This window comes from Triturus cristatus, chromosome 4_2 (genome assembly GCF_964204655.1).
Source record: "Triturus cristatus chromosome 4_2, aTriCri1.1, whole genome shotgun sequence".
Lineage (NCBI taxonomy): Eukaryota > Metazoa > Chordata > Amphibia > Caudata > Salamandridae > Triturus > Triturus cristatus.
The window spans coordinates 699,906,653-700,195,010 of record NC_140586.1 but is presented as its reverse complement, the minus strand read 5'-3'; the positions used below and the strand labels follow the sequence as shown (position 1 = coordinate 700,195,010).

The window sequence follows — 288,358 nt, the reverse complement described above, 5'->3', positions numbered from 1 at the left end:
CAGTTTTCCTAGTGGAGGAGATCATGAACAAGGTTAGGAATGCGTTCCTCCATTGAGCTCTTCGTTTAGTGTGGAAGATGATATCATTGGTTGTATGTCCGTTGTGTATTGAGAAGTAGGTGTCGGCGATGGGTATTTTAGGGTGAAGTTTTATAAAATTGTGTTTAAATCGTTTGGCTGAATTTCTTGAGAGGTTTGGGGGGTAAATGATGGTGTAGGTGTGGGTGTGTGTGCCTGTGAGCTCCATAGTATGAACAGTATATTTGGTGAGATGTTAAGGGGTGTGAGATGTGTCTGGGGCTCGGGTAGAGGTCCGTGCAATAAGGTGTGGTGGGCTGGCTTAATGGGGTGGATGGGAATGTGGGGGGAGGTGTCAGCTGTAGTGGTGGAAGGGTTATAGTATGAGTGGGGAAGAGGGATTGGTTCTAGAGTCCGAGTGAATGCATTATTGGCGTCTCGTGCGGGTAGGATGGGGGACAGGTTAGGTAGAAGGAGATATAAAAAGAAATTCTGACCTGTACTAGATGGGTATGATGAACGGTAGATGTAAGTTAAGTGTTGTATCCTTGTGGTGGAGCCGTTCCAATATGGCCGCCTCCTTTGGGTAGAGCCTCTTAGACAGCTGTGCAGTCCTATGTCAATGCGAGTGACCCTGGGTGTCCTGGTCTTTGTGAGAAGTTGGCCTGATATATGATGTCACTAGTTCTAGTGTACACCTTGTATCAGTCCAAACAACCCTTATGGTGATTGGTTGTAAAGTCAACCTTATAGACCAGCTATCCTAGTGGTAGCATGGACAAGAGCAGTCTTAGGCTAAACTCTGTATGGCATGTGAAGCCAGCTGTTATACCATTTGCAATCCCTTGAATACCAAATGAAAGGACACCACAACAGATATATATGAAAATAGAATGTATTTATTCTAGTCAAAATACCCTCAGCACTCTTTATGAGGATCGAGGTAAGTACAACACAGTCTTATTTAGGCATACATAAGTCACACAGGTAAGTAATACAGTTAGGCCCTAGGGGCCACGCAAACCATATACTAAGTAAGTGGTATAAGGACCACTGTCACAAACACAGGTTAGGCCTAGGCCTAGGGAATCGCTGGGGCTACACTATACCACCAGTTGCTAGGCAGTGGAAGGCCCACGGGATTCAGGTGCAGAGTGGAAACACTCACGCGTAATGTGTTAAAGTCGATAGAAATAGTGGTGTTTAAAAATAAAGAGTTTTAGGACACTTCGGAAAGAGCTAGGAGTTAGAGACTTGGAAACAAGACCCTACGATAGTCAATACCCTTGTGAGCACCGGAGTACTCAGATTAGCTAGCCCACGGGCTGCGGGTGCATAGGTGTGAACTTGTGTCAGGTTTCGTTGTCGACTCCTATGGATGCCTGAAAAAAAGGTGCTGACAGGCAGTCAGTGAAGAGTGTCCGGTGGATTCCAAGGATGGAATCAAGAAGGAGGATACCTGCAAGCAGAGGGGACAGAGTCTAGGTCACCAGCCAGGAGCCGGGAAGGAACCAGGAAGGAACCAGGCGATGTCGTGAAGATGCAGGTGAAGAGGTGAAGCTTGTCACAGCAGCCACGGGTACCAGGAGGTGTCGAGGACAACCAGAACCAGGAGGCGAGCTGTCCCACAAGGGATCTTGCTGTTGGCGGCATCGTTGTCGAGTTTGGACCCAACAAGCCTTGGCAAGCGCAACCCACGCTGGATGAAGGATTCGCTTCTGTTGCAGACCAGGAAGGCCCGAGGTGCTTTTCTTTTGCAGGGAAGCAAGGGCCAGTCTGGAGGAGCCAAACCAGTGGTGGAAAGTTAAGGGTTCGTCGTCACTGAGGCTACTAGCCAGCGAGCCAGTAACCGGACAGACGCGTCAAGCAGGGAAATGCAGAAGGGCTCCACGCAGAACTCGTGGAGTGTGGAGGGCCGATCTTCGGTGAAAATGGTGCTTGGGGTTGGGGCTTCTCAATCCCCAGAGCACAACTTCGAGGATGCCTCAGAAGCTGCACTGGAAGCTAGTAGCCAATTTTCCCAGGTAGCCAGTCCCACGTCTCTCGTCACCTCCACGGATCTCAGCTTTGCTGTGGTTGTGAATTAGGGTCGGAGAAGTCTGGAAGTTAAGGCGCTGGTCGGGCTCTGCAGTTGGTTCCTCGTAGAACTTGGGCAAAGCAAATGGCAGGTCGCTTGGTGGTGCCTGTTTGCACAGGGTGGCCACTCCTTGGCCACAAGGGAGATTCTTCAGTCTTCTTCCATAGTCGAATGTCGAAGGTCCAGAGATTCTGTTCAAGTTGCAGTTTTTCAGGATAATCCAAAGTCCTAGGGACTCAGCTCCCACTCTTATACTAATCTGGGGGGCTGGGTTACCTGCTAGGTCCCTCCTATGGGAGGGACCAGGGAGGGGGGTGGTTACACCCCCTTCCCTTTGTCCAGTTTCGCGCCAGGACTGGGGCTGGAGTGCCCCAGCACCGGTTTGAACCGGATTATGCATGGGACACCTTGTGTGCCCCAGGCAGTGTCTCGTTTCTTTCATCCCTCCCTGCCCCAATACACTAAGTCCTGTCTAGGGTGGTGCTAGCACCTCCCAAGTCAGGAAACCTATTTTCCAAGCCTCCCTCGCTGGAAGGACTCCCAGCAGCAGGAGGTCAGACTTGTGTCTGTGGCAGCAGCATCCATTTTGTGATGCTGGGGCTCTGGTTAACTTTAACCGGGTAGTAGGTCTTCAACATGTCTTCTCCCTCTAGAAGGGGGGAATACTATCCTCATCGCCAGAAATGGTGTGGGGGTAGTGTTCCAAAGTGTTATACACCTTACACGACATGTTTTGATAAAGCCAAACCATAGTTACCATAACCGCGAGGATTATAAGGCACTTTAAGAGTATATGGTAGGCGATATCATAGAACAGCTATAAGGATATGGTTCCGAAAGCTGCAGACAGGCTCAGCTCATGCTAGAGCACCATCTCACATGTTACCAAGCACCCTGCCCTCAGGATTGTTGAGGCCTGCCATAGGAGTGACTGAAAGGTTACTCATGTGTCTATATATAAGGTAGGTATAGGAATACTATACCCAAGCAAGGGGTGAGTACACGACCTTGCCCCAGCTGAGTGATCAGCCAGTTGTGTCATGATGGGAGGCCAGCCAGGGGTGGCATGGTCAGTCCCAGGTCTATGTTCCACTGTGAAGTCCATCCCCTGTAGGGTAATGGACCACCTAAGAAGTTTGGGATTTTCACCCTTCATCTGATTTAGCCACAAGAGGGGCTTATGGTCTGTCTGAATCTTGAAGTGAGTGCCAAACAGGTATGGCCTCAGCTTCTTCAGGGCCCAAACCACAGCAAAGGCCTCCCTCTCAATAGCTGACCAACGTTTCTCTCTAGGGGTCAGCCTTCTACTAATAAAAGCAATGGGCTGGTCTTGACCATCTAAATTCAGTTGTGAAAGAACAGCTCTCACACCCAACTCAGAAGCATCTGTCTGGACTATGAACTCTTTGGAGTAGTCTGGACTTTTCAGAATAGGTGCAGTGCACATGGCCTGCTTCAGGTCATCAAATGCCTTCCGACAGCTTACTGTCCACTGAACTTTCTTTGGCATCTTCTTAGAGGTCAAGCCATTAAGTGGTGTCACAATGGACCCATAGTTCTTAACAAACTTTCTGTAGTACCCAGTCAGGCCCAAGAAAGCTCTGACCTGTGTCTGGGTAATTGGAGGAGTCCAGTTCTTTATGGTCTGGATCTTGCTCTCCAGGGGTTGAACCTGACCCCCACCTACTAGGTGGCCCAGGTACACAACCTTGCTCTGTCCTATATGGCACTTGGTGGCCTTGATAGTGAGGCCTGCCTTTTGCAGGGCCTCTTAAACATTCCTCAGGTGGACCAGGTGATCCTCCCAGGTGGAACTAAAGACAGCAATATCATCAAGATAAGCTGCACAGTAGTCATCCAGGCCTGTAAGGACTTGATTCGCCAACCTTTGGAAAGTGGCAGGTGCATTCTTCAAGCCAAAGGGCATTACCACAAATTGATAATGTCCTCCTGGGGTTGAGAAAGCAGTTTTGGATTTTGCACTCTCAGCTAGCCTGCTTTGCCAGTAGCCAGCTGTTAGGTCAAATGTACTCAAGAACTTGGCAGCTGCCAATCTGTCAATGAGCTCATCTGCCCTAGGTATTGGGTGGGCATCTGTCCTAGTGACAGCATTGAGACCTCTGTAATCCACGCAAAACCTCATCTCTCTCTTACCATCTTGGGTGTGAGGTTTTGGGAAAAGAACTACAGGACTAGCCCAAGGGCTCTCTGAAGGTTCAATGACTCCCAGCTCCAACATCTTTTGTACCTCAATCTTTATGCAGTCCCTGACATGGTCAGATTGCCTGTAGATTTTACTCTTCACAGGCAGACTGTCACCAGTGTCCACCTCATGGGTGCACCAGTTTGTCTGACTTGGGGTCAGAGAGAACATATGTCTATAGGCCTGTAGAACTTGTCTGCAGTCCTGTTGCTGATGGTTAGTGAGGCTGTCAGAAAAGACCACACCATCAACTGAACCATCATCAGGGTTCTGAGTCAGCAGGTCTGGGAGAGGGTCACTCTCTTCCTCCTGCCCCTCATCTGTAGCCATGAGTAAGCCCATGTCTGCCCTGTCAACATATGCCTTTAACCTGTTGACATGAAGCACCCTGTGGGGGCTTCTGGGAGTCCCAAGGTCCACCAAGTAGGTGACTTCTCCCTTCTGTTCAACAATAGTGTGGGGTCCAGACCATTTGTCCTGGAGTGCTGCTGGGGCCACTGGCTCCAACACCCACACTTTCTGCCCTGGCTGGTACACAGTCAGCACAGCCTTTTGGTCATGACAAGCTTTTTGGAGTTCTTGGCTTGCCTCAAGGTTTTTAGAAGCCATCTTCATGTACTCTGCCATCCTTGAGCGGAGGCCAAGCACATAATCCACTATATCAAGCTTGGGTTGTCTGAGAAACAAGCTTCCTAGGACCGGTTTCTGGGTGTGAGTGTTTGATTGGTTCTGATGCTCCGTCCATCACCACCCCTTTTTGTACCGCTTTGTTCGCCATAAGTTGGCAGGGTATTCTCAGACGTGAGTCCCTTGCTCACTTTGCCACTGGATTCAAGCAAGCCTGGCTGAAGACGGCTGAAATGCCAGAAACCGGTCCTAGGAAGCTTGTTTCCGGTCCAGGGAAGGCATGGCTTGGCAGTTCGGACTGGACTGTTCCCATGAGGCACAGGGTCAGACTGATTTGCATATGGCCATGTCTGAACTGGGGTGGCAGAGTGGGCTAAAGAACGGTGATGGATCAAACCCAGATCTGTTGACTGGGTGTGAGTGTTTGATTGGTTCTGATGCTCCGTCCATCACCACCCCTTTTTGTACCGCTTTGTTCGCCATAAGTTGGCAGGGTATGCTCAGACGTGAGTCCCTTGCTCACTTTGCCACTGGATTCAAGCAAGCCTGGCTGAAGACGGCTGAAATGCCAGAAACCGGTCCTAGGAAGCTTGTTTCCAGTCCAGGGAAGGCATGGCTTGGCAGTTCGGCTGGACTGTTCCCATGAGGCACAGGGTCAGACTGATTTGCATATGGCCATGTCTGAACTGGGGTGGCAGAGTGGGCTAAAGAACGGTGATGGATCAAACCCAGATCTGTTGACTGGGTGTGAGTGTTTGATTGGTTCTGATGCTCCGTCCATCACCACCCCTTTTTGTACCGCTTTGTTCGCCATAAGTTGGCAGGGTATGCTCAGACGTGAGTCGCTTGCTCACTTTGCCTCTGGATTCAAGCAAGCCTGGCTGAAGACGGCTGAAATGCCAGAAACCGGTCCTAGGAAGCTTGTTTCCGGTCCAGGGAAGGCATGGCTTGGCAGTTCGGGCTGGACTGTTCCCATGAGGCACAGGGTCAGACTGATTTGCATATGGCCATGTCTGAACTGGGGTGGCAGAGTGGGCTAAAGAACGGTGATGGATCAAACCCAGATCTGTTGACTGGGTGTGAGTGTTTGATTGGTTCTGATGCTCCGTCCATCACCACCCCTTTTTGTACCGCTTTGTAAGCAAACAGAAGGCAGGGTAAAAGGATGTCCCATCTTCGCCTAAGCTTGTCTGGTAACCCTTTTATCATCCCTTTTAGGGTCTTGTTGAACCTTTCCACAAGCCCATTGCATTGTGGGTGATTGGGTGTAGTGAATTTGTAGTTAACACCAAACTCCTTCCACATTGCAGTTAAATATCCTGACATGAAGTTGGCACCTCTGTCAGAGACAACCTCCTTTGGAAAACCCACTCTGGAGAATACTCCAAGTAGGGCCCTTGCCACAACAGGAGCTGTTGTGGTCCTCAGGGGTATAGCTTCTGGGTACCTGGTGGCATGGTCCACTATCACCAGTATGAACATGTGCCCAGAGTCTGTTTGGGGGTCCATTGGTCCAACAATGTCTAGCCCCACTCTCTCAAAGGGAACCTCCACCACAGGTAGTGGTATGAGGGGGGCCTTTGTGGTGCCACCTGATTTGCCACTGGCTTGGCAGGTGACACAGGAGCGACAAAACTCCTTGGTATCTTCTGACATGTGAGGCCAGTGAAAGTGAGGGACAAGTCTGTCCCAAGTCTTATTCTGGCCTAAGTGTCCTGCAAGGGGAATATCATGGGCCAAGTTAAGAAGGAAGCCTCTGAAACTCAATGGTATGACCAACCTCCTGGACGCACCAGACTTGGGGTCTCTAGCCTCTGAGTACAGCAGCCCTTCATCCCAATACACTCTATGGGTACCTTGAGCATTCCCTGCAGCCTCAGCAGCAGCCTGCTGTCTGAGGGGTTCAAGAGAAGGACAGTCTAATTGTGCCTGCCTCAGATCTGCCCTTCAAGGTCCCCCTGTCCCAAGAAACTCAATCTGGTTAGGTTCCAGTTCTTCTAGGACAGTTCCTTCAGGGCCCTCAGAATCATCCTCCTGTGAGGGCTGATTCTCTACCTGAGGCAGGGGGGAAGGCACAGCCTTAACCCTACTGCTCTTTCTCTTGGGTTGTGTCTGGTCCATTGTCCCAGGATCCAGCACTTGTTCAGTGTTGCCCTTTTTGGCCTGCGACCTAGTCACAGCAAGGACATGTGCATCTATTCCCAGCATTTCTGCATGGGTGCTATACTCCACTTCAGCCCAAACTGAAGTTTCAAGGGCATTTCACAACAGACACTCTACAGGAAGGTCTGAACTCACCACAACTTTCTTGAGGCCAGTTACCCCTCCCCAGGAGAAGTTAACAATTGCCACACTATGGGAGGTAGCGGCATTTCTAGCGTTGGTCACTAGGTAATTCTCACCTAGCATGATCTGTCCAGGTCCACAAAGGCAGGTGTCACCATTGTGACACTAGCACCTGTGTCCCTGTAGGCCTGAGCCATTCTATTGTTGATTAAAGGAGTCTGTCTGTACTTGCCCAGGTTACTGGGACCCACAGTAGAGGACAAAGCTATGTCCCCATCACAGATCAGAATAGCCTGAGTGGGTATTCTGACTAGGCCAGAATCCACTTCAGTTCCCAGGGTTAACCCTATTACACCCTTTTGCTGGGAACCACCACTTACAGCTCGACTAGGGGGTACAGTTGCCTTAGGGGCAATGGTGCCTGGGGTCTTGTCCTTTTTGGGGCATTCACTATACCAATGGGAATTGGACTTACAATAGTTACACCAAGGTTTCTTTTGGCCATCTTTATTTTTATCCTTTTTGGGACCACCCTCCCCCTGAGCCTTTTGGGGGCCTGGTGAAGACTTCTGGTCTTTTGATTTCTGCTCATTACCCTTCTGGTCTGCCTTTTTCTGATCACCGCCCTGGTTCTGGTTTTTCTGCTTAACTCTAGTCCTGACCCACCTATCTGCCTTCTTTCCCAATTCCTGGGGAGAAGATAGGTCAGAGTCATTCAAGTGTTGATGCAGTAACTGGTTTTGACAGTTGTTAAGGATTTGTTCTCTCATGATCAAATTATACAATCCTGTATAGTCCTTAACCTTAATACCCAATAACCAGCCTTCCAAGCCTTAGTGGCACAATCTACAAAGTCAGTCCAGTCCTGAGTCTGTGTCTTCTGGGTATCCATGAACAACAACCTGTATTGTTCAGTGGTTAGGCCAAACCCATCAATCAGAGCACTCTTCAGGACAGTGTAATTGTCAGCATCCTCATCACTAACTGTGAGGAGCTTGTCTCTACCTTTCTCAGAGAAGGAGAGCCACAAGATAGCTGCCCACTGACTTTGGGGTACCTGCTGTACTTTGCAAGCCCTCTCCAAAGCAGTTATCCATTTGTGGATGTCATCCCCACACTTGTAAGGAGGGACAATCTGTTATACCATTTGCAATCCCTTGAATACCAAATGAAAGGACACCACAACAGATATATATGAAAATAGAATGTATTTATTCTAGTCAAAATACCCTCAGCACTCTTTATGAGATTCGAGGTAAGTACAACACAGTCTTATTTAAGCATACATAAGTCACACAGGTAAGTAATACAGTTAGGCCATAGGGGCCACGCAAACCATATACTAAGTAAGTGGTATAAGGACCACTGTCACGAACACAGGTTAGGCCTAGGCCTAGGGAATCGCTGGGGCTACACTATACCACCAGTTGCTAGGCAGTGGGAGGCCCACGGGATTCAGGTGCAGAGTGGAAACACTCACGCGTAATGCGTTAAAGTCAATAGAAATAGTGGTGTTTAGAAATAAAGAGTTTTAGGACACTTCGGAAAGAGCTAGGAGTTAGAGACTTGGAAACTAGACCCTAGGATAGTCAATACCCTTGTGAGCACCGGAGTACTCAGTTTACCTAGCCCACGGGCTGCGGGTGCATAGGTGTGAACTTGCGTCAGGTTTCGTTGTCGACTCCTATGGATGCCTGGAAAAAAGGTGCTGACAGACAGTCAGTGAAGAGTGTCCGGTGGATTCCAAGGATGGAATCAAGAAGGAGGATACCTGCAAGCAGAGGGGACAGAGTCTAGGTCACCAGCCAGGAGCCGGGAAGGAACCAGGCGATGTCGTGAAGATGCAGGTGAAGAGGTGAAGCTTGTCGCAGCAGCCACGGGTACCAGGAGGCGTCGAGGACAACCAGAACCAGGAGGCGAGCTGTCCCACGAGGGCTCTTGCTGTTGGCGGTGTCGTTGTCGAGTTCGGACATAACAAGCCTTGGCAAGCGCAACCCACGCTGGATGAAGGATTCGCTTCTGTTGCAGACCAGGAAGGCCTGAGGTGCTTCTGGATGCAAGGGCCAGTCTGGAGGAGCCAAACCAGTGGTGGAAAGTAAAGGGTTCGTCGTCACTGAGGTTACTAGCCAGCGGGCCAGTAACCGGACAGATGCGTCGAGCAGGGAAATGCAGAAGGGCCCCACGCAGAACTCGTGGAGTATGGAGGGCTGATCTTCGGTGCAGATGGTGCTCGGGGTTGGGGCTTCTCAATCCCCAGAGCACAACTTCGAGGATGCCTCAGAAGCCGCGCTGGAAGCTAGTAGCCAATTTTCACAGGTAGCCGGTCCCACGTCTCTCGTCGCCTCCACGGATCTCAGCTTTGCTGTGGATGTGGATCAGGGTCGGAGAAGTCTGGAAGTCAAGGCGCTGGTCGGGCTCTGCAGTCGGTTCCTCATAGAACTTGGGCAAAGCAAACAGCAGGTCGCTTGGTGGTGCCTGTTTGCACAGGGTGGCCACTCCTTGGCCACAAGGGAGATTCTTCAGTCTTCTTCCGTAGTCGTATGTCGAAGGTCCAGAGTTTCTGTTCAATTTGCAGTTTTTCAGGATAATCCAAAGTCCTAGGGACTCAGCTCCCACTCTTATACGAATCTGGGGGGCTGGGTTACCTGCTAGGTCCCTCCTATGGGTGGGATCAGGGAGGAGGGTGGTTACACCCCCTTCCCTTTGTCCAGTTTCGCGCCAGGACTGGGGCTGGAGTGCCCCAGCACCGGTTTGAACTGGACTATGCATGGAACACCTTGTGTGCCCCAGGCAGTGTCTCGTTTCTTTCATCCCTCCGTGCCCCAATACACTAAGTCCTGTCTAGGGTGGTGCTAGCACCTCCCAAGGCAGGAAACCTATTGTCCAAGCCTCCCTCGCTGGAAGGACTCCCAGCAGCAGGTGGTCAGACTTGTGTCTGTGGCAGCAGCATCCATTTTGTGATGCTGGGGCTCTGGTTAACTTTAACCGGGTAGTAGGTCTTCAACATGTCTTCTCCCTCTAGAAGGGGGGAATACTATCCTCATCACCAGAAATGGTGTGGGGGTAGTATTCCAAAGTGTTAGACACCTTACACAACATGTTTTGATAAAGCCAAACCATAGTTACCATAACCGCGAGGATTATAAGGCACTTTAAGAATATATGGTAGGCGATATCATGGAACAGCTATAAGGACATGGTTCCGAAAGCTGCAGACAGGCTCAGCTCATGCTAGAGCACCATCTCACATGTTACCAAGCACTCTGCCCTCAGGATTGTTAAGGCCTGCCATAGGAGTGACTGAAAGGTTACCCATGTGTCTAGATATAAGGTAGGTATAGGAATACTATACCTAAGCAAGGGGTGAGTACACGACCTTGCCCCAGCTGAGTGATCAGCCAGTTGTGTCATGATGGGAGGCCAGCCAGGGGTGGCATAATACATGCCGCAGCCCCTGGTAGGCCTAGGGTACACCCATGCCCTGGGTACCTAAGGTACACTGTACAGGGCCCTAGAGGGTGATCCTTACCAATTGGGTTATGTACCTAAAGTACATAGTGTGAATTTAGAGAGAGAACAGCTGGGCTGTGGGTCTGATTAGCAGGCCCACAGCCACATCTAAGTCGAAAACCAGTGAAGCAAAAGCAAAAAGTGGGGGTGACCATAGAAAGCAGACCCTACTCTCCTACAGTCTTGTTTCCCTTTCCAATCACATTTCCATTCCTCATTTTGTTTTAGTCCTATTTCAGTAGTTATGTATTATGTTGACCCAAAGTGATCCAATGGTAGGGGGTGGGTCTCTTATCCTTGTTGTTGTAGTGGTTAGCCATGATGCTAATCCATGCCCCAAAAAACATTGTCAGCCATTTTAGCCCGAAGCTAGCGATAAAACTTAGGATAATAATACCCTAAGCAAAAGAGCAAGTGGTATTGAGGCATCCCCGATGTTGTCGTTGCCCTCAATGTTTATCCTATGTAGTTGAGCCACGATAAGACCATCCTTTTTAAGATCCCGGGCTCTGCAGTCATGAATCATGTATCACTGTGTGACAGATCGGTAGTAGCGTGTCTATTGTGTTCAGTGTGTGCTCTCGGCGCTACCATGCACCGATCTAGGGGGGCAGGGCCGAGCAGCAGTCTCCTCCGCTAAATCAGGAAGAGTGTCGCCCGGTCCGGCCCCGATCTCGCCTTTCCTTGGTCAGCCCAGCCACTCCGACCGCGAAAAGGAGACCGCCGTGCACGGGCTCACGATGCGAACCTGCTGCGAGCCTCAGAGGAACCTGCCCTTGCTGCCCCTCCGGTTGTCAGCAGCCCTGTCCGGTGGACGCAGAGGTCCGCTCCAGCCTCGTTGAAGACAGCCCACTGCCTCGTCTGAATAACCGGGGGTCGACTGCAGCCCCAACCGGCATCCGCAAAAGTCCGATGTCTCGCCCGCAGTCCAGAGCCAGAGTCCGATCGGACCGGTGTCAGTGATGATAACTACGAAGATGGCAGTCAGTCGTCCCTTCCAGTGGACATGTCCAGGTGAGCGACGTATTCTGGTGTATGTTCTTCTCGGAGTAATTTCAAATACTGTATTATTAGATCCTGTTACGCTTGCAGTTTTGGTTCTGTTTCGTGACTGCCACTAACAGGGATATTCCGATTCAGGGATTCCAAGTGCTCGGAGCTCCTCCGGAGAGCTCCTACCAGTCGGACATTTTTCCTCTCTTATCGGAGCAGACCAAACCTGCTCATTCTTACTGGAGAAAGGGCTCATACAGTAGGCAACACATGCAGAATTCAGTGTGTTAAATAGTGATTCCACATGTTATGCCTCATTTTCAAGTTAAAAAGTCAGAAGAGGAGATATTTAACACATGAGGTAAATACCTCACTCTGGAGTAACGGTATTGACCACGTGAAAGGTTACCCATGTGTCTATATATAAGGTAGGTATAGGAATACTATACCTAAGCAAGGGGTGAGTACACGACCTTGCCCCAGCTGAGTGATCAGCCAGTTGTGTCATGATGGGAGGCCAGCCAGGGGTGGCATAATACATGCCGCAGCCCCTGGTAGGCCTAGGGTACACCCATGCCCTGGGTACCTAAGGTACACTGTACAGGGCCCTAGAGGGTGATCCTTACCAATTGGGTTATGTACCTAAAGTACATAGTGTGAATTTAGAGAGAGAACAGCTGGGCTGTGGGTCTGATTAGCAGGCCCACAGCCACATCTAAGTCGAAAACCAGTGAAGCAAAAGCAAAAAGTGGGGGTGACCATAGAAAGCAGACCCTACTCTCCTACAGTCTTGTTTCCCTTTCCAATCACATTTCCATTCCTCATTTTGTTTTAGTCCTATTTCAGTAGTTATGTATTATGTTGACCCAAAGTGATCCAATGGTAGGGGGTGGGTCTCTTATCCTTGTTGTTGTAGTGGTTAGCCATGATGCTAATCCATGCCCCAAAAAACATTGTCAGCCATTTTAGCCCGAAGCTAGCGATAAAACTTAGGATAATAATACCCTAAGCAAAAGAGCAAGTGGTATTGAGGCATCCCCGATGTTGTCGTTGCCCTCAATGTTTATCCTATGTAGTTGAGTCACGATAAGACCATCCTTTTTAAGATCCCGGGCTCTGCAGTCATGAATCATGTATCACTGTGTGACAGATCGGTAGTAGCGTGTCTATTGTGTTCAGTGTGTGCTCTCGGCGCTACCATGCACCGATCTAGGGGGGCAGGGCCGAGCAGCAGTCTCCTCCGCTAAATCAGGAAGAGTGTCGCCCGGTCCGGCCCCGATCTCGCCTTTCCTTGCTCAGCCCAGCCACTCCGACCGCGAAAAGGAGACCGCCGTGCACGGGCTCACGATGCGAACCTGCTGCGAGCCTCAGAGGAACCTGCCCTTGCTGCCCCTCCGGTTGTCAGCAGCCCTGTCCGGTGGACGCAGAGGTCCGCTCCAGCCTCGTTGAAGACAGCCCACTGCCTCGTCTGAATAACCGGGGGTCGACTGCAGCCCCAACCGGCATCCGCAAAAGTCCGATGTCTCGCCCGCAGTCCAGAGCCAGAGTCCGATCGGACCGGTGTCAGTGATGATAACTACGAAGATGGCAGTCAGTCGTCCCTTCCAGTGGACATGTCCAGGTGAGCGACGTATTCTGGTGTATGTTCTTCTCGGAGTAATTTCAAATACTGTAATATTAGATCCTGTTACGCTTGCAGTTTTGGTTCTGTTTCGTGACTGCCACTAACAGGGATATTCCGATTCAGGGATTCCAAGTGCTCGGAGCTCCTCCGGAGAGCTCCTACCAGTCGGACATTTTTCCTCTCTTATCGGAGCAGACCAAACCTGCTCATTCTTACTGGAGAAAGGGCTCATACAGTAGGCAACACATGCAGAATTCAGTGTGTTAAATAGTGATTCCACATGTTATGCCTCATTTTCAAGTTAAAAAGTCAGAAGAGGAGATATTTAACACATGAGGTAAATACCTCACTCTGGAGTAACGGTATTGACCACGTGTGGTAAATTGTCTCACATATTCTGCTTAATTTGTAATGAGGGAATATGTGTCTTCTCCCTTGCTCAGCCTGGCTACATCTCCTGAGAAGGAGACCTCACTGTCTCACGAACAATAAGAAATGCAGAGCTGGCTGGGGCACATCTATTCATGAAACTATGTACAGCAGTAACACAGAGAATGTACATTCAAAGTACACAGACAACAAAAGCAGCCGAGCTGCCTAAAAATATTAAGACTGTCACCAGGAGACATTAGTTTAAATCCCAGCATCCCCTGGATTCTAGGCAAAATAATCTATGTCCCTGTACCTCAAGTCGATTAGTTGGTGTTAGAAATGGGGGTCTCTAGTTGGGAAGGGCTTGCACCTTTGTCCAAGTAGGGACCCTTCTTCCTAGTCAGGATAAGGGAGTTACACTCCTAAAATAACCCCTGCTCACCCCATTGGTAGCTTGGCACGACCAGTCAGGCTTATCTTAGAGGCAGTGTGTAAAGCATTTGCACATAACCAACAGCAATAACGTGTAACACTACAAAAGGACACTACACCAGTTTAGAAAAATTTCCAATATTTGTATATATTTAAAACAAGACCAAAAACGATAAAAATCCATAATAAAGTACTTAGAAATCTTCAATTATCACAATAACCTTGCAAAACAGTTCCTTGAAGTCGATAGCCCCCTCTGGGGCTATCACGGCGTCGTGAGCAAACAAATCCAAACAGTTCTGGATGACTGGGCATCGCGGGCCAGCTAAGGTGTCTGGAAGACCCGCAAAATAGTACCTTTAGAAATGCAGGGCGTCGGCGATCTCTCATTGGGCTTCCGAAAGCACGGCGTCCGCAGGCGTCTGTTCCAGAGGTCGGTGCAGGAGTCATAGGGCCCTTGAAGTCACATGCGTTGCGAATCGAACTCCTCGCGGTTGAAGTCAGGAGCGCTGGCGTCGGCAGGAGTCGGGTGCTGCGGCATGAAGTGCAGCGGTGCACTGTGCAATGCCCTCAGGTCGCGGTGCGAGCAGCAGCTCGGTGGCTGCATCAGATGGCATCCTCGGTGAGACCAGGGTCGCGGTGTGAAGTGATGCGGTGCATTTCGCTGTGCTGGCAGGTCACGGTGCAAGCAGCGGCTTCGTCATTGCTGAAGCGCTGTCGTCAGCTGACAAACTGGAGTTGATGGCGCCAGCGTCGGTAGACCAAGGCTGCGCTGCGGGATGAGGGCGGTACGTCTTGTAACTTTGCAAGCGGTGCCCTCAAACCACGGTGCAGGCAGTGACATTTATTTCGGCGTGGAGTGGCTTCATCAGGGATACCAAGGCAGCGTCGTGAAGTGAGGCGATGCAGAGTGCGGTGCCCACAGGTCGCGTGCGAGCAGCAGCTCAGTGGCAGCGTCAGCAGGCGGCGTCGGTGAGACCAGGGTCGTGGTACGGCGTTGCGGCGGTGCCCTCTATGGTGCCTTCAGGACACGGAGTTGGTAGTGGCGTTGTAGACAGCGTTGGGTTGCTTTTTCTTCTGTTGCAGCACAAAACACACAGTCACCAGTGCTGAGGGCAAAAGAACTTGAAGCCTTTGCTGTTCCTGAGACTTTTTGAACAGGGGGCAAGCTCTACCTCAAGCCTTTGGAAAAACTCACAAAAATAGATTGCAGAAAGTTCAGTCCAATACTTTCACTGCCCAAGATAGAAGCAACCATTGCATCCTAACACAGCAAAGCACTCAGCAAAGTGGTAGTACCTCCTCACAGCTTCTCCAGCTCTACTTCTTGGCAGTCTTCTTGGTCCAAAAGAGTTCTAAAGTTCAGGGGTTTGGGACCCACTTTTTATAGCCCAAAATCCTTTGTCCTCTCAGGCAGAGAGTGCCTGTGTCCAGCCAGAACCAGTACTGCCCTCTCTGGTGTGGCTTCCTGGCAGGAGGTGGAGACGGCATTGTCAGAGGCAGACCAGGCCCATTCAGGTGAAACGAAATCTCCTCCCCCTACTCAAAATGCAGCCCAGGTCTATTCAGCCCTATCCTGACCCACCTAGAATATCTGGAGCCATGGCTCCTCCCCATCCCCTGTCATCCAAAACCCAGACAGTTAATCCACAACCCCAGCAGAGGCCTACTGGATGGCTGAGCAAGAAAATACCTACTTTCTAAAAGTGGTATTTTCAAACACAGAATGTAAAAATCACCTTCACTAAAAGATGCATCTTTAGATTCTGAGTTCAGGCGTACTAAACTTTCTTTTTCAACCTATTTCTCAGGGCCAGTTATGTTTATAAGATGTTATAAACAAACTCCCCATTCTGTCCTATGGGAACAGGTAGCCTTGCAATAGTGAAAAACGAAATTGGCAGTAATTCACTATCAGGACATGCCAGACACACCAGGGCATGTCCTACCTTTCACATACACTGCACCCTGCCCACAGTGGTACCTTGGGCCTACCTTAGGGGTGACTGGCATGTAAGAAAAGGGAAGGTTAGGGCCTGACAAGTGGGTACACTTGCCAATTCAACATGGCAGTCCCAGACTGCACACAGGCTCTGCAATGGCAGGACAGAGTTACATTTACAGGCTGTTTGCATGGGTGGCACAATCCAGTGCTGCAGCAACCTAACAGTATTTGATTTACAGGCCCCGGCATGCTTGGTGCACTTTACTAGGGACTGACAGGTAAATCAAATAAGCCAATCATGGAAACACTAATCCATAACACAATGTACAACAGGAGCCCTTGCACTTTAACACTGAACAGCAGTGAACAAGAGCTCAGAGACACTAAGCCAGCAAAAACAGAGTCAAAACTAGGAGGTCAGAGAGCAAAAACTCAGGGGAAACACGCCAAAAGATGCCAAGTCTAACAGTTCGCAAACACTTTGGGAACAAATCCAGACAGTTCAGTTTTCATTCTTTGCTGCAAAAGAAAATGTATTCCTTCATACTAAGGTGATATTAAGCTTTCTTGATACAAGGCCATCCATCTCCCTCATTGTGGCCCAATACCTCCTAAATTAGATCTGTGGAAAGGCCTACTGTGAGGAAATTCATCTTTCAGCACAACTTCGAGGATGCCTCAGAAGCCGCGCTGGAAGCTAGTAGCCAATTTTCACAGGTAGCCGGTCCCACGTCTCTCGTCGCCTCCACGGATCTCAGCTTTGCTGTGGATGTGGATCAGGGTCGGAGAAGTCTGGAAGTCAAGGCGCTGGTCGGGCTCTGCAGTCGGTTCCTCATAGAACTTGGGCAAAGCAAACAGCAGGTCGCTTGGTGGTGCCTGTTTGCACAGGGTGGCCACTCCTTGGCCACAAGGGAGATTCTTCAGTCTTCTTCCGTAGTCGAATGTCGAAGGTCCAGACTTTCTGTTCAATTTGCAGTTTTTCAGGATAATCCAAAGTCCTAGGGACTCAGCTCCCACTCTTATACGAATCTGGGGGGCTGGGTTACCTGCTAGGTCCCTCCTATGGGTGGGACCAGGGAGGAGGGTGGTTACACCCCCTTCCCTTTGTCCAGTTTCGCGCCAGGACTGGGGCTGGAGTGCCCCAGCACCGGTTTGAACTGGACTATGCATGGAACACCTTGTGTGCCCCAGGCAGTGTCTCGTTTCTTTCATCCCTCCGTGCCCCAATACACTAAGTCCTGTCTAGGGCGGTGCTAGCACCTCCCAAGGCAGGAAACCTATTGTCCAAGCCTCCCTGGCTGGAAGGACTCCCAGCAGCAGGTGGTCAGACTTGTGTCTGTGGCAGCAGCATCCATTTTGTGATGCTGGGGCTCTGGTTAACTTTAACCGGGTAGTAGGTCTTCAACATGTCTTCTCCCTCTAGAAGGGGGGAATACTATCCTCATCGCCAGAAATGGTGTGGGGGTAGTATTCCAAAGTGTTAGACACCTTACACAACATGTTTTGATAAAGCCAAACCATAGTTACCATAACCGCGAGGATTATAAGGCACTTTAAGAATATATGGTAGGCGATATCATGGAACAGCTATAAGGACATGGTTCCGAAAGCTGCAGACAGGCTCAGCTCATGCTAGAGCACCATCTCACATGTTACCAAGCACTCTGCCCTCAGGATTGTTAAGGCCTGCCATAGGAGTGACTGAAAGGTTACCCATGTGTCTATATATAAGGTAGGTATAGGAATACTATACCTAAGCAAGGGGTGAGTACACGACCTTGCCCCAGCTGAGTGATCAGCCAGTTGTGTCATGATGGGAGGCCAGCCAGGGGTGGCATAATACATGCCGCAGCCCCTGGTAGGCCTAGGGTACACCCATGCCCTGGGTACCTAAGGTACACTGTACAGGGCCCTAGAGGGTGATCCTTACCAATTGGGTTATGTACCTAAAGTACATAGTGTGAATTTAGAGAGAGAACAGCTGGGCTGTGGGTCTGATTAGCAGGCCCACAGCCACGTCTAAGTCGTAAACCAGTGAAGCAAAAGCAAAAAGTGGGGGTGACCATAGAAAGCAGACCCTACTCTCCTACAGTCTTGTTTCCCTTTCCAATCACATTTCCATTCCTCATTTTGTTTTAGTCCTATTTCAGTAGTTATGTATTATGTTGACCCAAAGTGACCCAATGGTAGGGGGTGGGTCTCTTATCCTTGTTGTTGTAGTGGTTAGCCATGATGCTAATCCATGTCCCAAAAAACATTGTCAGCCATTTTAGCCCGAAGCTAGCGATAAAACTTAGGATAATAATACCCCAAGCAAAAGAGCAAGTGGTATTGAGGCATCCCCGATGTTGTCGTTGCCCTCAATGTTTATCCTATGTAGTTGAGTCACGATAAGACCATCCTTTTTAAGATCCCGGGCTCTGCAGTCATGAATCATGTATCACTGTGTGACAGATCGGTAGTAGCGTGTCTATTGTGTTCAGTGTGTGCTCTCGGCGCTACCATGCACCGATCTAGGGGGGCAGGGCCGAGCAGCAGTCTCCTCCGCTAAATCAGGAAGAGTGTCGCCCGGTCCGGCCCCGATCTCGCCTTTCCTTGGTCAGCCCAGCCACTCCGACCGCGAAAAGGAGACCGCCGTGCACCGCCTCACGATGCGAACCTGCTGCGAGCCTCAGAGGAACCTGCCCTTGCTGCCCCTCCGGTTGTCAGCAGCCCTGTCCGGTGGACGCAGAGGTCCGCTCCAGCCTCGTTGAAGACAGCCCGCTGCCTCGTCTGAATAACCGGGGGTCGACTGCAGCCCCAACCGGCATCCGCAAAAGTCCGATGTCTCGCCCGCAGTCCAGAGCCAGAGTCCGATCGGACCGGTGTCAGTGATGATAACTACGAAGATGGCAGTCAGTCGTCCCTTCCAGTGGACATGTCCAGGTGAGCGACGTATTCTGGTGTATGTTCTTCTCGGAGTAATTTCAAATACTGTAATATTAGATCCTGTTACGCTTGCAGTTTTGGTTCTGTTTCGTGACTGCCACTAACAGGGATATTCCGATTCAGGGATTCCAAGTGCTCGGAGCTCCTCCGGAGAGCTCCTACCAGTCGGACATTTTTCCTCTCTTATCGGAGCAGACCAAACCTGCTCATTCTTACTGGAGAAAGGGCTCATACAGTAGGCAACACATGCAGAATTCAGTGTGTTAAATAGTGATTCCACATGTTATGCCTCATTTTCAAGTTAAAAAGTCAGAAGAGGAGATATTTAACATATGAGGTAAATACCTCACTCTGGAGTAACGGTATTGACCACGTGTGGTAAATTGTCTCACATATTCTGCTTAATTTGTAATGAGGGAATATGTGTCTTCTCCCTTGCTCAGCCTGGCTACATCTCCTGAGAAGGAGACCTCACTGTCTCACGAACAATAAGAAATGCAGAGCTGGCTGGGGCACATCTATTCATGAAACTATGTACAGCAGTAACACAGAGAATGTACATTCAAAGTACACAGACAACAAAAGCAGCCGAGCTGCCTAAAAATATTAAGACTGTCACCAGGAGACATTGGTTTAAATCCCAGCATCCCCTGGATTCTAGGCAAAATAATCTATGTCCCTGTACCTCAAGTCGATTAGTTGGTGTTAGAAATGGGGGTCTCTAGTTGGGAATGGCTTGCACCTTTGTCCAAGTAGGGACCCTTCTTCCTAGTCAGGATAAGGGAGTTACACTCCTAAAATAACCCCTGCTCACCCCATTGGTAGCTTGGCACGACCAGTCAGGCTTATCTTAGAGGCAGTGTGTAAAGCATTTGCACATAACCAACAGCAATAACGTGTAACACTACAAAAGGACACTACACCAGTTTAGAAAAATTTCCAATATTTGTATATATTTAAAACAAGACCAAAAACGATAAAAATCCATAATAAAGTACTTAGAAATCTTCAATTATCACAATAACCTTGCAAAACAGTTCCTTGAAGTCCATAGCCCCCTCTGGGGCTATCACGGCGTCGTGAGCAAACAAATCCAAACAGTTCTGGATGACTGCGGCATCGCGGGCCAGCTAAGGTGTCTGGAAGACCCGCAAAATAGTACCTTTAGAAATGCAGGGCGTCGGCGATCTCTCATTGGGCTTCCGAAAGCACGGCGTCCGCAGGCGTCTGTTCCAGAGGTCGGTGCAGGAGTCATAGGGCCCTTGAAGTCACATGCGTTGCGAATCGAACTCCTCGCGTTTGAAGTCAGGAGCGCTGGCGTCGGCAGGAGTCGGGTGCTGCGGCATGAAGTGCAGCGGTGCACTGTGCGATGCCCTCAGGTCGCGGTGCGAGCAGCAGCTCGGTGGCTGCATCAGGATGGCATCCTCGGTGAGACCAGGGTCGCGGTGTGAAGTGATGCGGTGCATTTCGCTGTGCTGGCAGGTCACGGTGCAAGCAGCGGCTTCGTCATTGCTGAAGCGCTGTCGTCAGCTGACAAACTGGAGTTGATGGCGCCAGCGTCGGTAGACCAAGGCTGCGCTGCAGGATGAGGGTGGTACGTCTTGTAACTTTGTAAGCGGTGCCCTCAAACCACGGTGCAGGCAGCGACATTTATTTCGGCGTGGAGTGGCTTCATCAGGGATACCAAGGCAGCGTCGTGAAGTGAGGCGATGCAGAGTGCGGTGCCCACAGGTCGCGTGCGAGCAGCAGCTCAGTGGCAGCGTCAGCAGGTGGTGTCGGTGAGACCAGGGTCGTGGTGCGGCGTTGCGGCGGTGCCCTCTATGGTGCCTTCAGGACACGGAGTTGGTAGCGGCGTTGTAGACAGCGTTGGGTTGCTTTTTCTTCTGTTGCAGCACAAAACACACAGTCACCAGTGCTGAGGGCAAAAGAACTTGAAGCCTTTGCTGTTCCTGAGACTTCTTGAACAGGGGGCAAGCTCTACCTCAAGCCTTTGGAAAAACTCACAAAAATAGATTGCAGAAAGTTCAGTCCAGTACTTTCACTGCCCAAGATAGAAGCAACCATTGCAGCCTAACACAGCAAAGCACTCAGCAAAGTGGTAGTACCTCCTCACAGCTTCTCCAGCTCTACTTCTTGGCAGTCTTCTTGGTCCAAAAGAGTTCTAAAGTTCAGGGGTTTGGGACCCACTTTTTATAGCCCAAAATCCTTTGTCCTCTCAGGCAGAGAGTGCCTGTGCCCAGCCAGAACCAGTACTGTCCTCTCTGGTGTGGCTTCCTGGCAGGAGGTGGAGACGGCATTGTCAGAGGCAGACCAGGCCCATTCAGGTGAAACGAAATCTCCTCCCCCTACTCAAAATGCAGCCCAGGTCTATTCAGCCCTATCCTGACCCACCTAGAATATCTGGAGCCATGGCTCCTCCCCATCCCCTGTCATCCAAAACCCAGACAGTTAATCCACAACCCCAGCAGAGGCCTACTGGATGGCTGAGCAAGAAAATACCTACTTTCTAAAAGTGGTATTTTCAAACACAGAATGTAAAAATCACCTTCACTAAAAGATGCATCTTTAGATTCTGAGTTCAGGCGTACTAAACTTTCTTTTTCTACCTATTTCTCAGGGCCAGTTATGTTTATAAGATGTTATAAACAAACTCCCCATTCTGTCCTATGGGAACAGGTAGCCTTGCAATAGAGAAAAACGAAATTGGCAGTAATTCACTATCAGGACATGCCAGACACACCAGGGCATGTCCTACCTTTCACATACACTGCACCCTGCCCACAGTGGTACCTTGGGCCTACCTTAGGGGTGACTGACATGTAAGAAAAGGGAAGGTTAGGGCCTGACAAGTGGGTACACTTGCCAATTCAACATGGCAGTCCCAGACTGCACACAGGCTCTGCAATGGCAGGACAGAGTTACATTTACAGGCTGTTTGCATGGGTGGCACAATCCAGTGCTGCAGCAACCTAACAGTATTTGATTTACAGGCCCCGGCATGCTTGGTGCACTTTACTAGGGACTGACAGGTAAATCAAATAAGCCAATCATGGAAACACTAATCCATAACACAATGTACAGGAGCCCTTGCACTTTAACACTGAACAGCAGTGAACAAGAGCTCAGAGACACTAAGCCAGCAAAAACAGAGTCAAAACTGGGAGGTCAGAGAGCAAAAACTCAGGGGAAACACGCCAAAAGATGCCAAGTCTAACAGTTCGCAAAAACTTTGGGAACAAATCCAGACAGTTCAGTTTTCATTCTTTGCTGCAAAAGAAAATGTATTCCTTCATACTAAGGTGATATTAAGCTTTCTTGATACAAGGCCATCCATCTCCCTCATTGTGGCCCAATACCTCCTAAATTAGATCTGTGGAAAGGCCTACTGTGAGGAAATTCATCTTTTTGTATGGTTACCCCAGGTTTTTTGACTAATGCTCCTGGTTTTTTGTGTCTGAGAGTGGACTGAAGCCTGCTAACCAGACCTCAGTGCCAGTGCCCCAACCCAAAAACGTGTATGTTACATTGATTATTCCCAATTGTCATAGGCTACCTGCAAGCCCCTATCATATGGTACCCAGGGCCTGTAGGTTAGAGAGTCACTGGTTGTGCCCCCCTAGGTGTGACAAAAGTAAAAGGAGTCTCCCAGTCCCCCACTGCAGACTGAAACGGCAGTCCAACTTTGTCATTTAAATACATGGCAAAGTCAACTGTCCCCCTGAAACATGTGTAAGTCACCCCTATGGGAAGCTTACCGAGCCCTAAGGCAGGGTGCAGCATATTTCATGGGTTCAACATGTATTCACGCGTTCTAACAGTAAAAACATGAAACTGCCATTTTTACTGTGGAAAGACTTAGTCGCCTCATTGGTGAGTGCAGGGTTACACGCTGACCCCTCAGTTGTGCTCATTCCTGAACAAAGTTGATAATGCAATGTATCAAACAACTCGTTACATTAAGCCCGACTTGGTTCTCAAGTCGAAATTAATCTAGCAAGTTACAGTGTGCAACTTTTACAAAGTTGCCACTTTGTTGCCTTCCATCTTCTGTGCTCTTAAATGTTGCATATGGAGCTTGAACCTGAGACAGTTATCTGCCCTCCTGGGGAGATGTGCTAACGACTCCTAGGAAAGGAGGCAATAAGAGCCTGCACTGAACAGAGGTGATACCACCCTCCTGCTGAGAGCCACACAAGTTGAAGCCTCCTTTGAAAAGCAAATTGGGAAGCCTTGGCAGAGGGGCAGCCCCATTGTTTAGGCAGAATAGTAGGCACCCAGGGAAGAGAGGGGAAACCTGTTGTCAAACCCTTTTTTCAGGGGCATGAGGCCCCCTTGGTAGCCCACACCTGTGGGTTGGGCTACAGACCTCTGGACATTGAGAGAGGGGTTCTGCCATAATGAAAGTAGGCAGAATGGTGCATCTTGGGATGGCCAGATGCCACACTTCCCAGGAAGTGGTGATCAGGAAGAAGAGGACCTTCAAGCCAACTGGCTACTGATCGCATCTACCCTGAGGGCACTTTTTGAGCATAAATCCGGCAACCCTGGCACCCAGAACTCAGACCTAATCCGAACTGAAAGACAGACCAAAGTAGGACTGCCCTGCTGCACCACGGAACTGGCAAAGAGAGGATGCACTAGTGTGGACTGCACCTGCTGAACCTGGTGGCTAGTTAAGGAGAGGGACTGTGCCTCCTGTGTCCTGCTCAAGGAAAAATCGTTTCCAGAACCCAACCAAAGCCAAGAGACTCTAAAGGTCAGTTAGCTGACCTCCTGTTCTCAGCACGGGGCTAAGAAGCCTGCTGTAGCAAGTTGGTGGACCAAAATCTTCAGACCATTGCCAATCAATGCTGTGCAACACAAGAGACCAGGACCCGATGCTCAAATTTGCACCTAAGTTTGCTGAGGCCCAGAAAGTCATCGGAGTGCACCTTGGTCACCTAGAAGCTGAGTTGTCGCCCAGAAGGATTTGGCAGTGAGCGATGCCGGGCAACTGGTAGTCCAGTGGTGACTGGACATCTACCAGCACCGAAAGGAGTTTGAGGGACACCAACCCTGTGACCAGGACCGCCTCACCCACTTCATGGACCAAGGAGTAGTCAAAGGGAGACCACATCAACTGCATCCGTTCCACAGCATCCTTGAGACTCTTAAACCTACTTCAGCCCTTGCACTATGGCCACTTCCATTGGAATGCATTGCAAGGGGATAAAGTGCCTGGAACTGTCTGGAGACTGCTTCACCTGTAGAGGTAACTGATTTTGAGGACCTTAATGGGTCCCCTGACTTGGTCCCTACTGGGTTGGTCGACTAAAGTAACTAAGTGGCTGCCATACAACTAAGGCAACGTTTTGGTGAAAACGTTTTTAAGTGTCAAATTTGTGGAACTTGCCAATGTTTGCAGTTAAGTGCAATGCTATGATTTATACTAAGCCTTCTAAATTCTATATCTTCGGAACCCTCCGGTGGATCTTTTTTTGTTGTAGTGTCTAAAAATACATAAAAATACAGTCTATTTTTTTAAACTGGTGTCAGATTTCTGCTGTGTCTTGTCGATTTCTTCTTGAACTGTTTTGGTGCTGCTTAAATGCTTCACACTTGTTCCTTTATGTAAGCCCTGCTGCTCAGTCACAGCTACCCAAGGTTGAGCAGAAGGGTGACAAACGGAACCTACTGGTCCTAAAGGGTTTGGTAAGTATATTACACGGTGAGGTCACACAACTACACCATATAATAGGCCCCATTTCCTCACACCTAGGGTGTGTGGGTGTGTGTGTGTGCGTGTGTGCAGGCGTGTGCTTGTACAGGCGTGTATGTGTGTGTGTGTGTGTGCATGTTTTTCAATCAGCCTTCTTCAGCTATTTGTCTGTTTCCTTTTTTAATGCAAACCCAACGCTAAACCTGTTTTGGGATTTACAAACCAACGCTATTTGGTATTAACGTTGGTTTGCATGTAAAAGTAATGCTGCTTTGCATTACTTTGCGTCAAGGGGGTGTTACATAGGTGATACATGGGTGTTCCCATGCAACCATCAATACTTTTTGATGCTAAACCCTAGTCACTAACATTAGTAGAAAGGGTTTAGCATAAATAATTAACGCTGCTGAAAAGCAGGCGTTAAACGGGAAATGTTTTCATTTCTTCTTGCTTTTCAGACTTCCAATGTGTGCTGCACTGTACAGCACACATACGAAGTAGGAACAGCTTTTAAACTTGTCTATCCGTAGTATTTCGTACAGGAAGGATACCCTTTCTGTACGAAACCTATGCTAGACTCAGGCACACATCCTAGCACTATGGCGCTAAGATGTGTGCCTGGTGTACAGCAGCTGAAATCAGCACCACCGCTAGGGAAAGATTAGGAAAGTGCCATATCTCTGTGAATATGGGCCTCTCCTGCTCTGTCCCTGTAAGGCAGGGCGTCTTTGAGTGCTGCGCTGCGTTGCCTGATACCTTTCACAATCTGTGACTACCTCTCTTCTCTGTGAATGACGTCATTTTGCCCTTGCACATATATACGTCTGCCTAAAAATGTAATCCACTTTACTACAAGACCTTGTAAATCAATCTCTGCATTTAATATTTATTTATTTTTATGATGGGTTCTTTTTTACTTACTTTTTTCCCAAATGAATAAACATTTACTTTTTGCTACATTTACATTTTTTATATTTTGCATACGATTACAAAAAAATAATGATTCCAGACTTGTCAAGGTCTATCCTATCCTATTGTGTTTACCGCAGATTGCTTTATTTGGACGGGCAAATTTATGTGACTTGTTCTTCATAGTTATGAGGATATTTTGACAGCTGGTGGCGCTGTTGCACTAAGAATGACCATACCAGTCCGTTGTCACTTTAGTGGAGTTCTGAGAGCACACGTTTACAATACAGACACGACGAAGTGTGCGTTTCGAGCTACGTCTCCCAGTTCTCGTGTTGTCATGAAATATACTTTTCTATGACGTTCAAAAAATTAAAATAAGCTCTACTAGAAGCTGCAAGACGACCCCCTTTATTCGACGTGGGTGGTCGAGGGTGATGGCCAAGTTTTCCACTTGCTCATGCGTGACATTTTTTTGTCTTCAGTGCACGTTAGGTCCCTATAATGAAATGATGTATAGAGGTGACCCCCTTGAAGCAGTGTGAGGGTCTACAAAGACCCTGTTAAAGGATCCGCATCATCTAGAACGCATTTAAGGGTATTTACTACTTTTATTTCCCTTTTCCAAAACCAGGCCATCAATTTGAAAGAGGCGAGAGCAGGATGGGGAATGTTAACAGAAGTGCCCTCTCAGGAGATCAAACTTGGGTTGTGCCCTCTGTGCCGAAAATCCTAAAGTAATTTATGCATTACGGTGTCAGGAAAGTGAGGGATGCTGAGGTGCAGCAGGCAAGGGAAATCAGGGTCATCGTTCTCTTTCAGACCAGCACAGTGCCTAAGGCTGGGCTAATCTCGCCCCTTGTCCCTTGATTCAGGGTAAAAAAGCAGCCCCCACAGAGTGCGACTTCATGTAGAGATAAACTCCACCCTGCAATGTCCAGCTGCACCTTCATATTCTTAGAATTGCTGCTCCCGCCTGGAAGAAGGAAATTCATATAGCGCCTAGTTAAAGTTTTTAGGTCGAGCTTTAGCGGCAGAGCACATGCGCTGCTCGCTCTGCTCAGCATGCAGTAGCCAAGTATGGAGAGACAAGCTTCCCTCGCTCTCCACCCATATTTTTCATTGGCTTCTGCATGCAGTAGTTCAGCATGGGGAGACAAGCTTCCCTCACTCTCCACCCATATTTTTCATTGGGAGACAACCTTCCCTCACTCTCCACCCGTATTTTTCATTGGCTTCTGCATGCAGTAGTCCAGTATGGGGAGACAAGCTTCCCTCACTCTCCACCCATATTTTTCATTTGCTTCTGCATGCAGTAGTCCAGTATGGGGAGACAAGCTTCCCTCACTCTCCACCCATATTTTTCATTGGCTTCTGCATGCAGTAGTCCAGTATGGGGAGACAAGCTTCCCTCGCTCTCCGCCCATATTTTTCATTGGCTTCTGTGTTTGTGGTTCCTAAATTCTGTCTTTTGATTGATAATGAGGCTTGTTAGTCCCGCCTTATTATGCCATGTCGTCATTTGTATCCTTCCACGGCTACTGACCCCTTTACTTCGAGTGTTACACTGTACTGTACGAAGTGGAAAGGTGTTTGTATACAGATAGAAAATGGAAGGGAATACATTCGTTTTAACAGTGTTCTGCACATTAACTTCTTTGGTGACGGCTTGAAGGTCACCAGTGAGTCGAAAGATTCCAGAGCATGTTTAGAAATCTCTTTTAAATGCGGAAATGTGTTTGTGCTCACGAGTGTATTTACTTGACAGTTACATCTCTGCTTAGGTCAGTTTCATTTCGATCCAGACAGTGTTATGTAAATGATTTTTCACTCTCATTTCTCTACAAATTGATACGTTTTAAGTTTCACACCAAAATACTATGCTTTGGGATCGTCTGGTGCTTTCAGTTTGATCCAAACAGTTTAAATAATTTTGAGAACCAATCCACCTGTTATTATAGAATACGATATTTTCAGTGGTTTGGGATACTAGGTCTGATATGTTAACGAAGTGTTTTGCAGCAGAATACCAATCATTTAAATATTGATGACTAACAAATGACGTGCGATTTCTCTTTTTACTCAGGAGGGTTTTTGTTTGTTTTATGTATGTGCGTTTTAGGAACAATGGCCATCATTTAAAAACGATTTAGATCCCCCGAGGCAAAGTTGGATGTACAGGGTTTCTGCAGTACTGACATAATGGTGAGGGGCTTCAACAGTAGCATTACGTGGCATGGGGAGGTTTTGGAGTACCCGCAAACTATTTTAAGGACGTTTCTAAAACATTCTGTATTGTAAGGGTAGACTTGCTGTCACAGCAGGATGGTAGGGACCTCTACATCTGTCTTCAGACATTGTGCCTGCATTCGTGGAGATTGAGCTGTGCTAGTTGGAGTCTCTGGCCTGCCACCTTCCTCTTTAAGACGCTGCACAGTTGCATGGTTCGACTTCTACCTGCGAAGACTGCGTGTCGTTGGCCATGGCCTTGGCCGCCAGTGTAGACGCATTTTAGGCTCTTTTAATTCAGCTCCCATTCATAGTGTCCTGCCCAATTCATATTGTCTTTGAATCTCTTAGTTTTTGTAATCAGATACCTTTCTACCAAAAGTGCTATCTGTGTTTCACACGAGCCACTCCATCACTAAAGAGAATGAGTGACGCATAGACTGAATCCCAGATGTGAAGTATCCTCTTACATCGATGGCACTAAACAGGACAGATTTAAATATCAAATCTTTGGGGATTTTCTTGGAGCAAAGAAAGGCAAGGCAGTGTCCAAACGTACCTTTTATTTTAGGCTATCCTCTTTATCAGGTTCTGCTGTGTTGTGTTCAAGAAAGACATTCCAAAGGGAGTTTGTGCCTGTTCCGCTAGAGCCATGACTGCTTCCACAGCTCTGACCAGAGGCATCCCAGTGGGATCCTTGGCAGGGCAACCACACAGTGACTCCTGCACACTTTTGCTAACCATTACTGCCTGACTCCCCGAGCACGCAGTGGCAGATGCTTTGTCAGGGCTGTGCTGCATGTATTCATGGGCTAAACTTGCGCTACTCACTCCCACCTTCCGCATTGCTTCGTGGCTCATCATTAGTGAAGAATATGCAGGAAGATGTATCCACCCATCAGAAGAAAAAGTTACCTATATTCAGTATCGAAACTTCTGGTGGATACATAACCTTCCCTCAGATTCCTCTCCGCCCTTCCGCCTCTCAGATGAATTAATGTTGGGTAAGATCCCAATATATCGTATTCTGTATTGTTGCGGTTGTTGATGCTTTCAGCATACCTCAAGGACAGTGTGCAACTTGGCAACTTATGTATGTGTGCTGATGTCATCACCTCCTATGATACTGGGGAGTTCATATAATGCTTTTGTGTGTGTACATTTAAAAGAACGAGTTTTTAGGTCTCGCCTGGCGTTAGCAGCGCATGCGCTGTCTCGCTATGCGAGGGCTTCTTGGAATCAATACGGTTCCAGAAGTCGTGTCTCAGCTCCGACCTGCAAAGTTGATTGGTATGCGTTGTTTGTCGTCACATATTATTCAGAACAGACTTTGTTGATTGTGCCGGAGGGTTTTTAGCCCCTCCTGGTTGAAACCCTGTCCTTTTTAGGCCGCGCCCAGCGGGATTGTATCTTTTACTGGCGGCGTGAGACAGTGAGTTTAATATTGAGTTGCTGCACTTTTTAAAAAAAACTATTGCATGATTTTGCGTGTGCAATGCATTCTATGCTATTTTGTTACCCTACTTTGTTACTATACTTTTTTTGTAACTAAACAATGCGTAAATGTGCACATGCCGTTAGATGCGTTTTGAGGGGATGTCCGTAACATTAGCATCCAGACGGCGGACCCGGCATAAAAGTTAAGCTTTTGTTGATGAGGGCTCGGAATAAAAGGTAAGCTTTAGTGGGTTATGCGTTGCTGATTGGTTTATTTATGGCTTTATTTGGTGATATCAGTTATGCTATTAAGGTGTGGTCTCTTGCGTGTGGGATGCATTTTGTTTATTCTACGCTACTTGTTGCTATATCTTGCATGTGGGATGCTTTTTCTTTATTTTATGCTACTTTGTTACTATGCACTTGAGGTGCGGTTGATGTTTTCTTTATCTAAAGAATGCATGAATGTGCACATGCCGCTGCTGACACACCGCTGCTGACACACCACTGCTGACACACCACTGCTGACACGCCGCTGCTGACACGCCGCTGCTGACACGCTGCTGCAGACACACCACTGCTGCTACACCACTGCTGACACACCATTGCTGACACACCACTGCTGACATGCCGCTGCTGACACGCCGCTGCTGACACCACTGCTGACACATTGCTGCTGACACGCCACTGCTGACATGCCGCTGATGACACACCACTTCTGACACATCGCTGCTGACACATCGCTGCTGACACGCCACTGCTGACACCCTGCTGCTGACACCCCGCTGCTGACATCCCGCTGCTGACACCACTGCTGACACACCGCTGCAGAAACCACTGCTGACACACCACTGCTGACATGCCGCTGCTGACTCACCACTGCTGACATGCCTCTGCTGACATTGCTGCTGACACCACTGCTGAAACGCCGCTGCTGACACGCCGCTGCTGGCACACCGCTGCTGACACACCGCTGCTGACACATCGCAGCTGAAACATCGCTGCTGAAACACCGCTGCTGACACACCGCTGCTGACACATCGCTGCTGACACCACTGCTGACACGCCACTGCTGACACGCCACTGCTGACACACCACTGCTGACACGCCGCTGCTGACACGCTGCTGCTGACACACCGCTGCTGACATGCCGCTGCAGACACCACTGCTGACACACCACTGCTGACACACCTCTGCTGACACACCGCTGTGACACACCGCTGCTGACACACCCCTGCTGACACATCACTGCTGACACGCCGCTGCTGACACGCCATTGCTGACACATCGCTGCTGACACACCACTGCTGACACATCAATGCTGACACATCGCTGCTGACGCCGCTGCTGGCACACCACTGCTGACACACCACTGCTGACACATCGCTGCCTATGCCGCTGCTGAGACGCCGCTGCTGACATGCCACTGCTGACATGCCACTGCTGACACGCCGCTGCTGAAACACCACTGCTGACACATCGCTGCTGACACAGCTGCTGATGCACCACTGCTGACACAGCTGCTGACGCACCACTGCTGACACACCACTGCTGACAACCCACTGCTGACATATCGCTGCTGACACATTGCTGCTGACACACCACTGGTGACACATCACTGCTGAAGCATCGCTGCTGACGCCGCTGCTGACACGCCGCTGCTGTCACACCACTGCTGACACACCACTGCTGACACACCACTGCTGACAAACCACTGCTGACTCTACGCTGCTGACACACTGCTGCTAACATGCCGCTGCTGACACCAATACTGATACACCAATGCTGACACACCAATGCTGACACACCGCTGCTGACACACCACTGCTGACAAATCGCTGCTGACACGCTGCTGACACCACTGCTGACACACCACTGGTGACGCGCCACTGGTGACACGCCACTTCTGACACCCTGTTGCTGACACGCTGCTGCAGACACCACTGCTGACACACCACTGCTGACATGCCGCTGCTGACACGCCGCTGCTGACACCACTGCTGACACATTGCTGCTGACACAGCTGCTGATGCACCACTGCTGACACAGCTGCTGACGCACCACTGCTGACACACCACTGCTGACAACCCACTGCTGACATATCGCTGCTGACACATTGCTGCTGACACACCACTGGTGACACATCACTGCTGAAGCATCGCTGCTGACGCCGCTGCTGACACGCCGCTGCTGTCACACCACTGCTGACACACCACTGCTGACACACCACTGCTGACAAACCACTGCTGACTCTACGCTGCTGACACACTGCTGCTAACATGCCGCTGCTGACACCAATACTGATACACCAATGCTGACACACCAATGCTGACACACCGCTGCTGACACACCACTGCTGACAAATCGCTGCTGACACGCTGCTGACACCACTGCTGACACACCACTGGTGACGCGCCACTGGTGACGCGCCACTGGTGACACACCACTTCTGACACCCTGTTGCTGACACGCTGCTGCAGACACCACTGCTGACACACCACTGCTGACATGCCGCTGCTGACACGCCGCTGCTGACACCACTGCTGACACGCCGCTGCTGACACACCACTGCTGACACATTGCTGCTGACACATTGCTGCTGACACATTGCTGCTGACACTTTGCTGCTGACACATTGCTGCTGACACATCGCTGCTGATACGCCACTGCTGACATCCTGCTGCTGACACCGCTGCTAACACACCGCTGCTGACACACCACTGCTGACACATAGCTGCTGACACGCCACTGCTGACATGCCGCAGCTGACACGCCGCTGCTGACACCACTGCTGACATGCTGCTGCTGACACCACTGCTGACATGCCACTGCTGACACGCCGCTGCTGAAACACCACTGCTGACGCACCACTGCTGACACAGCTGCTGACGCACCACTGCTGACACACCACTGCTGACAACCCACTGCTGACATATCGCTGCTGACACATCGATGCTGACACACCACTGGTGACACATCACTGCTGAAACATCGCTGCTGACGCCGCTGCTGACACGCCGCTGCTGACACACCACTGCTGACACACCACTGCTGACACACCACTGCTGACTCGACGCTGCTGACACATCACTTCTGACACACCGCTGCTAACATGCCGCTGCTGACACCAATACTGATACACCAATGCTGACACACCAATGCTGACACACTGCTGCTGACACACCACTGCTGACACATCGCTGCTGACACGCTGCTGCTGACACCACTGCTGACACACCACTGGTGACACGCCACTGGTGACACACCACTTCTGACACCCTGCTGCTGACACGCTGCTGCAGACACCACTGCTGACACACCACTGCTGACATGCCGCTGCTGACACGCCGCTGCTGACACCACTGCTGACACATTGCTGCTGACACACCACTGCTGACACATTGCTGCTGACACATCGCTGTTGACACATTGCTGCTGACACATCGCTGTTGACACATTGCTGCTGACACATTGCTGCTGACACATCACTGCTGACACATCGCTGCTGACACACCACTGCTGACACCCTGCTGCTGACGCCACTGCTAACACACCGCTGCTGACACATCACTGCTGACACATAGCTGCTGACACGCCACTGCTGACATGCCGCAGCTGACACGCCGCTGCTGACACCACTGCTGACACGCCGCTGCTGACACCACTGCTGACATGCCACTGCTGACACCACTGCTGACATGCCGCTGCTGACATGCCGCTACAGACACCACTGCTGACACACCACTGCTGACACACCATTGCTGACACACCACTGCTGACACGACGCTGCTGACACATCACTGCTGACAAACCACTGCTGACACACCACTGCTGACACACCGCTGCTGACAGGCCGCTGCTGACAGGCCGCTGCTGACAGGCCGCTGCTGACACGCCACTGCTGACATGCCACTGCTGACATGCCACTGCTGACTATCCGCTGCAGACATCACTACTGACACACCACTGCTGACACACCACTGCTGACACCTCGCTGCTGACTATCCGCTGCAGACACCATCGCTGTTGACACATTGCTGCTGACACATTGCTGCTGACACATCGCTGCTGACACATCGCTGCTGACACACCACTGCTGACACCCTGCTGCTGACACCACTGCTAACACACTGCTGCTGACACATCACTGCTGACACATAGCCTAGCTGCTGACACGCCACTGCTGACATGCCGCAGCTGACACGCCGCTGCTGACACCACTGCTGACATGCTGCTGCTGACACCACTGCTGACATGCCGCTGCTGACACCACTGCTGACACGCCACTGCTGACATGCCGCTACAGACACCACTGCTGACACACCACTGCTGACACACCACTGCTGACACACCATTGCTGACACACCACTGCTGACACGACACTGCTGATACACCGCTGCTGTGTGCCCCAGTGATGAAGGCAGAATTAAATGCAGACAAATTTGGAAGAGGTGGGTGTGCACAGCACAGACCCACATCATCTGAAGGAGTCCGGGCAAGGAGGAGGGTGCAAGAAGCTGCTAGCACAGCTGCGATAGGAGGAACATTAGACAGGTGCATGACGGACGAAATCCATTTCATCCCAAAGCGGAGTCACGCGGGCGGGGATTAAGAAGGTGGGTGCAACTAAAAGAAGTGGAGTAGGAGAAGGCAAGAGCTCTGATGTAAAGAAACAACTAGCTCCGTAGAGCAGGTGGACGACAAGGGGTGCTACCGTGTGGACGAGGCTTTGCAGAGCAGATTAAGGCTGCTCAGTCCTCACGAAGGATAGTCACAGGTGCAGGTAGAAGGTATGTTTGGCAAGGATTGTAGGGGGAGAGGACATGGGAGAATTACACGAATAGAACAAGCATCGAAGATGCAATAGGTCTCGCCTTTGATTAAGTTAAAGCCATTTGCTTTGCTAAGGTATTGTGTAGCAAAGCAAATGGCTTTAACTTAATCAAAGGCGAGACCTATTGCATTTTCAGTGCTTGTTGATTATGGAACTACTTTCCTTTATTAGCAACGACACACACACAGTCACGCACTCTATCTCTCCCTCTCTCTGTCTCCCTCTTCTTTCCGACTATTAAAAAACGAATTACCTTAAAAGTTCCATTTCACAAAGAATATTTTAATTTCTTAGAATTTTGTGGGATTCACTCCTGTGATGTACTGACGATAGTTTAATCACTTCATCTGTGAATCGTGATTGTGTGTTCGCCTCAGGGGAATAATAGCCCTGCATACTTTATCACAACACGTGGACAACTGTGTTGGCTTACATTCCATGTAATTAAATGAGCTCCTTAACGTGTAGTGTTTGAGTCATGTACTACTGTTTTGAATACAAGAATGATGCAACTTATTTTCTATAGTTTTAATGTTCAGGATCCGGAAAATAGTTTGTGTGCCATTGCCTGAAGTACTGCTTACATTGTTTCAATGCAAAAGCAAATAATGTTATGCTAGAGAAGAGCGCGGGAAGGCAATGGAGGAGATTGGCGTTGTTGGACAATGAGCACGGTGTTTAAAATGTTCCTTCTTGCCTTTGCTTTATAGTTTGTCCTAAATTCTCAAAAGGTGATGGGAGGAATGCTTGCAATAAGTCTAACCACTAGCAGTCGTTCAGGGTAGCATTCTAATTCATCATTCTTTTTCCCACCATGCCACCTCAGTTAGGACCCAGCAATATGCAAATCAGTATTGACCCTGCTCCAGTAGGTACAGTCCAGTCCAGACTGCATGGCTAGGTTCTCTCTGAAGTGGACCACAGGCAACCCAAGACCGGTTACAACCTGATTGGGTCTCTCCAGTCGGGTGTAACTTGGTTCCACTGCCACAGTGAGCGCAGGACCCACGCCTGGGCATACCCTTGCCACTTCTAATGTAATTTATATTAGGCAAAACCTAATATGAAATGAAACTCAATTCCCTTTCAGGGTAATCTAGGCTTCCTAGGTTTGCAGGGTTGGGCAATTGTCACCCAGCAGTAGCCTTGCCTTAGGTCAAGCATCCCAGTTGCAATCAAGTGAGTCTCAATCATAAACCAGAGATGGTAAACATGGCACAGTATGCAATCATATATTTCACGCAGTGAAATATACTGTAGTCATGACATTATCCCAGCTTGCGTTAGCAATTTATACGGTCCCATTAAATAGGCAGTTTTGGGAAGCATGAAGATGTAACTGATCTATTTTGAAAACAGATTGAATAGATAATTCACTATATTAAAATTGCGCTCTGAGATTTTAGAGTCTGCTTTTTCATTTTCCTTTTTAAGGGTTCCCTCCCAAGGTGTTTTCCCACTTAGGGCCTTTTCTCATTCTGTCCCTTTTTTCAGTCTTTCCCCAGCTTTGAATATAGGACATCCTTCTTTCACCTTTCCATTCAACGGTTTCCGTTTTCATAAATCCAATGCCTGCTGGTCTCGTTTGCACCTCATGTAGCCTTTTTAGGTCGAGCCTACAGCACTTACGCTGTAGGATCATCTATTGGATGTACTTTGTGGGCTCTGGAGTATTGCCACAGGACTTTTCTGCTTCCGCTTTTTTTGCTTTCTGCTTAGGGACTTTTTCCACCATATTTTCAGTGGCTATGTGTTTGCGTGCCTTTATTCTTTGCTCTCTGCTTCACCAGCTCTGACAGCATAGGTGCAAAAAAGTTAAACATTTACCTGCTGGCGTCTGTGGCATTACTGCACCATCCGTGCCCCTCCCGGATCCCGGTGCACTCACGTTGGCGCCCTCCCCAGTTCAATTCACCCGCAGGACCCTCATTGTGGCCCGAACCCAGCTCCCAACCTCCAATCCTAGCATCAGCATTGTGGCTGCCGTGCTGCCTCCCCCTTGCTGGTCACTTGCCCATTATGTCACCACTTTGACAGAACACTGGCATTTTCAATGAGCCCTGGAATTGTTGTTGATGCCATGTTCTCACTGGATCACAGAGGAGGGGCCTGAAGCTTAGGAGCAGCAGCAAAGGGCAGAGTAACAGGGCTCAGATAACCCTTGCACACCCTTGCTTCATCCCTCCACCTCCCCCTTTATATTATGTGCGAGGGCTGCATAAAAAAAGTGTCCACTCTCCACTTCTCCTGCTCTGCCTCTGGCAGCTGCACCCCCCCTTTCTCTTTCTTCCTCTTATTCCCTGTCTTTCTGTCTCTGTCTCGCGCCTCCTCATTTGCTGAAAACCGTGACTTCTAGAAACGGCTCTTACCAACTCTTTCCCCTCCTTTCCTTCATTCCTTCCCTGTGAAATGGATTTAAAAAAAGAAACACTTTTGCTGGAAATGTCGTCTTTTTCTGTCAGTTTTCTATGCCAACGTGCAGTCTCGGGGCGGAGAGTATTTTTTTTCAAAATACGAAAAATAACTAAATAAATCAAGGCAGAATTGATCACAAAGTGACCAGATTCGTTTTATTCACATCCAAACACATTAGCGCTACTTTACAGAGTTTGCCAGTGAAGCGCTACTTTAGTTTTCTCGTCTTTCTGTGAATATTGTTTTCCTTGGGTGGGAAACTGCACCATTCCTGGCAATCCTGCAATACCTAGTATGGGGTAGAAAGAAAATGTTTAATGTGATCCTTTTCAGCTGTTTCCCTTATTTTAATTTATAAAGTGTGTACCGCGGCTCTGTGTTCAGGGATGTGGTATTTTTAAACCATACTGCTTACTTTTTGTAGGAATGTAAGCCATGGACATTGACAAGGGTCACCTCCGGGCCCAGTAGTCATGTCCTTAAATTTTCAGACAAAAACACTAACTGATTTCTGAATAATGAGTTTAAAAACGTTAGGGTAACCATGTTGTTCCTGCTTACATTTCACATGCTTTACTTAATCTTGCATTCCTTATGAGTGTTTGCTTTTTCCAGGATATTACTTTTTTCCAGGCAATGTATTACTCTTGTCTAGTGCATAATTTGAATTGAGTCGCATCCAGCTGCTTATAGCGGGGCATAATTGGTTTGTAGCTGAAGGCAGTGCGAGTTTCTCTCAGTGGGGCAGTATGGTGTGTGAAAAGTTGGCCTGGTATATGCTGTCCACTAGTTATAGTGGGCACCCTGTACCAGTCCAAACAACCCCTTATTGATGATGGGCTAAAGACAACCTTTATTGAAAGCTATCCTAGTGGTAGCTATGGAGAGCAGCCTTCAGGCTAAGTCTTGAAGGAATGTAAAGCAGCTTGTTTTACCAGTCTATAATCTCTTGAATGGCTAAATGAAAGACAACCACACCAGGTATATATATAAAATATATGTATTTATTTCTAAACACACCCCATCAGTCTCTTTATGAGGCTAGAGGTCCAAACACATAAGGTACACTTCAATTACAGTAATACGCACAAATACACATCAGGCCCTAGGGGCGAGCCAAACCATATACTAAAATAGTGGTATAAGAACCACAACTTAATTAGAGACAAGGCCTAGAGCCTGTATCGCTGGCACCCCAAGGAACCACCTAAGGTAGTGACACAGGGGACCCACAGGAGCCGTGTGCAGTGTGAGAATACAGCCGCGGGCTCCCGGTAGCTTCTATGGGGAAAGTCGCGGTTAGATTTTTAAAGATTAGGGACACTTAGAAATCAGTGAGGACCAAACCCTTTGGGACTTAGGAAGTTCTAGGGTCAACACCCATGGGAGCGCCGGAGTACTCGTGTTACCTCACCCAGGTGACAAATGGTGTCGGGTCGCGTCGTCATTTTCAATGGGAGCTGGCAAAGAAGCGCTGCTGCCGGGAAGATGCAAAGTGTACGAAGAGATCCAAGCCTGGATCGAAGATGTGAAGAACCTGAAAGCAGAGGGGACAGAGTCTGGGTCACTTGCCAGTGACCAGGGGCACGATAGACGAATGCCCACCGATATCGGGTGTTTCAGGTGAAGAAAGTGAAGCTTGACTCTTCAGCCACGAGGACCACGAGGCGTCGAGGACAACCAGGAGCTGGATTCGAGCTGTCCCACAAAGGATATCGAGTGCTGCAGTGTTGGTGCCCGGATTGGACACAACAAGCCTTGGCAACAGCAACCCATGCAGAAAGAAGAAAGATGCTTTGGTGCAGACCAGCAAGGTCTGAGGGACTCACCACATGGTGGGGAGTCAGGCCATGTCTGGAGCGACCAGAGAAGCCCAAGGAAAATCAAAGTTACCTTCACAGGGACCCACCAGTCGATGGAGCAGTGATCGCAAAGGGACCTCAAGAGGAAACACAAAATGGCGGCCCACGGGTCACTCAGGGTGACTAGGCCAACAATCTTCAGTGGATTCTCTGCTCGAGGTGGGGGCTACAACTAACCCCAAGCAAAACTTCAAGGGACGTCGAGAAGGCAATGCACTTGCAAAAGTGTACGGTGACCAGGAGTTCCGATTCCAGGGTACTCACATGGGCTGCGGGTCTCATCTTTGCTGGGAACTTGGGTCGGCCTCTGAGATGTCTGGAAATCCTATTCCTGGGCTGCAAATACTTCGGAGTCCGGCGGGAGCTTCGTAGATGCAGACTGGCAAAATATGCTTCGTTGGTGCCTGCCAAGCAGGGGAGTCACTCCTTGACCCCAAGGGAGATTTCTTCAGTCCTCTAGTCTTGAGTAAAGCGTCGAAGTTCCAGGATTCAGCTTCAGAGTTTCGTCCAGGGATATCTAAAGTCCTGTTGCCAGGGGTTCCTTACTTATACCAAAGGAAGGGGTTGGACTAGCTCTAGGGACCCATCTATGTGAGGGTTTGGAAAGAGGGGTGGCTACACCCATTTCCTTAGTCCAGTTTCACGCCAGAGCAGGGGCTGGAAGCCCCTGGACCAGTTTGAGCTGGACTATGCACAGGGACACCAAATGTGCCCCCAGTGCAGGACTTCAAAGCACTCTGAGAGTGCTCCCACCCAGCCCCAATACACATCAGCCTGTCTGGGAGGTGGTTACACCTCCCTGTGCAGGAAACCTATTGCCCAGGCCTCCCCTGCCGGAGTTTCAGTCAGCAGCAGGAGGCCAGACCTGTGTCTGTGGCTGCATCATCCATTTTGTGATGCCAGGGCTCTGTTAAGGTACTACCGGGTATACCAGTGCTGTCATGTCTCACCCTGTAGAAGGGTGGGATCATACTCCCACACCAGTTACTGGTGTGGGGGTATGATTCCAAGGCTTTTGACACCAAACACGACATGTTTCACTGCAGCCAATCCAAAGTTAGCATTTACCGTTTGGTTATAATGCACTTACGAGTATATGGTCTGGCTGCACCACTGACAACCCCAGAGAAGAGATTCCGAAGGCTGCAGAGGGGCTCAGCTCATGCCTGGGCACCCTCTCACATATAACCAAGCACCCTTCCTTCAGGATTGATAAGGCCTGCCATAGGGGTGACTGATAGGTTACTATGTGCACTGATAAGTGAGGTATAGTGAACCTATACCTCAGTAAGGGGTGCATGCACCACCTTACCCAGGCTGCAGTAGCAGACCTGTGGTGTCATTTTGGAGGGCTTTCCAGGGGTGGAACAATATATGCTTCAGCCCCTGGTAGGCCTCTGGGGTACCTATGCCCTGGGTACATGGCATACCATATACTAGGGACTCACAAGGGTACCTCAGGATCCACTCTGTGGTGTACCTAAAGCACATGGAATCAAATTAGAGAGGAAGCAGCTTGGCTGGGGCCCTGAATAGCAGGGTCCCAGCCAGACTAAAGTCAGTGAAACACCAGCAAAAAGTGGGGGTAACCATGTGAAGCAGATCCTACTCTCCTACATGGTGTTTAGTGGGGGAGAGGATGTGGCACTAGCTCAGCACCACCTCAGCATCAGTGCAGCACCAGTCAGCATCACTCAGCACCACTTCTACATTACTCAGCATCACCACTGCAGCATCACCACTGCAGCATCACCTGAGCATAACTCAGCAGTACCTGAGCACCACCACAACACTACCACAGCACCACTCGGCCCCAGCACTGCACCATCTCAGCACCAGCACTGCACCATCTCAGCACCAGCGCAGCACCACCTCAGCACCAACATAGCACCATCTGAGCACCAACTCAGCTCCAGTGCAGCATACCTCCTCTGCACACGTGCAGCACCACTTCACTACCAGCATTGTTTATGGTCCTCCCTCCTCCCCATAACATAAAAAGCTATAACAGACAAGCATTAGAATGGACAGGAAGAATGTACCAGCATTGCAAGAACAAAAAAACTAGAAGATATTTTTTATGTTAATTCTTTTTTCAATAGGTTCATTCAGTTCTACAAAATATATTCTTAGTTATATATAAAATAACAAAAATGCTTATAACACTTTTTTATTATAATCTTCCAACATGATGCACAGCAGCCACACTTCTCTACATCATAGCATAAAGACATTGGCAAGCCAATAGCTCTGGCTAAACACTTATAAGGTCCCAAAGGCGAGACCTATTGGCTATGACAATGCTTGTTCTGCTTCTGTGTGCACACGAACATGCAGAGATGTAACAAACATGAACTTCAAACCACAATGAGGCACATTTGCTAATCTCCATTGGCTGCATGTAGTGCAGCAGATCTGGTTTTCCCCCACTCTTTTTCCTCTTCTACTCCTCCATTCTCCTTTCCCCTACTCCCCTTGTCTGCCCGCTTTTCTCTTTCCCTTCTATGGTCCTTTCTCACTAAAATTCCAATTTTCTGCCTCTCCTCCTTATCAGCTTTCCTTTCTCTCTATTTCCTCCTTTTCTCCCCTCCATCCTCTCTCTCATTTCTTTTCGTTTCCTTCGGTCCCTCTGTCTTTCCTGGTTCTCTCCTCTCCCTGCCTACCTCCTCGCTATTCTCTTTTCTTCCTCCCCCCAGTTAAGGCCATTGCGCATTCTAATATTGGATGGCCATGGTACATTGGTTTATGCACCACTGCAACATATTAGAGGCACAGGTATAAAAGGCACAAGTATTGGCAAAGCCAATAGATCTCGCCTTTATAAGGCGATCGCCAAGCTGTTGGCTTTGACAATTTTTGTCTGTAAAGTATTGTTGAAAGAAAAGAAAAGAACATTTCAAAATACCTGAGGAAAGGCAAACACACATATTATGGTATATTGCAGCTGTACATTGAGTTCAATATCCAAGCTTTTTACATGGAATGGTTTATTATTCAAATGTATTTCACTCGGGTATCTCTGAAGAGAAATTACAAAGCGTAAGGAAGGTTCAAAACGTAAAGGAAAATGCTTGCCAAGGCCTAATTTACTTTCCAAAGGATTCAGCCTTTCAGCCATTTGGTCTTGTCTAGTAGCCAGGAAGCTTCCAAGAGAAATGTCATGGCAAGAACACCTTCTGAGTGAGTGCAGCAGGTGACCCATCCCCAGCATCATAAAGGTCTTTGTGTGCTTTCATGCAATGTGTGAAATACCAGAGATAAAACAAAATCAACCTTTAAAGTCTCCTCTTAAGGCTTACCACAGCAAACATATCAGTTTGCTGTGTTTTACAGACAAGTGGGGAGGGGTGGAGAGCAACATAGCAGAGGGAATGGGCATTTGATTGAGGGCTGGAAGCAGCACACAAGGGAGTGAGCTAGAAAACACATGCAGTTTCATGGAGTGTGGAATGAAAAAGAAAAAAGTAGTTCCATAAAAGTAAGCAATGGAAGGATGAAAATTAGCCCGTCAAAAGGATCATAAATAGGCTATGCTCCAGGAGAGGCACAAACACAAGAATAGGAAGGCATGTCATAGAATTGTAAGCAAGCAAATGAGAGTGACAATCAAGCCAACCAGTGGTAAGCAATGTGGGTCATAAGCCCACTGTAAGTTCACAATAGGTCTTCCACAAGATGACAGCTTGTAATGTCTGGTCAGCGAAACCTAAAAAGCACAGCAGGCTACTGATCTTTGACTCAAGTGAAAAGATCCGCAGTTCAGACAAAAAATGGAACCTTGTATTGAGATTCTTGATCTCTTCCTAGCCCAATGTAGATCGCAAGCAATCATGGGTGATATATAGAGTCTGGGATGCATTTATCCGAAACCTGCATAAAGGAAATGGCTAGATTAAAGAAGATCCAAGAACTCACCTTGCAGCACCTCCAGGAGGTACTCCAGGTACTCAAAAAGAAATGTTTTTCTGTTTCTGGATTACGGAGCAAACATAGGGACTGATGTAGAGATTGGCGGTTTGGTACTCCATCGCCACACTTAGAAGTCACCTCTTCTCTGCTGCAGGCTTCTGTATTGGGGTCAAAGACATTAGCAAGATACAGGATTGCACAACTTTGAGGTGAGTGGTGGGGAAGTGAAGCAGTGGCGCACCAAATCCATGCTCGACTACTCAGGTGGTACCTCCTTCCACCAATGGCAGACAGTGAAGGCACACCCCCTCGAGGGTAGCATCAGATGATATCCAACATGATGCTGTGAGGATCTTGGGATAGACAATAAGGCAGTTACCAGCCAAGGACAGATAAGACCACTGTTCGTGATCTATCTCAGGGAGACAATCTTCTCCCTCCATTTGCTCCCAGTGCAGGAACGCATCAGATTCAAGGCCTTGTGCATAGCACAGAAATCTATGCAAGGGATAGGGCCTCCCATTAACTCAGCCATGATCCGCCCCTACAAAGCAAATAGGAAACTTCGGTCAGATGAATTGCGACTGGCCGAGGTCCCCAGGATCAAGAAGGCTAGAAGCGGCGGACGGCTCTTCTCCTATAATGCCGCCAAACTCTGGAACTCCCTGCCACTACACCTTCACATTGTTCGCAATCATCAGGCCTTCCATAAACAACTGAAGACTTTTCTGTTTCCTTAGCCTTCCGCCCCTCCTGTGTCGGTTCTTAGCGCTGGGACTCTCTCGGGAAGCCATGCGCTTTATAAATGTCTTTTCATTCATTCATTCATTCAGACACTATCAGACAGCTGAGATCACTATGGTGTTCCAGTGCTATCAGCTGTTTCACGCCAACATCTGTGGTATTATGCAGGGAGAGGGCATGTCCATTTCTTCGACCAGCCTGGTTTTAAAGTAGGCCTAGTATGTAGCAGTGTAGAGAAATTCTAACACATATTTGAATTTCTTAACGGAATTTTGGTCTGCTGGTTATCAGAGCAAGGTGCAGTGTTATTCTCTTCAAGTGTCAGCTTAATTTTGTTTTTAATTGCTGAGAGTGGTGAGCTGTTACCCTCTTTTTGGGCTCTACTTCTCAGCCATACAAAAAGAAACATGCACTTGAGATATAGTTTTATGTAGATCGCATGTAATCATGGGATGAGATGTGCTGGAATTTTAGAGATCTGCATAGGATTTTAATATGTGGACGGGTTGCATGGGACTACTATCCAGTTGACCTAAAGCAGGAACATTGGAATAGATCACATACCTCCTTTACCGTTGTGCCTCACATGTGTGACCAGAACTACAAATGAGCAGCAATTGGGAGAAACATGCACTATTTGCTGCCATATGCTTCTAGGTTTAAACAGAGAGGGAACCTGATGTCACATTACCAAACTACCTACACCCAGATCTTGAAGTCACAGGAGATGCAGGTACCTATGCACAAAAGACAAAATAATCTGGTACTTTAACAGTGGCGGGTGTATGCACTGAGGATTACCTACATTTTCATTGTGCTAGACAATACAACACTTCTCAATAAGAACTAGGACAAAGGGGGAGGCACCTTTTCCAACAATTCTACTCTGGACCTGGCTGAATTCCAAAGCCACATGGTGGCAGTTAGTGAGTGGATGGCGGCTAATTGCCTACAACTGAATTCAAGTAAATTGGAAATCCTTCTCCAGGGAAGAGATATCCACCAGTTAGGCGACCATCTTGGCCCCCTTCTTTGGGGTCACCCCCACAGCCCAAGGAGGTGGTAAAAAATGTAGGTGCCTGGATCGACAGTGCCTTGACCTTTAAATCACAGGCAAAATTGGTGGTAGGTTTTGGACTCCTACATGGGCTCAAACCTATTCTTGGATATTTTGATTCTTACAGACACCAGGTAATCATTCAGTCTCCCACTCTATCAAGGCTAGACTACTGTAATATATTGTACCTAGGATCTAATAAGACAGTGAGCAGAAGACTCCAGCTGGCCCAAAACACTGTGGCAAGGTGGCTATTTTCCGTTCCCAAGTTTTGTTCGGTCTCCAGCTTTACCCACAGGCTGCACTGGCTCTCTGTGTATACGAGAATTCATTTGAAGGTCCTGTTCACTGCACACAAAATCCTAGCCTCTCAGGGGCCTTCCATTCTGTCCAATTTGCATCACCCTTATCTGCGCCCAGAGCTCTGTACTCAGCCAATCTCAATTTGGTATGGGTTCCTCGCGTCAGAAGAGCAAGAGCAGGAGATCGCACTTTTTGCGCCAAAGTACCTGCTCTCTGGAACAAACTTCCTTTGTCCATCAGGAGCATTCAGAACCACTGGGCTTTCAGGAAGGCCCTGAAGACCTGGTTGTTCTCTGTTTCACCTATGATTCCTCTGCTTACCTTTTACAGCAGCCCTTGCTTGAGACTAGCGCTGGGACGCCCTGTTGCTGGGGCAGCCATGCGCTTTACAAATATTTTAACATAACATCTTGATAATTCCACATGTAGGTTTTGATTCACGGGACTCCTCAGCTGAGGGAAGGGTGGTGGATTCTGTTGAATGGAAGGATAGAAGGGAGATATCTTGCATTCATCAGTCTATGCACCAAAACAAGGACAGGAATCCTTTATGCAACACACTATCCAAAACATCAAGGCAGTGATAGCTAAAGCCAGAACCAAGGTGGCACAGCAATAATATCGAAGCACTGCCTTTAAAGGCTCACAGGGAATGGCCTGGTCAATGTAAGCAGAACCCAGCACCATACAAAAGTAGAGTACACACACTTCTTGTCTGTCCCTAAGACATATGCCAAGATCAACATGTTCCTGGCTGACTACAGGTTAGTGCTGGGCATAGACGAAACAGCTCAGTGGGTGTTCACAATACTGCATCACATGCCAGTCTGATACTCGCTAGGAAAGTGCGTGGCGCAGGGCCCGAGGGACCCCAGTTGGAAATCTAACAAGTGACATGCGAAAGACCCAGTGGCAAAGGAAGCAATCCATTCCCAGACAGCGAGGTTCTCCATTTCAATCCTGAACCAGAATGTGCGATACCCACAGTCTGGGATGCATTTATCCGAAATCTGCATAAAGGAAATGTCTAGATTGAGGAAGATCCAGGAACTCACCTCGCAGCACCTCCAGGAGGAACTCCAGTTACTCAAAATTCAGTCTAACAAGTCCACCTGATCGTGTACTTGGTGATAGGGTTTGCCCATTCAGGCCAAGAAGACCGTAGGGAATTGAACAAGGCTGAGTACTCTCTGGTGAAATTAAACCAAAACGTATATGAACAGGGCAATACAGGGTACCAGCAGCAAAACGTAAGGCGGATAAAGTACAGTCCTTCATAGTAACTGTTAAAGGCATACAGTGGGCTAAATATCCCCAAGACAAACTTGAGATCTCTCAGCAGTACTATCCTACCAGGTAGAAAAATGTGTTAACCCATATTCAGGAGGCGGAATTAGTGACACTGATGTAGGAGCAAATAGAGCGTTTAGAGAGCCCTATAATCACCGAGGAAGTGATTAAGGCAGCCAGGGACCCTAAATCTAACCAGGCTTATGGCCAGGAAAGTTTCTGCCCAGTACTCTACAATTTCTTTGGGCCTCTACTGATTAGCCTCATGGTCAATTTCTTTACCTTGTTCCTTAACTCTGACGAAATGACTCCGATGAGGGAAGCCAGGATGTTGGTGCTACTAAATAAAAAACAAAAAAAAGGATCATGATGAAAGTGGCTCGTACAGCCCTATTTCTCGTCTCAATATGGATGCAAAAAGTTCTGAGAGGCATGCAGGGTATAGTATCAAGAAAACAATGCATTTAATAGATATTGTATACAAATGAGGGAAAGTGTTATGTACAATCATTGGATGTTGAGATGGCTTTTGACAGAGTAGACTGAAGCTTTCCGCAAATTTTTGTACACTGTTGCCTCAAATGGCATTGGCGGGTTACACTATCTACTATGGAAAGAGAAATGTGAACAGCAGTGATTCCCAGAGGGTCAAGACTGAAAAGAGGAAAAGGCAGGAATGTCCTCTATCTATACTGCTATTTACGCTCCTTCTGGAGCCCTTGGGGAACAGAGTTTGCCAGCGCTGAGGCTATTAAGGGAATTAAACTAGGTCCTGACGAATTTAAAGTGATAATTTATACAGAAGATGTCTTTATCTGTCTACTAACCTGCTTCTCTCTGGAGCAAGTGATAAGAGAATTATAGCCCTTAGGGGCTATATCAGGGTTTAAAGACAACCATCAAAAATTGGAAGTGCTAGGGGTGAAGCTAACCAGGAAGAAGAAGGATTAGAGTATGCTTTGTTCCTCCTTTTCAATCATCAATATTGGCTAATCCCACTCCTGCAGTAGAGAGTCCAAGAGGAAATGTAGCACTAGCATAAGCACTTACTCTCGGGGTTCTGCCGGATAACCACCATTAAGATGGTGGTAATGCCTAAGATCCTCTTTGTATTTCAGACTGTACCCCTTCGTCTAGACTCCAAACTCATCTCTGCACGTCAACTCATACTCTGGCCAACAAACCACTTTGGGAGGTGTCCTACTTGTCAGGAGCAACGTCAGGCAAAATGCACGATCACTGGAGACACAAGCTTGTCTCGAGGTGGGGGTGTTGCTTGTCCACGGACTAAGATGGCCGCAATGAGGTGGAGCTCCGGTCCGAGTCCACAACATCCAACCGTTTCCTGGTTCCTGTGGGACAAATATCCTGTCTGGGGAGCCAAAGGAGGCGAGAGAACATCCCCCGCCGCCGCCTTCCCCAGATCTGATCTTGCTGGAGAGCGCGGACGCGGAGACCGCAAGAGGCTTAGGGCGGAGGCTGACGCAGTGCCGGCGTGCTACTACGGCCCTGCGGACCTGTGGACGGACTGTGGCCTGAGGACTCGGCGGCTGGCCCTGAGCTCGGCGAGATGCGCTGCAGAAGGAAGGGGTGTGCTTGGCTGGTGGACCGGCTGGCGGCGGTGCCGCCAAACTGAGCTGGCGGGGCTTGGAGCAGCGGCAGACTCCGGAAGGGCGGCCAAGCCCACCGTAATTACTGTTAGATACCAATACCCTGGAGCAAAGTGGAACCCATAATACAATCCAAGGCCAGGAGTGAGATTGGCCTGGAGATCCAACTGGACAGCTGGCGGACCAGTGTGATCCACACACGAGCAAGGGCACTGGGCCTAGACCGAACGTAACAGAGGTGAGCGGAGAGCCGGGCTCACGGGCCGACTGGTGGTAGCGGGGAGCTGAGCGGGACTCCCTCTGGTGCGGTCGGGCCCGCGGGGATCACAGTTGGCACCGATTGTGAGGCCAGCCCACAAACACAGAGGGACAGACGACGAGGTAACGCGGCCCAAGTCCGGACAGTGATGCTTGGCCAGGACAAAGGTGGTCGTGGGAAACACCCTGCCCGTGTGAAGGAAGGCCTCTACGGCCTGAACTCTTGAGTCATAGCTGCCAGAAATAGTTAGAGGCGCCTCAATTGGCAGTGGAGTTAAGGGCCACTGACCCACTGGACCTTATTCTTCCTATATAGGGGGACCCTGGATTGGCAGTTCTGTCGTGGAGGTTGGGGGGTCCACAGGCTGCATTTTGCATGAATCTGGCATCGCCCAGGGGAAAAAAGATGCCCTATCCAAACAAACAAAATGGATAACTATGCCATACCAAAGCCTCCCAAGACAGCTGGGGAGGAGGGACGGGTCGAGCAGCCCTCACTGACAGCCATAATGGCCTCTAAAAGAGATGTAAAGGGCACCCTAGAACCGAAAATTGACTAGGTGTTAAATGAAGTAACTCTGATAAGGGCAGAACTTTCCAAGCTGAGCGAAAAGGTTTCTACAGCGGAGACCCAAATTGCCCCGCTCCAATTCAAGATGAAATGCCTGGAAGAACAGGTGCATACACTCACACTACTAACCACAAGTGACGGAGGAGCATGCTCCTACGGCACCGAGGGGTAGGAGAGGTATTGTAAGGAAGTGGATACACCCTCCTATTTTAACTACAACAAACGTAAAGTATCCAGAACCATCAAGCTCAAAATTAAACTTAAGTGGCGTACTCCGCTTGAATGAGAGAAAGGCGGCAACTCCTTTTTGTTAATTAAGCCTCACACACCCTATTGGTGTCATGCTTCATCATCAGGTTCTCCCCGACTCCTAAAGGTCAGGGTGGGCTCGACCATGTTTCAGGGAGCGCTTAGAAGATGTAGGCCTGGGGGTCTAAAGATAAAAATTCTAAGGCATTCCCCGGGTATCCCTTTATTCGTGGGGACTTAGCGGATATTAAAATAAATATATACAAGGGGTCATTTGGAGGTAATGGTCTTATGACCCCAAAGATGTGCCAACATGTTTCAGCCCTTCTTTGATGGCCTGTTCAGTCCTGGGCTTTCTTCAGGGCAAAACAAAGTTCCCTCTCTGGTATTGATTAAGGAATTTCCCTATATATATTGTATTTGACGGAACAGAAAGCTGTTCCCTCGTGAACAATATATGGAAGGTATACTTACCTCTCCATCTGGAACGCAAAAATTCTGCCTATAGAAAAATGTGAAAGGAAACAGAAAACAAACAATTTTTTGCATTTCATTACATAATATTTTTTTATTGATGCACTCCCAATGTGCTAGGTGTGCTTTCATTCCTTTCGCTCTGTGATCTGTGACCATGTGAATGAGCTGAACTTGGGTCTACTTATCCCCAAACTGCCATTGGCAGTATGCGTCTAATGCTAGCATTCAACTTTCACTCATAAACCGTGAGCACCTTATCCAAAGTTAAAACAGAAACACACTCCAATAGTCCAATTCCACTGTATGATTGTTTCAGTGGAACTATGTATATATACACCAAAAATCACTCTCCTTTATAATGTACTGCCCATCATCCTTTCTGCCAAAGGTATATGCTCTTACCGATTGTGGTGGAATTAACGATTCTCACGGAGATCGGGAAGGGGTAGCCTTATAGTCAAACGATGTTGAAAAGTGAAATGCCTCAGCGTTAACTATACATGCCCCCATTATTGAATGGAAATTTTTACCTTGGTTCTGTAGATTCCCACACAGACGGAATTTAGGACAAAGGTCCTGCCCCTCTTACAACCTTTTTGTCTCCCGCGTCTCCCAGCATTGGCATTTTGCATGTCCAGTGCGTTGATCTAAATAGATCGGCTATTTCTTGTCAGCCTCCTCAAGGGGGGTTCGGTTTGCGCACGGACATCCGCATGCGGCGTCATTTCCTGCACGCGACCCCCGCTTGAACTACAAATCCCACTAGGATCATAGGATATGTAGTTTTTTGTGAATTGGACATCGTGTCCACAATGATAGTATTGAGGGACTATGCCACCTTACCGGGTCATGGGGCTTATAGTTAGCCTGTGAAGATTGGCATTTTGTTATGATCATAAGCTGAAAAGTCATTTACATGAATGTTTATAGGGCTGCTATCTCAACCAATATGTCTACATAGGTGATAGTCGATTGCCCCTAGAGGACTATTAGTAACCAATGAGCCTCGCATTTTCCAAGATGACCCCATCTTTAAGAAAGAATGGTCACTCATTGCGTGGAGGTGCACATGTGATTGGCTAATTTAATTATCAACACGGCCAAACCGCTTTCCGGAAGCACTCCTCATCAACATTAAAACAAGGGAGGATGCCTTAAGCACACAGATAAAAATCACAGTCTTCAAAAATAGACTTGAAAAAGTGAACAAAGAGATCAGTCAACATAAAGACTTTCTAATGCAAAGCAAAATTAACAAATTACAAAAGGACCTGAAATTCTTTTCCCGCAAGAAGGTCTATCCCTATATCCAAACAACCGGATAGTGACACTGGTTCCTCAAATAGGAGCAACTCGGAATCCTCATACTCTGACCAGGATGAATGGTCTAGCAACAACTCCACCAAGAGCTGGGGAAACAGACCACGAAGACAATGAAGAGGTGGCCAAAACCAGGGATATCCGCCACAGATGTTTCCGTGGCCCGGTTCGTTTAACCATCCACAATGTCATGGTCCACCTCAATACTTCGGAATGCCATACTTACAGCCTAACCAGAATCAACAATATTTTTTAGGCAGGGGCGGGAGAAGGGGCAGACGGGGCAGACGTGGAAACAAAAGAGTTCAATGGGAAGAAGACACATAAGCGATAAACACAAGAAGTCAAACAAATGATCAGCAGGCAGGTACAAGCACAAGGTAGACCTGGTAGTGAACCTCACCGATGAAATAGTGACCAAGGAAGAAGAAGAAGTACTCAACAAAGGCCTGGGTTTTGTCCCTACTACCCATATTGACAAGTTCAAGACCCCTGGAGAACTAAGCTAATTTTTGCGGAAGATCCGGTGAAAAACGTTTTTGAGGGACAACAACAAGGAAAAGACACTGGATACACTTCCCTACGACAAAAATCAACATTCTTTCCACCACCATCTTTAAAGCCGCCTGAAGTCATGGCGTTTGAGGAGGCAGGTCGTAAGAGGTTGAATTATTCCAACCTAAACAGAACTCCTACAACAACCTGAGCAAAAAGTAAAGGGAGGCACTTGAGTCCTTGGCCAAACGGAAAAGTATGGTCATCAAACCAGCTGATATAGGGGAGCGATTGTAGTGCAAGAGATGGACGCATACAGAGCAGCATGCATGTCCCTCCTCTCGGATGAGAGAAATTATTAAAAAAATACAGAGAGATCCGACCACACGATCACAGAAGACCATCACCGCCATCACCACAGAAGCATTAGAGAGAGAATGGATCACTAAAAACGAAAGGAATTTCTCAATATTGAAGATCCTATAATACCGTTATTCTATACCATTCCTAAAATGCACAAGGGAAGGGTTCCCCCTCCTGGAAGACCAATTGTCTCTGGGATTGGGTCTGTCTGGAACTTCTGTCAAAGTACACCGATTGCTTCCTGCGCCCCCTGGTAACCAAGAATAAGTCATACGTGAGGGACACGAAACACCTGCTAAACATCTTAACTGAAGTGAACTATGACCCGCTCAACGAAACAATGATTTGTCTGGATGTTAAAGCACTGTTACGAGCATCCCAGAAGAGGAAAGCTTAAAGGTTATATAAACAATACTGCAGAGGCAAGAGTGGCCTTGGGAAGCACCGACTGTATTCATTATGGACCTTATTCGCATTGCCCTCATGGAGAACTTCTTCAGGTTTGAGGACCAATTATACCTGCAAGTTCACGGTACTTCCATTGGCAGTATATTTGCCCCTAGTATTGCATGTTTATATATGAGCCACTGTTGTGGGGATTCTGCTTATGCACAGAACTATGCACAGGAAACCAGGACCTCAGTGAATTGTGGTGTACCAAAAAAACTCACCTCAGTACCCAGAACCCCTATCCAACTAGCATCAGTGTCTCATTCTTTCTCCATATCATTTTGAAGCTACCGATGATTAGACAACCCAGAACAAGCAATTTGGAGTATTCTCAGGAATGGTGGGAATCAGAAACACCTCTTCGTTATTATTCTCATATCAGTCCACAACAAGAGTAATCAGAGACACGGAAAAGTTTAAAATGTTTATTTTTAACTACGTGCTCTAAGGTGCAGTACTTTGGCTAACATAAGCAGACAAATGATTACAAATAAAACCATCAGCATTGTTACAATTCCATAGAAAATGAAGGGAGAAATCATATTAACAAGCAGAAACCTCCGCAGTCACCCTGCCAGCACATAGACAACCTCCCATCCCTGTGCCCCGAAGGCACTCACAAGAGACACAGCTCCCCACCGGGAGGCGAATAACGAAGACCAACCCAAGGGTCCTCGCAGAATAGGGGAGGAAGGGCGGGCCGTGAAGGAATCTGTGGCTAGAATCGTCTCTACCAGATACATCGTTATCGAAGGTATGTAACTCGTGCATCTGATAGAGACTACTAGTCGCAGATTCCTTCATGTAGAATAGATACCCTAGCAATACCCCCTGGGAAGGAGGGTCTGCGAAAGGTCCCCACCAGCCAATGCAGAACAGAGGAGGGGACGGAGGAGGAGGAGGATAAGGCGGAGGAGGAGGACGGAGCCCTGCCAATAGCCTTTGGATGGCGGTGTCAGCCGGGGCTTGGACCAACAGGCTGCCATCAAACTAAAGTTCGATGAGTCGCTCCCGAATATTCTCAGGGAATACTCCGTCCCGAAGCCAAGCATGGCGACGGAGAGCGACTGAGGAAGCCATGGCCTTGCCCAGCACCTCCGAGATGTCCAGAGTAGAGCAGGGAATAAACGCCGCAAGCTCCCGGCCATCCAATGCGTGATGCCATAAGTCCACCAGGCCAGACTCCTGGGACGCTGCAGATCCCAGAGACTCCACCGAGTCCCACAAACAGGAGGAGGCCCTAGCCAGCACACACAAGATGTTAAGGGCCCACAGGGCCGCGCTGGTCGAGGCGAACATGTTGCGTCCCCAAGAGTCCATCCAGCGGGCCTCCCGGGACGGCGGAGTCAACAGCGGCGGCAGGGAGGGAAAAGCAGTCCGCAAAAGGGGGCTGGCGGCTGAGGGGTGAAGGGAAAGACACGCCGGTTGGTGCCGGTGCAGAAGATGCTGAGGCACCGGGTCCCCTGAAGCAGGACGCTTCCACGCCCCCGTCAGGGAAGAAAGGAGCGGACCTTCAAAGGGAAGTAAGATTTCCCTCCCACCAGAGCCCTGGTGGAGGACCTCCAACAGATGATCCGCCGGAAAGTGAGCCACAGGATCACCCATGCGCAGGATGCCCACAGCCGTGGACACCGCGTGAGTGAAGGCCGCACCCGCCTCCGTAGGGTCCTGCGGTGGAGAAATCAGCTCCTCCCTGGGTGACGGCTGCAAACTAAGGCGGCCATCCCCAAGGCCAAGCGGGGCTGGCAAGGGCCTGACCTGGAAGTGAGAAGGAGCGGAAGAATGAGGGACCTGCCGCTCTTCCGACGAACACCTCTGCCCCAGGAAGGGCGGGGAGCCGCCCTTCGATGCCAGTGAAAAAGATGCCACGCGGCAACCAGTATCCGGGGAGGACGACACCAATATGCATGCCTCCGGAGAAGGAGCATCCGAAGACGAATCCACGGTACGACCCCTGCGCGGAGCTGTAGAATCCGCTGCCTGAGGTAGGACGTCGGCACCAGCCGGCGTCCCCAGACAAGGGACCTCCAAGTCACCCCGCACCGGGGACCGGAGCGGAGACCGGAGTAGAGCTGGTGCCGCACCAGCCCGGGGCAACGCCGGAGTGACGCCGACTCAACCCCGGCCGAAGCAGCCACCTGAGCGGGAGAACGAGATGGGCCTGGGGAGTGGCACGAAGCCCTCCGACAGCCGCGGCCCAGAATGAGGCGAAGATCGCTCGGCAACCCATGCGGCGGCGTCAGGGACAATCCGCTGTCCGACGAGGCAGCCACCTGTGGGGAGGGACGAGAGGTGCCCGTAGAGGGATGAGGAGTCTTCCCTCGGCCTCGACCCGGAACGGGACGAGGAGGGTCCACCGACCCCTGTGGTGCCGCATGGTCCAGCTGCTGCCGGCGCCGTAGCGGCGTCACCACGGCCTTAGACAGGACCGCCCTGTCAAAGGACCGCGAGGGGTGCGGGGATGCGACCCAAGCCCTGGTGACCTCCCGCAACTCCACAGTGACCCCCGCAGGAGTTTGCGGTGAGGCAGAGACGCCGTGGCCTGAAGGAGGTGCCCCAGAGGTGCCCCAGAGGAGCCACACCCCAACAGTACCACATCCTCCAAGCCTGGATCCGAACCAGTCGGCGCCGGAGCCACCGTTGGCGCTGCAGAGGACCCTGCGCAGAGCGAGGGATCTGCCGATGCCCCAGGAGGGGAAGGAGGAGGAGACACAAGCGAGGCCTGCAAAGCCACCGCATATGTCTCCATTTGGACTCTCGATGCCCCAACACCGGGAAACGGTGGATAGGATGACAGGCATCACCCGCGGAGAGTCCATGCCCCCGGGAGGCCGGAAACCAGCCCCCGGGGACAAACTGCGACGCTCACGTGACATTGGAGAAAGGCGAGGACGATGACCACGGACGAGTCTGAAGCCGTACGTCGAAGCAGACCGAGGGGAGGACGTCGACCTGGTGAGACGCGTTTCATTCGGCGCTCCCGCCGCGACTTCGGCTTCAACTGTTGGCACTGCGCACAGTCTGTGGTGCAGTGATCCTCCCCCAAACACCACATACAAATGAGGTGAGGGTCCGTCGCCAACATAAGATGCCCACAAGATGTGCAAGTCTTAAAGCCCGAAGGCATTCGCACACTGTTCTACTAAAAAATGGAAGAAAAAAGGGGGCCTAACAGGCTCGTAGCAAGGATCGGATCCATGTTGCACGCAGAAAAGGAAAAAACTGATGTGGGTGCGCCGGGGCGGGTCTTATGTGACCTTGCTGACGTCACGTACGCGGACGACGCCTGGGCGGAGTCGCGTTATGTCGCCCCGCCCCGGCCCGCAGGGATGCTGTGGCAAAAAGATTCCGGATCGAGTCTCACGCCTGGGGATAATTCTACGTGAAGGAATCTGCGGCTAGTAGTCTCTATCAGATTGAATCAGCCATCCAGTCAAGTAAAGTAAATGCACATACACGTTCTTCGACAACCGGAGCCTCTAGCACACAACCCCCACCAAACTTAGGGACATTAAACTAACCTTGACCAGTTGAGTCTTCATGTTCTAAGTGGAAATATCTGGAGAGTCCATCTGCATTGGCATGGTCAGTCCCAGGTCTATGTTCCACTGTGAAGTCTATCCCCTGTAGGGAAATGGACCACCTAAGAAGTTTGGGATTTTCACCCTTCATCTGATTTAGCCACAAGAGGGGCTTATGGTTTGTCTGAGTCTTGAAGTGAGTGCCAAACAGGTATGGCCTCAGCTTCTTCAGGGCCCAAACCACAGCAAAGGCCTCCCTCTCAATAGCTGACCAACGTTTCTCTCTAGGGGTCAGCCTTCTACTAATAAAAGCAATGGGCTGGTCTTGACCATCTATATTCAGTTGTGAAAGAACAGCTCCCACACCCAACTCAGAAGCATCTGTCTGGACAATGAACTCTTTGGAGTAGTCTTGACTTTTCAGAATAGGTGCAGTGCACATGGCCTGCTTCAGGTCATCAAATGCCTTCTGACAGCTTACTGTCCACTGAACTTTCTTTGGCATCTTCTTAGAGGTCAAGTCATTAAGTTGTGGCACAATGGACCCATAGTTCTTAAACTTTCTGTAGTACCCAGTCAGGCCCAAGAAAGCTCTGACCTGTGTCTGGGTAATTGGAGGAGTCCAGTCCTTTATGGTCTGGATCTTGCTCTCCAGTGGTTGAACCTGACCCCCACCTACTAGGTGGCCCAGGTACACAACCTTGCTCTGCCCTATCTGGCACTTGGGGGCCTTGATAGTGAGGCCTGCCTTCTGCAGGGCCTCTAAAACATTCCTCAGGTGGACCAGGTGATCCTCCCAGGTGGAGCTAAAGACAGCAATATCATCAAGATAAGCTGCACAGTAGCCATCCAGGCCTGTAAGGACTTGATTCACCAACCTTTGGAAAGTGGCAGGTGCATTCTTCAAGCCAAAGGGAATTACCACATATTGATAATGTCCTCCTGGGGTTGAGAAAGCAGTTTTGGCCTTTGCATTCTCAGCTAGTCTGATTTGCCAGTAGCCTGCTGTCAGGTCAAATGTACTCAAAAACTTGGCAGCTGCCAATCTGTCAATGAGCTCATCTGCCCTAGGTATTGGGTGGGCATCTGTCCTAGTGACAGCATTGAGACCTCTGTAATCCACACAAAACCTCATCTCTCTCTTACCATCTTGGGTGTGAGGTTTTGGCACAAGAACTACAGGACTAGCCCAAGGGCTCTCTGAGGGTTCAATGACTCCCAGCTCCAACATCTTTTGTACCTCAATCTTTATGCAGTCCCTGATATGGTCAGGTTGCTGTAGATTTTACTCTTCACAGGCAGACTGTCACCAGTGTCCACCTCATGGGTGCACCAGTTTGTCTGACTTGGGGTCAGAGAGAACATATGTCTGTAGGCCTGTAGAACTTGTCTGCAGTCCTGTTGCTGATGGTTAGTGAGGCTGTCAGAAAAGACCACACCATCAACTGAACCATCATCAGGGTTCTGAGTCAGCAGGTCTGGGAGAGGGTCACTCTCTTCCTCCTGCCCCTCATCTGTAGCCATGAGTAAGCCCATGTCTGCCCTGTCAACATATGCCTTTATTTATCACAAACAAAGAGGGGGGACCCAGGAGCTGATAAAGGTCCAGTGTCCATGCTCCATATGCCAATATCAAAACCACAAAAAGACACTGTTCCTTTTGCATGGTGCAAACAGTCACCAATGCATAAAGGTGCAAAAAGTCACCCATTTATTAAAAAGGAAAGAAAAAGAAGGAAAAGAGAGAGAAACCCTAGGTGATGGGGACCCACCAGTGAAATGAAGGAACACAAATAGTCCTCTGTTGCCCTCACACACCCCAAGGAGTGTCATGCTTCATCATCGGGCGTTTGCTCCTCGTGGGGCCGGCGCTGCAATTCCCCACGGGTCCCCCGAAGGGTCTCTTTATCGGAGATCTTTTTTGGACTGCCGGATGGTGCATGCGGGTGTGTGGGGTGGGGGTCAAATGAGGGTAAAAATAGTGCGCGCATAGTGATGAATCAGTTCATAAAGGGTAAACATGCAGCAAATGTTTTAGATTGTATACCCTTCACAAATTAACTGCTGTGTGAAATCTTGCCCCTGTGGCACACTATGCCTGGGAGTCAGAAAGGTCATAGGTCGACATGTTTCGCGCCTGCGTCGCCTTAATGGTTGTTGGCGCTTCCTCAGGACCAAAACTATAAATTTAAAGTGCACGTGAAATAAAACCAATTAAAATACCCTCTAAATCAGTCAGGGCGGGCAGTGAGCCTGTGTACCTATAATTTGGCTGCAACTGCATGGTGTATACCGCTCCTGGTCGATACCTTATTTTATGCTGCGAGATCAGCCGATCCCTGCTGTACTCTCATACCCCAGTATATAGTATACTCGTTTTTTTCGGCAATCTGTCGAGAGCCGGAAGGTCAAAATCACACCTTAAACTTTCCAGGCGTGAATCCTAGGTACCACAAGAACAACAAAACCTAAAGCTCTCGACAGATTGCCGAAAAAAACGAGTATACAGTTGCAGCCAAATTATAGGTACACAGGCTCACTGCCCGCCCTGACTGATTTAGAGGGTATTTTAATTGGTTTTATTTCACGTGCACTTTAACTTTATAGTTTTGGTCCTGAGGAAGCGCCAACGACCATTAAGGCGACGCAGGCGCGAAACATGTCAACCTATGACCTTTCTGACTCCCAGGCATAGTGTACCGCAGGGGCAAGATTTCACACAGCAGTTAATTTGTGAAGGGTATACAATCTAAAACATTTGATGCATGTTTACCCTTTATGAACGGATTCATCACTATGCACGCACTATTTTTACCCTCATTTGACCCCCACCCCACACACCCGCATGCACCATCCGGCAGTCCAAAAAAGATCTCCGATAAAGAGACCCTTTTGGGGACCCGGGGGGAATTGCAGCGCCGGCCCCGCGAGGAGCAAACGCCCGATGATGAAGCATGACACTCCTTGGGGTGTGTGAGGGCAACAGAGGACTATTTGTGTTCCTTCATTTCACTGGTGGGTCCCCATCACCTAGGGTTTCTCTCTCTTTTCCTTCTTTTTCTTTCCTTTTTAATAAATGGGTGACTTTTTGCACCTTTATGCATTGGTGACTGTTTGCACCATGCAATATGAACAGTGTCCTTTTGTGGTTTTGATATTAACATATGCCTTTAACCTGTTGACATGAAGCACCCAGTGGGGGCTTCTGGGAGTCCCAAGATCCACCAAGTAGGTGACTTCTCCCTTCTGCTCAACAATAGTGTGGGGTCCAGACCATTTGTCCTGGAGTGCTGCTGGGGCCACTGGCTCCAACACCCACACTTTCTGCCCTGGCTGGTACACAGTCAGCACAGCCTTTTGGTCATGCCAAGCTTTTTGGAGTTCTTGGCTTGCCTCAAGGTTTTTAGAAGCCTTCTTCATATACTCTGCCATCCTGGAGCAGAGGCCAAGTACATAATCCACTATGTCCAGTTTGGGTTGTCTGAGAGGTCTCTCCCATCCTTCCCTTACTAGACACAGAGGTCCCCTTACAGGATGTCCAAACAAAAGCTCAAAAGGGCTGTAGCCAACCCCCTTTTGTGGGACCTCTCTGTAAGCAAACAGAAGGCAGGGTAAAAGGATGTCCCATCTTCGCCTAAGCTTGTCTGGTAAACCTTTTATCATCCCTTTTAGGGTCTTGTTGAACCTTTCAACAAGCCCATTGCATTGTGGGTGATAGGGGGTAGTGAATTTGTAGTTTACACCACACTCCTTCCACATTGCAGTCAAATATCCTGACATGAAGTTGGCACCTCTGTCAGAGACAACCTCCTTTGGAAAACCCACTCTGGAGAATACTCCAAGTAGGGCCCTTGCCACAACAGGAGCTGTTGTTGTCCTCAGGGGTATAGCTTCTGGGTACCTGGTGGCATGGTCCACTATCACCAGTATGAATCTGTGCCCAGATGCTGTTTGGGGGTCCATTGGTCCTACAATGTCTATCCCCACTCTCTCAAAGGGGACCCCCACCACAGGTAGTGGTATGAGGGGGCCTTTGTGGTGCCACCTGATTTGCCACTGGCTTGGCAGGTGACACAGGAGCGACAAAACTCCTTGGTATCTTCTGACATGTGAGGCCAGTGAAAGTGAGGGACAAGTCTGTCCCAAGTCTTATTCTGGCCTAAGTGTCCTGCAAGGGGAATATCATGGGCCAAGGTAAGAAGGAAGCCTCTGAAACTCAATGGTATGACCAACCTCCTGGATGCACCAGGCTTGGGGTCTCTAACCTCTGAGTAAAGCAGCCCTTCATCCCAATTCACTCTATGGGTACCTTGAGCATTCCCTTCAGCCTCAGCAGCAGCCTGCTGTCTGAGGGGTTCAAGAGAAGGGCAGTCTAATTGGGCCTGCCTCAGATCTGCCCTTGAAAGTCCCCCTGTCCCAAGAAACTCAACCTGGTCAGGTTCCAGTTCTTCTAGGACAGTTCCTTCAGGGCTCTCAGAATCATCCTCCTGTGACGGCTGACTCTCTACCTGAGGCAGGGGGGAAGGCACAGCCTTAACCCTACTGCTCTTTCTCTTGAGTTGTGTCTGGTCCATTGTCCCAGGATCCAGCACTTGTTCAGTGTTGCACTTTTTGGCCTGTGACCTAGTCACAGCAAGGACATGTGCATCTATTCCCAGCATTTCTGCATGGGTCCTATACTCCACTTCAGCCCACACTGAAGTTTCAAGGTCATTTCCCAACAGACACTCTACAGAAAGGTCTGAACTCACAACAACTTTCTTGAGGCTAGTTACCCCTCCCCAGGAGAAGTTAACAATTGCCACACTATGGGAGGTAGTGGCATTGCTAGCATTGGTCACTAGGTAATTCTCACCTAGCATGATCTGTCCAGGGTCCACAAGGGCAGGTGTCACCATTGTGACACTAGCACCTGTGTCCCTGTAGCCCTGAGCCATTCTTTGGTTGATCAAAGGAGTCTGTCTGTACTTGCCCAGGTTACTGGGACCCACAGTAGAGGACAAAGCTCTGTCCCCATCACAGATCAGAACAGCCTGAGTGGGTATTCTGACTAGGCCAGAATCCACTTCAGTTCCCAGGGTTAACCCTATTACACCCTTTTGCTGGGAACCACCACTTACAGCTGGACTAGGGGGTGCAGTTGCCTTAGGGGCAATGGGGGTTGGGGGTTTGTCCTTTTTGGTGCATTCACTAAACCAATGAGAATTGGACTTACAATAGTTACACCAAGGTTTCTTTTGGCCATCTTTCTTTTTATCCTTTTTGGGACCACCCTCCCCCTGAGCCTTGTGGGGGCCTGGTGAAGACTTCTGGTCTTTTTGTTTCTGATCATTACCCTTCTGGTCTGCCTTTTTCTGATCACCGCCCTGGTTCTGGTTTTTCTGCTTAACTCTAGTCCTGACCCACCTATCTGCCTTCTTTCCCAATTCCTGGAGAGAAGTTAGGTCAGAGTCAATCATGTGTTGATGCAGTAACTGGTTTTGACAGTTGTTAAGGATTTGTTCTCTCATGATCAAATTATACAATCCTGTATAGTCCTTACCCTTAATACCCAATAACCAGCCTTCCAAAGCCTTAGTGGCACAATCTACGAAGTCAGTCCAGTCCTGAGTCTGTGTCTTCTGGGTATCCCTGAACAACAACCTGTATTGTTCAGTGGTTAGGCCAAACCCATCAATCAGAGCACTCTTCAGGACAGTGTAATTGTCAGCATCCTCATCACTAACTGTGAGGAGCTTGTCTCTACCTTTCTCAGAGAAGGAGAGCCATAAGATAGCTGCCCACTGACTTTGGGGTACCTGCTGTACTTTGCAAGCCCTCTCCAAAGCAGTTATCCATTTGTGGATGTCATCCCCACACTTGTAGGGAGGGACAATCTTGCTCAGGTTTCTATTATCATAGGCCCTGTCTCTATCCTTAGGGATATTGCTGCCACCAGTGGGTCATAGCCCACTTAACTTTTGCTCTCTGGCCAGAGCAAGTCTCTCTTTGGCAAGGGCAAGTTCTTCCCTTTCAATCCTCAGATTGACTTCCCTCAATCTGGCCTGATGCTCTTTTCTCTGTGGAGAAGTCATTCCCCTGTGAGAAGAGGCATTGGAGCTATTGGAGACTTGGGAGTGGATAGATTCCCTTGAAGGGGATCTTCCTCTCCTGCTTCACTGGTTAAGTCCACTTGAGGGTCTGAATGGGGGGGACCCCATTCAGACTCCCATGTAGGCTTAAGTTAGCCTGTCTAAGTCTCCTAACTTGGACCTGGCTGTCTACCTCATCTTCTGAAGGCCCTGCTGACTCTTCTTGATCAGTATTGTGAGGGGAGTCTTCTGTGGAGGGTAGACCCTCATTGGTACCTAAGGCACCATCCTGGGAGGCTCTCTGAGCATCATACTCTTCTAAGATCTCCACTAGATAAATGAGGGTAGGGTTTGAACCCTGTTTTAACTTTCTGGAGGTACACAATTGTCTCATCTCCTGAAAAGTTAGGGTATCATATCTAGAGGGTATCTTTCTAGGATATCCCCCTCCTGAGAGAGAATCAACTTGATCTCCTCTCAGAGACATGATCTAGTGAGGGTGTGGTGTGTGCACCTACCTACACTAGTTGTATCTACTAAAACCTCTCTAGTAGTTGTAGTCAGGGTGTGCTAGGCCCTTCAACCTACAACAACTAAGTTCAGTAGAACTTAAGTATTTATACTCTATGTTATATGTACCGTACAAATATCCTTGTGATCTTTCAATTTGATATCTCAAGATTGCAATGGTATCACAACAGCAAGCTCAGATCCCAACCGCTGCTCACCAATGTGAGAAGTTGGCCTGATATATGAGGTCACTAGTTCTAGTGTACACCTTGTATCAGTCCAAACAACTCTTATGGTGATTGGTTGTAAAGTCAACCTTATAGACCAGCTATCCTAGTGGTAGCATGGACAAGAGCAGTCTTAGGCTAAACTCTGTATGGCATTTGAAGCCAGCTGTTATACCATTTGCAATCCCTTGAATACCAAATGAAAGGACACCACAACAGATATATTATAAAAATAGAATGTATTTATTCAAGTCAAAATACCCTCAGCACTCTTTATGAGATTCGAGGTAAGTACAACACAGTCTTATTTAAGCATACATAAGTCACACGGGTAAGTAATACAGTTAGGCCCTAGGGGCCACGCAAACCATATACTAAGTAAGTGGTATAAGAACCACTGTCACGGACACAGGTTAGGCCTAGGCCATGGGAATCGCTGGGGCTACACTATCCTATGAGTTGCTAGGCAGTGGGTGGCCCACGGGATTCAGGTGCAGAGTGGAAACACTCACGCGTAATGCGTTAAAGTCGATAGAATTAGTAGTATTTAGAAATTAAGAGTTTTAGGACACTTCGGAAGGAACTAGGAGTTAGAGACTTGGAAACTAGACACTAGGATAGTCAATACCCTTGTGAGCACCGGAGTACTCAAGTTACCTAGCCAACGGGCTGCGGGTGCCTAGGTGTGAACTTGCGTCGGGTTTCGTCGTCGACTCCTATGGATGCCTGAAGAAAAGATGCTGACAGGCAGTCAGTGAAGAGTGTCCGGTGGATCCCAAGATTGGAATCAAGAAGGAGGATACCTGCAAGCAGAGGGGACAGAGTCTAGGTCACCAGCCAGGAGCCGGGAAGGAACCAGGAAGGAACCAGGCGATGTCGTGAAGATGCAGGTGAAGAGGTGAAGCTTGTCGCAGCAGCCACGGGTACCAGGAGGTGTCGCGGACAACCAGAACCAGGAGGCAAGCTGTCCCACGAGGGCTCTTGCTGTCGGCGGCGTCGATGTTGAATTTGGACCCAACAAGCCTTGGCAAGCGCAACCCACGCAGGATGAAGGATTCGCTTCTGTTGCAGACCAGGAAGGCCAGAGGTGCTTCTACTTCACAGGGAAGCAAGGGCCAGTCTGGAGGAGCCAAACCAGTGGTGGAAAGTCCAGGGTTCGTCGTCATAGAGGTCACTAGCCAACGGGCAAGCAACTGAACAGACGCGTTGAGCAGGAAAATGCAGAAGGGCCCCACGCAGAACTCGTGGAGTGAGGAGGGCTGATCTTCGGTGCAGATGGTGCTCGGGGTTGGGGCTTCTCAATTCCCAGAGCACAACTTCGAGGATGCCTCAGAAGCTGCACTGGAAGCAAGTAGCCAATTTTGCCAGGTAGCCGGTCCCACGTCTCTCGTCGCCTCCATGGATCTCAGCTTTGCTGTGGATGTGGATCAGGGTCGGAGAAGTCTGGAAGTCAATGCGCTGGTCGGGCTCTGCAGTTGGTTCCTCGTAGGACTTTAGGCAAAGCAAATGGCAGGTCGCTTGATGGTGCCTGTTTGCACAGGGTGGCCACTCCTTGGCCACAAGGGAGATTCTTCAGTCTCCTTCCGTAGTCGAATGTCGAAGGTCCAGAGTTTCTGTTCAAGTTTCAGTTCAGGATAATCCAAAGTCCTAGGGATTCAGCTCCCACTCTTGTACTAATCTGGGGGGCTGGGTTACCTGCTAGGTCCCTCCTATGGGTGGGACCAGGGAGGGGGGTGGTTACACCCCTTTCCCTTTATCCAGTTTCGCGCCAGGACTGGGGCTGGAGTGCCCCAGCACCGGTTTGAACTGGACTATGCGTGGAACAACTTGTGTGCCCCAGGCAGTGTCTCTTTTCATTCATCCCTCCCTGCCCCAATACACTAAGGCCTGTCTAGGGTGGTGCTAGCACCTCCCAAGGCATGAAACCTATTGTCCAAGCCTCCCTCGCTGGAAGGACTCCCAGCAGCAGGAGGTCAGACTTGTGTCTGTGGCAGCAGCATCCATTTTGTGATGCTGGGGCTCTGGTTAACTTTAACCGGGTAGTAGGTCTTCAACATGTCTTCTCCCTCTGGAAGGGAGGAATACTATCCTCATTGCCAGAAATGTTATGGGGGTATTATTCCAAAGTTTTAGACACCTTACACGACATGTTTTGATAAAGCCAAACCATAGTTACCATAACCGCGAGGATTATAAGGCACTTTAAGAGTATATGGTAGGCGATATCATAGAACAGCTATAAGGACATGGTTCTGAAAGCTGCGGACAGGCTCAGCTCATGCTAGAGCAGCATCTCACATGTTACCAAGCACTCTGCCTTCAGGATTGTTAAGGCCTGTCATAGGAGTGACTGAAAGGTACCCCTGTGTCTATATATAAGGCAGGTATAGGGATACTATACCTAAGCAAGGGGTGATTACACGACCTTGCCCCAGCTGAGTGATCAGCCAGTTGTGTCATAATGGAAGGCCAGCCAGGGGTGGCATAATTCATGCTGCAGCCCCTGGTAGGCCTAGGGTACACCCATGCCCTGGGTACCTAAGGTACACTGGACAGCGCCCTAGAGGGTAATCCTTACCAATCGGGTTATGTACCTAAAGTACATAGTGTGAATTTAGAGAGAACAGCTGGGCTGTGGGTCTGATTAGCAGGCCCACAGCCACTTCTAAGTCGAAAACCAGTGAAGCAAAAGCAAAAAGTGTGGGTGAACATAGAAAGCAGACCCTACTCTCCTACAACCATCAGAGGACAACTTGCGTGTTCTTCAAGATAACTTCACGCCAGGAAGTTATATGCTGCCGCATATATATCCCAATTCCCTAGGACTCTGGGCGCCGCTCCACAGGCCATAATCCCGATACCAGAACAGTCCAACTCATGAGCTACTAAGGGACTCATTAGTCGATCATAATCCAGGGCAGGAGACGCCGTGTTCGACAGGTACAAATCCAGAGCCCATTCGAATGGATAATCGAGGCAATGGAAAACAGGTTGCACGAAAGTAAAATATGAGAACCGGAAAGACGATCCATAGGCTATGCTCAAAGTGGCCAGTGGTAGTGTTCCATAGTATTCAAGCATCCAGTTGCACAGTTGAAGCAGCCGGGGCAGGCTGTCGTGTGGCAAAGATCGTGCAGCCATTGCAGAGCAAACAAATCAACAGCAGCACACCAGCAGTCAAGGCGAGAATTAACCGAAGCCCGCCGAAGACGCTGGAAAAAATAGAATGAAAAAATGCCGGATTTCACACCAATTATTGTTTGGAACGAGGTCACAAGGCCGGAGCCCACAACTTTGAAAAAATGCACCAAGCCAATTGTTGACGAGGCATTGAATATAGTGTGAATCAGAGCACCAAAATGAAGGGGAGATCAGTATTTAACAGCGCATGCACCTCGGTGCGGGTGTTTGCTACGTGAAGGACAAATGTTTCACGGGAGGAAGTCGGGGCGACTTCTTTTGAGACAATAGAGCCCTTATTCTGCTCATCTTGTTGAACTCTGCTTTCAAGGTTGATATGGAAGGCCAGATGGATACATCCAGTCTCCCATGCGGGGGTGGGAAAAGGACATTCTTACAACAGACTACTCGTTGTGAGACAGTTACAATGTACGGAATCCCTACTACCATCCCGCAGCATGTCTCATTATTTTAAAGCAAATAACTACCGTTAGCTAATAACGTGAAAGTGGGTGTAATCACTGGCACAGGATTTCCCTTCAGAATGCAAGCTAAATTCGGTGCGTGACCGTTGCATGCGCCATGCAATTGGATGTTCCTACAGACTACTGAGTGATCAGGTGTGGAAGTGCATTCCTCTCCTTTTAAATAAACCTCTTTACCCTCTCTCAGGCACCTGTATGTGAATGGGAGTGACCAAACTTCATGCAGGAAAGCGGTACCCAATGGTTCGTATCTGCCTAAGGCATAGTGTTTCATACATGAACTGAACTTAAACAATGGAAATGGTAAGGTTATTAATCCATGGATAAGCCACACAGCAGAGTTCGATTCGGCCACAGAGAATGGTAAAGGTTCCAACTTTTCAATATGCAATAATGAGTATGCCTTATCCTTCATGTACATGAACTGTTGTTTATCAGTCAGATTAAACGGCAGGAGTAAAGATGATGTGTTCATGTAGTCCCAGGGAACTTTCCCAGCCTTCATGGTGTAAAACAGACATATCATCCTGTACAATATCCACAACAGATGAAACAATATTATCTAATGTGTAAATTCTGGAAGAAAGGGTGTTAATGCTTTTATCAATGACAGCAAGCACTTTTTCTAAATTTGCTTGATCAATAGCTCTTGATCTAGAAGCAGCTTCAATTTGAGATAATTTCCAAACTTCGTTGTAAACAGCATACACCCATCTTTTGGACCTGCCACCCACAGGGCCCTTAACAAAATCATTCAAATCTACTTTGTCATTTAATTTGGACAAATGAAGTTTTACAGATGCCAAGGTGGAGTGTTGCAGCCAGTTTTGACATAATTTACCTACGGAATAGGTAGTGAACGAATAGGAAGATTCAAATCGGGCATCCACCCTAACCTGTGTATAACCGGGGAGCAGACCCAGAAGATGATGTTGACAAGAATCTGAACTCTTCTGCCATATTAACCATCCTTCAGGATCTAAGTTGGAAATGTTGAAGGATGTATTAGTAATGAATGACTAATTCATCAAGGGACAGATCTGTGTGATTATCCCATGTCGGGTAAGCACCCAGAACAGGAATAGTAGGGGAATTCATCTTTTTAGAAGTAGCCAATCCAAAGCAGGTGGTCGGAAAAATGGTAGAATTCAAAAACAACATGTGGTTCGGGATAAGGCATGCACGATGCAGAGCCTCAGAACCTTTTACCTGCCAGGGTTTAGAACCCCAAACAGATGTAAGATCAATGGTATCTTTCCACAGCTCATAGCCCTCTACAGCTAATTCATCCATAAAGGACTTTGAATACAGTAATTTAGTGTGGGTCAGTCTAACTTTGGAAGCCGATTCAGCAGCCATTTTAAAATAAAAGTCTTCAGGCTTAGAAACACTGTAATCAGAAAAATATGAAAACATTTTCACTAGAGTTTTGGAGCTGCCTTTAACCGGTGCTGGACAATGTTCCCATTGCGTATAATTAACGACATTTCTAAATGTATTCGCTTTATGCAGGAAATGATTGCTATAGTGTTGGTAACAAAACAATTCTTCATAATTTGCTGTTTCTAAATACAAATCTTCAGCATCAAAAGCAGCATAATATTTCAAATCAGAAAAAAGAGCCTCGACAGCCTAAACATCCTAGTCATCAGAGCGTTTGTTTTGTTTCACAACATCTCCCATAGAAACACGAAGTACATTGGGGACATTAATCACTTCTGTGCGACCATGAATTTGAAATTTTACAGCATCCCATACAATCCCATCTAACACGGGCCAGGCAGTAATATTAACAAAAGTCTCTCTTCATGATGTGTGATGAGGAGTGGGGTGCCAAAGTTCCATCAATTAATCTAATTGCAGATCTTTCGGTCAAATAGTGTCTATTTATCAGATGGAAAAAAACAACCACAAATCCAATTGACAAACAAAAAAATAGATATGAACACCAGCCAAATGTAAGTCCAAGGGGGAATTAAAAAATGTCTTTTAACCCAAACAGCAAAAATAGAAATTTTCGATGGGGCATTCGATGCTGTAGAGTTGGAGTCAAATGAAAAACATGACTGGTCAACTGCACTTGATTGTGAACCAGGCAACGACAAATCTGTGGGATAAGCATACTCAGTATCTTCAGCTGGACCACCAGCCAGTGGAGGCAACAAAGGATTAGTAAGTCTATGCATCTTGATGGCAACGTCAGGCCTGTTGGTATTTGCCAGAGGCAAAACAGAATTCTCAGCATTGCTGGAGAAGAGACCGCTGGAGTCATACTAAGAAGAATCGGCCACTCGTTGTAGTTTGACATTGTCAATGGAGATGTACCTGTTATCCTTGCGACCAGGAAGTGGAGGTAAAATGATTGTTCTTGTACCCTGCACTCTAAGTACTGGAACTCGTGCACAATAAGAAGGGCCGAACTCCTTCTTGTTCTCCACCTTCTCACGGACCAGGTCACCAACTCGAGGTAGCCAGCCCACTACCGGAATCTGAAGTGCAGCATCAGTTGTGGAGGGCAAGTGTTCCTTTGCAAGACTGTCTCGGGTCTCTTGTAGATTCTATAATACAGCAGAATGATCATCTACGTCAAACGGTGCGGCCGACGCCGCCATGTCTAGACCATTAAGGTCCGGGACAAACATCTTTATGCCAAAGAGCATTTCGTATGGGGTCCGCCCACCCAGAGACCTTCTTAAGTGCTATACAAATGGGCCAACCAGTTCCTGCCAGTACCTAAAACCCTTGCTGTCAGGGATTGCTTTAAGTCATGGTTCATTTGTTCCACAACGCTATTGCCCTCAGGCTGGTATGGAGACGAAAATTTGACTTGGACCCCCAAAGATCTCATGGCATCCTTGTACGTCTTAGAGGCGAACGCTGGATCCTGGTCTGAATGAAGGGTACCACATGCAAAAATTCCCACAAAGACACGCAAATCCCTGATGACAGTTCGAGCATCAGCACTCCGTTGTGGCCAGACCCATAGAAAACGTGTGCACGAATCCACTGCAACTAAGATGTACTTATACGCAGTATCAGAGGAGAAAGGACCGCAGTGATCTAAGTAAACACACCCAAGTGGTTTATTAGAAATCTACAACTGTGTTTGAGGTGGACACGCAGCAGTCGAAGGTTTAATCTGCTGGCAAGTGTCACAATTAAGGACATAAGCACGAGTCTGTTTATACAATCCGCGCCACCAGTAACGTTGTTGTAAGATAGTAACAGTCGCTGAAACGCCAGCATGGGCAGAAGCCATACCTTCGTGAGCGGCTGTTATCAAGAAAAGTCTGCAGTCCGCGTTGGGAATCAATCTGTCACCAACGTTGTTTATTCTCACATAGGGAACTTTATCAGGACTTAAATGATAAGAGTATTTAGAAGGGAAAACCCGAGGGTAAATATCACCCTTCTCTGTCGTAGCAATTGCTGCCAAGATGTCATCATCAATCTTATTTTTGGATCTTGTAACTGCTGCTACGAGATATGTTACCACTGCTGTTTTCACTGCTTCGTCAGCTAAACTGTTGCCAACAGCATGGACACCTACGCATTGGTGCCCAAGAGTATGAATTACATTCAAGAGCGGCAGACGTTGTTTAAGTTCTGCGACTCGAACCCAAAGCATTTAATGCTTGATTGTGCTACATTTGGAATCACAATACTCATTTTGAGACCAAAAGAATAAATTGACGTTGAAAGACTGTACACAGTAAAAAGAGTCACTCACTATAAGAGTAGTCACTCGAGGATCAGCAAGCACCAGAGCACGAAGCTCTGCCAACTGGGCGGTACAATCACCCAATGTCTACGTGTGCACGACATCAGACTTGAATTCACCATTCACGAAAGTACCAGCCACTATTGCGCAGGCCGCTGAATAAGCATGCTTATATTCCATCGCCGGTTGCGCCGAACCATCAGTATAGATGACACATGGTAATCCTCAAGCGGGCGCAAAGACAGAGGAGCTGGATGAACAAATTCATACTGAAAATACTCCTGAGTCTGCAATGAGGCATCAAAGATGTAAGTGACATCTGGAGACGTCAAAGAAGTGGCCCATTGTATCCAACGTGGATGCAAAGCTTTAGAATTTGGTACAGTGGCTTTTGTCACTGCCTCTAGGGCAGGATACGGTGTGACAAGCAACATGCGTTTCCCTTGCGACAGCGCTTTCTCTTTCAGAATCGCCATCTGCACTGCAGTCAAAACTTTTTCGACAGTGGAAAAGCGCATTTCAGCCGAAGTGTACAGGTGCGACTTGTAAGCAATAGAGACTGTGTCTCCCTCATTAAACGTTAAGTACGTGAAACCCACTGTACCAGGCACAATTCTTATTACCAGGTTAGTGTGGTTATCACGCGTCAATACGTATTTAGAAGCAAGAAGATCTGCCTGCAATGATTGCAGGATAGCTGAATGTTCTGGCAGCCAGCTCGATTTGGAAAGGGTAGGTTGTACAAGGCATATAGCAGCTTGATACGCTGGACATAATCGGGAATGTAAGTGCGCCCAAAATTTAAAAAAAACAGCAAACATTGTAGTTTTTTCAGAGTTGTGGGAGTGCTCAAACATGCACATTTCTCCAGGAAGTGAGGTGCTAAACCTCGACCTTTGTTGTTGAGTTCGTAGCCCAAAAACAACACTGTAAACTCTGCAATGTGTGATTTTGCAAAGTTAAATTTGTAACCGAAGTCCGCAAATATAACAATGATGTGGTCAACGCGACACAGATGAGGCCATAATTCGTCGTCTGTGAGATAGATATCATCAACATATGAATACGCATCAGGGTCAATGTTCTCCAACAGAGAGACTACTCGTGCGGAAAAGACATCTGGACTGTTTTTGTAGCTCATGGCTAACCTTTTAAACTGTTTCTGTTTGACGCCGGAAGTAAAGGCTGTCCATTGACTACTAATAGAGGACAGGTTATGGCTATAAAAGCCATTGGAGATGTTAAGTGTGGTCTTAAACCTTTTTCTCATGAGACTATCAACGAGGGCAGAACTGTGGGTGTTTTGTACCGCGCAGGTCCGACAATGAGAGTTCAAATGCCGATAATCCAAAACTAGGCGGTACGACCCATCAGGTTTGGTTACAGTGAAAAGAGGATTATTCATAGGTGACACACATGTTTCAATTACACATTGATATTCCAATTTTTCAAGGATTTCTGCGACGTGAGATCTAGCTTAGCAGAGCATGGGATATTGGGATTGTGGCTGGGGCATAGACCGTAATGGAATCTCACGGCTCGGCGACAATTTATCCCACCCAACATGAGTAGGGTACAATGCCGGAGCAAGCACCTGTGCCCACTCTTCTGCAAAGTTCTGAGCAGTGTGCGCGAAAGATGGGAGGATTACCTCCTCCACTCTGGGAGCGGCCAAAACGAAAGCTGGGGGCCAGTCCGCCTCTGCTAACAGAATGTCATATGTAGAGGTCAGATTTTTTTAAAAAACTCCCTTTTATGGTACGTTGTATGTCACCTTCAATTAAAAGGACTATGTCATATGGTCTGTCAGGGGGAGCCACTCTAGTGTCAGCACTTTCTACAGTAATAAACGTGTCAGTTGCTGTCGCCTTCAGATATGGACGTAGTGCTTGCCGCACTATTGTAACCTCCGCTGCGCTGTCTAGCAACGTTAGTGCCCATGTCAGGTTCCGAAGCTGCGTTCTCACTATCTGTGGCATACCTTGCTGTTAGTGCAGCAACCTTCTTTTTCTGAAACGGGGTCATTGACGTGCAAACTCTTCCTGCTTGCCTTTACTGTCAGCCGGGCGGGGCTGCTCACGTCCTTGTTGGGCACCCCGACCTTTGCCACGTTCTCCTCCACCAGACTGTGATACCGATGCTTCCTGTGAAGAATGAGGAGAACGTTGTTCAGTAACCTGAAATCTATCAGGAGACCTAATTCAAGTGCGATCGCGCAATTCATATGTGCGTTCAGTAGTCACTTGCACCGGTGACGCGGGACGAGACCCCTGTTTTTATTGCTGTTTCCCCTGTATCTTAGTTTTCCAATTTTGTTTAGGAAAAGCCGTCTGAGTTTGCGGTTGCGCTGTTGTTTTAGCAAAAGGCTTAACGCCCAAACTACTGCGGCCATTGGTCTTATAAGCCTCCGTAATAATTTTCGGTAACTGCCAGGTTTATCGACGTCGGCGACGAGGCGCAGCTCATTCGACACTTGAAAGTTAACTGCATCTCCCTTTACGTTAGCAAGGATGAGATAAGCAACTACGTCGAACACGCCGACAAGCCTCATTCCTAACTCAACCGCCGCCTCCGGACCGTGCTGATCCTGAACACGCTTGATCACGTAGGGCAGTACAGTCATAGACGGTGTGCCGAAGCACTTAGAGTAGACCGCTGCAAACACTCTACCCCAGTTTTCACAATCAGTTACCTCTGGGACTAAGTCTTTCTGCAAACTAATGGTAAGGATCCTGTGTTTTTCCACAGGAGTAGTATTTGGAAATATCGCTTCCAGCTGGTCAAATTTCTCAGCAAGTCAATAAGGCACATCGTCTTTATTCTGGGGGCACTTGCCCATCACCGAATTAACCATGACGGGACTAATAGTAATCCCGGCCGGTTCAGCTGGTTGCGTCACAACCCCAGGTGCCCCCACCTGGACATTGCGAGAGACGTATTGCACTAAAGCCCTATGCACCGCAATCAAGGCATTGTGGAGTTGACGTAAGTCATCCAGCGGGGCTAGCAAATATCGTGCATGTGGTGTAAACCCAGCCAAGACTGGCCATGTGGCCCCTGGAATAGACAAGGGACCCAAACGAACCGGAGTAGCGGTGGGGGGGGAGCCATTGAACCAAATACGGTGCTGCCAAGCAGAAATGTGAATTTCATGCATCCTACATGGCGTGTAATTTGCTGGGACCGCCGTAGGAGTGTATGTGTGAAACGTCTTATCATCTGCATTCACCTCCGGAAATGTAACCCAAGAGTTAAACAGCTCATAGGGAAACGATGCATCGGCAATCACTACAAAGATAATAGACATCTCATCGTCTGGCACCCCGAACTGCGTCAAATGACGCTGGAAAGGTGCACGACTATGCGCTGCAATAGCGACTTCAGCCATAAGGACACAGAGAAGAAAAATAATCTGTATTAAACTGTAGCACAAAAAGGGTAGACGATAAAATGAAATCTTTTTAATTGTCAAGCTTGAGAGAACCTATATATTAACTATTTAGGTAGGTTTAAACCTTCACTCCTGTCAACCGGAAACAAGAGTGAGGGTTTTGTGGACAAATATAAGCACTACTAAGGCGTCTCAATCATAAGACCAACACGTTAGGTGCGCCATGTTGCGGGGATTCTGCTCATGCACAGAACTATGCACAGGAAACCAGGACCTCAGTGACTTGTGGTGTACCAAAAAACTCACCTCGGTACCCAGAACCTACCCAGAACCCCTATCCGACCAGCATCAGTGTCTCATTCATTCTCCATATCATTTCGAAGCTACCACTGATTAGATAACCCAGACAACAAGCGATTTGGAGTATTCTCAGGAATGGTGGGAATCAGAAACACCTTTTCATTATTATTCTCACATCAGTCCACAACAAGAGTAATCAGAGACATGGAATAGTTTAAAATGTTTATTTTTAACTACGTGCTCTAAGGTTCAGTACTTTTGCTAACATAAGCAGACAAATGATTAAAAATAAAACCCTCCGCATTATTACAATTCCATAGAAAATTAAGGGAAAATAATATTAAAAATGATAGTGGAAAACAGGTCCTATAACCTTGTGAACCACCCTCCCTTCGCTAGTAAGCTAGTTTTTTTTTTATTTATTTATTTTTTTTTTAAACCGTTTATTACAAAACTCAAAAAATATACAAAGATGGGCCTACAACCTTCCGGCCGGCCGCTAGTAAACAAAAGGAGCATATGATACACATTGTAGAGCGCGCGTTGCGGCTAAGGAAGATGCACAGGAGTTAGCAGCGTTGATAGCCACACCTTCCGGACCCCACTGTACGGTTTCATTTTAAACTGAAATAACAACCAGAAAAAACAAAAACCACAAGGCAATCTACAATCAGAAATAGCAGCATGTGCTCCCCTGAGAGGGGGACCCCACCAATCCATAGGAGTATCAAGAAGGGGAAGAGATCAGGATTAGGGCTGGGTAAAACTCAATGCCCGGAACAGGGAAGATGGGTCGGCTACGGGGATGGGGCAGGCGACGGATCGGGCAATAACGGTGGAGTACAGATTCCCCCGCGGTAGGCGTTCCAGGGGCCCCAGACTTTCACCCATGTCCCAGGCTTACCTCTCGCAACATACACCACCTTTTCCCGAAACATGCACCAATCCATATGCTCCTTCCAGGCCGAGACAGTCGGGGACCTCTGAGATCCCCACAGTTGAGCAATATCACGCTTGGCCACCATATATCCCAGAGTCACCCACCACGTCTGTGGCGCCGAGTAGTCGGTAGGTTCCCACACATTCAACAGGCATCTCCTCGCTTCGGGTAGCAGCACCACATGCGTAACCACACGCAGGACCTCATGCACACCACGCCAGAATCGCTCCACCTCCGGGCATTCCCACAATATATGCAGAAAGGTCCCCAAAGCGCCACACCCACGCTTACACAACCCGTCCACAGCATAGCCCATACGCAGAAGCCTCGGCCCCGTCATGTAGACTCTGTGGAGTATCTTGAGCTGGACGAAGCGAAGGCGGGCCGGTATGGCCACCTCTTTCGGGGAGGCCACCGCAAGGGTCCAGTCCTCGTCGTCCAGCTCCAGTCCATCGGCAACCCAAGCCTCACGAAGGGCAGTCAGCAATCCCGTGCGGTCATTGATCAGTTTTTTGTAGATCAGTGAGATCGTGCTGTCCGGAACGTGTCCATCCAGCACTCTATCCTCAAGGGGGGAACACTCCGGGATGGATGCAACATCCGGGAAGACGGAGCCCAGTGCATGACGGATCTGCAAATACCGAAAGTACTCCCTGCCATGCAAGTGGAACTCCGTCTGCAGCATCTCGAACGTTTTAAATCCTCCCCTCGTCCAGAGATCCCCCACCTTGCTAATGCCTATCATGTCCCACTTCTCGAAGCCCTTCGAGGTCCACAGGGAGCCCAACTGCTCGGACGCGTATAGTGGTGACGCCCGGGTCAGACGATCCTTCCACCCCATCGCCACATTAGCCGCGTGCCACACTCGCACCATGACACGCGTGGGGCCGGTCAGCCGAGCGTCGGGCGTGCTGGAGTAGAGCGCTCGATTATAGTCCCCACCCGGGAGTAGCATCTTATCCATTTCGAATGCCGGGTTTAAAGCGGGCCCATACAGGCCGTGATTAATCGCAGCCAGCTGGGAGGCCCAATAGTATCGTTTGATATCCGGGAGGGCAATCCCGCCGTCATACCATGGGAGCGTCAGCTTCGCCAGGGCGATACGTGGCCTCCCGTCCCAGAACAGGCGGCGCTGTAAACTCTCCACCTCACGGAAGTAGCGCGCTGGGACGGGGTCCATAGTATTCTGCAAAGCGTAGAGGAAGCGCGGCAGAGACATCATCTTAAACAATGCCGCCCGGCCGAGCGGCGAGAGCGGCAAGCGCCGCCAGCGCGTGACATCTTCCTTCAGGCGCTGGAGGGGGGGAAGCAAGTTCCGATCATACCGGGCCTCCGGGTCCAGAGTAATGAAGACACCCAGGTACCGAAATCCCTGCGGGGCGATCTGGATCGGACAGCCCCGCGGGAGAATGGGCGCCTCCCCAGAGAGAACATACACGCACGATTTAGCCCAGTTGATGACAAGGCCGGAGTTACGACCAAATGAATGCAAAACATCAACCAGTACTATAAGTGAGTTACGTGGGGAAGCTAGGTACAAGAGGATGTCATCAGCGTATAGGGATACGCGGTCCTCATGCTCGGGGGTCCAACGGAGACCACGGATGGAAGGCTCCCACCGCAGCCACTCTGCCAGGGGCTCCAAGGCAAGCGCAAACAGGAGCGGCGATAAGGGGCAGCCCTGCCGCGTGCCCCGGCCCAGCTCGAACGGAGCCGATACTCTACCGTTCACCACCACCTGCGCCAATGGGCCCGAATACAGCAATTTGACCCAACTGATGAACCCTGCGCCAAAGCCAAACTTCGCAAGCATCGCCCAGATATATGACCATTCAAGCGTATCAAACGCCATGGTGGCGTCCAGGGATGTCAAAATGGCCGGCTCCCGTATGTACTGAACACGTGCAAGCACCCCATGCAAACGCCGCAAGTTAAGAGCTGTGTTACGATGGGGAATAAAGCCGGACTGATCCTGGTGAACCAGTTCGCCCACCACGCCGACCAGCCGATTGGCCAGGACCTTGGCGAGAATTTTAGGCTCCGCGTTCAGTAGCGAAATGGGCCGATAGGAGGTAACCCGGTCCCGAGGTCTCCCCTCCTTGTGGATAACCACGATTGTAGCCAGACGCTGGTCCAGCGGGAGGGAGCCCACCGAATGGGCCTCCAGGAACATCGATCGGAGATGTGGTGCCAGCGTATCCGGTCTCAATTTGTACAACTCGATGGGGAGACCATTAGGACCCATGGCCTTGCCGGAAGCGACCGAACGTATGGCGAGGGCGATTTCGTCGGAGGTTGGAGCGGCGTCCAACGACACTCTGTCCTCCTCCGAAAGGGAAGGCAGCGCGATATCCCTGAGCAGGGTACGGGAATCCTCTTCAGAGCAGGAAGACACCGGGGAATACACCCCACGGAAATAGTCCGCGAAGCAGGAGACAATTTCTTCCGGCTCAGTAACACACACACCGTCTGTTTTCTCAATCAGCGGGACTACACGACTCGCTCTCTCCTTTTTGTCCAGCCACGCAATCAATTTACCAGCCTTATCACCCACATCATACAATCTCCCCTGTTGCTCTCTACTGAGGCCCCTGGCTGCCTCCGTGACGAGGGCCCTATAGGCCGCTTGCTTGAGTTGGAGGACATGTAATACGGCATCCGTAACCCCACTTTCTAGATTACCCTCCAACTCGGCTATCTCAGCTTCCACCCGGGTCACCTCCTCCCGCTCGCGCCTCCGGGTGTGGGAAATGAGGGACAGGGCCTCTCCTCGTAGTACTGTCTTGAATGCCTCCCACAGTGAGACAGCCGAAGGCACGGACCCCACATTCTCGTCAAAGTAGCGCTGGAGGGATTTAATCAATTCAGCGCGAATAGTGGGGTCGCGCAAGTACCAGGGATTGATCGGGACCACCCTACCCTCACCCCTCGGAAAAAGGTCCAGGTGTAACAGGAGCGGGGAATGGTCCGAGATACCCCGTGCCAAATGGCGCACCTCTCCCACCCTCCCAACATAGGCCGCCGGGACCAGGGCATAATCTAGTCGTGAGAGACTACCATGGGCCCCCGAATGGAAGGTATACTGTAACTGCGTGGGATGTTTTAAACGCCAGCAATCCACCAATCCCAAAGTGTCCAATAGACCAGAGAGCCACGCTTGGGCCCGGGGGAGGTCCCTAGGGGGGTGACGATCCACAGTCCCGGAAACCACCGCATTGAAATCCCCCCCACCACCAGAATCCCCCCCGGAAGGCCAAGGAGGAGGCGCCCCAGGTCCGCAAAGGTAGTCGACTGCAGCCCCGGTGGGACGTATACTGACACAAAAACCACCACTTTGCCCTCCATCCTTCCCACCAAGACCGCATAACGTCCCCTGTCGTCATGGAGCACCTCATCAATCTCCAGCGGAAGCGAGTTCTTAACCATGATGCCCACACCCCTTGAGCCAGACGTAAAGCCCGAATGGGCCACTAGGCGATAGCCACGCCGATTCATGGCGCAGAAGGAGTTGCCAATGAGGTGTGTCTCCTGCAAAAAAACTACATCGGGCGAGATTCGCTTCAAGAACTGCAGGACCACCCCACGTTTAATCCTGTCCCCCAGTCCATTCACGTTCCAGGACAACAGAGTTAGTTCCCTACCCCCCATCATAAACAAGAGCCACCATTCGTCCCCCCGAGAGCACTATAGAGCTAGCACAATGATACTTTTGCCTTGTGGTGAAAACAAACAACACCCCCCCATCCCTACCCACCCACCCCAACAAAACTCCCCCCTCCCTGCACCCCTGCATGAGCCCGAACAGCCCCCCCAACGTGCAGTGTGCCTGTCGCCCCATATATATAATAAAAACTAGCTAAGCCCCCTAGAGGAGGAGGGAGAACCCCCAAGAGACCCCATACAACCTCCATAGGAGGGGAAATTATACAGACAGATGCTTAATCGAGAGTGGCAACATTTTTGTCCAGAGTGAAGCCCAACATCACCCCCTCAGTCCCGATCCAGTGTGCCGTCCCCCCCCCCGCCGCCCCCCCCCCAGCCCCCCAGATCACGATCCCCAGACAGAGTGTCCAGCCAGTCTCCGGCCGCTTCGGGGCGATCAAAAAAGTGCGTGCGACCCTCTACCTCCACTCGCAGCTTGGCTGGGAAGAGCATTGCGTATTTAAGGTTCAAGTCCCGAAGACGGCGCTTGACGCCTTGGAAGCTCAGTCTCTGCTTCTGGACCGCTGGGGTGAAATCCGGATAAAAGTTCACCTCCATGTTGTCAAGCTTAACCGGCCCCAAAAGTCTGGAGGCTTGCAGGATAGCGTCTCTGTCCCGAAAGTTGAAAATCCGGGCAATGAGGGGCCGCGGAGGGGCTCCGACCTTCGGCCTTCCCCCGGGAACCCTGTGGGCCCGCTCCACCGCGAAGAATTTACTCAGCCCCCGTGGCTGGAGATGGGTAGCGATCAGGTCCTCCACAAATAGGTCCGCCGCCGCTTCCTCCCGTCCCTCGGGTACTCCGATGATGCGGATGTTGTTTCTCCGGGCCCGACTCTCGGAGTCCTCCAGGCGCCGATCCATAAGCGCGCTCGCCTGACTAAGCCGGCGCCCCTCTGTTTGTAGCGCCGCCACATCAGTAGTAAGGCCCGATGCGGTGTGGGCCAAAGAATCAACTCGGTCGTTGGTCTTGGAAAGATCGGCCCTCACCAGGCCAACATCCACGAGGACCGAGTCGATCTTCTGTGCCAGTGTGTCGAACCGCTGGCCTACCGAGGCCTTCATCTCGGCAATGGCGCCCATGACATCCCGCAGAGTCAGATCCGTGGGCAGGTCCGGGGCATCAGGAGGGTCCTCAGGGGATTTGTGCGGTCCGCCGGGAGATCCCTTCTGGAGGGTATAGCGGTCCATACTGTTGGCCTGATGGGTGGTGCCACGCCGGGTCGGCTTGGTCTTTGCCCGGTCTCCATCTTGTTTGGTGGCCATGGCCACTAGTCTCCCGGTCGCACCAGTCACATCGTGAAGGGCAGGCAATCAGGGCCACAAGCTCCGGGGGGGGCCACCCCCGATCGGCGGGGTGGGTCACAGCCGGCGGGCAGGCCAAGTCTCCCAGCGAGACCACACCAACACAAAGAGCCCCGCGACCCAACCCTACAGAGATTGCAAGGGGGTGCGAAAGCGAAAGCGCGGAGTGCGCGACTCGCCAGGCCCGGCCCGCCGCTGTTGTTCACTTTGTCACTGGGTCACCCCTCAGCGCAAATCCGGGGTCTGGCGAGGAGAAGGCCGCAGACTTCAATCGGTGCTCACTCCGGTGTCCGAGGTCCGATTTGACAACGGGAAACAGGTGCCACCTCAGCTCAGGCTCACCAACACATTCCCCTCATCCGAGACAGGATAAATTCAGGATAGTCGTGGGAGGTTGCGGAGGTCCTCGGGAGCCTCGCACCTACGCGGCCATCTTGGATGCGCGCTAGGCTCCTCCTAGTAAGCTAGTTTTATAAGTCTCTAGGTCTGAATGGGGAGCCCCATACCTCAAAGATCAGCGTAGGTGAATCACATCACAGGATCAGCTCTGTTCTCTGTGTCTGGAAAGGTTTTCTCCAAGTGCCTGAATCATGCATGCAAATGCAATATTAAAGGCACCCGGGTTTCAGGTATTTGTGTGTTTGTTGTGTCTAGAGCGTGGGCCGATCAACCTGAATTCAACAGCATACATTGTTATTTGACCTTGACGGCTTCTGCACACAGTGTTCAGAATAACGTCGCGGGGCATGTGTAGGGATGTGAAAAACAGACCGTTCTCATGTGAAGAAAAAGCAAGCAAGCAGTTTTACTTGTATTAACAGCTACCGGTAGTGTTGTGTGCAAAAGCAGCAAAGTGGCAAGATGGCGTTTAACTTCTAAAGCGCTTATGCTAACATAGCAATGTGTCCACTACACCACCTGGAGGATGAACACATCTGGTATAACAACACTTTTACTGAGAGGATCTGGAAATGGCTGAGATACATTGACGACATCATCGTCATTTGGCATGGGGATCAAGAAAGTACGGCCGAGTTCGGGACTTGGATTAACAACATAGATCCCTTTCTGAAATTCACTATGTCCTCTAACAGCACAATGGTCTCATTTCTTGACATTAACATCCTGGCTAGAAATGGTAAATTGAAGAGAACACTTTACACGAAACCCACCGACCGGAACGGTTTGTTGCATTCTGAGGATACAGAGAAACTGTTCTGATTTGGAGAGCTATAACAAGGAAGCAGAAAAACTTACAAACAAGTTAAAAGAGAAGGGCTACCCCAAAAAAGTGATCGAGCAAGCATGAAAAAGATCGCAGAATACACCACGTGACGCTCTGTTGAAAAACAACTACTAAAGCAGAAACCAAGACATTTATATGCGTGAATACTTATAATTCATCTTCCAACATCATAAAAAAGATCATTAAAAAGAACTGGCGGATTCTGACCTCGAATAAATTAACTTTTGAGAAACCTATGTTCTCATTCAGGCGTAACAAGAGCATAAGGAACACCCTCGTCCACACGGACAGTTGGGATCCCAAACGGGACACACAACTTACACTGTGGAACCAATCTCAGGTAAAGGGACATTTCTCATGTGGAACCTGTGTAGTATGTCCTTTCACCAAACACACTACAAGTATCAACCTAGGTCTGAGATACGGTTGGGACCAGAGAGATCACACAAATTGCAATACTTCCAATGCAGTTTACATGATCACCTGCCCGTGTCAATCCAGATACATCGGAATGACGACTAGGAAAGTTAAATTGCGGATCAGGGAACACAGAAGTACGATCAGACGAGCTATCACAGCAACAAAACTGACAGCCCACTTCATAGAGAAAGGCCACATGGATAGCGACCTGGAATGGACCATTATTGAAAGAATGAAAGATGGCCCTAACATCTCAAAAAGACTGTTGGAAAGGGAACAACATTGGGTGTATAAATTAAAAACTGATCATCAGGGTTTGAATGACTCCATCCCATAGAACACACTAAGCAGAAGATAGATGGATACAAGCTTTCATAGCAACATGACCATTCCCTTCGATGCATCATGTTACCCCTGGATGGTCCAGCAATAAAGAACATACAAGCACATCAATGTGGTGATGAGACACAAGATTCACAAACAAAATGATGACTAATTTATAAATTATCATCCTCAAAGCCAAACTACATAGGGAGCAGGAAAGCGATTGACTATCACCTATGTAGACATATTAGTTGAGATGGCAGCCCTATAAACATTCATGTAAATGCCTTTTCAGCTTATGATCATAACAAAATGCCAATCTTTACTGGCTAACTATAAGCCCCATGACCCGGTAAGGTGGCATAGTCCCTCAATACTATCATAGGAGACACGATGTCCAATTCACTAAAAACTACATATCCCATGATCCTAGTGGGATTTGTCGTTGAAGCGGGGGTCGCGCGCAGAAATGACGCCGCATGCGGACGTCCGTGCGCAAACCGCACCCCCCTTGAGGACGCCGACACGAAATAGCCGATCTATTTAGATCCGCGCACTGGGCATGTAAAATGCCAATGCCGGGAGATGCGGCAGCTGAATAGGTTGTAAGAAGGGCAGGACCTTTGGAGTAGTATGTTCCGTCTGTGTGGGATTCTACAGAACAAAGGTAAAAATTTCCGTTCAATAACGGGGGCATGTATTGTTAACGCTGAGGCATTTCACTTTTCAACAGCGTTTGACTATAAGGCTACCCCTTCCTGATCTCCGTGAGAATCATTAATTCCACCACAATCGGGTAAGAGCATATCCCGATGCAGCTTTGGCAGAAAGGATGATGGGCAGTACATTAAAAAGGAGAGTGATTTTTGGTGTATATATACATAGGTCCACTGAAACAATCATACAGTGGAGTTGGACTATTGGAGCGTGTTTCTGTTTTAACTTGGGATAAGGTGCTCACGGTTTATGAGTGAAAGTTGAATGCTAGCAATAGACGCATACTGCCAGCGGCAGTTTGGCGTTAAGTAGACCCAAGATCTGCTCATTCACATGGCCACAGATCACAGAGTATATATTTATTATAATATCCGCTACGTCCCCGCGAATAAAGGGATACCTGGGGAACGCAGTAGGATTTTTATCTTTAGACCCCCTGGCCTACATCTTCGAAGCGCTCCCTGAAATACGGTCGAGCCCATCCTGACCTTTAGGAATCGGGGTGAACCCGATGATGAAGCATGACACCAATAGGGTGTGTGAGGGTTAATTAACAAAAAGGAGTTGCCTCCTTTTCCGCATTCAACCGGAGTACGCCACGTAAGTCTAATTTTGAGCTTGATGGTTCTGGATACTTTACGTTTGTTGCATACACTCACACAACAGGCCATGCATATGGTCACAAGGTTGGAGGATCAAGAAGGGAGAGCAAGAACAACATACGGGTGGTGAGAGTTCCCGAAGGGGGAGAGGGGCCCAGCATTGATCCATTCCTAGAAGATTTAATTGTGGACAAATTGAAATCCCTTAGCCTATCAAAGTTCTTCTCCATGGAAAGGGTGCATAGGCTCTGGTGCCCCCCCCCCCCACCAAAACTCAGCATGGTGCCTTGTACAATTATTGCCAGAATATTCAACCACCAGGACAGAGACGTTATCCTTCAAGCAGCCAGAGAGAAAGGGGACATACACTATGAAAACACCCTATTCAGATTTTTTCTGGATTTCTCTTTACAAGTACAGCGACAAAGGAGGAGTTTTGAACCCGTAAAAAAGGAATGGAGAGCCAGAGACTTGATGTACAAGATGTTCTTCCCAGCACGGCTGCGGGTCATAGCAAATGGGAAAACCTGGCACTTCGCATCTCCAGAGAAAGCCTGGGAGTAGCTAGAAGGTTGGCACACAGTGGGACAAGACAATGACAAAGATCCGAACAACAAGCGTGGCTCAAGTAAAGGCAGTAAGGAGGAAGGAGCCGGGCAAAGTCAGCAATCCACAGCCGCAAGATCCAAAAGTTCACCCATAGCTAAAGGGACACTGAAAACAAACAGGTCAGCCGTCACAGTGGTACGACGGAGTGGGTTTGAGGGTTATCCCCAGGAGGGACACTGCTCCAGACACGCATCATTGAGACACTGGGGATACTCTGATTGGGACAGCGGATGTGAAATTCCCCATATGTGGCACAAAGAGACTACCATCCAACATTGGACTTGGACGGGAGGGTGTTTGCTTATTGACTATCTTGGTGGCACGAGCACCCCCCCAATTGAATATATAGAGATGTTATGCAAGTTTTGGGGCGACAGGCGCTCTGCGGGTTGAAGAGTTGGGGATGTCACACCATAAAAGCAGGGTAGCAGGGTTGCGATTAAGTTGTTAGTTAGGTACAACACTGAAGGATTGTGCAATAGGAACAGCAACAGATTGATAATGAGACTATTACGATGGGAATATATGTCCAACATATATGTAAGGAGTACTTGACTCAATACCTTCACACATATGGCAGACTATAAATTGAAGGCGACCTCATTGAAAGTCTGGTCTTGGAATGTAAATGGACTTAATGGGAAACTAAAAATGTCAATGGTCCTGCAATACATTAAAAGACATGCAGCAGATGTGGTGCTCTTACAGGAAACACACTTGAAGGATAACTACTGTAAGGCACTGTATAGGTACAGGTATACTTTGTTAGCGCATGCTGGGTACACGTCGGATTCCATGGGGTTGGGAGTTCTCTGTAGGAGGCCCTTCATTCAAGGTAAAATATGGACAGACATGTTAGGGAGATATGTGGTTGTTAGTGGGACCTGGGAAGGGAAGAGATTTAACTTGTGACTCAGGGCATCATCACTGGAGGCAGTGGGTCCCCTGTTTTTGCACCTCCCGGAGGGCCTGCTGATTTTGAGAGGTGACATGAACGACATCCTATCTGCTGAACTGGATGTGGCAAAAGGCGAACCCCTGGAAAGAAACACAGGGAGATATGCAGGCCAGCTAGAGGGCTTTCTTGAGACCAAGGGTTTGGGGAATATATGGAGGCACCAACACCCAACAACGAGGCAATATACTCACCTGTCAGCGGCGACCGGAAGCCTTTCCAGACTCGATTACCTTATTACACAGCGCCCTGGGTTGGAGGAATTCATAGATACAATACACATAGCACGAGGTGTGTCCGATCATTCCCCAGTAGAGGCAAAGCTGATGGGCCCACCAAAAGACCACACACTACCTCCACGAGTAGACCAATGGTTTTTTGAAGATGAGAAATTCAAGGAGGATATGAGTAAAGGGGCAGAGCAATTCTTTAAAGAAAATGTGGGATAGGTTGACTCGAGGGTGACCCTCTGGGAGATCTTTAAAAGAGTCCTCAGGGGCAGAGCCCAAGCAAAATTAGGGGCCACAAGGAAGGAAAGGCTCCTCAGATGCCACAACCTTGAAAATGAAATAACAAGCATGGAGTCCCAAGTAGTAGGGGACGACTCCCAAACAGACGAAGAACGACAGCACCTGCATTTGCGCCAGAAGGAACTACGAGACCTATTAGATGACAGTGCCAGGGCTCAGGCATTAGCTACACAACATGAGCTTTATGACGTGGGGGCTAAGGCGAATAAATTATTGGCCTGGTTGAAAAAGACAAAGATTAAAGGTGGTTGGGTCCCAGGTCTGATCGACGAGGAGGGAAGTAGATATGAAACAGGGACCGAAGTGGCAGAGAAGTTTGCAACATATTATGAGGAAATTTACACCTCACAATCAGCAAATACAGAGGAGGACTGCAGTGACTTCCTGCGAGATATTGCATTGCCACAACTGACAGAAGAAGATAGAGATAGGATAGAGGGCGAGCTATCAATTGAGGAAATTAAGTCGGCATCCTGGGCCTTGCAGACTGGAAAAGGCTGAGGGGCCAAACGATCTCCCAGTGGAAATGTACTAATCCATGTTGAATGAAACAGCTGAGCACTTGTTAGGTATGCTTGAACAAGCGAAACAAGTAGAAATACTACCGCCAGACCAACGGACAGCGGTAATAGTGGTGGTACCACAAACAGGCAAACCACCAACGAAGGTCGGTCATATAGACCAATCTCACTGCTCAATTATGAGGTAAAGGTTCTAGCAAAACTCCTGTCCATGCATTTGACTAACAAAATTACCTCTCTTATACACCCATATCAATCAGGGTTTATGCCACACAGAGGAACTAGGCTGCATCTCAGGAGGCTGTTTGGGGTCCTCCATTTAATAAAGGAATTCCCTGGAGACCAGTCGGCCCTTCTGTCCCTTGATGTGAGGATGGCCTTTGATAGTGTGGAATGGAACTATCGTTTTGCGGTCTTAGAGTGGTTTGGTATGGGACCCAAATTTATAGAATGGGTAAAACTTCTCTACCAGCAACCATTGGCCAGAGTACGAGTTAATTCCACAATGTCTCTGGTGTTCGCCGTGCAGAGGGAGACAAGACAGGACTGCCCACTGTCCCCAATTCTATTCGCCTTGGCCTTAGAGCCATTGGCAGCATGGATTCGTCAAGATCTGGGGGATACCAATTGGGGAGTAGTGGGAAGAACGGATATCGCACTATGCCGATGATATCCTCCTATATGTTAGAAAATCGAGACAGTCGGTAGACAGAAAACTACAAATTTTAGGAATATATGGAGAGTACTCAGATTACCGAATAAATTGGGACAAATCACTGAGCTTCCCCTTGGCGGGGAGAAGACCTGGACTAATATCCAGGTGTGCAGTACCAATTGAAGAACAAGGCTTTAAATACCTAGGGATTTGCATAACTAGAGTTGACCAGGAGTTTTACCGGAATAACCTGGGACGGCAGCTGGAGAGACTCATAACGGACATCAAACATTTGTGTACATTGCCTTTAACCATGATGGCTGCGCGCAGCCTGTTCAAAATGATGGCCCTACCCCGACTATTATACGCAATGCGACACACACCATACAAAGCACCCCCCTCCTTCTTTCAAAGGGTGAATTCGGAACTACGTGCCTTATTGTGGAGTGGGTCTGCGCCGCAGATTGCACTGTGCAAACTCCAGAGAGGGTTTTTTATGAAGGAGGATTAGCAGTCCCCGAGATCCGTGGTCCAACTAGTTACAGTTAACAAATGGGTGTTTGGAGAGAGGTCGAACCAATGTATAGTGTGGACAGACTGGCCATAGGTTTGAAAGGACCCAGGGCGATCATATATACCAGGCGAGCCAAGGCAGGTTTGCCAACTCACACCCGGACAGTGATAAAAGCATGGCATGCAGCAACAAAATAACAGGGTTGGGAGGGCAGACTTATGGAGATGACTCCCCTCTGGGAGTGTGACCGCCTGAAGGGAGTGTGTGATCGAAGGGGCTTCACCAAGTGGGAGCTGGTGGGACCCTGAGGGACGTGTGGAGAGGACAGGCATACATAACATTCAAGACCCTACGAACTGAATATAAGATGGGAGAGGGGGAATGGCTAAGATATATCCAACTGGGGCATGCTTTGCGGAAATATATCTGTGAGGGTGAGACTCTGGAGGATGCTTCAGCTCTAGACGACAGAATATTGACAGAACAGCTGCAGGAAATGCCATTTCCTTGCTGTACAGAAAGATAATCAACAACGCCTTAGATCCACTGGGCACACTGAGGACTACCTGGGAACAAGATGTAGGGCCAGTAGAGGAGGAGGAATGGACAGAGGTGCTACAGGGCCCAAGAGAGGTGGCAATATGTGCCAGATTCCGATTGACACTATTGAAAGTTTTACATAGAGTGTACTACCCAAGGTCAGTGCTGCATCGAATGGGACGTAGCAAGAGTACACATTGTCAGGGGGTGTGGGTCAGAGGGGACTTTTTATCACTTAGTATGGGAATGCCCAATCCTTCAAGATACATTGGCGTAAAGTCGCTGAGGTGATGGCCGCAGCTGTGGGCATAGGTGTACCGTTAAGAGCCCAAATGGTTCCTGTTAGTGACCGCAGAAGGAGAAGACTGGCTGAAATACGTACAGCAATGGTTGTGATTAGCGGCTGTGGTAGCGAAGAGGAATATTGCAAAGTAATGGGGGACACTTGCTATTCCAACAGTGGAAGAATGGAAAGATAACTTGGATTGGTGCTGGCAGGCAGAATGCACAGTATTCAAGAGTAAGGGGTGCCCAAGGAAATAGGAATAGATATGGGGGGCCTGGCAGACATAAAGAGAGCTATTGGGAGCTCACATTAAGTTACAATGGTCATTATCATGTATAGGCATTGTAATGTATAATACAGTACAGATGATACCTTTTACAAGTATAATCAAAAGATTTGACAGCACAATATAACTGTTCCTCAGATGTACTGTTTATTGTTTACACACCAATAAAAAGTTATTAAAAAAAAGCTTGGCTCGAGGTGTGGGACAGAGCCAATGGGAGGTACTGCTTCAGCAGTTTCCCTTCCCCCTATTCCCTAATACTGGGGAAGCCAGAGTTTTGCTTAGGTGTGCAGGGCGGTCCTTCTGCGGACAGGGCAGGCCTCGGTGCAGCAGCGCCATGGAGCAGATCTAACTCCCCCTGATGAAGGGCTCAGCCCAAAATGCATTGGTTCTATACTACCTGACCCATCGAGTTCAAACAATCCCATATATGTCTTTGATGACACTCATTCAACGATGATGTAGAATAAATACTATGCAACTTTAACTCTTCGCTTACCTGTTGAATTACAATGGAATAATCCCCTCCTGGGAATTTGGCTGTGCAACCGGGGAGGTTACCCGGTGGGTTGACGCTTCTTTAGCTGAACCCAGAGTTTCACCTCAGCATGAAGAGGGGCGTTTTTGGGAAATAAGTTACAGCCAGATGCATGAATTTTCGCGTGGGGGAAGGGAGGAGTGCATAAAGGGGCCTGTGAAATCCTACGGTCAAAGGAGGCCTTGATATGGGCTAGGAGAGGAAGAGAAGTTTAGACATGCCCCAGTCAGCCACTAGACGATGTACCCTGCAATGAAGGCCTCAGATAGCGGACACCCACGTTGTTCTTGAAGCTGCTCTAGAGTCTATAAGGACCTTAGCTCTAGGATTTATCAAACATTGCTGGAGGGGCGATGATGGCAGGAGGCAGATTTCAACTCAAGTATTTTCACACAAGCAATAGCAATGGGACATAAGCTCTGCAGTTAATTGTAGAGGTATTTTGCATGCCCTAAGGAGTAAATCAGCAGAGAAGATTATTTTGTAGTGGCAATGGTCAAAGCAACAATTACACAAAATAGACAGCAGGAGGCAATCCCACTGTTAGTGAGGGTGCGAATTTGGAGGCAACATTTCTCCTATATTATTGGGCTACTCAGAGCTACATTCATTTGGTTGGGTATACTGGCAACAATAATGTCTATGTTAGGTTTACAGCTGCTTCAGGCTCAGAGGATATTCATCTGGTGGATGCCGTGAATGTTGAGAGGGACTAGGAGGCAAACCCGATCTCTGGTCAATGTGCAAGGTTTGTTGCAGTTGTTGTCTAAATGTGGCACCACAATTGTCCCACAGGTTCATGATTAGTATAACAAACTGGTATATGTTGTTAATTGAAAAAGATGAGACACGCTCCAAGACATGGGAGCTATGTTTGGGCTATTTTGACCGGGCCGATGTCCCTCAAGGCCGCCAGGTACTCCCATAGTAATGAAGACAAGTGAACCCCCATATGTGGCCCCACCTGTGATATCTCAAGCAGGCCTCATAATTGATGGACATTTCATTGTGATGTAGACTGACCAGGAACGGGGGCAAGTGGACTAGTGCTCATGTTTGATTTCTCAAGCCTAAATCTCTTTAATAAAAATCTGTTAAACACTAAACATATGATAGACAGTGCTCAGTTTCCGCAGCGTTTGCTGAGGAATGGCAATCATCTAATTCTGCTTTCTGACCTACGCTTAGTGGTTCAGGCCCATGACATTCCCAGACTGGATTGTGGAGCAGTCGCGGCCGTTGCATGTAAGAGTAGGTGGAGGGGGTGGGGCGGGGGAAGTTGACATACGACGGGAGAAGTTAAATTTAATAAAACCACTTACCTTGCGCTCACATCACCGCTATTACCTGTGCCGGCCACAACTGTTGTGGAGTACAATGCCAAGTGTCCCACACAGTAAATCATTTGGCACATATAAAAGGAAGACAACACACGGTAGCCTGTTAAATTCCATGCACCCAGCCCTTTGACAATATTAATCCGGTTCATGTCTCTTCCCAATGGCTCCCAACAAGGGCAGCCATCTGTATGTGCTGAAGTGCATGGCTACTTCCTATCAAACTAGCTGTTTTGGAAGACTGAACCGATTGTCTTGCCTAACTTTAAGAAACAATTGTTCGTGGGTCAATCATTATCTGAAAGTGCCCCAAAGATCTGAGACTGTGCTCCCCCCGAACAGAGATAACCCTCCTCTATTGTCATCTTCTGAGCAGAGATGAAGACATGTACTAGTCAAAAAAAATGTTCACACTGTAATTGTTTTATTGTAAGAACTGACACTTAATAAATTAAGTACTTTCATCCATGGCTCGTTCTGGTCCAAGCCTTTTCTCCTACCGGTTCCTCTCATTTCTCTCCCCATAAGACATTTTCCCTCTGGAATGTTCAGCCACACTGTATTAATCCATCCCCTTCTATTTTCTGTATTCCCTTTGGGTGCTTTTCAGTTCCTACCAAAATATGTGCTATCTTCTACTTCCTTCCCACGTTTGACAAAGGGATTTATTGTCAGCTTTTTCATGGCTTCCCTTCTGCTTGCAGCATCGACTGCTAAAAGGCTCCTTCACAACTTCTCTCCTGCATTACTCCCAGCCATTCTGCAAGCATCCACCTGAGCACTGCCATAGGCCATTTTATACATGGTTTATCTACCAGCGCTATCTCTCTTGATTACTCTCCTGTGAACAATCTATACCTACTAGAGAACACTTATAGCTTACAAGAAACTGGCAGTTTGCCCAGTTCCTGTTCCTTTAGATATAAATCATCTTACCTATCCATATGGGTGTTCTTCATAAGTGTTTGTTCACTTTTCGATGCCCGCTCTCCTTGTCGTAAGCCTTCCCCTTCATCACGTTCCATGTGCTATTCACAATTTGAATTAAAGGCTTAGGTACTAGAGTTGCCTTCACTTTGGATTGCTCCTGTGACCTTCCCTACCTCCTTGCAAAAATACTTAGTGAAACTGCCATTGTCCAGCTGCCGCTTCTTCGCTGCGGGCACACCCTTCAAACTGGATTCATTTATACCTGCATTCTTGTCTCTCCACAGCAGTTTGAATTGACCCTGTTCATTCGCCATCAAACCTTTGAGAATGTTTAAGGTCTAATTTAAAGCATCCGCTCAACCACTCATTTTCCCATATCAAATCTTTTACTTATATTCTTGGAGGGCAGCTTCCCTACCACACCAAGTATGACTGTAGGGTCCTGGATGGCTACAGTGGGTTCAATTATCTGCTGACCACAAGTTGTGCCGTGGTAGGGGAGGCACATGGAGAAACCAAACAATGTACAGCGTTCTGGAGGAAACGATTAACTAAACCATTTCCAGGAATATGGACAGGACTGCTGTGATCTGAATGGTGAGTTATGTAGGACTGGGCTCCCATGTGAAAAAATGAAGCATAATCCTCAAGGGTAGCTGTCACTGGGAGTTTCTGGGACAAAGCCTGTGGGACAGCCTTTGTGCTCAACAAGGGTGACAGGGTTAGAGATCTCACCTTTGAAAGGGTCCTAGAGATACAGTGGACCCCGTGAGACCGAAGAACCAGACTCTGTGAAATATGGGCAAGATGGCTTATACTAGGCCTGGATAAGCCACTGGTGGAAACATTTCTTGAGGTTCTCTTGGTCAACAGCCCATTCGTGAAAGGATGGGCAATTGTGCTGCCCCAGCCTACGCCAATCTTTTCATGTACAGATTTGAACTTGATAACATCTTGTCAAAAACCATATGGACTGAGAACTTGATAGTATACTACTGTTACATTGACAACATATTTGTAATATGGAAAGGAACCCAAGACACACTACACCAAGCAATCAGAGAGATTAACAACGTTGATGAACGTATTCAATTTACATACACTATGGACAACAACAGAATCTCATTCTTGGATGTTGATATTATCAAACAAGACAACATACTAACTACCTCCGTGTTTACCAAAGTTACAGACCGCAACAATTTTTTACATTTCCAAAGTTTCCACCAAATGAGTTTAAAACAACATCTTCCTTACTCGCAACTACTTCGAGTTAAACGCATCTCTTCCTCCGAGGAGTTGTACCAGGAAAACAAATAAAAAATGTTGATGAAATTCAAACAAAGAGTTTATCCTGAAACAATATTAAAACAAGCAGAAGCAAGAGCTGCACAGAAACAACGCATTGAATTGTTGAAATCCAAAACCAAAGTTGAATTGGATGAAAACAGACCAGTTTTTGTGTCTAAATATTCTACGAACAGTCACAAATTTTAAAAAACAATCAGAAAGTATTGGCCTTTACTTCAAGCGGAACCAGACTTTAACGGTATATTCGAAAGTCTTCCAATTTTTGCATATCAACGTACCAGAAACTTACAACAATTATTACAACACAAAGCACCTCTAATTACCACAAAGTATACCGGCACTACTCCATGTCACAACTGCGGCAGCTGCAATAACATAATAAAAGGAACAACCTTATTACATCCTTCTCATGGATTTCCCCATCAACCTCAAAGTTTCAGCTACCTGTGATTCTAGCAACATAGTGTATTTATTAAAATGCCCTTGTGGTCTGCCCTATGTTGGGAAAACTGAACACAAAATCAAAACACGTCTAGTTGAACATAAAAGTAACATCAGACAAAAAAACGTGAAATCCACTGTAGCTGTGCATTTTCACGAGATGAACCACAACATCAGTCAACTCAGATTTATGATTTTGGAAAAAGTTGCCTTCAAAGCAGGAAGGGATAATAAAACTTTTCTGTTACAACTGGAACTTTATTGGATTTACAAATTGAATGCACTTTGCCCAAGTGGCTTAAAGGAACGATTGGAATTCAGTTGTCATCTCTAGTATTAACCCACAAACATTTGTGGTGCATTAATTATATCAGTGTACTGACGGGAGCTCAAGTAATCCACATTTGCCATTTCTCACAATCAACAATGATCCAATTCATGTCATCTGAACATTATTACTCTGTTTAATTTTATGAAATATGTTTTTTTCATTTTTACGTCATTCATGCATTGCGGGCATTTTGTTCACGAGATTGATGTTTTTGTCATCTTTATTTTTAGTAATTGTAACGGTGGCTTTAAATTTTATTGTAAAATTTAATTGTTCATTTTGAATTTCCTAAACGACATGGCACAGTTCATTCCTGTAATTATTCAGTTATGCTTTTTATTTAACCCGGTTACTTCGTATTCAGTAACTCATTGCAAGTCCCATTTCTATTTTCATACATACAAAGTCGACTTCCGGGTTACTCGCACACTATATCTTCACTACCAGTGCCGATTTAAACGGTGAAGGTTCACGCTAATGCAAGAAGCTTGTTCGGCTGTTTACATAGGTATGATTAACCTCAATTGCAGATACCACGATTATTTATCCAACTTTTTTTTTAAACAGCACGTTTTTTTAACTCGCATTTGTCACTTGCCGTACAACCGCGTTTGAATTCGCGTATGAATTCATTTTCTAAAATCACGATCATTAACCAAACTTTCTTTGAGCAACTCGCCCTTTTAACTTGCACTCGTTTTTCGACCAGCATGCTTTTTTCACTTGCACCCGTCACTTGCCGTACAGAACACAACCGCGGTAGTATTTACGTACAAATTTATTTTCTAACAGCAGACATCACGCCTATGGATTAAAACCTTTTTAACCAGCACGCTCTCTTAATTTGCACCTGGTAGCAGTGGTACAACGTATGTTAGCGGTTAAATTTGTGTACACATTTAGTATCGCTTTGCCTCTAACCCGTTTTTTAAGTCTCGACTATTGCATGAATAACCGCGCTTTAAGCTCGTGCCACTTACACTATACCTTGACCAGGTACATCAACTAATACTTTGAATAACTTTATTAATTCCTATCTAGAAGGTTGATCGGTTAAGACGCTCAACCAACCTATACGAATATTCTCACTCTCTTTTCTCCCCTTTTAATTGATTTTTTTTTTTTTAAATATTTTTATTACATTTTTCCATCAGTGCAGTGAAACCAACAACAGAGAAAAATAAAGGACTCAATCCTCAATGTATATATCAGGAGAAATCCGAACTTCCCGCGTTTCCTCCCTAATGACCCAACCTTCCGCCCTCTCTACCCCCACCCCCCCCTGTCAGTGTGCCCGCGTCAACCCCTCCTTCACTGCTGCTGGGAGGGACCCGGGGTCCAGGAAATCCGAGCACAGGGCAATCAAACAAGCCTGTCCACTGTTCTCAAGAGACCGGAGACCCCCCCCGCCCCCCATCCAGATCCCAGCCGCCCACCACGACAATTCGACAGTTACCAATACATTGTGCAAACGCTGAGTCCTCCACAGGTGTACCTAAATGGCCCTATTCAGGGCGGTCTCCCCAGTCGCCCCAGGGGGCGCCACCCCGGGTTCCACACTCCCATTCCCGTCCACAGGATCCCTATCCTCCTCATTCAACTCCTCCAAGGATCTAAGCCCTTCCACCAGAGCTCCCCACGCACGCGCCGCCTCCAGCGCTTTGTCATTAGACGTGCGTCTGGCCATCTGCAGGCGCAGCGTCCCTCCGCTCCCCGCCCAGGACAAGAAGCTCGCCTTCCATCTCCGGAAGCTTGGCCCAGATCTAGCCTTCCAGTGCATAGTGAGCTCCCTCTTCGCCATTATCAATCCTAGATCGTAAAACTTGCTTGTAATTTTGGTTTTGGGGGTGTGCGGAAACCACAACAACAGGCAAGTCCCCATCTCCGCCTCCAGCTCTCGCTCCGTCACTTGATTCAGGCACGCCACCACATCTACCCAATAAGAGCCCAGTCCCACACAGGACCAAAACATGTGACCAAAATCAGCACCCTCCACTCTGCACCGAGGACACGGCGATTGGGAGCCTCCGAAGTACTGCAGGGGTTTAACCGGAGTTAAGTAAGCCCTGTGTAAGGTATAGAATTGGACCAGTTGGAATTTGGCATTGCGCGTGCCCTTCCAGGCCCGCCGCACCAGCTGCGCCCACGTCGTCTCAGGAAAGGGCCTACCCAGATCCCTTTCTCATTTAACCCTCAGGGCATCCATAGGCGGCACTTTCTCCGTGGACAGCCGCCTGTATAGACAAGTGATAGCCTTGAACGTACCCGCCGCCATAGTGACATAGTGACACCCCATAGAAGTCGGGGGCTCCGAAAGCCCCATCCTCCACTGTTTCTGGATCGCCGCCACCAAGGCGGTGTGCAGAAGATAATCCCCCCTCGGTAAATCATACGCCCCTTGCAAGTCCTGGAACGGCAACAATACGCCATCCCTATATAAATCCCCAATCATGTGCACCCCCCGCTCTTCCCAACCAGCCAACGCCGACCAATCCCCGCCATGAGGGAGGGCCGTACACATGCCCAGTGGAATCTCCGGGGCATACGGGGCTGCGAAGCCTGCTCGCTTCTGACTCCGAATCCAGCACAAGCGGAGTGTACGCTCCTCGAGGGTAAGCTGATCCAGCCGGAGGCTCTGCCGAAGCACAATAAAGGACAGCACATGCCGCAGAATGAGCCTACCCCTCCGGGCCCCGAAACTCGCGCGCCACGGCCTGTGTCAGCCACTGCAGCTGCGCCGCCAGATAGTACCATTCAAAGTCCGGGGCCGCCAGTCCCCCCTCCTCCCTCTGCCTCTGCCTCATCAGAGTGGACAGGGCCACCCGCCGCCTCCCAGTTCCCCATATAAATCCTGTCAGCAAAGTCCGAAGCGTGTTAAAAAACAGTGATCGGGATCCATACCGGCAGGGTACGGAAAAAGTACAGTAATCTCGGCAGCGCTATCATCTTCAGCAGCGCGACCCTCCCAGCTACCTATAGAGGAAGAGTGCGCCAGAACGCCATGCTACCCTTGAGCCCCCTCAGCTCAGCGCCCACATTCCCCTCGAAAAGGTCAGCTGGGGCATGGAATATACGGACGCCCAGGTACGGCAAGCAGGCAGGCTCCCACCTCAAGTCCGTGGGCTCCAAAGTCAGCCGGGCGCCAGGGGACAGAGGAAACAGGCAGGTCTTAGCCCAATTCACCTGTAACTCCGACAATCGACCAAACTCCCTAAGTAGTTTTCTGGTGCCCTGCAGAGAGCCCCCGGCATCGGCCAGAAACATCAAGAGGTCATCCGCATATAGCGATATGTGATGTAGCTCGTCCCGCAACCGGACGCCCCCGTAACACTGCCCCTGTCGGGCATGAGCCGCCAGGGGTTCAATCGCCAGCGCGAACAACAGCGGGGACAATGAACAGCCCTGACGAGTGCCCCTCGTCACCCGACAGGCCGCCGAAATAGTGCGCCCCGTGCGAACCCTAGCTGTGGCGGAGCTATATAACAGTCTGGTCCACCGCACGAAGTTATCGCCCAGTCCGAACTCCTTCAGCACCCGGAACAGATACGGCCACTCCACACTATAGAATGCTTTTTCAATGTCCACTGATAGCACCACTGCCTCCGGGATATCCTCCCGGTCTACCCCATTATCCGCACCAACCGCCGGATGCACGTCGCTGTATTCCTAGTGGGGACGAACCCAGACTGGTCCGGATGCACCAGGAAGCACATGTGACCCAGGAGTCGCGTGGCCAGGATTTTGCTAAGGATCTTATAGTCAACCGAGAGCATGGAGAGCGGCCGGTACGCCGTCCTAGAGGTGGGGTCCCCGCCCTTCTTCAGCAACGGCACTATGATTGCCTCCCTCATGGAGGCCGGCAGCCTGCCCAGCACCCACGCTTCGCTATAAACTGCCTGCAACTGCGGCGCCAGCACATCCAAATAAGCGGCATAGAACTCCACCGGGAGTCCATCAGCCCCCGGAGTCTTTCCTCTGGCCATGTGTTTAACCGCTGCCCTGATCTCCCCCAAAGATATCCTCCCCTTTTAATTGATACTCCCTGCTTTTCTTTTGGGATTGCACGTTTACGGTCTTTCACAGACTCACGAATGGTAATTGCTTTAATTGCAATATTCACACGCACAGTGCATTTTTCAATATATAGAATCGCATCTTGGGTCATGGACCAAATTGTACATTTTTAGAATTATTACAGAGAGAACCCCCTGGGGAAGGGCTGGACCCGAAATGCATCGGGGAAATTAAATCTCAATTGTGCATACCTAAATGAATTTTGAAATTGCGTAACCTTGTTACAATGTACCAATGAAAAGAACATACTAATGGAATAATATCATGTCTATGGATTATGCAGCCAATAAACCATGGTGAACTCAAATTTATGATTCAGTAATCATTGAAGGCGCATTTTCGCATCATGGAGTGCTTATAGGAGTTCATCCTTCAAGTTCAGTAAGGATTATTCTTTCATATGTCATTACACCCCAAGATCAGGGTGTGATACTCAATAGCACCCAAAACGTTTTTTAACACGAGTACCACTGAACCACGTTAATTGAAAACCAAGGAGTGCGACCGTTCATCTATTCAATTCAGGGTGAAAGAAAGTCACAGGACCTAGAATAAGAGGGTTGAGACACCATAGGCCACCATCTTACAGCTACACACCCAAGCTGGTAAGATAAGGTTGCCAGAAGAAATTACATTGCAGCGTCATGGGGTTACAACCCCTCATCTGTATAGCTTACTCAGTTGTTAATAAATGAAAGTTAAGGAGCTACTCAGCAAGAAAGATTAACTTAGATTCTTACAGATAAAATAGAGAAGAAAAGAGAATCACAGGTCTTTTTGCCACTGTCCTCCAGCACTAAATTTGGAAGCATGACCAAAAGTCAGAGACCTGATGTATAGAACTGGGGAGATGCCTAAAAGCTACAGAGAAGGGGTTAGGTTTAAAACAAATATAAATATTATGAATTGTGTTGCACATTTTCCAACCAGTACAACCTTATAATGCATCTCTAGTAAAGCCGTAGAATCCGAGTTAGGGAAACAGTCAGCAATACCCACAAAAACTATCGATTAAAGAACATGAGCAAACAAAAGCCTCTGTATTTCAGGTACAAGGAATCTTTCTCTTTCTTGTTTACATAGTTGACAGTGATCAATCAGATTAAAGAAAGATAAACAACTGTCCTGAAAAATGCTAGGGTTTCATAGGATGCAAAAAAACATGTTGACATAACCTTAGCACCAACAGGAACATAGCTTCCGCCACGCTATTCTCACCCCTTTAGCGGATCATATAAAGTTGCTCAACTCCCCCTGCAGTTTCTTAAAAGCACCCAACTTAAATTCTAGAGGAATTGCATTGAAAATAAATTGGATATTCCTAGGAAGGAGAGCAGAAGGCCTCCTCAGGTCTTAAATAACCTTTTGGTTTCTATTGCTGCTTTATTGAAGTTTAGTTGAGCCAGTTTATCTAGCTCTTGCACCACCTGGATTTCTAAATATCTCCTTTTCTGTTTTAACAAAGGACTGTTATGGTGAGTGTTCCACTCCATGATTTCAGGTTTTTACTGGTTAATTGAATAACCCAAAACTTTCCGGAAATCTTCCAAGGTGCCCAAGATCGCTGGGAGCGATCTTTCTAAATCACTCATATAGACCATTAATTTGTCAGTGTATAAGGCAACTTTTCCCCCCAACCATTACACTCAAAGGGGTTTGTGTTTTGGTTTGCCCCGATTCTATCAGCCAGTGGCTCGATGTACAGATTAAAGAGCAAAGTTGACAGCAGACAGCCCTGGAGTGTCCCTCTTCTAATATTGGTCTGCTTAGTAAGATTCCAGTTGACCAGGATCTTAGCAGTTGGATTTTTATATAGAGACTCCACCTATCTTGAAAACGCTTCACCCAAGTCATGTTGTTTAATCTCCTAATGCAGAAAGAGCCATCAAATACTTTGGCAGCATCAAAGGTGAGAACCGTGAATGGAGTTTTATCCTTAGTGCCCATGTGTCTTGCCCCAATCAGATCATGTGTGAGCACGTGTAGCTGCCTTCCTTGGACAAAGCCCTTTTGATCTTCATGAATTAATGCTCCAAACACCTTCTCCAATCACTTTGTTAATATCTGCGTATATACTTTATAATCGCTATTCAATAAAGAGATCTTCCTATAGGACTTGCATAACTTGGGGTCTTTATTTGGTTTTAAAATTATGTTGATAATGGCCTCGTCCCAAGAATGAAGGACATCTTGTCCCTTTACAAAGGCCGCCTTCAATACTTCAGTTAAACAGGGAACCAGCTCTTCTTTCAAAGCCACATATAGCTCATTTGGGAGGTTATAGGGCCGGCTGCCTTCCCCCGCTTCAATTTTCTAATTACCTTGGAAACTTCTTCAGTACTAATCTCAGAGCACAGTTCTTCCTTTGAAACTGCTTGTATAGTTGGAGTAGTTATCTCGCTGAGGTAGCCCGTAATCTGCTCCTCCGTCACTACTAGATCATCAGTATACAGTGTGTGGAAGAAGTGCGAGAAGGCTTGTTCCATCTCTGTGTTCTCTGTTCATAATTTCCCCATTCTATGTCTTGAATGGCCTTGATAGTATTTCTAGTATATTCTATTTTCGTTTTCCAGGCCAGTAGTTTAACACGCCCCTCCCCATACTCGTAATGGGACAATTTACAAGCCTCCCATTTATTTTTAATTCTTGCCTCTAAAACATTAGCTTGACACTCAGTATTCTTTCGTTTATAAAAGCCTGATCTTGATGGTAATGGGTGTTAGTTACCTCTCTCAAGAGCTTCAGTATTGTGGATTCCAGATTACTTATCTTGTTCTTTGTCTCCTTACACTGTGCAACAGCTAAACTGATTAGCCTACCCCTTATAAAGGCTGTGCATGTATCCCAGACAATGTGCAAAGGGGGTGCAAAGTTTTATTTAGCTGAAAGAATTCATTTGTTTCTTTTTTCAGTTTGTCAATTATTTGGGTTTTCAAAAAGAGTTTGATTTACAGTCCATCTCCTGAGGGCTGGTGTTTGATCTGACCTAAGTTCTAGACTAACAGCTGAATGGTAAGATAAGTGTTCAGCCGCGTGTTCCACTTTTATAACATTTTCACATTCTAATGTCCACAAGAAAGATATTGATTCGGGAGTAATGTCCATATTTTTTATTATTGAAGGTAAACCTACATCCTTTACTCCCCTTCTTCTCCAAATATGAAGACCTAAATCCTCCATTGTTTGTTTTACTAGGGCTCTCATTTTAGGTGAGCTAGCCGTATTCCTAGTAGTGGATTTGTCTAGGACGAGAGCTATTAGTGCGTTAAAATCTCCTCCAAATATTATAGGGAATTTGACCTCCAAAAGCGGATTCTATAATGCTTGGAGGTGGGCAGGATCGTTGTGTTTGGCCCATAATACCCTGCAAAGGCGTACCAGTTACCATATTTTTTTGCTTTTACTATAACTCATCTCCCTCCTGTATCCACAATACATTCTCCCAAAGTGGCTATGATGGATTTTTTAAAAAATACTGCCACTCCCTTAACAGAGCATGGCTACATATATAATGTTCTACCTATTTTAGCCTCTTTAATATATCCTCCCATTCCTTTTTTCACATGTATTATTATTCCTATACTCTCTGAGACTCTGGGGTATTCCAGAATTCTTCTTCTTCTACTAGCAACTCTGAGGCCATTAACATTCCATGTTAAAACCTTTAGATGTTTAGGCATGGACGACTCTTTCATGGGTTGATTAAGAGGAAGGGGCTAGATCATGCCTGGCTGAGCCCCTGGTCTTACTGCATACTGTCGCTTTGTCAATGAGGAGTTTAATTTAATTGTATTTTTTTCTCTCACATGCTCCCACACCCAGTGATTACAAAGACAAGCTCAGACTTCCCTCTGTACTGCAGACATTTCAATTGACGAACAGTTATCTCTCCTTTTGGACAACTCTGTCTTTATTCCGCTTTTTAATGCTACGATGAGAGACTTGCTCATGAAGGAGGACTACTTCCTTTTTAAATTTGGCCATCCCAAGTACTTCAAAAAGGTTAATCTAAAGACATTGGAGACTGCCTGTAAATTAGGGGGATCAGGTCAGACAGGCTCTAGGGATACCTTATTACGGCTGCACCGCACCAATATAAAACTCTTCTGGGACCCCAGTATGCCTTCTAGACAAGCTGGCAACACCTCTAATTGAAGCGGGAGTACACAAATGGGGGCAGATTATGGTGGATCTCCTGGGAGGCTTTATTGAAAATCACAGAGGGCAACCTGTCTAAATTAAAGTATTATCAATTGGCAAACTGGGCACGGGAATTAGGGAAAGACAGGAAGGTAATCAAAACTAGGACGACAAACTACAAAGAAGATCATCTCATGGAAAGGAAGTAGCCAATTGGTACTGGATGTTAGTGGACACAGGGTGGAAATCCTTCATCTTGCTGGCAGAGATGTGGAGGAGGGACCTGCCGACGCTGGATGTGGAAACCCTATGGCAAGTATTGATTACTTATCCTTGGTCGACAGCGAAATCCGCTCCTCTCAGGAAAAATCATTTGTTCATAGTGCATAGGCATTACTGAACGCTGAAGACGTTGTTGAAGCTGGGAGGACGGGAGGTGAAGAAGTGACCCCCAAAGTGCGGTGAGGAAAAGGCGGATGATGTCCACAAGCTCTGGCTGTGCCCTCTGATAGAGATCTTCTGGCAAGAAGTGGTTAAGTTGCTCACAGAGGTAGGAGGCCAAGAAGTTGAGATAAGTCTGGCACGGGTGATGTTTGGGGTTATAAACGGAGATGGCTAACCTGTGAAATTACTTAAGATACATAAGTCCCTACTCTTTGTACTGATATTGTTGGCACAAAGGGAGAGTTGCTTGAGGTGGGTGCTTTTCACTCCCCCAGCTGTGTGGGAATGGTTAATGTCAGTCCAGAGGGTGAATACCCTAGATTGCAGTGGCCCCGAAACCAAGAAAACGTAATATTGGGATATATGGGAATACTGGTAAAATAGGAAGTGAGGTAAACGCCTGGAGTGTGGAAAGGAAACGGTCCAATGATTAAAACATCAATGCAATAACGCTGAAAGGGAGTCAATAATGAGGGCCCATACAAGGAAGTCCAATATTTCAAACAAGATTGCTAATGAGGCATACAAGCTCGTCTGAGGGGAAACATTGCTGGGACTTCCCTTCTCCTTTTATTGTGCGAGGTGGAAGGCAGGTTTTTGCTGCCTCCGTATACTGAGCTTCTTCTGCCTTCTTGATGGAAAATTAGGACAAATAAAAACAATTTAAAAAAGGACAGGCACAGATAGTGGAATTAAACAAAATAAATTATACATATGCGTCTACATTTTAGCCCTCAATATTTAGAAACATAGTCTGGCTTATCTAGTGTGCGAGTCCTGGTGAATGACGCTGGATCGCAGACATAAGCTTCACAGCTCACTGTGGCTTTGACGGCCTGCTCTCTCCTTGCATCAGGATCACTACCCAATGAGGGACCAGAAGGCAGGCACCCCCCCTCCCCCCCCCCCACTCCTTCACTGCAGGGTCTGGCCTACTTAGAATATCTGGAACCATCAGGGTTGACCAGCCTACCATCAAATGCCGGATATTACCTTCGGCTCATTCAGCTCTATTGTTCACCAGTAAATAAGTCTATAGGAAGGATACTCCATGGCCAACAAGGACTCCACAACCTACTGTGGCTTCAATAACCTACTCTCTCCTCAGACCATGAGTGCTGACTGTTGGAGGGACTTCAACTCCCTACACCATACCGCCTGAGGCTGGAAAGAAGCACACAAGGCCCTCACCATACACTCCAGTGTACTTATAACATTCAGCAGGGCCAGGGGTACTCCGTCCAGATAACTCCGAGTGTTAATGCATCAGGTGCTGTAATCTACCTTGGTTTCGTTAATAGCGATACCCGCTACGAAGCGCGATATAAACACAGAACACTGTAGTAGTAAATGCTGGATGTACTACTAAAATATGTTGTAGGTTCTACAGTCTCATCGCCGGGCTTCCGGAAGGCAGCGCGTGGTTGTTAAACAGCTCAGTGGGCTAGTGCTCCTGCCGCGTTAGTGAGCTCGAGCCGCAGTCAGTTAAATCTGACCTGGGAGCAAGTAGACGAGTCAGACAAGTAGAATGGAACAACACTAAAGTTTTTAATGAGTTTAACATTCTTTAATTGTGGAAATGGTTTTGATGAAAACGTTATTACTTTTTGAGGAGTCGGTTATTACTTTTGGTCCCATGAGCGATTTATAATGATTGGTTGTCGTGTGTTTCTGTACCGTATGTTTCTTGACGTTCACAATGAAAAGGACGTGGCCATACACACTGGAGAATTTCCCCCACAGAGGAACAGGGAGACTTAATCTTGACACGTCGGTACCGCTGGAGTCCTGGCGAGTGTTCTCCATGCACAGCCTGGCTCGTGATTGACTTTTCCTTAGTGCCACAGGCTTTCTGCCCCCCTCCGGACATATGATGCCTGCTGTTTGTTGCCTTTGCGTCTTCAAGATTAAGGGTGTCGCTCACAAATCTGTTGTAAACGAAGTTCAGGCAATGGAAAGTTAGCAAGGCTGACTCGGCATTTCATGCTTCTGAGAAAATGTGTTCTTGAGTTCATGGTCTCCAAGAACCACCTCCTCGTCAAACAGTTTAATTTTAAGAAGTGTTGGACTTTTATATGTTGGAGGGAAGATTTACTACGGGTCAAGGGGGCGGATCGCAGAGCCCTGGGAGTCACCACGGAGTGAGCAAGGGAGTGAGTTAGGGAGAAAAGGGGCACCTAAATTTGAGCCTGGGTGCCTAGGAACGCTTGCTCTAAAATTGAAGAAAACAGACATGTGAGACATGGAATTGGAGGCAGAATACAATGGCAGTTTAATGAGAAGATGCAACTTCAAAGAAACTGCAAGACAAAGGCATAAAATACAAAATACAGAATCCAGATAATCACACGGATTTCATGATATTCCCTGTATCTCAATTAATGTACTGTCAGAGAGAGAGAAAAAAAAACACATTTATAAATGCATCATGAGAAACAAGTTACACCAAGGAAAATGTTTCAGAATATAAAAACACTATTACCTAGGAACACTCACATTTACTCTAGAGCAAGCATTCCTGCAATTATAATGCAAACATTTTAAATGCAAAAGTGAAGAATACAATGATTAAACATAACATGACATGACATTTCATATAGGTAAAATAGAACAAAAAACTTTAAGCTAAGCAGACTAAGACACTTAAAACACAAGAGCTTCTTAGCTCTTGGGGAAAAACCTACACAGTCTGTTACCTACATACAGACAGCAAGGTAGTCCGCCGATGACTGTGTGGGTTCTCCTTTTATATCATTTTTAGGCTATGAGAGGCGCCTACAATAACTTCATCGCACGCCACTTCTACCTACGTCAGGCTACCCCAAAAAGCTTTGTCTGCAATTTTTACCAGACATCTCGTCATTTACCCACTTAATGCTGACAATAAACTAGGTGAAAAGGTCAGTTTCTCAGGCCAATCGCTTGTCGTAAGTTGCATAGAGCAAGCAGAAAATAAGTGGATATTGTACGGGAATTCGATATATACGTGTATAAATCTCCTCTGTTCTCTAACTTGACACGTCTGCGGTTGCCACTTCCTTAAAAGCATGTACCAGCCCAGGAAGCATGTACCAGTCCAGGATCGAAAGTTTCAGGGGGATGTTGAACTCTGATACAGTGAACTGAGCACTCGGGTAGGGTGGGGGCTACTAGTTTGGAGCACAAGGCCTCGCAGAAAGAGAAGCTGAATATGATTTGGGTCAGACCTGCCATCAGCCTGCAATACAGTAAAATGGCAGAGCTATGGTCAATTTAACAGAGGCCTACATTTTGAATAGAAGGGCCTACACAGGGGTTTCTTGCTGACTAAGTGGTAGGGATGTCTCAGGATAATTATATGGGAAAATCAGTCCCTTTCTCATATATAATTCACAAAAACATCTGTTAGCATTCCTGGAAACCTTGAAAATCATGCATGCGTAAATGAGGTAGATGTTCCCTATACACAAGTAATATTTTTTTTCTCTTTTTGGGAAGATGTTTTCTCTTTATTCATTTCTATTTAGCAAACCAAGTGAGTTCCTTTAGCTCCCAGGTAGGTCCCACTATTTCTATTTACATTGGTCTTTTATTGGACCTGAACACCCTCCCCATCCACCTAAGGCAAACCCAAGACCTGCTGACCCTCAGAAGACTCCTCAAGATCTGGCTTTTTGAGCTGTAACAGTAGCAGCTGTCCACCCCCCCCCAGCCCCTTGAGACCCTCACGGGGGAGTATTGCGCCTTATAAATGCTATGATTAATTGATTGCCTTAGATTATGTACCTAACTTTGCTTACCTGAGCCCGAGTCAGGCAGGAAAGATATTCTCCTAAATACCACAGCCCACTACTGGTTCAACAACATGATCTACACTAGCAGCAGGACCACTGTCCTATGAAACCTTCAACTCCCAGCATGCCGATGGATGGACGACAGGCACCCTGTACCCTTGCTGCTTGCTTCAACATACTTCAACATGCTTATAACATCCGGCAGTGTCAGGGGTGGGACTCTTCTTTCCTTCCCTTGCATTGTTTTCCTTTTCCTAGTTGCCAACCACCGACCATGAAGCAAATTCAGGATAGTTCAAGTAAGAGGACTGTGCCCCGTCTTTTGCTATAGGGTGCTGCTTGCCCTCTCCACTTTAATAAAGTGCATTGAGCACAGCATGTGCTGATGTACAAAGACTGTTTTAGTTGTAAGTCTGTAAATCTTACTCTGCCTTCTGCTAATATTCTTGTATTTTAGGAGGATAATATCCAAGATAAAAACTATTACAACCAGCATTCCTGAAAATACAAGTATTGTCATCGTAGTGGCCAGTTCAGACACAGCAATCATTGCTCAGCATCCCACAAGCAAACACAAACCTATTGAACCCCACCCCAAATCGCCTATACTTCCATCACCAGAGACAGAACACGCCTACTTACCTCAAAGTCCAGACTTTTTTTGCACCAATAGCCATGGATAACCTTGAGAATAAAGTCATATGTCCTCGGACCTGCAGAGCCACTGATGAAACTCGAAAACTACCGGTCACTAGCCCACTCCAGCGATATTAAAAAAAATTAAAATAGTCCAATTAAATACTATTAATAGTACTTATTCCCGTACAAACTGCAGCTGAAATTGTGGCCCTAGTTAGCAAACAATTCACCCTGATTTTCTGTTTCATCATCAACCAGTATTACAGCAGCCCTTCCTCTTTAACATGATGGAAAGAGTAAATCAGTGCCAACACATTAGGGGTTGTAGTGTATTTATTCCAAAATATTTAACTGCCGTACAAAATGTGATGTATACAAAATTCAGAATAAATAGCTTCAAGATAAAAAAAAAGTAATACACAATCAGACTTTTAAAAAAGAAATAAAAAATGTTCACTCACAAATATCACGCAACATGTTGCATAAGCTGTGTGTTCCAAACATATGCTTCACACACACTCCAATTGATCACAAAAGTTGTTACACATTTTTTCCAGCACATTATAAATTTTGTGAAAATAATAATATATTGTGCAACGGCATAACAAAGGCTTATGGTCCCCAGGAACAAGTTACTGGAAAATGAGCGAAGATTTCATTTAGAAACATCTCACCCATCAACACGTTCTACAAACGATTCCATTCATTCATCTACTTTAGCTACCATTCAGTGTTTTACTGATCGAATAGCTTTCAGAGCCCAAGAAGACAAATCACCACCAAAGGCATAATAAACAGATCATGGCAATTAAGACATTCTAAAAAAAACTACAAACAAAATGGCAAAGAAGTCATTACAACCTGCCTATTGAAAGCAGTACAGAGGTTCTTTCCTGCACATTCAGTTCAAAAGTACCATAGCGGCGCCAAGACAATAAAGTATTCATTTGAGCCTTAAAATAATAGTTAAGAACAGCAAAAACCAATGTTGTTCAACTGTCTACCACAGTCCCACATACAGTAGTGTAGTGACTCAAAATTGTTGACTTCCCGAGTAATGGTCTTGAGGGAGACTGTGCATGGAGCCTGGCAGTCGGGCATTGTGTGATGCTTATGCAGCATTAGGGGCCTGATGTACAGAAACCTTTTGCAGTTGCATAGCCCACAATTCATGAAATCACTGCCACAATATACAAAACATGGGGAAGGCTTCTTTTAACTCAAATATCTTTTGTGACACATTCTGTAACAAAAATAGTAGGGGCATAAAATGGAGCATTATGTATCAATGGTTTGAGAATGCAACTGCGGTTGCAAAATACTGTTCAGTTATTGACACCCAACGTGGGGTGGTAATTAATTCACATAGGGGAACAGGGGCTGCTCCTCCATTTGAGCAGAGAGGCTTCGCTCCACAAGCCGCAGAGCTGAAAAATAAAATTGTAATAAAGTCTATTCATTACCATTTTATTTTTTCAGTAACCTGTCCCCAACTAAGGGATCTATTAGTATGTCGGGCGGATCCGCCCGACATTATCCCCCGCCCGCCTCCCATCCCCCCCGCCATAATATGATGGCGGGGGTACCGCGGTACCTGCGGGCCCCCAGGGAGATGGGGGGGTGAGGGGGCACATGGGGGTAACCCCTGCCTTTGCAGGCACAACGTGGCAGGCACAGCACGGTGCCCGCCACGTTGTGCATGCAAATGCACAAGGTGCCTCCACAGCATTGTGGCACAATGTTGTGGAGGGGGGATGCCACCGTGGTGGTGGCATCCTAATTGCCGGTGCGGGACAGCCGCACCACTGGCGCCCGGTCCCAGCACCGCTAGGTTGGCGGGCGGATGAAAGTCCGGCCGCCATCCTAATAGGCCCCTAAGTGTCAGGACAAGGTGGAGCTGTACGCTTTAAAATGTGCATGTCATTTTGGCCGGCCATCTTGGGACGGCCAGCCAGACATGCGCATTTTGAAGTTCTCTAACCCAGACGTTTTGGGTTAGAGAAAGAGCAGGTCTCCAGTGCTCTTCGGAGTGCTGAGAGAGCCTGCTCTATCCAATCTTGGCGCTGCTCCCATGCTGTGAGTGCTGCAATTGGGTAGTGCAGTTTCCTGCGTCCAAAGTGTACAGAAGACACCTGAGGGAGAAGGACATCACACTGCAAGTTAAGGTAAGTCAATTTATTTATTAATTTTTGCCCAACACCCTGGGTACAAGCCAGCCACCACTGGAGGGGAAGTGCTTCCCATGGGATAGCTTCTGCTCTTGAAATTGTGACGTGCGCCTTGAGGAGAGAATGCCCTCAATGTTATTCCTCCCAAGTGAGTATTTTTGTTTAAAAGCATCCATGGTCTCTTTAAGGGATACTGGCTGCTTTAAAAAAAAATCATGGGGAACAGAGGCCTGCGGTCTCTCTTAGGCTTCCATCCCTCAGTTCGCATGGGACAGAAAAATGTCTCCTGCCACATTAATATTCACAAGGCAGGACGGTTTGTACTCTCCTTGAAACGTATTTAAGATTGGTTAGTACATTAGTCAGATCACAAAATGAAGCCTTGTTCACAGGCAAATTAGTGCGCAATCAGCACAGTCAGGTTGTGCAAACAGGGTATAGTACATCAGGAACTTCGTTTCTAATAGAACAAGGACTACATTAAAAAGTAGGAGTCATTACGATTTTAGACAAACCTGCCAAATACGTTCCTATAGACACGGGAGTGTAAGTGGTGAACCGTGTATGTACTAATATCATCATGAGAAGATAGCTTGAGGGTAACAGCAGCTGCCACATCAAAGGATCCTTCTCTTTAGAGGTGAGGAAACAAAAACAGTGCAGTTTCTTTGCAAGCTTCATCTGCCCCCTCCAGCTGTCACATCTGTATTGTGCTTGGCTCTGGCATATTGGCTGCACTTGGGTTTTGGATATTTTCTTTGTAATTCTTCAGTGATAGAACCAGCAATAGGAAATGTACTGGTTACTTAACTGTGCAAATCATTCGTTATTACATTAGCTTTTGCCTGTGTCTGCAGAAAAAAACTTCCATTTTATAATACACTAGAATAGAAATAATGTTATTAACAATTTCATGAGCCAACATTTTCCAGGAGGTGGCATCTGGACGTAATGAGTGCTCCCAGTGCATAATAAAATAATGACCAACTATATATGAAACTGGAAAGGTAAAGATTGTGTTTTTTTCGGACTGCAAAGATAAAACCTGGAGGATATTTGTTTGAATATTATATACATGCATTATCAAGAGTTATGATGTCTGCCCACTCTCTATTTTACCGAAGAGGAATCAGACAATTCCACCAGTGTTGTTTCATGCCTTGGAGGTGGCTCTTTGGTAGGGAATGTTTCACAGGTGTGGTCGATCTAGAAATCTGCAACTTCTCGGCTCCATACAACTCAATTCAACTCTACTTTGAGTGCTTCTTAAAAACAATGATATAGTGGTAAAGTCCTACTTTAAACAGCAGAAAGCCTACACAATGTTGCTTTGGCGAAAAGCTCTGGCACTGATGGGAAAGTAGTCAATCCATACTAATGAGCAATGTTTATATACAAAAATGGCCAATTAGCCAAAAATGCCAGCCTGTCAGTAGAAAGGAGGATTAGGTTCTCTGGATGGACTAAGGGCAGGATAGAAAGCATTTATGCTTGTTTCCATTGCATGCTTGTGAAAGGGGTGAGTTTTGAGAATGTCATTTGAGTTTCAGTGCAAGAGGGTGAGGTTTCAGGGCATCCAATGATCATTTGTAGTTGGTATTGTGCTTGTCATTGTCCAGGTGCTTGCTTCTGCAACAGACTGCTATCGCTGCAGCTCCCTTTCCTCCTTTTGCATTTACCACGAAGCATGTGTTGTCAACAGCGTAAGCTCCTAGAGTCCCAGAACCTCGTGAATAAGCGCTGCAACCAGTCAGGGTCCAGCCACCATCGCAAGAGATGCTCACCTAGAATCAGAACGATGAAACTTGTTTAGTTATGCACACCAGGGAAAGTTCCTTCACATTTGCTAATGAAGACTTAGTTATACAGTCCAGGCCAATGTACATTATGGGAGTGGGATTTAACAAGCTGTCTACCACTGTCTTAGTCAGTGCTTTAAATGGAAATATAGAAGTGCAGGTACTCACTATTCAGAGTAACTGTTTTCTCCTGAGAAATGCTAGTAAATGTATTGCGGCTGTGCTGAGAAGTGCGGGTACTTTCTCTTATAACATAAAAAGTACAGATACTAAGTACCGGACGTACCTGTCATTTAAAGCACTGATCTTAGTATTGTATTTACATTGTTAGCAATACCCTCTGATGTGAGTAAACACAGGACACTACCATCATTGAAAATGTGAATTTAGACTATAAACATGAATACAAATCCTAGCTCAACACTATTTTATTGTACGAATAAAAAGGCATATGCACATGTGCTGTAGTGTGTAAGCCTGCAAGGGTCCAGGCGAAGACCTTTATCACATGGCATTGACCATATGCCATCATGGGACTTCGAAAGCCTATGCATCTTAACATCTTAGTTTACAATTTTAGGTTACAACTGGACCAGACATCCGAACAGTGCACTGGATTTCTGTGTAAGCATTGAAGCGTGATAGACTATGAATGTAGAAGGCAGAACAGATTGGCCTTCTCTCCTAGGTGAAGTGACACATCTGAAGATTACTTTTTATCCACAGGATCTGTGAACGACTAAGTCTTGATGCCTAAAAAGTGGAACAAAATAAACAAGACCTTGCATGGAATTTCTTAATTCTTGTTTACACTGGTTCAATCAAAATAACACTCAGTTGATTGAACAATATAGACATTCATTACAATGTTCTTGGGTCAATTCAAATACATTTTGCATAAATACCTTATTATACACACACACACAGCAGTATAAGATTCAATGCTTTCTATTGTGCACGTGACCCTGTCACCTGTGAATCAATCTGTGCAATCTAAAAACATCTGGATTTACATTCGTATGGGCAAGTTCCACAATTATTCATGTAAAAAAAGGAAAGGAAGCAAGTGAAAGAGGGAGAACGTTTTCTAACAAGGCCTCTGAGAAATATTCTTTGTGTATTTAGGGAAACTGTCCAAATTTCTGATACACATCCCAAGAGAAGGCTATTGGCTGCACCATTCAGGAAAAGAAACAAAAAATAATTTCCTATGCTTGAATTGGCCTGCTTTTCAGAACCCAAGTTGGAAATTCCATTATTTGCCTTGGGGTAAATGCGGACACGTTTTGACCCTAGCTCAGTGGAGGGTCTCATCAGGACTTGTAACTGGGTTCCTTCACTTTGGTTAATGGAATGCACAGGCTGAAAGAAGATGAAATCATGAGCAAACTTGGACGCTGCGGGTATGACTCAAGGGACATAGGACGCTCTTTCAAAATGTTTTTGCTTCTGCCGGAAGATGTTCTCCTTGAAGTAGTGCCCATTTCTTAGCTCTTTTTCTGCTGATTTTACATTCCTCACATGGATGCAGTGACGGATAAAACATTTGCCAGCTAGGATGACTCCAATGTCAAATTAGCTCCTTAATAACCTTTACACAAATTAAAAAGGAGGCACATTTAAGCTTTTTAATTGTGCAATGTAGTGGCAGGCATGTATTGCTGTAAGGTGAGAAAAGAAACCACTGCACATTTAATTTCCCGTGTGCGCATGCATGGTTAAAGTCAATCTGATTTATTAATGGTCTTTTTTAAATAAATATTTATTTAAATTAAAATTGACATAGTTTAGCCATATAAATAAGAAAATTGTGTCATTTTGCATCTTTGAACCACATTATTTTCCATTACCTTTCTGAACTGCCTCCAGGTCTGGGGGTGCTGCAACACCTGCCCCATCCCTGGCTCCAGCACCCCTCTTCACTTTCTCAGAGTCACTCTAAGATTTAGATAGTGAAAGCCATGACTATCACCTACATTAGAATGGACTATGTTGTCTGAAGACTAGTGTTGCACATTACAGTAGGTTGTGTTTGACCAAGCATCTCGTGAAGCTGCCGGCTGGGAGTACTCACAGCCATCAGCTTTCACAAGACACTGTTTGATCAGCCACTGCATTAGCGTGAGGATCATAAACTAGACAGGAAAAGAGAAGTTCCACTAGCAGGCACAAAAACCCACATTGGGAGTAGCCTGTGTCCCTAAAGTCATATTGGTAGCTTCCAAGTTTGTACATGATTTCAGTTTCTTTCAGCCTGTGCATTCCATTCACCAAAAAGGAGGTACCCAGTTCGAAGTCCTGAGGAGACCCTCCACAGAGTTAGGGACGAAGCAAGTCAACATTTACTCAGAGGCTAATAATGGGATTTACAACTTTAGAGCAGGAAAGAAGTCCAAGTCAAACATAGGAAATTATTTTGTGTTGCTCTTCTTGAATCGTGCACCCAATAGACCCCCCTTGGACGGTTGCCCCAAATATAAAAGATTATTTCTCAGAAACCTTGTTAGAAACCTCTCTCTCTCTCTCTCTCTCTCCTTCCCTGTTCCTTCATTTTTTTCACATGAATAATTGTGGAAATGGCCCATAAGAATGTGAATACACAAGTTTTTTAAATTGCACAGATTGATTAACAGGTGGCAGGTCACATGCACAATGAAAAGCACTGAATATGAATCACGTTTCTCTGGGTATGTACATAAAAAGGTATATATGTGAAATATATTTGAATTGGCCCAAGAACGTACTAATAAATGTTTATATTGATCGATCAAGTGAGTGTTCTTTTGATAGGACGTGTCTAAAAAAAGAATTAAGAATTTCCATGGGAGGTCTTCTTCGTTTTGTTTTCTCATTGGGGGTCCAACCTCCTGAATGTAAAGGACCCTACCCCTGACCAAAGAGTGCTTTATTTTGGATACTGAAAAAAACACCACCGGAAGATTTCACGAGACACTTAGATGAAAGAAGTGTAAAGATTTTAGCCCGGGGAATAATTGGGTGTTACAACAACATGAACTATGTACATTCATTAAAAGCTTGGAAAGATGAATATGAAACAAGAGCATATACTGTTAAGTAAAGTTGATATTTGAACAAAAGAAACAAAGAATTTTGAAGAACTCAATGTTACTTTATAATGCATCTATTTGCATATACATTTAGAAGTGAAATGTTTTTTACATGAAGTAACAATGGGGTGAAGTTCTCGCACGAGAGAGGAGTTTACTGTGGATGTTATAAGGGCCATCAGGAAAATTATTTGCTTGGAGTAAATTCTACCACATTCTAAAACCGTTCTTCTGGTCAGATCCCATAGACAAACTGGAGATTCCCTTTTCGGTCATACTCATTTTTTATTTTTTTTAGTTAACAAAACTTTATTGAATAAAATATAATGTACAGAATTAGATATTTCATACAGCAAATAATCAGACCATAAATATAATGTTACCCATAAAGGTAACAATTATTAACATTCAATAAAAAGGGAGAAAAAAATTATACAATAATAAATGAAATCATTCTGTACTTAAAACATTTATATTGTTTTTTGATATAAAAAAAGAAAAGAAGAAAGAAGAGAAGAAAGAGAAAAGAAGAAAACAAAACAAAAAGGCGTATCTTATGTATATATCACTAGATAAACCTATATCCTATAAAATATGAATTCATACAATAAAAACATGTTAACATATTATTCCTCATAATAACAGCATTAAATAAATAGATGAGTAGTTACACAAATCAGAGAAGGAAGTCATCATGGGGGATGGAAAATCCTAGTCGAATCACTGGGGGTTTAACGCTTATTATTTAAGTAGTTAGTAAGTGGGGACCAAAAAAGGTCCTTGTTGATCACTTGTATTGCAGATGTAGCTGCTGCTATGTCAAGACGGTGATGAGAACAAATAAGATTTCACAAATTGGCGACATTAAAATCCTTGACAAATTTTCAGTTGGGTGTAATGACTTGAAAAGCAATCGCAAGTGACAAATATAAAAATTTGCCTAGCTTAGAACATGCTGGCAACATGTGTGACAAACTACCCAAATAGATACATTTAACATCAAAGGGAAAATCAATGGAACAAACTGTGGAAATAGTCTTGCAAACTGGTTTCCAGCAACGGTAGGTGGACAGTGAAAAAACATATGTAAATATGTACCGGCAAGAGCTTTACAAAACCAGCACATGTCCTACGGACCCATCTCATGCCGTTCATGTCAATGGACCAGCTTGGGTCAACTCTCAACGGATCCTCACACAATCCCTACTAACCCCCAGCATGAACTAAAATGCCTATATTTTAATGCCAGATCACTACCCAAGCATGCATTGGACATATGGGACATCTTATCCTCAAAAACGCCAGATTTAGTTTTTGTCACAGAAACGTGGCTATCCGATGTCAGTGCCCCAGACCTAGCTAACGCCCTCCCCCCCCAACTATAAAATAATAACACAAAACAGACAAAGTAAGAAGAAAGGAGGCGGAGTCGCCGTAATCTTCAGGGACCACCTAACTTGTCTAACGGATATAACGAATGCGGATCCTGAACATGAGCTATTACCATTTAAAATCCTCGCCGAGAATTATGTTATGTTAGCGGGCGCAGTTGTCTATAACCCACCAGGACAACAAATCAAACTCAGCGCTAAACTCCTGAATCAAGTACTCCCTTTGTGCTTAATGCACAAAAACTACTTGATTATTGGAGACTTCAATGTCCACTACGAAAACCCTAATGCCCCTGGAGTCGCACAGCTCAAATATGACATGGAAATCCTCCAACTGAAACAATTAGTCGATGGCCCTACGCACATAGCTGGGCATACCCTGGATCTCTTTTTTACGAACATCGAATCGACCACCCTTAAGGAAACTCTCCCGCTGTCATGGACCGACCATTTCATGCTTTCATTTTCATTTAAACTTCCCGGCAAACCCGTTAAGACCAGATCCACCCCCCTCACCTCTAAGAGAGCTTGGAAATTAATCAATAATTCCAACTTCCAAAATCATTTTCACGAGACAGACGTCTCCCTACCAGACAATGAACCTATCGGTAATAATGTCATCCGGATAGAAACCAGAATTCACCAAACATTGGACAAAATAGCACCCTCATGAGAAGTTAGAAAAAAAACAACCATTAACGAAAAATGGTACACCCCCGCCCTCAAGAGTCTTAAAAGGGAATGTCAAAAAACAGAACACCAATGGAGACAAGCGAAAGACCCTACAACCAGAGCCAACTATACTGCCAAAAGGAAACAATATATCCTTGCCATCCGAGAGGCAAAAAAGGCATTTCTTGTGCAACGAATCAACGAAAACCATAACTCTGCAAAAGAGTTATTCAAAATCGTGAAAGAGTTTAGTAACCCATCCTGCACCTCGCAAACTCTCACCCCTTCCACAGAAGCATGCGAACGGATTAGCATCTTCTTCTCCGATAAAATTAATAAAATTTATTCAACCTTCACCCCTTCCCATCCCGTCCCCCCTTGTGATGACGTATGCCCATCTGTATCCGACAATGACAACGATCGCCTAAACTTGGGCAACTCCCCTCGTCTATCCAACTTCCAACCACTCTCTGAAGAAGAAGTGTTAACAGTCCTTAGAGCAATAAAATCTGGTTCTCCCGCAGACCCCTGCCCGCACTTTGTATTCTCTGAAATTGCACCGACTCTATGCCCACTCATCACCAAACTATTCAATCAGTCCCTCGCCTCCGCGTCCTTTCCAGACTGCTGGAAACACGCATCTGTAACCCCTCTCTTGAAGAAAGCTGGTTCCGATATTCTCAACCCTGAGAACTATAGGCCTATTTCACAACTCCCCTACCTCTCCAAAGCATTTGAAAAAATGGTTAACTCACAGTTATCCAAATATCTGGAGGACAACTCGCTTTTGGACCCCACCCAAACTGGATTCAGATCCAACAACAGCACCGAGGCTACGCTGTTAGCAGTGTCGGACAGTGTCAGATGCATCACCGACCAAGGGGGCTCGGTGGCTCTGATACTGCTAGACCTGTCGGCAGCGTTCGACACGGTGTCGCACAAATGCCTACTGAACATTCTCCCGAGCAAAGGAATACAAGACACTGCGTTGCAATGGATTGAATCCTTCCTGAGCAACCGCACCCAAGCAGTGCACATGGGCCAATTCCATTCAGAACCCCGTCCCATTGGCTGTGGAGTCCCACAGGGGGCCTCCCTGAGCCCCACCCTCTTTAATGCCTACGTATCATCTCTGGCCGACATCGGAAGAAAGTGGGGCATCGGCATCTGCTCATATGCCGACGATACGCAGCTGATGGTGACCATGGATGAAAGATCGGAAAGATCAGAAACAACCAAAAATAAACTCCACAGTTGCCTCTCCGAAATGGCAGATTGGATGCGTAACCACTGCCTCAAGCTTAATGCCGGAAAATCTGAAATCTTGCTGTTCGGAGGAGCCAAACTATCGTGGAACGATTCATGGTGGCCACCGTCACTGGGAATAGCCCCGACTCCGAAACAACACGTCAGAAATCTAGGCATTATGATGGATGACGCACTATCTATGAAAGATCATGTGCGCACACTGTGGGGTAAGGGATTTGCAATCCTGAAACTCCTCGCTAAGATTTTCACCTGGATCCCACTCGACTGTCGTCGTACGATTACCCAGGCCCTCCTAGTCAGCCGCCTGGACTATGGCAATGCTCTATTCGAAGGAATGAAAGAGCAGCTATTATCCCGCCTACAGGTTCTGCAAAACCAGGCTGCTAAACTGGTATGCAACAAAGGCAAACGTGACTCGGCATCAGCATGCCTAAAACAACTTCATTGGCTTCCGATGCGTCAGCGTGCCACATTCAAACTACTTTGTCATGCGCACAAAGCCCTCCACAAAACAGGCCCCACAATCCTGCAGGGGAAAATCGAATTTTATACTCCAAACAGGAACTTGCGATCCACTAACTCAGCCCTAGCAAAACCTAAGCGCATCTATAGAACAAGGACAGGAGGACGGGCCTTCTCCCATCTGGCGGCCAAACGATGGAATGAACTACCGATTGACCGGAGACATACCGTAAACCTTCTTTCATTCAGCAAAAAACTCAAAACACACCTCTTTCCCAAATACTAACCCCTCCTGCATAAACCTCAGCAGCCTTTTCTTTTTTTAGCGCCTTGATATCCCTTGGGATGAATGCTGCGCTCTATAAATACCAGAAATAAATAAAAATAATAATAAATAGAGTGTTGGATTGTATTTCTGCAAAGAGTGTGGAGTTATATATAGCTTATTATAAAAATACTAAGGGTTTGTGGGTTTGTGTAGTGCGAGCGTTAGGAGATATATGGTGTATTTTATTCCACATGAGACCCCAGTCCCGTAAAGACAATGAATGTTGAAGATCAGATTCCCACAATATCTCAACCTTGGACTTAGAACGAGAAGGAACAGTGTAATGCAAATATTTATATATATATGAAGCTGTCAGGGCCGGACTGGGAACAGAAACCGGCCCTGGCAAACTGCTCAGCCGCCGCCCCTCTGGGGTGAGGGGGAGGGCAGCCGAGCAGTATGCGAGGGCCGGTTTTGGCTGCTTTTGTTACCGGGGGCCGTGATTGCTGACCCCCGGTAACAAAAACGGCCCCCCAGGGGCCTAAAACCGCCCCCCACCCTAGCGGCCTACCGGGGAAACGCCCGTGCCCGCTATGGCCAGTCCGGCCCTGGAAGCTGTCAAGATGGCAATATTGCAAGTGGAGAAGGAGAAGGTAAGTTGTCGGGAGACTAGGACAAATTAAGAGTGGAGATGGCCCGTCCGAGAGCACCTCTAAGAGACTCATATTTAACAGCATAATTACAGGGAATAGCAAATTTATTCTGAACTTCAGAAAAGGTAAGAGGAACCGTATCACACATCAGTTGTTTTATTTGAAGCACTCATTTCAGTACCCAATTTTTCCAAAAAATTGTTTGATTAAAAATTGTTAAGGCTTTGTTATTCCATATAGAAGATTCTAGAAATTGTTGTAACGGGGATAAGGGTAGTGTAAAAATAAGGGAAGACAACTGGCTTGAGTATTTAATAGGTGGAGAAGAAAAAGTTCAAGGAGGTTTCGAAAAAAACGGTAATGAATAAAACGAAAATGGCGACTCAAGCGAGTCCTCCAATCTGCGCCATATATTAGTAGGCAGAGAATCAGTGCCGTCCAAATATGGCAGTACCTGTTTCAAGACAAAGGCACTATGATATTGCTGAAAATTGAGGAAATTCACACCTCCTAACTCCTTAGGTTTACAAAGAGATATTAGATACGTGCTTTTTTACCATTACATAAGAATGCATTAACTGATTTATTTAGCAACTTAAAACTTTTAACCAGTAATTTAACAGGTAGCATAGACAGATAAAAATTAATAACCGGTAAAAACATAATCTTGATAGTGAGATTCCCTTTTCTGAACATCCCTGCTACCCTTGGTGGTAGATCACTGTGATTGGTGAGGTGAAGAACAGCAGCGTGTGCAAAGTAGGATAATTTGCCTTAAGTACTGAAGCAAGTGGCCTTGCATGGAAGGAAATGCTAAAACAAATAACCCAATGGAACACAAATAAATGTGATGTAATGCACATCTAATACTATCTTTGTATAGTTTTTGATAAGTACTATGTAAGTAATGGCAGTTTGTGAATAGAGAATATATACACATTATAAAAGGTTTAAGTTCTTCACTACACGCTTTACCTTTTCTGTGAATCCTACTGGAGTATGCTCCTTGACGTGGCATTCAATACTGGGAGCATGGCAGCAGGATGCGTGTGAGGTCACATCACTTTTTCCCACACATAAGTCTCTCTCATCTCGTTTACTTACGACAGGTCGTACATGGTCACTGAAAGGGGCTGAAAGCGAATGGGAACTGCAACCTGTATCAAATGGAATGCAGACCGAAGTTATTAAATATCAAACACGAAAGAAACCAACATACTTTGCCACTCAGTGGAGTATGACATCACAAAACAGCAAGCATAAGAGAAAGACTTCGGCTACAAGCATAACAAAAAAAAGAGAAGCTTTACATCGTTTAAAAATCTAAAGCTGGTATTTCACTACATACTTCAAACGGAAAATATAAGAATAAATTACTTAAAAACGTGCTCTAGAACTGCCTTAGTGATTCCTGACTGAGAAATAAAGTAAACAAAAACAGGAAGTTCTATTTAAGTATCATGTCCGGTTCTTTGCAGAGTCTTAAAACAAGAACTGACTTAAAGTAGCTGCAGTCAAGAATCGGGACAGTTTAGGAAATGGCAAAAGTCCCTGTCCTATGAAATAAGTAAGAGAGGTGACCCACCAGCAACCACTAGCACAAATGAAGTACTGCTTTCAATTAAATATCAGGTCCTTTTGCAGATACATTGTCATATGACAAAAGTTACTTCATGCTGTTACAAAGCAAATACAATTTACAATAATGACAAACTATTAGAATAGACTTTCAGACACTGATATCAAAGCTATTAATGTAAAGCTAACATCTTACCTGTCAAAACGTGTTTATCTTTTGAGCAGCTAGCAGTCACACCAGTACCGTCTTCGGATGGAGAACTGGATGCAATATGACACTCAGCTTTTGGCCAAACACAACATCTCGCAATGGCATAGACTCCATCACCACCAAAAGCATTGTGAGCCACACACTGCTTCTTGCCTTCATGAACCTATAATTTTAGAAAAATTATGATAATAAAATAATATCCTCACAATATCCACACAATAATGTAAGTGTGTTTGGAGTGGACCACGTGGCAGCTTTATGCTATGGGTATATTTCTTAGAAAGGGCATTGTACGCCCCTGTTCATGGTTGCAGTCTGGCTTGGGGCAGGAAGGTAGGGCTCTATTAATGTTTGTTTAACAGGTTTTGATGCATTTGACAATCCACCTGACTATCCTTCCCTTAGAAATGGCATGACCTTTATGAGACTGTGCAAATGCCACAAACAGTTGTTGTGTTTTGTGGAAGGATTTGTTTCTAGCAATGTAGTAAAGAGCATGCTTGAGATCAAGTATGTGAAGTGCCCTTTCAACTACTGAGTCTGGATGTGGAAAGAAAACTGGGAGCTTGATGGCCAGGTTAAGATTTAATGAAGAAACCACCTTTGGTAAGAATTTTGGATTGGTTCCAAGAACCACCCTGTCCTGATGTACTTGAAACAAAGATTCCTGCAATGTGAGGGCCTGTAGTTTACTAATACGTCTCAGAGACATTATAGCTACCAAGAAAACAACCTTCCAAGAGAAAAAGTGGAAATGGCATTAATGCAGTGGCTGAAAAGTGGGTCCCATAAGTCTGGTGAGGACAAAATTAAGATTCCAGACTGGTGCTAGGGGTACCCTTGGTGGAATGACATGCTTAAGGCCTCCATAAAAGCTTTAATTATATAGGTTTTGCACAGATGCAGCAATGGCAGCTAAATGTAGTTAGAATGATGTATAGGCTAACCCTGACTTTTGTAAGTGCAGGCGGTAGTACATAATGCCTTGCACCGTAGGCATAAGAGGGTTTATATGTTTTGGAGTACAGCAGTAGACAAAACGCTTACACTTAACACCATAGCAGGTGTGTGTAGTGGGCCTATGGGCTTTCCTAAGTATGTCCATGCCCCCTTGGAGTGTTTGATATAGAGATTCCTTTCATGAGATGGCCACAGACCCTGGACTGTCATGTATTTGAGGTGTGCTCCCCAGCAGTCTAGAGATGCATCCATGGTGATGGTCGCTTGTGAAACTGGGTCTGCAAAGGACCTGTCCTGCAACAGATTGTCACTGCAGAGAGCGATGGGTGCTGGCCCTTACCAACACTAGATCTTCCAAATGACCCTACGCTTATGGCTTGAGAGGCATTTCTGAAGCAGGTGCATATGTAGTCTGACATGGGGTACTTTAGCAAAGCATGAAGCCATTATTCCCAGAAGGCCCATAACCGTGTGAACTGGAAGGGAACAGAGTGGCTGAAAAAGAGAGAGAGAAGCTGCTGGAATGCTCACACTCTTTAGGGGCTGGGTAAGGCTTTGCTCACTACAGAGTTAAGTACTGACCCAGAGAAGGGTTGAATTTTAAAGCGGCTCCAAGTGTGACTTGGTGGTGCTCACTGTGAACACCAGGATGAGTGGGGATTAAGCATTCCTGTCTGCTTGAACTCTTTATCACCCAATCATTGAGTATGGGGGAAGACATGGGTCCCTACTCTCTTGAGGTGAGCCAGCTAGCACCGCTAAACACTTGGTAAAGACCATTGGGGTCATAGTACCTTGAACTGGTAGTGTTAACCACTTACTACTAAGCAGAGGTAGCACCGATGAGCTGTTTAGATCGGGATGTTAAAGTATGCATCCTTCAGGTCTAGAATGGCCATGATGTCGCCTTGCTGCAGTAGGGGGGTGACATCCTGTACGGTCATCATGTGGAAATGTTTTTAGGGGATGCATTTGTTGAGAGGACGGAGGTCGAGGATTGGTCCAAGGGATCCGTCCTTCTTGGGAATGAGGAAGCATACAGAGTAGAAGCCTTTGCCCTGAAGTTAATAGGTGACAGGCTCTATGGCTTGTTTGAGTAGGAGCACCTGAACCTCCTCTTGTAGCAATGTGAGATGTTCCGGGCTCAGAGTGTAGGTGCGGAGTGGAATGTTTGTTGGGGGTTTTGATGAGCTCTAAGCAGTAGACGTGCCTGATGAGGGATAGGACTCACCGGTCTGAGGTGATCTCTTCCCATCAGGGAACTAACCCTTGAAGTCTTACATCGACGGGTGTTTTGTGATCAAGTGGGATGCAGGGTTAGTCAGTTTTTGGCAGAAGAGGCTCCCTTACTAGGGATGCCTCAGCCATGGGCCTTGGAACTGTTTCCTCTGAACGAGCCTCGTGTGCAAAACCTCTACCAGCCTGTGGGTGATAACCCTGTTGATGGTGGGACTAGCTTCGGAGCTGCCTCTTGACTGCTTTCCACAAAATGATGCCCTATCTGAAGCACCTGAATGGCACCCATCGCCTTTGTGGTTTCTTTGTACCGCTTGATCTTCTCAAGTATGGTGTCAACAGGTGCTCCCTGATGAAAGGCAGGCTGACAAGGTGCTGGTCCACCTCCAGCTTGAAGCCAGACAAAAACGGAGCCAAGAGTGGTGCCTTCTACCTTGATCAAGGTATTGATACCCCCCCCCCCTTCCCGTGCTGCTGTATCTGCCGCATTCAGTGCACCCCTGGTGGTTTAATTGGAAATGGCCTTGCCTTTATCCACTAGCTCATTCCCTCACTTGTGATACTGATCTTGAGATCCTGAAGGTGCACTCCATCTCCTCCCAATGGGCTCCGTCCTAGCAAGAACGGAAGCCTACAGAATTGTCACTGTGGCCGCACTCACTGCTACTCTTTTCGCCACAGCATCGATACACTTGCTCTCCTTTTCAGGAGGCGGAGCATCCCTAGTTGCCTGGGGCGCTACCCTCTGCCCAGCAATCATAACCACTAAGGAGTCCGGTGGGACACGGCCTCGAATATAGAGCGGGTCAGGGGGCACCAGCTTATATTTCTTTTTGTATCACCATACAAGCTTTCCCGGATTCCTGTTCTCAGGGGTGGATTTGATCATCCCTTGAGCATTGGGAGGTTCTGGACAGAGAGCGCTGTCTTTGAAAGCGTTTCTACTAGGACGCCTCGCTGAATGACGTTGTGGAGCTCCAAGGTGTCATCTAGTGGAGAGGAGGCCCTGACTGGGACATGTTCTAGGTCAAGGTCTGTCTGAGGGCCTATATCTTAATTCTCAAATTAATCCTCTGATGTACCCAGATAAAGTTCTCAGCCAGGGAATAAGTGCTAAGACTGCTAGTAACGGAGTATGACTCTGGGGTCCCCTGTGGTGAAGGCATAGTGGGTGAGGGAGGTGGTGGTGGTAGTGGGCGAGGAGGAGGAGGAAGAGCACAGGCTTCATCTTTGAGCCTCTTGGCAGGCAAGAGGGGCATAGGAGTGTCAGATGGCAGGGCCTGATCGAAGGCTAGCCTACATTTCTTAGGCAGGGTCTTTTCCAAGGCAGTGATCTGTGCGACGGAGGATAATCATCTTCCTCTGCCTTTCGTCAAGCTCCTGCTGCAGCCTCTCGAGGATGGGGCGTTCCTCGACGTCAAGAGTGGATCTCAGATCCAAAAGTTACTTCGGCATTGATGGCCCTTTCAGCATCAATGAAGAAGCCCGCTTTGAAGGTTCATTGTCCACAGGCTCAAGGGCGGCCAAGGGTCTAGGCCCTTTGAAGGGTTTTTTTTCAGGTCTGAGGCCTTGCTTTGGTGTCGACCAGCACTGGAGCGTGATGTCACACCGGAATATGGGAACGGCGCTCAACTAAAATGTGCAGCCGTTTGTGAGGTTTTAGAGCTATCTTCAAGCATGGACTGGCTGACTGAGATGGATGGAGTGTCCTCTGGAGCCCACTCTTCTTCCTCCATGAGATCCTCATTGACTGACTACAATACGTTGGTGTTGATGAACTAAGGACTTGACTGGTGTACAGGAAGATCGGGTGGCTCACCAATGCTTCTTCCTCTTCCTCGGTGCCGAGGAGATCGGTCTCATCGAAGATATCAGGCATTTCTGCAGAGGATTTGGCCATCCTGCTGTGGGCCCACCATTGGTCTCAGCGCTGGTGCAGAGTTTTCTTACTGCAAAACGCTGTACAACAGTTACAGTGGCTCTGATCATGGCTACGTCAAGAGGCAAATGTTGCAGATGGCGTGGAGGTCGACCCAGTGCATTTAGAGTGCCACTACGGGCATCTCTTGAAGGGGATACATCCCATTACCCCAGGTGCTCATTCTACGAAGGGTAGTTGGGAGCATAAGGTGGCTGAAGGTCTCTGAGGGCCGAGAGGCCTGGAATTGTGATGATGATGTACTGGAAGAATGAAATTGGCACTGTTTGAAGAAACGAGTTGAACAGTCTTCGCACATGGAATGGAAGGTGACAGACTGAGGTGAATTCTCACATGTGATGGAAGGTAACCAACTCCGAGGTGCGACCGGAACGGTCATACTTATCGAGACCTGGAATGTGCTGAATCACGTCCGAAAGGTGGAGAAAAACAATCTAGCAATGGAGTCAGTGCCTATGCACATTCACTACCAGAGAAGGAATCACCAAGACCATGTGTCTCGAAAGGCTTTTATAAAGAAAAACAAGTTAGAATCGTCCGAGCCCAACAGTAAATGTCCGGAGCATGCAGAGCACATGTGTATATACAGCCACACATGCTACAAACAATATATTACTGTGATAATTTAAACAATATGGAAACAAGTAACAGTTCAACAGTACCATCAAAACATCTATAATTAGCGGAAAGATGGGCTTGGGTAAGGATTATAAACCTGTTATCAAATAAATGTGAAGTCATGCACGTACAGCATAATCTAAAAAATCTATGTTGAGATGATAGCATATGGTGCCAGATATTCTGATTATTGGATATGTTTTATTCACTGTTTCTCTGTCTCTCTGTAAACACAATTAAATACCAGTGGTCTAAAAATGTAAAAGAGATTTTTTAGTACTATATTAATGTACCTTCTAGCCTCATGCTAAAGAGATGGGATCCACCTGCCTATGCATCACAGGTCTGATGTGAACAAGAAAAATGTTGGTCTGTGTTTAGCTTCCAGTCAGTCCTGCCCAAGATGTTATCTTTGACCATTTTTTAATTAAACTGTATGTCCATCCAAATGGAGTATTCTCTGAATGTGCTGTGGAGGATTAAGACTACGTTCAGAGCTCTGTAGAGTTACACCATGTCCTGCACCAAGACAAAATACTCAGATTAATGTTGTCCTTCACTACATAATACCTCACTCAAGCTTTAGCATGGACTCCTATACGGTGCTGTATATGTAAAGAACAAGAATTGCTAAAGCCAACAAGTCTTACCTTTGGGACCTATTGGCTTAGTCAATAGTTTTTAGCCATGTTTTACAGCATCCCCAATCTTGTGCAGCATGCTTAAAAAACCATGCAATTGCCAGCGTCTTTTTGTTGGCGCGTGCACCATGCATGCACCTGCCTACAAAATGACGCAATCGCTTTTTTTCTTTTTGGTTATTGATCCGGGTTGGATCTGTAAATATAAAGAGAAAAAAGTAGAACTGGTGTGGGAGCAATAAGGGGGCAGAAGCAACACAGAGGGAGGGTGGTGTGGAATCAGTGAGTGAGGGGTGGGGAAAGCAACAGAGGAGCTGAGAAAGTCACACAAGGTGCTGTATGTCAGAATGCCATGTAAAGAACAAGAATTGCTAAATCCAATACGTCTTACCTTTGGGACCTATTGGCTTAGTCAATAGTTTTTAGCCATGTTTTACAGTATCTCCAATGCTGTGCAGCATGCTTAAAAAAACGATGCAATTGCCAGCTTCATTTTGTTGGCGCGTGCACCATGCATGCACCTGCCTACAAAATGACGCAATCGCTTTTTTTCTTTTTGGTTATTGATCCGGGTGGGATCTGTAAATATAAAAGGGAAAAAAGTAGCACTGGTGTGGGAGCAATAAGGGGGCAGAAGCAACACAGAGGGAGGGTGGTGTGGAATCAGTGAGTGAGGGGTGGGGAAAGCAACAGAGGAGCTGAGAAAGTCACACAAGGTGCTGTATGTCAGAATGCCATGTAAAGAACAAGAATTGCTAAATCCAATACGTCTTACCTTTGGGACCTATTGGCTTAGTCAATAGTTTTTAGCCATGTTTTACAGTATCTCCAATGCTGTGCAGCATGCTTAAAAAAACGATGCAATTGCCAGCTTCATTTTGTTGGCGCGTGCACCATGCATGCACCTGCCTACAAAATGACGCAATCGCTTTTTTTCTTTTTGGTTATTGATCCGGGTTGGATCTGTAAATATAAAAGGGAAAAAAGTAGCACTGGTGTGGGAGCAATAAGGGGGCAGAAGCAACACAGAGGGAGGGTGGAGTGGAATCAGTGAGTGAGGGGTGGGAAAGCAACAGAGGAGTTGGGAAAGTCACACAAGGGGGTGCAGGCAGGGGTAGCAACATGAAGGGCGCGGGGAGTGCCGCAAATCGGCACAGTGTGATGTGAGGAGGGGGAAAAAAATCAAACAGGCAAGAGAGAGTGAGAAATGTGGAGCTGGAGGTAGAAGCACACAACCATGAAAGCCATACCCAGAGGGTGAATGCATCATGGAGAGGGGTGGTGGAGAAACATATGTAAGAGAGCAACACGAGCACAGCGGACGTGCAGGAGAAGTATACGAGTAAACCTGAAGAGGTACATGATAAGTACATGCAAGAGACATCTGGAAAACACATGCACTCTTATGGAGCACTTAAACAAAAAGAAAGAAGTAGCACCTGAAACATTACCAGTGGATGGACACAAAGTAATGTGTCAGTGCTCCAGGGTAGGGACAAACACAATAAGAGAAAGTTAAGCCCACACCATGCTAATGAACAAGAACTAGCTACTGGCAAATTGTGTTATCTGGTAGGTGAGACCTAACTAGAAAGGTCAATGATGAAAGCCAATCATTGAAATCTAGTTTGATGAAAGATTGACTTAAGTTGATGCTGCATACCTCCATGTGCTCTCCTCTCCGCTTTCCGTTCTTGGAGAAACTGGAGCAGCTCAGCATTTCCTCATTTCCACTGCAGTGAGCAACAGCTATCGCTGCACGAGATAGTCCAGACTGCTTTGACCAAACCGAACGGCAAAAGAGCTCCTCCTCTGGAAACAAAGTAAGATTCCAAAACAGACTTTAATTCAAGGACAGCAATTAGTATTCTGGTCTTCATGAGTTTATAATTGAACAGGGGAAAGCAATGTTATATGATTTACATATTGTTGTTAAGAATACAATCATAACCCAGTCACACACAATTGAAAACTAACGTCATGTATATTTTTCATACACAATGAAGATACAGAAAGTTACCCAGCAACCCATGCTGGTCAGATGTTCACAGATCTTAAGACCTAAAGGCTCCAATAAGACCTTTAGAGACCTTCCATCCCGATAGTCAAGTGCAAGTTAAAGATATCCCTTGCAGCAATTAAAAGGACTAGCACTTCTCAAGTTTACTTTAAAGTACCTTTTCACAATTTTAGAGGACAACTTAAAATACAACATAATACAGCTGAAAAGCAGTTTAAGCCACTAATATTTGTTAAAAAAAAGGATACGTATCAAAAGCCACTTTAAAGTAAGGGAAAGATAACATGCATTGAGGTGCCTACGTAGAATTGTCTAATGATAATTCTGTATGATTAGAATGATTGTCGCTTCATTCTAATCGGCTGTCACAAACACACCGATTAATATGCTAATACAAGTACTAAAGAAACATTCAGTGACATTATTTAGAGCTCTTGCTTGGAATTATTATAGCAAAAACATGAATGGGTTGTGTAAGCGCGGATGTGGAATGAGCGCCACCTTCCTTCATATCCTTTGGGAGTGCCGTGAGGTCGCGGCGTATTGGCACCGTGTGCATGCAGTAATGGAGTGTGTCATTGGGGTCGCTCTGTTGCCTGAGGCTCGTAGATTTATTTATTTATTTATTTATTTTTGAGATTTTTTATTGCGCAAACAATTACCCGGAGGTGTCTCGGCGCATGTGTGAGCTAGCAGGATCATAATAGTAGAGTTCACTGATCAAACAGCCATGTCTTTACGAGCCTCCGAAAGCTCATCAGGTTGGGGGCGTTTTTGATATTTAGTGGGAGAAGGTTCCAGAGTCTTGGTGCAGCCACTAAAAAGCGACGATCTCCCCAGGTTGCCGTTTTGGTGCGAGGTACGGGCAGAAGGCAAGTGTTAGCCGATCTCAGCAATCTTTTGGGGGTATACAGCTGGAGTGCCTCAGTCAAGAATTTAGGTCCTGTGCCATGCATGGCCTTGTAGGCAATGCAAAGGGCCTTAAACTTAATACGGCTCTCTACTCTGAGCCAGTGAAGCTGGCGGATGGCTAGGGTGGTAGGCTGGCGGTGAGGGATGTTTAGAAGAGTTCTGGCAGCCGCATTCTGTACAGACTGTAGTTTTGACAGCACTGATTTCTGGGTGTTGAGGAAGAGGGCATTTCCATAGTCCATTTTGGAAAATACCAGAGTGGTAACTAAAGTCTTCCCAGCAGAGGAGGGAAGATAAGGCAGCAATTTCTTTATTTTCTTTAGCATGAAGAGAGCAGAGGAGACAACCTTGTTGACATGAAGGTTGAAGGTTAGTTTGCTGTCGAAGATGACTCCCAAGTTCCTCGCTTTTATCACTGGGACAGGAGGAGAGCCCAGTTGTTTGGGCCACCAGGTGGAGGACCATTCTGGGGCGAGGTTGCCGAAGGTCATAACCTCGGTTTTATCCGAGTTAAGCCTTAGGCAGTTGGAGGACATCCACGTACTGACAGCAAGCATTGCTTCCTGAAAATTAGCTGCCACTGCTGTGCCATTCTTATGGATCGCCAGCACCAGTTGGGTATCGTCTGCGTAGGAAGTTAATCGCACCCCGTAGGCCTTTATTACCCTCGCTAAGTCCGCTACGTAGATGTTAAATAACGTGGGACTTAGCGAGGAACCCTGTGGTACTCCGCATGGTAGTGCAGAGACGGGAGAGTAGAAATTACCCAACTTGACTGTCTGGGTGCGGTCGGCCAGAAAAGATGAAATGAGATTTCTAGCCAGGCCGTCAATCCCCAGAGCTGTGACACGGTCGACCAAAATGGCATGGTCGACCGTGTCAAATGCTGCGGATAGGTCCAGAAGAATTAAGATGGCCATTCCTCCCTGATCCATGATGGTTCTGATTTCATCAGAGGCTTGTTGAATGTGTGGGAGCCGAATGATTACAACGTTGCCCAGGCCCGGTGGGCGGCACTTGGGAACATGATTGCAAAGAGGGATATTGCGCGGCTTTGGGGTTCCCAACGGCCTCCTACCGTGTCAGTATGGAAGGAGAACATGGACTGGTGCATGTTTAGAGAGAAGACGGTATATCTGGCTAGGGGCAAGCCTAGGGCGTGGAGTAAAATTAGGGGCCAGTGGAACACCTACCGAGGGAACATCTGTACGCCCCCCTTTGAAGACACTCCGGACATTTCTCTGTCCCCCTGATCCTGAGGTTCCTAGAATACTGTACTCCTTTTGCTGATTGTCCTCACTTCTCCACTGCCTCCCCCCCCTGGTCATCTCTATTGTCCTCCTGATTCTCTACCTGGTATGGCAGGTCCCCCCCCATCGGAGCTCGACACCGTCTAGAATGTTTCTCGCCTTGAGTTTTGTTTCATTGTTTTTCTGTTTGTTCCTTTTCTTTAAAAAAAAAAAATTAAAATATTGGTATCCTGCCTATCTTCTGAGTTGCCGAGAATATATCCTGTAATTCTGCTGGACCTCTGGGGATCAGTCGCTGCTTCGTGACGTCAAGCAATTGATTTGCATATACTAGCGGCCGGCCCTTGTGGTTGTAGGCCTTTATTTGTAAGGATGTTGTTTTGCACAATAAAGTTTAAAAAAAAAAAAAAACATGAATGTGCATGAGCGAAAGTCTGCATACTCCCAGCTACTAACTGCATTTATCATGGCTATAAAACTATTCATCAAGTCGTATGCATGTGGCTTGCTTTGAATAAATGTGGGGAATACAATTCTACTGTACCACTACAAAGGATGGGTTTGACTGGCTTGTTTTAATGGGCGTGATTTTAAAAATGGTAATATCCCCTTTGACATCTCCATGGAACAGAGAAATCAGAAAACAACAAAAGTAAACAAGCATTGGCATAGCCAATGGGTCTTCCCTTTGGGACCTTATAAGAGATTAACTACCCAAGGGGTCTTCCCTTTGGGACCTTATAAGAGATTAACAACAATGCAAGAGCTAAGCTATTGGCCAACACATCTCTCTCAGTGAATGAGCACTTTTTGATTTCTGTGCAGTGATATGGGATTGGCAGCGGTGAAGCGAATACTCCAATCCTAGGGTCCTTTACACAATTATGAGTTGCTACCACTTCCAGTTGAGCCCAAAAATATATTCAGCCTTGAGATTAGCTGTCAGGCGATGCGGAAATGCTGCTATTACGAACAACTGTTCTGGTGGTGGTATCTTCTTTAAAAACATGTATTTATCTTTCTTTACTTGTTCTTTTTCGGTGGGGCAAAGACCGCTTTGGTAGTTGAGATCTGTTGAAATCAGTTCATAATACAGAGGGATAAAAGCATACTTCCCTCAGCTATGAATGCTGAAAGTATCATTCAAATTTTGGATCAGTCCACATTAGAGCAATTAAATGTTGAAACTATCGGCAAATTAGAAGATCAAAGGTACCCCCTGAGATTAATTATGAGGTCTGGGAGAAAGGGGGGAAAACAAGAAGGATTAGTTACTTACCTGTAATCCTAGTTCTCTCCGAGGGGTATCCTCATCAATGTCATAAGCACTTGAATATTCCCACCCTTGCACGGGACCCCGGAAACACAATCATATATGTTATTAACATATATGCATCTATATATAAATATATATATATATATATATTACCTACTGGCGGTCGCCAGTAGGTAGTTATAGTTAGGACCGTGTTTCCATAGGAAATCTCAAAATTCTATTTTGAATAACTTTGGCACCGGTTGACGAATCCTCGCAAAATTTTCAAAACTAATGGGGCGTTCCGCTCAGCTCCTACCCTGAAAGTCTCGGGGTGATTCGTCAAGCGGGGGCTGAGAAAAAGGGGGGGGGTCCCAAAACACGTTTTCCCCATGGATTTTTCCATAGGGACTTTAGTCGCAGCTACAGCCCGAACGGCTGAACAGAATTATGTGAAATTTGGCAGAGAGGTAGCCATAAGGTCCATGAAGTGCCTTTTGCAGGTTTGGTGTAAATCTGTTCAGTATTTCCTGAGAAAATAGCATTTAAATCAATATATATATCTATACGCGTGCAGCGTGCGCGCACTGAGCAAGCCCTGTGCGCGCACCCTGCCGTGCGCGAGCGCACTTCTGATTGGTTGTTAGATGTCAGTAAACATTCGAATCGGTGGAAATCAGGAAGCGGTGGCCGCCATTTTGTCTCTCGCAGTCTGAGGCAGTAAAAAACAAAGGGGGAGAACGTGTAAAGGGGACAGAGTGGAGAGATATTGGCCCACTAGGCATTGGCAGGGGGTCACAGTAGGACCTTGTAGGGCAAAAAAAAAGAATTATATTTTTTTAAAAAATATCGCCGAGTACGCGCACCCAGCGCGCACCCGAAAAAAACTTTTAACAAAAAAAAGAAAAAAAAATCACAGTAAAGTGTTTAGATATTAGGTGGCTCTAAAAAGAGCCCTTGTGTTCATTGAGTGCTTTTTTGGTAGTACCTACAAGTAAGTACCGATGCAGAGTCTTAAGTTCAAGAGGAAGACTCTGTTGCCTTCATCAGTGAAGTGTACACCATCTCCTCTATAAATGTCTTGCATGTTGTAACGCAAGTTGTTGTGGTATATAGAACCCATACCATAGTCTCTGAGGAAAGCAGAAATAGATTTGTCGACGTGCTTCCTTGCTTTGTCAATCTGCGGACAATGTTGGTTGGACCAGTTCCACTTTTGCCTTTGGCATATATTAGAATATACAAAGGCAGTTTGTGGAAAAAGTGACATCAATTGCACAAAGGTGTCCTTAACAAGCATTTCCAGACCTACCCCAGTTAAAGTGCCTAGGTCATTTCCACCACAGTGCACAATAATAAGGTTAGGCTGTGGGAGATGTAGAAAGGTTTTCACCAAAGGCATTAATTGGTGCCACTTTAACCCTCTCTGACCAATTCATTTAATGTCTACATTTGGCAAAGCAAGGTCTCTCATCATACCTCTTTTTACTGCATACTTTTCACTCCAGAAGACATAGCTGTGACCTACAATCCACACTGTGAACATCTTCCAAGGAGATCTGGATGCACTCAGGATGTGTCTTTCAGCAGAATGGCAATATGAAAAGAAAGACAGTTGAAAAAAGGAGGCATACATATTTTTTTTTAACAAAAAGAACTGATTGGCTGATTCAAACTATTTTAAAGTTAAAACTAGGCTGTCTGTATACATTTTTAGAAGCATGTTTTGTATTGGTTATGAAAAATGTGTTGCCACTGAACATTACTTTGGATTTGCGGAGAGGTTTGACAGGTCAAGCACTCTTGCTCTTTGGATTTGAAACATTGTGTGCTGAACTTTTGACCTCTCTGCACACACCAGTGTTCCATGACCTGTTGCTATGGCAGCAGGCAGAAGTCATGTTGGGGGAAGGGTTCAGTTGGAAAAGGGTTGAAAATGACAACCAATAAAAAAGTGTGATTCCATTTGAAAAAATGTGGGAAGGAATGTCATTTGGAGTTAACATGTATATGTGTGAAAAAAGAGAGGGAAACTGTGCCATTAACTGGTTCTGCTGAGAGGAGAGAGGTGTTCAGCTCAGAGATTCTGGTCTGATAAACTGCTGTGTGACTGCCACATTTCTTTCACAACTAACTAATTTTAAAGGTGAGTTATGAGTTTGAGAGGGGGTGTTTGTGGTTAATTTAGATATAAAAAAAAGAATTGTGATTATTTGTTTAAAGTTGTGATTTACATTTTGTGTTTTGGGAGATATTTAACTGTCTTGAATATGTAAAATATTATGGAGTATATTTTCACCATAAGTTAAGGTGTACTGGTAACAATGAGGAATAATATTTTGTGCCTACTATCAAACCATGAGTTTGTGTGCAGAGAGGAATTGTTGACAGAGATTTAATTTGTGTTGCTGTTGAAAAGTAAGACTTGCACCTGAAAGAAAAGGAAAGCTTCTTTTTAACTGTGATGGTTAGGATTTAGCAGAAATCACTTTGAAAGAAATGAGAGGCAAATGCCAACACATTTGAAATTAGCATGGTAGATTTTCGTTCTACATTAAAAGTTGTGAATTACATTTTATGTTGTGGAAGATATGTATCGGTCTTGAACATGTTGGATATTTTGGAGTATGTCTTCCCCAGAATCAAAGGTGTGCTGAAACTATGCACTGTTACATACATCCCAGCAGTCTTCATGCATTTCTCTTGCACCAGACAAAAAACAGTCTCTGTGTGCTGTTTCAGATAGCACTGTGTAACGCAAACACATTCAACGTCACCAAGGCTCATTTCCTTTGCTCTAGTGTAATCACTCACCCAGATTGCACATGCTCATGGTATGAAGTAGCTGTTAGGACATGTGCTCTTTTCTGCCTCTGTGATCTACAAGGAAAATGTGTCAGGCTGTAACAGTAATTCTCACTTGCTCTACCACAGTAGTAAATGCGCTTTGAAATTGCCAATCAAATTCTGTTTTCTGCTTAGAAGCACACCATGAGGCTGTGTGCGCACAGGAATTGTGGCCAGAGATGTAATTTGTGTTGCAGTTGTTCTGTAAAACATGCACTTGCAGGAAAGGGACAGCTTGTTTTCTTCAAATGTGGTGGTTAGCAGTCAGCAGAAATCACTAAATCGCAAATGAGAGGCAAAAGCTAAAACATTTGAAACCAACAGGGTAGATTTTCCTTTCAAAATAGCAAAGGCACAGGTAGTTGCCATATGTTCAAAACTGAAAATAACCCTTAGCACACATGCACTGTTACATACATCCCAGCAGTCTTCATGCAGTTTTGGAAGTCTCTTTGCTCATCTGTCTTGCACCAGACAATACACAGTCTCCAGAAACACACTCTTGGCACACACGCAGCAGCTTCTCCAACACTCCCATGCGTAGTACTCAGCTCTGTGTGATGTTTCAGATAGTGTGTAACGCAAACACATAAAAACATCATCAAGGACTCATTTTCTTTGCTCTAGTCTAATCACTCACCCTGTAACACATGGTCATGGTCTCAAGGAGCTGTTAGGACATGTGCTGTTTTCTGCCTCTCTAAATGATGGAAAATGTGTCAGGCTGTAACAGTAATTTGGTACTATCCAGGAACACTGTTTTGTGCCTAAAAACACAGCATGAGTCTGTGTGCATACAGGAATTGTGGACAGAGATTTAATTTGTGAAGTTGTTGTTCTGAAAGAATTGCAGTCCCAGGAAAGGGGCAGCCTGTGTTATGTGCCTAAAATGACGGCATGAGTCTGTGTGCGCACAGGAATTGTGGGCAGAGATTTAATTTATGAAGTTGTTGTTCAGTAAGAATTGCAGTCCCAGGAAAGGGGCAGCCTGTTTTCTAAACTCAAATTATCCCTTAGCACACATGCACTGTTACATACATCCCTGCAGTCTTCATGCAGTTCTGGAAGTCTCCTTGCTCATCTCTCTTGCACCAGAGAATACACTGTCTCCAGAAACACACTCTTGGCACACATGCAGCAGCTTCTCCAACACTCCCATGCGTAGTACTCAGCTCTGTGTGATGTTTCAGATAGCAGTGTGTAACGCAAACACATAAAAACATCATCAAGGCCTCATTTTCTTTGCTCTAGTCTAATCACTCACCCAGGTTGCACATGCTCATGGTATGAAGTAGCTGTTCGGAAATGTGCTCTTTTCTGTCTCTGTAAACTATAAGGAAAATGTGTCAGGCTGTAACAGCAATTATCACTTGCTCTACCACAGTAGTAAATGTGCATTTAAATTGCCAATCAAATATTGTTTTCTGCCTAGAATCACACCATGAGGCTGTGTGCGCACAGGAATTGTGGGCAGAGATTTAAAGTGTGTTGCAGTTGTTCTGAAAGACTTGCACTTGCAGGAAAGGGGCAGCTTGTTTTTTTCAACTGTGGTGGTTAGCACTCTGCACAAATCAGTAAATCACAAATGAGAGGCAAATGGTAAAACATTTGAAATTAATGAAAAGCTTAAAAAATATTTTAATGAATTATAATTACAAAAAGGAATTTTTTTTAAGTTTCTTGCCGGTATTGCTGAGCAACAGTGAAAAAATAAAGAAATGCCTTTAAGGACAAGAAAGAGGAAATAAAAGCAACAACAAGTATATCTGGACAAAACTGGGAAAAGAAAATAGGAGGAAAAGCTTGTGATGGAAAAAAGAAAAACTCTACTGGTAAGAAAACTAAAGTTTTCTTTAAAAATATCTTCAAAAAAACAGAAAATGGCAAAAATAAATGTAAAACAAACAGTGTTTTATGTACAAAGCAACAACAGAGTCAACAGCAAAAAACAAAAGCTAATGTACAATCAGAAGTAAGTAAAACTGATTTAACACGAAAATTAGATTTTAAAAACATTCGTTGAAAAATGTTTCAGAGAAGAGTGATGTTAAATTTGCTAAAGGATGTGAAAAAATATAAGAAAAAATCTAAATTTATTAAGAAAAAATTTTTTATAGAAAATATTGTAAGTAAGGCTTTGGAAATAAAAAGAAAACTTTTTATTCTAATTTTGAATAGGATGCGTAGATTAGATAAATTAGTCAATGCAATGAAGTCACAAAGCAAAAGGAAAAGAGAAGTGAAAAAAGTAACTTTTGTAAAGTGTTCTTGGGAGAATGGAAGCACAGTTCAAGTACTGAACCATTTTTTAATGAAGAGAGTTATCTTCAAAGTAATAGTTTGTTGCATGCAGTTGACACCAATGGTAGAGCATATGAAGTTAAGGATGGTTGTGTGATGGAAAAAGAGAAAATGGTCCCAAGAAATGAGGAAGAAGTAATGGCTGCTGAGGCTATGGGGAGACGTCCAAAAGCCCCAGTGTACACTTGGAACTGTAGTAGTATTTGTACTGTGCGTCAGGAATCTATTGATAAATTACGTGACTTTCTAAGAGAATATAGTAAAAAGAGTGTAAAACAGAAGATGAAGGTGCTTCAAACACTAGATCCATGCAGAGTGAGAGAGAATACTGGTTTGCAAGGACATTCTCTGGCTTGTCTATCTAGAAAAGTGTGTAAAAGTGTTTTTCATCATTTTAGGATGCTGGCTGTTCATCATACTGAAATGAGAAAGTTTGTGAGAACATTGTATTTTGCTAAAAGTCCAGCAGTAAAGTTGAGTTAAATAATGCTCTGTTCCGTGGATCTGTATCAGATGTAGTGAAGGTTACCGATGAGATTCAGTTTTGTTACTTTGGTCCAGAACAAGAAAGTGCAGAAAAGGACACAGTTAATGAGGAAAATGAGGAACAGAATGTAGAACTCATTATTACTAAAAATTTTGAGGATGAAATGACAAAATTTACTATCATCTCTAATGAAAGACCAAATATTACTTGTATTTGTTGCCGCAGAAGCCATTATAAAATTCAAACAAGGAATGTTGATCTGTATAAAAAAAGTGAAAATGAAGATAATTATAAGTGGAAGAAGGATTTTGCAACATATATATTTCTGGAAAATTGTTTTGAATTGGGTGAAGATTAGCGTATTTGTAAATACTGTTATAATAAGTTAGAAGAAAATAGAATGCCGACCAGAGCTGTACATAATAATTTAGAATTGGATGCTATTCCTGCCGAACTTTCTGATTTAAATACATACGAGTCTATACTCATTCAATGTGTTCATCCGTTCCAGACCATAGTACGTATGGAGCCCAAAACTGGTAAATTACCTCCTTCAGATTTACTGAGAGGTTTAAAAGGAAGAGTGGTGTATTTGCCATTGGATTTGAAAAAAAATATGGAAACTATTGATGTAGATACTTTGGAAACTGAACCATTAGTTATTCTGGTTAATGGTGTACCTACAAAGAATAAGAAGATTTGGCAGGAGCTGGTAGATGTACGGAAAGTACAAAGAGCAAATTTATATTTGAAAAGGAATAATAAATGGTATGAATCAATTTATATAGATGAAGAAGAAGATTTACAAGAAGACACAGAAACACCAACTGGACAAATTGAAAAAGTGGACAAGTCAAAAGAAGAAGAAATTTATGAACATTTTAGCATACATCCTCTTCATTCAAAAGAAGTTATGGGAGACACTATTGATCTGTTTCAGATGAAGAAAGCAAAAGGAACTCCCGTGAGTGTATGGGAGAAGAGCTTGGAAGCTCGATGTTTTCCTCAGCTGTTTCCTACAGGAAAAGGTGGACGATACGATGAACGCCCAGAACAGATTCCAGCTTCTGAGTATCGGACTACAAGACTATATGCTGAAGATTCAAGATTTCGTCAAAGTATTCCTTATTTGTTTCATCTTTTGCAGTAAATCACATTTTAAAAAGTACATCTACATAATGTGTCTGCTAAGGATTTTATGGAGAAAGTGCAGCACCGAGATGATCATTTGGAAACACAATTGATCAATCTGATGGCTTGTCAGCGTGGGACAAATGAATATTGGTACTGACGCCATGGAGAATTAAAATGCATGTTACGGAATTTAGGAACTCCTACATGGTTCGTAACCCTAAGCTGTGCCGAGTACGCTTGGGATGATTTATTGGATTTTCTACGGGAGGCAAATTCAAACATTAAAAACATTGAATACAAGACAGCAGGAGAACTGTGCTCATTGGATCCGGTTAATGTTTGCAGATATTTCAATCATAGATTTGAGGCTATGATGTCCTTCATCTGCAATAAAAAAAATCCACCTCTTGGAGAAGTAGTGGATTTCTTTTGGAGAAAAGAGTACCAAGCAAGAGGTGCTCCTCATATTCATATGCTGTTGTGGATCAAGGATGCCCCAAAATTTGGAACAGATGCTGATGAAGCAGTGTTATCTTTCATTGAAGAATATGCAACATGTGCTATACCTAAAAGCACAGAAGAGAAAAAGTTAAAAGAGCAAGTTTTACGTTTCCAAAGTCATCGGTGTGGAAAATACTGTCGACGGAAGTACAAGAGCAAAGATAAATTCTACACAAAGTGTCGATTTGGATTTCCTAGACCTGTTCTTTCAAAAGGAAGAGTCAACAGTTTTATGTCAGCTGTGCGACATACTATAACAAGAAAATCTCCCAAAAAATACATACAACCTAAGAAGAAAAGAAGAGGCAAAATTTATAAATGACTACAACCCAGTCATTTTAACCATGTGGAATGCTAACATGGATATTCAGTATGTGGCAGACAATTCTATTGCTGTTGCTCGGTATGTCACATCTTACATCACTAAATCTGAGAAAACAGAATTGAAGGAAATGTGGGAAGAGATTTCTCACGAGAAGACTGTCAGTAAGAAGCTGTACAGTTTCAGTTTAAAGATGTTATCGCATCGAGAAATTGGATCCTACGAATGCTCAGATAGGTTATCATCTGCAAGTCTTTACTCGAAATCCAGAAGAATAATTTGGGTCAGTTTAGGCCTTGCAGGAATGCGAAATCGGGTACTGAAATCTGTTGGAGAAATTGAATATTTGGCCGAGAATGACCCAGAAAGTACAGATATTTTGAAAACAAACATGTTGGACACATATTACCCAAAAAGAAGTCATCATCTTGAGAACATGTGTCTCTATGAAGTGCTGCAGAACTACATTTTTTCACGGAAAGCCACAGAAGACATCAACAATGGAAAATATAAAGTCATTGGTGAGGAAGGATGTTTGGTGAAGCAAACAAAAGGAAGTTTGATAAATCACAGGAAGCTGAGTTGCAACACTACTGACAAAAAGGAATTTTACTACTTGGCTCTTTTACAGCTGTTTAAACCATGGCGTTCAGAGGACGAACTACTGGGAGAATTTCAAAGCTATGAAGATTCTTTTAATGCTAGCAAAGACAGCATAGAATGCAGTACTTTCACAACTTATGTCCAAATGTTAAATGAAGAAAATGAACAGGAAGCAAAAATTGCAGCTGAAGTAGCTAGAGACAGTTCTCAAGACAGCCAAAGTTCTGGAACACTTAGTCAAGATCCCCTAGGACAACCAATCGTAGAAAATGAAGCTGCGGTAGCCATGACTGAAGTAGAAACGGCTATGAATCAAGCACAGGAAGATTCAATAGACTTACTAAATCTGGAACAACAACTGAATGAAGAACAAAAACAAATTTATGAAACATGTAATGCTTTTTAAAATGTATGATTGAATATTAATACTTTTTTTCTTTTTTTGCAGAACTAGAAAGAAAAATTAAATGAAATTCTGTTCCCTTGCAAATTACTAAAAACATTTTTTTTAAAAATAAGTTATTTTTTTTAAAAAATAAGTGAAAAATATTTGTATTTCTCAATCCTCCCTTTTCATGCTTCCATTTCTTCACCTCTCTTTGTACATTAAATTTAAAAAAAAAAAAAAAAAAAAAAATTAAAAACATCCTAGGGTGCGCGCAGGGTGCGCGCACCCCAAAAAAATAAAATAAATAAATCCCCAAAAATGTTTGGGGGGTTTAGTTTTTAAGTGGCTCTTAAAAGAGCCCTTGAGTTAATGTAGGGAAACAGGAAGAGAAAAACGAAAAAAAAAGAAAAAACATCTATGGCCTACTGCACTCATGCGCATCAAATTTTCTCTGAATGAGATCAAGACTGGTCTCACCCACAGAAATAAGTCGACCGCAATCAGTGCAGCGTGTGGACAACCTCGCCAAACAAGGAGGTCCAACAAGAGGTGTGGAAGAAGGCGAAGGCACCATCGCAGAAGAAGTGCTCGCCTGAGCTGCCGAAGATGTGCTCGGCTGAGCTGCTGCAGATGTCGTCGGCTGAGCAGGTGGAGGGTTTGCTCCAGAAGCTCGACGAAAAGTCACTGGATGCATTGCCTCAACATGCCTCATCATAGTATGAATACTAAAAGAATACTTCTTGTTAGCATTCCCACGTGATAAGACTTTTTGACACAATGTACAAGTAACTTTCGGTGCATTCACCTTTTTTTGTCCCTCTGGGAAAGTAAAAAACTGCCATATAAAGCTTTCTTTCTGCTTCCTGTTCCTCTGTCTCTCAAGAGTGTCCTGGTCAGTGTCTGAAGATGGTTGCTGTTCAGCCATTGTCTCTCAACAACAGAATAGCTCCTTCTCCAAGGGAATCAGAACTATTAATGAGGGGAGTAGGTGTGGTTTGGGAAGAATCTGGAACTGAAAGTACTTCAAACCAATCATAAGTGATGATTCTTGATCACATGACTTGCCATGAGGGGATTGGGTGTGGTGTTGAAACAATCAGAAACTGAAGTAATGATAACCAATTAGAAGTGTTGTTTTATTAAGCATATAACCCGAGGTGCGCGCACTGAGCAAGCTCCGAGCGCGCACCTTGTGATTACGCATGCGCGAACGCGTAGGAGCGCATGTGCATACGTCATATGCGCGTACGTAACGCGCATACGTTGCACACGCGTATACGCGAACGTAAACGCGCGTAATTTAAGCGTATGCGGAAGTGAACCGCGTGGAGCGCGTACGACGCACGCACGCATGCGTACGTACGCATGCGTACTGGGTGCGCGCTCCCAGCGCGCGCTAAAATGTATGTATGCGTACGTAAATAACGTACGACGGTATTCATAAAAAACTTACGAAAACGTACTAGGTGCGCTCTCTGAGCGCGCACCCCAAGAATTTATATAAAAAAAAAAAAGTGGAGAAAAATTAATTGCAAAAATTAAATCAACTGTTCAACTTTATCCTAATTGAAAGTTAAAAAAAAAGAGCCAAAACAAATAAAAGGATACAGATAATATATAAATGAATACATAGGAATTAAAAAAAAAAAAAAAAATCTATATATATATATAAATAATTTAATAATTCAAAAATTAGCATTTAAAAAACCATACAAATTCACTGAAAAAAACATAGGTTTCACAAACGTTATAGTTAGGAATTAGCATTTAAAAAACCTTGCAAATTCACTGAAAAAACCATAGGTTTCACACACGTTATAGTTAGCTGGACATTTCTCTCGTAAAAAACCATTGAAATTCCCCCGTTATAGTTAGTACAGCTAACTATAACTTGCGCGACCGCAATTCACTGCTGATGACGTCACATATTACATCACTCAAGACATGGTCAGTGACATCACTCATGACATCACTGATGACATCTCAAATGACATCACAGATGATGTCACTGTTGAAGACATCAATGTGATAAATTACCACATCTTCTCACACCCTTATAAAACCGTTGATATACCAACTGAAAATTACACAGTTCCATTCTCAAATCCATAAATAATGCAATACTAATAACTGCATACCCAAAAAATAACTTTTAGGTCTTCATTCACCTCCACACACTCACCTGTGAGTGATGTCACTGACCATGTCATGAGTGATGTAATATGTGACGTCATCAGCAGTGGATTGCGGGCGCGCGAGTTATAGTTAGCTGAACTAACTATAACGGGGGAATTTCATTGGTTTTTTGCAAGGTTTTTTAAATGCTAATTCCTAACTATAACGTGTGTGAAACCTATGGTTTTTTCAGTGAATTTGCAAGGGTTTTTTAAATGCTAATTCCTAACTATAACGTGTGTGAAACCTATAGTTTTTTTTTGTGAATTTCAAATGTTTTTTAAATGCTAATTTATGAATGTATTATATTTTTTAAATATTTTACAATAAGCTACCTATATATATAGTTATAGATTAACTTTATCCTGTAATATGGAATGGCTCAGTTTTTTTTTTAAATTTATTTTGTATAGAGTTGAACAGCATAGTTAATATCTTCTATAAACTTATAAACACTTTTTAAGGGTTTTTGACCGTGCGACAGTGAACGCATGAGTACGTGCTCCGTGTGCGCATGCGTACGTGCTCCACGTGCGCATGCTTACATCGTGCGTGCTCCGTACGCGCATGCGCGCTTGCTCCGTGCGCGTACGCGCATGCATGCGTGCTCCGTACACACATGCGTGCGTGCTCCGTGCGCATGCGCGCATGCTCCGTACGCGCATGCATGCGTGCTCCGTGCGCGCGTGCTTCGTACGGCAAGTCATGTGATTTAGAAACAACACTTTATTGGTTTATAGTAGTTTCAGTTCCAGAAACTTCCAACACCACACCCACTCCCCTCATTATTACTTCTGATTCCCTGGGAGAAGGAGCTGAGCAGCTTTTCCAGTACTCCAGTACTTGAGAATGGCAGAGCAGCAGTCATCTTCTGGGAGTGAGCAGGAGACCCTTGTGAGACAGAGACAGAGGAAACAGAAAGACTCTTTTATATGGCAATTTTTTACATTTCCATAGGGGCAGAAGAAGGTGAATGCTCCAAAAGTCACCTGCACTCTTTGTGATAGTGTCTTATCAAGAGGAGATCCTAAAAAGAAATACTCTTTTAGTATCTTCACTATGATCAGGCACGTTAGAGATGTACATCCTGTGGCTTATGCTCGAGCTGCTAGAGAAAACCCTCCAGCAGCTCAGCCGAGCACATCCACAGCAGCTCAGCCGAGCACTTCATCTGCGGCAGCAGCTTCACCTGCTTCTGTTCCTCTGGATATACACCCTCTGTTTAAGAGGGTGCATATACGGTGCAATGCGTGCAATGCTCTTCTCTCTTATGGGGACACCAGCATTCCCCTAATAGAGAGCAAGATACAGCAGCACACGTGCGGCACCCTATAATTTTTGCCATTTTTCTGTTCCTCTGTCCCTCTATTAACACAACGGCTCTTTTTAGAGCCACCTAACATCTAAACACTTAAATTTGATTTTTAATTCTATTTTTTTTTTCCGCCGTGCGCGCACCTCGCGGTTTAAAAAAAAAAAAATTTTAATGTTTTTTCCACCCTTCATGGTCCTTCAGGGACCCCCTGACAAAAGCTAGGGGGTCAGGAACTCTGTACCCTGCCCCCTTTTCACGTTCTCCACCTTTCTTTTTCACTGTCACACACAAAATGGCGGACAACACTTCCTGATTTCGATCGATTCGAATGTTAAATGACATGTAACCACCAATCAGAATTACGCTCGCGCACGGCACCGTGCGCGGCTATAGATATTTGTGTACTTTTAACTGCAATTTTCTCAGGAACTACTGAACAGATTGACACCATATATGCAAAAGGCACATCCCTGACCTGAGGACTACCTCTTTGCCAAATTTCAAGTAATTCTGTTCAGCCGTTCGGGCTGTACCTTCGACTAAAGGTCCTATGGGAAAATGCATGGGGAAAACGCGTTTTGGGACCCCCCTTTTTTGTCAGCCCCCGCTTGACGAATCACCCCGAGACTTCCAGGGTAGGAACTGAGCGGAGCGCCCCATTAGTTTTGAAAATTTCGCGAGGATCCGTCAACCGGCGCCAAAGTTATTCAAAATAGAATTTTCAGATTTCCTATGGAAACACGGTCCTAACTATAACTATCTACTGGCGAACGCCAGTAGATAATATATATATATATATATATATATATATATATATATATATATATATATATATATATATCCCAACAACAGTCTCACGTTACCGGAGCCCCAGACCCTGCAGGGCGGCCTCACACATGGCACGGAGCAGCCCATCTAAACATCGCCATGTAAACACAAAGTGAGGCCCAATACTGAAGCAGGATTTATTTCGCAGTCCAGCAGCGCTTGTCATCATAGCCCCAACGTTTCGGCACCATAGCCTTGCTCACGGGTGAATAACAAACGCCATATTGCGCTTGGGCGTGTTCTTAAATAAGGTACATCACGTGACTCTTTAAATCAACTTCAAGTCCCACAGTGCATTTGAAATTAAATTAATAACATGGAAGTCCTCAGAAATTGTACCTGTATTAGGAATTTTATATTCAGTACATGCACTGATGTTTGTGTGGTCATCTTAACAGCAGTCAGGTGAGTTGGAAATGCCGCAGTGTTTCTCACTCTGCGAACGACTTTGAAAAGAAATCCGCTTTCAGCACGATCGTGGCAGGGGTCCCCCTGCTCGAATCCCTTCCTCACGCCAATCCGTTTTTGCACCATTGGCGTATCCTCTGTAGGTTGGATGCGCGAGTGGGTCAGGCTCCTCAATTAAATATATATATACACATATCCTTTGTTAGAAAATTGCAATTGGCCTGGGTTTGGCCCTACGCCCGCGCCCGCTGCAGTGCGATCCGGTGTTAAACCCCATTGTTTCAAATATATATATATATATATATATATATATATATATATATATATATATATATATATATATATATATACACACACACACATATACACACACACACTGGCGGTTGCCAATAGGTAGTTCTAGTTAGGACCTATTATCCATAGGAAATCCGCAACATTCTATTTGGAATAACTTTGGCGTCATTTGACGAATCTTCGCGAAATGTTCAAATCTGGTGGGGCGAACCGGTCCACTCCTATCCGGATAGTCTCGGGGTGATTCCAAGCCCCGGGACCGCCACCCCCAAGGGCTATGAATTGAAATGGGTGGGGGGGCTCAAAGGCCCCCCAAAGCCCCGGGGACCGCTACCCCTGGGGCTTAATTTACATATTTGCGGGGGGCTCACACCCCCCCCCCCCCGCAGCACCGAGGACCGCCAGCCCGGGGTTTGATTTTACAATTTATCTGGAAAAAAGAACCTGTGTGGGGGGCTCAAGACTCCCAACACGCCCCGGGGACCGCCACCTCCCCGGGGCACTAAATAGTAAAATTGGGGGGTCCATGACAGACCCCCCAGCCCTGGGGACCAACACCCCCCGGGGCTTTGTAAGTGGTGGGAGGAGGCCGCGCAGCCCCCCTCCTGGAGCCCTTGATGGCCCTGGGGACCGCCACCCCCCCAGGGTCGGCTTCTGCAGTGTCCTGGGGTGCCCACGTTCCCGCCCTGTCATTGCAAACTGCTTTGCTTCATTGAAGCGAGAGCAGGGAAACCTGCTCTCACTTCAATAAAGCATGTTAGCTGCTCCCCATGTGGAAAAGCAAAGCCGGCTCCCGCAGGGGCGGGGAGCCAGCTGGGACCGTGGGGGGATTGGGGACCCCCCACGGTCCCCAACGAGGTGGCCAGGCCCGGGGGATGGGGTCCCCAGGGCCCCCGGGGCCAGAAGTGGCCCGGGAGGGGGGCCATGCCGTGACCCTCCTCCACTAAAATAAAAAAAAAATGCAAAGGCCGGCCCCGGAGGATGGGGTTCCCGGGGCCCGGAATTGGCCACGGGAGGGGGGCCACCCGGCCCCCTTCCCATAAATAAATTATTTTAATTTTAATTTGGGGGTCAGGCCCTGGGGGATGGGGTCCCCAGGGCCCCAAAAAAGTAAAAGGAAGGGGGGCCACTCAACCCCCTTTCCCCCAAAAATTTGGGGAAAAAAAGGACACATGATCGTCCCTGGGCCCCGACCCCTCACAAAAACACTCTGCAAACGCACCCTGTGGCGCGTTTTAAATTGGGGAATTAATTCCCCTTCAATACTGAGGGTCCCTGGGGGCCAACTAGCCCACCAGGTACCTCCAGTAAGCACCACAGGGCTGCGTTGCAGAGAGGTGGTCCAGGCCATGCCCCTTTTTACACCTCTCTGCAATGCAGCCTTATGGCGCTTACTGGAGGTACCTGGTGGGCTAGTAGGACCCCAGGGACCCTCAGGATTCAAGGGGACTTAATCCCCCAACTGTATGTCATGAATGATGTAATATGTGACATCATCAGCAGTAGATTGCGGGCGCGCGAGTTATAGTTAGCAGAACTAACTATAACGTAGGAATTTCAATGGTTTTGTACGAGTGAATGTCCAGCTAACTATAACAGCCCTGAAACCTATGGTTTTTTCAGTGGATATACACGCACACATGTATAGAAGGTAAGATCTGTTGGGTTGCTTCTCGTGTGGAACTACTGAAAGGTCCAGCAGTGTTGTGAACCAGTGCTGAAGAGCCCAAGTGGGAGCTAACAGGATCATGGTGAGAGATGTCTTCCAGAAATGGAATAAGAAGGAGAGGTAAAAGAGCAAAGGCAAATATCCCTGACCAACTCATCCATAGTGCTTTGCCCTAGTGGGTGTGGGTACCTGGAGGTGAAGTTTGGGCATTTTGTGGTTTCGGCTGTGGCGACATGGTCTATTTGAGTGAACTCCCACTTTGAAAGTAGGGAAGGAGGACTTGGGGGAGGAGTTTCCACTCATGGGTCTGTTGCTGCATCCTGCTAAGCAGGTCTGCAAAATCGCTGTTGACTCCCAGGAGATATTCCGCCAAGAGATGAATGTGGTGGTGAAGAGCCCAGGTCCACATGGTCTGAGACAGTTGTGACCATGCCCCTCCCCCTTTTTGTAAATAATACATGGCTGTCATATTATCCATGCTGACTAGGAGAACCTTGTGAGATAGTTGAGGAAGGAAAGCTTTCAGGACTAGGAAAATCGCCTGAAGCTCTAAGTAGTTGATGTGTAGGGATTGATGCTTGGCGTCCCACAGACCTTGTACTGTGAGGTCTTGTAGATGAGCACCCCAACCTGTCTCTAATGCGTCTCTGGTAAGAATGAGGTGAGGAACAGTGTCCAGAAAAGACCGCCCCGGTAGCAGGTTGTTAGTGTTCCACAATTGCAGAGACCGGTGAGTGTGGCGGTCTATTAACACTAGATCTTGAATGTGACCCTCTGATTGAGACCACTGGCCAGTTAGACATAGCTGTAGGGGACGCATATGCAATCTCGCGTGGGGAACTACGGCAATACAAGACGCCATCATACCTAGCAGACACATCACAGTCCGAACCATGAGAGATGAGTTGGTTTGGAAATGTGGGAGAGTTATTTGAAAGTTCTGAACTGGAGCTGAATTGGGACACACCAATCCTGACTGTGTGTTGAGGATTGCTCCCAGGTATGGTTGAATTTGGAGAGGTTAAAGGTGAGACATGGGAACCTTTATTGTAAACCCCAAGCTGTGTAGTAGCTCCACAGTCAACTGAGTGTACTGTTGGCATTGAAGGTAGATACTGGATTTGAAGAGCCACATTTCCAGGTAGGGAAATATGTGAATGTTTTGCCATCTGAGATGGGCTGCTACTACTGCCAAACATTTTGTGAATACCTGGGGTGCTGTGGTCACTCTGAAAGGTAGAACTTTGAATTGGTAGTGTTTTCCTGCTACGACAAACCTGAAGTATTTTAGGTATTTGCAGTGAGCAGGATGTATGGGTATGTGGATTAGGCGTCCTTTAGGTCTCGTGTTGCCATAAAGTCACACAGCTGTAGAAGTGGAATGGCATCCTGTGGAGTAACCATAGGAAAGTGTTCTGATAGGATGTAGTAGGTCTGAGGTCTGAGGTCTAAGATTGGTCTTAATGACCCATCCTTTTTTGGAATCAGAAAGTATAGAGAACATACCCCTGTGCCTTGTTGTTGATGAGGGCCTGGTTCTATTGATATTTGAGAAGAAGGGCTTGGACCTCTTGTTTAAGAAGTGTTAAATGATCTTGTGATAATCTGTAAGTGCAAGGTTGGAGGTTTGGTGGCGTGGTAATGAGCTCCAGACAATAGCCATGTTGGATAATGGCTAGTACCCACTGGTCTGTGGTGGTGGACTCCCAGACTGGGTGAAAAACCTGAAGTCTTCCCCTGACAGGTGTTGTGTGGTCGGGCGGAAGGACTGGGTAGTCACTGTTTTGCAGTGGATGTTACTTCGCGTGCTGAAGTACCCCTGCCCCTTCCTTTATTGTTACCACCTCTGAGGGAGCCCCTGAAATAGCCCTTACTGTAGGTAGATTGGTCCTGTTTTTACTTAACAGTGGAGGAATCTGTGGTGGTGGATTTATAGACTCCATTGAAGCTTGAGCTACGAAAGAGCCTTTAGGTGTACTTGAATTTGTCTCCTAAGGAGCATGCTGGTATTGATAACTCTAGTGACTATATATGAGGCATCTAAGGCAGACCTGATAGAATTATTGGTGATGGCTTGACCTTCTGCAACAATTTGTTGCCCTCTTTTACGATGGTCCTCAGGGAGATACTGTCGTAGATCCTCCATCTCATCTCAATGGGCCCGATCATAAAATGCTAGAAGGGTATGGGAACTGGCAATGAGCCAGTGGTTAGCTGCCTGCGCTGCTACGCTTTTCCCCACTGCGTCAACACATTTACTCTCCTATTCAGGAAGTGGCATATCCAGTGTTGCCTGGCTATTAGTGCTTTTACGAGCAGTAGTGAGAACTATTGAGTCTGGTGGTCCCTGACTGCGTATAAAGAAGGGGTTTGATGGAGCTGCTTTATATTTCTTATCTGCCCGTGGGGTAATTACTCAGACACGTACTGGCTCTTTGAAGATGTCGTTAGTGTGTCATAGCATATCAGGAAACATAGGCAAGAACTGTGTTACTTTGTGAGTGGATGAGAGGGTATCAAAGAGAAAGTCTTGTTCCAAAGGCTCCTTGTGTACCTCAACCCCATGGTAATTAGCTGCTCTAGCAATGACCTGTTGGTAAGCACTATAATCTTCAGGAGGGGTGGGCTGGATAAAGATCTGCATCATCGGGTGTTATAGGATCAGTATAATATGAGTCCCAGGGGGTCTGGATTCCCTAATGGCTCTATCATACCCCCAGTGTTTGACCTTAGGGACCCTGGATCTGTAACATCAAGAGGGTCATGATGTAGGAAAAGGAGGGGATGGTAGGGGTGATGAGAAAGGTGGGGAAGGTGGTGGGGGTGCAGGATGATGAGTAGGGCTGGTAGCCTTGTCCTTTGACCTCTTTTTGAGAGGAACAGGAACATCCAATGCACCCTCAAAAGTGAATTGCCTCTTTCATGAAGGAGAGGCTATAATTTACCCAGTGCCTTCTTGAATCTGGATTTCCCGTTGTCTAATGTCAATTATTTCAAGGATAGGCTCGACCGGAGACATGGGAACCAAAGAACGCTTCGAGGTTTTGGTCTCGGACAATTTCGGAATAAAGGCTTTCAGAAAGGAGGAGTGTTTTTTGATCGGCACCGAGGTAGCTGTGGTCGTTAGCTGAGTTGGTCCTGAAGAGTGGTTGGAGACCAAAGCATGCACTTGATCCAAGGAGGTCAACACCGAGAACTTAACCTTGGTGGAAATTTTCGGTGCCGGGCCCCGGGGGCAGGGCATCAGAAGTCTCTTTTCGGATCCGACCATAGCCAGATGGCAGTGGTGGTCTAACAGCCTCTAGTATTGTAAAGGGTGAATGATTTAAAGTCTGCTAAGGTTTTGGAGCAGGGTCTGGGGCACTCTAATTCCTTTTCAGCGTTGGAGCTGGAGATTTCTTCGATGGAGAAAGCCCCTTGTTCTTCCTCAGCAGCATGCTCTTTTTGGGCATGCTCCCGACACCACCACCCAAAAAAATTGAGAGGGTTGTCTTCACTTTGACGAGACATCTACAACCGACGCGTCCTTCGATCTCGGAGAGTCTTATTTTAACAGAAAGACTAACAGGAGTCTCAGTTGGACTCACGGAGATCGGGTGAGAGGCAAAAGTTCCACACCAAGTGTTGATGAGTGTGCAAATAGTTGGAAAGGCACTGCAGGCAAAATTGAAAAGGTGTTCGTTCCATTAGGAAAACATCTTCAGCACAGACTGTGCATATGAGAGGGAAGGCCCGAGACGGGTGGCGCTCCGAAGGCCTATCGGTCGGTGCCCGAACCGACACAGTTTTCCAGCGACGCTGCGATGGAAAAGCGCAATTAAGACAAACTATACAGTCGAAAACAGAATAGGAACAAAGACTTGTACCGAACTCAGTTCAACACTGAGGTTAGGCACACATGTCCAAACCAGACGGCGGAGAGAAAACAATCTAACAAAAGAATCGATGCCCATGAGCAGTATCACCGAGAAGGAGTCACTCGATCTTGTGATTGGAAAATCTTCTTCGAAGAAAAATAACTTGCACAACTTTGAATTCAACACTAGATAGCAAGCGTATGCAGAGCATGTGCATTTACAGCCACACATGCCACTGAACTACATGCACTGAAGCTGAACATGCACCCTCGGTGTAACACGAGCAATAGTCCCCCAAACAACAGATAAGCAACCAAAACGTAAAGATACAGTACTTGGTCCCTGCTATGTGGAAAGAAATGAAAGACAAAAAGGAGGGACAAAGAGGCAGGACTGACCACTAGCAAGCAAGGATTTTTAAAGGACACCGAAATAAACAAATGAAAAGCAGTGGCGGGCTGTAAGCCCAGAGAGTGAATACAGCATGTCTCAAAGAGACAGCATGGTCACTCTAGTGGCATCCGTGGTAGAGATCTGATAAGGCACAGTTAGTGGCCAAAGCTGCAACAGTGATCATGGGTAAGTGACTGATGAAAGTGACTTACAGAATAGTGACTGCATTCAAAATCATGTGGTACAATTATTGTCGGTTCCAGGATCAGCTTCCATGGATATACATTCACTCAAGGCACATGATCTAGCATTATCCTTACCACAAGATTAATTTTAAACCTGAGACACTCGACAAAGAGCAGTGCATTCCTAGGAAAGTTTGGTGCAATGTTCTAAGAACCAAAGAATTCCTGTGCTACTCAGAAGTACAGCCTCAATTAAACATTTTAAACAAAGCAGGTGCCAGCAGAAACATCTAGAGGGGTCAATTTACGGCATGGGCTGATCTGAGACTAGTTAGTAAACATCTGTCCGCCCACAGTGTCACCTCCCTCCTTCCTATTGGCTGTACATCACCAGCGGGCGACCCTGCTGAACAACAATGTACCTTAGTTCGTGTAAGAAAATATAACAGATTTCTGCTAGGAATAATTTAACAAAGATTTTCTGATAAGTGCCTTAGAACAAGCCCAATGTTTTCCACCCCAGTTACCCCACAAGACTTTCCAGTGTCTATTTTATGCAGACATTGCACCTTTGGACCCGATACCTATTGACTTACAACATGGTTTAAATAGGTTTGGTGTATATTACAACTGTAACCATTTAAAGATCAACATAGGTACTAAAGTAATGGTGTCCCGATAGAGGCAAAGTATAATTTTCCTGAACACTAGCTGAATGCCCATTTGAAATAGTTACACAATACTGGTATTTAGGAGAGCTTTCTCTACTAACTTGCTTATAAATTACTTTGATTCCATCATTGCATGCGCAAGGGCGGTTGCTGGGGCTTTGGGGAAACTACCTGCTAGAATGGGTTATAGGATAATACAAGTTCTATATTAAAATGAAGAGTTAAAAATATTGAATTGTTAGGATAGGCAGCCCCCCAAGGACACACCTCCTGGGCAGAAGTGGTTGGATGATTTCCTCGATGCCTTTGGGCTCACGGACTTGTGGCGCCTAATGCATCCCACGGACAGGCACTTCACATTCTACTCCGGGCCACATCACTCCTTCTCCCGCCTAGATTATATATTGACGCCACTACAGCACGACATGGTAATACGGGAGGCCTCACACCTGGCGCGTGGCATCTCTGACCATTCACCCGTTTGGACGCACATCACGCTGGGTACGGGCCGAGAGGGCTGTGTGCGGCCGATCAATGCCTGGCATCTTAAAAACGAGGATCTCAGGAAAAAACTGACCCGCTCCATAACTCACTACTTCGAGCACAATGTCGGATCGTGGGCTCTACAGTAACTCTGTGGGAAGCTTTTAAAACTGTTCTGAGGGGTGAGGCCCTATCGGCTATATCAGGCAGTCGTAAGGACAGGGTGGCACAGCTGAATGCCGTTGAATCGGACCTACGGGCGCTGGAGGAGGAGGCTTGCGTGGACCGGGAACCGGAAGTGCAGCATCGGCTGAGACTAAAAACTGAGGAATACAGGGAGCTGCCCACACTGCGGCACTGCACAAGGCGGGCATAATCTACGATCAGGGCGACAAAGCGGGCAAACTTATAGCTTGGCTCGATAAAAAGCAGAGGGCCCACAGAGTGATACCGGAAATACAAACAACCTCGGGGGCAGTGGTTACGGAGCCCCGGGAGATCGTAGCAGAGTTTGCGCGGCATTTCCGACAGGTCTACAGTCGGGGATCAGACCGTCCTGAAGAGGACTCTGTTGCCCTGCTGACGGATATCCGTATGCCGTGCCTTTCGGAGGTCGACAGGGAGGCCCTTGAGGCTCCACTTGCCGCGGCCGAACTAGAGCGTGCGATCGTAGACCTCCGCCCTGGGAAAGCTCTCGGACCCAATGATCTCCCGATTGAGCTCTACAAGCTAAAACCGGACGCCCTTAGAGGACATCTCCAATGAATGTTCGAAGAGAGCAAGGCTGCAGGCACACTGCCGCGCGACCAGCGCATTGCGACCATAGTGGCTATCCCAAAAGAAGGGAAACCGAGAGAGCTGTGTTCCTCTTACAGACCGATTTCCCTGCTGAACGCGGAACCGAAAATACTGGCGAAAACTCTTGCCAATAGGCTACAATCTGTACTACCCGGATTGGTCCACCCGGACCAGTCCGGCTTCATGCCACATCGCAATACGGCTCTCAACATCCGACGCCTGAATGGTGTACTGGGGAGGTGCCACACGATAAGGGAGGACGCGGTGGTGGTGTCGCTTGATGCCACCATGGCCTTTGACACCCTAGAATGGCCCTATATGATGGCGGTGCTCCAGAAACTGGGCTTTGGCCCCAACTTCATAGCCTGGATTTGTCTCCTGTACTCGGAGCCCCTGGCCCAGGTGGTGGTAAATAATAGGGTCTCGGAGGTCTTCGCCCTTGGGAGGGGAACCAGACAGGGCTGCCCGCTCTCGCCCCTTTTATTTGCGCTCTCCCTTGAGCCTCTTGCGGCATGGATTAGGCAAGATATCTACATCAAAGGAATACAGTGGGCGGACGGATGGGAGGACAAAATCTCCCTGTATGCCGATGATGTCCTTCTTTACTTATCCCATCCTCGGCGGTCCATTGTAGCCGCCATGGATATTTTTACGAGTTTCGGGAAAAATTCGGGATTCCGCATCAACTGGGGCAAGTCCCTAATTTATGTCCTCCACGGCAGCCCCCCCAGGCTTCCCAGCGACTGCCCGCTCACCTTTGCAGAGGGTGGGTTCCGTTATCCAGGAGTCTTTGTCTCAGTGGACAGGACACTTACGTACGAACAGAATCTACTGCCACCCCTGCGACGGCTCCAGCGGGACTCCGAGGTCTGGCGGAGGCTTCCGTTATCCCTGCTGGGCCGTGCGGCCTTATTCAAAATGATGGCCCTTCCGCGGTTTCTCTATGCCCTCCAAAACTACCCAGACCTAGTGCCGAATTCCTATTTCGTGGCTATTGAGGCGGCGCAGCAGGCCCTCCTCTGGGCAGGTACACCTCGGATAGCGCTGCGTAAGCTCACACTGGGATGGTATGATGGAGGGATTGCCCTCCCGCACATCCGCAAATACTATTGGGCCGCCCATTTATCGTCAATCAACCACGGGACGTACAGGGACGGTAATGACCCAGGGTACGGGATGGATCGATGGCTACTCCCAGGTGGGAATTATGAAATCGCACTCTACTCCAAACCCGGGAAACATCAGCTCACTGGGCCGACCAAACACACGGTGCAAATATGGCACGCGGCGCATCGGCCACTGGGTTGGTCCGGCACTCTGACTCTGGCCACTCCACTGTGGGCGTCGGAGAGACTGGGCAGCCTGGGTCATACGAAGGGGTTCCGTAGTTGGGACCTTATTGGCATCTCGCAGGTAAAAGACCTGTGGGGACCCAAGGGGGTCAGATCCTTTGCTTACCTGCAGGAAACCTACGATTTAGCTCCTACTGAAGATTTCTGTTATCTGCAGATCAGGCACTCCCTTCGCGCCAACATACCGCCAGGGACTAAGCCCCCACAGGCCTCCCCTCTTGAGGACAGGTTACTCGACGGCTACATGCCCGAGCACGCCATTTCACTTACATATAAGAAATTGATAAATAATCCACCGGACCCTCTCGGCTCCCTTAAAGAGAAATGGGTGGCTGACGGACTGGAGATTGATGATGAGGAGTGGGTGGTGGCACTGGCTTCCCCGAGGGAGGTGGCGATATCGGCCAGACTTCGGCTTATACAACTTAAAGTGCTACATAGAGTGTATATCTCGTGCACAAGACTGCAGGCGATGGGACGGGGGGGGGGGGGAGGGGCTCTGCAGGCAGGGCTGCGGGGTAGCCGGCTCTTTCTTCCATATTCTGTGGGAATGCCTGTATGTACAGTGGTACTGGAGGAGGGTTGTGGCTTGCATGCAGGAGGTATGGGAAGTGGACTTACGCCCGGAGGCAAAAAGATGCCTCCTGAACATTTGGGAACCCACAGACTTTTCTGCGAGAGGGAAACTCTGGGTCACACTGGGGCAAATAGTGGCAAAAAGAAACATAGCCCGCCTTTGGGGTGCACCTGCTCCGCCGAAACTGGCAGATTGGCAACGAGACATGGATTGGTGTATGCTGCAAGAGAAGACTGTGTACACGGCACGGGGGTGCCCCCGAAAGTGGGGGGGGAGGTGTGGTCGAAGTGGAACGAATACAGAGGGGAAATATGTGAGCCCCCGCAGGCCCGCCGCTCCGTATTGGAGAGTATGGGCTGAAAGATCTCTTCCTTCATGGGGTTATGTAAGACCTATTGCTTTACACTGTCCAGGCATGTAACCGGGGCTGCAGCGACTCATTTGATTACTGATTGACCATATTGTTCCTTTGTATTTTGCAACTAATAAAAAAAGATTTAATAAAAAAAAAAAAAATTGAATTGTTACTCTACAAGTATGAAATTCTACACTGGAAGCATCTATTCAAATTTTAATTAACTGAAATGCACATTTGGAAGTGTTGGCTAAGACTGGCAAAAGATATCCCTGGGTACTACTTTTAAATACCATGCAAGAACAGTGATATACTGGAATGTATCTTGTAAGCAAAACAAAAGGTCCCAGGTATGTACATTTAAGGTCAATCTGAGGCTTTGAAGTTCAATTTGTAAGAGGGCCACAATGCTGTTAGTATTATATATTGGAAGAACATAATTAGGCATTTATGAAAATAAGAAAGTTCTGAATTAGACCAGCCAGCTTGCAAAATAAATTCTATATGCAAACAAGAACAGCTGTCCCATTACAGCATGGTCTCATATAACTGGAAGGTGAATGTTGTAGCTCAGGATATGTCCAATACCAAACCTGGAAGTAGTGGTGGCTTGGATGACTACCTTTGATCAAGGTCTAAATTGTCCTTTATGTCAAAAGGCCACTCAAACCCTGATTCAATGTTTTGTAATTGTGAGAGAAGTTGATGGATTATCGTAGACCAGTATTATTACCAACTTTTTCAAAACGGCACATGTCGTGTACAGGAACTTGAATATAATGAAATGTAGGAATATCCAGTTATGTATTAAGTCAGAAAAGCTTTTTACAATATTTCACGGATTGATCAAAAGGGAATTTTTTTCTACATTGCATTTTATTGTATATTTGTAGGTGTTTTTTTTAAATGTTTGCATTGCCTACATTGACAAAAACTGAACGAATAAATACACTTGAAAAAAGAGATTACTTTTATTTTATGACTTTTATATGAACTCTAATCGATGCCTATCTTGGCAAGGAAATTAACTTGATGACAACATTGAGACTTATCAATGAAATAGAAACACGTAGGCTAGTTTACCTCACCAATTTTATCAACTGCAAATTTCTCTGGTTTTTCCCCATGCCTGCTCTCTCAAACCTAATGTCATTAATGCACAAGTTACTACTTGTGTAACGATATTTCTGTAAGAGACATTAGTTAGTGATATATTCCTTACCTTAGAATATTCCCCAGGCGACAGTCTAGATCCGGAAATTTTTCTGATTAGCAGTACCTCTGCGCACCAGTAGGTGGCGCCGTGTGGCTCCGTGCCCCGTCACCGGCATCGTGCCCACCGGGATGACGTCACTGAGGTTACTTAGGCGCCACCCATGAACGCTGATGTCAGTTCTGCACACAACTTTCCGCGCCGAAACGCAGTCATGCGAGAAACTGACCTTTGGTGCATAAAACTAGGGTCCTAAAAGGGGATGACCTTAACCCTAGTAATCAGTTCGCAGAACTGGGAGGATAGGTGGGGCGGTAAGGAATCTATCGATAACTAATGTCTCTTACAGATATATTGCTACACAAGTAGCAACTTGTGCATCTGAAAGAGAAGCGTTAGTGATAGATTCCTTACCTTAGAATAGATACCCCAGCAATACCAACCCCGGTGGTGGGTCTGCGAACAAGATTACACCAGAAAGTCACGGAGAACAGAACGGCCAAAGAAGCCGTCTCTCCGGACCTGACTGTCTAGGCAATAGTGCTTGGTAAACGTGTGCAGCGAGGCCCACGTAGCTGCCTGACAAATATCATGCAGAGGGACACTGCGTCCCAAGGCAGTAGTGGCTGCATTTGCCCTGGTCGAATGGGCACGCAGTCCCACAGGTGGCTCCTTCTTGGCCAAGGAGTAACATGCTTTGATGCACAGAACAACCCACCGGGAGATGGACCGTTTGTGCACCGCCTGACCTCTTTTGGCACCCACGTAGCCAACAAAGAGTTGATCATCCACCCGGAACTGCTGTGTACGCTGCAGATAGAATGCGAGCGCACGTTTTGGGTCCACACGGTGGAGCCGCTTCTCTTCCCTGGAGGGGTGCGGAGGCAGAAAAAAGGTGGGCAAAGTGATGGTCTGTCCGATGTGGAAGGGCATGACAACCTTTGGCAAGAAAGAAGGACGTGTCCTAAGAACCACCTTGTCCGGATGAACAGAAAGGAAAGGAGGTTGGGAAGAAAGAGCCTAGAGCTCACTAACTCTCCTGGCAGAGGTCATAGCTACCAGGAAAGCCGTCTTGAGAGTAAGAGGACATAAGGGACAGTTATGAAGGGGCTCGAAGTGAGCGCACATCAGAAAAGTCAAGACAAGATTCAAGTCCCACTGAGGCATTATGAAGGGCACAGGTGGGAATTTATGCGTAATGCCCTTAAGAAAACGGTTAACAACCGGGGACTTAAAAAGAGAAGGCTGATCTGGAAGCCGTAGAAAGGCAGAGATAGCCGAAAGACAGCCTTTGAGAGTGCCCAGAGCAGAGCCCTGCTGGGCCAAAGAAAGAAGGAACAGAAGAACCTCAGAAAGAGGGGCAGAAAGGGAATCCACAGTCTTAGCTGTGCACCATGCCACAAATCTGTTCCACCTACAGGCATACATCGTTTTAGTGGAGGGACACCTGGCTGCCAGGATGACATCACAGACTTGGGGAGGAAGATCGAAAGGTGTCAACTGTCGCCGCTCAATCTCCAAGCATGGAGGTGGAGGCTAGACAGGTTCGGGTGGAGGACCGTCCCCTGCTGCTGCGACAGAAGATCCTCCCGAAGAGGCAGATGGATCGGGGGATCGATGGTCATACTGAGTAGCTCGGGATACCATATTCTTCGAGCCCAGTCTGGAGCCACAAGAAAAACTTGGGCCCGGTCGCGCCTGATCTTCTGAAGCACTCAGGGCAGAAGTGGTATAGGCGGAAAGGCATACAACAGACCACAGCTACACTCGAGATGAAAAGCGTCTACGAGCAAGTGCCGCCTTGGAAATTGCAACGCGCAGAACTGATGACATTGCGCGTTCTCTTCGGTGGCAAATAGATCTAACCAAGACCTTGCGTCACGTCCAAGTTCAGACGCCACTCGTGATCCAGCATGCACCGGCGGCTGAGTTCGTCCGCCCTGGCGTTCAGAGAACCTGCCAGGTGTTGAACCACCAAGGTAATGCCTTCATGTTCCAGCCACATCCAGAGGCACAGAGCCTCCTGACATAGGGTCCATGACCCCACCCCGCCCTGTTTGTTGCAATACTACATGGCGGTGGTGTTGTCCATGAACACCTGCATTGCACTGCACTTCCCCAGACAGAGGGAAGGATTGCCTTCAGTGCAAGCCGGATCGCCCGCAGCTCCAGAAGGTTGATATGGAGCTGGGACTCCGCCAGAGACCAGAGGCCTCTGATCTCCGCCTCTCCCATGTGGCCTCCCCAACCCAGGAGAGACGCATCCGTCACTACTGTATGCTCCAGTTGGGGAAGCATCTGCCACTGACCCAATCGCGATTCGTGAGCCACCACTGCAATTGCTCCTGGCCTACCATGAACCGCAGGTAACGCCGGTGGGCCGGCAGGACGGGAATGTGAAAATAAGCGTCCTGCAAGTCCAACGCTACCATCCAGTCTCCAGGGTCCAGGGCAGACAGGACCTGAGCCAGAGTCAGCCTCTTGAACTTCTCCTTCCGGAAGAAGCGATTGACGCCCTGGAGGCCCAAGATGGGGCGCAGGCCCCCCTTGTCCTTCTTGGGGACCAGAAAGTAGTGGGAATAGCAACCACTCCCTACATCCTGATAGGGAACATACTCGATGGCCCCCTTGGCCAGGAGGGCCATGACTTCCTGGCGGAGAAGAGCCAAATGATCCCCCGACATGCGGTGGAACCGAGGTGGCATGGCTGGAGGGGAGGACAGAAAGAGAAGCGAATAACCTTGGCAGATTATCTGCAGCACCCACTTGTCTGACATAATCTCGCACCAGTGGTGGAGGTGAACCCTGCCACCCACTGGGTGCCCCCTGAAGCTCGAATTAGGAAGGTTTTGAGGCGGAAGCAGCAGGGGTGGAAGTGGACTGCCCCTCACGCTGGTTGCCAGACCCCCCCATGCGGAACCTATGTCCGCGGCCTCGCTGAGGCTGGTTCTGCACAGGCTTGCTGGAAGAGTGCGCCTGGGTACCCCTGCCCTGGCCATGAAAGGAACGAAACCCCGCCATGGCAGGGTTTTTCGAGGAAAGACCCAAAGACTTGGCCGTGGCACGAGAGTCTTTAAAGCGCTCCAGGGCATGGTCAGCCTTATCACCAAAGAGGCGAGAGCCATCGAAGGGCATGTCCATGAGCGAGCTCTGGACATCAGGTGAGAAGCTAGTGGAATGCAACCAGATGTGGCGTCGCAACGCTACCGTCGTGGAAATCGCCCTGCCCAACGAATCAGCGGTGTCCAAACCACACCCGATGGAAAACTTTGCTGCATCGTTACCCTCCGCAATTGCCTGGGAAAAGACAGCCTGGACCTCCTCAGAGCACTGAGGCAGAACCTCCGCCACCGAATCCCACACTGTATGGGAGTAACGGCCCAATAAGCAGGCGGTATTAACCGACCTCAACCCCACACTGGCTGAAGAGAACAACCTCTTGCCATATTGGCCCAGCCTCTTGTCCGGCGGCGCCGAGGGAAAGGCACTCTGCGATGTCGAGGCCTGAATGACCAGGCTCTCAGGCGTGGGATGAGTGGTCAAGAAGGCGGAATCACCAGGTGCCAGGCGATGACGCCTAGTGGCGTTTTTGTCCACCGGCGCCCCCGAGGCCGGCCGCAACCAAGTACCCAAGAGGACTTCAGTAAGGGCCTCATTGAAAGGGAGCAGCGGCTCCGACGACGTAGACGCCATCTGGAGCACCTCCGTAAGGAGGTTGGTCTTAAGGGCCACCGTAGGGAGGTCGAGGTGGAGAGTCTCCGCGGCTTGACGCAGCACCATAGTGTAGGAAGCGCCCTCCTCCATAGTAGGCGGAGGCGAGGCAAACCCCGGGTCAGAAGACACATCAAGTTCACCCGCATCTTGAAGGTCATCCACCCAATCCTGCTCGGAGTCACACTGCCGCGCAAGGGGTTCCTCGGAGCCGTCCCAGTCCTCATTCGGCTCCGGGGTAGAAGGAGCTGGTCGCGGCGGCAAGACTGAGAGGGGGCCAGAGGCGCCGGGAACAGCGCTGCCCGGGGCCGAACAGGAGCCCCATCCCAATGAGGATCCCAGGTCGGAACTAAATGGTCCAAGAACTGAGGCAGGGGCGGGATAAACGGCACCCAGTGCGGCGCCGGGGGCCGGAGCCAAGGGCAGCGCCGGGGCCGAAGCCAGCAGCGTTGCACCTTGTGGCTCCTGGGCCGGAGCCGCGGGCGCTGGTTCCAGTGGTTCCGGGGCTGGCGCCGCCAGGTCAACAGGATCTGGACACGGGGCCGCGAGGCCCGCAGGCACACCGGCGGGAGCCCGAGGCCTAAACAGGCAGTCCGAGGCAGCAAGAAACTCTTGCTGCTGTTCGGGAGTCGCCGACGGACCCGGGTAGGCCGCGGGACTCCCAGGCTCCAGAGTAATCACCGTGACGTCATCCCAGCACGCACGGCGCCGGTGATGGGCGTGGAGCCGCACGGCGCCACCTACTGGCGCGCAGAGGTACTGCTAAGCAGAAAACTTTCCGGATCCAGACTGACGCCTGGGGAATATTCTAAGGTAAGGAATCTATCACTAACGTGTCTCTTTCAGATTCTGTATTTCATCCTCCCCTTCCAAAATGTCTTGGTTTTTACTTTCATCAAATTCATCTGGACATTGCTTCTTTTAATTATGATTTACTTAAACTGCAATAAATGTACAACTGCTCTCAATATGTCTGAAGACAAGTCAGGTACTCAGTACTGAGGGGAAGCATAATGTTTTGATAATTTTAAGAAGGCTCTTTGCTCCGGCAGTGCCAGCTTCACTTTGTCGGAGGTCTGTATTTGGTGTACTTCACTTAAGTACTTATACGCTTTAGTGCTCTTGGAGGACGACCAAAACCATAAAATGTAATTACTGGATTTACTGGAAAGCATAGTTAGGCTACAGGGTTGTAGAGCTTACTAAATTGCAGAAAGACCTGTAATTACAACTGTATTTAAATACATTACAGCTTGACAGACACTTGTAACAGTATTCAGAACCTATCTACAAAAGGAATGAAGTAGTGGAGCTTCTTATGACATATGAACGGACTTGTATGAGATTTGTTTGCTATAGTTTAAAGGGAACCAGCTCTTATACTTAATTTGTTGCACTGAATGAGCTCTAATAGCTATTGCTGAAACATTTCTGTGTTGAATGTGGAGTATTTGATAACAGGAAACTGTAATTAATTCAACCTGTATTTCCCTGTTAATTTTTTGCAAAGTAGTAGGCCAGGGCTTGCTTCATGATGCTTACTGGATTGCACAAATTAAGTAAAGATGTACATTTATGGACAAGTTGTCATTTTGGCTACTGCCCAGTCCCATCAGAAGATGGGCAATTGTAACTCTAACAGGATAATGTGGGTGTCTCCATTCAAGGGATCCTAAGATTCCATGGTCAGTCAGTTGTCCACTCCCTAAGGATTATCAGTTTTAAACACACCCTGGCCGATAGTCCACCTGTCTACCAAGGGGGCTGAGGCCACTGTGGGGTATCTCATTATTGCATTTGTTATATATTTTATGTATTGGTCTATTCAATGTATAGTTTATTTCTCCCTCTTAGATGTTGGTATATCCGGTTAGTGTGCTCCGTATTAGATTGTAATAATTCAAAGAAACAATGACAGTTGAGTTGGCAGAACTGTAGCTTGACTGGAGTTTCTGGTTTGATTGAAATACATTTCTATTTGGAACATACATCTATACTCAGTGGTGCTTATTTGAGAAGAATTTCACAATCCTGAAAAACATCCATCTTCCAGTTTTAGCATTTTGAGAGATCCCCGCCTGCCTCACGGGGTTCTCTGTGATATGAAAAAAGGTCCCGAACCCCTCTTCCAGCTCTCAAGTGTTACTGAGCAGGTTCCATAGTTGAAGCTCTCACGCTGCAAACAAGGGAGTCTTCAATAGGCCAATGTGAGAGTCACTATGACCCAGCAGTCCTTAAGTAGCCAAACAGTAGTGTCAGGGGTTACAGTTGACTGAGCCAGCCGAGAGACTAGCTTCAGTAACCCAGCAGTTCCCCCACCTCTAAATGGAGTGGAAGAACCACAAGTTTAGCAGGACGGAAGAACTGCTGTTTCACGGCATTCCTCCAGCTCTGCCAAACCCTAAATAAGGCCAGAGTCTGTAATTGATGCACTGATCCAGCTGGAAGTCTCCCTTTTACTCTTGAAACAGAGCTGTTGAGCTTAATGCATCTAAAATTCTGCAAAACCTGAATCAGATAAATTTATTTCCTAGGAACCTCAGGAGAATAGGTAGTTCTGCAAAAGCGAGATCGGAGATGGCATCTGCATTCTTCAGCTGTGAGCATCACTGATTGTTCTGCGAAAAATGTATGAAGGAATGGCAAAGAGCTTATTATTACATTGACCCAAGTAGAACTACAATTAAATTTGAGGTCATTAATCATTCAATCGATTCCCAAAAGAACACTGCCATATAAAATTAAATTGAGAAATGCATGAACATAAGTCCCTACATGATTGTCAAAATCTGTAGCACTCATAATGCCATAAGTGGTAAATGTATTTGAAATACGAGAACTGATTACTGTGATTACCTTGCTGCTCTAAAACCTACTCCGTATGCAGAAGATGTTTTTATAGTAAATATTACAATGGCTCTAAAACCTTAGGTGTAGGTTAGGTACCTCAGGTTCATGAATTCCACCGTGTGAGCCCTAGCAGACTGTTTATCAATGTGTTGCCCACTTACTTGGCTGTTGTGCACTCAATTGGTCAATGTGCAGACCCAATATGCAATACTGATCTTAAAGTAAAACATTCTATATGTGATGATAAATTAAGGATCTGGTCCAAGATTCAGGTCACATTGCATTGATACAACAAGATGGAGCAGCATACATAGTCCAACTTACCTGTTGAGAGTTTTGGAGGAAGTCCTGCAATTCTATTGGGTGTGATTAACCTCTGATCCTCGGGAAACCAAGCTTCATTTATCACATTTTTTGTGGAGAAATGGATTAATCTTTGCCTTAACTCTGACACAGTAAGGCTAGTCTCTCCATTCAAAATCATGGCTGCAATACCTAGGAGAAAAGACATTTTATTTCACTACAGTTATGCAACAGTTTTATCTTTGACTACAAATAGTATTAGTATTCTAGTTATAATGGGGCATAGGAGTGGTGTGCAAACAAATATATTTATGACCCTGTGTTTCTTTTGAATATAATGGTGTTCTTGGAAAAGAGTCAGACTTGGAAGAGGCTAGATTCAGCTCATAAAACCAATACAGATGTATTTTTTTCTGGCATTTCAATTTAGTGTCTGCACCTCAGTGCTGCTGCTTCTTTTTTTTCTTTTTAAAGTAGAGACATTGACTTCCTGCCCATCATCTCATCTTGGATTGAAGGAAGATTGCCTTAAACTACTACTTGTATCTCCATTCTGTGTTTTTCACAAACAGTTTATGCCATACCCAGGTCATCAACTGCCCCCTGTTTTGATGCCTCCGCTTCTCAATGCACAGGTCCCTTTGCTTCCTCCAGACACTCCCCTGTGTTTTACATGTGGTGTCCACAGGAGATAACGACTTCTCCTGCTAAAGTCCATCCTAATCTGGCTCTTGTTATTCATCACCAAGAATCAAAGGCTAATTGTGAGAGTCTAACAAGTCTATCTCTGCGCAACACACCTTACCCTATGACGCTGTTGAAATCTTTATCTGTATCACTGAGGAAGCCCCAAACTTCGCTCCAATACCATTTCATGCCAAGGATGCACTTTGGGCTCAACAATCCTTTTGTGGTTCCCTGCAGCAGGGCTTATGTTTCCAAATTACCCAAACTACAAAAAATGCAAAAAAAGCTTCCAAGGGATGGCAAGCTGTTGAGAGGTATTGATGACTAGGCTTTATTTACTGAGTGTGACCATTACCCTTATCAGGAGAATGTCAAACTTTTGTAAATACCCAAAGTCCCTACCTCCTTACACTCACTGTAGCCGTTCTGTGTTGAGCTTCGTGACATTTAAAGAACCCCTTGAAATTGCCTTGGGGTGGTGGTGGGGGGGGGGTGGGGGGGGGGGGGGGGGGAGTGTTGCATATTAACATGACACGCCCTATGATATTCTGGGGGCACTGACCACTGGTAGGCTCAGTGTTACTGAGAGAGGGTTGGCAAGGGTGACTTTCAGGGGTTTTTTCTAATCCAAATTGGTGTTAAAAGCAAAACAAATAAAAGAAAACCTGCTGAGGTGGTTGGTAGACAGTTTGCTTATAAAAAAAAGAAAGAAAAAAAAAAGGTACCTTTTTTTCTTCAATGAATTCGAGCAATGCATTAGACAAAGATTATGTCAGACTTTTATGGTGTGTTACTTCTTGCTACTTTGTCAAAAGCTACCTCAGTAGCGGTTAGGTGCTAGGGCAGCTGGAAAGCTGAACTGAAGATTGACTGGTCAATCAATGAGATATGAGGACAGAGAGACTATATGCTCAGGGAAATGATAATGAGGATCAGAAGGCGTCAATTTTAAATTGGAGATTTTTTTAGCTCCTGCTGTTGTAGCACTTCTCAGTCACTCATTAAGAATTAAATGTTCTGTCTTTTTCTTGTAATTCTGTCCACCTAGTGGTAGCGTTCTCAGGCAACAGCCTTACTTCGCATTGTGGAAATACTGGACCTGGGTCCGTGTGACAGCAGATAATGACCACATTTACTGCTATAAAACATGTCCAACTGAGGCCTTCATTTATTACTAAGCCCTTAACTTAGTGGTAATCCAGTGCTTTTGATCCAGTTACTCCAAAGTATTACCACTCAAATTTTGCCCCCAGTGGAAGAGATGGGAAATTACTTATCAGATACTGAGGATTCATTTTGCATGTCCTGTCTTTTTACCAACACAAGTTTTCTGGTAGCAATCTGTGACAGTAATACCTTGCAGTGCCCTGGTAATTCTGCTTAGAATGTGTGACAATGGTAAAAAAGTGTGGTTAATACAAATTTACCACTGCCCTCTAAATGCAGTGCAGAACGAGTTTCTATTAAATTTATCTCCTTAGCTCTCCCAATTCCCCGTGGCTATCCATGGACTTAATTCCAACTGGCTGACGACCAGGGTTTAGGCAAAGGGCAGTCCATATCCGTTGACAGTAGGCTGGGTTACTCTCTGACGGCACGGAATGCCAATTTATATAATTTGAGTCACACAGTACAATGTCCTAAAACAATATCATAAGTGTTTAAGCAAATGAGAAGGAGGGTGAAGGCTATAGTACCGCACCTGACAAATGAATAAGGTCGTTAGCGTATAATTCTATAGTGCAAAGAACCGAGGAACACTTCCCTCTGAGTTCCTCAAACAGGAGCAAGTCCTATCAAAAACATAAATGCAACAGGGTTCAGCACTATTTGGAAAAAGTCCGTTGTATTTAAAGGAATGTCCAAGACGTAGATATGATTTTCAAAGGAAATTCTTTTCTTTATTTGATACTTTCACAGGCATAGAATATCACAGCCTTGATAGCACGAGAAAGCCATAGCCGACGCGTTTCGTCTCCTATACGGAGACTTCTTCAGGGCAAAGAAAAAGTCGAAATGACCTATTTCATGGAGTTTCCTCAGTCAAGGAACAGAGCATTTGTCTAGGTGAGGGCATATGTAAACCTCCATTCAATAATATTCAATACCCAAACAAAATAATATCTCTAGCTTTTTTTGGTCGCAGTCGTGAATAAGTCGGATACTCAAGCAATAACTTCTTTAAATCTCCCACTCCATAGTATGCAATACCTAAACGGCATGATAGCCCGTATCTTCGTCTCTGCAGTCTCGAGTAGTCATATCATAAGTGGATTCAAGAGAAACCATTTGGAACCTGTAAACTGGAATTTCCTGTAGTTATCATTTTCTTTCTTAAATTGCGCTAAATGTGTTTACTTTGTGCAAAGAACTGCACCTTACTTTGTTTTTCAGACAAAACGAAGTAATAATAGAAAAAGAATCAAATAAGGAAGCAATACAAAGTAAATAATTCTTTGTGAAGTATGACATGCCTTCTAAATGTATTTTCTGGGACAGTATATATAAAATAATTACCAGCGACATGTGCTGCAGCTTGCGAGGTCCCACTCTTTGATGTAAAACAAGTGCTGCAGTCACTGGATGCGCCTATGATGTCATCACCTGGTGCAAAAATATCGACGCAGCGACCAAAGTTTGTTCCAAGTGGTCCCATATTGACCGGCTGATCCTGAAAGTTCGTTGCTCCAACTGTGATGACCTATGTATTGTAAAACGTCACAGTAGCAGTATTAGCACAGCAGCAGTGCTCAAGAGCAAACAATAACGTGTTAACAAATCTATTCTTTGTTAGAGAACTCTGGTGCCAAATTCACACACTCTGGAAGACAGAGCAAGTACTTTCTGCTCCTCCCACCAAAACAGATGCAAATTTGCTTATGAAAAATACGATCCTCAAAACTAAAAATACACTACCTGTGTCCTTAGCAGTTAGCTGTGAATTATACCACTCTGGATCTATTCCATTCAAGAACTCGAACAAGAACTACATTTATTTTCTAAACGGCCATTCTTTCAGAAACCTAATGCCTCTGTGTTGTTAGTAACATAATCGCAAGCGCAGCCTGAACGATTCAATGCACAGTGACATCATCAGGGTGTTTGATGTCAACACTGAGAGTCTGACTCACAAAGAAATTTTGGACTGTAAATGATAATTTACTGTGAAAAAAATGGTTTCATTTACACTGGTCAGGAATTCACAGAAGGATTCCCAACCACTGTAAAAGTTTCACTATGACAGATTTCTGAGCCACAAGTGCAGAGAATTCTGCAGTAGATAATCCCAAGTAAAACGTGGGGATTGGATGGACAAAGGCATGGTGTGCCTTGCAAGCTTGTGAATGCCTACAAGCTAAGAAGCTTGTTGACATTCATAAACGTCATGCCAACCCTTTCCCACCATAGAAATGGTTGGGGTTTTAATCCAAAAAAGACTGGAGTTTCCCCCCCCCCCCCCCCCTCTCCTTCCAGACTGGAAAGGAGAATGAATCAACTCCAAACATGGACAGGGTGTAGAGGAAGGGGTTTCTCCACTGGGAAATGCTTGCCTTGTGGACAAACATACAGTAGTATTGTTTAGTATCATATTGTTTATAGGAGAGCTTGAGGAACATGTCATGTGACATTCCGGGTAGTAGGACTGGAGACTCATGCCAAAGGTATTAATTACATCTGCATCTGTTAGTAAGGGCACTAAGAGCTGCTGATTTGCGACTTTAGTGGTGAATCGAGTCTTGAGAAAACGCCACTTCGAAATTCAACAATGAGAAAGTTTCAGTTGCTAATAAACACTTTGAAAATTCTAAACTAAAAAGAAACAATTACAAAACTATGCTAAGTAAAAAGGGAACAAGGCAGTATGGGGGGTACCAGTTGTAAGTTAAGACATGTGAAAAAAAGAATAGGAAAGTAAAGAAAAAAAAGGAGTGAAGAGGAATAAAACAGTTTGTGGTTGTGGGGCTGGTGTGACTCCTGTGAGGGAAAAAGATACAAGAAAGAAAACACAAAGGAAAACACCATATTAAAAATAAAAAGAAGACTCGACCTAAAGAAGAAAATGAAGTAAAGAAACAGAAGTAAAAATATGAGTAAAAAATGAATTTATGTGGAACATTCCATCAGGATATCATTCAGTAAGGACAAAGTGTAACTACCTCTGGTTCAGATGCAGGTGAATACAAGCAAGCGTCATCCTTGTAATTTCCCGCTGCAGCAATCATAACCACTCCGTTCCGCACCATGAGCCGACAAGCAGCATTCATTGTGCGGCTGTAACCACCAACAAAAGGAAGCAGAACCACCAATGGGCTGTATGGCTGTTCAAGAAGGGTTTTCCTGATAAATTCTAGGCCTATTGGGACGGTACAGAAAATCAGTTTTGAGAAGTATACCTTATAATAATATTCTACTTTAATTGATTCTTATACATTAAATATGGAATCATAATGAATGTGAATGCGCTACGTTAAACGAGTACACATTTACAGATGGTCAACGTATGGTAATACATTAAACATGTTTCTAGAAATATTGGTTTGAAGCTAAACAGGGATTTATGGAAAACTAAAAACTGGTTTATTCTAAATGCATCATAATAGACGCACCAGTGGCCTAGTTGCAATCCTTTTCTTCTCCCTGCTGTCAGTGCAACACCTCAGCCCTCACTGAATGTAGAGATGATCACCCTCTAAAGTAGTGACCTCTTAGACGAGTCATCTGAAAGCACAGATCATTCACAGTAAAGAGTCATATGTGGAGTCTCTAACTTCTGCAGGAGCAGAAATACAGACATGTCTGGGTTTCAACCTCTACCACAGACGAACAAGGAACTGATGAAAGGCAATGCATTCCACAGTGTCTGGTGTTTAACAGTTTTGCGTGACTACCAATTACATACAACTCAGTGGTCCACTTTTAGCAGTAGGGGGTCACCTTTCAGCAAGTAGGGATGGCAATGCTGGTCCCCTGGACCTAGCCCCGCAATAGTAACAAGTAATTCATCCTTGTGGATGCAGAGAGAACCATCTAGTATGCTATGCCAATGGCCTTGTGTTCAATTAACACACACAAAGTAGCTGAGACTCTATTGCAGGCATTTGTTAGAATAGCCTTTCCTGAAGAAGCCATTTATGACCCTGGAGCCCAGTTCATGAGTGGTGGACATCGTTTGGCAGAGGGTTGAACCACCATTCAAGAACTATTTAACATCCTGAGACAAACAGACTTCGCTATAGGTTACATGGGATCCTCTAAAGAATACTGATCACATTTGGTGAGAAGTAGGAGATCAGTGGAAGAAGTATATATGCTACCACCTGTTTGCCTAAAGGTAGGTGCCACAGGAGTACACTTCATTCAGTTCCCCTAAACAATTATACAGTAACTGACAACTCAACCAAGATGGGTTGGGAAGTAAACATTGATAACAACCTCTGGCTATTAATCCATTTGTCCTAATTTTGAGGGAGCTCTGGTAGGAGTCCATGTCTTTGGCCAAGGAATGCCTGCTGAATGCAGATCAGAAGGCTGGTAAAATGGAATTTCCTGGTCTGGTGCTTTACAGAGGAGCAGGAGATCTTAATGATAGTTCTGGTAAGGAAGCACAAGATGGCAGCTGCCAGGACAAGACACGACAAGATGCTCATGAAGATCAGTGAAGCTAGTAAAATAGCATCACGAGAAAACAATCAAGGTGCACACAGTACTGATGTGAACATGATGAAGCCTTACCATAGTCGCACTGAAGTAGTACTGCTGGTCTGTTGTAACAAGGGCTGAAAGGTGAAGGGCATCATAACCCTTAATTTTTGGCAACGGTAGCAAGGACTGTAGCTTTGTTCCCTTACATTTCTTTTGAAGCTCTCCGAGATTCTCATGGCAGTGTTGCTGCATTTGAGATCTACTTTTAAGGATTTCTTTCCTAGCCATACTGGTGTAGCTTAAAGGTAAGAAGCATAATAGAAGTGCTGGTGATGCAGCGATATTTCACTCTCACCCTTATCGGACCTTCCCACAGAGCACTGATGAACATAAAGAGGGAGGGTCATATGATTTTCCAAATGGGACTCATCACCAAGTGACCAGCAGCAACTTGGTCGGCTCCATTGTTTAGATTCCATATACATATGGGAGCAGCATCTTTTGCACTGATTGTGGGCACCTAAATCTGATTATTAAGGGTCATGCCATCTCATAACCATGGTGGATCCATTCGGGACAAAACAAAAGCTCCCCATTTCAGCTCTACCATGAGGTTTTATAGGCAGTACTAGAACATGAAGCTAAGTGAAAGTGTTCAAGTCTGTCTTCACTTGCTGCATGGGTCTCTTAAATGTTCAGATTGTTCTTTGGCATGAAGAATGTTGAAAGGCCAGCTGCTCCCTCAAGACCATCTTCAGTCTAGATCAGAAATCAAGCCTTGAGTCTATTGCGATTTTGTTGATGAGGATAATACAAGAAGAGAGGTAACTAGAAACGCAGATGCCTGCCAGTTTCCATGGATGAGGACACTGAGGCCCTAATTACCAGTGACCAGTAACTGTCAACAGTAATTGGGCACACAGTAGTTCCAATAGTGGGGGTACTGGTAAATACAAGGTCAAGGGTCAGTAACAAGTTGATCCTCAGTAGGCACATATGACATGGGGGATTTCATGCAGAAATCTGTATTATCACTGATTTCTACAATGCCAGCCATATATTCCACGTCTTAAGCAGGTGGCTTTGTTCATGGAAATCCACGATTTATTACCACGCCCAAGAATACCAGGTGCAGTAATACTACACAACAGGTAATACTGCTTTAGGTGAAGAATAAAGCTTTCAGCTGAGTAGGAATGCAAAACCATACATAACGAGGGCGTTTTAAGGATGTATGGTAGGTCCAGACCAGGTCAAGGATACTGCAGCATGGCCTATGCCTTAGACTGAGAAACATAATGGCGTGAATCGGAAAAGAGCTTCCTGTCAAGCACCGTAATGAATAATGCCAAGTCAGGGAAGACCTTCATTACTCATGAATGTGCTTCAGATATTGACAAGGAAGGATTATCCTCAGTCAGAGGTCAGGGATGGGAATTACAAATCAATCTTGCACTTGTGTCCCGCAAGCTTTTACCTACAATGCACAAGAAGACTGTTGCTGCTAAAGAATTTTATCCAACGGTTTGGGGTCTAAGAAGACTGAAGCTATACACCAAAGGCACAGCATTTTTTGTCCAGACCATCCACATCACTCTTCAATGATCTAAATGGTGTTATAGGATCTCTAGAAACCAACTCCAAAGTTGATTGAGATCCTGAGGGGGGCATACGGACTACAGACCTGGTCTGCTGAAGTCAGAAATCTGCTCAGTCACTTTTAATCTGGGGTCAACAGGTTGGGGATTTTTGTTTGAAATCTTTTGCTGAATGGTTAGCAGTTTGTCTGACTTAGTGGCAGGTCTATATGCAAACTATTCACTTAAGGTGTGGTCTCTCAGTTCACCTAAGCAGTATCTAATAATAAGAAAGAATCCTGTAATGCTCCTAGGCTGGAGACATGAAGGAGTTCCCTCACCTGAGTGAGGGAATATGTAATGGTACCAGTTGATTGTGCTTTCCTTGGAATGTGTAGGTTGTATTCATGTGCTGAGAGTTACATTCCCTTATGCCAATATCTACGTTCATGCCAGAGTGATCCACAACATGTTCCTTTGAAGTCAGAACTCATTGGCTAATTAGATTAATTTATTATACTGCCTACAGTGAGCATGAACTTCCTACTTCTTAGAGTTCAAAGTCCCCATTATTAGCGGTAAGCGCTATTTTGTCAAAGAGTTCTTCTGATTATTCCTTATTTCGATCAATAGGTACATGTTTATTGTCTCTACAGATGTCAGCCCTTTAAGGGAATCTAATTGATTCCGGCCACTAAAGCTAATAATCGGAAGTCACTCTACAATCCACCGAACTTATTGGACACAAGGGGAGCTAACATTATTAATTATTAGAGGAAATCTCACCAATTTAGTATTTTGCCCTCTCCCATTTCCCATTTAGAGCTTTGAGAGCCTTCAAATGTTAGTGAGAAATGCAACGATGATAGCAACAGCTCACATCTGCCATTCACACAAGTGATCTTACCTCGCTGGTTTGAAAATCATGATTCTGAACTTTTTGTAGTTGATGTTAAGATGTCTTAGGAAATCCTGTGTTGATGCTATTGCAATAACCTTGGTGGGACATGACAACTGCGAGCACTATTGAGATCTTCTCTAAGAGTTGTAGGGCAGGCAAGATTCTTCTGAGAAGCCACAGATGCTGACAGTTTAACTATTGTTTATGTGGCTTAGTAAAGCAAGATCACTGTCAAACAACACTATTAAGTTTTGGGCAGGTTCTATAGGCAGAGGGAGTGATTTGGGCAAGGTTATTAGGAGAAAGAGGATTTCAAGTCCAAAAGCAAGATCTTACCCTTGTGCCACATCAAACATAGTGAGATTTTTTACATCCAGAGCTGGCACTTAGATAGACAGAGGACCACATGTTGGGAATACCTCTGGAAAGGTCTTTGAGCTTAATGAATGTGTGTCTCATTAGCATATAATGGATGTTATGGAAGCTGAAAATCTTCCCAACCCAAGTCCTGTAGACACTCAATAGCACTTATCAGTGCTCACTCCTGAATTACTTCATGTTTGAAATATACCTTTCTTTGAGAAGAAAATCTCATTGTGATGTATGCCAGGCTTCTTCGCGGTCTATCTGACACTTCTTGTCTATAAATATCCACCTGTTCCCTCATTTGTGTACCTACCTTTCTGTAGCTATGTCCCTGTGGCCTGCCACCTCTCAGATGTGAACCCTTTGTACTTGTATATTATCATAGGCCCTCACCTTCCTTCTACAAAGCAGAGGTCTGAAGAAATGATTGTGCCATATGTCCAGGCATTTGTGTCTGAGGGTGGATCTGCAGCTCAAGGAAAAGCATTTGACAAATATCCATGATAAAATATTTGGGCACCAGCCAGACTTCTGGTAGGGAATCTTTTGCATGTGCCACCATAACATGGCCATTTTGTAAAGCACACATTCACAGCCAACTGTTTTTGGCCACTGATAACAGTTGTTTACTGTTACAAGGCTTATTTGTGTTAATTTTCTCAACCTCAAAGAGATGAACAGCCCCACTGGTATTAGAACGTGCAGCCAAACAGTTCAAAATACACTTCTGAAATATATGATGAATAAAAACTATGGCACACTTCATCACCTCAGCTCTCTACTCGCACTTTCAGATCTGAAAAGTGATGTTCCCTCCTTAGCTGCATGGGAGTATATGCTCTCTGTTACAAATATAGAATAATCACAGGAGTAATACCCGTAGACCCAACTGAGATTGGGTAAATACTGTGTAAATTCGACAATATCTCAGCAGGATATATTGGAATTATTTAAAATGGTATGTACAAGACATTACAAAAAACAAAAACAAAAGAGAGGAGACTTTAGGGTTGTTTTTAAAAAGCGCCAATAGGCGTCATATATTAAGAAGATCAAAAGAATTTCAAAAAGTAGTAGTAAGAGCACAACAGGGTATAAATACTCAGGCAACCCTAGTGGAGAAGGTGTACAAAGTGCTCGTGCTAGTGAAACAACGGCGCAAGTGACAACGTGAAAAAAACCCACAGCAAGCGGCGCAGAAGAAGCAATATATACAATAAAAAGGTTCATATAACAATTTTCTCAATGGTATAATTGGTATTTTTTCATTATTTCCATGAACCAAGTTTGTATGCGCCAAAGATGTTTGGGCTGGTGGATAGTGGTCGACGGCGTTTCGATCCTGTCAATTTAGGATCATCATCAGGACCTGGGTCGCCTAATTTGGGAGTGCTCTTGCGCACGAAGAGAAGGCGCTGACAAGAGAGCGGGGACTTCAACTGTGAATGGATAGCACAGTGACGTGCGAGGGGAGGGAATTCTCTCCCTCGAGGTTCCGTGTAATTGGATTGACGAAACTTCACAGGGAGGGCAACCGGTACAGGGGTCCGGACAGGGGGAGGAACGGTATACGGTATCCAGAGCGGAACAAATCCAGCGGGGACGAGAGGAGCCACGGACGTGTGCAGCCTTTTTCGAAGGCTGCACACGTCCGTGGCTCCTCTCGTCCCCGCTGGATTTGTTCCGCTCTGGATTCATTCTCTGACCCGCTGCTGATCTCCCATTGACATCGCGACCGCAGATTTACTCCTGCTCCATTAATCATCGGGCTGTATACCGTTCCTCCCCCTGTCCGGACCCCTGTACCGGTTGCCCTCCCTGTGAAGTTTCATCAATCCAATTACACGGAACCTCGAGGGAGAGAATTCCCTCCCCTCGCACGTCACTGTGCTATCCATTCATAGTTGAAGTCCCCGCTCTCTTGTCAGCGCCTTCTCTTCGTGCGCAAGAGCACTCCCAAATTAGGCGACCCAGGTCCTGATGATGATCCTAAATTGACAGGATCGAAACGCCGTCGACCACTATCCACCAGCCCAAACATCTTTGGCGCATACAAACTTGGTTCATGGAAATAATGAAAAATACCAATTATACCATTGAGAAAATTGTTATATGAACCTTTTTATTGTATATATTGCTTCTTCTGCGCCGCTTGCTGTGGGTTTTTTTCACGTTGTCACTTGCGCCGTTGTTTCACTAGCACGAGCACTTTGTACACCTTCTCCACTAGGGTTGCCTGAGTATTTATACCCTGTTGTGCTCTTACTACTACTTTTTGAAATTCTTTTGATCTTCTAAATATATGACGCCTATTGGCGCTTTGTAAAAACAACCCTAAAGTCTCCTCTCTTTTGTTTTTGTTTTTTGTAATGTCTTGTACATACCATTTTAAATAATTCCAATATATCCTGCTGAGATATTGTCGAATTTACACTCTGTTACAAATAGACGTGTGCGTTTAGGCACATCAATGTGGGTTTACCCTGCTATATAATTGATTTGGGGACTGATTTAGAGCGGCTGGGCCAAAATGGGAAACCCATGTTAGGGACGAATATAGCCATGCAGTGTACCCAAACAGACTTCACGCGGAATAGGGAGAAGCTGTGTGCTTACCATAAAGAAAGAACCAGAGAGATTTAAGGTGCTGGTTGCATAACACCTCTGAAAATGGTCCCAAAACTGCAAGTTGAAACCGTAAATCAGCATTTAAGAACACCCATACATAAATGATTGGCTGACAGATGAAAAGGTGAAGGCGCAGAACTGGCAGTTGTTTACTCTGGCCTTCTCACCAAAATGTTACCCTCTTGGAGCTTCCTCCTCATGTGGAACCTGACTTTTCACCCCTCAAAAGCGGCACCTGCAGAAGTCAGGCAGCCATGTGGGTCCACAAAGACAAGGGTGCTTAGTATAGCTATTGGCCCTTCACATTAACTGAATAAATAAGTAAACCAGGAAAAAAACTGGCAACCAAGCACACATGGAAATTCTACTTCTGTCATCAGACATTCGAAACCTGATTGGCTGGGAGCCAATCACACCACAAACATTAGCCAATCACTGTCATTCACAAACCTCACCCTACATTACATCATTGAGGATAGATGTTACATTTTCCCTGCAGGCTGTTTGAGAACTGTAGTGAATATGCACGTCAACAAGATTATCCAAACTGTCAGACAGTCTATTATTCCCCACTATTGAGCAGTTCATAATATTCTGGCTTTAAAAAGAAAGACAGGAATGAACATGTGCACCTCTGACTTTGACAAACATTCATTTGATTCAAAATAACGTGTGGCGAGTGACAACTGGGTGAGGCTTAAATGAGACTTTTGAGTTGGGCAAGTCTTGGGGACCCTTTCTGTAGACCCAAAGGCATGCATAGGCATACTTTGCATAATTGCAAGTTCAAGTTTCAACTTGAACCTTGAGCATATTTGCAAAATAGGCATTCAACAGTTTAGGGACAGATGAACAGACATCCAATTGGAACATGAAACATTTTTAAACACTATTTTTCTTTGTTCACATTGTGTGTCAGGCAAAAACAAAAGATCTTTTCACAAACTATTTGTTACACTTAACGGAAATGGAGTCCACAGGGAAGCATATTCATTCCTAACAAAAACAAAACAATGTGCAGCTTGCTAGACGCCGTAGCAACATTAATTTGATATTAGGCCCCTTTGATAGTACCACTCACCTGTAAGGGTTCCACTGACTGTTCCTTTTCCTTGGCAGTTCAGCACTCGCAGACTACGGACATTCGCTCCTTTGGCGACCCCAGCATCCCGACCACTTACAACTCCAGCCATGTGGGTCCCATGGCTATCACATTTACTGGCCTGCAACAAGGTACATTCAGTCAGTTCACAAGAGTAAAAGTCATGAATGTAAATTTCATATCATGTGTATTGTTTTTTCACTCTGGCCGAGGGGTGTAGTCCCAGCCGGTCAGCTACTGCACTTTGGTCAAAAAGAGCTCGCTCATGGACAATGGAACTGTATTATTGAGCCCCTTCCTCCCTTTAGGAGGCAGAAGATGTTACTTCCCAATCAGTAAATCCTGTTAAGCAGCAAACCAATATCAATGCCCACCACTCCTAGGGTTGTGTTCCAGACTTGCCGATCTTAGAATAGTCTGAGTCAATTGCTGGTGTGGTGTGTCTGTCCTTTGGGAGTCACACAGTTGCTCCTGAATAAACCTCATCTTCTATCAAGATTTTAATGTCTCATCGTTTTATTCACAAAAACTACAAAAGCAATTTAAAATGGGGTTGATATAAAACAAAACGACAAATTCTCTAGTCTGCGCATGTGAGTATTTATTGTCAAATAAAGAGAATAATAAACCAGAACTGTAAAAAGAACTCAAAAACAGCATCACAAATGACAGCCCATCATTTGGAGATTGTAGTGCTGAATAAAGGTGCATCTGGCAGCCCAAGTAGCAACTCTGCGCATAACAATAGAAAAACCATAGGCAACCATCTCACAGCAGGCATCCCTCTAATAGAATGACCCAACACAAGTACTGGAATTGGAATTTCAGCCATAACGATTGTAGGGCATACCCAATGGCTAAGAGTTACAATCAATGGCATATGAACCTGGTGATTGGCAATAAATGTTTCAAATAAAACTCAAGCTGAAGAAAGCTAGATATGTATTCTAAGTGAATTTGCAACTCTCACAAAATCTAACCAATGCAAAGAATGTTCCTTACCTGTAAAAGGAGAAGAGTATAGATTAGGCAAGACAGCCTCCTGGGTAAGAGGGTGATCAGAAATCAGCAAAGACAAAGAATGAAGTCAGGATAAAGAAGCAAAGCTGGGCAATCAGGTAGGAAATTGAGAAAATGTGCAGATGAGACGAAAGTCCTAATCTCACCCTGTATACGAGAAGCTGTGTTAATTACTAGAACAACAAGTTTAGCAAAAAAGACACTTAAGGGAGTCATCCATCAGGGGCTCAAAGGTGCAGGCTTAAGCACTTTTAGAACCAATGTAAAATCCCAAGGGAAATTGGGGAATGATTTTAGGCTGTGCCAAAGCAAACCATCTTAAAACAGAGGCGGCTAATTCAGGTAACAAACTCAGATTCCCCCAGGAGGAACCCAAAGTCATACCTGTCAACCAATCGAAAATGCAGGGTGGGAAATGCTAGACCTAAAAGAAAACTGTGATGTTTAGAAGCAACAATGCTATGTAATGTCTGAACTTAGAATGCAAAGATAAGGAATGTTGGGTGCTTTTGAACTGCAGGGAGTTGGTGAGTGCAGTAAGGCGGTCACGACGTGTATGGTGTCTCCTTCAAAATAAAGACTTTATTTCTTCTTACGTGGTAGTTTCCAGCTCCTTTTTCACCACAGCTTCGTTGGCGACGAGTAGGAGCTGCCAGGAATCTGATGCTTCGGGATACAACAGAACCCATGCATCTGTGACCACAAGTGTTTTCCCCATTTAAGCCTGCCTGCTTTTCATGTATGACGATCTGTCCCCTTTTCATGACTGATGATTAGCGGGGGCGGGCTTGTATTTTTTTGGGGGGTGTTATCGGAGGCAAATTTCAGCGAGTGTAGCCTTTTGTCAACACGACCGCTACATTGACATGCATGCTTGTGCAGTGTTTTTCAGTGATGTCAAGCTGCATCAATTTGAGTCTGGTGCGCTTCGCACAGTAGACATGCATTCCAAAGAGATTCATTCAGGCAGTCATTTTAGTTACTGAGCTGACGTACTGTGAAAGACTGGTCCATAGTGTTTTTGGCGGTCTACTGATCACAGGCATCTTCACGTAGACTTCAACTGCAGCCATATTACACTGGACATTTATTGTGGCATACTAAAGTAAACTGATTTATAATCAGGGGCATATTCAAGTTAAGAATGTAGACAAGAGGTCTATTGCAGTATGCCCCATCCAGCCAGTTTAACCAAACACTGGGAAAGTAAACAAGCATTTGCAATGCATTAGGTCTCGCATTTGCGAGATTTTGTGCTATTGGCATTGTAAATGACAACGCCTTTTATTTATGTGTTGTTTTTTAAACATATAACTAAAAGGCATTGTCATTTACAATGTCAATAGCACAAAATCTCGCAAATGCGAGACCTAATGCATTGCAAATTATTGTTGTTGGTGCATTGGAGCAAGTCCTTGCCCCAATGAGTTGGAAATCTGACTACTGTGACTCTGGGGGGACTCCTGGATCGTGACAATCCTACACACTACTATTCTGGGATACAGCAGGCTGAAAAGAATAGTATATCCACTGATTCTGTTTGTGTTCCGCCGTTCATTCAGAGACAACAGTCTGGGGTGACATCTCTTGATTTGGCCTAGCAGATAACTCCCAGCCCTCGCCACGCTAGTCATTGAAAATACACTGGATGGCATAAAAATGTGATAATTTCCCTGTAGGCCAGTGAGCCTCAACAGTCTGTCCCCTGCCCACCCGCGTGCCTCAAGGTCACTTTACAGCGTCAGAGCGGGACACGTCAGTCCGAGCGGCCTTCCCGGGGGATGCTGCTGCCTCTGCAAAGAGTGCAAACAAAACAATTAGACACAGGTGAGCTGCACATTAAAAGTGCTCGTGCAGGTGCGACCATGGCATCAGCATCACCAAGGAGATGGGAGAGCGGGAGCGATGAAGGAACAGGGCAGGGGTGGTGTGTGCACGAGGCTGGAGAGGAAGGGAAGACAAACCGAGCTTGAAGGGGTAGGAGATGGTGGGCAAGGGTGGAGCCGAAGACATGGTGAGGCGAGGGGTGAGTTTGAGGCCACAAAAGCTCGGGAAACAGGGATTATTGGACGAGAGACACGTTGCTGGAAGGTTGTGAAAGTACCCGAAAAGACAGAGGATATAATATAAGACGAATAACATGTAAGGTTCAAAGGAAAGAGTGGCGGGCGATGGGGCAATGAATGCGTAAAAGAGTGAGGCCCAAGGCCTGAAGGACTAAAGAAAAGACACAGAAGGGAGGGCAAGGTCGGCGAAATCAATAATGTAGCAGGTGCGTTGGTGAGGGAGTCCAGGGGCATAAGGGAGCCTCTGTATCCGATTATGGTTGAATATCTCTACTTCAACAGATGGGGCGATGTCCTCAGATGGGGCGTTGTTCCTTGCCTGCAATGGACACACCGTGAACGAGGGTGAGTGGCCGCTGGTAAAGTGCTAAGATGATGAATACGGTAAATGTCAGTGTACGGCACGAGAGAGGTGGTGAAAGGGCAATGGGCAAAATGTACTGAGTTGAAAGAGGTCCGAGTCCGGAAGAGCGGGAAAGGAACAATTGCCCTCACGGATGTGAAAGGGCACGATCCATAGACATTGGTAGGTTTAAAAGAGGGAAGGCAGGGGGACGGTGAGACGAAAAAGTAGGTGCACTTGAGGTCAGACAGGCAGAAGGAAGAGTGCTCCGTTGACCAGAGATTGAACAGTAGACGTGAAAGACGAGATGTGGGACCGCGGTAGAAGGATGCCGCAATCAACAGAATACGGAGATATGATGGTAAAGACAAGCAGAAGAGTTAAATACCGGGAAATTGGAAGTGAAAGTGATCGCGATTACGATCGCGTGCTACGGAGGAAAGACACATGGCGCTGCGCGCGTGCACGTTCACGTGCACTGAAGCTTTAGGCCACGGCAGCACTTTGAAAAGCCTGTATACAAAATGTCTCGGCCAGATCAGCGCAAGCGCTGGATCAGGCGAGACCTAAAAAAGGAGCAGAAATGATATACTTTTGTTTGGCTATTCAGTGATACGCACACTTTACATCATGCATCATTGCCACCATTGTTATTCAGTGATACACACTTTACTTCGTGTATCATTATCACCAGTGATAATATCCCTTTGTGGAATAGTTAGTGTGCCATCTATTACTTCTATACCATCAATGATACACTCACTTTAAGGGGAATATGATGTGTCATCCATTATTCTTACAGCACTTGTGTTACACTCACTCTGGAGAACACTATCAGTATATTCCGGTCTATTACTGCTACGGCACCAGTGACACCCTCACTTTGTGGACAATTGGGTGTCACCAATTGACCATACAGCACTGGTCATACACGCACTTTGCGCAAAATAAACAGTGCATTTCGTAGGGAGTTCAAAGTTACATCATTTTCAACAGTGATACACTCCATTCAGGTTGCTGTGTTTTGGTGTATCACTGATTCAGTTGAGTAGCCACACTGATATACTAACCATTTATTTATTTACCTGGAGTTAAAAGTAGCTACACCAAGTATGCAGTCTGTAAATTTACCTCCACCTCTTCTGGATTGTCTAGGTGAACCACGTGTGATTTGCAGGAACTGGTTTGATGCTTTTCAGACATATTTGGGAGCAACTGGAGCATCAAGGTTCCGTGCAGATAGAAATACATTTTTACTCCTGGACTCCCTTGGGTTTGACGGATGTGCAATTTATAAACAACTCCCAGAAATTGAAATCACAGGGGAGGAAGAAGGTGATGAGTTCACTCAAGTGGTTAAGAAATTAGAAAAAAGATTTGATGTTTTACCTAGCATGGTCATGTTGCGTCACAAATGTTTGATGAGGAAATAACTCAGTGGTGAAAGTGTAGATATATTAACATGTCAGCAATTAGGAGGTTGGTCACAGATTGTAACTTTGAGAACTTTACTGACCAACTGGTTCATGATCAGTTTATTTGCCATTGCTCGTACAAAACTATCCAACAAAAAGTACTCTGTCAGCAATGCTACTCTGGATGAAACACTTCCAATTGCAAAAAGCATTGAGACATCCCAGATATCAGTCAGAGAGCCTGAAAAGAAGAAATATGTTCTTCTAATCCAAGATCTGGATTTGATAAAGGTTTTTTTTTTTTTTTTTTTTTTAACAGTCAGATGTATGCTTTAGGTGTTCAAATGCTCCAATCTTCAGGTCTGGTAAACATTGTCCTCCTAAAAATGTTGTTTGTAGGAAATGTAGCAAAGTAGGGCACTATGCTAATGTTTTTTAACGAGTCAATAAGTAACGCCGTCTTTGGGCAACTTAACAGTTCAACTATCTCACATTCAAACCAAGGATCGACCAATATCACCAAAACAAAAATACAAATTTAATTATGTATATATACACCGTACCAGCTAATTTTTTCTTTAGAATATTAAATGTGTATTCATTAAAATCACAATGCATATAAAATCATTATTTATTGTGTACAAACATATTCAACGTTTGAAAAAGAGCATAAAAATCATTCAATACACAAATAAACTGATAATCAGAAAAAAGAGAAATGAAACATAACATCATTGGTAAAACATCATCAACACACAAAACATAGCGGGAGAATAAATTAGATAATTAATAATGTCATTAAAGGGACACCAATCTGTAACAAATCATCTGTCAAACCGAAGTGCTTTTGGACTTGATTCTCTAGTTCTAACAAATGTTCCAACGATCTAGTGTGTCAAACTGTATGGTATCGACGTGTTTCGATGGGTTTTTTGATTTCCCAACCACCTTCCTCAGGAGATACGATATCTCCAAACAACGTAATTTTATCTAAACAGTGTACAAAGCCATACATTAAACACAATACAAATTGTCCTTTACCAACAATAATAATTCCATCTACTGTTAAAAACATTCATATTTTGGTGATATTTAAAGTTCCTTCACAAATCCATCCATGTCTCTATATCAATTATCCATAGAAAAGTGCTAAATAGATCACCCTTAAGTGTCAATATAAAAATACCTTTATTCCTTTAGAGCAGAGACTCCTATTCAAACACAAAGGAGTCTGTCCTGAGAGGTTCCGGAACCTTCCGGGTCCCTCTGGCAAGTCAGACCCAAGGTGATATATAGGGGTGACAGGAGGGCAGCCATTTTAGGTGAGAAGAGACTGCGTGGTAATCAGGAATAAGGCGCCTGTGTGAGGAGGTGGTTGTGCTTGGGGAGGAAACGGACTGATCTACGGATCTGTACAAATTCCCAATCCTAGTGACATCATCCCTAACCTTGCGACTGGTCCCTGAGCGCAGTCAGTGATCTGGTTGAGCAGCGTTACTGGGGTTCTCACAATTGGCCAGAAACCCCCAAGGAGACCCAGGATTGCTGGCTGGGATCATTCCATCCCGCATACCTTCGTGGTTGAAGCGGAAGAAGTAGACTGGCCATGGCAATGACCCTTCATCCCTAATCAAGGAGGAGAGGTTCGCACCTGTAGCTAGAAGGGCCGTGACATCCCAGTCAACTGCACCAGAGAGCTCCCGGCGGCATCTAGTACAGCCCCCACCCCTACTGCTTCCCGTTATACTACTTGGCCGAGTTCCTACCGGGTATGGACCCCGCCACCACCCAGTGATCAGCAAGTGGCCAGTTATCCACTGGGAGGGCTCGCTGATGTCCCGAGTGCTGAAGGGGTGAGGGGCTGGGAGCCAGCGACACCGCCGATCGTCTGAGGAGAGTTACGCCAGGAAGGAATGGGGCGTGACTGACCCTGAGGCTGCCGTCCTCCGATCACATGGAAAGGGGCTGAAGCGCCGCCCTTCCCTTTCCGTAAAGTTGTGGAAAACCGCGCCCCCAGCCTGCGTCGGAAGGCGGTGAGCAGGCAACTTCCAGGTCCCCGGTTTGTATCGACACAGTGTCCGGCTGACAAGAGGCCGTAGAGGGGGGAAGCCGGTATTGTGGAGAGCGCTCGAGTGTGATCACCTTCCCGGAGGGGAACTCCCATTAGGTTACTCATCGGGGGTGGGGATTGGTGGAAATTACCTGATTCTCATCTCCGTGGGGAGCGATCACTTCATCGGCGTGAGGCCCGACTCTCACAACGTAAGAGAACTCAACTCCAATTCCGGCTGGACTCCGAGAACAGAGGACACCGGGACTGAACAGTAAGCTGGGCAATGAGTGAGGAGGGAAGGGGGAAGAAAGAGAGAGTCCAGAGTAACACGTAGCTAAGTTCAGTCGTTGTCGGGATTGACCCCTGTAATCTCTCACACGCAAAGTTCCCGGATAGACAACAGAGACATCTATGCGAGTAACGCCTAGGTAATGTGGAAATGAGATGTTGGTACTAATTGTAAACCTCCAGTTGCCAGGGTGATGGAAATGCCGATAATGTATGCCATGTTAGCGGGTGATGAAGTAAGTTGCTATAGTGCCTAGAGGTCATCTGCTAAAGACCGTGAACAAAGTAAACCTTGCATTCCCTGCCAACTATAGCAGTCATTGAGTAGAGGACAACCTTAAGGTCCTGAAAGGATAGTTAAGGGAGCCCGGTTCAGTAGAATGTGGTATAGACTGTGAACCATCTGATATACCGGGGAATGTAAATGCTTTGAGAAGCGTGTCTAGGTGGAATTAAATTGACGCTCCAAGAGCATAGAGTTGGGGTTGGGCAACAATGGTGGGGTGAAGATGAATGCTACATTGGGGCAACGAATATCAAACTAAATGTATTGTAATGTTTCATTCAGAGAAATGAGGTTGTTTTACCACAGTTAAAAAAAGAAAGGATAAAGACTCCTGGTAATCTTTAACATTAAACAGTGTAGTGTCTTTTTTTTAGTAGTGCTGCGCTAGATTGCGGACTGAGCAGGATGCAAGCACGAGACGCTATGTTGAGAGGTATGCCTGTTAACTTGAGCCAAGCTACCCCCCGGACCTAGGTCCAACAGTGCCCTACCCCTTTAGTACGAAAAAGCCCCTCTCCTTTTGTTGGGATCACTTTGCTAAAGTTTGACAGAGTCAACACAACACGTCTTCCAGAAGGAACAATGAGGTAGCTAATTTAGGTAACAAGTGTGAAGAACAGTTAGAAACGTTACATGAAATCTTAAGGACATGGTTTCGGTTGGTGGAGATGATATATGTAATGGTGATCCAGCTGATTTTGAGGATCCGTATGCAGATGTGATGGTGGGTGACCGGTTGTAGGTCGACTAAGGGGCGATAATAACAATGATAACTCAGGAAATGTTTAATGAATTGAGGCCAGGTAGAAGTCTTGAACCGCCAGACTGGGCACCTGTTTCTTACGAAGGGAGACATATTGAGTTATCCAGTTAATTTGAAGATATCTTGGTTTTCAGGACAGGAAGATTTTAGGAAATGTCTACATGGCTGTCAAGGGGTTGTGTATCTTGAAATTGTTTCACTAAGGTCTTTTCAAAATTGTGTTGTGACCCGGTATCAAAGAACAGGTGTATGTTGTTGGAGAAAGTTTTGCTTCTTCTAACATCAAGTCCAGGTTCCCGGAAGTATTTTTGGATAATTTGGGCACTATAAAAGGGTTCAAAAACAAGATGAAGGTAAAGAAAGATCAATTTCAATAAAACACAAATTGCGGATTGTCCCTTTCTCCATAAGACTTAGAAAAAGAACTAGTAAAGTTGTGCGATAGTGGAATAATTGAACCTGTTTAGTCATCAATGTGGTTATCGCCCCCTGTTGTCACCAGGAAGAAAGGTGGGGAATTGAGGGTTTGCGTGGACTTGCGAAATCTAACAAGTCCATTTGGGTTGATTCGAATCCCCTCCCAAAAATTACTGATGTTGGTGGGTTAGAGTTGGTTTTTCAAACTTGACCTAGCATCCGCCTATCATCATGTGGTTTTAGAAACAGAGTTTAAACATTTCACAGCCTTCGTATCATCTATTGGTACTTTCCAGTATTGTAGGATTCCATTCGGATTAGCCTCCATGGCATCCGTGTTCCTTAGGATTATGTACCAGTTGCTCAAGGATCTTAAAGGGTTGGTCGCCTTTCAGGATGAGGTGCTGATTTCTGCAGCAACCAGGGAAGTACAAGAGGACATTCGAAATCAAGTGTTGTCTATCCTTCAAGACAAAGGTGTTGCATTGAAAATTGCTGGGCGCAGTTCTAACCCACATGGATGGTATGGTTGAGAATACTGTGTGCTTTGCGTTAAGAGTGCTTAGGGAGTCAGAAACTCGTTACTCAACTATTGAAAAGGAACTCCTTGCATGTTCGTGGGCAATACAAAAATTGAGACTTGACATATGGGGAAAAAAGTTTTTGATTTGCACTGATCACAAACTCCTTGCTGCTATCCAGACTGGTGATAAAATTAATGAGCAAACCCCTAGAATAGCAAGATTGACAACAAAATGGTTGCAGTATCATTTTGAACATATTCAAGGAGATAAAAATTTTCGGGCAGATTTTTTGACTTAATTTGCTTCCAGCAATGATGGTATGAACGAATGGGTGGATGAAAATTGTTTGATTGCTGCAATGGATTTGGAAGAGCTGTGTGCAGTGTACGAGGAGGAATGGAAAATTGAGATGGGTTTAGATGAAGTAACGAAACTGGTTATATCTTGTGAGCGGTGGTTGGCCAGCCGAAAAATCTCTGCAGTGTCCATGTCAGCCTTACTGGAAAATCCCTGATGAACTTACTTTTGAAGACAGTCTTCTATTGAGGGGTGGCAAGTTAGTATCACCCATAGGGGCCAGGCATAACTAGATACTAGTGGACCACGAGGGCAATTTGGAAAAGACTTTCACAAAACTCAGAATTAGACAGACCTTGTGGTGGTCATCCATGAACAGAGAGCCTTATGGTGTCATGGGGCAATGTGCTTATGTGCTTTGTGTGCTAGTGCGGAGAAGAACATTGTTGTAAGGAAGCCACCGTTGCAGCCTATAGAGTGTTCAACTAGTTTGGGAGAAGGTTGGAATAGATAAGACGGGTCCTTTTTATTGTTTGCCTTTTCAACTACGCTATGCTTTGGTGACAATGGATTTGTATTATAAGTGGCCAGAAGTCAAGTTTGTGACAGAACCCAATGCGAAGACGTCATAGAATTCCTAAAGGAAATCTTTCTTAGAGAAGGATTCCCCCAATTCCTGATATCAGACAACGGGATCCAATTCATGAACAGGGAGGTGGATGACTTTCTCAAAGTGGATGATATTAAGCACCTTAGGACATCACTTTATCATCCCCAAACTAATGGTCAGGTGCAGCAAATGAATAAGGTGCTGTCTCAGTGCATCTAATGGGCGATTGCTAACAAGTGTTTTGTTATGAATGCGGTTTATTCCATGCTATGGTTTTACCGCACGAGTCCTCATTTAACTACACGAGTACCCCTTCTGAGCTTTTGAGAGGGAGGAAGCCAGCCACCAAAGTATGTCCCAAATGGATGAGCAAGTGGGTTAAGTTTGGTGTTTGTCTGGATGAGCAGGATGCTAGGGTCAAAAAAAAAATTGCCAATGCTAAGAGCAGATAAAAGCAAACTTTTGATGAATGCAACCAAGGCAGAAGTAGATGTGAGAGACTTAGTTCGCATTGAACAAGGTGTGCATGTCAAAAAAGGTTGCAAGAAATATAGTGATCCCGTCGTTGTAGATAAGGTGTGTGGAAACGCGAGCAGGGTCAATTTGAGAAGGGTTGTTAAATGTAGTTTTACATCTGACAAAAAGGAAAACTTGGGTCCTGAAGTGAGTTGTGATAAATTAAGTGTGTCAGATGAAACATCTATATCCATGAGTGGTTTTGCTCCAAAACAAGTACTTCTGTCCACAGAGGCAGCCGCTTCAGATGTCTTCCGCTTAGGTTCAGAAACTAATTTGGAAGCTAATGCTATTCTGTGGCCTACTAAATTGTCATTTGATTCATGTGAACTATAAACGGTTGTGTATCTGTACTGGTTAATAGTTATGCATAGCTTTTGCAAAATTTCTTATGATTATTATATGTAGTACTGTGTTTTTATTTATTTATTTGTTGCTACTATTTGAAGGTTTTTTGGTACAGCATCTTCTGCATTATAGAGTACTATTGTTATAGCATGTGGGGATGTGATGTTCAGACGTAACAGTGCAATGTTATGTCTGAACATAGGGTGCTTTTGAACTGGAGGTAGTTGGTGAGGCAGTAAAACGGTCACGATATGTATGGTGGCACCTGAAAAAAAGACTTTATTTCTTCTTACATGAAAGTTTCTGACTCCTTCTTTGCCACAAAAACCCTACTTAAAAAAAATCGAAGAAAACAAAGAGGATCATAATAGGTTTTATGACCTTAGAGAAGCACCAACATCTACATGAGCACAAATATTTTATTATATGCCCAGGAGTAGCAGAAAGACATACCTGCTGAATTGTCAAGACAAGCTCCTGACAGACTCCCAAATTACAGAATCCTAACTTCTCACAAGCCAGACTGTCAACTTTAGTTGAGTAAAAATTGCAAGAGGAAGGAGAGACCACAGCAAGGGAGATGGGTAAAAAGGTGGAAGCCACCCGTACCCCACTCTCAACACTTTAAGAAAAAGAAAACAGGATTCCTATGCTATGCAGGACCACCTATACTGCCTGAGCCCTCTCCCTCCCAGTTCTGCAGAATTTTTTTTTGCATTAAAGCAAAAGGAGGGAAAGACAACAGGAGGCACTCATTCCAGGAAGATCTTTCCCCCCAGGAAAAGAAACATTTGTTATTCTAAGTTAAGCTAGTTTGCAAAGAGATCGATCTGTTGCATCCTAAACCTGTGACAAATCCACTGAGAAAGATCTATTCTCATTGTGTATTCGGTTGAGGTCGGAAAACCTCTACATAGAGCATCAACATATTGCCCATTTCCATAATGTGGCTGGTGGACAGGGAAAGAAGGCAAGACTCTGCCCAAGCGCAAATCCTCCACAGCACTACACCCAGAGACCGAGATCTTATTTCCCTCTGCCTGTTCACGTCGCATTGTTTTCGCTACCAGACTATTCACCCTGACTAGAACACCATTTCATGCAAGAAGGCTCTGGAGATTGCTGTTAATTCCCTTCAGTTTGATGAGTGAACTGTTTTCCTCCAGAACCACAAGCCCTAGTGAGAAGAAGGGCCCAGAGTTTCTCCCCCAACACTTGAGACTGGCTTCCATGGTTAAGAAACATGGTGCAGGGCAAACATGATCTATTTCCTTGGAGAGGTTACTAGAAAATGACACATGCACATGCATAAATAGATCCAACAAAAACAGGCACTTCACCTGTCTATAGAAACGGGTTCCATCCTCCTCGGGGACATCTTCAAAGTCGGTCACAAAAACCTTCCCTTCAATTTCCCGGTGGTTGCTCTGGATACTGGTGTCCAACAGATACACCTCCACCAAGTCGCCTTTGTCTACGCAAAAAACATCACACATGAGACATCGTTCGGGCTGAATCGGCACATTAGTAGTCCTTTTAGCTGCATGGTTTAATCAGCACATTTTTTTTAACTCATAAAAGCCAATATTCAATGAGCTATTGCATGTGCACATAACATGCACATCCATAAATGTATGTTGCATACATCTGCATGAATTTAAAGACATCATTTGTACTTGTGCATCGAGCGATGTACAGGGGCAATTCATTTGATGTGCACTGCACCCCTTTGGTATTTATCCCCGTTTCACAACCTATTGCAAAGAAATTAGGCACTTCTACATACTGCATGCCATTGTGGGTAACTGAGAGCACCTTCCAGTGCACAGCATGCAGAAGGCCCAATCCTAATACACAGGTGATGTTCACCGCACAACGAAACTGAATGCATTGTTCAGCGTTATATGGCATAGGCTTCTTCTGACGTCAAACATGCCTTTTTGTGGTAACACCAAGTAGTAAGGATCATTGGGGACAGCGTAAGTTCAGTCCATATAATTAAACAGAATATTAGCTGTCTTGATTGTGTCCACATTCTCACACAACTAACATCTGGCCGCAGTGCTAAAGTGCTAAAAGAGCCATGAGGTGGAATCAAGACTAGACAGTTTTGGTATTCAGCAAGCCTGGCACAGACAGAGCTAACAGCAGACTCCTTGTACTATTTATTTTTTAATAACTTAAGTACTGCGTGCAAATGAAAATGGTGTTCACATAGCTATTGATTTTGTAGTGTTACAAAGAATTATGTATTGCCTTTCAGCCACTTCACTTACAACTTTTCAAGTCAAACATGATGGTGGCTTTCCAATGTAACTTTCACAGCTTTTAAAATAGAAAAAACAATTCCCTATGATTTCAACAAAGGAGAGACAGGGTTTATAGGGTTGCTGAACAGCTGCTTCATTCACTGTGTTTTATTCTACATGTGCACTTTACCTTTGTACCCCAAAGGAGGTGAACTTAGAAAGAAGGGGGCTGAACCACTGTACTAGCTGCGCTTTGATTGGACAGCAACAACTTGATAGAGACTAACAATGGAGCATCGCAAAGTAGATTGTCAGCCGGTGGTCCAAGGGCTGATTACTTTTCATGGAAGGCTCACCGCCAAGAAAACTGCTGTGGTGAGGATACTTGTAATATGTTTGGTGGTGCCGCAGTGGCTCCGGCAGCAAATTGCAGGCCTCAGACTGCTGCAAGACCACCAAGCATTAAATATTAGCTTAGTTGGCTTTGACCGATACACTTTTCTTTATATAGTAATGCCCAGAATCTTGGAGAGGGTCTTTCCTTCATCCTTTAAGTAAGGTGGCCTGAGAAACCTGCCATATTAGAGGTTAAAGCAGAGCGGTATGCTCATATATTAATAGAGAGATAGGAAAACTGGGCCTCAGATAACAATTTCATTGTGTCCTTTCAAACTGACGTCCGTCATGGGTTTCTGATCTTGGATAATATCTTAGCACATTCCATTATGATTCATAAGGTTACAAGGGAGCATTCATCATTATATTCCTGTTTTGTGGGATACAAGATGGCATATGATGGGGCGAATAGGGCTCATCTTTGGGCCCAATTGGGTAGGTGAGGTATCAATCTGCTCTTATTGAAAGTCATTATGAGTCTTTATACTAATACCTGGGTACTGTGTAATGGGACAGCTTAGGATAGACACCAATCGTGGGCCAAAACAGTGGTGTGTTTTTGTTGTGTAGCCTTTATGTAGACGATCTTAGGGATTTATAGAAGGCCATAACATTGCCACCAAAGGCAGGACACTATCATGTTCCCATACTACGGTATACAGATAATCTTGCAATTTTAGGCACTACAAGTATAAACCTGCAAAGAGCTTTATAGGCACTAGAGACATATAGTTCTTCAAATGAATTAATCAGGAACTTAGCAAACACAAACCCGGTCATTCATGGTCCTATGAACCAAACACCTGGGACAGGGTATATGTATGCAACTACAAAGTAGGAAGGACAACTTAGTACACCTATTTAGGTTTGTACTTTGACGAAAGACGTAGGGTCAAAACCTCATGTCTTAGCTCATGTTTGCCAGCATGACCCACACATTCAACTATATCAGAAGTTAGAGACTCCAACTACATACTGTGCGAAGTCGTACTTTTAACATTTTTACCTAGAGGGAATTAGCTGGATTAGGCTCTATGCAGACTTTCAGATTCAATTTAAAGAGACAATGAAATGGCCCAGAAGGCTTAATGTTTAAACACCTGCCATGGATGAAAAACTTCAAAGTTACATATTGCACAAGGGATGGTCTGGGAACCAATCTCAAATCAAGAGGGTAGCGCTGCTAACCCGAGGGCCCATTACTTGCAGTTGACCCTGAAAGTGCTTGAAGATAAAAAAAAACATGGGAACTGACTTTATCTCACTTAGAACTTGATTAATAGTTTGGCGGGCAAGGTATTCCATCATAAACGCAATGGAATACCCTGACCACCAAACCCTCGGTCCGCCCACTGCATTTAAAGATGGGCTGATCTTAAGTATTCTGTTGACAGAGTCAACATTGGCTCCATTGATGGAAATGGAAAACTTCCTCCAATGACACAAAGGAATAGGGGCTACTGGCAGAAAGACATTACATTGTCCTCCCTAAATAGGGCGGGTGGTGTAATGTCTTTTGTTCCTGTCTCTGACCGACAGGGACAGAAAAAAAACTATTACCCCTGCACCCTGGAAACATGCTCCCAGGTTGTGGGGGTCATTTCTTTTTTGTTTTTCAGAAACCAGCTCCTGCTTTGGGAGTTTGTTTCTGAAAAAGAAAAGCTTTGGTGATCAGCCGTCAATCACCTTGCCTTACTGCAAACCTACCCAACTTATGCAATTTCCACTTACTATATTAAAAGGTACACACTTGTTTGGGTCAGTACAGGAAATGCAAGAGCACATTTAAACATGCACATTACAGCGTACACTTTAGTGAATATTTGCTTTGTCAAGAGCGGAGACTCACCGGACACACCTCCCTGCCGCTACTCCTCGCCGGACCCGCTTCGCGGGTCCCGCTTCGCTGCCTCTGACTCCTGGACATCTGCTGAGCCTCTGAGACTGCGGCTGGGCTTGTTTGCCTCCTGTGACTCCCACGGATCTGCGGCGGTGCAGCTGGGTGACTGCGCAACAAACAGGACTGCAGGGCTGCGAGCTGACCTGCAGGGACTCAGTGTACCAGGAGTCCCTGCGCGAGGTCCTGACCCGCAACACCTGGGTCGCTCTCCCTGCCTGCCCCGCCCACGCCTCAGACATTAAGAGAGGGCGCCTCGGTGGAAATCCCTGGGACTAATATTTGCTTTGTCAAGAGCGGAGACTCACCGGACACACCTCCCTGCCGCTACTCCTCGCCGGACCCGCTTCGCGGGTCCCGCTTCGCTGCCTCTGACTCCTGGACATCTGCTGAGCCTCTGTGACTGCGGCTGGGCTTGTTTGCCTCCTGTGACTCCCACGGATCTGCGGCGGTGCAGCTGGGTGACTGCGCAACAAACAGGACTGCGAGCTGACCTGCAGGGACTCAGTGTACCAGGAGTCCCTGCGCGAGGTCCTGACCCGCAACACCTGGGTCGCTCTCCCTGCCTGCCCCGCCCACGCCTCAGACATTAAGAGAGGGCGCCTCGGTGGAAATCCCTGGGACTAATATTTGCTTTGTCAAGAGCGGAGACTCACCGGACACACCTCCCTGCCGCTACTCCTCGCCGGACCCGCTTCGCGGGTCCCACTTCGCTGCCTCTGACTCCTGGACATCTGCTGAGCCTCTGTGACTGCGGCTGGGCTTGTTTGCCTCCTGTGACTCCCACGGATCTGCGGCGGTGCAGCTGGGTGACTGCGCAACAAACAGGACTGCAGGGCTGCGAGCTGACCTGCAGGGACTCAGTGTACCAGGAGTCCCTGCGCGAGGTCCTGACCCGCAACACCTGGGTCGCTCTCCCTGCCTGCCCCGTCCATGCCTCAGACATTAAGAGAGGGCGCCTCGGTGGAAATCCCTGGGACTAATATTTGCTTTGTCAAGAGCGGAGACTCACCGGACACACCTCCCTGCCGCTACTCCTCGCCGGACCCGCTTCGCGGGTCCCGCTTTGCTGCCTCTGACTCCTGGACATCTGCTGAGCCTCTGTGACTGCGGCTGGGCTTGTTTGCCTCCTGTGACTCCCACGGATCTGCGGCGGTGCAGCTGGGTGACTGCGCAACAAACAGGACTGCAGGGCTGCGAGCTGACCTGCAGGGACTCAGTGTACCAGGAGTCCCTGCGCGAGGTCCTGACCCGCAACACCTGGGTCGCTCTCCCTGCCTGCCCCGTCCATGCCTCAGACATTAAGAGAGGGCGCCTCGGTGGAAATCCCTGGGACTAATATTTGCTTTGTCAAGAGCGGAGACTCACCGGACACACCTCCCTGCCGCTACTCCTCGCCGGACCCGCTTCGCGGGTCCCGCTTCGCTGCCTCTGACTCCTGGACATCTGCTGAGCCTCTGTGACTGCGGCTGGGCTTGTTTGCCTCCTGTGACTCCCACGGATCTGCGGCGGTGCAGCTGGGTGACTGCGCAACAAACAGGACTGCAGGGCTGCGAGCTGACCTGCAGGGACTCAGTGTACCAGGAGTCCCTGCGCGAGGTCCTGACCCGCAACACCTGGGTCGCTCTCCCTGCCTGCCCCGCCCATGCCTCAGACATTAAGAGAGGGCGCCTCGGTGGAAATCCCTGGGACTAATATTTGCTTTGTCAAGAGCGGAGACTCACCGGACACACCTCCCTGCCGCTACTCCTCGCCGGACCCGCTTCGCGGGTCCCGCTTCGCTGCCTCTGACTCCTGGACATCTGCTGAGCCTCTGTGACTGCGGCTGGGCTTGTTTGCCTCCTGTGACTCCCACGGATCTGCGGCGGTGCAGCTGGGTGACTGCGCAACAAACAGGACTGCAGGGCTGCGAGCTGACCTGCAGGGACTCAGTGTACCAGGAGTCCCTGCGCGAGGTCCTGACCCGCAACACCTGGGTCGCTCTCCCTGCCTGCCCCGCCCACGCTACAGCTTATAGCCGGCCACTCTTCCCGCTGCGCGGGAGCGCCCGGGGCTAAGCCCGGGCAAAGGGCGGGCCGTCTGTGGCCGTCAGGGGCCAAAGGAGGCCGGGCCGGGCCATACCCCTTACTCTTAACTTTCCCATCTGACCAAGCTGATGCCCTCACCAGGTCCGCGTGATACTCCATCAAGGGAGGGGTGTAGCAATACTGGGCCACTGGATAACTATTTTAAATCTGCTAAAGGGGACGCAGACAAAGAAAATTCCCTGGAGAGACGAAGGGCGGTGCGGCGACGCTCCATTGAATCTATGAGGAGCAGACCCTTGACGGAGACTATCCCGCATCTTTTGTCCCAGGAGGAAGGTACGCCCCCCAATAGTTTAAATCCTCCGACGACTTCCCCCTTTTACTCCGGGAAATTCCAAATTCCCCCGGGATGATCCCTGGTAAGATCACAGCCACAACTTCTCCCAAGATATGTACCACCCCCGTCAACTTGGTTACTCAAACGCCCCTTGGGAATGCAAATAAGAAAAGCAAGCAAAAACAAAGTGTTGTGCGGGAACTACATAGGCCCCCACCAAGTAAACGTAGTAGGAAGTCAATGGGGGGAGGGGGAAAGCCAAATCACTCCATCTAGACTTTGGCAAAAAAAACACAAACATACTTCAATCTGGGAGGGTCGCTGAGACTGTGCCTACTGCTTCTCCCTCCAAGTCCCCCGGCTGCAATATAGCGGTTGTTAATAGCGGCCCAGTGGATATCACACCTAGCATAAATCCCCCCATCATATCCATAGGGAGTATAAAATCCATACTTTGTTCCCTCCTGCAGCCTATTAGCGATAGCCTGAAAAAAGTGGAGATTAGGCTCACTCTATTAGAGACATCCCTTACTACCTTGAACACCTTAGTTAGTAAGCAATCCAAAAATATGGGACCTCATCTCCTTGTGGGTGACACTCCCAAAACGGGAATCCAACAGGGTGCTAATAAGGTTCCCTCCCAGAGCGTCCCCACTGTTCCCCCCTTGCAGCCACTAATGGCTATTTCAGCCCAGGCATCGCGTAGTAACTTAAACCATAGGCCTCCTCAACTAATAGACTATGCTCCCCAAAGTTTTCAGGTAGGGACTAACGGAGGCCAACAAGAATCCGGTAGCGCTCCTTTAAATTCCCCGAGCCGGCAAACTCCAAGACCACGTAGACCAGATTTGCCGCCAGAGGCTAACAGTCTAACGGTGGTCCTAGCAGGTGCCCCCCAGTTAAGATCAGGGGAAAATGAGGACTACCAATCTCTAAAGAAAAAGGTCATTAAATGGCTGAATTTGAACCGACCCCTACCACCCCGCTTTAACAACGAGATCATCATGGTTAGAAGGGTCCCTTGGTTAGGGAAGACCAGAAAAACAATAATAGGGGACTGCATTTTGGTAAGCTTTAAGGATCCGGGCACTGTCTTGCACATCTGTGAAGGAACAAATAGATCACTGGACTCTACTATACAGACCCTTCCAGTATCCTTCTTTTTCCCACCCAATCGCACGCACCACGTTCCACTACAGGATGAGTGGATAAGGGTGGAGCACAGACGCAGACACAAGGACTATGTACAACGCCCAAATACCCAAATGCAGGACGCACCCTATTTTTATTTCAACCGCTTTAATTGTTTGACTGATCTGGATGGGGTTGATTGACTTTCAGCTTATGTGCCAATGACCCAAGATTGTGGTTTCTGTAGTCCCTCTAAGTCACCTGCCCCGACTATTGGCAAAATGCATGAGTCACTAAACAACTCAGTGCTCATGGATGATCTATCTGCCCACAATGTTGTTAATGCCCTTGGAATTTTGAACGAGCCAACACATGTGGAGAACGGCCCTAGTGGACTCTTTGATCCCTCGTTCCCTAGTGTTGGTAATGCGTTAGAACTCCCGATTGCAGGTGAGTCTGGGACCATCTCCTCTAACCCGCCAGGTATGCCATCTAAAACTTCTAATCATCTGAGGCTGATTTGCTGGAATGTTGCCGGGTTGGCTAATAAATTGGCTGACCCGGACTGGGCAAATTACATTGAGTCGGGAGACATATGTATGTTCCAGGAAACCTGTGCCAGAAAGGACTATGGCCACCAAGGATACATGTCATTCTTCATTCCAGCAAGGTGGGAAGGCAAAGGCCGTCCGTCAGGAGGGCTTACGACTTGGGTCGCATCTCATCTGGGCTGTGAGGCCATGCGCTTACCGGTTAGCTCTGAAGATATCCTTGCGATTTCCCTTTTATGGCCCAACCAAGTTAAACTTGTGTTTATTAACATTTATTCTAGGCCAATGGGGATTGCTAAGGAATCACCGACCATAGATGAGCTCTCTAACTTTATATCTGATTTACCGAGTGATTCATTCTATGTAGTGGGAGGGGACTTTAACTCTCATTTTGAGCCACTCCCTGGCCTTCTAGACGGGTTATCTTCGGACGAAGAGGCCAGATGGGCAGTGCCTTTAGTGGAGGCCCCGCCTCCGAAGGCTTGGACCCCACTTGCACTACAAATCACGTCCCTTACCCTAAAATTCGGAATCAGAGCTTGCAATGGCCGAATGAAATCTGATATACCAAGCAAAACCACCTACAACAGACTGGGAAGAGAGTCCCGTCTGGACTATGTCTTGGTTCAAATAGTGAAGTGGCCGAATATCCAGGATTTCAGGGTAACGGAAAGGACCGATAGCGATCATAACGCGCTTGAGCTTGACCTTGATCACCCTGGCCCTCAATCTCCCGCGAATAATGAGCAAGGGAATAACCCTGTGCTTCTCCTTGACAATAATAGGAGAAGGATTAGGTGGGAGCACTTGGTCACAAGTAAGAATAAACTCCCCACGCTTTATGATGAGTTAATTCCAATCTTAGAAACTGTGGGGTGCATTGACACTGAGGCTAACAATAAAGATTCCCAGAGTACATTGTACAAGGCTCATGAGGACCTGATAAAAGCTGCGGTACCTCATTTTACTTGTAGTCCACAAACAATAAAAGGGAAACGTCAAGGCAAAACACTATGGTACAACCTAGCTTGCAGAAGGGCAAAAACAGAACTCCTTAGAACAATTAAGGAGGGTACAGGGGGGGATAGCATTAAAAAAAGTAGGCAAGCTTATAAGAAACTTATTGCCCACGCAAAGGTAGAATGGGAGGAAAACCAGTGGGGAAAACTTACCAAGGCCCTAGCGACCCAAAACCCTCGCTTGTTTTGGAGGATTGTGAACGGCGGGTCGGGGAATTTAAAATCGGCACTAGAGCCCAATATCGCCCCAGGGGTGTGGCAGGCTCATTTCCAAACCCTATACAGTTCTGAGCCGGGAGAATCTTTACCTTCTGTTGAGGTGGGCTGGCCGGAATATGCAGGGGATCCAATAACGTTGGGCGAGGTTACTGTTGCCATCTCAGGACTGGCTTCTGGAAAGGCGCCAGGACTGGATGGATTACCAGGCGATATGTTTAAGCAGGAGCCCAGAGTTTGGGCACCTTACCTTACCGCCCTTTTTAATGGAGTTCTTGGAGGCATGGAAATCCCTAGTACTTGGCTGGGGGCAGAGGTGGTCCCCATCTTTAAAAAGGGCTCGCCTCTCCTCCCAGCCAACTACAGACCAGTCAGCCTGATAGACGTGGCACAGAAGCTGTTTGGTAGGGTGTTGCTGAACAGGCTCCAGGATTGGATGGAGGAGGTGGGAGCCCTTAGTCCCTACCAGGCGGGATTCAGGAGGGGAGTGTCCACCGTGGACCAGGTTTTTAGATTGAATCTGATCTATTGGCGGGCAGCAAAATTCGAGGGCGGTAGTCTGTACACAATTTTTGTGGACCTACGGGCCGCCTTCGATTTGGTGCCCAGGGGGAAACTTTGGAGCATCCTGGCGGAGATGGGTCTTCCACCGGACATCCTAATGATCTTACAGAGGCTGCATCACAATAACTACGCCCGAGTGAGGTGTGGGCGGTCGGGGGAATTGACCGATAGATTCCCCGTTGGCCGGGGGGTAAGACAGGGCTGTGTGCTTGCACCGACCCTGTTTTGCCTCTTCGTCAACGGGGTAATCGCCCATCTGAATGCCACTAAATACACCGACGCCCCGAAATTAAATGGCAGCAGGGTGCCCGCAATCATGTTTGCGGATGACACCCTGCTGCTATCTAAAACCCCTATGGGTATACAGAGGATTCTCGACTCCTTTGTGGCCTTTTGCACTGACAGGGGGCTGGAAATTAACGCGGCAAAAACCAAATTCATGGTTTTGAACCCGAGACAAAAATTGCGACCAAATCCACAATTGGGAGCCGTACGGCTCGAGAGAGTGGCCACCTTTGAATATCTCGGTGTGACCCTCAACGAAACGATGACCTGGGGATCCCATCAGAGTAGGGCCAATCTTAAACTTACGCAAACTACTGGGGGTATCACCCGGATGATGACTGGTTCGTCATACCGTCCATTGGGGGCACTAATACAGATATACAAGGCCCAGGCCAGGGGAGCGATAATGTATGGGGCGGAAATATGGGGCCATACGCCTTGTGGGAGTCTCTCAATAACGGAAAATAAGTTCATAAGACAGATAACCGCACTCCCCCCCAGCACCCCGCTCCTTCCCCTGAGGCTGGATTTGGGCCTACGACCGTTAGCAGATGAAATAAGTCTGAGACCCATAGCATTTTGGCGTAGGCTGTGGAGCAGTAATGATCTTGCAGAATATCGGGCGGAATTGGTCGAACTCTTGAACCACCCAAAAGTGCTTAATATCCCGTGGGTCAAAAATATCCAAGCCACCTGTATTGAAATAGGGTTCCCTGATTTATGGTTTGATCCAGCGAAAGCCGCACTAAAAATTTCCAAAAACTCCCTGGCTAATGTATATCATGAACACAAAATAGCTAGGACCCAAGCCACTCAGGCACGCGGGTCCTTTTCCTTTGCGTTTTTGCTAAGCAAGGATTCCTATAAGTTCGAGAAAGCATTAGATCCCATTTCCCCTGTACTGGCGCGGAAGCTGTTCCTCCAATGGAGATACAGCACACTGCCTTTTCGGTCCTTCACATGCACATGGTCAACGGCTCCCACTACAAAGCAGTGCCCGGCTTGCGATGCTAAGGAGGAAACTGACCTACATGTGGCTTTCTTCTGCCCAGCCTACAAGGCAGCACGAAAATACTGGCTTCTTCCGCTGATAAGGAATATGGGCTGCAGGGAATATGCACCAATGTATAGGATTTTGAAATGTGATGTCTCCGGTCCAACTGTCTATGCGCTAACAAAATTTCTTACTAATGTCTGGCATACACGAAACCGCATCTTAAAGGCATTGGGTCCCTCTTAATGACTGTATATGTTTACTGTTTATTGCCGCTACTTTGATAACTGTTGTTTAATAACTTTTTATCCTAATGGTGATTATTTATGTATTTTATGCTTGTGTAAATATTTTATCTGTGCTTTTATGGTCATTGACCGAAATAAAGCTATCAAAGTTGAAGTTGAATATACCTGCAAGCTTTTTTGATAAACATAATTAACTCCTAAGATCTGTACTTACAATAAAAACATACAATATTTGCAACCCTAAATACAATTCTGAAAGATGAGGTTGAATGGGGTTGGAGAAGGGCTTCCTTTATTAAGACCAAATACCAAAGTATTTGACAAGGACATCTTGAGCACTAGGGGAATGTTACGGAGAGAACAGAGGTTACGCTTTAGAACTTGAAGGGGTCCATAGTCAAGAGGGTGAGAGAAAATGTAGGAGTACTACTTTTAAAAAACTTCAAATGAAAGAACAGTCCTTAAAAACCAACACATATATGTGCCCCCTTTATTCACTCCAAAATCAGTGCATAATTTGAGCTGTGGATTCTGGTGGGGCCACCAACACTTTTTCTTGGGGATCAGCACTTATTTCTCATATCAGATGTGTACTGAGTGCAACAGAGGGAAACACAAACAGAACGGAAAGACGGAGGAAGGGAAATATGGTAAACCCAGAAACAAAGAACCTGCAAGAATGAGAAAAAAGTTAGGGAGTGTCTGCTTGTAGATTGAAGACTACCAGCCTTGGTATTTGGCACGTTGACTTTTAATTGGACTACCACCTGGCTTCTGAGTAGAGCTTCAGGCACTGGCACTCTTTATTTCATAAATTAAGAACTGTCAAAAATAATTCAGCCCAAAGTGCAGCGTCGGCTCCTCTGTAATGGCGGAGGGGCATCGCACCACAGCCTGTGCAGGCAGACAATAAAATGATAAGACAATATTGTCATCTTATTTATGCTGAGCCCCGCATTACAATATGTATAGGATGGGGTCGGCCAAGGAAGGCAAGAGTACTGTGCACTCATAGGGGCGCATGTGGGCTTGGCCAAACACACATGCGTACTTATGTTTCTCCAACAGGCTACAATGCACTATCTGAGCGGCAAACGAGACCGCTCAGACCAATCATGGTGCTGCTCACATGTGAGAGCAGTGTCTGGATTGGGTGTGGAGCCTGTGCCCTGCAGGCCCATCCCCTTCCGGCCCAACGGCGACAAGAGAATCAGAGAGACTGCAGCGGGAGCGGAGCGTAGCAGCAAGTAATTCTTTGTTTTTTTAAATTTATTTTATTTTACGCCATCCTCCCCTCCCCAATCCGCCACCCTCTGCCACTCGTGGCCACCCTACCTCTTTAGGTAGGCGGGTTGCTGCCACTGCCAAACTGAATTTGAGAACATCCTCGATCCAGGAAAAAAACACAAGAAATATTTAGGCTTTACTGCATTTGTACCTTGCCCCAACCCTCTAAAAAACACAAGGGACCCGCACGTGCAGAGATTTTATTCCTCTGCCTATTCATGTACTCCTTCTCAAACCAAAAATTCTGTATAGAAGGTCCCCCATCTCGCAAACTTTATCTATTTCTGATAACCCTCTAGTAAGTAAAACCACTCTGTGGCCAATAAATTATAATTTGAATATTAGTTCCTTGATCTGCAATTTTATTCATTGTTTGATTTTTGTCTTTAGTCTTTTGTCTGCCTGAGTCACTAGCCTTTGTTTTCCCAAAGCCAATTCAGTGCACCTGAATGATATCCTTTTGGCTTTGCTGCTTGTACCTCTTGAGTACATAATGCTGTTTACTTTCTAGCTTTAATTCTCTTAGTTATAATATATTTTTAAGTCTCTGCAATGATCCCTTTATTCTCCCACCTGTGTCTTTCAGACACCCGATCTCTTCCTCTGTGATATATTGGTGGGATCCTGTAGAAACCACTCCACATTTGGTAAGGTCAAGGGCGGCATGCTGGAGCCATCTATGCATGGCATCCATATATAAAGGCTTGTCTAATTCTGCGTGGTCAGTCAACTTCTTCCAACACTGCAAAGCTCAGAGAGCACACTGCAGGTGGAGGACCTCATTTGCATGAAGCACCCTCCCACCCCCTTTGCCAATGAGGGCCAGCATGGGTAGAATCTTTGGGGTGTGCTGGATCAGCAGGAAAAATGTGTACAGGAAACACCAAACTAATACTGCCCAATGCATATTAAGGGCTGCCTTCTTTGTGAAGTTCTCCCAAAGTCAAGGACCTTTTCCTTTGTATGATTTGACTCTACCACTGTTTATCACTTTATGGCTTCAATGTGTAACAAAGTGGTGGGTCCCTATTTCCATATCTCGCATCCATGACCTACACATTGCAAGACTGAGGGCCACATGTATCAAGCAATTCTGCTTTTGCAAACAGGCCCGTACGCAACATAAGCCTTTCCCATGTATCAAACCCTATTTTGCGATTCGATAACCTGTTACCGAATCGCAAAATGGGTTTGCAATTCGGTATTTGGAAGGGGCTTGTTTAGGGCGTCCCTTCCAAATACTGAATCGTAACGCTGTGTATGAATGTTTTGTGACCATGAATGCGGTCGCAAAACATTCGCATTTTACCACCAACTTCAAGCTGGTGATAACCCATTCATAAATGGGAAGGGGTCCCCAAGGGACAGACCCCTCTTCCTTAGAGCGATCATTTTTAAAAAATGCAGCCCGATTTATTGAAAAGCAATCACGGACATGGTGGTCTTCTGGCCTCAGCAGGCCACCCCCTTCCCCCCCCCCCTGATTTTAGTAATTCCTAGGGGGGGGATTAAGATTAATGTGGTAGGTAGATTTTCAACCCCCTAGGAATAAAACTTTTGGAGTTTCACACATTAGGAATAGCGATTACCTAATTGCGATTCACAGAATATTGCAATTAGGTAATCGCAATTCCTGCTGTCGATACATGTGGCCCTAAGTATTTAATTACTATTCCCAATTAGACTTTCATTGATTTCCCAAGGTAAATTCAGGTAGAGTTAAGGAAAATAATCAAATACTTATGTTGCAATGTAGTAATACGTTGATATCGAGGATGATATTTCCAACCTCGATATAGTGACACACAACAGTTTAGCTGTGTCCTTAGGTGTGATAGCTAAGTTGACACTTGGCTTATTGCAAGCAGGCCTTGCTACTAGTTGCCATATGAACCTCTTTTCCAAGGACATTAGGACACCCCACTCAGCTCTCAGTTGAGAAGGTGCTAAGATGTCCATGTCAACATACAGCAAATAGAAAGCTCCTTAACATCAATAGTGTCCATTTAATAAAGATAAAATAGCAGCTATCAATAGACATTTATACGACTGCTCTCCCTGTTGGCTTACAAAGTAATCGGATATCCCTTCATTACAGACAAATCAGTCCTACGCCTAAGCCCCCTGGCTTTGACAGTGTTTGCTTGAATATGGCCAGAAGGAAGCTGATAAGATGCACACAATAATCCACAGATTGTAAACCTCACTGTATACTTGTGCCAAGTAGCATCTGTTCCTTTCTTGCGCGCCCTGCTACTCTCTTGTTGTCTTAAAAAGATTTTATTTTTTTAAACTGAGCAATGGAACATCTAAAGCTGGCCAGTGAAGACCCTGCAACTCTGTTGGAGTCATGGCTCGATACTATGATAACATCCTTTTCCCAGAAAAGCTGGAACGTCTTTCAAAAACAAATGCACTTTGTTAATAATTTCTTAAAACTCAATAAATCAATACTGCTGTGAGGTTTGCAATCTGATAAAACAGTAAATATCACCCTCGCCAGCAGGAGGCAACCAAATGTATGAATGTGGCCACCTTCTTTGATTTTGTAAGGAGAGATAACCTCATTTGAGTGGATTGAGGACTGATCAATTCAAGTGTTAACATGCCACCACCATTTAACTAGAAATGCAGACTCCTAGCAGAGTCGTGCAAACATTCCCACGTCTACATTATGGATCCCTGGTCTCCACATGATCTTTAGCTGATCTCAAATACTGGAATAATAGACGGTTCCTACTCGGAGGGTCATACTGGTTGGCGGCGTGCTGCGGGGGGATAATTCTGTCCAGGTTCCACGGAACACTCTGCGCAAATATGAAAGAGTCTTCTTCAATGTAGTCCACATGTGGTAACTTCAGGGCCTAAAAAAAACAAGAAAAAAATCACAATGTTTATTGTCACTTTCTGAAAAAACTGCCATTTATCACTAAATTTAATTTGTACAACCTTAAATTAAAGTCTACCATTAAAACACACATTTTTAATTTGTTAATAGGTTTGTAGAGTAAGACGTTTAATATTGGAGAGTGCTGGGCAAATTGAAGCTATGTAAATTAGTTAAAATGTTTATTGTTGGTGGACTGAAAAGCAGCAGTCACTTATGCAAAAGTACACATGTGAGGCACCGTCCAGCACTGGCATACATAACCAACACAAAGGTGACAGTTGAGCTTAAGGAGTCCAGAATAAAATTAAATGTTTATAACTAACTGTTAAGCATGGGTAAAATTAATTTGGATGCACATACATATGCATCTAGGAGGTAGTAAGTAACTGGAGGAAAAGGGAGTGCTTCATTAAAAGATTTAGGTCACCCTAGGGACGTTTTGGCTTGCGCTTTTACTTAGTGTACATTGGTGTAATATTTACCCATTTACAATATTGGTGACGTTTTTATTATTTTATAACAATTAGTACCATACTGTTGGACCTAACGTCCTAGAGGTAGCTTGGCTCAGGCCAACAGGCTTTTATCCCAACATGGCATATCGTGCTTGCATCACACTCAGTTCACACCTTAACGCAACACCACTTAAAAAGGACACTACACCGATTAATTTTAAAGTTTTCCAAAAGTCTTTATCTTGTCTTCTCAAACGGGGTTAATCAGCTTCACATTTCAGAATAAAGCATTTCATAGTATTCACCAATAGCACAATTTCTTTCTTTACTTCAATATAGCAAATACCTAAGCACCATTGGATGTTTCACTCCAGCACCTTGATCCTGGAGCCCCGGTTTGAAGTCCCCCAGATAATGCTCCACACAACAGTTACATAGTACTGGATTTCGAATGGTCATCTAGTCTACACAATGCTCTTTGGTCAGATGGTTACTCTAGGCGCTATACTTCCAAAATCTTATACTGTCGCATATTATCAATACTTTACATTTAGATGCTATTTTGGAACTGTTACTCTGCTGCTGTGAATCAGGTGGTTACAGCTAGGCAATATACAAGGAAATCCCTCTTTCACTGGAAGGCAAGCTGTTACACATAAGCATCCTACATGAAACTTTCTCTGTTACTGGGAAGAAATCTATTATTTCTAGCACTATTTTTGACAGTCTCAATGGGTAAACTACAGTCTCCTGAGTGAATACAACATCGTGCCGGAGTTTTGATCTTAAAACCTGGCTTCCCCTGTGACCGGCACTCGGTTTTACCCGGACATCAGCTGGCCTTAAGTCCGTAGTATCCTGTGCTCTCCCCCCTTCTTATTATACCCCGCTTACTGATTACGCATCGGTGTCCTCCTCTCTGGAAGTTCGGCGGAGCCTGGCGTGGAGTTCCCACTCCTTACGGGACAGACAGGGCTTCACACGCTGACAACGGAGATCTCCCCGAGGCCGAAATCAGGGCACAACCACCGACCACCTCCCCCAAGGGCTTCCCCGTAGTGTGGACTCCTTCGTTGGTGGGGGCCTCGCTCTAGCACTCCCTCACTGCTGCTGTCCCATTCTGCAGCAGACTCCTAGGCCAGGCGCAGGCTACTACCACTCCGCTTCCTCAGGGAAAGCGTGCCCGCAGCCACCCGTAGCAGCGCGGCTTGCGGGTGCGCGGCCTTCACCCGTGTATGACAGCAGTGGGGCGGCGCTTCGGCGTCAGCCCCCTCCTCACGTGACAGCAGGACGGCGGCTTCCAGGCCGAAGCTCGTCCCTTCTTCCGAAATACAAATCTCCTCAGCTTGGCAGCGGTGACGCTTGCTCACCAGTTACCCACATTAAGCCTCTCCACAGAACCCGCGGCAACAGCGGGCCACCTCCGGAGGACACCCGGCAACCTCCCGACCTCTGGGGGGCGGCAGTGATAGTTCCAGGTAGAGACTCGTGACAGGGGGGGGCTGAACTTAAGGGGGCCAGGAGTTCTCCGATGCAGATGAAGGGGCTATCAGAGCTCTTCTTATTCACTGGGCACAGATATCTTCCCTTTAGTCAGAGATCAAGGGAAATCGCTAAGGCCAGTCTGAATCAATATCTCAGGCCCAACAGGGATGAGGGAAAGGGAGTCCCAGACGGCGATTCTTCCCTTGGTCCTCCTTCAGGGATACTGACTACCTGGGAGCCCCCAGGGTAACGATGACCTTCAAAGTCATTGGCTGAGTCAGGGACCGGTCAGAAGGTTGAGGGTGGTGCCACTGGTGAGGAAAATCGTGCAGACCCTAAGATCTGTCCATTCCCTTCCTAGCGCAGCCACCTCCCCACTCAGGTGCCTTACTCCTGACTATCTCATCTCTCAGCTCCGTCCTAAAATGGCCGCCCTGCTCTCCCCTCTATTTATCACCTGGGGCCTGACTGGCCAGAGTGGTCCAGAAGGTTCTGGAACCTCTCATGGCAGTCTATGGCCGAGCTGCATTGTTTTTTTTGTACATGAACCAAATTGCCAACTTGTATTCATAACCCTTTCTGCGACTGATCTTAAACCCCATTTCTCTGCAGTTATACTTACATGAACACACTCCAATGTGACTACTGAAAACTATGTGGGAGCATTTCTTCCAGTTGTACTACTGTGAAATGGCTAAAGCTTACAAGGCGACTCTTTTGTTTTCAAACTTTATAATTATTAGGGAATGCAAACTATGCTTTCAAGTTCATACATTATAAAAAGGCACGTGCCTCGTGAATAATATCATATGAAGCACTGTGAAAAACTGCACAAGCTTAAAGCAAAGATGGTTATATAAAATGTATGCAATAAATCATTCTCCGCCTCAAGAGATGAGGTCATTATTTGTAAGACGTAGGGTGCACGAACCCCTTATCTAAAACATATGTGCTCTTCCTAAGCACAGCAGGCAAGCAAAAGCAGGAAACAGGAACTGGCTATTCTAGGGGAGTGAATACACTTCTTAAGGGAACACTGCAAATGCTAATAAATTCTGCAAGGCCCAATCAAACACGATCTACTGTGCAAAAGCAAAGGCAGAGACATAAGAATGATGATTCAAGAGCCTAATTGAATTGTTTTAAATTTTAATATGCCCACCAGGCATAGTTAAGTTTAATTAAATGTCATAATCTGTGAATTTAAGCGATGAACTAAATAGAGCTGAGAGTATGCAAGAGTATTATTAAAGAGTATCATACCATAGCTAGCGAATCACTGCTCATAACCATAATGTTAAAGAATATCTTACCATATCTAGCAAATCACTGCTCATCTTGACCTTAATGTTGAAGAGTATCTTACCATATCTAGCAAATTCCTGCTCATCTTGACCTTAATGTTGAAGAGTATCTTACCATATCTAGCAAATCACTGCTCATCTTGACCTTAATGTTGAAGAGTATCTTACCATATCTAGCAAATCCCTGCTCATCTTGACCTTAATGTTGAATCAATATCTCAGGCCCAACAGGGATGAGGGAAAGGGAGTCCCAGACGGCGATTCTTCCCTTGGTCCTCCTTCAGGGATACTGACTACCTGGGAGCCCCCAGGGTAACGATGACCTTCAAAGTCATTGGCTGAGTCAGGGACCGGTCAGAAGGTTGAGGGTGGTGCCACTGGTGAGGAAAATCGCGCAGACCCTAAGATCTGTCCATTCCCTTCCTAGCGCAGCCACCTACCCACTCAGGTGCCTTACTCCTGACTATCTCATCTCTCAGCTCCGTCCTAAAATGGCCGCCCTGCTCTCCCCTCTATTTATCACCTGGGGCCTGACTGGCCAGAGTGGTCCAGAAGGTTCTGGAACCTCTCATGGCAGTCTATGGCCCAGCTGCTGAGGTGACAGTTGGAACCACCATTTTGTGAGGCTACCCTCTCTCTTCCTGTTTCTTCATTGAAGCATCTTGCGCCTCTCCCTCAGATAGTAAGAAGAGGGCGCCCAGAGCCTCTACATCAACACCCAAAAAGTAGTTAGTGGACAGAAAAAATGTTTAGAAGGAAAAGGGAAAAAGAATAAAATGAGGAGAGAGCTGCCAAAGGGCTGACAGGTCTGACACATACTGTGAATTTTTCTTCAAACAATGGAAAACTACTTCCCCCTACGAACCAAAATCCCCTTTATGTAAGTGGCATAACCTTTCCCCTTCCACCTATTTATATGTGGTTGTAGTGAAAAAAACTATTATTCTCCGCTCCCGAAAATTCTTTAAGGGCATGTTGGGCCCTTTACGTACTATCATTTGTTTTCCTAGTACAGTTTAGCAATACAAAACACCTTTTACATTTTTTTTCACGCTCAATAGTTACTTTTTGCACAGGAAAACATTTTGCACAAAAAAAAAAATCAGTGTTGGTTGATCAATGTTTTTATGTGATGTTTTTCTATCTATAGTTTCACCCTGTAATGTTCTGTCGGAGTTTTATCTCCCAACTCCACTGATGCAGAATAGGGCTCCTCGCGGACAGCTCGGTAGGCTCTTTTTGTTCGAACTCTCATCTCCAAATACAAAGTTATGAAAAAGCTAACAACTTGTGTCCACTATCTTTGAGAAAAAACATTGGTTTTTTTGTACATGAACCAAATTGCCAACTTGTATTCATAACCCTTTCTGCGACTGATCTTAAACCCCATTTCTCTGCAGTTATACTTACATGAACACACTCCAATGTGACTACTGAAAACTATGTGGGAGCATTTCTTCCAGTTGTACTACTGTGAAATGGCTAAAGCTTACAAGGCGACTCTTTTGTTTTCAAACTTTATAACTATTAGGGAATGCAAACTATGCTTTCAAGTTCATACATTATAAAAAGGCACGTGCCTCGTGAATAATATCATATGAAGCACTGTGAAAAACTGCACAAGCTTAAAGCAAAGATTGTTATATAAAATGTATGCAATAAATCATTCTCCGCCTCAAGAGATGAGGTCATTATTTGTAAGACGTAGGGTGCACGAACCCCTTATCTAAAACATATGTGCTCTTCCTAAGCACAGCAGGCAAGCAAAAGCAGGAAACAGGAACTGGCTATTCTAGGGGAGTGAATACACTTCTTAAGGGAACACTGCAAATGCTAATAAACTCTGCAAGGCCCAATCAAACACGATCTACTGTGCAAAAGCAAAGGCAGAGACATAAGAATGATGATTCAAGAGCCTAATTGAATTGTTTTAAATTTTAATATGCCCACCAGGCATAGTTAAGTTTAATTAAATGTCATAATCTGTGAATTTAAGCGATGAACTAAATAGAGCTGAGAGTATGCAAGAGTATTATTAAAGAGTATCATACCATAGCTAGCGAATCACTGCTCATAACCATAATGTTAAAGAATATCTTACCATATCTAGCAAATCACTGCTCATCTTGACCTTAATGTTGAAGAGTATCTTACCATATCTAGCAAATTCCTGCTCATCTTGACCTTAATGTTGAAGAGTATCTTACCATATCTAGCAAATCACTGCTCATCTTGACCTTAATGTTGAAGAGTATCTTACCATATCTAGCAAATCCCTGCTCATCTTGACCTTAATGTTGAATCAATATCTCAGGCCCAACAGGGATGAGGGAAAGGGAGTCCCAGACGGCGATTCTTCCCTTGGTCCTCCTTCAGGGATACTGACTACCTGGGAGCCCCCAGGGTAACGATGACCTTCAAAGTCATTGGCTGAGTCAGGGACCGGTCAGAAGGTTGAGGGTGGTGCCACTGGTGAGGAAAATCGCGCAGACCCTAAGATCTGTCCATTCCCTTCCTAGCGCAGCCACCTACCCACTCAGGTGCCTTACTCCTGACTATCTCATCTCTCAGCTCCGTCCTAAAATGGCCGCCCTGCTCTCCCCTCTATTTATCACCTGGGGCCTGACTGGCCAGAGTGGTCCAGAAGGTTCTGGAACCTCTCATGGCAGTCTATGGCCCAGCTGCTGAGGTGACAGTTGGAACCACCATTTTGTGAGGCTACCCTCTCTCTTCCTGTTTCTTCATTGAAGCATCTTGCGCCTCTCCCTCAGATAGTAAGAAGAGGGCGCCCAGAGCCTCTACATCAACACCCAAAAAGTAGTTAGTGGACAGAAAAAATGTTTAGAAGGAAAAGGGAAAAAGAATAAAATGAGGAGAGAGCTGCCAAAGGGCTGACAGGTCTGACACATACTGTGAATTTTTCTTCAAACAATGGAAAACTACTTCCCCCTACGAACCAAAATCCCCTTTATGTAAGTGGCATAACCTTTCCCCTTCCACCTATTTATATGTGGTTGTAGTGAAAAAAACTATTATTCTCCGCTCCCGAAAATTCTTTAAGGGCATGTTGGGCCCTTTACGTACTATCATTTGTTTTCCTAGTACAGTTTAGCAATACAAAACACCTTTTACATTTTTTTTCACGCTCAATAGTTACTTTTTGCACAGGAAAACATTTTGCACAAAAAAAAAAAATCAGTGTTGGTTGATCAATGTTTTTATGTGATGTTTTTCTATCTATAGTTTCACCCTGTAATGTTCTGTCGGAGTTTTATCTCCCAACTCCACTGATGCAGAATAGGGCTCCTCGCGGACAGCTCGGTAGGCTCTTTTTGTTCGAACTCTCATCTCCAAATACAAAGTTATGAAAAAGCTAACAACTTGTGTCCACTATCTTTGAGAAAAAACATTGGTTTTTTTGTACATGAACCAAATTGCCAACTTGTATTCATAACCCTTTCTGCGACTGATCTTAAACCCCATTTCTCTGCAGTTATACTTACATGAACACACTCCAATGTGACTACTGAAAACTATGTGGGAGCATTTCTTCCAGTTGTACTACTGTGAAATGGCTAAAGCTTACAAGGCGACTCTTTTGTTTTCAAACTTTATAACTATTAGGGAATGCAAACTATGCTTTCAAGTTCATACATTATAAAAAGGCACGTGCCTCGTGAATAATATCATATGAAGCACTGTGAAAAACTGCACAAGCTTAAAGCAAAGATTGTTATATAAAATGTATGCAATAAATCATTCTCCGCCTCAAGAGATGAGGTCATTATTTGTAAGACGTAGGGTGCACGAACCCCTTATCTAAAACATATGTGCTCTTCCTAAGCACAGCAGGCAAGCAAAAGCAGGAAACAGGAACTGGCTATTCTAGGGGAGTGAATACACTTCTTAAGGGAACACTGCAAATGCTAATAAACTCTGCAAGGCCCAATCAAACACGATCTACTGTGCAAAAGCAAAGGCAGAGACATAAGAATGATGATTCAAGAGCCTAATTGAATTGTTTTAAATTTTAATATGCCCACCAGGCATAGTTAAGTTTAATTAAATGTCATAATCTGTGAATTTAAGCGATGAACTAAATAGAGCTGAGAGTATGCAAGAGTATTATTAAAGAGTATCATACCATAGCTAGCGAATCACTGCTCATAACCATAATGTTAAAGAATATCTTACCATATCTAGCAAATCCCTGCTCATCTTGACCTTAATGTTGAAGAGTATCTTACCATATCTAGCAAATCACTGCTCATCTTGACCTTAATGTTGAAGAGTATCTTACCATATCTAGCAAATCACTGCTCATCTTGACCACAAAGCCTGGAAATAGCACATGAAACGCATGGATAATTTTTGTCAGGTAGCCGTGCTTTGCGGCGCGTGCTTGCAGTCTTCGAATGGTCCGGTCCGTCTGGGATTTGTGAGTGTCCTCCTTAAGTACAACAATGTACTGTCCAGAAAATCGCCACTCATCCTGTATTCAAAGCAAAGTAAGCATATATTTAGACTGATGTTTACATGAACACATTTTGCATTCACTTGTGTTAATTTAAATTGTAACATCAAAACTAAAACTCAAACAAATTGCTCTCCCTCCTTTTTAGGTCTCGCCTGAGACAGCGCTTTAGCGCTGCTCTGGCGAGACTTATAGTAAGCGAGTTTTGGAAGTGCAAACAGTGGCTTTTCAGGCCTCCAAATACAGTGCATGTGCGTCGGCCGGGCGCGCGCACCATTTGGAGGCCTGAAAGCACTCGTTTGCTTTCACTTTCGCGGGCCGCATGGCCGCTTTGATGTGATAGCGATCGCGAAATCAGAGACGCCAGCACACTACACATTCAGAAACTGCACACTGTCTCTTGTCCCCTCATCCAACACAGAGGCCCTCTCTGGACACGCACAACACGAAAACGCTCCCCACACAGATTTTCTTTCAACCACACTCCCCGCACGGTATAGCGCTGAGTGTTTTGTGCCACTTCATAAGTAAGCCAGGTGTAACAAAACATATCTTCAACACTGGCTATTTTTTCACAGGATTTCCCACACACTGTGCTCTTCCCAACCCTTGAATTGTGGGCCCTAAAACTTGCAGGCAAGTAGCAGGAACGGATAGCCCGGCCAAAGCGCTAACATAGAGCAGTAAACACGCTGAACACCGACCAGTAAATTAGACACTTGCATTAAATTAAGAAAAATTAAGAAAAGCTACGTATGTACTGGTTACCTGTAAAATACTGTTTGCAAGAGTCCCCAATTACACAGAAGATATCATGCAATTGTATTACAGATTCACAGCTGCCACAAACAGAACTAATCAAGTCCTACTTAAGCCTTAAACTCACGAAAGAGATCCGAGGGTTGTGGCTAATCTGCAATTAATCACTTCAACCTAAACAGAATGCATAATAGTCACAATCTGTAGTCTAAATCTGTGATGGAAAGATTTAGAGATCCGAGTCCGTTGTGAGAACGAGGCATGCGGGGTTTGCTAGCATCACTCGAATAGTTTTATTATTGTATAGTTTTGTTTACCAGTAGTACAAAGCAAGTCTTCACGCTACAGAATACATAAACACTGCTCTCGAGCACTTTCACAACACAAAACGTCAATTTCATAAGCCACGCTCTCGTGAATCACCAGTTACAACTCACCACTCCTCGGCTGTCTGGCAAACGAAAGCAGCGTGCTATGAAACGGGCTTAAGAGGGGGGAGGGGCCGCCACAGTGTCAGCCTACAGCTGCCCTAAAGGCACAATTCCAAGCAGATGCACCACTTGGGCTCACGTGAAAAAATTCAATAAATTGCGGAAGGAAGAGGGGTAGCTTTACAGATAGATGTATAGATAACAGGTAGATCCATTCATAACTGACAAATTGGCCGATGTCAGCGTTTGACACGTTATTCCGCCATGACGTTTACAGCTAGGGGCATGTTGCACTCTGGGACTTGTAGTTTTACTTATCACATTGTATTGTTACGCACTCAAACCGACAGACCATGCACGCAACCTGGGCTTCATCCTGGACTCCTCCCTCTCCATGACCAGGCAAGTCAACGCCGTCTCCTCGGCGTGCTTCAACATCCTACGCATGCTACGGAAGATCTTCTGGTGGATCCCCACCGAGACCAGGAGGACCGTCACCCAGGCCCTCGTCACCAGCCGACTGGACTACGGCAACGCCCTCTACGCCGGTACCACCGCCAAGCTCCAGAAGAGACTCCAGCGGATCCAGAACGCCTCAGCCAGACTCATCCTCGACATCCCACGAACCAGCCACATCTCCGGACATCTGAGAGACCTTCACTGGCTCCCCGTCAACAAAAGAATCACCTTCCGCCTCCTCACCCACGCACACAAAGCGCTACACGACCAAGGCCCGAGGCTACCTCAACAGCCGAGTCAACTTCTACGCTCCCAAACGCCACCTCCGATCAGCCAACCTCGCCCTCGCCGCCGTCCCCCGCATCCGAAGAGCGACCACAGGAGGAAGGTCCTTCTCCTACCTGGCCGCCAAGACCTGGAACTCCCTCCCGACCGACCTGCGCCTGACCCAAGACCACCTCTCCTTCAGGAAGAAGCTGAAGACATGGCTGTTCGAGCAGTAGCGGCACCCCCCCACCCCCAGCGCCTTGAGACCCTACGGGTATGTAGTGCGCTCTATAAATGTCACTGATTGATTGATTGATTGATAATACACGGAAAAGTATGTAGCTGATCATCTGTAATAAATTCTTACAGTTGACTTTTGACTTCACAATGCTTGCTGTCAGAGGCATAACTATAGCTGCAGTTTAAACATGGAAATAGTCATGCCACCTGGACATTGAGTCGAAAAATATCAACATAAAGCAGTGCTAAAGTTAGATAAATTGCTTAGTTCGATACTAACATTAGCTTTCTGAGTGACCCAGCTGAAATCTCAACATCGACCTACCACTTGAATCAGTGTATTATACCCCAAACTTCTTTCTGTTTTTCCTTTCCAGACCACCCTGAAGTGGAACACAAGCAAGGCAGTGTTGTGTTGGGAGATGGGCCATCCCAACTGCACAAGCATTATGATATGAGGCAGCCTCTCAGAAATTAAATGTTGGACTTAAAGAGACTACATTCATGTGAGGGAATTGGGTGTACTATGTGGTGCTATTCCATCTCCCACAACACACGTCATCGGCACAATTTGGATTCCGCGAGCATGCACTAGCACAGCACAGTGCCCTTCTTTAGTACCTGCCATCGGTAAGAATGGGCCTTCTGAACACTCTAGAAGCATTAATCTGGAACGAGATTCAGGCTAACAGTCAAACAAATTGCTGGCCAAAGGCAAGTGAGGCTTTAGGAGAACTGGCCTCGCAACATCTGTGGGAAACACACTTAACGCATCACACTTCTAAACTCTCAGTAAACAAACAAAGAAGGCTATTATCCTGGGCACAAGATAAGGAACGCTTTCACAAGCGCAGACACTCGTGGCTATGCATCAACACATACAAATCGCCGACACAGCGGTATCTCTTCAAAAGAGAGGGAGAGGCGTGGTGCAGTGGTCAGAGTGGTGGACTCCGGACGGCAGAGCCTGTGGTTCGATCCCGGCGCCAGCGGCCTCACTTTCTGCATCCCCTCTTAGCGGCCTCACTTCCTGCATCCCCTCTTACAACAATTAACTTTCGTTATAACTCACACCCCATATGCTCGTTCCCTCCCACCCTTCCTTTGATGTCCGCTTTTCTTGTTGTTTACAAACCACGCCACACACTGCTGCACGCCGCACACTGCTGCACGCCGCACACTACCGCACGCCGCACACTGCTGCATTACACACTGCTGCACGCCGCACACTGCTGCACGCCGCACACTGCTGCACGCCTCACACTGCTGCACGCCTCACACTGCTGCACGCCTCACACTGCTGCACGCCTCACACTGCTGCACGCCACACACTGCTGCACGCCACACACTGCCGCACGCCACACACTGCCGCACGCCACACACTGCCGCACGCCACACTGCTGCGCACACTGCTGCATTACACACTGCTGCACGCCTCACACTGCTGCACGCCTCACACTGCTGCACGCCGCACGCCTCACACTGCTACATGCAACACTGCTGCATGCCTCACACTGCTGCACGCCACACACTGCTGCACGCCACACACTGCTGCACGCCACACACTGCTGCACGCCACACACTGCTGCACGCCACACACTGCTGCACGCCTCACACTGCTGCACGCCTCACACTGCTGCACGCTTCACACTGCTGCACGCCTCACACTGCTGCACGCCTCACGCTGCTGCACGCCACACAATGCTGCACGCCACACAATGCTGCACGCAGCACGCAGCTGCACGCCGCACGCTGCTGCACGCCGCACGCTGCTGCACGCCGCACGCTGCTGCACGCCTCACGCTGCTGCACGCCTCACGCTGCTGCACGCCTCACGCTGCTGCACGCCTCACGCTGCTGCACGCAGCACACTGCTGCACGCCGCACACTGCTGCACGCCACACACTGCTGCACGCCACACACTACCGCACGCCACACACTGCTGCACGCCTCACACTGCTGCACGCCTCACACTGCTGCACGCCTCACACTGCTGCACGCCTCACACTGCTGCACGCCTCACACTGCTGCACGCCTCACACTGCTGCACGCCTCACACTGCTGCACGCCTCACACTGCTGCACGCCTCACACTGCTGCACGCTTCACACTGCTGCACGCTTCACACTGCTGCACGCCTCACACTGCTGCACGCCTCACACTGCTGCACGCCACACACTGCTGCACGCCACACGCTGCTGCACGCCGCACGCTGCTGCACGCCTCACGCTGCTGCACGCCTCACGCTGCTGCACGCCTCACGCTGCTGCACGCCTCACGCTGCTGCACGCAGCACACTGCTGCACGCAGCACACTACCGCACGCCACACACTACCGCACGCCACACACTGCATTACACACTGCTGCATTACACACTGCTGCACGCCTCACACTGCTGCACGCCTCACACTGCTGCACGCCTCACACTGCTGCACGCCTCACACTGCTGCACGCCTCACACTGCTACATGAAACACTGCTACATGCCTCACACTGCTGCACGCCACACACTGCTGCACGCCACACACTGCTGCACGCCACACACTGCTGCACGCCACACACTGCTGCACGCCACACACTGCTGCACGCAGCACACTGCTGCACGCCGCACACTGCTGCACGCCGCACACTGCTGCACGCCGCACACTGCTGCACGCCGCACACTGCTGCACACTGCTGCACGCCACACTGCTGCACGCCTCACACTGCTGCACGCCACACACTGCTGCACGCCACAAACTGCTGCACGCCACACACTGCTGCACGCCACACACTGCTGCACGCCACACACTGCTGCACGCCACACACTGCTGCACGCCACACACTGCTGCACGCCACACACTGCTGCACGCCACACACTGCTGCACGCTGCTGCACGCTGCTGCACGCCGCACGCTGCTGCACGCCGCACGCTGCTGCACGCCGCTGCATGCCACACACTGCTGCACGCCACACACTGCTGCACACAGCACACTGCTGCACGCCGCACACTGCCGCACGCCGCACACTGCCGCACACTGCTGTGCACACTGCTGCATTACACACTGCTGCACGCCTCACACTGCTGCACGCCTCACACTGCTGCACGCCTCACACTGCTGCACGCCTCACACTGCTGCATTACTCACTGCTCCATGCTGCACGCAGCTGCTGCACGCCGCACACTGCTGCACGCCTCACACTGCTGCACGCCTCACACTGCTGCACGCCTCACACTGCTGCACGCCTCACACTGCTTTTATACGAGTTTATGCTACTGACATTGTAAATGACAATACCTTTTATTTGTTTTAAAACACAAATAAAAAGGCATTGTAATTTTACAATGCCAATAGCTCAAACTCTTATAAATGCGAGACCTATTGCATTGCAAATGCTTGTTTTCTCTTCTCTTTTCTGTCTCTCCCAGATTTCCATGGCTTATGACGGGAACTAGGTGTTGCTGTCAGGATAGTGAGGGGTGTAAGAGACCTAATGCATGGTCAGACTATCACAAGATGACTTGGCGAGCAGAATGAAAAGAGAATCATTAACAAAAGGGAGTTGTGGTTGGAAGCACCGGGACTTCCGCCTTGATAAAGCACAAAGTGGTGTGAATCGTGGGAAAATCTGCATCATTTTTTTCTGCAGAGTTGTATATATTTGTGGAGGAACAACACACTTCTGATAAATATTTGAGCATCCAAAAAGAGTGGACTGCAGCAATGATTTGTTAGGTGCAACTTTAAAGACCAGAGGAGAGCACACAGGGTTCAAAGGTGATCTTGGAACACGAAAATTGCATCTTGGGAGGAAGCACAAAGGGTGAATATTGAAACCAAGCAACTTTGGGTCGCTGCCTTCAGCTCTACGCCGTCCAAGGGAATGTTTGTGTATAGACATCTCCACACACATAAATTTGCATCTATGGATTGGAGGTTAATTTATTGGTATTCACCAATTCTGGGTGCAGATATACACCCGATAAAATGAATTATATAGCTCAAACCCATACATGAGTTTTTGGAAACTAACAACAAAAATTATTACATTATTGCTGCTAACACTAATACGTTTGTGATCAGATTTCATGACTGTCTACACGGAGAGATCTCTGCAAAGGAAGCAGAGATTTAGGTCTCTGCTATAGAAAACTGAGAAAGTCTAGGGAAATCATCATTCACCTGACCTCATTCATACATGCCTGGCTTACAATAACCCTGCCAGCACATGAATCCAGGACACAAGCTAGCACTGCCCTTTCCCTTGGAGTGCTTGAGTTTCCTACCTGGGTGAGACCTACAGCTCAGCAACAGTTACCAGGAAGTATCCACGCTCACTCAAGAGGAAGAGGAACTCCACTAAAGAGGTGGGACACCTTGTAATGACCTTTGTTGCAGAAGGCTGCTTATCATCTTAATGGAGTGAAGCTAGAGCGGTGTGGAAGGAGGTGACAGATTAAGTCCATGCATTTTGGTGGAACTACACCATGGAGGACTTAAAGAAAAAAATGGACAAGAGAAGGTAGATAAAGCAGATGTTATTCAGGATCCAGGTGACAAAAGGATATTCCTGGAGGCAGACCAGTGTCCAGTCTCTTCTTATGCCCAGACGTTTTTTTTTTTAATACTGACGTTCACTCTTACAAGTGAACATATCACACTAGGATTTCCGTCCGTGTACTCACTCCTACTCCTTCAAGATGCTTTAGAAGCTCACGTTTTCTGTTTTAATTCGCCGCATCCACATAATTCAGAGATAATAACTCATGGAACAAGCATTGGCATAGCCAATAGGTCTCGCCTTTGGGACCTTATAAGTGTTTAGTTATGCAGCACAATATCCTTGGTGCAACAACATCAACTGTTGTATGGCTAAACACTTATAAGGTCCCAAAGGCGAGACCTATTGGCTATGCCAATGCTTGTTATACATGTTAAGGTAAAATGTACTTCACATATACTTATATTGTAACTCCATAGGCATCTGATGTGCTCATCCATGTCATGTTCTATTATACTTTGAAGGTCCGGTGTTGCCTGCCCACCCGCCAACTGTAACCACTGCCTCCTGCGGTCCCACCTGTGCACTGACATCTTCAGACCAAAAACAACCACAGAAGGCAGAAACAGGTATGTCTCCAGCAAAATCATTTGCAATGTGTATAACCATGGTTCCTTTCTCCATAAGCGTCTGGATATTTAACATTTTGCATAAATCCTAAATCCCTTCTTTCTGCATGTATCAATTTTAAAATGTCATGAGTAAATTTATGTGTCTGATGTCACCACTTGTTTCACTAAATCCTTCTTTCAATTCTTCGGCGTTTTGGGAATATGTAGGTGTCCCTTTTAAACTCTCACTTCTAGCCACCCATGCCTCTATTGCGTACAATCGGTGAATATTTTTTAGTTCATGCTACCTTGTAGTCTTTTACGTCATGTCATATCATGTCATTAAGACCCAAGGTGTGAACCAGCAGGTTTATCAGCTATCTCAACGTAGAGGTAAATGAACCTCAAGTGTGGTGCTGAAGGAGTATAAAGATAACATTTTACCCAAGTGTTTATTTGAAGCTAGTGAAAAAAGTGAAACATGTTTAACGTGACAAGAGCAAAGACCTTAATAGGTAACTGTATACATAATATATAGCATACGTGAGTTGCGTAGGTGCAGAATTGGTACTAGCGGATAATCAAAGAGAAGTTCATTTGCCCTAACACTTACTGGAATTTTCAAGCCGAGGTTGGTGAATTATCATGAAGTGTACTCTCATAGTGCCTCTTCATTGTTCCTCTCAGCTTCCGTCCGCTTTTACCTTACAGTTCCCTGTCACCGTAAACCAAAACTGACCTCGCATTACCCTTGAGCATCTTCACAGTGCACTATCACAGCGTGCCCTTATTATGCCCCAGCACCACCTCCCAGTCTCAGACTGCCCCAATTATTGTTCCCCATTGCAAGAGTATATGAGACACTAAACGTCTGTGGGAGACATGAGCAGAGCTGAGCCAAGCCATCAAAAAACCAAGCATTTGCAATGCAATAGGTCTCGCATTTATAAGAGTTTGAGCTATTGGCATTGTAAAATTACAATGCCTTTTATTTATGTTTTGGTTTTAAAACAAATAAAAGGCATTGTCATTTACAATGTCAGTAGCATAAACTCGCATAAAAGCAGTGTGTGGAGTGCAGCAGTGTGCGGCGTGCAGCAGTGTGAGGCGTGCAGCAGTGTGAGGCGTGCAGCAGCGTGTGGCGTGCAGCGTGCAGCAGCGTGTGGCGTGCAGCAGTGTGTGGCGTGCAGCGGCTTGCAGCAGTGGGCGGCATGCAGCAGTGTGCGGCGTGTAGCAGTGTGCGGCGTGCAGCAGTGTGCGGCGTGCAGCAGTGTGCGGCGTGCAGCAGTGTCGTGCAGCATGCAGCAGTGTGCGGCGTGCAGCAGTGTGCGGCGTGCAGCAGTGTGCGGCGTGCAGCAGTGTGCGGCGTGCAGCGGCATGCAGCAGTGTGTGGCGTGCAGCAGTGTGCGGCGTGCAGCAGTGTGCGGCGTGCAGCAGTGTGTGGCATGCAGCAGTGTTTCGTGTAGCAGTGTGAGGCATGCAGCAGTGTGGCATGCAGCGGCGTGCAGCAGTGTGCGGCGTGCAGCAGTGCGTGGCGTGCAGCAGTGCGTGGCGTGCAGCAGTGCGTGGCGTGCAGCAGTGCGCGGCGTGCAGCAGTGTGCGGCGTGCAGCAGTGTGCGGCGTGCAGCAGTGTGCGGCAGTGTGGCGTGCAGCGGCGTGCAGCAGTGTGGCGTGCAGCGGCGTGCAGCAGTGTGAGGCGTGCAGCAGTGTGCAGTGTGCAGCGTGCAGCAGTCTCGCATTTGTGAAAGTTAGAGTTTTTAGCATTGAAATCTAATGTTTTTTTACTTTAGTCTGTTCATTTGCAGAGGAGTGATTATATTTGCGTAGAGCTATTGCCATTTATATGACGTTGTGGTGCTGGAGAACCTGGAAATAGGTTATAAGGGAGGGGAGACAAGAGTGATAGGTGCGTGAAAAATAAGTAACAAAATCCTTGAAAAAACAAACACATAGGTAATGCAAGATTAAGTAAAGCATGTGAAATCTAGTCAGGAACAACATGTTTACTTTAAAGGTTTTGGTTAGTTAGAGCCAAACGCACTTTACCGGCAGCCCAGAACTGCTTGCCTCTATCTAATGTGCTGAACCACCGTAGCGCGAGCGGACTCAAACTGTGAATTCACTCCAAAATACGATGACAATGACAGCGACATTAAAAAAGCGGAAGGGGTAAGTGCACCGCACCCTTGTCTGATGAGATGTAAATGGCGTGTGTGCCCTCGGAAGCATCTTATGAGTCAGGGTTGGGGGCCAATCATAACTATGTCTGCAGGGTAACAAACAAAGCAAGCTGACGACTTTGGCTCTGTGGAACCTGGTCCAGCAATTTTAATCAAAGCGAAAATAGACGAAAAGAGTGCGTCATATTTTAAAGCTAAATGCAGTTAAACGTTTTATTGCCTGTGCTCTATGCTAGAGTTTTGGGCATGATCTGTATGATGCGCCTTGCTTAATGTGGCCCCACGGGCCGTCCGTGAGACCAAAGACATTACAATTGCCCGTTAACTTGAAACTCCATCCTGTGGATCTTAATATACTTTGCTGCTGCACAAACGCGTTTCAGTAGGGTTGGCTGTCACACAATAGCACTGGTAACCTCAATAGACATAAGTGCAGGTTAACAAATGGCGTAGAAGCTGGAGCCCGGGGACTGATTGGGAGGGAGGAGGAAGGGAGGGGGGAGGGAGGGGTAGAAGAGTGGGGGGACTGAGAGCACAGAGAGTGGGGGTGGAGGAGAAGAGAAAGAGTCAACAATGAAAGCATAACGGGCGCCACGCTGATAAAGTATGCATGTCCACAATACATAAACAAACAAATGTGGCCATTAACCAACAGTGCCTGAAAATAACAGTGAAAGTGAAACCACGCAATAAAGTATGTATGACCACAGTGGGGGCTGGCGTGGTTGAAAGAGTGGCGCTCACATTTGGTTGCTGGGATTAGCAAGCTCGGCGGAGCGTGGCGCGCGCGCGCTTGGGGGCGGGGGAGCGGACCCTTTGAAGTGCTCCCAAAAGGCGGATTGCATGGCGGCACGATGCACGTGATTGTGCGCGTGCTAGCCATGCAATCCGCTTTTTGGGAGCACTTTTCAAACCTGCTTTCTATAGTCTCGCTTTGCGATCGCTTACGCGATAGCAAGGTCGAGACCTAATAAACGTGGGAGCCCGAAGAGCGAAGTGTCGTTTTTCCATAGAGGGGTCATGAGCGATGGGTTCCGGCACTATAATTTTATTGTCTATGGTTTTCATGATTTCTGTGAGAGGACAGCTACATATGTCATGCTTCTTTGTCTGGTACAGTATTGTTGAGTTGTATATATGGATATCATGCTGAGCGCAATGTTCTCGTTTATTCAAAAACATAATAAAAAAGTTTTTTTTTTTAAATGTAAACAGTCAACAAACATCATGATAAAGACTCTTTAAAATGAAAAAGTGTCTCAATTAAGAACATACAATTATATCACTGAATTGAGTTGCATTTATTAAAAGTCTTTTTTTTTTTTTTAACATGAAACATTCAAGAATACCTCTATGCCCTGATGACGTTGCCACGAGTTACCCAAGATGTGTTAGATTGTTATGCTCTCTGTTATTGGGGCCAATCTGGTTATGAAATGTGAGGCAAGTTTATTTTATATTAAACATAAAAAAGTGAGGAGTTTGTATATTGGGGATCCTGAACTTAACTACTTCAATGCGCACTCAAATTTGCTAGTCAAGGAAAATGATGCATAGTGTAGTGAAGCAATGTGCTTCAAATCACAATGTGGTAAAGTGAGGACGCGGAGATTGGAGCCCACAGTTTTCCCTATTGTAAATTGTGCAATTAAGCGGCTGTTGGATTACATCCTTTTATATTCCATTTAGCACCAAAGGTCAAGGCCTTCTGTTCAAACTATTTTATGAATAAGCATTAGTACAATAAACACATGTATCACACCTTACATCAAACTGGAACTATACACAAATATGTGTGTGTGTGTGTGTATAGTCATATGTTAAGTGTACGGGAAGGCAGGAGATGCACGTTTTAGTATAACATCATCTGACAGAAGGATTTTAGGAATGGCTTAATACATCATTAACTGTAATTAAATAATTTAGAAAACAAAGAGGTCATAAAGCCCGCACAGAACTTGCTCCACAGGTTACAACTTCAAGGTGATGTGGGGCATGACTTCAAAGAGATACGCTCTGCCACTATTTAATCTTCAGTTTGCACTCCACTCATGAAATAAATATGGGCTTATAAATCCCTTCCTTCCCCCCCCAGTTCTGAACCCATGTCAACTGTGCCATTCAGCGTGCCATGGTAACCCCGGACTGTTGTATAATATGGTTTGAAATTCCTGTAATACCTGTTCCCAGTGTACATATGTGTCCCCTGACAGCAAATTCTCCATGCCCAACTCAATGAATCCAACTGCCCACTCCCCACTTCCCTTTGCTTCCCTAAATGTTTACCAGTGCCCCATCCGCACTGGACTGCGGCCTCATTAATGTACCTTCAGTACAAAGCTTCCCGTCTCGCTGTGTTCCAATTCCACCTTTCCAACCTCTCTGTATGCCTCCACTGTGCCCATGTACCCAATCCCTGCCTTACCATAAACTACTCCTTGTGCTCCAGTGACCCTCCAAATCTGTGCCTCCACCTTCTGCAAGATGAGGCTGAGAAGGAAGTACGCCCAAGGAGTGGTGACAGACTCAAACTCGGCCACTGTTCTTTCGGGATGAGTGGAATTGGCGGAAGCATGTCTCTCTGTCAGACAGTAGCACAAGAGGGCCAAAACAAAGCATTTTGTAGAAAGCCAGTTGCAACCACCCAAGCCTGGCTGATGGTATGAACCAGACTAGCCGCAATGTTTCATCTCAGAAGGTAACCCTGGTCATGGAGTTCTTCTGTCATACGCATGGGCTCCATCACTCTGGCAGATCATGGGTAAGAGGTGCTGAAGAGAGGAATGGGATTCCAAAAATGAGAACGGGATCAGCTCTCTTGCATTTAGCCTACATTTCCACTGGATTTGAAGAGGTATGCAAGAGACTCACGCAGCAGAAGTTGGAGTGCAAGGAAAAGGATGATTCCTGAGGATCGGAACTCTAGGCAGCTGCCAGATATGAACCAAACTAAGGATGAGCCAATATTGGTACTGAAGGGCACTTTACACGTTAGTTAGATGAGATATAACAGTGAATGAAACGATTCAAGCTTCAGAAGAAAGCCACAGCTGCATTGCATCAGGCATTCATTTAATCAACCATGTAGGAAAACGTTCAGTATCAGGCCTTTTAAGGCCTTCTCGTTTATGTGCCATGGATGGCTTAGACTTTTGAGACTTCTGCCCAGTAATAGACTGTCACTACATCCTTCCAGTGTTTTGCCCCTTACACCTATGTGTTAGCTAAGCATTCTTAGGTGGAAATGAGCGCCAACCTCCTAAATACTGCAAGTAACCTTTCCCCACCTTTGGCAGCTCCCCATTGCTCCTTGTTTGGTTCAACCTTTATAAATACATTTACATATATATTACACATGGACATAAGACCAAAATGCCCTTCACTCTCTCACCACTGAATTCTGTTCATATTGACTAGAGTTGCATCTTGAGTAAGCTGAACACGTTATATAGGTACCAAAACTGCCCTCAGAAATTTTTGTCTCACTATTGGTAGCATTTTGGATCTTCCATAAAATAAATGTACCCCCTCTGCTTTAGCTATACTAGGATTTAGCCATAGGCATCCTTAGGGATCAACTAAGCACAGGCAAGTCTCCTTTTGTATAAATGTCCTATGTGTATGAAGAGTGCTCATATTGAACCTTTCTTGTTTCATGTACTTTTAGAGCATTCAAAAGCACATAATTAGTCAAGCCTCTTTACTACACAGATTTACCTTTAGTATAATCTGTGACATTTTGTCTCTCGCTGGGGGAATATTTCTATGTTGTGTTCCTGTATAAATTACTCAAACTCCTGGAAGAAGAATCTACTAGCTGTTTGAACCAGCATCGGCAAAACCAACATGTGGTGCCGGTGAGATCTATGGGCTTTGGAAATCATTTTTAGCCATGCTGTACAGCAGCGCGACTGCTGAGCAGCATGGCTGCTGAAAATAATGTTTAAAAAATTGCTATGCTGTGGCTGTGCAAACAAGGATGCAAAATGAGGCAAGCATTTTTCCATTTTTTTCTACCAACCTGAAATGTATTCGTAAAAGTTGCATGAAATGTGTTTTTTTATGTAGCACTGATGCGCTTCAAATAAAAATAAAAATGGAGGGGTTGTTCTGGGGTAGACAGTGGGCAGAGGATGAGCCAGCACAGAGTAAGGGAGTTTGGGAGAGAATGTTAGGGAAGCACATGGAGAATGCACAGTGGGTGGGCAGACCAGAACTCGGACAATGGAGGGTGGTCAGTCATTGAAACATGCGGACAGCGGTGGGTAGGCGTGCAGGACATGGGAAATCATACGCACAATGGAAGATCAGCAAGCGGGGATGGTGACGCACTCAGGCAAGGAAAGGTGGGCAGTCGGTGATAGGGAATCATATGTACAACAGAGGGTGGAGAGGCAGGAATAGGGAAGCAATGGAGGGAAGACGGAATGAGGAAGCAATCGGAACAGGTTAAGGAAACAAGAACGGCAACAGAAGGTGGGCAGATGGGGAGGAAGCAAGAACAGCAACTAAGGGAAGGAGGACGAGGGGGAAAACAAATGGGTAAGAAAAAGGAATGCAAAGTACACTTTGGGAGACTGCTGAAACACATACACTCTCACAGAGTGCTTAACCAAAAAGAAAAAGTATCGCCTGAAAAAGGAGCAGTGGAAGGAAAGCCCATAAAAACTGACGAATAAGCAGCAAGCATATGAGAGCCAATCAATGGTAAGCAATGGACAGGTTTGAAGCCCTCTGTAAGCTAACAGTATGTCTCGCAACAAGCATCATATGTGCTGTCTCAGGCGAGACCTAAAGAACAAGTTACTAACCTTCGGTAACGATGTATCTGTAAGAGACATTAGTTAGTTAGATTCCTCACCTTAGAATATCCCCAGGCGTCAGACTGGATCCGGAAGATTTTTCGTCAGCAATACCCCTTGCGCGTCGCTAGGCGTCGTCTGCGGCTCCGCGTCCGTCGTCGGCGTCGTGCGCCGGGATGACGTCGTCGGAGTACTTAGACGCCGCCCTCGCGCGCTGACGTCAGTTCTTGTACATAGCCTTCCGCGCCAGGAACGCAGAGCCATGCAAAGACCGACACTGGTGCCAAAAATAAAATCTAGGGGCCTGAAAGGACAACCTTAACCCTAGATGTCAGTTCGCAGAACGGGGAGGATGGGTGGGTCGGTGAGGAATCTAACTAACTAATGTCTCTTACAGATACATCGTTACCGAAGGTTAGTAACTTGTTCATCTGAAAGAAACACGTTAGTTAGATTCCTCACCTTAGAATAGATACCCAAGCAATACCATCCCCGGTGGTGGGTCTGCGAACCAAGATCACACCAGAAAGTCCTGGAGGACAGAACGGCCAAAGAAGCCATCCCTCCGGACTTGGCTGTCAAGGCAATAATGCCTGGCAAACGTGTGTAGCGAAGCCCACGTCGCCGCCTGACAGATGTCCTGCAAAGGGACTCCCCGTCCCAAGGCAGTAGTAGCCGCCGTGGCCCGAGTAGAATGGGCGCGCAGCCCAACAGGAGGGTCCTTTTTAGCCAAGGAATAGCAGATTTTGATACACAAAACGACCCACCGAGAGATGGTTCGTTTGTGCACAGCTTTCCCCTTCTTAGCGCCCACGTACCCAACAAAAAGCTGGTCGTCCACCCGGAACTGTTTTGTGCGGTCCAGATAAAAGGAGAGCGCACGTTTTGGGTCCAGACGGTGGAGCCTCTCTTCCTCTTTGGAAGGATGCGGAGGCGGAAAGAAGGTGGGCAAGGTGACAGACTGCCCAAGGTGAAATGGAGTCACCACTTTAGGAAGAAAGGAGGGACGAGGCCGAAGGACAACCTTGTCCGGATGAACAGATAGAAAAGGAGGCTTTGAAGATAAAGCCTGGAGCTCACTCACCCGTCTAGCCGAGGTGATGGCTACCAGAAAAGCAGTCTTTAGAGTTAGAAGACGAAGAGGGCAATTGTGAAGAGGCTCGAAGGGAGCGCACATCAGGAATGTCAAAACCAGATTCAAGTCCCACTGAGGCATTACAAAAGGGACAGGAGGGAACGTGTGTGTAATGCCTTTGAGAAAGCGTGACACTACAGGGGACTTGAAAAGAGAAGGCTGATCAGGAAGCCGCAAGAAGGCGGAGAGGGCAGCAAGATAACCTTTCAGGGTGCCCAGGGCAGAGCCCTGCCGGGCCAGAGAAAGAAGGAAGAGGAGAACCTCAGAAAGAGGGGCGGAAAGGGGATCCACAGCCTTTGCTGTGCACCATGCCACAAATTTGTTCCACCAGCAGGCGTATACCGACTTTGTGGAGGGACGCCTGGCTGCCAGAATGATATCACAGACTTCAGGAGGCAAGTCAAATGGCATCAACTGCCGCCGCTCAATCTCCACGCATGGAGGTGGAGGCTGGACAGGTTCGGGTGGAGGACCGTCCCCTGCTGCTGCGACAGAAGATCCTCCCGAAGGGGCAGACGTATCGGGGGATCGGTCAACAGACTGAGTAGCTCGGGATACCAGTATCTTCGTGCCCAATCCGGAGCCACCAAGATGACTTGGGCCCGGTCGCGCCTGATCTTCTTCAGCACTCTGGGCAGAAGTGGTATAGGCGGAAAGGCGTACAACAGACCGCAACTCCACTCGTGACGAAAAGCGTCGCCGAGCGAGTGCCGCCTTGGAAATTCCAACGCGCAGAACTGCTGACATTGCGCGTTCTCTTCGGTGGCGAATAGATCTAACCAAGGCTCTCCCCACTGCTGAAAGAGGCCTTGCACCACTTCGGAGTTCAGACGCCATTCGTGATCCATCATGCACCGGCGGCTGAGTTCGTCTGCTCTGGCGTTCAGAGAGCCCGCCAGATGTTGAACCACCAGGGTGACGCCCTGGTGTTCCAGCCATGTCCAGAGGCGCAGAGCCTCCTGACAAAGGGTCCACGACCCCACCCCGCCCTGTTTGTTGCAGTACCACATGGCGGTGGTGTTGTCCGTGAACACCTGCACGACACTTCCCCTGACAGAGGGAAGGAAGGCTTTCAGTGCAAGCCGGATCGCTCTCAACTCCAACAGGTTGATGTGGAGACGAGACTCCGCCGGAGACCAGAGGCCTCTGATCTCCGCCTCTCCCATATGGCCACCCCATCCCAGGAGGGACGCATCCGTCACTACGACATGCTCCGGTTGGGGAAGGGAGAGGCTCTTGCCCTTGACCCACTCGCGGTCCGTGAGCCACCACTGCAACTGCTGTGCAGTACCCTCCGAGATCAAGACATGGTCGGACAGGTTGCCGTGATGCTGGGCCCACTGAAACTTCAGGTCCCACTGCAGAGCCCGCATGCGCCGCCTGGCGTGATGCACTAGTAGGATGCAGGAGGCCATCAGCCCCAGAAGCCGCAACACTAGCCTGACCGAAACCCGGGATAGAGGCCGAAAGATGGGAATCAGGGCCTGTATATCCCGGACCCGCTGTTCCGGAGGATGGACCCGGAACTGCGCCGAATCGAGAACCGCTCCGATGAAGAGGAGCTTCTGAGAGGGACTCAAGTGTGACTTCGGCACGTTGATGGAAAACCCCAGCAAATGCAGGAGATCCGCCGTAGTCTGGAGGTGGGAGACGACTGCCTGGGGCGAGCCCGCCTTCAACAACCAGTCGTCGAGATAGGGGAAGACTGGGACCCCTGATCTGCGCAGATGAGCTGCGACCACCGCCATCACTTTCGTGAACACCCGAGGGGCACTGGTGAGGCCGAAGGGGAGCACGGTAAACTGAAAGTGCTCTTGTCCCACCGTGAACCGCAGGTAACGCCGGTGGGCCAGCAGGACGGGGATATGGAAATATGCGTCCTGCAAGTCCAACGCTACCATCCAGTCTCTAGGGCAGCTAAAACCTGAGCCAACGTTAGCATCTTGAACCTTTCCTTTCGGAGGAAGGCATTGACGTTCCGGAGGTCCAAGATAGGGCGCAGGCCCCCCTTGCCCTTCTTGGGAACCAGAAAGTAGTGGGAATAACAACCACGACCTACTTCTGGACTCGGAACGCGCTCGACGGCCCCCTTGGCCAAGAGAGCCGAAACTTCCTCGCGGAGAAGATCCAAATGATCCCCCGAGATACGGTGGTGCTGCGGTGGCATGGCTGGAGGGGTCGTCTCGAAGGGGAGGGAGTAGCCCCTTCGGACGATTTGCAGCACCCACCTGTCCGATGTTATGGACCGCCAGTGGAGCAGGTGATGGCGAACTCTGCCGCCCACTGGCGTGGTATGGGCCTGAAAGCTCGGACTAGGAAGGCTTTGAGGCGGATGCTGCCGGGGTGGATGTGGGCTGACCACGTCGTCCTCCATTTCCGCCACGGCGGAAGCCACGTCCGCGACCGCGCGCAGGTTGGTTCTGCGGCTGGTGGCTTTGCGGACGTGAGGAGGCGCCCCTTCCTTGGCCACGAAAGGGGCGAAAAGCGGAGGTGTGCGCCCGCGGAGCCGAGAGGCCCAAGGACTTGGCCGTAGCCCGGGAGTCCTTAAAACGGTTCAGCGCACTGTCCGCCTTCTCACCAAACAGGCGAGTGCCATCAAAGGGCATGTCCATGAGGGTGTTCTGGACATCCCCGGAAAATGACGTGGACCGCATCCAGGCGTGGCGGCGGAGCGCCACCGTGGTGGAAATCGCCCGACCTAGCGAGTCCGTGGTGTCAAGCCCACATCTTATGGCGTGCCGTGCTGCATCCCTCCCATCGGCCAAAGCCTGGGTAAGACGCGTCCGGACCTCCTCCGGACACAGGGGCAGCACGTCCTCCACCGTATCCCACAGGGAATGGGAATAACGGTCCAAGAGACAGGCGGTATTTAAGGACCGCAGGCCCAAACTAAGGGACGAGAACAGTTTCTTGCCAAACTGCTCGAGTCTCTTGGAATCCCGGTCCGGCGGAGCGGTCGGGAAGGAGGACTGGGAAGTAGAGGCCTGGATAACCAGACTCTCGGGGGTGGGGTGTTGGGACAGGAAACTGGGGTCGCCCGGAGCAGGGCGGTGGCGCCTGGCAACGTTCCTATCCACAGGAGGAACTGTGGAGGGCTTGGACCAGGTGCCCTGCAGAACGTCAGTGAGGGCCTCGTTGAACGGCAGCAGAGGCTCAGTGGAGCTTGCTGAGGTTTGAAGCACCTCAGTGAGGATGTTGGTCCTCACAGCCACGGCAGGCAACTCGAGCCCAAGGGCCTCAGCCGCCTTGCGCAGCACCACAGAAAATGCTGCACCCTCCTCCGAAGCCACGGTCGGAGGAGAAGTGAATCCAGCGTCTGGCGAGGTGTCCAGTCCGCTGGCCTCCCCCAGTTCATCTGCCCAGTCCTGAGAAAGCTGTGACTGAACAGCCAGAGGGTCCTCGAACCCCTCCTAGTCGCCCCCTTCTTCCGATTCCTGATAAACAGGAGGAATGATCGGAACCGGACTGTAGAGATGGTAGGTCTCAAGCGGCGTCGGATGCGGCGTCGGCGGACGCCGTGCCGGCGTCGGGTCCGGATGAGGGCTAAACCGGGGCGTCGGCGTCACAGGCGTCGGCGTCGGTGGCGCCGGTGACGGCGTCGGTGGTTCAGGCGTCGGCGCCGGTGGAGGAGTGACAAGGTCAACCGGCGTCGACTGGGGCCCAGGCAAGGGCCCCGCGGGGACCTGCGGCGTCGAGACCGGAGTCGTCGACGGCGCCGGGGCCGGAGCCGCCGGCACGCGAGGTCGCCCAGTCGAGTCCGCGGGGCCCGAAGGCGCGCCAGCGGGCGTCGACGGCGGGGCCAGGCTCCTCATGGCCGAGAGGAAGGCACTGATCTCCGCCGGCGCCGCGTCAGCCCCAGGGACCGGAAGGTATGGGGGCGGACGCGGCACCTGCGGCTCCGCCGGAGCCGCGGGGGTGGAACCACTTGGACCCTCGGCCGAGTCGCGCGACCGGCGAGGGGAGTCCGAAGAGCGATGTCGCCGCTTCGACTTCTTAGAGTGTTTAGACTTACCCGACGACTTGGAGCCCGACGAGCGATGGTGGCGTCGGCTAGGGCTCCGCGAGCGATCCTTGGACCTCCTCCTGGACCGGGATCGCGCACGACGCGGAGCCGAGTGGCGAAGCTCCAGAAGCTTGCGGGACCGCTCCCGCCTAGCCTTCGAAGTCAGGGCCTGACAGTCGTTGCACGACTCTGTGTCGTGGTCGAGGCCTAAGCAGTAGAGGCACCGGCGGTGGTGATCGGTCACCGACATCAGTCGATGACAATCTTCACAAGCCTTGAACCCAGGCATCCTACCAGCACCAGATGTCGCAGACAAGGATCAAAAATGATCAAAAAGATTTAGTCAAAAAAGACTAAAAGGGGTAGCTCTCCCGGATCTGCGCTTACTGGAGCGGAAAAAAGAAGAACTGACGTCAGCGCGCGAGGGCGGCGTCTAAGTACTCCGACGACGTCATCCCGGCGCACGACGCCGACGACGGACGCGGAGCCGCAGACGACGCCTAGCGACGCGCAAGGGGTATTGCTGACGAAAAATCTTCCGGATCCAGTCTGACGCCTGGGGATATTCTAAGGTGAGGAATCTAACTAACGTGTTTCTTTCAGATATGATGCTCATTAAGTGTGTTGGTTTGTGAACTATATCTCAACTGCAATGTTTTTCGCATCCAATTGGCAAACATTATTAAGCCCCACACAGAAAACATTAGCACTGCAGTAATTCGAGGCTCCATTCTTTTAGGGTGTAGATGACATGCATGGTGACATTGGTGTTTCCAACGACCTTCCGTGGCTCTACTCTTTGTTTCTCTCAGAAGGTGGCATAGTCATGACTTCTTCAAGTATGAGCCCATTCTCCTCTTCCAGGGCACCATCAAGAGTGTGCCTACAACCTAACCTCGCAAACAAAGGGAGATTTTTGTATTTTGTTAAGAGTTGTTTACTCACTTACATACTTCTTCCTTTCACTAAATAAAATGGTAAGTGCCACTATATAAAACCTCAAAAGGTGATCAAAATGAAAAATAATGAAGCAAATCTATTTTAATAGCACAAACATAAATACTTTATGTGATATCATGTGAAGAGCTCAAACGTGCAGCTAAAGAACTGAACACTACCATCAAACTACTATGGATATATGTGAAGTTCTTAATCCCTACTGGGATTAATTAAAACCATATCTATAACAAAATGATGTAACAACCAACAGCTAGATTAAAACCAATAAAACAATTAAATAGAAAAACCATAATTTACAACTCCTAAACCTGATCCTTAATACAGAAGTTAACAATAATAGTAATCATACTACCCACACCACTGAACAGTGTCTGTGACATATTCTTAACACCAGTCGTCTGAAAGTGTATGGCTGGAAGTGAACAAAGCAATAAGGGCCAGGTTTATCAAAGGCCTGCGTCGCCCTCGTGTCACGCAAGGTGACACATGGGAAACACAGGCCCTTAAGTGAAATTTACTATGGCACGCAGAGTCACTTTGCTTGGAGAGGGTGCTGGAGCAGAGTTTTCTGTTGAAAATCTATTGGGTTTTTAAGCTCCGGTTTGTCTATATGTCGAAAATTAAAAATATTAATTTGTAACGTTAATTATTTGTTTTGTGTGAAAATTCTAATTAACCAATACAAACTAACAAGAGAAAACTACACGTGGGAATGCATTCGTGTTGCTTATTAATAATGTGCAGGTTTTATTAAATGAATGTTGCTAAGTGTTGTTTGTTTTAAAGCATAAAACGCTTTTGAAATAACGTGTACTAATGCTTAAATGTGTTGCAAAGGCTAGATAATTACATACACATAAGGGTATTCGTGGGGTTAACACTGTTTAATCACTATGCTGTGGTAACGTTGTTTTTGTCTCTTTTAATTAAGATGGTCTGTTTTGGCCTATCGTAAAATGGCTGTCGTTTAAAGCCTACATTCGAGTGATGAAATTTTGATGAGAAGGCCTTGCTGAACATGGTCGAGAGTCACCTGACCACAGTCTTCGCCTGGTTTAAAGTTTTCCGTGAGGACAGCAGTTCTGGGTGTTAGTCCAAGTCCTTGGACAAGAATAAAGTACAATGAACATTGTCCAGTTTGTGGTGACTCTGCTAGAGATATCAAGGAAGAGCGGCTTTCGAAAGAAACATTTGTAAATTTGAGTTCCTTCTTCCGTTTTTATTTTTGTGATTTTTTCTGAGTGGAGATTTTCCAAATGTAGCGATGCTACATCCTTTCCTGCTCGCTCTGCTCAGCGGCTCAACGGAAATCAAGAACATTTTATGTTGCTATTATTTTGTAATTTTGATTATAAATATACTAGACTAGAGAGGGTTCGTGGTCATTGCATTTGGATTTCTGAGGCCACTTCTTTCCGAACTTGCGTTGGTGAGGATCGATGCTGTGAGGACGGCTACTTGGGAGACTTCTACTAAGAGACCTGTCCTGACTTACTTATGACATTTAGCTAGAATAGGTAACTATGAGAATAATGATTTTATTTTGATTGCATTTCTAATTGAACTAATTTTAGATAAAGAATCATAATTTTAAATACAGTGTTGGTGATTATTTCTTGTCAATTATTGAGTACTCTATTGTGATTATTGTTGTTTAAATCATGACTCAAGACAGTGTCAATTAGGTCTTATCGACCTTGATGTAGATGCAGGGTGTTTAGGAGTTTCCTCTCTCATGGTTGGTACTTATAGAGTAATCTGAGTGTATGTTAGTGAAATGGGCCCAAGAGTATGGTGAGTGTATGTGCGTGTATCTGTGAAATTACTCTATCCGTGGAAGTAGGGAGAATTTATATGCCCTGATCTGCACCAATTTCCTGGTAGCAGAGGATGGTTTTGATTATTGTCTTGATCTGATTAGATTGCTTGTATATTGGCTTTTCGATTTATTGATTAATGTTGGTATATGTACTAATACTATATGTTGGAGTCGTCGTGTTGAGTTTTATGTAGTGCTTCTGGAATTTGGGAGCTGGTAGCAGTTCCGTAGTAGGGCAGAGGGAAGTATATGCTGCTCTCGGGAAAGACGGGATTGTTGGAATTACCTGTACGTATGCAGGAAAAAGGTGTGACAATTGAAGTTGCGCGTCACATTGTCTGGGTTCGGAATCAGTGACATCGTCGTGTGTTACTATTAGGGATATATTTCTAGTATAAAAGGAGTGTGAATGGTAGCGAAGGTTATCTGTGAAACTCTAGTCTTAAGTCCCAGGGATCCGGAAGGTTTGCCGTTAAAGCTTATCACGGGAGGAGTAATAGGTATTCTCTGAGCTTGTCTGAAGGACTGGGCAGAGGTAAATAAATGCTGCTTGGTTAACGTGTGTTATAATTCTGTAGTGGGACAGACTGTTCGCTGTTCTCGGGAAAAGCAGGATTCTGTGTGCATGTACTACATTTTCTTGTATGAAAGTACGTGAATGTATGAGCATTTAGTTGATTGTAAGACTCTTTGGAGCAGTCCTAGAGGAAGCAGTTACTGGATGCATGTTGGAAGGGCAGAGTAGAAGAATGTGCTATTGTGTCAACGAGAGTAATAATTCCGTAGTGGAACAGAAGTGAGTGCTGTTTCAGGGAAGAGACGGGATTCTTGTGAAAAAGATTTCTTTACTATTCTATGGTTAGCGAAGCAGACAATGGAGATGTTTATATGTTGTAACTAATAGATATTGTAAAATTTTGACACGAAGTCTACTGAGAAGATTTTGTAAAGGAGGGGTAGACGAGTGACAGGAGACAGGAGCAGGAGCGACTGCAGCGACTGCGGACGTAAAACAGACCGCGCTCTGATTGGGTAGTGGATCAGAACAGTGCTCGCGCTGGGATTGGTGTGTTGGTGTGAGCTGCGCAAGGATTGGAAAGAGTCACCTTATACTCTTGTGACGTAGACGCCCCAGGATTGGTGCGTTGGTGTGAGTCGCGCTGTTATTGGATAAAATATCGTACTGTACAGTTGTATTACGAAAGTTTTGGTAAACGCAGAAATGTATTATCAAGAAGAGAAAAAGAAGAAATCCTTGTTCGGAAAAATAAAGAGATGGTTTGACAAGGATAAAGATGTTAAAACAAGAGAAGGTGAATTGTTACCTCCAACGAAAACGCCTGCATCCTTTATGGTTGCGAGATATGGGTATCATACCTGTATATGGTTGGAGAATTGGGCTAGATATACTAAGGAAGATGGTGTCTTAGCTTTCCCAGAACATGGTTCATTTAATCTGGCCGTGTTGAGAAATTTGCGAGAGAAAATGATGAGCCTAGAGCCTAGACCAAGGCCGACACAGTTTGAGGCTTTGGTGGAATGGGAAGAGGAAGTACATGAGCGAGAAAAGCAGAGGTCTGGAGGCAATTATAGGTACATGTTTGGGAGGAAACATGATCGTGAAACTCATCATGACCGAGTGAGGAGATGGCGAGATGCTAGTATGTCAGAGGGATTATATCCTATGAGAACAGTTGACGAGAAGGAAGAAAGGAAGGGTACGGAGAGAGTTCCTGAGGCAGAAGTAAGAAGATATGGAGTTTGCGATTATGAGGATGAGGTCTTGAATGACATGATTTACAAGAGACCACCTCCATATAGACCAGAACCAGAAGAGAGCACACCAGTTGTTTCTCCGATAAGAGATACATTGTGTATCATTGAGACAGAAGTTGTGACACCTGAATTAAGAAGTGGTAACCCTTTTAGAGAAAAAGAGGGAGAGAAAAGATGTGGTGATGAGAATACGAGAGAATTAGCCAGAACTACATCAGAACTGACTGAAAAGATTAGGGAACTAACGAAGAATCTAGAAGCTATTACGGTGCCTGTAACTATAGGTCCGGTTATGCCTGTTTTTGATAAACAGAGGATGGGTGAAAATGGTCTGGTGGTTCCATATGTTGGGAATAAGATAACAAATTTGGCTGGTCCTTCAGGAGATTCAGGAAGAAGGATGGAAAGTAATGATGATTTGAGACAATCCAGACGTGACACATGCAGTGGAGGATTAGAGGTACAGTCTAATTCGAGATTGGATACTAGTGATGCTAGTTGTTCAGGGATGCCAATGTTAGAACCACAGAGGGTGCCAGGAAAGGTGGTTCCAGTGAAAAGAACTACTGAAATAACAACTGAAGATTTGAATGAATGGATGAAAGTCCTTCAAAAGAGGGATAAAGATTCCCAGGCAATTGATGTGGCCAAGTTACGCATAGAATTAGAGGAGCTTGTTGTAGGGACAGTTCCTACAGACATTCTAAAAAATCATCATGATGGAGAATTGTTATTCATGTGTAAAAACATTACCTGGAGAGCTAAAAATACACATGACGGGTTAAGAGTAATAGCGAATGAGCAAGGAGTTGACATTGATAAGGTGAAAGCATTGCAGAGGTCTTATTGGATGGATTTTACAGACAAGGATATTGAAAATTTGAATAGTAATGGTAGAACAGGACAGATTAAAGAGATGATCGCCTTATTGCGAAAATGGGGTGACGTAGAAAAATGGAAGGATAGGTGGTATAAGATAAGGGAAGAATCAGTGGACAGGACTTATTCAGCATTTCCTGTGAGAGAAAAAGAGAAAACAGTGGATGCTTATCCTATGAGAGAAATACCTGGAGGAGGATATGTACATGTTCCATGGACCAGACAGGATATTCTATCATTTACGAATGATTTCCCTCGACTGAGAGAAAAGCCCGTCGAGTGGTATAGGCAGGTAGACAGGTTTGTGAAATTGTCAAAAGTGCTGTGGATTGACCTGAATAGTCTGTTTGATATAATTGTTCCAGCAGATTTGTGGACTGAGTGTAAAATAGTTGTAAGTTGGCCTACTGAGGAATATCCAAGAGATCCGAGAACAGGAGCACCAGATCCAGAGGTAATGAGGAAGTATGATCAGGTGATTGTATACCTGAAAAGTAAAGTACCTCCAAAAGAGACAGACTGGGTTAAGATAGATCGAACACATCAGGAAGCAAAAGAATCAGTTCATGCTTTCTATGAGAGGCTGATACTGGCTTTTAAACAATTCAGTGGGGACGAGCACCTGGGTGACAAAGATTTGAGTCATTTTGTATATGGCCTGAGACCTGAGATTAGTGAGAGAATTCGTGAGCATACAGTGGATTGGCAGAGTAAGAAAATAGATGAGATTCTGAGACATGCAAAATACTTCAGTGATGAAATTGAAGCAAAACAGAGAAAGCTGAAAGAGAAAGCAATGTGGGCACAAGTGAAGGTTGCGGAGAGACAAGAAGCACAGTTGGTGGAACAGACAAATAATTCAGGGAATAGGCCCAGATATGCAGGGAAAGGAAAGGGGAATCTTGACGAAGCGAAGAGGAAGTTCCCTTGTCACAACTGTGGCCAACTGGGACATTGGAGATCTGAATGTACTAATCCACCATTAGCTAATAACGAGAGTAAACCCTTAAATCAACAGGTGCAGAACGAGGGGAATAATCAACAGCAGCAACAACAGAAGGTTGTGAGACAGCAGAGCCAAGAGCCAAAACCGCCCTTGCCGCAGAGTAGAGGGTCACAAAAGTACAATCAGGATTCGGGATTCTACAATGAGGAGCAGGTAAACAAACCAAGGCGTTCTAACCAGGTACAACAGTATTTGTTAAAGAATGAAGGGAGTGAGTCTGAAGGTGATTATTGACGGTGCCGAGGAGAGGAGGAAGAGTGCATACTTGGTGCAACTCTAGAAATAGACCAGGCAGGACCATTTGTAGATGGGAAAATAAATGAAGAAAGTGTTACTTTTTTAGTAGACACAGGTGCGACAAGATCAACTGTCAGGTCAGCAGTGTTGGAAAACCACACTCCCACTCTGAAAGGGTGGTGGTGGTCTTCCGGACACACTGTGGTAGCTTGGCACGAGTGGTCAGGAATCAGGCTCCGTGCTAAGCATACGACATACCCAAACAATAACCATGCGTGCATCCGTTCCAAAAACGACTCTACACCGTAAAAATTATGAAAATATCTTTCTTTATCTTCTTTTTCTCTTAGTTGCTGATTGGAGAAAATAAATAACAATCACAATATACAAACTTTTAGAAAGTGCAGGTCAAATAAATACTGGCTTAATGATTCAATAAATAGGGGTGATCATAAATAAAGAAGGCATAAATACAAGTGCAATACATACAGACAATTAAATATTCTGAGGCAATAAATACTGTAAACCAATAAATATTGTGCATCAATAAATATTGTGGACCAATAAATACAGTGGAACAATAAATAGGTTAGATACAATAAATACAGTGCCCCTAATAAATACTTAAAAGCTGACAGTGACACTCATGGAATCAGATCACCTTTGAATTCCTAAGGGCTGATTTGGCCCAGGCACAGCTTGTGGGGATGTGGAAGGCTTGGGGGTGTCTACTCCCTGGCTTGGACAAGGCTGAGGCCTAAACTGAGGTAGATCAAGGGGGGAATACCAGAGACCTGGCTCTCTCCCTCCACACAACTTCTCTAGATTAGTCCCAGCTCACCCCTGGCACAGTCAGGTTGGTTCCAGCACCTCCCTAGCCCCTTAGAGCAGTCCCTCAGGTCTCCACAGGGCCTTAGGCGCCCTCTACTCCACTTACTGCCCTTTTTCTGATGCTCCGACGCCGCTGGAGTCGTGTCGACGCCGTGAGGCGGTTCCAGTTCGATGTCGGCGGCCTCGGCACAATGTCAGTTCTTTGACGACGCCGGTAGGCGGCTCCGGGCTCGATGTCGGCGGCCTCGGCTCGATCTCGACCTCCGATTCGACGGCGTCGGGCAGTCTTTACTCGATGTCGACTTCGGGCGGCTCCGGTCCGATGGCGACCTCGGATTCGATGACGTCGGCCGGCCTTGCCTCGATGTCGACTTCCGGCGGCTCCGGAGTGCGATCCTCACTCCCGACCTCCGGTGCTCCTCTCCTTAGGTTTCCGGCGACTCCGGAGTGCGACCTCCACTCCCGACCTCCGGCACGATTCTCACAGATTCCGGCGACTCCGGAGTGCGATCCTCACTCCCGACCTCCGTTACACTTCACCTCGGTCTCCGACGACTCCGGAGGGCGGACTTCACTCCTCCGATGACGCCGCTCACTCGACCTCGGGTGACTTCCTCCTCGACCTCTGGTACTCCTCACGACCTCTGACGGCGCCCTCTCTCGACCTCTGGCAGCTCCGGGCACGACGTCCGCTTTCCAGTCGGCGCCGCTTCTCCACCTCGGGCTCCGGGTCTCAGGCTACTCGACGTCGGACTCCAGGGAAACCAGTTTCCAGGTCAGGATCTTGCTGTTCTCTGTTTCTAAGGCCTGTTCCTGCTGTCCAGGTCCTTAGGATGGTTTTTCTGACTTCTTCCCACACAGGGCTCTAGGCTGGGCTCCGTCAGTAGGGACTAGTATCAAGGGTGGGTTTATGGACCCCACTCCAGGCACAAGTTTCCACCCCTGCTGCTTCACTCCTTCCTCCTTCACGTTTTTGCTGCTCACTCCTCACCAGTCAGGTGCCAACTGCCAGCTCCAACTGCCAACTCTCTCTCTTAGCTTCCCAACATTCTAAACCGCCTCCAACTGTCACAGGGTTCTGGAAGGTGCTAGCAGGTTCCAGTGGATGCTGGTGATGTCACAGGTGGCCACCATTTTGTGCTCCAGGCCCTCAGACAGAAGTTTCAGGGGTAGCTAAAATGGCTCCCTGAATCTGCAGCAACACGAAAAAGTCTGGTGGTTCCCAAAAAGGAAAAATTCAAACAGGGTTTGAGGCAAAAGTGGGACAAAATAAATAATGATGAGGAGGGACCACCCAAAGGGCTGACAGGTCTAACAAGCAGATATTAGAAATCTTCCTCTCTCGGATGAAGCAATCCAAGTAGTTGGTGTAGCCAATACACAAATCAAGACACGTCTTACTGAACCAGTAAGGGTACAAATAGGGAAATTTTCAGACATGCACAGATTTATTGTCTGTGACACTAGTCCAGTGAACCTGTTAGGCAGGGATCTGCTATGTAAGAAGAACTGTACAATTTTTTGTACGCCAGATGGAATAGCTTTTGAAACACCAGATGAGGATGTTTTGTACCGAATTACTCTAGATAATAGAGAGAGTGAGATGGTCGGTGCATATGCTGTGTTTAATCCAGAGGATTTGCCTCAAGAGCTGAGAGACACAGTGAAAAAGACAGTTTGGGATTTTACTGGAGGGGATGTGGGATTGATGAATAATGTAGATCCTGTGAAAATTTCGGTGAAAGAGGGAATTACTTATCCTAACATTCCTCAGTACAAAATGACACCAGAAATAATTGAAGGAATAACTCCTATAATTGAGAAAATGATTCAGCAAGGAGTTTTGAGAGAACTACTGAGTAGTCCGTGTAATTCACCGATAATGGGGCTAAAGAAACCTAATGGGAAGTTCAGGATTGTACAGGATTTGAGAAAAGTTAATCAAATTGTGGTGGCATGTTGTCCTATTGTGCCAAATCCGTCAGTGATTTTGTATCAGATTCCACATGATGCTGAGTGGTACACAGTGATTGATTTGTGTCATGCTTTCTTTTCAATTCCATTGCATCATGATAGCCAACCGATTTTTGCCTTTAGGTTTGGCCAGCGTATTTTAGCATGGTGTCGAATCCCACAGGGGTACACAGAGAGTCCATCGATATTTAATCAGTTATTGAAAAAGTCATTGGAGAGTTTGATCATGCCTGAAAGCTCAGTACTAGTGCAGTATATTGATGACCTACTCGTGGCATCAAAGACACGTGAAGCTTGTGAAGTAGATACCATAGCTTTACTGAATCATCTGGCAGATGGAGGGTTAAAGGTATCTCCAGCCAAATTGCAATTTTGCAAGAAAGAGGTGCATTATCTTGGACACAATATTGAAAAGGGTCTGAGAAAAGTGACTGATGACAGGATCAGAATTATCAGAGAAATGAAAGCCCCAAAGACCCAGAGAGAAGTGAGGATGTTTCTGGGGATGGTGGGTTATTGTCGTCAGTGGATAATTAATTTTTCGCTGATAGCAAAGCCACTGATTAAGTTGACAAAAAGTGAGATGAAAGACCCATTGGAACTAGATGGAGAACAAATGGCAGCATTTGAGGAGTTGAAGAGCAGAATGTGTGAAGCCCCTGCTTTAGGTATGCCAGACTATGAAAAAGAGTTTGAGTTGTACTGCAGTGAGAGAAACGGATGTGCACTTTGTGTTAATTCAGAAACATGGATTATTGAGAAGGCCTATTGCGTACTTCTCATCGACACTTGACCCTGTAGCTGTGGGTTTACCAGGTTGTCTGAAATCTGTAGCTGCAACATGTAAAAGTCTGGAACAGAGTGAAGGAATAATAATGGGATATCCTGTAAGGGTATTCGTACCTCACAATGTGGCAAATCTTTTGACAAGAAGCAGAACTCAGTATATGTCACATAGTCGGCTGACTAAATATGAGAAAGTCATTCTGGGAGCATCAAATGTGACTCTTGAGAGATGTGTGAATGTGAAGCCAGCAACATTATTGCCAGATAATGAAGGTGTGGGAATAAAGACAGAAGATGATCACAATTGTTTGGATGTGCTGGATTACTGTACAAAACCGAGACCAGACATAAGAGATCTTCCATTGCCTGAGAGTGATCATGTGCTGTTTGTGGATGGATCATGTCTGAGGAATGATGATGGTGTGCTGAGTGCAGCATATGCAGTGTGCAAAGTTTCAGAGGTTATGGAAGCATCACCATTGAAAGGAGTGAAATCTGCACAAGTTGCTGAATTGGTGGCATTGACGAAAGCTTGTGAAATTGGGAAAGATCTGAGAGGGACTGTGATGACTGATAGTCAGTATGGATCTGGAGTTGTGCATGATTTTGGCCAGCATTGGCTACAGAGAGGTTTCTTGACGTCGAGTGGGACTCCAATAAAGAATGCTGAGGTGATTGGAAAATTGCTTGAGGCGATACAGCTGCCTAAGGAATTAGCGGTTGTAAAATGTGCTGCTCATGGACAAGGAGATGATTTTGTGACAATTGGAAACAGATTTGCAAATGACATTGCACAGTATTGTGCTAAAAATAATCACTCGATTAATAGGGAACGAGAAGGGGAAATGTCTTTTTGTTCTGTGATGTTTACTAATGTCCTAGAAACTTGGGATGAGGTGAAACAGTTGCAGGATGAGGCAGGAAAGGAAGAAAAGAAAGACTGGATCAAGGCAGGTTGTGCCCCAAGAGAAACAGATCATGTCTGGATCTATAGAGATGGTAGACCAGTCATGCCTAACTCTATGTTGTCAGCAATGGCAAGGATGTATCATGGCCAGGGACATTTGGGAAGGGATGCGATGATCAGGTCTTTTAAACAGACTTGGTACAATGCAAAGTTCAGGACGATTGCAGAAAGCATTTGTCAAAGATGTTTGATTTGTCAGCAATTTAACACTGGGAAAAAGACAGTGGTGAGTCTAGGAACAATAGGCAGAGAAGGTGGTCCTTTTACCAGAATGCAGATTGATTTCATTGAAATGCCGCAAGTGAACAGATTGAGGTATGTTCTAGTGGTAGTCTGTTTGTTCTCAAGATGGGTGGAGGCCTATCCGACTAGGAGAAATGATGGAATAACAGTTGCAAAGTTACTGTTAAGAGAGTTGATTCCTAGGTACGGATTTCCAGTAACGATTGAGTCCGATAGAGGTGGACACTTCTATAATGAGCTCATGAGTTTGATTTGTGAAGCATTGGGCATACAGCAGAAGCTACATTGTGCTTACAGACCAGAGGCTTCTGGTGTTGTTGAGCAGATAAATGGCACAATTAAGAACAGGATTGGTAAGATGTGTTTAGCCACTGGAATGAAATGGCCTGATGTCTTGCCTCTAGTGCTAATGACTATTAGATCTACTCTAGATAGAACTACTGGTTTGAGTCCACATGAAATTTTGATGGGACGTGCAATGCGTCATGCATTTGTACCTGTCAATAAGTTGATGACAATAACTGATGACATGATTCTGGATTACAGTAAAGGCCTGGCTGACGCAGTTCATTCTGTGTTTCACCAGGTTGGAGAAGACGCTACTACCCTTGAGAAGAAGCAAGCTCATGATCTGAGTCCAGGGGACTGGGTGAGCATTAAAGTGCACAGAAGAAGAAATTGCTTGGTTCCAAGGTGGGGAAGACCAAGACAAGTCATTCTGACTACGACAACTGCAGTGAAGTGTGCTGGTGTGAAAAACTGGGTGCATGCAAGTCATACTCTGAGAGTTCCAAACCCAAAAGACGGGACTGGTAAAGAGTATTTTGAAGAGTCAGATTCCAGTGATGATGAAGAAACAGAACCAGTAAGGAGAAATCAAAATTCTGGAAGAGCTGAAGGAGAAAGAGAGTCAAGTGATTCTTTCTTTCCAGGAGAGACTTCAAGAGAAACATTGAGAGTTTCAAAAGGAAGATCAGATTCTGTAAGAGAGCCTGAAGTTCGAACAAGCAGTGGAAAAGAAAGAAGAGAAAAGAGCAGTTCCACAGAGACTACTCCTGAATCAGATGAGGAGGTTGAAAATCCACTTGAGATTACACTTGAAGAAGTAGGGTCAGAAGAAGATCGAGAGGGACAGATTGCGGAAGACCCCCGAGGAGGTGTAGGGAATATTTCTGATGAGCTAGGTGAAGGGACAAGTAGACAGCAAGAAGATTGCGTGTTGGAGACCCGAGGAGGGAAAGAAATAGGGAAGTCTCAAACAGTGGTGATAAAGAGTGTGGAGCGAAAGAAAACTGCTGAAGAACAAGAGGCATTTGAAACAGAATCGGATGAGAGTGAAAATGAAAAATCAGAAGGTCGAGTTCTGAGAAAGAGAACTTGGATTGGAGAAAGAAATAATAAAGAAACAAGACCAAAAAAGGTTGTAAGAGGAGATCTTTGGCCTAACAACAGAGTAAAGAAGCTGAGATACAGACTGATAAGAGCAAATACATCGAAAGCTGAACAAGTGAATGAGGTATCGAGTCAAAACGAAGTGAAGAGAAAGGAGCAAAAGGAGTCAAAAGAACCGGAGGAGATAAAGAGAATTTGAAGACCCAACCAAAAGTACAGATCACCGGAATGGTCTTATGTGGCACTGTCTGAAGGAGGAGAAGAAGAAGAAACAGTGAATCGAGACAATCCGGAGGGGATCTTGAGAAAAGTGGTTGAGGAAAAGGAAAAGTCTGTTGGAATTCTAAAAGTTATCCTGACTGACATTGGAGAAGAGTCGGATGCACAGGATGTCGTTGATGATCTGATACAATTTGATATTGCTGAAGAAGGAGTGAAGAGTGATGAATATCCAAACTGAGTGAACTGAAGAAATCACTTGGTGAAAAGTGAAAAGGAGAAAGTCTGAAATGTAGCTGTCTGAAGTAATCCAGAGAAAAATAAAACTGCAGTAGAGAGTAGTAGTAGAGGCTAAGTCAAAAGACACGGTCAAAGTAGTAAAATGGCTAACATAGAGAATAATCAAAGTAGATGTGCCTTTTTGAAAAGATGGTGTAGAATGTGCGGTTGCTGTACTGGATTAATAATGCTACTATGGGGTGTTTTAGCTTTATTAGTTACATTTAAAGTTACAATAGGTACATTTGAGATACATACTGAGAATGAGACTAATGTAGAGAAGAATTCACAAAAAGTAGTTCCAACTAGAATTAGTAATACTTACATGCATAAAGATAGGTCAATTAATGATTTTTCTAGTAATGTTTTTTCAAAAATATTGTATGAATATGTGAAGACAATGGAAGTGAGGGATTGCTACGTATGTATGCAGTTACCTGCATCCGTTTCAGAGGGTGTTACTTATCACCATTTACCAGCTACGTATGGAATTTCATGTAGTGTGTTGAGTAGTGTTTTCTATTTGTTAGGGAAAATAGATTATGAGGTGTCTAACAAAGATAATATTTTTGGGCAATTGTCTATGAACAAAAGGCTGAATCCAGCTAAAGAAGCTAACATTTTTGGTGAGATTTTTATTGAGAAAGAAGAATTAACATTAGATTACATTTTTAAGAATAATTTGACTTGTAGTTTGAAAGAAGAGGAGAAGGCTTTCCTAAACATGGTAGAGGAAAGGAGAATGAGCATGTATGAAAAGGCAGGGAAATACAAAGTGAGTGAGACAATTTGGGACATTGAGATGGGGAAAGAATTGAGGAATGGGGCTAGTCCAACGTTAGCTCTAGATGCACCACAGAAGGGTAAACTATGCATTACAAGGAAGAAATCCCAATATGATACATATTTTGTTGGGACTAGTGAGTGTCATGATACATACTTCATTGCGACAGGATGGGGTTTTAAAGGAGGAGCGGATCCAGTTTTCCCAGGAGTGTATTATGTTTGTGGGAACAAGGCTTATTACAGGTTGCCTGACCATTGGTATGGCACGTGTTATGTGGGCCTGGTCTTTCCAAAGATTTTTCATATAGATAGAATAGAAGATGTAGAACATATTAATTTACTAACACGATTTAAGAGAGAAACTTGGTCCGAAATAGTGGGTGATATTTTTGGAGCTTTAATTCCAGCAGTGGGAATTTCTTTAAATGCATATGGAATTCGGAAATTGTCAACAGTGGTGGATCGCTTATCGACAAGTACCGCTGGAGGGTTTCTTTTGGTAAATACGGAAATGATTGCCGTACGTGCCATGTCTATGCAAAATCGACTTGCCCTTGATATTTTATTGGCCAAGGGGGGTGGAGTTTGTGGAATGCTGAAAGTTCAACATTGTTGCACTTACATTCCTGACGAAAGCAAAGACCTGAAGGTCTATATCAAAAATATTACTGATTTGCATGAAGAATTAGTACCACTGGAAGCTGAAAGTATCTGGACCAAAATAGCTAATAAAATAGTTGCTGTTAAGAGTTTTATTGCAAAAATAGGTAGTACTATTATAGGTAAGATATTGTTTACTAAGATTGGGGTGTTTGTGTTATAAAAACAGGGGAGGGAAAAATAAATTAATCAAAAGAAATATTGAAAAGAGAAATAAGAGTTCAAAAAGAGATCCACAAGAAATAGAATTAGAAGAATTGAGGGAGAGTGTTTACTTGGAGACGAAGAGGGATGATGAAAGGGAGTCTGGTGTGTAGTGTTGTGAAAAAGAAAAAGACATTTCCAATGTCTCCTAAAAATGGGACAAAATTTTTTTTTTGGGGTTGTTTATTTGGTGATAATATCACCAAAGGGGGGATTGCTGGAGCAAAGTTTTCTGTTGAAAATCTATTGGGTTTTTAAGCTCCGGTTTGTCTATATGTCGAAAATTAAAAATATTAATTTGTAACGTTAATTATTTGTTTTGTGTGAAAATTCTAATTAACCAATACGAACTAACAAGAGAAAACTACACGTGGGAATGCATTTGTGTTGCTTATTAATAATGTGCAGGTTTTATTAAATGAATGTTGCTAAGTGTTGTTTGTTTTAAAGCATAAAACGCTTTTGAAATAACGTGTACTAATGCTTAAATGTGTTGCAAAGGCTAGATAATTACATACACATAAGGGTATTAGTGGGGTTAACACTGTTTAATCACTATGCTGTGGTAACGTTGTTTTTGTCTCTTTTAATTAAGATGGTCTGTTTTGGCCTATCGTAAAATGGCTGTCGTTTAAAGCCTACATTCGAGTGATGAAATTTTGATGAGAAGGCCTTGCTGAACATGGTCGAGAGTCACCTGACCACAGTCTTCGCCTGGTTTAAAGTTTTCCGTGAGGACAGCAGTTCTGGGCGTTAGTCCAAGTCCTTGGACAAGAATAAAGTACAATGAACATTGTCCAGTTTGTGGTGACTTTGCTAGAGATATCAAGGAAGAGCGGCTTTCGAAAGAAACATGTGTAAATTTGAGTTCCTTCTTCCGTTTTTATTTTTGTGATTTTTTCTGAGCGGAGATTTTCCAAATGTAGCGATGCTACATCCTTTCCTGCTCGCTCTGCTCAGCGGCTCAACGGAAATCAAGAACATTTTATGTTGCTATTATTTTGTAATTTTGATTATAAATATACTAGACTAGAGATGGTTCGTGGTCATTGCATTTGGATTTCTGAGGCCACTTCTTTCCGAACTTGCGTTGGTGAGGATCGATGCTGTGAGGACGGCTACTTGGGAGACTTCTACTAAGAGACCTGTCCTGACTTACTTATGACATTTAGCTAGAATAGGTAACTATGAGAATAATGATTTTATTTTGATTGCATTTCTAATTGAACTAATTTTAGATAAAGAATCATAATTTTAAATACAGTGTTGGTGATTATTTCTTGTCAATTATTGAGTACTCTATTGTGATTATTGTTGTTTAAATCATGACTCAAGACAGTGTCAATTAGGTCTTATCGACCTTGATGTAGATGCAGGGTGTTTAGGAGTTTCCTCTCTCATGGTTGTACTTATAGAGTAATCTGAGTGTATGTTAGTGAAATGGGCCCAAGAGTATGGTGAGTATGTGCGTGTATCTGTGAAATTACTCTATCCGTGGAAGTAGGGAGAATTTATATGCCCTGATCTGCACCAAGGGCAGGAATGCGCCATATCTAATAAGATATTGTGCATTCCTCCCATTTATCGCAGTGCAGCGCAGCAAGTGTGCTTGCAGCGCTGCGTTGTGACAAATATGAGTAAATCCGCCTCCAAGCGTTCTTTACAAAACTAATGTGCTTCCATGATTCGGCCATGCCTAAATCTTTGCTATCAGAAATGTCCTTGATTCTTTTTTTCAGGATTGCTCTAAATATCTCATTTGAGATGCATGGATCCCATGTACCTTTTTTTTATTTATTTAATTGGACAATTGCCTCGTGATAAAACCTGGCCATGGGTCACCTTGGGTATGGGTGTTATTATTTATCTAGTGTCCATGATGTGTCATAAGTGACCCCTCTTTGGCCCTTATCGCTGGAAGCCAGAAGGACAGAAAGGTCTCCAGATACCCTTAAGGTCTATTTTTGTAACCTGAACTCTACTCTGGTAAGTGGTGAGAAGTGCTCTGGGGAAGATTGGATAATAATTCTGACTAGCTTGTAGTGAGCATGCGCCAAATACCATATTTATCAGGAAAGGACTCTAATCAGTGATGATGATTCTGGGATGTCACTGATATGTATTCTGGAAAGTACTTAGCCCACATAACTATCAAAAGTGAAACGGCAGAAGAATATTCTGTACCTTTTTTAATCCACAGCAAAAATAAGTAAGTCTAGTGGTTAGCGCTGTTCAGTACGCTGCTTGTGAGCCTTAATCTTAAAAACCTATTGTAAGAATGCACAGGATCTATAGAAGCTCACAGCTTTAATTGCATCATTTTGAATATCCTGGCCTGCAGTTAAAAACGTATCACCATTCACCTTCGTCTTTGGGTGACTGATGGTCAAAAGCACAGTGCGTCATCCGCATAGTGCAGAATCAAAAGGGGCCGCCCATTCAGCTTTGGAGGGCAAGCTTTGTTCGTTGTAATCGTGTCAGCCAAGGCTAGGTTGAAAGGCAGTGCTGCTTCAATCCTTTGTTAGTGCAGACTTGATTAGTCAATGAGGCATTGCCCCCTAGTACCCTACTGTCGAATATAATGATAATTGCGGACTGGTCATAATTGTTAGGGCAACCCCGATTAGGGAGATGAGCCCCTGAACGGCTTCTATATATACTGCCTAGGGCTGTCTTGACACCGATTACCCTGAGATGAACATATTTGTAAACTTTCAAGGAGAGCAGCACAAGGTTCTCTACAAGGGCCGCTGTTTTGCCTGAATATTGATTAGAACCTTGGCAGTAGGCCTGGTCTCCTGCAGGTCACGGAGTAGTAATGATACGTACCGTTTTCCTCCACATCAAAAAGGGCAATGAGTGGACAATGAAAGGGCCAGAATTATCAGCAGTTACATGCCCATCCATGGCCCTACATGATCCGCATCTTAACTTCGACTTCTTTAGAAGTATTACTTTTCTCCTGTGTCTGATGATATTTTTAAATTTACTTCCTCAGGTTGTCTCCTCTCTTCACCTCTGACGGAAGGGTTTTTCATGCAAAAAAGAATCCATTCAGTGTAAAAATATTTTCTCAGTTGCTCTTGGGCTCCCACCATTTAGTCTCATAAGCACAAGCTCCGGTCCTAGGCAGGAAGAATACAGTGAAGAATCTTTTCCTGACAACAAAGGTCTGCAGGGTACCCTGAACAAACAGCCTCTTCTTGGCCTGTTCATGTTAACTAAACCTCAAGGGTCCATTGCGCCACCTTCCTAAAACTGGCATTAAAAATGTTCTGAGGTCTGTTAATAGGTAGATGTAAATGAGGCAAAAAGATTGCCGTATAGGTTTACACTGTAAAATCATGTTGTCTGGTTCAAGGTGCCACCCCTGACAAGGGGTGACCCTGCACTCACAGTTTTGTAAACTTGTTGGATTCTCGTTTGTGCTACATCATGGTTCCTCGACTTTATGCTTAACATATAGCATAGACATTATAAGGGTTGAGTGCAATAGACTCTACACTCCTATTTAGTAAGGACCTATCCAGTTCCTTTTCAATAGAGAATGCACGATAGATACACTATATTTTGACTTTCCTCCAACAAATGCTAAGATAATGTGTACTGAGTGCGAATTTACAGGACTTTGTGAAAAACTCATCCCACGCACACCTCAATGACTGAACTATCCAGTAAGGGCATGCAATGAAATAATCTTTGTATAATAAAATATTGCTAAAAACACTAATCTTGCTCGTTATGATTTAAATCTGACAAGTGCAGGGTTAGTTTGGTGCTTGCTCTCATCTTGGAACTGAAAGTAAATAGAATTGCCCTAGGCTGCTGCCTGCTCTCTTCACTCCCCACCTTAACGCCTTAACACTTCAGTAAAGGCAATTACATGAATTAGCAAAACAGAGGAGTCCCAGGTCTTCACTGGGACAAGGTAAAGAGCATACCTAGGTTGCAAGAAACTACCACACAGTACTCGCATGGCGCTGCAGTCTTTTTCGCCTTTATGATTGCCCGGTTTTGGCACCTGGCCCCGGGTGTGATGGGAAGAAAGTTAAAATGCTGTAGAGACTTTAATAGGGCTTGGGGAAGGATGTGATATTTTCACAACGTGCGATCACACAACAGACTCATTAAACTATCACTAGAATAAGATCGCCTCACAAGCACATTCACAGCTGCAATAGAGTCTTCACCATAAGCCCAGACTGAACCCTACCCCTAGAGTGCAATCAAAAATGGAAAAACAAAAACAAACAAAAGACAATGGCTGGGCGCAGTCCTGGCGACTACTCAGGGCTGGATGCAGACGATGAGAGGCCCGCTTTGAAATGTTGTGAGGGCCCCTCCATGTCTTTCAATCCATAGCTGAAAGCAGGAAATGTAATAATCAATGGTTTTATTTGTGGATAATTGGAGTAATTTACACATTTCCTATATTTCCTAGTATTAATAAATAACGCATATATTTTATTGCGTGTATGACTGACTCTTTGCAATCCGTCTCTGAAAGACTGGTAGGGCTGGGAGCAGTCAGTCTCACTTCTGCTAAGTCACACCACCTCAAGTGCGATGCCTGCAGTCAGTTATAGCTTATTAGTCTACAGTACTTGACATGCTGAAACTTTTGAGCCCACAGGAAAACTACAAATCCCAGAAGGCTGAATGCTTCTGGCTAAAAATATGGTACTGGCTGAAGGGGTCATACATCACATGTAGTAACTTGCAAGCACTGCAACCATCGCTCGTGATCATCTCTGAAAGATGGGCAGACAGGGAGAATGGTCCATCTCAGGAAGCGGAAGGACAGGGTTCAGCCAGGGCTCTTTAGCCCTGGGCCTACAGCGTCTGTCTGGATCATCTTGAAAGATGGACAAACGGGGAGCCTGGTCCATCTCTAGAGGCACGGGATGGGATGCTTGGCGAGGCCTCTCTGTCCTGGCCTGCAGGCGCCTGTCTAGATCATCAGCTGGTAATAATCATTTGACTTCTGTGGACCCCCACTGAATCATTACTGGAACCCGGGTACCCCCACTGAGTTATTGAAAGATGCGGACACCCAGCCTAAACAATTTCTATGATTTGAACTTCAAATCAATACAGAAAAATACACAAAGACGTAAACAACAAACAAATGCTCCAATACTGGAATATTTCGTATAATCCACAATCAAAATGTTGCTTCTTTATTTGAAAACAATTGATTACTTTAATGTATTATTTTTAAATTATATTGAATTAGGTAAGACAATTGCGGACTCCCAGGAGTCCACGGACCACAGGTGAAGTACCAATGGGCTAGATCATCTCTGAAAGATGGGTGACAGGGAGTGAGGTCCATCACAAGTGGCGGAGGGACAAGGTGCTCATCCAGGGCTTTTTGCCTTGGGCCACAAGCTCCTGCTCCAAAATGTATTTTGACAATAAAATCCAAGCCCGCATGGTCATCATGCAAAGGCAGCTAAGAGCTTACACACCACTAGGTGATGCATGTGATGTAGTAGCCTGGTAATGTTAAGCTCTTTCCCCAGAAGACATTTTTATTAGGTCCAGCCTAGCAGAGTGCATGCGCTGCAAGACTCGTAGTTTAGACAGGTTGGTTAGGCCACGCCCATGGCTTTCCATTTGTTCCTACTTGTGCCTTTCTTAATTCCTTTGTTATTATTGGCAAGACACTGCTCTTTTGCCCGCCTTTGGGTGTGTTTTTCACTTTGTGGCAGCCCCCCATGTTACATGTTCCCTTGTTTGCCGCACTCTTGTCTTCACTCAATTGCACCTATGTTGTGAACACAGCAGCTCTTTGTTTCTTCTCTGCCACGCACCTTTCACAAAAGTTCCTTGTGTATTTATGTTTTTGCACCCCTGCCGCACACGTTTCAAAAGTCCCTTATTTACTATTTCTTTACATGTTAAAAGCGGCCGCTCGCAATTTCCTTTCTATCAAAGCTAAAGGGAAATGGCGGGCGGCCGCTTTCAACATGTAAAGAAATTCGGAAACAAGCATTTGTAATGCAAAAGGTCTCGCATTTAAGCGAGTTTAAGCTATTGGCATTGTAAATGACAAGGTCTTTTATTTATGTTTTAAAAACCAAAACATAAATAAAAGGCATTGTCGGTAATAATGCCAATAACTCAAAGTCGCTTTAATTCGAGACCTATTGCATTGCAAATGCTTGTTACTACTTGGATTGAGGTGTTTCTTGCACACAAAAAACAAGCACTGGCATAGTCAACAGGTCTCGCCTTTGGGACCTTTTAAGTGTTTAGCCATGCAACAGTTGATGTTGTTGCACCACGGATATTGTGCTGCATAACTAAATACTTATAAGGTCCCAGATGCAAGACCTATTGGCTATGCCAATGCTTGTCTTTAATAGGTGCAACATATTCACAGAAGAAAGTGTCCAAGTGGCACGCGGCTCTGGGCGTTTTCACAAAGTTCTGAAAGCATTCAAAGGCTACAGTGCCTGACCCACAGCCATGACTTTTACTTCAGCACAGCAAGTGGCTTCAGAGCACAGCTAATTTCAGATAGTGACATACTTCCGCCACGGAAACGCTGTCACTGACAGAAGAGGGAAGAATGACGAGGAAGTTGGTAAGGCTCTGTTCCTCTTAGGTTAGCAAAGACATAAAAAAACACAGTGATTACCAAACCGGAATCTATCGAAACTAGGATCTGCGGAAATTCATGAATATGTAAAACAAAAAAACTGTTTTAGTTTGAAGTAAAGATAAAGGTTTCAATTTTAGATTCGCTCACAAGCTCCAAATATTAATATAAGTCTTGAAAGTTAGTGTTGGCTAATGCCATAAGAGTCGACCGCATCACCCTATTACTTCATGCATGTGTCTTTTAAAAAAGCATAACAATATCTATGCCAGGAAGCTAATGTGGACGTTTTTTCGGGCTTCTGCTTATGTAAACATGGTTGGCGCATATGCCCTGAAGTATTTGTTTAAGACTCTTATCACTGGTGCTATGCACAACACAATAGAGGCATCAATTGCTGAGCGCTCAGATGCTCCATGTGTGTTTGCCTTGGGGCAGAGAATGATTAATTTACGCTGCTTGGAAAACAAGAAAAACCCCATTTGCAGATGCTGAACCGCTTGCCTGCCTGACCTAAAGCTGTTACTTACTTCTTACCTTTAAATCAAAATATTCCTTATAAAAGGCACCAAGATAGCCCCACATTTGTTTCTGGAACTGAAAACAAGCGCGGTCGCGAAAGTGAAAGCGACCGAGCTGGGTTAATTAGTAACCTGATCCAGGAAAGCAGCTGGCACACTGAGCACCGCTGCTCGCTCCGCTAGCTCCCGAGACCCATAGGCCATGGGAGTGAAAGTTTACAGAAAAGGCGGGACATACCCCCGCCTTTGTTCATTTGTGTGCTTTAATTTTTGAAAGCCACACACAATGGCCAATAAAATGTGTGGGTGTGAACAAAATGAAACGGAGAAGTCTCTAGGAAGTTGGGAGTGCTTACAAGAAGCCTCCACATAGAGCAGCGCATGCGCGCTGCTCTAGGCTCGAATTAAAAACTGAGAGAGGCCTCACATTACCTTTTTGACATGGGCTACCTATCAATTTCTGTTATACCTGCTTGTAGCAGAGTCCATCACATTTCAGCCTTACCACTGACATACTAGCAGGAATAATCAGCCATATGCCAGGATCACATGTAAAAAGTAGGCGGAGATAGGAGTCACATGGCAGAATTGCTTCTGAAAGGCAGATAGGGAAGCTTAAGCTTCAGTCATATATCAGGGCAGTGACGAAAAGATAAGTAGTGCTGGGCACTGTCATTAACATATCAGGATCAGGGGGCATGGCTTAGCCGGCTGGAAGATGGCCGCACTTTAAGTGGGCTCTGCCAGCCAAGCCAAACATCCGTTATCATCCTACAGTCAACCGCCCAAAACCTGCCCGATTTCCTGCTTTCCTGTCGCATCTCCTCATGAGGCGTCACTCTGTGAGCCGAGATCAGCCACCCGATCGAGACGCTGAACCTGGGCCCTGCTGCCGGCAAGGCCCGGCCCTCCTGCCTGCTGCTGATCTGGCCTCCTGGGCCCGGGGGTCAACCAAAGGACTGCGGAGGATCCTGCGCTGCTGGGCCTGGTGAGTGCCGCTGCCACAGGACTGTGAGCCCGAGCGTCACACCGCCCGGCTCGGGCCTTCCCGCATTGCGGGCGCTATTTCCCCCTGCCTCTGCCGCCCGCTGCGGCGGCCGGTGTGCCCGGAGGGCGGCGTGCTCCTCGCGACTCCCTGACACGCATGTGTCCCGGCTAGCGAGTCCTCCCTGCTCCCCCCGTAGGGCTGCTTAATACATCTGGCGCCCTTGATCCTCCTTGTGGCCTCTCCTGCTGCTCTCCGCCATATTGCTACACCGCCGCCTCGGCCTCCCCGCTCCATTGGTGATTCCGGCCCTTGGCTCAGCTCGCCTCCACTGCCAATCTGAGGTTCCCTCGTCCTGGGGTGCGTTTCCCAGCTGATTTGGCCTCACTGCTTGCCCTGCACCGGCCGGGGCTGCCTGCTGCACAGGTTCTTCGGCCCCCGGACTGCTGGCCTTAACATCAACGCATTCCTGCAAACCACCCAGCCGTGGCGCTCCCCGACGTCCTCAATCTTTTGGCCCCATCTCTCCACGGCACCTATCATCTCTGCAGGGGCCACCGCAACGGAGCCGGGGGTGTGCACGCTACACAGGGGTGCTCTCAGCCTCATACTCCTGACGTGACATCCTTCGCCGTTCCCTTTCCTGCTGGCCTGCGACACAGACCCCACGCTGGGGGCCGTCTGTCCCCCCTGGCACCCTGCGACATCGTGCCCAAAACTGTGCCATTGGATCTCGCGGACTGCACTTGGTAGAACATACCTACGGCCCCACTACTCCTGGTGCTGCCTCAATCTTGTACCCCTAGCGGAATTCAAGTTTGCATCGCACCACCCCTACTGTTTCCTTCTGCTGGGCCCCTTGAACTCTCTGGGCATTTGCCACACCCCACAGCCTGGAGTGGCGCGACCTCCTCTGGACTTCATTGTGTTTGCGGGGTCTGTCTTTACCCTTTTGCCGACATGCCGTCCTGGTGTGCGCACCCTGTGGCAAGTCCTGCCACCACCCTGCTGCCTCTGCGGTCCTCAGTGACCGTTTGCTCCTGGTCACCTACACTGGGGACGCCTCTTGAAACCCTGTCATCCCCTTGCAGTTGTCTCAGCTGATGTTGGTCCGTGGCTCACCTGCTGTGGTCTCTGTCGTCTCCTTCTCTCGCTGTTGACTCCCCCTTGCTTTCTGACTGTGCCTCCTACCTGCTTCCATCGGACATGGGGAGAACTGACCCTAAGCAGCCGAAGATCGCCTTTGACCAGCGCCGCCCGATGGGTCAGGATGGCGCAAGCTCAGATGGTGGCGACCCCGCCATCATGGAGGCACCCCCCGCACGTGAAGATGTTTTGAAGGCAATTATGCTCGACGTCAAATCCACGGTCACAAGTATTGCGGCCCAGCTTGATCTGCTGTCTGCCCGTCTGGACTCAGTCAAGGCCAGAGTTGATTCTCCCGATGCTCGTCTTCTGCATGTCGAATCCAGGGTCTATGATGCCGAAGACGCCACCACTCAAGATCGTCAAAACTTACTACAGATGGACAAAATATTCAACCTAATCTGGAATAAAAAGAAGATTTAGAGGCGCACTCCCGGAGGAGCAACCTCCGCATCATGGGACTCCCGAATGGAGGACTTTGTGGAACAGCTTGTCAGGGAACTCTTTGGCGATATTCTCTCCCCGGACTTCATTGTTGAGCGTGCACACCGCTCCCTCGGCCCCGGTCCTGGCCCTGGACTGCCAGCTCGTCCCATCATTGCCAAAATCCTGAATTTCAGAGACCGCAATGCCATCTTCCGGGCGGCCAGAGAGAAGGGCGAAATCCTGATTATACCATCGCTGTGAATTCCTCCCAGCAAAGCGGATCCTCCAAAAGCACAAAGTTTCCTATTCACTGGCCTACCCCGCAAAGCTGCAGATCCGGCAGGGTTAAAAAACGCTTGTCTTCGCGGACCCTAAAGACGCCCACGCTTTTGCCAAGAAACTAGACAGGTCACATCGCTCTTCACCTGCTGACTCTCAGGCTACTGTAGCCGACCATCTTAGTGATAATGATTGACTGGCAGTGTATTAACTCTTGACTACTGTTTGCAATTTGTGTGGCTCCTAGGCTTGCTCTACATTGGTTCTCTTTGTAGCTCCAGCCTCCCGGGCCATGCCTTTCCCTGCCCATACATTGGGACTTCCGTTCATCTGCCATTTGGTGTATTTTTGATGGTTCTCTGACTCGCTTAGGGCTTGGCCACCTTGCCTTATCGACAAGGGTGTATGCTGAGCGACGCCATGCCCCCACGGGATAACTCCCTCACTTGACATGGTCTCTCCCCTTCCTAGTTGTGTGTCCCTGGGGTGGGAATGGGTGGTATCTCAGCCTGGTTGGGGGGGTTGGGGTGGGAGTGGGGGTGGCAGGTCTCCTGGGGTTGTTTCTTGGGTTGGGTGGGATGGTTGGTTGGGCTAGGGTTATCTGGGGACTGTTGCCTTTCATTGGGGCTTTGTTGTTTGTTCTCGCACTGCTCTATGCTATTCGCTCCTTCATGACACGCATTTATCATTTTGCATTTCTGTTTTATGCACCTAATGTACTCATTGCCACGCCATTTTCATGCACGTTTACTGTTAGTCCCTCAGCCGAGTGCTCTGTGAAGATATCACTTGCACCCTCATGCGGGGCCCTTTTTGCATTATGGGTTATGACACCTTTTTGCGCCTCCATGCTTCTTGTACTGACCGTACTCTTGCACCATTTGCGGCAGCACCATATGCACTGCTACGCACCATTTTTCCCCCTCACTGAGTTGTTCATTATCCGCCTCCCTGACATGGCACAATGACGGACACTGTCCTTTGGATCTGGAACGTCCGGGGGCTTAACGACCACTGTAAGGTGAGGCTGGTCCACGCCAACCTTATTCGTCATAGGACGGACATATGTTTCCTGCAGGAAACCCATCTCATGCCCACCACGTCCTCTATGCTCCTTTACCGAGACTGGGGCGAGATTCACTCCTCTTATTATTCTAATTATTCCCCGGGGTGTCCATCCTGTTGCGTAAGGTGCTCCATTGGCAGACCTCACAGGTGGTTGTTGACCCTGGGGGTCGCTTTGTGAATCTCCACGGCACTCTACACGCCGAGCCTCTGACACTTGCCGCCCTGTATGTTCCCAACTGTGATGACTGATTTTTTCGCACAATGGGGCACCACATTTCTGCTCTCTGCCCTGCTGTGCTCCTCTGGGGTGGGGACTTTAATATAACGCTTTCCTCTTCCCTTGATCGATTTGGCCCCCGTACCCTTCACCGCGTGCCACCGCCCTCCTCAATTCCATTCAAGCTGACAACTCCTTGTATGACGCATGGCGACACACTCGCCCCGACACGCGTGAGGGTACCTGTGTCACTGGCTCCCGCGGCTGCTGGTTCCGCTTGGACCTCTGGATAACTACCCCGGATGCTCTGGCTTAGCTCACCTCCGTTGATCTGACCATGTTCCTGTTACCTTATACCTGCGCCTTCCCCACTCTCCCTGCTGCGCTCTCTCTTGGCGACTCCCCCCTAACGCTCTCCGCAAATCAGTATTCTGCAATGAAATCCAGACTGAAATCACAAATTACTTCGAGCTTAAAGAGGGTTTGGTAGATTCACCGTCCACGCTGTGGGAGAGTTTTAAAGTCGTAATCCGTGGCGAGTGCATTTCTAAACAGTTCGGCGTTCTTCTATCTATTCGTGGCACTCTTAGCAAACTGGAAAGGGAGATTAAGGATCTCGACCCCTCTCATGCTCGGGACCCCAACCCTGATAAGCTCGCTCAGATCTGGGGGAAGACTTCGCCAATGAGGCCAACAGAGAACTTTCTTTTCTCGGCAGAGAGGCTTGGGTGCGCCGTCACAGCGAGGGCGATCGCCCTGGCAAAACCCTGGCCAACCTTCTCCGCCCGCCACGGGCTGCATCTTATATGAACGCCCTCCGCGACGGCAGTCCTGATCGTACGACCTCACCCGACCAAATCAAAACGCGCTTTATTTCATTCTACACACAACTTTATACGGCCCTTCGCATGAGATCCTTGATCAATACTTCGACACCCTCCAACTGTTATGGCTGGGTAATCCCCACCGGGAGTTCCTAGACGAACCTTTCTCCAAAGAAGAGAAACTAGCTGCAATAAGTGGAATGCCCGGCGATAAGGCTCCTGGCCTGGACGGCCTGTCGGCCTCCTTCTACAAGGCCTTCGCTCCATTCTGGTTCCTCACCTAGCCGCCATGTATAATGAGTCCTTTGAGACAGGACTGTTCCCCCCCCCCCCCCCCCAATCGCTTCGCGAGGCTTTGCTCACCTTGCTCTTAAAGCCAGACAAATCACCCGAATCACGGGACTCTTACCGCCCTTGTCACTGATAAACACGGACAACAAAATGTTTGCCAAATTGCTCGCTTCGCGCCTTCTCCCCCTCATGCCGCTTATCGCTCGCCCGGATCAGTCTGGTTTTATCCCTGGCCGTGCCACCTCCCATAACCTTCGGACCATTTTTTCCGTTCTTCATCAAATAAACCCAGCGCCCGCCTTTGACTCAACGGCCACATTTCCGATCCCATCCCTATCGAGCGTGGCACAGGGCAAGGCTGCCCGTTGTCGCCAATGCTTTTCGCCATCGCAATGGAGCCTCTTGCAGCTCGACTGCTCCAACATGACACCCAGAGGGGCTTCGGTTTTGTGTCTCGCGCTTTGCTTGTTTCTATGTATGCTGATATTATCATCTTATACGTCCGTCACCCTCAGGAGAACCTCAGTCCCCTAGTTTGTGAGGTGATACGCTTTGGCGGTTACTCCGGCATCCAGGTGAACTGGAACAAGTCTGTGCTGTTTACTCTTACCAACGCCACGATGCCCTTTGACCCGGATTATCCTTTTGAATGGGCAACTGAGCCCACTAGGTACCTTGGGATCTGGTTGAGTAGGGACGTTGACTAACTCTGGAGAGACAACTTCGGTCATGCGGTGGACTGGTTGGAATCAAAAATTCCCCTCTGGAGCCGTTTGCCAATCTCTTTAGCCAGTCGCTTAGCCATTGCCAAGATGGTGGTGCTCCTGAAGTTTTTATATTCATTCCTCAATATCCCCATCCCCCCTCACTGCTCACTTTTTTTTCATAAACTCCGCTCACTAGTGATCACTCTGATTTGGGCTGGCCATCAACCCAGGATTGCATATAACATCTTAACCCTTCCTATGTCGCGCGGTGGTCTCGGTGCCCCTGACCTCAAACTCAATGCCCTCAGCACCCAAGCCAGCTTTCACCACTTCTGGCTTCACCCCACCACGTTCCAGCCCCACGTCGCGGTTGAGACTGACCTGGCCGCCCCGTGGCCTCTCACCACCGCTCTGTTTGCTCCGGCGAGGCCTCCGCGCGCTGAGGTCAATACGGTCGAGACCCTGTGCTGGGCTTGGAAGGGGCTCCGGAAATTTTCAGGTTCGGACATGCTCAATAAAGGTTTTTGAAAATCAAAAAAAAAAATAAACATCAGGATCACCTCTGAGAGGCCCACTAGCATGGGACAGATTCATTCATATATCATGCATCGGGAATTGCAACAGAGTTGGTGCAGAGTCAGTCATGTTCAAACCACGGAGGTAAATAAAAAAGTGAAGGATAGATTTAATGAATATATCTCATCCAATGGTAATTAATCTGTCTGCATTCCAGTCCATAATTTTTTTGACCACCATGTCACTCAAGACAGGAAGCAGCCAAATGTGAATCAGCCTTGGTCCTGCTCCAATAGGATCTTTTTTAGCCTGAACTGTCAGGCGAGATCCCCTCTGAACCGGAACACAAGCACCCTAAGACCTGTTATGGCCTATTTTGGGTTTCGTCAGTAGGGTGCAGCTGGGTTTCAGTGGTACAATGAACACAAGATTCACATCTGGGCATATCCATCACACTTAGGGTGTCACACTGAGGTACACAAAATGTGATGGATAGATTATTGGGTTAATCTCAGCCACTGGTAATTATTTGGAGCTGAAACCAGTCTGGGGTTGCTTGAGTTCCATTCTAGAAGGCGACTCGCCTCACAGTTTGGGATGGACTGTCCCCATGAGAAGCAGGGTCAGTACTGGTCTGCATAAGGTAAGCCTTTCTCTAGAGTTGCATGGTGGGCTAAAAACAATGGACTCGAAAGCAGCCTGGAGTGATTGCCATTACCTGAGATTCATTCAAGCTTTCCATGCATCACCTTGTTGCTATATGCAGACATGTTTTAAATACCTTCATACATCGGACTGCCCAAACCTCCACTACAGCATTTCAATTTGAAAATTATGTAAGCAATAATTTAGCCAAACTAAAAAAAACATCTAACATGTATATTTTATAGCTAGTTTGCAAAAACAGTGTAGAGTTTAAGACATGCTGGTCTAGCTACCTTAAGGTACTTCACCTATGGCAAAGAGAATGTATTTTCCAGCTTTAATAATAGCAAGGCGTTATGAAATATGAAAACTTGTAAAACTAAGTTATCAGATGTTTTGACATACATTAATATGCACCAAGACATAAAGTGCATTAAGTTTACACAAGAGACTGCATGAACCTGTTGCAAATAAATACAACATGTAAATATGAATCATTCTTTTTCAGTATCTTCCTTCCTTCCTCTCATTTCCTCCGAGCTTTGACCATGCACAATGCTTGGCAGAGATAATGGGGCATTCATTAATTGCAGGATCACCTGGCCAAAGAAGAAGTTGATCTAAATCCTTCTGGCTCAGCTTCTTGCCGTCAGGAAATTCTCTTTCAGATGGGCGTCAATTCGAGGGTCAGCAGAGTCTTTTGTGTCTGATGATTTCTGCTCCTCATTGCAGAGGCATCCCATTGTGGATGGACTCAGTGTAATGTAAAGTCAAGCGCTTTTCTCATGACTTATCAGCCTATTCGTGGCATTTGATCTAATCTATTGGCACTTGTGGTAACTTCGACCTCTCAAAGTCCTGGATTGACCTGTCCCTGTCATATAATGTATATAAAAAGAGGACAAATGTGACAGCTATCTTTTTCCTTTGTAAATTTTGGTGACAATGCTCTTCTAGTAAAAAGTACTGGCATTGAGCAAATTAACTAAACGATCAAGCAAATTAGAGCTTATGTGAAACTATTTAGAAATGAGAGAATATTCAGGCAGTCTGAAAATAACTCCTCTATGTTTGCACAATGGATGTATTTTATTTATATAAACAGTTTTCTATAGCGCAAACAAGACCCCAGGGGGTATTAGAGCGCTTTACAGATGGGTAGCTATGATGGTGCATGAAATAATGACATTAGCACAGGGGCGGCCCAGGAAAGGCCAACATCAGTCAAAACAATCAAACGCTTCAATAGAGGCAAGATTAGGAAAGAAAATCCTAGGGTGAAACTGAAGGTCTAACCCGGGATTTCTTCAGCAGAAATACTTGAGACTTTCTTGGGGAGGAAGCCGAAGATCATAACACAAGCTAACATTACATTGGCAAAGCCAATAACAACAATCCTAGTAGAATCGTTAGAGACAAGAGCGAGATAGCAAGATCTCAGGTTGGCTAGGGGACTAGACCAGGAATTTATTCATCAGAATCTGTTTGACTTCCCTTTTGAAGGAGGCTGTGGAATTATTCAGTCTTGTTTCAGGAGGTAAGCAGTACAAAATTCTGGGTGCAATACCTGAGAATGCTCGATTGTAAGTCTTCTTTTTGAGTAGTAAGGAGCTGGATCCACTACAGGATCTGGAGCCTCAGAGACCTCAAGTTTTTGTGCAAGGTATAGCGGAGTGTTGAAGTGTAGAGTTTTGTGGGCAAATTTTTAGATGAATCCTTGCTTCATACGGGAGCCAGTTGAGAGCTTTTAACTCAGGCGAGATATGATGATAGCGTTTGGAGCCTGTAATGAGCCTTGCAGCGGCATTGAGAGAGGCCTTAGGTGGAGCCATCTTCGATCTCGGAAGTCCGCAAAGGATGGAACTGCCATAGTCCAGTTTAGAGATCACTAATACTTGCACTACAGTCTTGAGGTCATTATGGGGAATAAACAGTTTTATTTTCCTTATGATGCTCAGATGAACGTTTTCTCCTTTGGCAAGAGCACGAATGTGATTTTGCATGTTCAGATGTTTGTCCAGTGTTATTCCAAGTGAGCTCGTGGAATCAATTATGTTTGGAGGACTGTTAGTTGCTGCACCCATTTCACAATGACTGAGGACTGTTTGTAAGTGGCGATAATGAGGAATTCAGTTTTGAGAGCATTCAATTTCAGATGATTAAGTGTCAGTTAACTTTGCATTTCCTGCAGTACTGAGTTGAGAGATCTGATGTCCTCTGGGGAGGAGATTTTCAGGTATAGTTGTGTGTCGTCGGCATACATTTGATAATGGATGTTAGACAGCTTCAAGATTTCTGTTAGAGGCTCCATGAACAGATTGAAGAGAGTGGGAGAAAGAGTGGACCCCTAAGGAACCCCCAAAGTGAGCAGAGAGGGGTTGGACAGAGACTGATTCACCTTCAGTCTTTGGGTTCTATTGTGTAGAAAACCAGTTGAGCAGTCCCTGATACCCTCATAGGTCTACTGGAGCACAGGATGGGGCTATCGTGTTTGACTGTATCAAAAGCGGACAAGGAGTCGAGGAGGATCAAAAGGCATGACTCATTCTGGTCCAGCATTCATAGTGCATCATCTACAATGTGAGTAAGAGCGAATTCCGTGATATGCCCCTGTCTGAAGCCGAATTGGAATTGGTCTAGTAGTGGGAATTGTTCAATATGGCTACACAGTTGAATGTGCACGCATTTCTCAAGGAGCTTTGCCAGCGTAGGAACGTTGTGGAGGTTAAGTCTGGTCAGTAGTTGTTTTTAGGTCTCGCTGGCGTAGGCTGCACACATGCGCAGTTTCGCTGGCAAGATTTAATGATTTGGGGTATTTTGTGTAAAGGGCATTAAGCCCCACCCCTCTTTTCCATTGGCTGGCGTCACCGTTTATGCTAAACGGTGGCCAGCCATTGGAAAAGAGTTGGTAGTGACGTTTTAGTTCGGCTTTCTGAGCCATCCCATTTGGACGGGCTCGTCTGCCTTCCTTCTGCCGTGAAAGCTTTCTTATCTTTATGGGACCATGTGTTTCAAACAAATGGCCCCATAAAGACAGAGTTCAGCAAGCTTTTGCACGTACCGTCACGCGCGTCTTGTCTTTCCTTTCCCTTTCCCTTTCCCTTTCCCCCCCTTCCCCCTCCCTTCCCCCCTCCCCTCCCCTCCCCTCCCTCCTCCACCCCACTCTCTCTGCTGTTCCTCCCCCTCCCTTATCCCTTTCAACAGAAAATAGTAGCGTAGCACGCGACTGGCATTAGAACGTGGCCATGATTTATTGGGTGAATGCCCCTGCTGCGGCACTGCCACAATACACTGTATGAAGGTCATACTGCGACCCACACCCCTACAGGGATCTTACCATCCCAGACAGGTCGTACAAGACTGCACAGCTCTAAGCCTACTGCTACACATCTCTCCTCCAGGTCCTCCGGTGTGCAGTGACTGCCCCCGCCTGGCTTGCTCTGCAGTCATACAGGCCTCTCAGCTCCCCGCCGCCTGCTCTCTACTCAAAGTCCCTACACTGTCTCGCTGTACCCTGCCTCTGTGGGTGTTTGTAACTATAGGTGCGTTTATATAGCGCTTCATGCCCCCGACGAGCACTATAGCCCCCTGGAGCAGTGGGAGTGTGGGGAAGGAGGCAGGGGGACTCCCGCCGGAGCAGACACACGTGGAAAGCTCAACTCGCCGAACTTGTATTTACCTACCAGCCTGAGACTGTAATGGCTGCATCCACCTTAGGTTAGAGTCCGCTCCAGTACCGGGACCTTCCAAGGGGGTGGAGCCTGCTCCGGTACCACACCACCTCCTCACCAGACCTGTTTCTGGGGTCGGCCTGGTCGGTTCAGCAGGTCTCGGAGAGCAGAGGCCGGTCCGTGAAAAGTCCTGGTTGTGTAATTGTAATGATAGTTATTTATTCATTCAATCATACACGCCCAATGCGCGGCTGCCCTGATTTGACCAGGGTGGTGCTGTACGAAACAATATATATATATATATATATATATATAGAGAGAGAGAGAGAGAGAGAGAGATCTACATGCACATTACCGTCCTTGAGCTGCCTACGTCACCACAAGTGGTATATTGTATTGTAATTGCAATTATATAGTGCGTACTCACCCTGACGAGGCGTCGGAATATATATGACAAAAGCACAGGTCTCGTAGGGCAATGTGTGCCTGCCTTTTTGCCACAGTACTCCGCTGGCCTGTTACAGTCCTGCACTTATTTTTAAAAAAAGATACTCGCTAGGCCACACCGCCTCCTTTATTTTGTATATTTGTAGGTTTGTTTTCATTTTCATCTTTAGTGTGAGTCCTCTTAACCTCGCTGAACTCATAGAGCCCAGTTCATCCCTTGCTGTCGTCCGGACAGTGAAGTTTTTAAGGCCTGAAATAGCCGTGACATGTGCGTAAATATTTCACCAGGGCACCGGCGTCAGCGACCAGGTACGTGGAATATTTGCTCGGACGCATTATACTTCTGTCTTGTCGGGGCGGGGAGGGGCACCGGCAGGCTAGCGGGACCTCTCTTTCCAGCAGCAGCGCGGGCGCCCGAGAGAGGTGATATCCAGCTCTGCTAATAGCATGAATCCTGGTGCATAGCAGGTCACATTCTCCTGTTATAAAACAGCATTTTATCCATTATGCACAGTATTATAAACAATGTAGGTAAAAAGAAAGGAGCATATGTTGAGAGTCGGGACACGATATAGGCAGAAGGGGAGATAGTCACTGATGAGGGGAGAGCACAGTGGAGAGATGGAGGGAGAAAGATAATACATCTCTCTCGCGCGCTCTTTCTCTCTTTTAATACCCCCCCCCTGTCATCATCACGCTGTTTTCCTATACCCTATGCCACAGTTACTCTCGCCTTCATGCAATTCGCCCCCCCCCCCCCGTCTCTCTTCCTCTCCCTGCATCTGTCTCCTACCCCCACCCCCCTTTTATCCCCCTTCTCGTGTTCTCTCTCCACCCTCTGGTTACCCCTCTAGAAACAATTACAACGCTGAGGACTCGTTTAATCTGAGTTTATACATTCTGTTTACACAAGCCACGGCCTCTTTGATGCCGTGCACGAAAACATGGAACACACCTCAGCATAGTCATGTGTCCTGTGTGTCGCTGGTAAAAGGAGAGGCTCGTGCAAAAACGTACTTGGAACATCACAGAGGGTAATAAGTACAAGAACGCACTCAGCGCATATGATATTCCTGGGGGCGAGGGAGCCGTGCCAGGGCTCAGGGCAGACCCAGGTACCGCATAGCTTTTCATATACATGCTCCCAGGTGGGAAAGTGACGTGGGGCCATGTTTTAGATTCACATTGCGTTCGCAAACTAACTAATATTGCATGAAAATGCTCATTTAAAAAAAAACAACATAACTGGACACGGATTTATCAGTTCCGTAAATTCCACATTTATGGAATAAATGTATCCCACAATTTACAGCGTAAGCTACACTTTTTACTCTGACGACTATTGCCACACTTCGAGGGGCTGTGAAGATAGTGAAAATATTTAAGTAATATTTGCACACCGGAGAGTGGGAAGTAGGTGGAAAATTAGCAAAACCTGTTCAAAAGATAACCTTTTTAAAAACCGGTTGCGGAAACTTGCACTGAACATAAACCTCCACTTTGAATGCACGTTATGTAGGTGATATTTATATGTATTGTATTAATTGGGATAATGGGCATGACATCAGATGTCTTCTGACATCACAGCAAGTGACAGTACATCGCCTTCAGTGCATCTGAAATCGCAAGGAAAGGCATAGTCGAAATAAAAAAAATATTGAAAGTCATAAAATATAACAATAGCTGAAATTTCCTACTGAATTGCATAAATGTCATTTTAAGTGCCAACCAATGTTTAACCACCTTACGCCAGGGATCAGCTATCATTTGCCTGGGACAACCTTATGTAGCGTGTTTCTGCCATTATTTGTCATTGTCACGTGTACATATGTCCAAGCATAGACTCAAATGACTAGCTTCAGTCTTATATTGCCCAACTTAGCCTCTTATACCAAGGCACACCTTCAAAAACCCAAATGCAGTGCCATATACTCGGGTACAGATGTCCTAGGCCAGATTTCACAGTACTGGGCCAGGCTTAGACTAGATTCCTAGTCCAGCCTCAAATACCCAGATCCAGACCCATATGTTAGTACTGTTACTCGCGTACCCAAGTCTTGGCTCATAGACTTATATCCAAGTTCATTGGCCCAGAGTCAGCCTCATTGGCCGCGGTGCAAGTTCATGTGTCCAGGCCCTAATCTCATGATGTGGACATAGCTGTGTAAACAAAGCTGTTTGAGGCAAGCTAGGATATGGAGTAAGTAAATTGGCTAGTTGTACCTTTCTCATACAACATGTAAGAGTTTTGAGTCATTCAAAGAACTAGGGTTGCATGAGATCCGCTGAAAAAGTGTTAGTGAAGTCAGAACTCTTCAACGGGCTCCTTGTCTTTAAGCTCTCCCCGGCCTTCCTGTAGTGACTGCCTACACCTATTGTGTTCTGAAGACTGCACCCATCACATACTCTTTGCAAAGCAGCCTAGTGTTTCCGTGCAAAGCGTGGCACCTTCAGCCAGGCTTGGCTTTTTAACTAAAAGCACCTTCCATGTTCAGATTTGTTCTTGTTACAAATGTGAACGAATCATTGTCTGAAATGGATTGGAAGACAAGCCAGTGGCTTAATTCAATGCAAAAGAGATTCCGAACTATGCAAACCAGTGATTCAATGAAACAGGTAGGTCTAAAATGCTCTATCAGGCACCCTTGTTTATCCTGTGCAGCCCAACACAGCTCAGTGGGTTAACTGAGTAAGAGATACTGGAAGATTCAGTATGTACTTAAATAGAATGCAAAATGTACACGATAAGGAACACAGGTACATACAAATTTGTAAACAAGCATATTCAATAAATACAGCTAAACAATATGGAAAAATTGAAGCAATTAGGGAAAAATATAAATTAATTTAAAGTAAAAAATGGATTGGTAGAAAAAAAAAATAAGAGTAATTTGAGTGGGATGAAAATGCTCTAAATGTAACTAAAAGTAATTTTTCAGCAGTAGAAGAGGAAGGCTCAACAAAATAGTTCAGTGAGCATGTCGCTCAGACCTGCCAGGGGCCTTGAACATTTCCAGGTGGAAATTGAGGCTGGGGTCTGTGCTATGACGTCCTCACTCTTTCACAAGGACAGTAAGGCAGGGCCTCTGACAGGCCGGCGAGACTGCATCCAGGTCAGAGGTCAGTAGATGTTTAACCTATTGAGGAACATTATCTTATAAAGAAATTAAAACCCACACTTCAGATTTATTCCTGGACAATGCAAACAAACGCCAAAACACTTCTAGCACGAATGAGATTGCTGTCCATGTTCAGCTCCTGCTGATTTTCAGAGAGGCTTGGTTAGGCAGAGCCTTGGGCAGTGCATGCGCTGCTCTGCGAGGCATGCTGTATCGAGGTAGAGACTTGAAGCTTCGCCCACTCTGCCCATATTTTTCATTGGCATGTGTATTTGTCCAATGTAAATTGTGACTTTATAGGTCAAAAGGCTTGATAGTCCCTCCTTAGTACCGCCTTGTCTCATTTTGTAACCTCCCGTGGCTGTTACGTGTTTTGTTACTCGATAGGTTTTAAGTACAGTCTCCGAGCACTATTTTCTCAAATAGCTTTGTCCTGCCTGCTGCAGGCAGGACACACTCTCTCCTAACGCTTTATTTTTAATTTTTATAGCACGCATTAACAATGAAATAGGTCTCACATTTGTGAGAGTTTCAGCTATTAGCATTGTAAATAACAGTACCTTTTATTTATCAGTTTTAAAAACAACAAATAAAAGGCATTGTCATTTACAATGCCAGTAGCTCAAACGCTCATAAATGCGAGACCTATTGCATTGCAAATGCTTGTTTTAGGATGGGGGTGACCTGCCCTGACTTTAGGCAATGTGGGATTGATCCTTGGAGCAGTGAGGTGTTAACTATCTTGGTCCAGAGAGAGAGGGAATGGATGATTTTTTCTCCTTGAAGAGGATCGTTGGTACAGGATCGCTAAAATGATTGGAAGGTTTCAGAGTAGCCAGAGTTTTTTGAATGGTTCTCTCATCCATGGTTTGGAATTAGCTCGGAGAGGCACTGTTTTTGGGAGGGAGAATCAGCCGTTGTGGGGGCAAATCCTGCCTAGGGAAGGGAGAGGTGGCATGAAGATTCTAACAGGCTGCCAGAAGTTCCTGTTCAATTTTTGATGATTTATCACGGAAGAAGGAAGCAAACTTTTCACAGTTTGGTTGCTGACAGGGTTCTAAGGAGGGGGTATGGTTTGGTTGTTAGTGAAGGTTGGTGAGTTCAAACAGTTTTTGGCCATGTTTTTTGCTTGCTCTTGTTGTTCCCTGATATAGCTAGCTTTAGAGCATAAGATGCGTTTGTTATATGAGTTTCTCAAAGCTCTCAGCAGAGCAAGATGGTCCACGGAGTGTGAGGATCTCCAGATCCGTTCAGCTAGTCTTAGATTTCTTCTATCCGTATTTAGGCTCGTAGCCCATTGAAGAAGAAAATTAATAAGAAATACAATTCACAGCAGGTACGTGTCACGCCCATGCAGGGAGTGATAAAGTATGAAAACGTACTGCACCTCCTTCACTGCTTTTTAATCGTAACCTTGGTGAGCTGGAGACCTCTGGTTAAATGATGGCATCCCAGAGCTCAGTGGTCTAACCGGCGTATGACGTTATTACCTAAATATCTGAATACAAAGGATAGAAGAAAGGAATGGATTGAGAGAAAACGATGGAGAGAAAGAGAGAAAGTGTGTGTGGGCAACACCTGTGGAGATTGGCAAATCACCCAAATAAGGCATAAGAGCACAGTTTGCTTCAGAAACAGAAAACTTTTACAATTCCTCAATTGTGGGACAATGAAGGGTTTAGAATTGTGTGCTCCTACAATGCAGGAACGAAAACCCAAGCTCACTCGCAACATAAACATCAAGGCAACCTTAACTTCCCTTATTGATTATGGTGAAACATTTCTACCACGTAGGGAAGGGGCAAAGGTCTGGTCTCTCATAGATAAACAAATAGATTCACAATGTCATGGTGACTTTGGGTGAAAAAATGTGGCCAATGTTTGAACAGAAAATGTGGTTGTTCATAGAACTGTGTCGAGGGCACAACCATAACTCGTTGTGAATATTTAACTTCTTCATTAGGTTATAAATTGGATATTAGGAGCAGCAGTACACTGTTTGGGTTTGGCGTGTTTTACAGAAAGCCACTGCTGCAAAAGAGATCATTCCACATTCAAAATATGGGTTGGTGTAATGGTGACCACCGATTCAGGCTATTTATTATCCCCTCTTCTGGCACTGGCTGGTTACTTTCTGACACCTCAAGTAAATAAAAACACCCAAGCCTCCAAAGTAAGATATTTGGGGGTAATATTTGACTCTTGAAAGTCATATGTTCCGCCAGTCACTGGCAGTTATGAGTTGCTTATTCCAACGTAGATACTGTAAATGTCCTCACATTTCAGGCACAGAAGAATAAAGCGACAAAAGATGTATTGTGATTAAGGCTGATGTGACATGGAGAAGCATTTCCTGAAGTCGTCTACGCAAATTAGCACTATGGAAACTGTAGGTTTAACCAATCATTTTCTGGAGAGTTTGCTCCGTCTATGACAAGTTACACCGGTGTTTTTTCCTGAAGGCGGAAAAAGCTTTGAAGGTAGTAAAATTGCCAGATGCTGTAAAGGAATTCCTACTTTTAGTCAAGCTCTTCCCCTCTTACCCCAATTATGCTAAGCTCTTTAGTGATCCCCACAAGATGTGCACACTCCGTCTCCTTCAAACAAGCAAACATGATGCTTGTGCAATGAATCCCAGTTAAAGCTTCTAAATCTGAACTGCAATTGTTTTTGGATGCCCCAAAGCTACTACTTCACTAAGAACAAATGTTGGGAGGAACAAAATGCAAGTGTCAAGGCAGGGTACCCATCCTGTGCTAATATACCACCTCCAGGCCACAAGTATATTTGGCTTTGAGGTTTACGCAGGTAAAATGTTGTCTCTCCAAGCATTAAGGAATCTCCATATTTATTCTAGGCTGTGAAAAGTTACCTAAAATGAATAGCTGGGCAGGTGGCAATGCTGGTGTGCCAGGTTACAAATGTGATGCTATGCCACACAGAACACCGTTTTTGCTTTTTCTCTTTCTGCTATTAGTATACAATTCCGCAGAGATATTGGACATAAGCGGTTTCCTTCAATGAAATACTAAAATCTATGAAACACTGTTTTTACAAACATATCACACTAGGAACACGCAAAATCAAATCAAAATGGACCTAAAAATAAAACATGCAAAAACCTCAGTACTTAAAAGATTTTTCCTTTCTAAAAAATGTGGATGTATTCCTAAACCCTAGAAAGAATTAACTGTTGCATGGACAGCATATGAGCCTGAATCTTCTACATTATTTTTATATATGATGTTGACGGGATGTATTAGAATCAAAAGGTAAACTGTAATAAAAAATATAATAAAGAGATTCAAACAAAAACATTGAAAGAATGAGCTGTTTCTCTTATGAAAGGTATTAACACTTTTATTATCAGTTATTACATGTGCTTTCATTCTGCTGGGCTCTGCTATAAGGTGTCCCACCTCATATAGATCAATATTAATGCCCCCACTCAATCTTTGTGTATTACCAGGATGCGAAGAAGCCCAATACAATATATGCTTTTGATAGTCGCCGCCATTACTCATGCATAGCTTTGGGTTATAGGAAAATCAACACAGCTCCAGCCGTCCCAATCAATACACATTAATTACAATTGTGAAAAAACACAACATAATTCAATGGTGTTTTCTATAACAAAAAGATACCATATCATGCATGGTGGTGAAATTAACGCCCCAGGCTACAAAATACACAAACAATTTGATATATTTTCAACATCAACTGTAACATTTGTCCACCACACTGAAGAACCTGAACAGAAAACTACCCAAAAGAAAAAAGAACAAAGAATTGCATTTGTTTATATGTGAATGTGACACCTAAATGGAAAAATACTTACTGGCTGTATACAGTGTTTTTGTGTACAACGGGCACGGCTGTGGCATTGTACTAGGAGAGCGGCATATATCAGGAGGACTTAGCATAAACAACATCTTCCTCTGACAGGAAACCGCTTTACACAACCTTGTGGTTTGGGGCTGCGGTGTGAACCCACCGACTACTAGGTGTTGCTATTAATGGGAAACTCTTCATCTCTAGCACTGCTTGCCAGACCCAATATTACAATTCAAATGAATTCACATCAGCAGACTCGGAAACCCTTTTACAATGCAGCAACTCGCTTTGGGGCCTGGTAAGGGGCATGAATCACCATACATCACACTACGTAAGTGCTCACTCTCATTCAGTGCTCTATGAAACTGCCACCGAGCTTGGGTGAGCTACAGTGACCACAACTTGAAGCTCGTGATCCTCTCGGGTTGAATTCCTGCCAAACGCTCCTTTGCCACTGACCCTTTGAAGACTGCAATTCTCCATCACCCACCAAGCTCCGCGTCACAATTAATTATGAAACAGTCAAAAGTCTGTCAAGGGGAGTTCAAGCCGCTTTTTAGCAATTCCGGTTAGTCCTACCTAGTAAAGTCGACAATTTCCACCATAGATTCTGCGAATAAAACGAATCCCGTCGCTCCCACTGAACACTATTATTCTGCAGTCTGCCTTTGGCCCACTGCCCAGCTACCTAAGGCAAAGGGTACACTCTTCTTGTAAAGGTAATGTCTGGGACTCCCTTCCCCTGTAACAGTATGGACCTCACATCAAATCCAATCTGCTGGGTTTACCCGGGAAATGATGGTATTATCTAATGTTAGTAACTGCTAACAGAACATCCTGTTGGCTCTCATGTACCAGGTCTGACTGACCCGACACATCCAAGTTTCCAACTGTAACGCCTTGAACTTTCGATTTTGACAACAGGGCCAATTAGAACACACATACGCTAGGACCTATCCAAGTGTTCAAGATACCATATAACATAATTATAAAACTTTCACAGAGTAACCACTACGCAACATCTACATCCTATAATGTGGATTACTCAAAAATATAAAGTTCCTATACGCTGAAAAAGTTCCAAGTCAGTGGAGCACACAGCCAAAATGATCTACCCGAGGTAAAGGTCTGTATCACCTGCCTCAAAATGGAAGTTCACGCCGCGGAAAAGGATACTGGTAAGAACATGTCCGGTTTGCTTACCGGTAATGTTCATTACTCTCAGTCATGCTCTTCCACGTGGCATTCCTAATGACCGAAGTTCAGCGCCCTCTGGAAAGGCCCAGGCGAGCATCAAATAAAAATAAGGAAGGCTGCTTAAATTTACCTTGTTCCCCTTTAATGATTGCCGACTGAAGGCCGTCCCACCTGAAGCACTTCCTGTTTTTCGTTTGTCCTCTTTACGACGCACTCTGGCTGGAGTCCAAAAGTAGGACGAGGGTCTCTAATCTTGTTTTACGTTGTCGAATCTGTAGGTGTTGTTTGGAAAATGCTGAACTTCCGCTTCCGGTTTGCGAGACCTCTGGCAGTTGGCAGGCCTTAGGCGATTGGCCTCTGACCTGCAGCGCGTGCCCTGTTAGAGTGAGGCCACGGGATATTATTGCCGCAACTCGGCGTTTCTCTTGCCTTTGGCTTCCCCCTGTGGGACGTGGTGGGCGGTGATCGACCATCATTTTCGCATGGACCAGAAGGACTTCCACCTTTTAGCGTCATTAGCGATGAAGTGGAAACGTTGCCAGTACCTTTAATAGGGGACAATGAAGACCCCTGGTTGACTCTACTTCAGAAGACAACTGAGGGGCCCAGTTTCATCCACTGTTGTGTCTTTTTAGTTTTTACTCAGAATGGCTTAAAACGAACGAATTTCTTCAGACATAGCAGTTTTGTTCAGCAATGTCAAATAAAGTGTACAAGCCCATAAATACTTTTAGGGCTTTTGCACCTATATCAACAGTCTGAAAGGGGCCATCCCAGAATGCATAGAGCTTTAGCCCCAACCCAATATGGCGGGATATCATACTGGATACTAGCCAGACATTTAGAATCACCATGGGTCTGTGGTTGCCACACCATATTTTTCCATTACTTAAAAAAGGAAGAGAAATTTGGTAATTGTATTGTATTGTAATTGCATTTATATAGCGCTTACTACCCTTTTTTTCGTCGAGTAGCACACTACTCCGGAATGCATGAAGGATTAGTGTTGAATTAGTATAGTGAAATATGAAAGTAATTTGAGTGGTGGATAGGTTAGTCAGTTATTTGGATTCAAAAGGATAGCGGAAGGATAGAAGAGGGAAAAAAAGGTTTGTATTTATACAGTGCTTGTTACCCCTTGGTCCATAAAAACCAAGGGCTTCTGGCACTAAATAAGTGTTTAAACAAGGTTAATAGCAAACGCCTTTTTTTGTCAAAAGTCAGTAGCTTTCCAAGAGCAGACATAATTTCCAGTCTCTGCAAGGTCGATCAAATCCTCTTAAGGACCATCTTCCAGGTGGGAAGGGCAGCAAGAGAGGAGGCACCAGGAGCAGACCAAAGTAAGATGGGTAAGGATGAGTATTCCAACATGCTGCTTACTTAAAGAACACATAGGCACACAAAGGTGCGTGCATACACGCACACACACATCTATACACACACACAGCTATCAGTTGGACTACCAGTGTAATGTACAATGTTCAACCCATTTTTAATTGAACGCTGTAAATGAGCTGCAGTGTCTGGTGTTACCACATCCCATAAAACACTGTCCATTGACAAAAGAAATCAAAGGAAGGCAAATATGGACATTGCCCGGGTGTGGACAGAAAATAAGTGCTATCATTCGGGTAAAGTGTAGGCGCAGGCAGAGAATTTCAACTGCTCATAATGTCCAGGAGCCATACATTTAGGTGTTCTATATATGACTGCTTCTTCATTCCTATAAAAGGATGCTGATCTGTGATGTGGCTGTTGGCTAGGGGAGCACCCATGTGCCGGTGGAGACCATGGGCAGGCTGATCTTATGGCTTAATGTCACCAACAAATGCATGCATGCATGCAGTTGTAAGCTACGTTCATTTATTTTTAACAAAATACACTCAAATATCTGAATACAAGAATCTGTAAAAGGAAAGAGGAGGCCCGCAACGGTGTCCAAAACATGGTGCCACATGGCTAACATACATGCCATACGGAACATCTGGGGAAGGAATGTACTCTCTAGCTTGTGCGCCTATGTTCTCAGTGTTCCCACAGTTTGCTTTGAGTAGTGCGAGGCTGACAAGTAGGGCACCTACTAGATATTAACACATTCATGTATGCGTATACGTTTGCCTCTGACCACTGCAACTAGAAGCTCAGGACTGCACATGTTCAGGCCAGTTGTACAATGGTGCCTTATTTTTCTAACTATGTTGCTGCTTTGGTTGATATTTTCAACAAGCTATGCGAAATTCTTTAGATGCTACGAATACAGATAACCATCAAAGTGCAGGATACGGTCACCTGGATCTCCCTTGACCCTTAACTGAGAGCCCGCTCCAGGTTACTTTCCCTCAAGAGAACTCATTATTTTAAAAGAGGCCTCTGACTCCAGCCATTCAGTGCCAAGATCAACCCATTCTATATTGTCACCCAATTAAAAGACCTCATATAGCTCTTGCCCATCGCAACATAACACGGGGTGATGGATATTTGTCCCTTCCAATCAGTGGAGCTTGCACGGCCCCTGCCTATAAAAGCCTAGTACAGGAGTGATGGACATGTTCCCTCTTCTAACAGCAGAAGAGAGGCAGGGCCTCTCCTACAACCAGCACTGCACCTTGGTCAGAGGCAATACGTTGTTTATTTAAAAGAAACTTATGAGTAGATACATAAAGTATAAGAAAGTTCAACAAAAATCAATGTGCCTCTCGAGAGACAGCTGAAGGAAGGTCATCCCCTTAAGATGTGATATCAAATTCTTACAGCTGTGGACTCTGTGATAGCTAGCACAGTCGGACTGGTAAGAGTTTATCCAACTTTGCCCCAAACTGATGCGTAGAAGCGAGTGGGGACCTGATCTGGAGCCACAACACTGTATTTCCAAATGTACCACTTAGTAAACAACGCCGCTGTTTGATCACTAACTAGGGTTGTGTAGGTTTGCCACCAGGCTTACAGCCCTGGTCTTTCATATGACATCCTTACCTTCATGGAGTTGTAGCGAGGGTCCCATTCCACTCACTGGGTAACATAGCTTAAGATCATGTGCTGACATAGAAGGAGGGGACAACCACGAGTTGCTGTCATTACGTGTTTCTCATACTGACCTGCTTCCTCCTCCATCTGCCAGACTGCCGCTTCTTTTCCAGAAGCGTGTTCCTTTGGCAGCTACACTTACTCAACTAATCCCTCCCTGGTCTGGGTGAAGGTCAGGTCTAGTAGATAGGGCGCTGATGGTGGAAACAGGTGACCCAAGTCTGGTCCCAATTTAACCACATGCTGTGTGATCCTTGGCATATCATGTTTTCGTGCTGTTGCTTCAATGCTTACATCACCCTGTGGACTGGGAGTGCTCAGAGAAAGGCTGCCATACATGTGCATGTCAACTTGCCTAGCTCTCATAGTATGCACCTTTCAGGAGGAGCTAGACAAACATTACGTTTTATAGCTACAATGGAAGAAAACATGAGTTGACTTGCAAATCATATGTTACTTTTAATCAGTGACATATGGAAAGAAGAAAAATCAAAAACAGATTACAGGCCTTATTTAGAGTTTTGTGGATGGGTTACTCAATCACAAATGTGACAGATATCCTGCCCGCCGTATTACATGAGCATTATATCCAGTGGCACTTGTGATATGGTGGATGGGCTATCTGTCCCGTTTGTGACGGAGTAACCCATATGCCAAACTTTATATCAGGCCCTAAATCTGGTTCCTCCCGCCGCGGTTTTGGAATTGATCTATTTTTGGCATTAGTCCACAAAACAGTCCTCCTCCGTAAACACTGTGTTGCAATCAAGTCCATTGCACACAGGTGTGTGAGCATTGACAATCACAAGCAAGCCTTCAATTTTGGCTGGGTCACGCCCTCCCCCAAGCTAACAAGAACTATTACACAGGAGAAGCATAAACCTATTCGCCTTGTAAAGGACAAGGAATATGAAGTCAAAGGCTTATGAAGTCAGCAACTACGGAGATGAATTTAGACCTTTTTGACTATGGGATCCTAGTTTCCTTCTGGCCATGCTATTTTGTGGATGGGCCCGGTGAGATTACAGCAGGGATCTCCGATGTTTTGTAAGTACCCTGGAAGTAGCTCTCTGAAGTACAGCCAACAGTCTACTCTAGCCACATTTAAGAAGACACTTTGCAAGAAAAAGATTTTCTTCAAGTGTATCAACACAAAAATATGAAGTGCATATTTGAGGAAAACCATGTATTTTGAGAAACCGATACGCTGATGTTTGAAAACAAAAAATTTTAAATCCAGAACCAAATTAAACTGCTCTTTTGATATATATTATATATATATATATATATATATATATATATATATATATATATATATATATATATATATATTATATTCAAGGTATGTAGATGTGGAGTTTAGAAGAGTAAATCTATACTTGCCTAGATATGTACGTTCACAATACTGCATTAGTCAATATTCTGAAAAGGATATTTTGGCATCACTCAATATTGTGACATACATCTGCGCGTCCACTCCTAATAATCATGAAAGTTGTGGCCACTATTGTGATTGTCTCTGATGTGGCCACTACTGCAACAAATTGTCAAATTAATGAGTAGCTCGGATCTATTTCCATCAATCACAAGTAGCTCTTGTAATAGAGAAGGTTGGAGACTGTTTTTTGCACCCCAAACCTTACAGAGCTTCAATAACTGCATCAATGATTGTTTACGTCTGTTCCCAACACTACAAGTACATGGTGCCCAGTGGTGACGGTGAGGTCTTGTATAAATGTGCTTGTGGTTTTTGTAACAATGCTTTCATATAAAACAATAACAATTGTGTAGGATATAAAAAACAGGGGGAGCATTGGTTGCAAAACCATAAAACAAAATTAATTCCTTAATTCGTTTTTTAAACAAATGAACATGTAAATGGCCCGCCACCATATGGAATGGCCTATAACGCCTAATTACACATTAATTACACATTAATTGCCGGGTTTACCCCAAGGTAGCCCAGTGCGTTAAATGACGCTGAATAATAATAATTATTAATATTCTCATCATCAACTCCCTTATCATTAATTGATAAACATTGGCTGGAGTAACGAACCAGGGACAAATGGTTAATAGAGAGTACATTAGGTTCTACCCCCAATATCCCTCATAAGTATTGACAGCAGAAGCACTTTCTCAATAGTAAAAACGGCCTCCATATCAGGGAAATTAGGTCGTATAGTGCTTTAAATGGTAAATATAAAAGTGCAGGTACTCACTATTTAGAGTACCAGTTTGCTTATGAGAAGTATAGGTACTCTCCCATTAAATGTATTGCAGCAGTGCTGAGATGTGAGGGTACTCTCCCATTAAATGCATTGCAGCAGTGCTGAGAAGTGCAAGTACTCTGCCAGTAAATGTATTGCAGCAGTGCTGAGACGCACAGGTACTCTCCCACTAAATACATTGCAGCACTGCTGAGAAGTGCAGGTACTCTCCCATTAAATGTATTGCAGTACTGCTGAGAAGTGCAGGTACTCTTCCATTAAATGTATTGCAGCAGTGCTGAGAAGGGAGGGTACTCTCCCATTAAATGTATTGCAGTACTGCTGAGAAGTGCAGGTACTCTTCCATTAAATGTATTGCAGCAGTGCTGAGACGCACAGGTACTCTCCCACTAAATACATTGCAGCACTGCTGAGAAGTGCAGGTACTCTCCCATTAAATGTATTGCAGTACTGCTGAGAAGTGCAGGTACTCTTCCATTAAATGTATTGCAGCAGTGCTGAGAAGGGAGGGTACTCTCCCATTAAATGCATTGCAGCACTGCTGAGAAGTGCAGGTACTCCCATTAAATGTATTGCAGTACTGCTGAGAAGTGCAGGTACTCTTCCATTAAATATATTGCAGCAGTGCTGAGACGCGCAGGTACTCTCCCACTAAATACATTGCAGCACTGCTGAGAGGTGCAGGTACTCTCCCATTAAATGCATTGCAGCACTGCTGAGAAGTGCAGGTACTCTCCCATTAAATGTATTGCAGTACTGCTGAGAAGTGCAGGTACTCTCCCATTAAATGTATTGCAGTACTGCTGAGAAGTGCAGGTACCCTCTCATTAAATGTATTGCAGCAGTGCAGGTACTCTCCCACTAAATGCATTGCAGCACTGCTGAGAAGTGCAGGTACTCTCCCATTAAATGTAATGCAGCTGTACTAAAGAGGGCAGATCGCTACATTTCAAATTAAAGAAGTGCAGGTACTCTCCCATTAAATGCATTGCAGCAGTGTTGAGAAGTGCAGGCACTCTCCCATTAAATGTATTGCAGTACTGCTGAGAAGTGCAGGTACTCTCCCATTACATGTATTGCACTACTGCTGAGAAGTGCAGGTACTCTCCCATTAAATGTATTGCAGCAGTGCTGAGACGTGCAGGTACTCTCCCACTAAATACATTGCAGCATTGCTGAGAAGTGCAGGTACTCTCCCATTAAATGCATTGCAGCACTGCTGAGAAGTGCAGGTACTCTCCCATTAAATGTATCGCAGTACTGCTGAGAAGTGCAGGTACTCTCTCATTAAATGTATTGCAGCAGTGCAGAGAAGTGCAGGTACTCTCCCACTAAGTGCATTGCAGCACTGCTGAGAAGTGCAGGTACTCTCCCATTAAATGTAATGCAGCTGTACTAAAGAGAGCAGATACACTCCATTTCAAATTAAAGAAGGACAGGTACTCTCCCATTAAATGCATTGCAGCAGTGCTGAGAAGTGCAGGCATCCTCCCAATAAATGTATTGCAGTTCTGCTGAAAAGTGCAGGTACTCTCCCATTAAATGTATTGCAGTACTGCTGAGAAGTGCAGGTACTCTCTCATTAAATGTATTGCAGCAGTGCAGAGAAGTGCAGGTACTCTCCCACTAAGTGCATTGCAGCACTGCTGAGAAGTGCAGGTACTCTCCCATTAAATGTAATGCAGCTGTACTAAAGAGAGCAGATACACTCCCTTTCAAATTAAAGAAGTGCAGGTACTCTCCCATTAAATGCATGCAGCAGTGCTGAGAAGTGCATGTAATCTCCCATTAAATGTATTGCAGCAGTGCTGAGAAGTGCAGGTACTCTCCCATTAAATGTATTGCAACTGTACTGAAATGGGAAGATATGCTCCCTTTCAAATTAAAGAAGTGCAGGTACTCTTACATTAAATGTATTGCAGCAGTGCTGAGACGTGCACGTACTCTCCCATTAAATGTATTGCAGCAGTGCTAAGAAGTGCAGGTACTCTCCCTTTAAATGCATTGCAGCAGTGCTGCGAAGTGCACGCACTCTCCCATCAAATGTATTGCAGCACTGCTAAGTGCAAGTACTCTCCCATTAAATGTACTGCAGCAGTACTGAGAAGTGCAGGTATTCTCCCACTAAATTTATCGCAGCAGTACTGAAAAGGAAAGGCACTCTCCCCTTTTAAATTAAAGAAGTGCAAGTACCCCGCACCGGGGTGCTGTCTATTTAAAGCACGGGTGGTTTGGCGATTTCAGAGATCCTATAGCGGGTATCTTTGGTGAAATGGTAGTGGGTCCATAATCGGGCGGATGGGTTCGTCATAAGAAAGACTCCCTGGAGTTCAAAGAGATTCGGGCTACCTGACTCTAGCGAGAGAACAGAAAGATTGGGGTGTTACTCGCCTTGTTTGACCAGAAAAAGCCCGCGGGCTCGGCCTCCTTGCCCCCCTCAGCCTGGCTTTCGTCGTCCATGGTGAAGGACAGGACCATCTCATACTGCTCCTCTTCGTCCTCTGTCGCCCCCTCTTGTGCCCGGGCGGGGTACGGGGCGAGCAGCAGGGCACACACGGCTAGCACGAGCGGCCGCAGGGAGCCCATGGTCACTGAGCCCAGGCGGCGAAGAGACTGACCTCCCGTATCAAGGGGAGCACAGGTCGGATAATCGGTGCGTGGTCAGTCGAGGTAAGGATGGGGTCCAGAAAAGGCACTCGCCGGGGGCCACACAGCGCTGGACGGGACTGCGAAGGGGTCAAGTTATTGGGCGACGTGAAGTGTGGCAGTGGGTCTACAGGCTCAAAGAATTGGTAAGCGAGAGGAAGAGGGCGAGCGAACGTTTACAACTTGTCTCACATTCACGTGTTTTAATAAACATTGGGGCGTGGGCGGGTCACGCCTGCAGAGGATCACGCCACTCTAGAGCCATCGGACGATGCGAGCTCGTTAAGGCTTAACCGGGGCTTTCCTGGTACCAGCAGATCAGGTTTCTACCCCCACTTTCACTTGGGCGTCAGGTTACTCCGGGAGCAGACACACCCCTCCCCAGCGTTGTGCTCAAGGACGACGAGGCAGTGAAGGGAGGTTTTGTGAGGGCAAGTGGTCGCTTGTCGGCAGCCTTTCTGCGCACACGTGATTCGTAATCACCTTTCTTTTTCCTCACTCAACTATACAAACTTTGCACTTTCAATTTTTTTTCACGAAGGGAAACCACGGAAAACGTTCTGCCAAGGAAGGGACGGTTTTTATTTTAAAAGTTTATAAATATTGTTGCTTAACTTTCTGAATTATTTAAATGTAACATGGATTTGTAATGGTTTTAAGATGTGCGATCGCTTCGTAACTCGCCAGTCCAACCCTTGACCTTTCCTTGACCCCCCCCGCCCCCCTCTTCAGGAATCAGGAGTGTGAACTCGAGGAGTTCAGCCCGAACAAACAGAATGCACTAATTAATACTATTGTCACCACGCGATAATCTCCTTAGACTGAGTAAATTTATGCCATGACCCTTAATTATCCTAGTCATTAAACTGCAGTGTCAGTCCATATCACACGATCCCTTAATGTACTTCAAAGCTCTGTGTGTACTCATTGAAGAAAAAAACTTTGTTGAGGGTAAGTTATTATTTCTTCTGCCCCAGAATCATTAGATAACAAGCATTGGCATAGCCAATAGGTCTCGCCTTTGGGACCTTATAAGTATTAGCCACACAGCACATTATCCTGGGTGCTTAACATTTACTGCTGTTAAACGTGGAAACATTGACACTAATAGGTACATCATAGCAACTAATTAAGTATTTTTGAAGTGTTTTTTGTACAACTGTTGGATGGAACTCAGATATCTGGAGGAGCTCTCATGCGCAATAATGAAGAAAGATGTACAAGCAGGGGTGCAGGAGCAACAGCTGTGGGGAAACGCTGTTGGTTATGGTATAATATGTGACGATGTCCTACTTGTTGGTATTGATAATACCACTAGTACACCAGTGAACAGAACCCACTTTGACGTCACAAGTTTTCTAAAAATACTGTACAAATAAATTCACATCTCGCAGACTGATGCATTTAAAAATGGATGCTATTACAAGACTAAAGCATTTTGATGACCTGCTGCATTAAGTACAAAGCAGCAAAGAATAGTATCTCGCACAACCTGTTTTAAAAAACTGAACACCTCCAGAGGCGAGGCCAGCAGAATGAGTCAGGGCATCGCCAGACTGCTAGGCAAGAAATACCCCCCCAAAAAACGAGGGAAAAAAAACACAGCAGCAAGCATGCGTTAAGAATTGAGAACAACATGCCACTGCATATTAAGCTCACCAGAAGATGCTTGCAGTTCAGAAAAGAGCTAAAGACACCATCTCTTCAGGGAACACGTAGTCGTTATTTAGGTTCTCATCTCCAAAACTTCTTGCAGTCCCAAACTAAGACGCCACATTTTCCCTCCCCGCCTGATGAATGAGTGAAATAAATTAGTTTATAAAGCAATTACGTAGGAAAAAGGTGTCCTGATTGTACATATCTCGAATCGGTTCACTAAGTTCCTATTTTTTGCAAATAACTCTGCTGCAGCCAAGGTATGTTTGTCGAGTTTTGATTCCTCCTATAACTGACGTTTAAGTCTCTGGCAGTACAATCCCAACAAGGTCTATGGTTGTTCCAGAAAAGATGGGGACATGGAATCAATACAGACTATTGCTTTCACTGGCCGTGAGATTGATGAAGATTATGAAATAAGCATCTTAAGAGACGTTGCAAAATATAGACGAAGGCAAACACTGTGCAAAGAGCAGCATCTCCGCTTCAGGAAGACCTGGCTCTCTGCCTAGTAACTCCTTTCACTGCCCACCGCCGTGCCCCAACTGCTAGGTTCAAGCGCACTGACACCATTGTTTGGCAAACACACCCTTGAAGAATAAAATGTACGCACACGAGGCAAACAAAGGGTTTATATATAACAAGCGGGCAGTGACAAGCAAGAGGGGTATCAAAGTATGTGAATTGTTTGGGGATAATACTATATTGGGTTAATATATGACTCAATGTTATAGGAACGTATTTCCAGTGCCGGGCTTTTAAATAACACACTGGGTCTTTCTAGATAGGGATACCTTCTAGATAATCTTGTTTAATTGGCAATGCTTTTGAAATGGTATAGGTAACGCCAGAGATTTACAAAACTCCTTATAAATAAATACATTTCACTGAAGCTTGGGCAAACATTCCTCCAAGCAGAGTTGCACACAATTTACTCACAAATGCCGGATAACCTGAAACTCGTCAGTCTATTGGTGAAATGCAATTAGTTCAAAACAAACGTGACATGCGCTTTAAAAAGGTGCTGGTTAGTCAATCTAAAAACACGTGATTTGTCCCCATATATGATACAAATAAACAAAACACTTCGGATACATTATACATGTTGCGACACAAATATTGCCAAAGCGTAACTACATCATGTTTTAAACGATGCGTGCAACGAATAATCATGTCAATAAAAATAAACATGAATTAAATATTACTTGATAAAACAATGAATACAATTATGACAATAAATATAAATTGTAAATAGACCTGTACGTATAACAATGTCAACCAAGTGATTTCACTTGCAAACTTAAAACAATAAATGACCCATGGAGTGAAACGTAGCTTATAAAATATCAATTTAATATACCCAAGCAGAGGCACAAAAACAAACCAAACCTTCCGTGCCTTTCTAAACACTGTGTCCTTTGAGCCATGCTCGCTCCTGCAGGGAAAACGCAGTGGGAGTGAACATTACAGATAATAACCTGACCCACAAGGAATGCAGCTGCCACCCTGCGCACCGCTGCTGGCTCCCGCAGGCAAAACACCGTGGGAGTGAACATTACAAACGAGGTAGGACAAGCACCCGCCTCTAGCCATTTTAGTGCTTTCATTGTTGAAAGACACACGCAAAAGCCAACCCAATGTGTGGGGGGATTCAGACCCAGAGCAGTTACAAGAAGCCTCGCAGAGCAGCGCATGTACGCTGCGCTAGGCTCGACCTAAAAACAAATTCTCAGAGGAAAAACAAACCAGAGTTAATGTTCAGTTATGGTTAGGAAACCATGCTACCTCTCTGAAATTGGCCAGTGCTAGTTAGCTATGCAAATCATAACCCCGTGCCCTGCTCCTTACCTCACACAACACCACTAATGACATCTCACCATTTATATCACCAGTGAAATCTCTAATGACATCTTTGATAAGATCACATTGTATTGGCACGGTGGCCAGTTCGGAAACTTTTACCAGTTACTCACAAGATGCAGCCCCTCCATTGGGCAACCAGGACAACTCAATGACCATAGATACTGCGCACCCCGAATGCCAACCAAGCGCAACTCAAAATATAGTTTCTCAGTGGTGCAACCCGAGCACTCCAGCAGACGCTACCCTCACAGTCATTGATGACCATCTAAGTGCAAATTTAACAGTAGCCACCCAGATGGCTCATCTGGATACTTCATCCACCACAGCCTCTGTAAGCACGGGTGGATCGTGGAGTGCATCTACCACCGCCAGTGCCAATCTCAGTAAACCAACTCAGGCGGCTAACCCAAGGAGCAGATCCCTTCAAAAAGATCCATGAAAAGGATGAAAAAAGGCCCAAAACAAAGACAAAAAAGAATAACAACTAGTAACACAAAGGCTGCCCCAAGCACGGACACAACCCGTGACTGAAATCCAGGACAATGTGTACCCTATCTTCCAGGGAATTCCACTCCCAAGGAAGATACGGAGTTGAGGAAATACAAATCAACTCGAAGAACTGTGCGTGCCTTCCTTCCTGGCATCAGAGGACACTGGAAACAGGCCAATACTAATATACACCCAGGATACTCCTTCCCAGTTTCTCGATCAGCCAAGGCCCAAACAAATAACAATAGATGCCTGGTAAAGGCCACTACTAACCTCAAAAAGACCTCCCAATTCCCCTTAAAACCCCACACCTGGACAATATGACTATTTCACAAACTTGTGCAAATCAGTACCGGAAAGGGAAAACAGGAGATAAGATATGCGAGTAGCAACAGCTCTACCAACAAACACAGATCTGAACAAGCACCAGCAAAATCGATCCTCACACCCCTCTATCACTCCAAGTGCCAACACAATATCTTAAACTGATCCAATCTGCTGAGATTGTTCCAAACCATCCCGCAACTTGCAAGAATATCCTGTCAAGAATTCCTGTCATACAAGGGAAACACGCCCTTATGTAAACAGGAGAGCTGTTACATAACTCAAGGGAAACACGCCCTTATGTAAACAGGAGAGCTGTTACATAACTCAAGGGAAACACGCCCTTATGTAAACAGGAGAGCTGTTACATAACTCAAGGGAAACACGCCCTTATGTAAACAGGAGAGCTGTTACATAACTCAAGGAAAACACGCCCTATAAAGGGAGGAACCGGGAGGTACAAGGCTGTCGGATATTGTGTTACACCGACGTACCTGCTTCGTGAAGAGCAGTGTTCCGGAGTGGTGCTCCAGTAAGGCAAGAACAGAGGTAGGTCGAGTCGTTACTCCCTGGGCCGTGTCTTGCCCCATCGTCACCTGTGAAGGACCCGGAAGCTCTACCGGTCAACCATTGAGCTTCGCTTTTTGACTCGGCTGAGTCCAAGCGCAGTGGCGCTTTTGCTGGTTGGAGTCGTAACTCCCAGCCCGACCAGAGACACAGGGACTGCCAGCTGTAACGCACACCAGGAGGTGTTTGCCGCCTTACAGACTCGGAAGTCCACAGGATCGATCGAGCGGCTGCTCTCGGTTCAGTCTTCTTGCTTGTGATTGGGGTATCGGTGACGCATCACCAGGAGGTGACTCTGCGTCCCGGTGCAGTCTGAGGAAGAGGTTGAGCGGCTGCTCCCTTCAGGTAGAGACCCCGGCTGGGTGTTTCCCTGACTCCTCGATTCTCCCCAACACTCTTCGTGCCCCTCACAGCCTACCGATTGGCATTGTCGGCCATTTCATTTCTGCCCTCTGTTGGCATACGCCGGGATCGGCGTATATGCAGAGGACGGTTAGGACCATCCGTGCTGTGGGCTGGTAACGTACTTAGCCTGGAGGATTCCAGTGACTATAACTTTTGTTTGTTCTTTGTATTTTATTTGCCTTCATTAAAAGAACTAACCCTTCACAAGTGGTTGCGTCCTCATTGTCGTGTCTGTTAAACGATCCTGAGACGTTCAGGGCGTTACAAAATATCCGACCTTAATAACACTAACTGTCTCCCGGTCGATAACAGACATGGCAACACTTGATGATGTGCTGGCTGCTTTAGCGGCCATGCACGTTGAAGTGGCTGCCTCTAGGCAAGAAACAGCCGATGTAAAAGCCAGACTGGATGCTATCCAATTGGACCCGCTCACGCCCAGCACCTCCCTCACGAACCAGACCCCTGCGGTAGTAGTGGAAATGCCGGTAGCCATCCCCTTGGCAACACCAGAGAGGTACAGTGGGGATCCTAACACAGTGCAGGTATTCCTCACACAAGTGGCGCTACATTTATTGTGCAAACCAAAGGCGTTCCCCACGAGTCAGGCTCGTGTGGCTTTCCTTATATCCTATTTGGCTGGAAACGCGGCACAATGGGCCGTACCTCTGGTGAGCAGGGACGACCCCCTCTTATGTGATTGGGGTGCTTTTCGCGAGGAATTCCTGAAGGTATTCGACAGAAGGGCTGACTCGTACACGGCGGACCGTGAAATGCTTGAGTTGAGACAGGGATCCAACGACCTGGTGCAGTATCTCAACGCGTTCCGAAGGCTGGTTGCGGAAACCAAGTGGCCTGTTGCTAAACAGACGGCGCTCTTCCATCAAGGGCTGTGCGATGAGCTCAAGGACGCCGTGGCTCATATTGACCCTCAACCCAAGACATGTGAGGGCCTTATCAACCTGGTATTACGGCTGGAACATAGGCTAAGTGAAAGAAAGGGGGATCATGGGAGAAAAGGAAAATCCCTTCCATCCTATGTGACGGTGGGAAGTCCTGAAACTTCCACCGCATCCAAGGGAGAACCCATGGACATCAGCGCAATACGAGCGAGCCTCACAGCTACGGAGAAAGAGTCACGCCGTAAACAAGGATTGTGCCTATATTGTGGCAAAAAAGGCCACTACGTACGTGAATGCCCTGCCAAACCGAAGACGTCACGTTATCGGGCCAACCGGTCGATAACAGCCGTGGTGGACATACCGGCGGAAAACTAGAGGACTCCAAGACCAGAGAAGGGGCATCTCGGAGTCACTCATCCATCCCTTCACTTTCCAACTCGGTCACTAAGGGACAACGACACCTGTTTATCACGGTGCACGTGGGAGTGCATGACCAGTGGATACCCGTTGTGGCCATGGTGGATTCAGGGGCCACTGGCATGTTTATGGACCACAACGAGGCATGCAGGCTAGGGCTAGTGCTTCTTCCCAAAGCAGTACCCGAAGACGTCTATGCGGTAGACGGAAGGCGATTGGTGACGGGGCCCATCGGACAGCACACGGGGGTCCTTCCGATGAGATATGGGAGGAACCATTTGGAACAAATCGATTTTAACATCATCCGAGCGCCCCAATATGGCGTCATATTGGGATTGCCGTGGCTACAGAAACACAACCCCTTTGTGGATTGGCCAACACATCGCATCGAAATGACGTCACCGTATTGCATCCTGCATTGTGGAATAAGAACGGAATCCCTTGACGCAGATGAGAGCGGGAGTCAGACGGTGGCTACAGCGGCAGAAAAAGATGTGGCTCTCCCCCAGGCTTATCACAGTTTTGAGGATGTATTTGATGAGGTGAAGGCGGAAGTGCTACCACCACATAGACAGTTTGACTGCCAGATCGACCTGGTGCCAGGGGCCAGCGTTCCCAGCGGCAGGCTGTATGCCCTGACGGAGCCTGAAAACGTGCATCTCCGGGGGTACCTGGATAAACTCCTCAAGCTAGGATTCATCCGCCCGTCCAAGTCTCCGGCCGCCTCGCCACTCTTCTTCATCCCGAAGGCTAATGGGGAGCTGAGAGCCTGTGTGGACTTTAGGGCATTGAATGCGATAACCATAAAAAATCGGTACCCCTTGCCTCTCATCAGTGTACTTCTGGAACAGGTTAAGAAAGCTCGTATCTACACCAAGTTGGATTTGAAAGGGGCATACCATCTGGTGCGCATGAGGGACGGAGACGAGTGGAAGACCGCCTTTAAGACAAGGTTCGGCCTTTTTGAGTACCTCGTCATGCCGTTCGGTCTGTGCAACGCCCCGGCAGCCTTTCAGTACTTTTTGAATGAGGTATTCAGAGAGGAGTTGGATATCTACGTGGTCGTATATATCGACGACATCCTCATCTATTCGTCCAGTGTGGAGGAGCACGTACACCACGTCAAAGCTGTGCTCCAAAAGCTGAGGGAAAACATGCTGTTTTGTAAACTCAGCAAGTGTGACTTCCACGTCACATCCGTGGAATTCCTCGGAGTGATGCTGAGTCCAGAGGGACAGGAGATGGCAGAACGAAAGATCAAGGCGGTGAAAGAATGGCCGGTGCCCCAAAGCGTGAAGGACGTCCAAAGTTTCATTGGCTTCGCCAACTTTTACAGGCGGTTTATAGATGGATTTTCAGGAGTGGTGGCCCCAATCACACAGCTACTGAGGAAGTCCAAGGAGTTTGTCTGGTCCCCTGAAGCGAACAAAGCCTTTGAGGCCCTGAAAAGCGCCTTTGGTAAGGCGCCGGTGTTGGCTCACCCCGATCCGGATCTCCCCTACGTGGTGGAAGCGGACGCGTCGGATGTGGCGCTGGGGGCTATCTTGTCCCAACGCAACCACGACACAGGGGTGCTTCATCCCGTTGCGTACATGTCCCGCAAACTCAACGACGCCGAACGCAACTACCATATTGCGGAGAAGGAGCTTCTCGCAATCAAGGACGCCTTCACCGAATGGAGGCATTGGTTGATGGGGGCAAGACATGTGGTATCGGTGTACACGGACCATCGGAACCTACAGTTCATGACGGCCACTAGACACCTTTCTCCCAGGCAGCTGCGGTGGATGATCTTCTTTGCGGGGTTCAACTTCCGCATCACATATCGGCCGGGGACGGAAAATCGGAAGGCGGACGCCCTGTCCCGTCAATCTGCAGTTAAGGAACCATTGCCTGCAACCGAGCGTTCCATCATTTCCCCGAGGATGGTATTGGGGGTTATCCAACCGGATACTTTCCTGAGGGGAATAAAGAGAGGGATCAGGTCATTCGCATGGCGGAGGTGGCTCCTCAGTCACAGAGAATGGCAGCTGAAGGACGGGATACCCCTGAAGGGCAGGTGCCTATTGATACCCACGCCTAGGCTAAGGAAACAAGCATTCATCTGGTGCCATGACTCTCCATGCGCAGGTCATTTGGGCTTTGAAAAAACGGTGGCTAGCATGGGACGGCATTTCTGGTGGCCAACCATGAGAGTGGATGTCAGGAGGTGGGGACAGGAGTGTCCTACGTGTGCTACCATGAAGGCCGACCATGGCCGAACCCAAGGGCTCTTACATCCACTTCCGACCCCGGATAGACCATGGGATAGCATATCACTGGACTTCGTGGTGGGCCTACCGGTAGACCAGGGGATGACGGCAATACTGGTGGTGGTGGATTACTTGACGAAAATGGGGCACTTCATCCCCTGCAAGAGAGTCCCTACGGCCGGGGAATTGGCGTCACTACTCCTAAAGAATGTGGTACGACTGCATGGATTACCTGGGGTGATCGTGTCGGACCGGGGGTCGCAGTTTACTGCGCAATTCTGGAAGACTTGGTGCACTGCGCTGCATGTTAAGACCGCCCTGTCCACCAGCTACCACCCTCAAACGGACGGCCAAACCGAGCGCCTGAACCAAACGCTCAAACAGTATCTGCGATGTTTTGTGGACCAGGGCAGGGAAGAATGGGTCGACTTGCTATGGGTTGCAGAGATCGCCTATAACAACGCCACTCACAGCTCCACACAGTCATCTCCGTTCTATAGCAACTATGGCCAACATCCCAGGTTCTTGCCATTTCTACATCCGTTCAGAGAGGACAGGATTCCCGCCACAGCGGACAGGGTGGCACACATAAAAGACACGTTGATGCGCTCAAGGGCTGTCCTAATAGAGGCCAAGAGAAGATACAAGGCTGCGGCAGATAGGAAGAGAAGGCCCGGGCCACTGTACCGCACTGGAGACTACGTCTGGATATCCACAAGAAACATGAGGTTTCGAAAGAACAGTGTGTTCCATCCCAAGTACATGGGCCCCTATCGAATTACCAAGTGTATGGGTCCCGTGAACGTGAAGGTGTGCTTGCCCCAGTCATTGCAGATACACCCTGTCTTTCATGTATCATTGCTCAAACCAGCACCCTCCAAGCCGTCTGGGACACCTAGGCCGGTATGCGTGGAGTCGGAGGTGGAGTATGAAGTGTCGGGCATACGGGCGTCCAAATGGCGCAGGGGGAAGCTGTGGTACCTGGTTGCGTGGAAAGGCTATGGCCCGGAGGAGCATTCATGGGAACCGGCTGAAGGGGTTCATGCTCCGCGCTTGGTCTCCTTGTTCCATCGGCGTTTTCCTGCCAGCGCTGGACCCGTGGGGAGCCGCTGAGAGGGAGGATGTACTGTCAAGAATTCCTGTCATACAAGGGAAACACGCCCTTATGTAAACAGGAGAGCTGTTACATAACTCAAGGGAAACACGCCCTTATGTAAACAGGAGAGCTGTTACATAACTCAAGGGAAACACGCCCTTATGTAAACAGGAGAGCTGTTACATAACTCAAGGGAAACACGCCCTTATGTAAACAGGAGAGCTGTTACATAACTCAAGGAAAACACGCCCTATAAAGGGAGGAACCGGGAGGTACAAGGCTGTCGGATATTGTGTTACACCGACGTACCTGCTTCGTGAAGAGCAGTGTTCCGGAGTGGTGCTCCAGTAAGGCAAGAACAGAGGTAGGTCGAGTCGTTACTCCCTGGGCCGTGTCTTGCCCCATCGTCACCTGTGAAGGACCCGGAAGCTCTACCGGTCAACCATTGAGCTTCGCTTTTTGACTCGGCTGAGTCCAAGCGCAGTGGCGCTTTTGCTGGTTGGAGTCGTAACTCCCAGCCCGACCAGAGACACAGGGACTGCCA

General features: G+C 46.4%; 1 protein-coding gene across 4 annotated transcripts; it reads right to left on the bottom strand.

The window, feature by feature from the left end:
• Nucleotides 1–105,323: 105,323 nt before the first annotated feature.
• Nucleotides 105,324–278,048, bottom strand: PCSK9 (proprotein convertase subtilisin/kexin type 9). 4 transcript variants are annotated; one of them, XM_085602521.1, is made up of 13 exons: nucleotides 277,589–278,023; nucleotides 208,884–209,075; nucleotides 201,190–201,313; nucleotides 186,589–186,722; nucleotides 174,282–174,423; nucleotides 166,243–166,439; nucleotides 164,603–164,786; nucleotides 161,420–161,590; nucleotides 133,490–133,555; nucleotides 125,605–125,753; nucleotides 118,533–118,710; nucleotides 117,734–117,915; nucleotides 105,324–108,960 (listed from the first exon to the last, which is right to left on the bottom strand). In XM_085602521.1, the coding sequence occupies exons 1-13, from the start codon at nucleotides 277,781–277,783 to the stop codon at nucleotides 108,760–108,762; spliced, it is 2,115 nt and encodes a 704-aa protein (XP_085458647.1). In that variant the 5' UTR covers nucleotides 277,784–278,023; the 3' UTR covers nucleotides 105,324–108,759. The 4 variants fall into 4 exon arrangements, with proteins under 4 accessions (XP_085458647.1, XP_085458648.1, XP_085458649.1 ...); XM_085602522.1 differs by lacking the exon at nucleotides 133,490–133,555 and having other exon boundaries at nucleotides 277,589–278,048; XM_085602523.1 differs by lacking the exons at nucleotides 208,884–209,075; nucleotides 277,589–278,023 and adding an exon at nucleotides 204,593–204,617.
• Nucleotides 278,049–288,358: the final 10,310 nt, after the last annotated feature.

Excerpts from the sequence above, each read along its gene's own strand:
- PCSK9 (XM_085602521.1), bottom strand. The coding sequence starts at position 277,783 with ATGGGCTCCCTGCGGCCGCTCGTGCTAGCCGTGTGTGCCCTGCTGCTC. Across the intron at positions 161,591-164,602 it reads AGCTGCAGCACATGTCGCTG|GTATTGCAGCCATGATTTTG; the intron begins GTAATTATTTTA and ends CTTTTCTCCTAG. Across the intron at positions 125,754-133,489 it reads CATGAGCATGTGCAACCTGG|AGGAGGAGCTCTTTTGCCGT; the intron begins GTGAGTGATTAG and ends CTTTGTTTCCAG.